Below are 288,358 nucleotides of genomic sequence, written 5' to 3' on the forward strand. Positions count from 1 at the left end.
CTATTCTCAACTAAACGCCGACGTGGATAGTGGGGGTATGAAAAGGTCGGAGGACGCGTACCGCCGCCCCACGCGGGCTCGCTGCGCTCGCCACGCTTCGGGTTCACGTTGATCGTGGGGTGGCGTCAACAATTGTGGGGGCCATTTCAGACTTCAGGGGGACAAAAATGACCATGCCTAATTGAATTCTTTTTTAAGCAGTAATTGAAAAAAAAAAAAAAAACATTTTGATGTTTTTTTAGAATCAAAACAGATTTGCCGAAATTGCTTGTCGATGAAAAAGATGATGTTTGGAAAGAAATCTGCCATATATGGATAAGTGGTTTCATTTTGACGGCTCACCTTTCAAAAGTTTAACATGCTTGAAATTCTGAAAAGGTGCCTTTGCTAGATGATATATTTGTACAGTAGGGAAGTTCTTAATGTTTTCAGTAAAAAGTATGGTGAAGACTTGACTGAGAATACTGCTTACTGAACACAGCTTTGCCGCCGATTATGGAAATTACACATATTTCCTGCTCTGATAAGAGGCTCCATTTCTTTCAAAATACACATGCATCTAAACTCTTAAAATAGTCCAAGTGGTATTTGCTTGTCTATGCAGACATGGTTTAGTGATCTCAATGTCGTGATAATAAATAATACCATGTTCTCATTGCCGCCCCTGCAAAATCCCGGGTTTTTCTTGCCGGATTTGTGGGGGGGCACAGAGCTTGTCAGCTCAACAGACCCCCTTCACACTGCACCTTAGACACCTGTACTGTTGAAAGGAACAGTCTGCGTATATCATACTTGCCTACCTGACCCTCTCCATGCGGGAGAAAATGCTCTGTTCCTGGACCTCCCTGGTAATGTATGATTGCCATCACATGTGGGGAGCTAGGTAAAGGTGTTTCACCACAGGTGCTGGCAATCATACATTACCAGGGAAGTCCAGGAGCAGAGCATTTTCTCCCGCATGGAGAGAGTCAGGTAGGCAAGTATGGTGTACAGTATATGGATAAATAAAAGTACAAAAAAATGTCTATTACAATCTACATTACTCATGTGCTTTGTTACACAACATGACAAAAAGCCAAATGTCCATTGAGATACAACACAAGTTAAAATATATTTTTAATAGAGGAATTAAGTTACATTTCACATTCAAAGTCAAATTGAGAAATGCCTTTCACTTTATAACATACTTGCCTACCTAACCCTCTCCATGAGGGAGAAAAGGCTCTGTTCCTGGACTTCCCTCATAATGTATGATTGCCAGCACCTGTGGGGAGCTAGGTAATTGATAAGAAAGGTGTTTCACCTCAGGTGATGGCAATCATACATTACCAGGGAAAGCCAGGAACAGTGCATTTTGTCCCTCATGGAGAGGGTCAAGTAGGCAAGTATGCTTTACAAGGAAATATACAGTCAGAATGTATACAATTAAAATGTTGACATTCACAGCATTGACAGCAAAATTTGGCAATGATGATATTGACATGGTTAAAATACTGACATCAATGCGGTCAACACTGAAAAATATCAATATCACATGTCAACACTGACATAATGTTAATATTTCAGTTAGGTTTATGGTTAATGTTAGAATTAGTGTTAGTGCAGATGCATAACAATAGCCCCACAGGCCCCTCGCTAAGTAAATGTGGGCGGCTGCACCACTGCTGCCTGCCGGAACCCGTAGATCTGATTCTACTTGCCTGCAGTCCTGACTCCCATCACTCCTCCTGCTGCTGCTAATGAAAAAAGTCCCTAACAAATGTACTGCCCCTTACCGCAGACAGGTTTTGAGGATGTTAGAGGAGGCAGCCTCCTCTAGCAAAAAATAAAAAAAGGTAGCGCTAAAACCAATGAGGAATTTATAAATAAAAATAACAGGTACTTGTTTCCTATCTGGGCGCCCATCGCGGGCATCGCGTGTACATCGCATGCCATTATAATGACATGCGATGCGACCGACGCGATTACCGCAATTTTACATAGGGACCAATGTTAAATGTCCCAATTGACCCGCGATGACCACGATTTACCATAGGAAACAATGTTAAATGGATCAATTTCCCCAAATTATCATAGGGAACAATGGGAAATGGGGCAAAAACACCCCTGAACATAAAAATGTCCCCCCAAAAGTAGTTGACGCCACCCCGCCATCAACGTGAACCCGAAGCGTGGCGAGCGCAGCGAGCCCGCGAGGGGCGGCGGTACGCGTCCTCCGACCTTTTCATGCCCTACTATCCACTAGGGCGTGGAGTTAGAATAGAATAGTGTGGCGAGCGCAGCGAGCCACCGAGCCCGAAGCGTGGCGAGCGCAGCGTGCCCCGCGAGGGGACGCGGATACCTTCACAGTTATACGCGTCCCCTCGCGGGCTTCCCAGGTGTCCATGGCGACGCGGACACCTGGGAAGCCCGCGAAGGGACGCGTTTACCTGTGAAGGTATCCGCGTCCGCTCGCCACGCTTCGGGCTCGGTGGCTCGCTACGCTCGCCACACTATTCTATTCTCACTCCACGCCCTAGTGGATAGTAGGGCATGAAAAGGTCGGACTACGCGTACCGCCGCCCCTCGCGGCCTCGCTGCGCTCGCCACGCTTCGGGTTCACGTTGATGGCGGGGTGGCGTCAACTACTTTTGGGGGGACATTTCAATGTTCAGGGGTGTTTTTGGCCCATTTACTATTGTTCCTATGCTGATTTGGGTAAATTGATCCATTTAACATTGTTTCCTATGGTAAATCGTGGTCATCGCGGGTAAATTGAGGCATTTAACATTGTTCTTTATGGGAAAATCGCGGGCATCGCGTCTGGCCCATCGCACCCGATTTTTTATCGGCCGCGATGCCCGCGATGGCCCGATTTTACCCCCGATTAAAATCGTGGGCGCCCAGATAGGAAACAAGTACCAAATAACATTTATTGGTACACATACATAATGAATTCATATAAAAATTAAAATTAAAAACAAATGCTCACTGCCCACAGGGCCACTTATTGTGGATATATTTTGGGGGATCCACTCCTATTTATGCCGCCAGATGGTAACAAGCGGAGGACCAGTCAATATGGCAAGGGATTGTAGACTTCCCAAATCCAATAGGTATTAGATGATATGGATATAGTTACCGTTGCAGTCCATTGGTGGGTTCCTCTGTGTCATCCCTTGTTGATGAAACATGAGGAAGGAGTCCATTGGGAGACTGGGGTTGCAAAACTTGGTCCACTGGTGAAGGTGGCTGGTTGGATCCCAAAGTAAAGTGTAAATGTGTGAAGTGGCAGTTGGGGGAAGGTGAGTAGAGCAGCTACTGACGCGTTTCGATGTCACCCAAGGACAGCTTTTTCAAAGGTTTTTCATCACCTTTTCATCACCTTTTCAACCTCCTTCTCTTATGGTATCAGCCACTAGAATTTCTAGAATTTTCCACACGCACTGCCAGCGAGTCAGTCTGGAATGGCAGTTGGTGGCAGTGGGTGTTTCTCCCCTTTTTGAATTTTGAACTGTGCTGCAGCCACACCTCTGGAGCCACCCCTGAGTAAGAGTCATATAATACAATGCAACAGTGACCACCATAAATGGCAGAGAACATTATTGAGGACCAGGGCTTAAAGTGGTCCTGCAGAGGTAGTGGAACTCTGTTCCCCTAACAATGACCCCCCCCCCCCCCCCTGTTAGGCAGAGCCTAGACCAGTGCCAGGGAACTTGTGCCCTACCACCCATAAAGGGATAATGGTCCCACAACACATGGTAGCAAAATCGTATACACATTATGCCGCATGTAGTTCCCTTGATTCATATTAAACCACACAGTAATGCCCCTTATACACATAATGTCCATAGTTGTTCATCTTGACTTTACATTACGTATGCCGTACCAGAATAAGAAGCCGCTGGGACAGGCTTTTCTGCTGGAATTACTTTTCAGGACTGTGGTAGAGGTGGAACTCAGTTCCCCTACCATTAGATGTGGTGGAACTCAGTTCCACCCCGTCCCCCCTCACTTTAACCCCTGGTGATGACCATATAATATTAAGAGTAGACATCTGTCCTCCACAATGTGTCTTATACACAGTAGCTAGATGGTGCCATGCATTCACGGATACACTATTGGTGGCCATCTTGGGAGGTTATTCTGGTTGGTGCGTATATTTCCGCATTATTTCGGAGTGGTCCGCACGCCCACCGGTCCACCGCATTCGGACGGACTCACTCTTTAAGAAGAGGGCGTGTTTACGGACGACATCAAAACCTTTGCATGTGCGGTGGACACACACATATTCTGCACGGTCTTAATGCGTATGCACGGTCTTACCGCGTCAGAACGGACGGGAACCTGCCCGTACGCACCGATGCGGTGTATTTCCGCAAAACTCACCACTATTATCTGAACACCAAAATCTGTTACATGACCCACTTATGCAATTAGGCAACCTCATTAAAAAGGGATTGTTTTTAATGGTCATCTATTATTTCTCTAATTGATAATTAAACACTTTACTACCACTTTAGATTAACCCTTACATCATGCTAAGTTCACAACATTCTTTGTTGCCCCTTTACGCCCATGTGTTATGTATGCATATTACATCTTAAATTATTGTTCACATGCAAACACACTCATACACATCAACACACTATGTACATATTTACATTACCCTTCACTTTCAACCACTTGTATGCAATAAACCCATCTATATACTGTATATACCTTTTGCACCTTACATAAATAAACAGCACTATTTATACTTATACACTTATATTTATACTTATACTGTAAAATAATACAATAACACACGGACCACTTCTAACTTTCAACAAAAAATTTATTTACATACAAAACCCCCCCAAAAAAAAAAATCACAGCAGGAGGTCGCAGAGGTCCTGCACATCTGCAGCCATGATTAGCAGGTGCTGGCGCAGCCTTAGGAGGGCCCCTCTGACACCCTCGCCTTCTTCCCTCTGGTCATCTGTGGGCATGTTAAAGGGGGTTCAACATTAATTATGCTATTCAGGTAGACCTTGTACAGTCAATCCTAAGTACCTACACCATTATAAATTATACATACAAACAATTACATAGGCAATAGTGTTTCTAATGAGAAAAAAAATATGATGGTGCCACACACACACACACAGTGGCTTACACTACAGAATATGTGACTGATAAAATTGCCAATGTATGTATCAAAATCACAACAACACTTGAGCCTCACTCACACTTGTCCTGCCTTAACACTCACCAGTGTACTAGAAAGCTACATCCACTAGAACTTGCCACATTTAGCCATACATATAAACCGGCATGTCACTGCTTAATAGCTAAACTGCATGATAGATAGATAGATAGATAGATAGATAGATAGATAGATAGATAGATAGATAGATACCACATTAAAAGGCTAGGCTAGTCCCTCTACCCCTTACTTCATGAATCATTGTCACATTGCCAGATAGGTGAAAGTGCAGCACTAATCCGCTTCCATACACCAAACAATTTCTAAGGTAAATCCATCCTACATAATAGTTTTCAAATATACATGGCAACAACACGGGCCCACTGACTAGAGGGGGGCCCAGGGGAACTGCCCACTTGTGACTCCATTATAAATCACGCCTGGCCATACTCCATTGATGTTTTATTTGTGCTTGTATAGAAAGACCCTCCATAAATAAACACTCATCACCTACATGAGCCTCCAGATTCCACGTTTGCAGCATGGCCCTATAAACCCAAAGTGTGTCTGTTGTTATCCATTTGTTTGGACTAGTCTTTACTATATTATAGCAAAATGTAATCAGCTGTGCGACATAACAAACTGTACCTAAGTCAGTAATGAGGCATTACGTCTACTTACCACTGGCTGCCAGCTCCACAATCTCAGCATCCTCCACGTTGGGAGGTGGTGGAAAGTTTGGGAGGGGTCGGGCCAGTTCCTCCTGCTCTTGGTATAGGGGGGGAAAGGAAGGTAGAATGAGGAGGTTGGTGAGTGGCTAGGGGGAGGGGTGTGTGTAGGGGGAGTGGAGGTGAAGTTTTCTGCCTCATGGCGGCCCTCATCCTCCTCCTCCTCCATCTCCACCTGTCCCGCCGCCTCCTCCTCCACCTGGCCCTCCACTTCTACCTCCACCTCCTGGGCCACCTCCGGGGCCTTCTCCTGGGCCTCTTCCTGGGCCTCCTCCTGGGCCTCCTCATGGCCCTCCTCACGGCCCTCCTCACGGGCCTGTCTGGCTCTCTGCCGCGCTGTGGGTTAAACAAACAAAATGGTTGACATGTCATTTGACATTCTAATTACTATAACAAGTACATATCATATCCACATTAATGCATGTGATAGAGGAAGTATCACACATATAGCATATGCCATTTCTATATCATCAACACCCAATTGATCTCATGTAATATAATTATTTAATAATGTGAAAATGAAAACATTCACTGTTAATTATGTGTGTTTTGCGTCAATACATACAGCGTTCAAGACGCTGCCTCAAACCCTGCAGTAGTTCCGGCTGGCGCCGACGCAGGTCGGACCATCGCCTCTCCAACTGGGTGATGGTCCTCCGCACATTCGTGCGGGCGAATATTCTGCGCCGGGCTGCAACGTAGGCCCGGCGCTTGTCCCTACTTGAGACATAGGGCCCTGCACGTCCTAGCCTCCGCTCCATAACGGAGACCAGGGCCAGCAGCTCCGCAGTGCTGAAGGGCGCTGCTCTCTGGTAGGAAGCCATTTTACCAATGGCGCATGAAAAATATTAATGTCCTGTGATTGGTTGTTAAGTTTACTTTTTGGTATTAACTTTATTATCCATATTGACATGAACATTGTGTATGCGCCCAACAATCGGCGAAAACATCGCACTGCCAAGCAACGCGTGCTATAGCTTGGCATCGCATAGCTGTACTTCGCATTACTTACTGTATGCATTTATGTGTATGCGTACATTTATATAAAAAAAACACATACACATACGTGCAGTTCTCCTGACTACACCAAGCTGCCTGCCTGCCTGCCTGCCTTGCTCCTACTTCAAATATATAAAAAAAAAACACCCAACAAAATATATATATATATATATATATATATATATATATATATATATATATATATATGTGATAATAAATATTAAATCGACAAATAAAATAATCACCAACACATACCAAACATACATGGTGAAAAAAGTATGAAAAACAATCTACTCACCAGACATGGATGATAACCTCAGCTACAATATTGGAAACATAAAAAACATTTTTAAATCTATGAACAAGGTATAACTGTGACCTGCAATATTGGTCTAAAACCAATACACCTCACACATAATACGTAGTGCAATTGATATTGGCATTAAGTGGCCATGGTGCCTAATTGTCAATTTCTAGGACACAAAATTAACATACTTTTCCACCTTGATGGGTGTAATTGATCAGAAATTGGGTTGGTCTGTGCAACATTAAAAAATGTACCTGAAGAATCTTTGGGCAACAGAGTCCCGCAGCTGGTATCCCCGACTGCTTTCCGGGGAGTGGGATGGGCGCAGGGGAGGATCTTGCGGCTCAGATGGAACATCCCATTCATCAAAGGTTATCTCACGCCGCACAGCTATGTTGTGAAAGAATGCACACAAGCCCACAATCCTCGACACCATTTCAGGCGCATACTGTAAGTCACCACCAGTCCGGTGGAGCACTCTAAATCGACCCTTAAACAGGCCAATTGAGCGCTCCACCACTTGCCTGGTGGCAATATGCGCCCTATTGAATGCCTCCTGTGGGCCTGGTGCTGGGGAGCTGTACGGCGTAAGCAGCCAGGGCGTACATGGGTAACCGGAGTCACCCAGAGCCCACGCATCACGGCCTTCAAGCTCTTGGAGTCTCTGCCAAATCCCGGTTTGTCGGATAACATGAGAGTCATGGGCACTTCCGGGAAACTTCGAGTTGAAGGCGAGAATTTCCATGGATGGGCCACATACCACCATCACGTTGAGTGAGTGGAACAATTTTCGGTTCCTATAGAGCTTTTCACTTCGTGATGGAGACACAAATGGTACATGGGTGCCATCCACAGCCCCTATCACATTAGGGAAGCCAGCAATTTGATAGAATGCCTGCTGGCTTCTGTGAAGGGTCTCTTGGGCAAAAGACATGGCCATGAAGTGCCCCTTGCGCCTAAACATGGCTGACGTCACACGCCTCAGGATTCTGCTGAAAGCAGGCTGTGATATTCCAGCAAGTACTGCCACTACTTGTTGGAATGATCCTGAGGCGCAGAAATGCAAGACCGCCAGCAGTTGAGTGTGAGGCGGAATTGCTATTGTGAGCCCATGAAGAGGTTCTAGATCACTCTCAATTCAAGAGAGTATATCTAGAATGACATGTGGGGGTAACCGGTACCTAGTAAGTACCTCATCATCGGGCATCCCAAAGAGTGTCACCAGTGTGCGAAAGATTCTTGCGCGTCCTGGCCTCCTTGGGCGATGAGTGGGTTGAGCCGCAAGTGCCCTTAGCCCATTAGCCACAAAGTCCATCATTGCTTCAGCAACCTACAATAAAATGATCAAATGAAATGGAACACCTATGCAAAGAATGCTCATCCCAAAAAATAAGTAGAATTATATGAATCCATACGTACAATAGACGGCCGCCCAGTCAAGTCCCGAATATCCATAAATATCTACAATGATGTAACAATAATATTACCTCACCACACAACTTTGTAAACACAAATATCTCTATTACATTTAACACCTAAACACTAATTAAGTATTATATGTAAGAACAATTGATCATGAAATCATGTAGTCAGACACATGAATGACAAATTGAAAGAAATATGTTAGGTGAAAATGCATGGGACATCAAAGTGTGCGCCTTCTGATGGTGTGAAAGGGAATGTTGTAACATGAATAACCTCCATTGTGAACTGTAACAGTATGGGACACATTTCAACTATTGATGGGACATGTAGTTCACCAATATATGGTGGGCCACAGGTTTAACACCTGTGTGTTAAATGGTGGCCAGCTAACATGATTCATTAATGCTAACAAGCCTTTGCTGACCAAAAAATCTTTGATATGTGAACAAATGTTGCATACATTATTACCCTTACATTGTTAATGTATATCATCTGTACAATGACCCGGCCACAATACAGATCTGGAGACAAATGAATCTAGCATCAAACCACTATTTATAGGCCTATCACATGTGTTGTGCATGACATCAGTGATGACTATTGCATGACTTGTGGGGTGGATTTCCAAATGGATTGGGTTACTTACATTTTTGGTACATTCACAACAATAGCACAGTACTCATGAACATTCACAGATAGCATTTATGATTTTATAACGTTGGAGGTGGCCATTATAGAAAATATTACAAGATTTCACCTAAATTAGACTTTGAAGGTACGCCAGGTTTTGTAAATTCGAATAGCCGCTACTATGGGTGTGGCCTATGCGCCGCACAAACAGCACGGCGTACGCAGCCGTACGGAACGCTGCCGCAAAAAAAACACAGGGTGGGGCTGAAGTACGCCACTGACAGAAATAGTATATAAAGGTGTGCTAGAACCACAAAATGGTGTTGCAAACATGGCTGGCTCTCATTCTGAGGGAGAGCAAGACTTCCAGAGCCTCATGGAACGCCTGGACTCCAGCACCTCCTATGTGCCCCTCCAACAACAGGCATTTGGAGGAGAGCAGGCAGCTGGCCCATCTTCTGCCTCAGCAGAATCAGCAGGTGGCTTCCCAAGATAGTAGCATGGCCAGCACTTCAGGTACAGCAACAGGTGGCCGTGGGCGTGGCCATGGTCAAAAGAGCCCAACAGATGATCCAGACACCAGGAACATGGCATTCGAACCGCAGGAGCTTGCCATTCTGGTACCCAGGGCTGGTGCAAGGCACCGGAGCGCCCCAGGCGAGTCGGGGTGGGGGTGCCCCGGTGCCGGAGGGAGTGGGGGTGGTACCTGTGGAAAAAACTACATGCTACTATCTTGGGAAGAAAATAACTAGCGCTTCCCGCGCCGCCGCGCGCATAGTGCTAGTTATTTTCTATTCACTACAGGGACCCCGCCGGCCGCAGCCAGCTTTACACACATGACTGTGCCGCAGGTACCCCTACGGCACGGACACCCCTGACCGCCCCAGCACTGCAGGGACGCCGGGGCCGCAAGTTTTTTACACAGTTTGCTGGGGGTGAGGGGCGAACTGCTGCCCTCCAGGTGCCGGCGCCCTAGGCAAATGCCTAGAGCTGCCTAGTGGTGATGCCGGCCCTGCTGGTACCCCGTGCAAGGGATTGGATAGAGTGTCCACAGGAGAAGCTGACACACACCAGGAAATGGAAGATTTGGGATGACATAACCGCGGAGATTAATGTGGTAGCTCCACAAGTTCGTGAGAGGGAGCATGTGAAGAAGAGGCAAGTTAAAGTGTGCTACATTTGTGCAAAAGTAGACCAGTAATGTTTGTATTATATGTTAGATGGAGTTGTTGAATGGTCGGTCACGTTGCTAGGAGCAACAGACATGATTGTCATGTCTCTTGTTCTATATTTATTGGAGGCTGAGTGGGAATGTTTGTTCTAAGTGTTGTGTTGATAGTTTTACATAATGTAAGTTATGTAGAATGAAGCACACGTTGACATCTGTAGCAGATTACAATGCATGCTACATCAAACGTCAGGGGTGACATGTATTAATATGAGAACTTTGCATGCAGGTGGCACGACTTCAAAACCAACCTGAAGAAGAAGCTGACCAAACGGCGGGACCACAGCCAAACCTCTGGGGCTGGCCCCATGCCAGCAAAACTGAAGCTCACCCCCCTGGAAGAGATGGCTGTTGGCTGCATAGCCATAGAGGAGATCTGGGGGGTGAGCAACATGGATAGCAAGGCCCCAGCGGAAGTCTTTGCTGCTTATGTAGAAGGTAATTGTTTGGCATGGCATAAGTAGTTTGTACTAATTTGCAAGGAATGTGTTGTAATTGTAATTTTCTCTTTCACCAGCATCCCCGCCGTTTGGTCAGGCAAGTCTTCAGGAGGTGGAGGAGTCTGTGCCACCTGCCACCACTGCCAGACATGTGCAGCAGCAGCAGCCACCGGCCACACAGGATGTGGACAGGTGGGTGGAGATGCTTGGGCAGATTCACCAGCAGGGAGAGATAGCATCAGAGCGGATGCGTAGGACGGAGGAGGTCATGATGGGTCTTGTCAGCACCCTGCAGTCCGTAGCTGCCAGCCTGCGGGTGCTGGCAGATCAATCCTGCCAGATGAATGACACCCTCTAAGACCTAGTTACCACCAATCGGGCCCTATTGGCAGCCGTCTCTGGTGCTTTCCCACCACCAGCACTCCCTGCTGGCAGAAGGGGAAGAGCATCATACCCTTTGCCATCATCTGGCCCACCTGCCCCACCATCCCAACGTGGCCGTGGCTGTGGGCGAGGAGCTGCTGCTGCACGTGGCAAGGGCCCTTCCAAGGCCAAAAAGCCCCGCACATGAACTTGTGTCCACATTAATCTCCACCCTTATGTCTTCCCAAATCTTTCATTTTGCTGTGTGTGTGTCAGCCTCCTGTGTGCAAACCAATCCCCTGCACAGGGTACCCACATTTGCCCTCGGTTCGAATGCTGTGTTTGGTTCCACTGTTGGCCTCTTTTGGCTGCCATTACTGTCTGCTGTACTTGAAGTGTTGGTGCTATACTTTTGTTGTGAAGCCACCTGATGTGTTCCTAATGATTCTGCTGTGGCTATGTATGTAAATAATACATTGCTTTATTTTTAATTATTTTTCTACATTCCTGGTATGGTACCTTTAATTTTTTGCATGTGTCCAAAAACATGTTTTTTCAATTTTGTGTTTGACCTTAGTGTAATAAATTTATATTTTGATCCCCAAATGTGTGGTTTTATTGGTAAATGTACACGTGACATGTATATTTATATTAGTGATAGGAAGTTCTGTCCATTGCTTGCAGTGTAAATGTGTGTAAAAAATGCAGCATATATTTGTGTGTTTAGTAATGGGCCATTTAAGCTGCAATGGTTCCAATTGAAGCAATGACAAGAGTGTAATTAATGAGTAATGAGTAAAGGAGTGGATTGTATTGTGTTCAGCTGACATTGGTTGAGGTGCGCCCGTACTGATTGGGCGTTCCGAATGCCTAGCGCATGACCGAGTGGTGTCCGCAAAGCAATACTTGCTTATGAAGACCGCATATTTCCTGCCTTTTTGTTCGTGTGCATTCGGTGTGCTGTCCGAATGTACGCGTACCAGAATTAATGCACTCCCTCGTGTACGCCCATGTTTACGCCCAGTTTAGCCCACTTTGAAACTACGCCCCTGTGTAGTTCCGAATGACGCCCATAATATGCCCATATTTCACGAGTGAATGCGGTGCACATTTCTGTACGGTATTGGTAAGAACAAGTACAGAGAACTTGCGTGGCACATGCGCATAGCGTTGCCCATGCATGCGCAGACGGCTAAAAAACGCCATCCGAAAGAGTTCGGGAAAGTACGTACAGACCAGAATAAGGCCCTTGGTTAGGGAATTAGGTTTCCCCCGAAGCAACTATTTTGTTAGAGACTGTGGAATAGTGCAATTATTCAACAATAACCTGTCTCAGTATCATAAAAAAAAAAAAACTTCTTATTGACCCCATTAAAGCATTAACACATTATTCCAATATAACTACTATTGCTTACGTATGTTATATAAACAATACAAAAAAGAATTTCACTCTGGTGCCAGAGTGAGATTCTTTTTTTTCTTGTTTATTGTTTAATGCTACGTATTCGAGGCAACACCCCCTGATTGAAATATTATTGCACATATTATACTGCTTTCACATCGCAAAACCTGCTTAGACCCAGTATTTGAAACGTTTCTTAAAACGGGTCTGAGCAAATTAAACCCCTTACACACCGCATATCTTTAAACGGTATTTCAATGCAGTTTTTGTCCTTAAATGGTATTTTAATGAAGTTTTTGGCCCTTCATAATATTGAACCCGTGTAAACCCATAGAAAACAATGGATGAAAAAAAACAGGTCTAAAACCGGTAAAACACTGCTTTATTACCGTTTAGAAATACCAGTTTTACAGAACCAGTAAATTCACTCTGCACCTTTCAGACTGCACATACGGTAAAACGCAAAGTACCAGGTGAATAGTGTGGTCCGAAAGGGGTATTAGTAAACATATGTCCTAACTACAGTAAGTCCTGGTACAATAGAACCCAGATTTTTCTCTTCCTCAGTACTGATAACAATAAGCATCAAGAAAACCATGTGGGTCCTAAATGTCTTGAAATGCAATTTATTTGAGGCATTTTGTACATTTCCACCAGTTGTTCGTTAATAAAAATGCTAATATTATTGAAAGCAGATAAAATAGGATTACTTTAATCTTTTATTATCTACCATGGTTAAATCACTTAATTTTAAAAACTGTAATTAATGTGATAGATTAAGTTAGAGAATTACTTGTTTTAGAACAGAAAAATAAATTGCATTAGGTCTAGTTTGGTAATGTCCATTTTCTATACCATTCACCAAATCAAAAGTACCATACCAATGCAACAGACGGCAGCTATAAACAATGGTGATCTTCATTAATGACATATTTGCAAAGTATGTGTTTTAACTTTTTGGTACTGTATGAAAATAGGCTTTGGCAAGGCTGAACAGGAACGCTGTTGAGTAGGAGTAGAGACAGGTTCAGGATGTTCTTTATGTAAATGGTGTGCATTAATTTAGCTAAAATCACCGAATTTGGTGTGTTCTTGTTTCTACAGTGTTAATAATCGCAATAACATTAATTTACACTCATTTGCAGTCTATTCTAAACACCTCAATGTTCACAATATTGTTTTTAGGCCAAAGGGTTGCACCAAGGTACAGTAGCTTGACAACTAAGCTGTGCAACAGAGTGGGCGGCACAAACATGTTGTACATCCAGGAGTGGCAATGCAGTGACAATCTGGATATCAGTTTTACATAGACTTAGCACCACCCCAGTACTGATACAGCAATCTTAATAGCACCCTTGGGCTGATACGGTAGACTTCATAGCACCCATGGATTGATACAGAAGACTTAGCAACAGCCCTGGACTGATATGGCAAACATAGAAGCAACCCTGGAATTTTATGGAATTTTCCGGCAGAGTTAATAGCACACCTGGACTGATACAGCAGACTTAGCAGTACCCCATGACTGATGCAGAAGACTTAGCAGCACCCTTGAAATGATACAGCATACTTAGCAGCATCCATTGAATGATACGTCACAACTGTTAATACGATAAACCTCACTCGCAGGATGGATGATGGAGCCAAGGAATCTTATGTCTCTTTAGTGACCAGTCCAATTGGAGGTAGGTAGATTTAATAGGAGCTTCTAATTCTGGTGCCACTGCTTTTGGATGGTAAGTTAGGTGTGGAGAAATCACAAGTCCTCTCTACTTACACAGTGTCGCAATCTGGTGCTCCTGTAGGAATGGACTTGTCCTTCCACAGGTGATTATAGATAGTGGAGTTCTAATTAGTGAGTATCTTATTGGGGGCCACAATGACAAGGACAATTCCATCTTGGCCATTGTTATTGCCCATTCCAATATTCCAGCGGCCATTGGGGGCCCGCACCACCAGAAAGGACCTTGGACTAATCCTCAGAGCTTCCTCACATTCGTTGTGGCACCAGAATTAGCAGCTCTTATAAAATCTACCTACCTCCAATTGGACTGGTCACTAAAGAGACATAAGATTCCTTGGCTCCACCATCCATCCTGCGAGTGAGGTTTATCATTGTAACAGTTTATTTTAGTTTAATTTGTTGGATGTATTCATCCAACAAATATGTATATCAATGTCAATGAAGTGATATCTTTCTTATAATATATACCCCTGTAGCTGTAGTTTGGAAACGGTGTCCCGGGCTTGTGCATTACTATAAATATATATATATATATATATATATATATATATATATATATTATAAGGGCACGGTAGTGCCCTTATATTAAGGCTGAATCCAACGAACGGATTTTTCCCATAGGGAACTTTTCGGATGGGGGCATGGTGTTTGAGGGACTGCACCTCAAAAGTGACTGGGCGTACTGAGCTGAAATTTGGCATGTACGCGTAGAATCGTCAACCGGTGCTGCGTGCCAAATTTCAGGTCGAAATATTAAAAAATGACCAATTGGGAGCGATCTAAACTTCCAACTGCCAGTTTTTTCCTGACACTCGCGAAATGACACTTTGTCACCCATGTTAGTCTATGAGGTTTTTTTTGGGAAGGCATAACTCGGGGTAGAGGAACAATTGAGACTTGGGGTTTGTTTTATTAGGTAGATATTGTCCCAGTGGAGTGCCTTTTGGGGTTGAGGATTTTCAGATAGGTACAGTTTTTTTATAATTTAGTGAAACATGCCCCATTATAGAGATAGGGATTATCAACTTGTTGCGCATGCGCTGTGTCCACCAGCAGGGGGAGTACTTAATAGGCTTCACTTGGGTGTACCAAGATAGCCGACGGAGATGCGAGGGCAATTCACAGGGAGAAGAGTGCTGAGTGCGGGCTGCTGATGAGGTGACACATGGTGCACAGCAGAGTTGCCTACCCTCCCGCTGCCCCCGATTTTTCACAGAGCCTCCCAATGCCCCGCAAACTTTGAGCTTCAAGTTCCTCCCGCTTTTTGTGGGTCCCAGCGCCAAAACCCAGACTGCGCATGCTCGAGAATGGACACTAACCCTCAGGGTGCATCACGTTTCTTATAAGCCAGACATCTGCACCCCGGACCAGTCTGCCCCTTTAGCCTAGAGCGGCAGACTGAAGAGAAAAAGAAGATTGGCGCTGCCCGTGAAACTTCTCTCGCCGTGTATCAGTCCCCCATCGCCGCTTCCCCTTATCAGAGTGGGGTGCCGCGGGATCGCTGTGTCCAAATGTCTCTAATGCTGCCCGGGTGAGTCGGCACACACCTCATGCACTGCTGGTGTGTCCGACAGTGCTGCCCAGCTGGTCCGGCTACAGAACACTGAGTGACACCGGTGTTACTCAGCGGTCTTTCTCTCCCCGGCGCGGTGATTGACAGCATGAGACTGCGGCGTGGTGTCGGAAAAACTGTGAGCCAGACGAAGCAGGACGTTTGCGTCGGGTAGAGGAAGACCCGGCGTGTCAAGTGACACCAGGACTGCTGCGTGGCGAGGGAGAAGCTGTGAGTGAGTGGGACGAACAATTGACACCGCGCTGGGGAGAGGATGGTGAATCACTGCACTGGAGAGAAGGAGGTGTGGTGAGAAGGAAAGAACGCAGGTAACAACGTGGCTGTGAAAGGGAGCCCTGTCCTGCGGTGCCCGCGGGACCTGAGAGGTACACTTAGCCGTGTCTGTGTGTGTGTGTGCCCCTCACTGTCCCCATGTGTGCCCCTCACTGTCCCCGTGTGTGTGTGCCCCTCACTGTCCCCGTGTGTGTGTGCCCCTCACTGTCCCCGTGTGTGTGTGCCCCTCACTGTCCCCGTGTGTGTGTGCCCCTCACTGTCCCCGTGTGTGTGTGCCCCTCACTGTCCCCGTGTGTGCCCCTCACTGTCCCCGTGTGTGCCCCTCACTGTCCCCGTGTGTGCCCCTCACTGTCCCCGTGTGTGCCCCTCACTGTCCCCGTGTGTGTGTGTCCCTCACTGTCCCCGTGTGTGTGTGCCCCTCACTGTCCCCGTGTGTGTGTGTGCCCCTCACTGTCCCCGTGTGTGTGTGTGCCCCTCACTGTCCCCGTGTGTGTGTGTGCCCCTCACTGTCCCCGTGTGTGTGTGTGCCCCTCACTGTCCCCGTGTGTGTGTGTGCCCCTCACTGTCCCCGTGTGTGTGTGCCCCTCACTGTCCCCGTGTGTGTGTGTGCCCCTCACTGTCCCCGTGTGTGTGTGTGCCCCTCACTGTCCCCGTGTGTGTGTGTGCCCCTCACTGTCCCCGTGTGTGTGTGTGTGCCCCTCACTGTCCCCGTGTGTGTGTGTGTGCCCCTCACTGTCCCCGTGTGTGTGTGTGCCCCTCACTGTCCCCGTGTGTGTGTGTGCCCCTCACTGTCCCCGTGTGTGTGTGCCCCTCACTGTCCCCGTGTGTGTGTGTGCCCCTCACTGTCCCCGTGTGTGTGTGTGCCCCTCACTGTCCCCGTGTGTGTGTGTGCCCCTCACTGTCCCCGTGTGTGTGTGCCCCTCACTGTCCCCGTGTGTGTGTGTGCCCCTCACTGTCCCCGTGTGTGTGTGTGCCCCTCACTGTCCCCGTGTGTGTGCCCCTCACTGTCCCCGTGTGTGTGCCCCTCACTGTCCCCGTGTGTGTGTGTGCCCCTCACTGTCCCCGTGTGTGTGTGTGCCCCTCACTGTCCCCGTGTGTGTGTGTGCCCCTCACTGTCCCCGTGTGTGTGTGTGCCCCTCACTGTCCCCGTGTGTGTGTGTGCCCCTCACTGTCCCCGTGTGTGCGTGTGCCCCTCACTGTCCCCGTGTGTGCGTGTGCCCCTCACTGTCCCCGTGTGTGTGAGTGCCCCTCACTGTCCCCGTGTGTGCGAGTGCCCCTCACTGTCCCCGTGTGTGCGAGTGCCCCTCACTGTCCCCGTGTGTGCGAGTGCCCCTCACTGTCCCCGTGTGTGCGAGTGCCCCTCACTGTCCCCGTGTGTGCGAGTGCCCCTCACTGTCCCCGTGTGTGCGAGTGCCCCTCACTGTCCCCGTGTGTGCGAGTGCCCCTCACTGTCCCCGTGTGTGTGCGTTTGCCCCTCACTGTCCCCGTGTGTGTGTGTGTTTGCCCCTCACTGTCCCCGTGTGTGTGTGTGTTTGCCCCTCACTGTCCCCGTGTGTGTGTGTTTGCCCCTCACTGTCCCCGTGTGTGTGTGTTTGCCCCTCACTGTCCCCGTGTGTGTGTGTGCGTGCCCCTCACTGTCCCCGTGTGTGTCCCCGTCCCCCTCACTGTTCCCGTGTGTACGTTGTCCCCCCCAGTGCCCCTGTATGTACGTTGTGCCCCGTATGTACGTTGTCCCCCCCCCCCCCCCAGTGCCCCCATGTGTACGTTGTACCCCCCCAGTGCCCCGGTGTGTACGCTGTGCTCCCCCCCAGTGTGTACGCTGTGCTCCCCCCCAGTGTGTGCGCTGTGCTCCCCCCCAGTGTGTGCGCTGTGCTCCCCCGTGTGTGTGCGCTGTGCTCCCCCGTGTGTGTGCGCTGTGCTCCCTCCCGTGTGTGTGCGCTGTGCTCCCTCCCGTGTGTGTGCGCTGTGCTCCCTCCCGTGTGTGTGCGCTGTGCTCCCTCCCGTGTGTGTGCGCTGTGCTCCCTCCCGTGTGTGTGCGCTGTGCTCCCTCCCGTGTGTGTGCGCTGTGCTCCCCCCGTGTGTGTGCGCTGTGCTCCCCCCTGTGTGTGTGCGCTGTGCTCCCCCCTGTGTGTGTGCGCTGTGCTCCCCCCTGTGTGTGTGCGCTGTGCTCCCCCCTGTGTGTGTGCGCTGTGCTCCCCCCTGTGTGTGTGCGCTGTGCTCCCCCCTGTGTGTGTGCGCTGTGCTCCCCCCTGTGTGTGTGCGCTGTGCTCCCCCCTGTGTGTGTGCGCTGTGCTCCCCCCTGTGTGTGTGCGCTGTGCTCCCCCCTGTGTGTGTGCGCTGTGCTCCCCCCTGTGTGTGTGCGCGCTGTGCTCCCCCCTGTGTGTGTGCGCTGTGCTCCCCCCCCCCGTGTGTGCGCTGTGCTCCCCCCGTGTGCCCCTCACTGTCCCCCTGTGTGTGCGTGCCCCTCACTGTCCCCGTGTGTGTGCTCCCCCCGTGTGTGTACGCTGTGCGCCCCCCTCCCGTGTGCGTGGTCCGTCCCCCCGTTTGTACGCTGTCCCCCACCCCCAGTGCCCCCCCGTGTGTACGCTGCCCTCCCAAACAGTGCCCCCCCCCCCATGTGTACACATTATTGTTGTTGTAATAATTATTATTATTATTATATTTCCTGCCCAGACTCTGTCCTCCTCATGCTGCCGCCGGGACTCGTCGGGACCAGGTTCAGCCACTTCCACAGCCTGCAGCCCTAACAGTCTAGTGAAGCCCCGGTCTTGATTTGCCTCCGCCATTCGGGCCATCAGAGGAGCAGCTGCACCCAGGTAAATCCATCCCCCCACTGTCCCTGTGTGTACCCTGTCCCCCATCCCCACTATCCCTGTGTGCACCATGTCCCCCAACTGTCCCCCACACCCCTATCCCTGTGCATACCCTTCCCACCACTGTCCCTGTATGTACCCTGCCCCAGTGCCCGCCGTGTGTACGCTGTCCCCCCCAGTGCCCGCCGTTTGTACGCTGCCCCCCCCACCGTGCCCCACCGTGTGTACTCTGTCCCCCCTGTACTGCAGCTGCACCCAGGTAAATCCGTCCCCCCACTGTCCCCACGTGTACGCTGTCCCCCTCCCAGTGCCCCCCGCGTGTACGCTGTCCCCCTCCCAGTGCCCCCCCGCGTATACGCTGTCGTCGCCCCCCGCGTGTACGCTGTCGTCCCCCTCCCAGTGCCCCCCGCGTGTACGCTGACGTCCCCCTCCCAGTGCGCCCCTCGTGTACGCTGTCGTCCCCCTCCCAGTGCGCCCCGCGTGTACGCTGTCGTCCCCCTCCCAGTGCGCCCCGCGTGTACGCTGTCGTCCCCCTCCCAGTGCCCCCCGCGTGTACGCTGTCGTCCCCCTCCCAGTGCCCCCCGCGTGTACGCTGTCGTCCCCCTCCCAGTGCCCCCCGCGTGTACGCTGTCGTCCCCCTCCCAGTGCCCCCCGCGTGTACGCTGTCGTCCCCCTCCCAGTGCCCCCCGCGTGTACGCTGTCGTCCCCCTCCCAGTGCCCCCCGCGTGTACGCTGTCGTCCCCCTCCCAGTGCCCCCCGCGTGTACGCTGTCGTCCCCCTCCCAGTGCCCCCCGCGTGTACGCTGTCGTCCCCCTCCCAGTGCCCCCCGCGTGTACGCTGTCGTCCCCCTCCCAGTGCCCCCCGCGTGTACGCTGTCGTCCCCCTCCCAGTGCCCCCCGCGTGTACGCTGTCGTCCCCCTCCCAGTGCCCCCCGCGTGTACGCTGTCGTCCCCCTCCCAGTGCCCCCCGCGTGTACGCTGTCGTCCCCCTCCCAGTGCCCCCCGCGTGTACGCTGTCGCCCCCTCCCAGTGCCCCCCGCGTGTACGCTGTCGTCCCCCTCCCAGTGCCCCCCGCGTGTACGCTGTCGTCCCCCTCCCAGTGCCCCCCGCGTGTACGCTGTCGTCCCCCTCCCAGTGCCCCCCGCGTGTACGCTGTCGTCCCCCTCCCAGTGCCCCCCGCGTGTACGCTGTCGTCCCCCTCCCAGTGCCCCCCGCGTGTACGCTGTCGTCCCCCTCCCAGTGCCCCCCGCGTGTACGCTGTCGTCCCCCTCCCAGTGCCCCCCGCGTGTACGCTGTCGTCCCCCTCCCAGTGTACGCTGTCGTCCCCCTCCCAGTGTACGCTGGCGTCCCCCTCCCAGTGTACGCTGGCGTCCCCCTCCCAGTGTACGCTGGCGTCCCCCTCCCAGTGTACGCTGGCGTCCCCCTCCCAGTGTCCCCCGCGTGCACGCTGTCGTCCCCCTCCCAGTGCCCCCCGCGTGCACGCTGTCGTCCCCCTCCCAGTGCCCCCCGCGTGCACGCTGTCGTCCCCCTCCCAGTGCCCCCCGCGTGCACGCTGTCGTCCCCCTCCCAGTGCCCCCCGCGTGCACGCTGTCGTCCCCCTCCCAGTGCCCCCCGCGTGCACGCTGTCGTCCCCCTCCCAGTGCCCCCCGCGTGCACGCTGTCGTCCCCCTCCCAGTGCCCCCCGCGTGCACGCTGTCGTCCCCCTCCCAGTGCCCCCCGCGTGCACGCTGTCGTCCCCCTCCCAGTGCCCCCCGCGTGCACGCTGTCGTCCCCCTCCCAGTGCCCTCTGTATTCCACCTCCCTGCATCCTCTGCCATCCCTCAACCTACACCACCCTGCGTCCCCTCTCCCTGCATGCATCCTACGCCACTCTGCATCCCCTCCCTGCATCCTACATCCCTCATCCTACACCAACATGCGTCCACCCTCCCTGCATCCTACGCCACTCTGTATTCCCCTTCCTTGCATCCTCCACCACCCCGCATCCTACACCACCCTGCGTCCCCCCTCTCTGCATCCTACGCCACTCTGTATTCCCCCTCCCTGCATCCTACGCCACCCAGCATCCTACGCCACTCTGCGCCCCCCCTGCATCCTACGCCACTCTGCATCTCCCATGCCTGCATCCTCCGCCACCCCGCATCCTACACCACCCTGCGTCCATCCTCTCTGCATCCTACACCACTCTGTATTCCCCCTCCCTGCATCCTCCACCACCCCGCATCCTACACCACCCTGCGTCCCCCATCTCTGCATCCTACGCCACTCTGTATTCCCCCTCCCTGCATCCTCTGCCATCCCTCATCCTACACCACCCTGCGTCCACCCTCCCTGCATCCTACGCCACTCTGTATTCCCCCTCCCTGCATCCTCCGCCACCCCGCATCCTACACCACCCTGCGTCCCCCTCTGCATCCTTCGCCACTCTGTATTCCCCCTCCCTGCATCCTCTGCCATCCCTCATCCTACACCACCCTGCGTCCACCCTCCCTGCATCCTACGCCACTCTGTATTCCCCCTCCCTGCATCCTACGCCACTCTGCATCCCCCCTCCCTGCGTCCTCCACCACCCCGCATCCTACACCACCCTGTGTTCCCCCTCCCTGCATCCTACGCCACTCTGTATTCCCCCACCCTGCATCCTCCACCACCCCGTATCCTACACCACCCTGCATCCATCCTCTCTGAATCCTACGCCACTCGGTATTCCCCCTCCCTGCATCCTCTGCCATCCCTCATCCTACACCACCCTAAGTCCCCTCTCCCTGCATGCATCCTACGCCACTCTGCATCCCCCTCCCTGCATCCTACATCCCTCATCCTACACCACCCTGCGTCCCCCCTCTCTGCATCCTACGCCACTCTGTATTCCCCTTCCCTGCATCCTCTGCCATCCCTCATCCTATGCCACTCTGCATCCCCCCTCCCTGCATCCTCCACCACCGCATCCTACACCACCCTACATCCCGTCACTGCATCCTACGCCACTCTGTATTCCCCCTCCCTGCATCCTCCACCACCCCGCATCCTACACCACCCTGCGTCCCCCAGCTCTGCATCCTACGCCACTCTGTATTCCTTCTCCCTGCATCCTCTGCCATCCCTCTTCCTACACCACCTTGCATGCATCCTACGCCACTCTGCATCCCCCTCCCTGCATCCTACATCCCTCATCCTCCACCACACTGCGTCCACCCTCCCTGCATCCTACGCCACTCTGTATTCCCCCTCCCTGCATCCTCCACCACCCCGCATCCTACACCACCCTGCGTCCCCCCTCTCTGCATCCTACGCCACTCTCTATCCCCCTCCCTGCATCCTACGCCACCCAGCATCCTACGGCACTCTTCGCCCCCCCTCCCTGCATCTTACGACACTCTGCATCCCCCCTTCCTGCATCCTCCACAACCCCGCATCCTACACCACCCTGCATCCCCTAACTGCATCCTACGCCACTCTGTATTCCCCCTCCCTGCATCCTCCACCACCCCGCATCCTACACCACCCTGCGTCCATCCTCTCTGCATCCTACACCACTCTGTATTCCCCCTCCCAGCATCCTCCACCACCCCGCATCCTCCACCACCCTGCGTCCCCCATCTCTGCATCCTACGCCACTCTGTATTCCCCCTCCCTGCATCCTCTGCCATCCCTCATCCTACACCACCCTGCGTCCCCTCTCCCTGCATGCATCCTACGCCACTCTGCATCCCCCTCCCTGCATCCTACATCCCTCATCCTACACCACACTGCGTCCACCCTCCCTGCATCCTACGCCACTCTGTATTCCCCCTCCCTGCATCCTCCACCACCCCGCATCCTACACCACCCTGCGTCCCCCCTCTCTGCATCCTATGCCACTCTCTATCCCCCTTCCTGCATCCTACGCCACTCTGTATCGCCCTCCCTGCATCCTACGCCACCCAGCATCCTACGGCACTCTTCATCCCCCCTCCCTGCATCCTACGCCACTTTGCATCCCCCCTCCCTGCATCCTCCACCACCCCGCATCCTACACCACCCTGCGTCCCCCCTCCCTGCATTCTACGCCACTCTGTATTCCCCCTCCCTGCATCCTCCACCACCCTGCATTCTACACCACCCTGTGTCCCCTCACTGCATCCTACGCCACTCTGTATTCCCCCTCCCTGAATCCTCCACCACCTCGCATCCTACACCACCCTGCGTCCCCCCTCCCTGCATTCTACGCCACTCTGTATTCCCCCTCCCTGCATCATCCACCACCCCGCATCCTATGCCACTCTGCATCCCCCTCCTTGCATCCTCCACATCCTCCACCACCTCACATCCTACACCTCTCTGCATCCTACGCCACTCTGTATTCCCCCTCCCTGCATCCTCTGCCATCCCTCATCCTACACCACCCTGCGTCCACCCTCCCTGCATCCTACGCCACTCTGTATTCCCCCTCCCTGCATCCTACGCCACTCTGCGTCCCCCCTCCCTGCATCCTACGCCACTCTGCATCTCCCCTGCCTGCATCCTCCACCACCCCGCATCCTACACCACCCTGCGTCCCCCCTCCCTGCATCCTACGCCACTCTGTATTCCCCCTCCCTGCATCCTCCACCACCCCGCATCCTACACCACCCTGCGTCCATCCTCTCTGCATCCTACACCACTCTGTATTCCCCCTCCCTGTATCCTCCACCACCCCGCATCCTACACCACCTTGCGTCCCCCATCTCTGCATCCTACGCCACTCTGCATCCCCCTCCCTGCATCCTACATCCCTCATCCTACACCACCCTGCGTCCACCCTCCCTGCATCCTACGCTACTCTGTATCCCCCCTCCCTGCATCCTCCACCACCCCGCATCCTACACCACCCTGCGTCCCCCCTCTCTGCATCCTACTCCACTCTGTATCCCCCTCCCTGCATCCTACGCCACCCAGCATCCTAAGGCACTTTTTGTCCCCCCTCCCTGCATCCTACGCCACTCTGCATCCCCTCTCCCTGCATCCTCCACCACCCCGTATCCTACACCACCCTGCATCCCCCATCTCTGCATCCTTCGCCACTCTGTATTCCCCCTCCCTGCATCCTATGCCACCCAGCATCCTACGGCACTTTTCGTCCCCCCTCCCTGCATCCTACGCCACTCTGTATTCCCCCTCCCTGCATCCTCCACCACCCCGCATCCTACACCACCCTGCGTCCCCCATCTCTGCATCCTTCGCCACTCTGTATTCCCCCTCCCTGCATCCTCTGCCATCCCTCATCCTACACCACCCTGCGTCCCCTCTCCCTCCCTGCATCCTCCACCACCCCGCATCCTACACCACCATCCTCTCTGCATCCCACGCCACTCTGTATCCCCCTCCCTGCATCCTACGCCACCCAGCATCCTACGGCACTCTTCGTCCCCCCTCCCTGCATCCTACGCCACTCTGCATCCCCCTCCCTGCATCCTCCACCACCCCGCATCCTACACCACCCTGCATTCCCTCACTGCATCCTACGCCACTCTGTATTCCCCCTCCCTGCATCCTCCACCACCCCGCATTCTACACCACCCTGCGTCCCCCATCTCTGCATCCTTCGCCACTCTGTATTCCCCCTCCCTGCAGCCTCTGCCATCCCTCATCCTACACCACCCTGCGTCCCCTCTCCCTCCCTGCATCCTCCACTACCCCGCATCCTACACCACCATCCTCTCTGCATCCCACGCCACTCTGTATCCCCCTCCCTGCATCCTCCACCACCCTGCATCCTACACCACCATCCTCTCTGCATCCCACGCCACTCTGTATCCCCCTCCCTGCATCCTACGCCACCCAGCATCCTATGGCACTCTTCGTCCCCCCTCCCTGCATCCTACGCCACTCTGCATCCCCCCTCCCTGCATCCTCCACCACCCCGCATCCTACACCACCCTGCATCCCCTCACTGCTTCCTACGCCACTCTGTATTCCCCCTCCCTGCATCCTCCACCACCCCGCATCCTACACCACCCTGCGTCCCCCCTCTCTGCATCCTACGCCACTCTGTATCACCTTCCCTGCATCCTACGCCACCCAGCATCCTATGGCACTCTTCGTCCCCCCTCCCTGCATCGTACGCCACTCTGCATCCCCCCTCCCTGCATCCTCCACCACCCCGCATCCTACACCACCCTGCGTCCCCCCTCCCTGCATTCTACGCCACTCAGTATTCCCCCTCCCTGCATCCTCCACCACCTCGCATCCTACACCACCCTGCGTCCCCCCTCTCTGCATCCTACGCCACTCTGTATCCCCCTCCCTGCATCCTAAGCCACCCAGCATCCTACGGCACTCTTCGTCCCCCCTCCCTGCATCGTACGCCACTCTGCATCCCCCCTCCCTGCATCCTCCACCACCCTGCACCCTACACCACCCTGCATCCCCTCACTGCATCCTATGCCACTCTGTATTCCCCCTCCCTGAATCCTCCACCACCCCGCATCCTACACCACCCTGCGTCCCCCCTCCCTGCATTCTAAGCCACTCTGTATTCCCCCTCCCTGCATCCTCCACCACCCCGCATCCTATGCCACTCTGCATCCCCCCTCCCTGCATCCTCCACATCCTCCACCACCTCACATCCTACACCTCTCTGCATCCTACGCCACTCTGTATTCCCCCTCCCTGCATCCTCCACCACCCTGCATCCTCCACCTACCTGCATCCTACACCACTCTGTATTCCCCCTCCCTGCATCCTCCGCCATCACGCATCCTACACCACTCTGCGTCCCCCTCCCTGCACCCTCTGCCACCCCACGTCCTACTCTCACCCTGCATATTCTCTAACCCTGCACCACCCCCATCTCCAGTTACACACTTGTTATTTAAGGAAGATGGCTGGTGAGTAGGATTTCTTTCAACAGGAACATCACCTGGATACTACTGGACAAGGGGACCAAACTACTAGCAACATAGGTAAGTATCTAAATCATACCTCCCAACTTTCTGTGCGCCGGACCCGGAACTATGGGGCCATGACCCAGAGGCTCTGTGAGCCTCTAGCCATGCCCCCAGTCCCCTGGCATGTGCACAGCGTTTATTCCCCGCTGCTTAGCAGCCGACAGGGGGGACTCCCAACAGCCCCCCCTCAACGCGGGACACTGCCGCCCGCGGGTGGGACAGCGGGACAGGCCCTAATAATCGGGACTGTCACGCTAAAATCGGGACTGTTGGGAGGTATGTCTATTTGAATGGGCTCTGTATGCATTAAAGTTTTATTTTTCAGGTGTGTGTGTGTGTGTGTTTTTATTTAACTATTTGTACTGATGTGGGACTACAAGTCCCAGCAAGCCCTTTATTGCCCTGCATGGTGGGACTTGTGGTTCTCCAAGTCCCACCATGCGGTGCAGGCTTGCTGGGTCTTATAGTTCCACAGCAATACACAATAGTTTGTTCTTTTTTTACATTTTACATCAGCCCGATGGCCACGGCCATCGGGTACAGCCCTGGGCTTCAGCATGGGCAAGTAAGTTCTAGAGAGGGAGTCCCCACTTTCCCAGGATTCCTGCCCATGCTGACCGGTCAGGGGGAGAATGCTTTGGCAGGGGGGACTTGTATAAAAAGTTTCCCCCCGGCTATGGCATTACCCTGCTTTCTGGCTGGACCCGTGCTGGTTCTTGAAATACGGGGGACCCCTACTCATTTTGTCCCCCGTATTTTGGTAACAAGGACCGGCCCTTGAGCCAGATTGGCTGTTGGCAAAAAGCCAATCAGGGCTGAATGCTTCCAAAGCACCCCCCCCCCCCCCCCCAGTCAGTGTGGGGTGAGCTGCTGCAGGACATGAGAGGCAACGCTGGAACCTGGAATTTATAAGTAGAGGTGTAAAATTAGTGTGTGTACAATAAACTTTTACTTTTCACTGTGTCTGTGTTTTATTTCAACATTCTTTTTACAGGTGGACTACAAGTCCAAGGGTTCCCATTAATGGCCCGCCGCATGCTGGGATTTGTGGTTCGCCAGGTCCAAGCATGCGGGGGGGATGCCTGCTGGGACTTGTAGTTCACCTGCAAAAAGCAATGTTTTGTTTGCGTGATTGTACCATATCAGCCCGGCGTCCACCACCCAGGGATGCCGGGGACAGCCCCGGGCTTCAGCCCTGGAAGGGTGAAGCCTATTATGGGGGGGGGGGTGACTCCTTTATTGGGGGGGGGTCCCATCTCCCCCAGTGACCCCATCCAGGGCTGACCAGCCACAATGAGCATGATACGGCCGGGGGACCTTACGTAAAAAGTGTCCCCCGGCTGTGGCATGACACCACAGGCTGTTGGAGCCCGGTGCTGGTTCCAAAATATGGGGGACCCCCAGTTTTTTAGTCCCCCGTATTTTTGGAACCAGAACCGGCCCAAGAGTCCGGGGCTGGTTTCAGAAATACGGGGGAACCCTAAACTTTTTGTCCCCTGTATTTTTGGAACCATGTCAGGCTCAATGAGCCCGGGCTGGTTATGCTCAGGAGGGGGAACCCCACGCCATTTTTTTCTCACCCTGTATAATTACCAACTAATCATATTTATGTCCATTTTTTATATATTGCAGACTTAATTTAGATATGGAGATCATGATAGAATTCATGTGTACCCTGTCCCCCCACTGTCCCTGTATGTACGCTGTGCCCCCCGTGTGTACGTTGACCTTCCGCTGTGCCCCTCGTGTGTATGCTGCCCCCCCGTTTTCGCGCTGTCCCCCTCCCAGTGCCCCCGTGTGTAAGCTGTGCCCCCCGTGTGTTTTCTGTGCCCGACTTGCCCCCCACATGTGTACGCTGTGCCCCTCCCCCTGTGTACACAGTGGGGAAGTACGCGGACACCCCCCCCCCCCCCCCCTGCAAGCCAGCCTTGGGTTTCCCAGGATTTGCGTTCACGGCGCAAGTCATCATAATTTCTTCAATGTCTCTACTCCTGCACAGGACACATGTCACCCTGCTCTGTGCCGTTCCAGTCCTGGCTGCTGGAGGGGAGCAGAAGAGGAGAACCGCGCGGTGCCAGCAGCAGAAGGTTAGAAAGATCAGGAGAGTGCACTGAAGAGCGGAGGGGGAAGAAGGCTGCAGGGAACCTGGAACCAGAGGACCGGACAGGATGAATGAAGAGTTGCAGAGAGGTGAATCATCCATAGTGTCCCCCAGAATCAGCCTCCTTTGAAGCACAGTGGGCCAGGTTAGTAGCTACTACATACACATTCCACAGCCTATAACCCTACACACACACACCCGCAGCCTATAACCCTAATCATACACACCGCGCAGCCTATAACCCTAACCATACACACACCCCGCAGCCTGTAACCCTAACCATACACACACCCTGCAGCCTATAACCCTAACCATACACACACACACCTCACAGCCTATAACACTAACCATACACACACACACCTCACAGCCTATAACACTAACCATACACACACCCTGCAGCCTATAACCCTAACCATAAACACACACACCCTGCAGCCTATAAACCTAACCATAACACACACACACTGCAGCCTATAACCCTAACCATACACACACCCCGCAGCCTATAACCTAACCATAACACACACACCCTGCAGCCTATAAACCTAACCATAACACACACACACTGCAGCCTATAACCCTAACCATACACAGCCCCTGCAGCCTATAACCCTAATCAAACACACACCCTGCAGCCTATAACCCGAAACATACACCTCCCCCTGCAGCCTATTACACTAACCATACACACCCCACAGCCTATAAACCTAACCATACACACACATCCCACAGCCTATAACCCTAACCGTACCCTCCCCAGCAGCCTATTGCCCTAACCATACACACACCCTGCATCCTATAACCCTAACCATACACACACACCGCAGCCTATAATCCTATTCAAACATACACCCCCCCCCGCAGCCTATAACCCTACCCATATACCCCCCTGCAGCCTATAACCCTAACCATACACTCCCCCCCAGCCTTTAACCCTAACCATAGACCCCCCTGCAGTCTATAACCCTAACCATACCCCCCTCCCCCCACAGCCTATTACCCTAACCATACACACCCCACAGCCTATAACCCCCTCAGTGCCCCCATGTATACTGTCCCCCCCTCTCCCTTCAGTGACCCCATGTGTACACTGTCCCCTTCTCACTGGCCCTTGTGGCCTTCTGCCCCCACACCTCCTGCCCGCACCTCTCACGAGGCCGACCAGTGACCGGTAGCTTTCATCTGCTCGGGGGCTTCTCAACCGCTGACCGCCCCTCCCCGTCCTGCACAAACCGGCTAGGCTCTCACTGCGGCTTCCTTCCTACTACTGCCTGCTCTATCAGACCTCAACTAACCCCCCTTCTACTCCCGCACCCCCGGCACTGCACCTGCCTGCGCCAGTGCGGATTCCTCTGCCCGCTGTGGGCTCTGACCATGACCCAGCTCTTTTCCACCGGCTCCATCACCATCCTGCCTGAGCTTCAAGTGAGGTCTGCTGCTGATACGTTCATTACTTTTAATTAATTGGGACACCAACACCTTAGGTTACATTGTTTTACCATTAATTACATGTGATTTATGTATATTTTTGTATATGACTTTATTATGTGTTCATAAAATATTTTTGTTATTTCAATTGAACTGAGTCTTGTGCCATTATTGAAAAGGGGGACCTATGTTACATTTAGTTTTCAACTTTAATCAAAGGTTTAATTGCTAATGCTGTGTGTGCTTTCCAATTATCTTTTATTTCTTACAAGCTGGTTTGCTTGTTGTCATATGCGGCTTTCCTTGGCTATTATTATTTTTATTCAATATAGCACCAGAGGTATGGTGTGACTCATTACCTCCCTCCTTTTTTTTTAGACTAAAATAGGTCACATTTCTCTTAGCAGAATTTGATCGTACCCAAAAAACAAACTTGATCATTGCACAAAACCAAAATGGCCCTGGGAGGGCTGCTGAGTATGCACGAGTCGTGTATAGCTCCTGCCCTGGTCCTTTGCAGGGAGGACCATGGGAGGAGGCACATGCGCAGCAGCCCTCCGCAGGGAGCCTGCCGCCCTGGTCACCCCATCGACACTAACCTTAACTCCGGCGATCCATTCTGGAGACAGCACCACTGCCATGCCAGAAGGGGGTGGCCTTGCTCTGTGTTCCCTGCTCAGCATCTGCGGACACCGGGGAAGAGGGGAGCGGCTGCCTTGAACTCACTGCTGGAGGGGAAACCATCAAGTCAGACAGAAGGAGCAGACTGGTCCCAATCTCCGGGAGGAACCCCCAGCCTGGTAAAGTTCCATGACCTGGTAGGGTCAGCGTGTCATGTATAGGTAGGCATCATTGACACACACACACACACCCATAGCCTATCCATACATTCATACATACGCGCACACACACACACATATATGTAGCCTATCCATACATACTCACACACCCGCAGCTGATCCATGACCTGGTAGGGTCCGTGTGTCATGTATATATCATTTGTAATTTGATCTCTGCCCCAGGCAAGGGGCGTGGTCTCATTAAAATGGACATGGCCTCACCGGAGAAGACTACCTTACTACTACCTTTTGGCTCTTCACAAACAGACCTTTGCCACCACAGGAAAAATATTTTTTTACCATATTAAGCCCCATACAGTAATGTCCCCTGCACCATATGCCCCACACTGCAATGCCCGTGATACATTATGTCCTAAAGTATAGCTTCTACACACTGGGTGTCATGCTCATTGCCAGTGCTTTCATGCTCTGGGACGGGTGTCATACTCCTTGCCAGGGGTTTGTAATGCGTGTAGCCAGTGGTAATGCTTGTTGCCAAGGGTGTGTTATTGTTAAACATTTTTAAAAATCCAATGTTTATTCTTACAGTGAAATTTTACATTTCTGAATAAAAAAAAAAAATTGAAAAAAAGCTATGAAATTCCATTGACAAAAAACCTTACGGTTTCACATGTCCCATTAAGGCTTCTTACACATGATCTGGCATTTCTGAAACCTGTTGTAACTCTTCCACTCAAACGCCAAAAAGCAATGAAATTCCGATCATTAAGGCTGACGCCTTAATGGACGTGTTCCTTGCGCAATACAGATATGGTACGCCATCACAGCCTGTGGGTAAGTGCAGATTCAGCACTCTCACAGAGTGAGATTGCTGTCACTCACACAATGGTGGAGCTGCTAATTCACAGATTTGTGTGCTCATTGGAATACACACATGCAGTCTATGCAACTGAAGGTCTGAGCAGTAAACAGAGCTGAGAGGATGGGGTAAAAGTGGTGTTGATTGGGGTAGAAGGCAGTGTGGTGCAGATTGGGAGGAATAGAAATGCGTAGATGGTAGGAAGGCTAAGCAGCACTGATCGGGGACTAACGAAGCAGATGGGTGGAAAACAGTGGCACAGATTGGGGAAGGTAAGGCAGAATGATGCGATTGGGTGGGAAACAGAGGAGCAGTTGGAGGAAAGACAGCACTGATGGGGGAGGGGGTTTGGAGCAAAGGGGATAAAGGGAAAACAGAGTAGTACAGATGGAGAGGGGAAACAGCAGTACAGATGGAAGGAAACTGTGTCATGGATGAGGCGGGCAGAGCAGCATGGATGGAGGGGGAGACATAGTATCACTAATAGAGGGGAAGCCAGTGGCACAGATAGAAGGAAACAGTGGCATCTGTGTGAAAAGACAGGGCAGGGCAGATGGGAAAAGACACATTGGTGCGGATGAGGGAATACACACAGCAGTAGGTATCGGGGAAGACAGAGCAGCATGAAGGTGTATAGGCGAAGAAAGTGTAGATGCATAGTAGTTGGTAGTATTATAGTTTTTACAATTATGAAAGATGTTTCTGGTAACTACATGGGAATACTAAATTAAATGGATATAGGTAGTGAGTGTGAGAGATATTGGACCCTCAGTGGGATAGTTCTAGTAATAGTGTTTATTCTAGCACCCGCTATCTTTGAAAACCCATGCAGTTCCTCTACCCTGTCTGGGGTGTTGCTGTCTGCTGTAGTGTTTCTTGCACAGGTCTGGTTTGCAGTGCTGATATACAGATCACACTGTTCTAGAAGCACTACAGCAGACAGGTACACCCCAGGCAGGGAAGAGGAACTGCATGGGTTTTCAAAGATGGCGGGTGCTAGAATGAAAACTATAGTAATTGAGTGGGCTAGACAGTTTTAGATGATTGCAGGTACTTATTAGGATGAGTGCGCCACATAACTGCTCAGACCTTCAGTTGCATAGACTGCATGTGTGTATTCCAATGAGCACACAAATCTGTGAATTAGCAGCTCCACCATTGTGTGAGTGACAGCAATCTCACTCTGTGAGAGTGCTGAATCTGCACTTACCCACAGGCTGTGATGGCGTACCATATCTGTATTGCGCAAGGAACACGTCCATTAAGGCGTCAGCCTTAATGATCGGAATTTCATTGCTTTTTGGCGTTTGAGTGGAAGAGTTACAACAGGTTTCAGAAATGCCAGATCATGTGTAAGAAGCCTTAATGGGACATGTGAAACCGTAAGGTTTTTTGTCAATGGAATATATATATATATTTACCAATTGGGTTTATTTATTCATTGTAGTTTCAGCACTGCTTCTTTGCGTCTTTTTCCTTTGGTATTTTGTGATAGGGATTGACTACCCCTATATCCCAGCAGCTGCTTAGGCTAAACAACTCTTACCTCAGGTGGCATACAGGTATTTATTCTCTAGTAGAATGCAACTTCCTTTTTCCATAGTAGCACCACTGGACTGATACGGCAGACATAGCAGCACCCCTGGACTGATACAGCACACAGGGCAGCACCCCTGGAATGATATGGCAGACTTAGCAGCACCCCAGGAATTATATGGCATAATTAGCAGCACCCATGGAATGATACATCACATAAGGCAACACCTTGGGAATGATACGGTAGATTTAGCAGCACCCCTGCAATTGTATGTCAGATTTAGTAGCACACCTGGACTGATGCAGAAGACTTAGCTGCACCATTGAAATGATACAGCAGACTTAGCTGCACCCCTGGAATTTTACGGCATACTTAGCAGCACTCATGGACTGATACGTCACATTAGGCAGCACCCCTGTAATGATACGGTAGATTTAGCTGCACCCTTGGATTTACACAGCAGAATTACCAGCACCCCATGACTCATACAGCAGACTTAGCAGCACCCCTAGACTTATACGGCAGACTAAGAAGCACCCCTGGACTGATATGGCAGACATAGTAGCACCACTGGACTGATATGGCAGACACAGCAGCACCCTTGGACTGATACGGCACACAGGACAGCACCCCTGGAATGATATGGCAGACTTAGCAGCACCCCTGGAATTATACGGCATAATCAGCAGAACCCATGGAATGATACGTCACATAAGGCAGCCCCTAGGGAATGATACGGTAGACATAGTAGCACCCCTGGAATTATATGTCAGACTTAGTAGCACACCTCGATTTATAAAGCAAACTTAGCAGCACCCTCCTGGACTGATACGGCAGACATACCAGCACCCTTGGAATTATTCAACATACTTAGCAGCACCCCTGGAATGATACAGCAGGCTTAGCAGTACCCCTGGACTGATATGACAGACATAGCAGCACCTCTGGAATGATACAGCACATAGTGCAGCACCCCTGGAATGATACAACAGGCTAACAAGCAACCTTGGGATTATTCAATGAATGATACAACAGACTTAGCAGCACCCTGGAATGATACAACAGACTTAGCAGCAACTCTGGAATGATACAACAGACTTACCAGCACCCTTGGAATTATTCTACATACTTAGCAGCACCCCTGGAATGATACAACAGACTTAGCAGCACCTCTGGAATGATACAACAGACACACCAGCACCCTTAGAATTATTCAACATACTTGGCAGCACCCCTGGAATGATACTACAGACATAGTAGCACCCTTGAAATGATACGGCACATACAGTAGAGCAGCACCACTGGAATGGTTCGACAGACTGAGCAGTACCCCTGGAATGATACAGCACACTTAGAAGCACATCTGGACTCATACAGTGGACTTCGCATCACCCTTGGAATGATACAGCAGACTTTACACCCCTGGAATTATACGGAACACTTAGCAGCACCCCTGGACTGATATGGCAGACATAGCAGAACCCCTGAAATAATACAGCACATAGGTCAGCACCTTTTGAAATGATACAGCAGACTTAGCAGCACCCCTGGAATTTTACAGTTTACTTAGCAGCACCCCTGGAATGATAAGTCACATAGGGCAGCTCCCCATGAATGATCCAGCAGATTTAGCAGCACCCCTGGACTGATATGGCAGACATAGTAGCACCCTTGAAATGAAACAGCACATATAGGGCCTTATTTTGGTTCATTCTTTCTGACAAAATCCTTCTTAGATGGACAAAACCATGTGCACTGCAGGGGGGGCAGATGTAACATGTGCAGAGAGAATTAGATTTGGGTGAGTAATTTTGTTTCTGTGCAGGGAAAATACTGACTGCTTTATTTTTACACTGCAATATAGATCTCACTTTGAAGTAAAACCCCACCCAAATCTTTTTCTCTCTGCACATGTTACATCTGCCCCACCTGCAGTGCACATGGTTTTGCCCATCTAAGAAGGATTGTGTCAGAAAGAATGAACCAAAATAAGGCCCATAGTCGGGCAGCACCCCTGGAATGCTACAGCACATTTAGCAGCACCGCTGTAATTATACAGCAGTTTTAGCATCATCCCTGGACTGATACAGCAGACCTAGCAGCACCTTTGGAATGATTTGGCAGAATTTACAGCTCACAGCATTCCTGGACTGATATGGCAGACATAGCAGCACCCCCCTGGACTGATACAGCTGTCATAGCAGAACCCTATAAATGATTAAGCACATAGGGAAGCTCCCCTGGAATGATACAGCACACTTAGCAGCACCCCTGGAATGATGCGGCAGACTTAGCAGTACTACTGGAATGATACGTCATATAGGAGAGCACCCCGAGAGTCATACAGCAGACTTAGCAGCACCCCTATATATGAATTTGCTGTGCTATATAAGAAACTTAATAAATAAATAATAAATAAATTATATGGAATTTTATATGTAGTTATAAGATTCTCTGTTACCAGAGAGATAAATAGCAATGTGCTGCAGATTATCTAGTCCCGAGAGGTATTTGGAGAAGATAAGTAAAGCGCAGGAACAAACAGTATCTGTAAATACTGGATTATATTTATTCTTACAATATTTATTTTGGACCAATGAATATATAAATTATTTGTGTGAGAGTGTGGCACAAGGGAAACATTCCATGGAACTCTAGATTTTTTTTTTTGCTAATCTCTGCACACATCTGTAGAGCAAATTGTCTTACAAGGTGCCAATAAGAAAAAAAAAAAGATATTCATTTTTCATATTCTGAACTGTCTGATGCTAGATTGTGCTTTCTATTCCAATTAATATACAAGAAACTTTATTTGAACTATGATATTTTTTATGCACTCTGCTGGCCGTGCCGCGATTACAGTGGGCAGCAGCATTATTTGAGCATGTGCAGATGGACATACAGTAGTGTCCAGCAGTCAAAAATGGCCATGGGAGGAGGTATATCAGCCACAGCAGCTCCTCCCATGAGCCTTTGGAGAGCTCATGACTGACAACTTAACACTCTACCTCCAGCATTTTCTGGACTCATGCCAGAAAAGGAAAAAGCAGGGGCAGTCGATGTGCTACTTGTAAACTAAAGTAAGTGCAGATCAGCCTTACTTGAGCTGTGTGAAAATGATAATTTCACAATTATTAAGTGGGTAGGGGGTGGGAGAGTATTCATATTGCCCCATCATTTACTTATAATTATAAGTATAGTGTTCACTGCGCTCACTTACAAGCAAACACTTCTCCTAAACAAGACAGAATCGTATATACAATATTAATGGAAGCATGTAAATGTATGCAATTTAGTTTCAAACTTTTTCTTAGTATGTCATTGTCATTGTAAATACAGGATGCGATGAAGATCCTGGTGGTCGGGATGCTGGCAGTCAGTATACCAGCACTGGAATGCAGACATCAAAGAGGATGTTGACATGGGAATCTTAGCCGCTGGCATCCCGATGGTAAGTATGCGGGGTGGGTCAGTGGGAGGCCAGTGGGGGATGGGTTGTGTATTTGGTTTAGGTGCTAGTGGGGGATTTATGGTTAGGCTATGCTAGGGAGAATGGTTAGGGTTAGGCAGCAGGGAGGGAGGGTTTTGCACTTAGAAGGGGAGGTTAGGCTTGGGGGTTAAGCAGCGGGGAGGGTTAGGCCCTAAGAAGGGGGGTTAGAGTAAGGTTGCTCTTGGTTATGGTCAGAATGCAGGGAGGGTTAGGGTTAGATATTTAGAAGGAGGGTTAGACTACCAGTGTGGATAGGGTTAGGGACTTAGAAGGGGGTTATGATGAGGCTGCAAGAGAGAGAGTTAGGGTTAGGCTGTAGGGAGGGAGGATTAGTGTTGAGGGGACAGGGAGAAGGTATTTTGAAAGTTGTAATCACAACTTTGTGGGCCCCATAGCAATCATATTGATGGGGCTCCTGTCCCAATGTTTCTTGAGAGTCAACTCTCCACAGCTGTTAATTTTATGCATCATACTAGTGATCTAGTTCATTTTCTGAACCATAGTAGTGCCTTATATTATGTTGCATTACAGTGCCCCTTATTCATATTGCGCCACATTAAAATGCCCTCCATTTCATATTGTGGCACACTAAAGCGCCCCAGTTATTATGTAACATTATAGTGCGCTTCACATTAGAAAGAGCAGATCACGTTAATACACATTTCAATGAAATCCAGATGATATTGTGCCACATTACAGCAGCCTCCAGTTCAAATGATGCCCGATTACAGTGCCCTTTCTAACAGCCACTACACACTCCTCTCACTGACAATGTAATGTCACATACTTCAGAATGGGCAATGGATTAGACCCAATTGCTTATCAAGCAAACCAGGGAAATTGCTATGCAGGTTATTTGGCACCCTAAACCTTTGGCCCCATAGCAATGACTCCTCTTGCTCCTTCTCTAGTTATGGCTACGGGTTAGTATATTTATGAAACCCCAGTTGGGATACCCTCCTTCTGGATGCTGGTGTCGGTATTCTGACCCAACAACTCTCTACCAGCACAGCACCCAGTAACCCAGATAACAGCAGCAGCCAGCAAAACAATATCCCTTAACTTGGGATTCCTCATTTTGGTGCCCTGTACAGGCAGCAACAATAGCGCATGCAAACATCTTAAACAGGGATAGGCGATTGACCCAAAAAATGTGCGTGTTCTTGCTGGAAAGGGGTATGGCCACACAATAGCATCCCCAATTCAAGTGACACCACACAGTAGTGTGATTTTATTCACATTACATCACACGATATTGCTCTTTATTCATGTTTAATTACACAGTAGTACGTCTTTACCTTGATCACAAACTGTGTGCTCTGACACCATGGGGTGCCACAGAGCACTTGTATGGTGAATGTAATAGGGAAAACCCGTACATGTGGCTCCCAATCATAAAATATGTGGACAAATATCCCATACCAAAAACGAGGTATGGGATGTACCGACATCAAACTATGGAGTATAGTATTTTGGGTACTTGTTTCCTAGCACGGCCACAATCGTTGGGATCGTGTACCTTTAAGTTAAGGTACACGATCCCCGCGATGGACCCGATTTCCTTTGAAATCAGGTCCATTTTGTGAAGTTATACGCGTCCGCTCGCCATGCTTCGGGCTCGGTGGCTCGCTGCGCTCGCCACACTATATATTTTCAACTCCACGCCATCGTGGATAGTAGGGGAATGAAAAGGTCGGAGGACGCGCACCGCCTCCCCTCGCAGGCTCGCTGCGCTCGCCACGCTTCGGGTTGGCATCTATCGTGGGGTGGGGTTTACGTACTAAAATTTGGGGGTCTAGGGAATGTTTTACATTGAATCCAATGTAAAATCGGGTCCCAGGGACCCTATTCACATTAGATTCAATAAAAAATCTCAGTCAGAGATGATGACATGATCTGCTCTCTGACTGATGACATGATTTACTTCTAAGTAGCTGGTTGCTAATGGAGGTGCATCATTCTGTATGACAAAATACTATACTCCATAGTTTGATGTCGGTATATATCCCTTACCCGGTTTTTAACCATTGAGGAGAACTAAACCTTTTACAATATAAAAATTTGAACCGGATCACCCCTAAAGAAGTCTTCATCGGACAAAACACGTAGGTTAATTTCTGCTGATTTAAGTCAGGCGTTGGATCAAAATCTTATGAGAATCTCCAATCTGAAGAAAAAAAACATTTTGTACTGATGTTCAGAATAAACACATTTGATTTTACTATTGTGTACTTTTTCTGTTGAAAGTTTAAGAGTGCACTTCTATATCTCTCCTTTATATATATATATATATATATATATATATATATATATATATATATATATATATATATAGAGAGAGAGAGAGGGAGAGAGAGAGAGAGAGAGAACGTTGGTGGTACCCGCGCTAATACACCTCTTTCAATAAGTCTGCTTAATCAAAAGTCACAAATCTTGCAGAAGAAACAAAGTCTCTTCCTGTACAACACTCTCCATCTTTCCAGAGCGGACACTCTTTTCCAGCAGACTAGTTCAATTTAGCCAGTTCAAAAGAATCTAGAAAAAGAGGGTGAAAAAAGCACTTCCTAGTGTAGTAGTTTATGGAGTCAATATTACACCTCCAACTGTTTAATAACACCACAAAGTGTGAAGGTGTACCGTTAGGGGTGGTATCCAACCACCTTGTGTCACACGTATATCATCACTTCCAAGCGTCAACCAGCATGCCAGGAGATGATCTTTTCCCAAATAGCAATATGTCTGGTGCAGCACCCTCTCACCTTCAGGCCGTGTCGAACCACTGTCCTGGTAACTCAGCTGCACCCGGACAGCCGGACCTGGGAAGACTACAGCTTCTGATGTGAGTAGATCACATGCCAGTGTCGATCTACTCACAGTTCTGGAGTGCTCCACTGGCATGTGATGATATACAAGGTGGTTGGATACCTCCCTTAACGGTACACCTTCACACTTTGGGGTGTTATTAAACCGGTGGAGGTGTAATATTGACTCTGTAAACTACTACACCAGGAGGTGCTTTTTTCACCCTATTTTTATATATATATATATATATATATATACTGTATATACACACACTGTATATGTCTAGTGTTTGTGTGTCTCTGAAACATTGCCATCTGTTGGCAGCGATTGAAGCGACATCTCTTTCTCTCTCACACATGCACAGACACAGAGGCAATCACAAGGTAGCAGACCAGCTTTCGAAGCATTTGCTTTGAGAGCGGGCTTACTAGTGTGTGTGTATGTATGTATATATATATATATATATATATATATATATATATACATATACACAGTAATTCAATGGTCAATAGCATAACATGTTGTGTATGCTTCATATAAGCAAATAGAGGAGAGAGATTGAGGTGGTTGAAGGTAGGTGGGTAGATTGCTATGTCTTCCACTGTGCTAACTTCGCCACATGCCACAGACCACAACCCCATATCAGTAGCCACACCCCCACCATGCTGGTCACACCCATTGCGGCGGAACACAATAGGCCCTTCATAAATCTCACCTCCAGGCCCTTGGGGACCTTAATCTGTAACATAACTACTGTAGAAATGCTTTTGATCAGATTGCGAATTTTGCACCCAGGTCACTTAAACCATGTTTTGTTCATTTTAAAATATGTATTGGTTTGCACCATTTTTAATAGCTAAAAATAGTTGTTTTCATGTTTTTTCATTCTATTTTCTTGTATTTGTCTCATGACACAGTTTAATTTCTTCTGCTTCAAAGTGGAACATATTTTATTTATAAATTAAAAGAGCCCCTGCATCTCTGAAGGATTAACGCTTCAAGAACTTGTCATGTGTTTACCTTAAGCTTCCTCTTTAATATGCACAATTGTATTCCAATCAATCCATAACCATAGCAACCCAGGATCCTGCAGGTGGTACCATGCACAAACTGTGCATAAGGCATAAACACAATTATTGTATTGTTCATCACAGACAAATATAAATGTATTGCTTGGGACAGAGCTAAAAGACCTCTATTAAATAAACAAGCCCTTATTATCTCAGCCAAGAATTGAAATGTATGACACGGGTCCTCAGGAGAATTCCTCACAGAGATCTTTCATCATGGCAAAAGTTTCAAATTACTATATTAGCAGCCTAGAAGTGAGAGAGTTATTGCTTCTTTTTTGTCTGTCCAGGGAAATAAGGTACTCAGAGCAATGGCTGGCATATTGAAACCTAATAACCGAGAATATTAAAAAATAAGAGGTGGAATTTTCCAGTGTCAGAGCTCCGGGGAATAAATTAAGTGCTAAACCTTGTTTACCAGGCTTTCATCATTTGAGGAGAAAAAAGTAATTTGTCTTTATTAGAGCTGAGGTTGCTGCAAGATGATTGTTAGTGAGAGAGAGGATGTACTTCTTCTGTGCCAGCAACTAGACATGTCATTTCTAAAGGATTTATACAAGTGAAGTTTTGAGACAAAGTAGTTTTTATCTTTATCTGTGTCCTTACATCTAAATACTGCCATATATGGGGAAATTTACTAAAGAAAATTTGTAAAAAATAGGTGTATTTGTATCCAGAAATACACTTAGTTTTTACATTTACTATCCCGAAAATACGGCAATTCGTATTCGTATTGATGTGCTATCAATACGAATACGAATTGCCGTATTTTCGGGATAGTAAATGTCAAAAATAAGTGTATTTCTGGATACAAATACACCTATTTTTTACAAATTTCCTTTAGTAAATTTCCCCCATAATATCTATTCTCAATAAAAATTACTTCTTTATTGCTATGGAAGGGAAATATTTGCAAGCAGTGGGTAATAATAATATTGGCAACTTTCAAGGATTTTAGTGTGTGATAAAAATATTCTTTTACATTGTCAGAACTTTAACATTTACAGAAAATTCATTTTAAGTGTTAGTTTTGTCTTCTGAAAGACCTTTTTTCAATCATGCTTTAAATAGATTTACAAAGATATTCAACAGAACTAGCATTCTTGCAGATCTTTTAAATTAGACATAATAAGATGAAACTATTTTAAGAGTTAAGACAGTGGCAGAACTCTGGGAGGCAATGTAGTCATCTGCCACCGGGCTCCTGCTCCCAAGGGGGCACCTCTTCTACCCTGTGAGTTTGAATCAGTTTATTGAAAGCCGTTGATATTGCTTCTGTGGCTGTCTCCTCCTCCTAGCAGGACCATATATGTAACACTCTTTATTCTAAACATAATATTCATAACATACATAGATGCATGAATATATTTATATAAGATGGTGTGTGTGTGTTGGGGGGGGGCACCAATATTTATCTTGCCTCCGGGCAACTGGGAAGAACTTACGCCACTGAGTTAAGACAAAGGCTTTAATGTATACAGTGATTTAGATCAATTTAACCAGTATTGCAGCAGCATATGGATTCCAAAAATGACTATTTTATGTATCCAATTGTATTCCTACAGAAAGTGATGTGGTCATCACATGTCTCCAAATCTTCCACCCATTCCAATTTTAGCTTGATAATTTGATTGGAGTACAGTATGTGGACACACAGAGCTTCTTGTTGTTGGGAGTGTTATGGGAGTATTATGGGCATATAAGTCAAACACAAGTTACATGCACACAGAGAAGAGGTGCTTGTTTCAGACAGATCTTTTGTACATGTCCTATTGATAATGATGATGGCTGCAGCTACAAATAGAAAAACAGTGCATTGGACAAAATTGCACATCCATATGTGTTGGGATACATGAGCACATTATCACATTAATTTGGGGGGGGGTTTGTATACTGCGCTCGCCTTGAGCTAATGAGATGAGGCGCTGCTTAGCCTCAGGGGTTACCCGTTTCCCCTGTGGGTCATGAATGTAAAACAAAAGGATGGGGGCTGAAGCGCTGCCTCTGTTGTTTGTAATAATGATAAGAGATAAGGTTTGGATATAATGTGAGGATGTTTATTTATTGTTTACAGTTGTGTCATACACAGTGTAAAAGGGTGCATCAAAGTCACTGGAGTGTCCCTCCACTGTTGTGCCCATCCGTCTGTCAAAGTAAAGAGCCCCGAGGGGAATGGGGGAGTCAGCAGACCCCTTTACACCATAAGCCCAAGTGAGTTTATGTCTCTTTGGCAATGTACAGTGACAATCTTGGGGCTTGCGTTCAGGTAAGTCTAGCACTAAATGCTTCAGTAGTTTGCCTGCAGAAGTGTGCAGTGGATGGGTGCTGGGATAAGTGAGGAGCGGCGTCCCGCTAACTCGCTTCTTACCCTATGAGAGTGGATGCCGCTGTGCCGGTCCATGCTCCGCTGTCTTCTTCTGCTGCTCGACCTTGCTGTGGGTGCCGCCGTGCTGGGTTCGGGAGCCTACTTCTAAGTTCTTGGAGTGTCCTCGGGAAAACGCTGCAGCTGCAGCGCTCTGGTCCCCGCTTGCTGTTGCCGATGCCTGGCTTCTCGCTTATCCCAGCACCCATCCACTGCACACTTCCACAGGCAAACTACTGAAGCATTTAGTGCTAGACTTACCTGAACGTTAGCCCCAAGATTGTCACTGTACATTGCCGAAGAGACATAAACCCACTTGGTCTGCTGACTTCCCCATTCCCCTCGGGGCTCTTTACTTTGATAGATGGACGGGCACAACAGTGGAGGGACACTCCAGTGACTTTGATGCCTTTTACACTGTGTATGATACAACTTTAAACAATAAATAAACATCCTCACATTATATCCAAACCTTATCTCTTATCATTATTACAAACAACAGAGGCAGCGCTTCAGCCCCCATCCTTTTGTTTTACATCATCACATTAGTATACACTACTGTAGTAAGTAGGCTATCGCAGTTGCATGTTAAAGTTCTCGCAGAGGTACCGGACTCAGAATCAGACCCATAAAGTCAAAATAATATTTTTTTTCAACCAAAATATCACATCATACTAGGAATGTGCACCGGCCACTTTTAGTGTTTTGGATCTGTATCTCCAGCAGTGTGTGGATCTGGATCTGTTCCAAAACACCACACTATTATTAACCTCAATAACATTAATTTCCACTCATTTCCAGTCTATCCCGAATGCCTCACACCTCACAATGGCCCTTATTCTGATCGGTGCGGATTTTTCCGCATGCGGTCGGACCGCCGATGGTTTCCGACTGCGCATGTGCAGAGGTCACTCTGCGCATGTGCAGGCGGTTTCGCCGTACCTATTCTTTAGACTCCGCACAGGGGGCGGAGAGGGGCGTGAAGGGCTACTTAGCCTCATTACCCTATGCATACGCCCCGCGTTTCATGGGCGTTCCCATGCAAACGCAGGGCGTATGCATGGTAATGAAGCCGTGACGCATGTGTAGGGGGCGGGCATCTGACATCGCCGGATGTCAGCTGCCCGCCCCCATACATGATTTCATACGGACAAGTGTCCGTGTGGTCTAGGGTGGCGGGCGCTGGTGGAGCGTGCGGCCCTGCATTCGATGTTTGGCGACCATCGAATGCAGGGGCTGCTCCCAAGATGGAGGAGGCGTATCCCCGTGCACTTTCATGCGGACCGCCACATATCCGCGTACGGACGGAGGTGGCGATCCGTATGGAAGGCGGGGATTCGCCTGCACGGTCCTGGCCGCATATTCTGATCTGGCCGCACAGATCAGAATAAGGGCCAATGTTGTTTTTAGGTCAAAATGTTGCACAGAGGTAGCTGGATGACTATGCTAAGTGACACAAGTGTGTGGCACAAACACATGGTCCATCTAGGAGTGGCACTACAGCGGCAGACAGGATGGTAGTTTGAAAAACTAGGCCCTAAAGATAGAGCACATAATGCCCATAAAAGATGTACAAGGAATTGTAGTTGGGCCCTCACACCCACCCTTATGTTGCATAAATAGGGCATGCACACTTTAACAAACCAATCATTTCAGCTACCGGGTCTGCCACATGACTGTAGCTAAAATTATTGATTTGTGTGGGCCCCCACCAAAAATAGAAGCAAGTCACCTCCTCTCCCTGTACAAACTAGCTCTACAGAGGCAAGATGTCATCCTCATCCTATGATTCCTTACACCCTTCAGTACGTACATCTTCATCCTCACAGCTTATCTATATGTCCCCACTGAAATTAACCATTACAGGTCCCTCTTTAGTCTCTGGAGGCAATTGCTGGTCTTCATTGAAGAATTGATAATTAATTTCGAGGAACATAATCTTCTCCTCTTGCACACTGGAAGGGGACATAACTCAAATAGGTTTGTACAGGGGCCTCCAAACTGCCTTTTTTCCTGCCAGGTACATACCGTCTGACATGTCTACTTGGATGCTGTCATTAAAGTAATCCTCCACCATTTTTTCAATGATGACAGCTCCTGGTCAACTTTCTCCTAAGTGAGAACTACATTAATATCCTCCTCCTGGCGTACAACATTGACACTTTCAATTTCAAAATCAGGAACTGGACTGTGGGAGATCCTTCCATATGCAGAGGGCGTGCAAATGGTGGAAGGAACCACCTTTTCCCGTACAGTGATGGGAAAGTCAGGCATCGCAACCACCAACACCCTTGGACTCTCCTTGGAGAGTTGCGATACCATGTCTTTAGAAGGCAGAGTTGTTTGCTGTTCTTTTGATGACAGCTTAACTCTCTTTTCTAGTGGGGAGGGCTTAATTCGTTGTGTGAAGCTGAACCACTAGTCATGAACATAGGCTAGGGACTTAGCCGTTCCTTGCCACTCCATGTCGAAAATGGCATATTGGCAAGCGTAAGTTTCTCCTCAAACAATTTACATGAAAAAACTTTTTTCAAGTTACTGAACTTTGCCATTTTGGATTTTATATGCCCTCCATGATGATATTGGGTATTGGCAGACAACGGTGCTGGCATTTCATGTTTGATGTCATGACCAGTGGCAACAGCTTCAGCACTACGAGGAAGTGGTTCTTGTTCTTTCACTGTTTTATCCTCCAAATTTTGGTTCTCCATTACCTTTTTGGAGTATCACTGGTCTGGAATTATGCAGCACTATCACTGGACTGGATTTATGTAGCAGTTTCACTGGACTTATGCAGAAGTACCACTGGACTTTAAAATCAGTGCCACTGGACTGATGCAGCAATATCACTGGACTTGACTTAAGTAGCAGTATCACTGGACTTTATTGTCAGTATTATTGGACTTATGCAGCAGTACCAATGGAGTTTAACGACAGTGGCACTGGACTGGACATTTGCAGCAGTATCACTGGACTGGACTTATGGAGCAGTATCACTGGACTTTAACGGCAGTATTACTGGACTTATGCAGCAGTACCAAAAGACTTTAACGTCAGTGCCACTGGACTGGACTTATGCAGCAATATCACTGGACCATACTGCACTTTAACTGGACTGGACTATAAACACAGTATCACTGGACTGGACTGTACAGCACTTTCACTGGGCTGGACTATACAGCAGTAGTACTTGCACTGGACTGGTCTATACAGCACTTTCAGTGGATTGGACAAGTACAGCAGACAGCACTATCACTGATTAGAACAAGACAGCACTACTGGAGACACTGGACAGCGGCCGGGAAAGAGCAGTCCGGCAGGTGGCCAGGACGTGGTGCCTCTTTACTCTCCTAGACTTAAGTGAAGAAGGCGTCCAGCCACACACAGTCACACCCCACCCCCCCCCTTAACGAGTCTGGATCTTGCAAGATCCACCGTCAGATCACGCAAATTCCAGAGACCCACACTCTGGTCTGGGTGGGAATTCCTGAACAGACTCCGAGCGCGACTTCAGATTTGGGGAACTCACACATCCCTACTTCATACATATTAGTTTTACAGTTCTGCTTCTGCTGGTGAATTATTTTATTAATACACTGTATTGGCATTTCAGACAGACTTGCAAAGATACATACAGTAACAGCATTCACTAAGTTCTCGCACTTTCAAATTACTGTACTGTATGATCTGAAAAATCAATGCATTACACCAATTTTAAGACTAATAGCGGGATGCGGTTAATTTCCCGGCGGTCGGGATCCCGGCGGTCGGAATCCCGACACTGGAATCCCGACCGCCGAAATCCTGAAACTTTCTCCCTCCGTGGGTGTCCACGACACCCATAGAGGGAGAATAAAATAGCGTGCCGAGCGTAGCGAGGCACCGGGCCCGCTGCGTGGCGAGCGCAGCGAGCCCGCAAGGGGGGGCGATCCATGTCCCCCCCTTGTCGGGATTTCGGCGGTCGGGATTCCAGTGTCGGGATTCCGACCGCCGGGATCCCGACCGCTGGGAAATCATATCGGATCCCTAATAGCTAATACTCTTCTACAACAAATATATTTTTCTGGTTTCCCTATAATCATTAGTGTAATGTATGTTTTAAATTATAATGAGATAATTATAAGGTTTAATAACATAGAACACTTATTATATAAAATTGACATGTCAGTTCATGGGTAATTATTTACCGCATTGTTTTTTAATTAAAGTGCTGTACGGCATTGCACTAATTAAAAATGAATAAACAATGAAAAATATAAGAGACTCACCATAGCATTTGGAAATAGTGGATGCCGAGGATCCAGTCTCCATGGCCCTGGAATCCTAATAGGATGGAATCTAATGAGACCTAAGTAAAGGGGAAATTGTTGATGTTACAACAAGCTTCTCCTCAGTAATAAACTGATCAGGCCATGGATGTAGCCTTGCAGTACTTTACTTGTTTTAAAGTTGTCAATAGTCTTTAGTTTTAAAATTATGTCTGTAATACATACCTTCACATTTTGCCTGCTCCCAAGTGGGACCCTCTAGCACACAGGTTCTCAAAAGTCACACCTCACTTCAGGACCCCCCACACAGGCCTTTATTCAGAACTGACTGCAGTACAAATTTGTTTGGAAAATGGCCATGTGCACTGCAGGTGGGGCAGATGTAACATGTGCAGAGAGAGTTAAATTTGTGTGAGTTATTTTGTTTCTGTGCAGGGTAAATGCTGGCTGAATTATTTTTACACTGCAATTTAGATTTCAGTTTCAACACACCCCACCCAAATTTAACTCTCTCTGCACATGTTACATCTGCCCCACCTGCAGTGCACATGGTTTTGCCCATTTTCTAAACAAATTTGTACTGCAATCAGATATGAATAAGGGCCACAGTGCATGTTTTGCAGGTCTCCTCACAGAAACAAGTGTAATAATTAGCTAAACCTGTGGATCTTTTAAAAATGTGTCAATCAGTAATGAGTGCACATGTCAGGTGACCTGGAAAATGTGAACTGTGTGGGTTCCTGAGGACAGGACAACAAGTAGATTCGTCTGGCTCACTCACCCCATCGTTCAAGTTATTGGACTCTATCCTCTATAGACAGTATATCGGGTTATATTTTGTCCTTACCAGTTTTTGTTCACTAACATGGTTTATGTTCAGTAAAATCTTTATGTTGCACCTATTTCCTCTCTGTCATTATTCCTTAATAGTTTGACTAAGGTGTTTCATCCAAATGGTTCTACTTTGGGATTGCCTTCAGCGACCTTCCGTAAAAACTAAAGCTAAGGGGCAGGATCAGGAACTCAGGGGAGCATGCGCATGCAGGTGACCAGCGTGCGTGCATGCAACGGATGCCCCGGACCCGCTCCCTAGGTCTGTGGAAGGGTAAGTGAAAAATGTTTTCACTCTTTCCTTTCCTGCGCTGTCCGGATGCTTGCCAGCTGAACTCACCAGCTGCTGCTAGGTGGCAATCCTATTCCCTAGCATTATAGTTGCTAGTTCAGCAATTTTGATGCAGGATTTAAAGTGTGAATTATTTTATTTTGTATTTCATAAATGCTGTATATTTTCTTTGGTACTTATGTAATATCTGGGCTCCCGTTTTTCTTATGAGACCGCGTGCGCTCACCACGCTTTGGGCATGGTGGTTCGCTGCGCTCGCCACACTATATAAAATCAACTCCATGCGTAGTTGGATAGTAGGGGTATGAAAAAATGGGGTGCATTTAACATGGGAGCTCAGATAATACATAAGTACCTTTTCTTTAAAAACAAAATTATGCTTTACCCTTTTGAGTGCCAAGTTTATTTTACAAAATAGGTGTGAAAATTGGCAAGCATCATATTTTATTCATCATAATGACCTGTAATGTTTACCTCATAGCAAATATAATCTTTTTTTACACATTTTTTATTTGAATTTATATAACCAATGTGACTAATCCTGGCATTTTTAGCGTCTATTTTGCGCATCTGTCACAGAGGTGTTGGCTCTTAAAGAGTTAAACCTCAGTGCAAAACCATTGATCAGTATGTCATGTTTCGTTTTTAACAGGATTGCAGGTTTTTATTTTGAGGTTAAACAAAAAGAGAAGGACAAAAGTTAGTTCCTACTTAAATATTCTGCTACTTAGTAAATGAAGCACTCCAAACATGAATTGATAGAATATGAGCCATTATTGCGAATGAGGCCACTGTGAATGACTTTTTTCTGTCATACATGGGTACCTGACCACCTAGAGTTGGATTACCGGCACATGTGGGGCAGCCTCTCTGGTCAGTCCACCCTGTCGGCTCACTGGATGAGAGTGGTCACCACAGAGCTAGGGCTGTTGGGCAGGATAGTATATAATCATAATAATTTTTTGCTTTCTATTCAGGATGGGTAGGTAGCATGAAGGCAAGTCATCACATGAAGTTGCAGGCTATAGCAGATTTTGTGACTCCTTTTCAGTTAGTGAGACACTGAGACTGACAGTTCCTGTTATATATTTCAATCTTAGCCCTAAGGAAGTAGAAGTGATAACAGTATCTTCAGCTATGAGAAGGGTACTTTATAGATCAAGGGTATAATATCAAAGTTTTGTTGTGACACTTCCACTATATATATAAAGCCTCATTTGCACTCCATAAATAAGTGACTAGTTTTGCATAGTGGAATTGTCACAACAATGTTTTGATCTATAAAGCACCTTTCTCATACTCTAGCTGGGGAGACTCATCTGTCATCAGTTCTGTTTCCTTTGGGCTATGTTGGGAAACCCATTAGCTCACACTTAGGTCACAGACATTGGGCATCCATTGGGGTCACACTTATTTTTACATTTTCTAATGGGCTCAAACTCTGAAATGTATTTTTTTACAGTGTTTACAGAAATGTGGACTGCTGCTGTTATTGTAAAGAGAGAGACACATGTATATCTCTTTGATATCTTCAGTGGTACCATCTTGTAAAACAGTCCTGCTATTGTAATACAGCCATTTTCATAAGACTGAATTTTTAGCTTAATAAATAGGCCTCTTATTATTCTTATCTTACATTTCATGTTAACTGGTATGTTAAACCCTCAGCTGTGTCATCCTTCCTGGAACAGATTTACCCAGCAATAATGTGGTCTAAAATAATTTTAGCATCTCAGCCCTGTTTATATTTACACTAACTTGCACACATTTTAAATGAGCAATTTAAATATTGGCAATAAGAAGTCATTATCCCCAGGATTAAATTACAGCATACAGATGTGTCCTCATACACCAAGCCTCAATATGCACAACTGAGCTACAATAAGCGGTGTAGCATAATGACTTCTTCTTAACATTTGTGTGTTTTTAGCACAACAAACACAGCGAAACACCATTTAATCTGTAGCAAAGATGATTGGCGGAGACTTCAACTGCCACAGGAATTAGATTAAATATGTACAGAGTTCCAGATTAAGCACCACAGAACTTTACATGGAAAAAACTAGGGATGTGCACCGGCCACTTTTAGTGCTTTGTGAAACGTGCTTAGAATCTGTAACTCCGGCAGTGTTTTGGATCTGGATTTGTTCCAAAACACCACCCTTCAGTGTTTTGTTGTATTTCGTGTTTTGGATCTGTATTTTTTTAAACCATAAAAATCGCTAAAATCGCTGAATTTTATTTTTTTGCTCCTACGCTATTATTAACTTCAATATCATTCATTTCCACTCATTTGCAGTCTACCTTGAATAACACTCACACCTCACAATGTTGTTTTTAGGCCAAAAGGTTGCACCGTGATAGCTGGATGACTATGCTAAGCAACACAAGTGGGTGGCACAAACATGTGGCCCATCTAGGAGTGGCACTGCAGTGGCAGATGGGATGCCAGTTTGAAAAATTAGGCCCGTAGAGCACATAATGCCAAAAAAAGAGATGCAAGATGGAATTGTCCTTGAAACCTCCAACCCACATAAATAGGACATGCATACTGTCTTTAACAAACCAATCATTTCAGTGACAAGGTCTGCCATACGACTGTGGCTGAAATGAGTTGATTGATTGGGCCCCCTCAAAAAAAAGAAGCAATTCATCTCTCCACAAATTGGCTCTACGGAGGCAAGATGTCCTCATCCTCCAATTCCTCACCTCTTCAGGGTGTACTTCCTCATCCTCACAGATTATCAATTCCTCCCCACTGGACTCAACAATCACAGGTTCCTCTGTAGTCTCTGGAGGCAATTGCTGGTCTTCATTGAAGAATTGATCATTCAATTTGATGAACATCATGTTCTCCACATTTTGTGGAAGCAATCTCCTATGCAGCTCGCTGAGCAGGTTCCACGCTGCACTAAAAACTCTTTTAGAGTACACACTGGAGGAAAGAAAACTCAGGTAAAAAAAAAAACCTACACGTGCCTCCAAACTGCCTTTTTTGTGCCAGTACAGGTACATTCTGTCTGATTTATATGCTGTCACCAATATAATCCTCCATCATTTTTCAATGGTGACAGCATCTTATGCAGCGACAGTAGACATGTCAGTAATCGTTGGCAGGTCCTTCAGTCCAGACCATATGATCAACTCGCTCCTGTCTGCCCTGCATCATCACCAGTGGGTCGGGTAGGAAATTTGAGCTATTTCCTCGCAGCCACAGCTGTCGGAGAAAATTAAGTAGAAGCTGTTGCCATGTCACGGACTGCTTCAGATGACAATCTCCTGACCAGCAGGTCTTTGCACTGCTGTAGACTTGTGTCTGATGGAAACAGAGACACAAAATTTGCTTTACACCGAGGAGCGAGCACAGTGGCCAGAAAGTATTCCTCTAATAGACTGATCACCCTCGTATCCTGGCAAAATGTATGAAAGGCTTCATCCACAAGAGCTACATGCTTTGCGGAATCACAACGCTTTAGCTCCTCCTTCACTTTCTTCAGCTGCTTCTGCAACAGCCTGATCAGGGGAATGACCTGACTCAAGCTGGCAGTGTCGGATTGGAACTGACTTCTTGTGTGGCAACTTCGATTGGCTGGAGAACCTTGCACAACATGGAAATCAGTCTCCACTGCGCATGAGTCAGGTGCATTCCTGCTTTTTTTCCTATGTGGTAGCTGGCTGTGTAGGATTGAATGGTCTTTTGCTGCTTCTCCATCCTTTGCAGCATATAGAGGGTGGAGTTCCAGCATGTCACAACCTCTTGTTTGAGGTTATGGCAGGGCAGTTTCAGGAGTTTTTGATGTCACTCCAGCCTTCGGCAGGGAGTGGCAGAATGGTGAGAGTGTCCCTCAATTTTGCGGCCCACCGCAAGCATCTCCTGCACGCTCCTGTCACTTTTGAGGAAACGCTGCAGCGCCAAAATTATTGTGTGGGCAAAACATGACACATTTTGGACATTGCCCGAATTTAATGCCCGCACAATGTTCCTGGCGTTGTCCGGTACCACAAATCCCCAGGAGAGTCTAAGTGGGGTAAGTCACTGCGAGATGATTGCCCTCAGTTTCTCGAAGAGGTTGTCGGTGCTGTGCCTCTTACTGAAACTGGTGATACACAGGGTAGCCTGCCCTTGTAGGAGAACGCATTTTGGAGATACTGCTGCTGCTGCTGAAGGCAATGCATCTACCCAGTGGGCTATCATAGTCATATAGTCATTAGTTTGCCCTAGACCACTTGTCCACATGTTCATGGTTACCGCATTTTTCAGGGCACTGAGGACACTAATTAGGACGTTTCTGTACATCCCGGGTATCGCCTGCCTAGTGAAGTGAAAACTAGATGGGATTTGGCACCGGGGACACAATACCTCAATATATCATCTACAGTAAATCCCACTCCACTGATGGTGGACACCGGATGCACGTCTAACACCAACATAGCTGTCAAGGCGGCAGTTATCCGCTTTGCCATAGGATGACCATTGTGGCACTTCGTCCTCATCGCTAATGACTGTTGGATGGTCAATTGCTTAGTGAAAGACGTATCAGTGTTTTCCGACTTCCCCTCTGGGATGATGACCAACTCCCAGCATCAGTGGTAGGCGTAGGGCTGTAGGATCCTCTGATCCCTAAAGAGGAGGAAATTGATTAGGAGTGACATGCTGTTGTGGTTTTAAGGTGCTTGGATATAACAGGATCAAGGGATTTAGGTGTCTCTGGACTGCATACGGTCCTAGCCACAGTTTCTGAACTAAACAGTGTTGAGTTTTAGGAATCATATATTTCTCTTATCCCAATAATAGTTATTGAGATTGAAATATTATATAAAATATATCTATTATATCTGGTATATTGATATAATAACATATATATTTAACATCAGCAATTATATTCTAATAGACTTTACAATACAATATGCAGAGTACTGGACGTAACCTGATCCCCAAAATATGAGCGTTCAAGACTTGTAATTTTAGCTCCAATTGGACAACAGTGACTTATGAACAAACTTGAGGGGATGCATAAACGAGGATTTCCCTAGGTGGCCTATGGCCTTACCCCTGCTTATTGCAAAGTTACATACTGTAAGCTACAAATGACAAATGTTGTCCGGATCTGGATAAAAATAATTCTAGACCAGAGGTGGATTTTTTGGTCTTCTGTCCAGGCATGGTGATGGACTTTAGCATCCCACGGACAAAAACTGTCTATCCCGGTGCCTCATTTAAGCAAACCAGATCACTATCAGCAGCATCCTCCTCAGAGCCAGCTACATTAATATCCTCCTCATGGTCTAAAATATTGACACCTTCAATATCAGGAACTGTACTGTGGGTGTTCCTTCCAACATATGCAAAGGGTGGACTGCAAATGATGGACGAGCCACCTCTTACAGTACACTGATGGGAAGGTCAGGAATCACAACTTCCAACATCTTTGGACTCTCCTTGGGGATTTCTGATACCAAGACACATCTTAAAATTTCTAGCAAAGGGAGGAGGGGGAAGGCTTAGATCGTGTAAAGCTGAACCACTAGTCATGAACATAGGCCAGGGTCTTAGCTGTTCCTTGCCACTCCGTGTCTTAAATGGCATATTGGCAAGCTTACGTTTCTCTTAAAACGATTTAACTTTTTTCTTCAACTTTGGCATTTTGGATTTTACATGCCTTCTACGATGGCAATGGACATCGGCCTTGGCAGATGACGTTGTGTGCATTTCATGTTCTATGTCATGACTAGTGGCAGCAGTTTCAGCACTAGGAAGAAGTGGTTCTTGTTCTTTTACTATTTTATCCTCCACATTTTGTTCTCCATTATCTTTCTGGAGGTATAATAATATGCGGCACATGATGGTGTCCCCATACACCACACGCACACACACATGGCAAAGCCTGAAAGAATTTATTTGGATTAAAATAATCCTTTTATTTTGGGGTTATTTAAAAATTATTACAGGTTGAGTATCCGGTATCCGGACATCCCTTATCCGAATTATTCCAAAAACCGTGGTTTTTGGAATCATTCAAATTTTTTTATTTTTTTTTTAACCCCCTAACCCTATTTTCATACTTACCAAGTCCCCGGGCATCCACAGCAGGTCTCCGGCATCTTCTCCAGGGTCTCCAGCGGTCCCAGGAATGCATTGCGCGAGTGTGCGCGCGCGCCGGTGACGTCAACGGTGCACGCGCACACTCGCGCAATGCATTCCTGGGACCGCTGGAGACCCAGAGAAGATGCCGGAGGCCTGCTGTGGACGCCCGGGGACTGCGTGGACGCAGAGGGACCACCGGACACCATCAGGGGACAGGTAAGTATGCTTTAAAAAATATATTCCAAAAACCGAAAAATTCCCCTATCCGGAATGCTCGTGGTCCCGAGCATTTCGGATAGGGGATACTCAACCTGTATATGTGAGCGGCACAGGTGAGTGTACACGGCCCACTCACACGGCAAAGCCTGAAAAAATTAGATGGAATGATATAACAGTTTTATTTTGCGGTTATTTTATTTATATGCGGCACAGGAGGAGGGTACCACACACACACGGCAAAGCCTGGAAAATTTAGACGGCTTAAAAAATAAACCTTTTTATTTATTTTTTAGACTGTACACCTGACTCACCGGACTTATAGACTTATACGGCTGTACCACTGGACTTATATGGCTGTCCCTCTGAACTTAACTTAACAGCACTACTGGACTTAACGGCAGTACCACTGGACTTAACAGCAGTACCTCTGGACTTAACAGCAGTACTACTGGACTTAGTCTCAGAATTACCATAATTATTTAAAGTTGTGTTTTCCCGATAACTGGGGTAGGTCCAGGTTGAAGTCCTTCTTTCTTGTCGCACTAAACAGCAGCACAGCATCAATGCATGTACTATTCAGCAGCACAAGACACCAGCACAGGACACCAGCACTGGCAGCAGACAGCACAGTACCACAGGCCACCACAGTAGGACACCACAGCTGCAGCCAGATCACCTCCCCATGCCAGATTCCCAGAGACACAGCCGCCCACATCCTCCTTAAATCCCTCAACCGCTCATGGGCGTCCAGTTTTCAGAAATCCAGACGCGCGGATCCCAAGAAACACCCCCAAAAAACACCATAGAACATTGTATATGGATTCAGATTCAATATGTTAAACTCTACATTACCACAGACCTATTGATGCCATGACAGCTATGCAAATGAATATTAAATTTATATGCAAAATATTTTGTGGCATTTACAGAAATGTATTTTTATGCATGATTTAATGTACTTTTGCTCGCTTTACCAAAACGTCACATGGGAGATAAAAATAGACATATGAGAAAGGACAGGGTTGACTAGGTTAAATGGCTGTTAATGTGTTTTCTGTATCTGTATAGTATAGACGTCAATGGAATGTTCTGCATATTATATATTGGAATGTACTGTATAGAGGTCACAAGAAGACACTGAATTCTAATTACACTGAGCCTGATGTGCAAATCATATGGCAAAGCCTGGAATTTACTGGGTTATTCAGAGCTAATCACTGTTGTGCGAATTGGCAAGCCGACCAATTAACAAGTGACTGCACATGTGTATGGATCACAGCGCACACGCGTGAGGCCAATCAGCAACAAAAATCATTGATTACTGTTTTTTGTAATCCCTTCGCAACTTTGCTTGTACGGTAACCGGACATTTTCTAGAAGTGTCAGAAAAAATGCAGGTGTGCCTATGAGTATGTGACGTCAACTCGGAATTCAGTCTGCCTGTCTCTGTCACAGAGTTGTGCAATGGTCAGAGTTATGCACACTGAGAAAATCATTAGATGGTGAATGAGTTGCATATGGATTTGTAGATCACCAATCCATTCACAAATTAATCACATAGGGCATGTAAAGAATATCTCTGACTATGTGCTCCTCCGACCACTAGGAGTCTCTGCATTTGCAAGTTTGCCCTTAGTTTTGCCCTTTTCCAAGATGGCCAGTTTGGAATCAAAGAGAAGCCATCTTGGATCCTGTTTCCTGTTTAGGCCTATAAAAGGTACTTCCTGGATCTAATCCCTGCTTGAGTATTCTGCTTGCTGAGCTCCTGCTACCTGCCACACGTCTCTACGTTTGACTAACCTCCTGTATACCGAACCGGCTTACGTTTGACTACCCTCCTGTGTACCGAAACGGCTTACGTCTGACTACCCTCCTGTGTACCGAACCGGCTTACTTTTGACTACCCTCTTGTGTACCGAACCAGCTTACATTTGGCTATTCCCTGGTATATCTGCTTGGCCACTGGACTTCAGGTAATACCACCAGTATCGTTACAGGATACTCAAGCCTTGCAATGGAGTCCGCTGAGGATATACCTATTAAGCGCTGAGTGGCAAGTTTAACTACTATGCTAATCGAATGCCAGGCAGAGCTAAAATTTCTGAAGGACAGTTTTATAGCTCTTGAGTCACAGATTAAGCAAGAAATTAAAGTTGCCTCATAAAAGGCTCCAGATGCCCATTACGGCTTTTAGGAATTCCTAATTAGCATATCTCAACATGATAACCGTATCGCAGAGCTGGAGAAGCGAGCACCACAATTGTCTGCAGCATCAACATCCTCTGCTAATCTGCCTCTCCCGCCAGCTCGGCTTGGAGGGGACCCTCAAAGATTTTGTGGATTTATAAATCATTTCAAACTATATGAGTCCCATTTTCAGTTTGAAAAGTCAAAGATCCTGTGTATCCTTTTACTACTTAAGGACACTGCTCTGGCCTGGGCTTCTTCTTATATTGAAATGTCCAGCCCAATATTAGATAATTTTGAGGAATTTCTTAAAACGCTAAAACAGACCTTTGGTGATCCAAAACGGAGAGATACTGCAGAAAAGGCATTATTGAAATTACGTCAGGGAAGACGCTCAGTAGTAGAATATACTGCAGATTTCCGAAGATGGGTCCTTGATACTTCATGGTATTCAGAAGCAAAGTTGTCAGTTTACCGCAAGGGACTGTCAGAGACCATCAAGGATGAATTAGCTCGAGCAGATGCACCCACTAAGCTGGAACCTTTTATCAACCACTGCATTCGTATTGATGCTCAATTGACTGAGAGAAGAGAAGAAAGAGGGACTTCAACCTGGACCTACCCCAGTTATCGGGAAAACACAACTTTAAATAATTATGGTAATTCAGAGACTAAATCCACTAAAGAATTGGATTATGAACCCATGCAAGTAGACACACTTCACAAGCGTAGTCTCAATGGGCCTTATTTTGGTTCATTCTTTCTGACAAAATCCTTCTTAGATGGACAAAACCATGTGCACTGCAGGGGGGGCAGATGTAACATGTGCCGAGTGAATTAGATTTGGGTGAGTAATTTTGTTTCTGTGCAGGGAAAATACTGACTGCTTTATTTTTACACTGCAATATAGATCTCACTTTGAAGTAAAACCCCACCCAAATCTAATTCTCTCTGCACATGTTACATCTGCCCCACCTGCAGTGCACATGGTTTTGCCCATCTAAGAAGGATTTTGTCAGAAAGAATGAACCAAAATAAGGCCCTATGAGAGAAGGGAGCAACAATGTGAGGAGAACTTATGTCTTTATTGTGGGGAGTCTGGACATTATGTTTCAAATTGTTTCAGAAAACCTCAAAGGACAGTAGCCACCTTAGCAGAAGCAGATTCTTCAGATCAGGAGTCTGTGAATTCCGATATGCCTCAGCATTTGAATGTGATTATTCCACGTCTCTCTACCTTAGCATCCACTGAGAAGACTAAGGAGAACAGTGAATCACACTTCTCAATTCAAATTAGATTCCAGATCGGTGCATAATGGGTTTCCACTTCTGCAATGGTGGACTCTGGTGCGAATGGCAATTTTATGGACATAATGTTTGCTAAGAGAAATAACATTAAATCTAGGGAGAGAGAGATACCTGTATTAATGTAAATTGTGGATGGCTCCCCTTTGAACTCTGGTCCAGTTACTCATGAAACAGAACCCCTGGATCTTGTAATTGAGCAGATTCACCATGAGACTCTGACCTTCTTACTGATCTCTTCTCCTATTATTTTGGGAATCCCTTGGTTGGCTGCAAATAATTCATCAATTAACTTGGAATCAAAGACTCTTTCATTTTCATCAGAAACTCCTCTTCCTGTGTCTAAATCTGAATCCTCTCTGAAAGAAGTGAGCCATTTAAATAATTCCACTCCTCCTGTATTGGAACAATTACCTCCACAATATAGAGACTTCTCTGACATCTGTAATAAGAAGAATATGTGGGGGGGGGGGAATCTTAGAATGCACACCCAGTATACATGAGGTGCTATCATGCTGGGACTTGTAGTTCTGCAAAGAAAAACATGTGGTGCAGATGCACACTCCATATTATTAATCAAATCAATCAATAACAGAGGTTCTTGGTATATCAATTGGCCAAGAAATATTTGCCCACCAACCAGCTTCACGGTAACCTCATTTCTGGTGGGTCCCTAATACTAAGTTTGGATCTGGGGCGCAGAACCCCAAAAAGGCCAGCATAAGCAAGTCACCCCAGGGCAGCACACAAGTGAAAAAACTAAGCTAGAAGTGTGTTAATAAGAAGGTAGCAGGAGCTAGAGGTTAAAATGTGTAGTGCTAGAGAAAGTATAATATTAGTGAAAATTAAATAGTGCTAAATAAATGTTAGGGTGTGCCACCCCGAAAGCAACTCGGTTACACCAACCCGAGGGGAGCCGCGCCCCAAATCCATCCCCAAGACTAGCAATAAGTGTCAATTTTAGGTCTTACCTTCATTGTGCCTACAGTTTGCAGTCTGTGGCTACCAGGGACCAAGCTGGTGAAATAATATTCAGATCAGGTGGGCGGGGTGCTACTCTAAGTTGAAGGAGTCCCAACCTTCAGGTGTACAGGTGTACACAATTTTAGCTTATGTGGGGGGGGGGGAATCTTAGAATGCACACCCAGTATACATGAGGTGCTATCATGCTGGGACTTGTAGTTCTGCAAAGAAAAACATGTGGTGCAGATGCACTCTCCATATTATTAATCAAATCAATCAATAACAGAGGTTCTTGGTATATCAATTGGCCAAGAAATATTTGCCCACCAACCAGCTTCACGGTAACCTCATTTCTGGTGGGTCCCTAATACTAAGTTTGGATCTGGGGCGCAGAACCCCAAAAAGGCCAGCATAAGCAAGTCACCCCAGGGCAGCACACAAGTGAAAAAACTAAGCTAGAAGTGTGTTAATAAGAAGGTAGCAGGAGCTAGAGGTTAAAATGTGTAGTGCTAGAGAAAGTATAATATTAGTGAAAATTAAATAGTGCTAAATAAATGTTAGGGTGTGCCACCCCGAAAGCAACTCGGTTACACCAACCCGAGGGGAGCCGCGCCCCAAATCCATCCCCAAGACTAGCAATAAGTGTCAATTTTAGGTCTTACCTTCATTGTGCCTACAGTTTGCAGTCTGTGGCTACCAGGGACCAAGCTGGTGAAATAATATTCAGATCAGGTGGGCGGGGTGCTACTCTAAGTTGAAGGAGTCCTAACCTTCAGGTGTACAGGTGTACACAATTTTAGCTTATGTGGGGGGGGGGGAATCTTAGAATGCACACCCAGTATACATGAGGTGCTATCATGCTGGGACTTGTAGTTCTGCAAAGAAAAACATGTGGTGCAGATGCACACTCCATATTATTAATCAAATCAATCAATAACAGAGGTTCTTGGTATATCAATTGGCCAAGAAATATTTGCCCACCAACCAGCTTCACGGTAACCTCATTTCTGGTGGGTCCCTAATACTAAGTTTGGATCTGGGGCGCAGAACTATTAATGTATTAATGTAAATTGTGGATGGCTCCCCTTTGAACTCTGGTCCAGTTACTCATGAAACAGAACCCCTGGATCTTGTAATTGAGCAGATTCACCATGAGACTCTGACCTTCTTACTGATCTCTTCTCCTATTATTTTGGGAATCCCTTGGTTGGCTGCAAATAATTCATCAATTAACTTGGAATCAAAGACTCTTTCATTTTCATCAGAAACTCCTCTTCCTGTGTCTAAATCTGAATCCTCTCTGAAAGAAGTGAGCCATTTAAATAATTCCACTCCTCCTGTATTGGAACAATTACCTCCACAATATAGAGACTTCTCTGACATCTGTAATAAGAAGAATGCTGACAAATTACCACCCCACAGATCCTATGATTGTCTGGTGGATTTGTTACCTGGGGCTGCTATACCCTTTGGACCAAGGGCGTAACTACCATAGGTACAGGGGGTGCAGCTGCTATGGGGCCCAGAGCTGAGAGGGGCCCACTTTGCCTGTCAAAATATCATGTGCTATATACATTTTTCAGCATAAGTTGATCAATAGGGGCCCTTATAAACTTTTGCTATGGGGCCCACATGTACATATTTACACCACTGCTTTGGACGCATTTACCCATTAGCTGAACCTGAGTTAAAGGCCCTCAAGGATTATGTGGATGAAATTTTAGGAAAAGGTTTTATTCGTCCATCAACATCTCCAGCAGGTGCATCTATATTCTTTGTAAAGGAGAAGGATGGTTCATTATGACCATGCATTGATTATAGAGCATTGAATAAAGTTACAATCAAGAACCGTTACCCACTTCCACTTATTTCAAAATTATTGGAGAGATTTCGTTCAGCAAGGATTTTCACCAAATTAGATATACGAGGAGCGTCCAATTTAATACACATACGAATAGGTGATGAATGGAAAACTGCTTTTCGATGCAAATATGGACATTTTGAATATTTGGTAATGCCTTTTGGATTGTGCCATGCCCCTGCAACATTCCGGCACTTCATGAATGACATTTTAAAGGATTTCATTGACCGATTTGTTGTCATCTCGATGATATACTTATTTTTTCAAATTCCCAAGAGGAACATCAACAACAGGTTCGTTCTGTACTGGAACGTCTTCACAAACACAGTTTGTACATCAAATTGGAAAAATGTGAATTCCATCAGACACAGATTCAGTTCTTGGGCTATATTATCTCACCTCAAGGTTTAAAAATATATCAGAGCAAGGTCCAGGTTGTATTAGATTGGCCAACTCCAAGAAATATTAAAGTACAAAGGTTCATAGGGTTTGCTAACTTCTATAGACAATTTATTAAGGCCTTCTCCAAGATTGTAGCACCAGTCACTCAACTAACTAAGAAAGGATCATCTTTTCATTGGTCTCCAGAAGCTGAAAGGGCTGTCTCCATACTTAAAGAGAGGTTTACTACAGATCCCATATTAATATATCCTAATCCAGAACTCCCTTTCATTTCATTGAGGCAGATGCTTCAGATTCTGCAGTTGGGGCAATATTATCACAGAGAATAGGAAAGAAGATGTTATTGCATCCACGTGCTTTTTTCTCTCATAAGATGACTAATTCAGAAAGGAATTATGATGAAGGGAATAAGGAACTATTAGCCATTGTGGCTGCTTTTACTGAATGGAGGCAATTGCTGGAAGGTGCTTCACATCAAATCACAGTACTTACTGACCATCGGAATCTGGAATTTGTTCGGTCAGCAAAGAGACTTTCCCCCCCGACAAGCCAGATCATTTTGACTTTGTTATCTCGGTACTTGTTTCCTAGCACGGCCACCACGATTTCTATCGTGGTGGTCGTGTCGGAAAAAAACGCTTCGGTCGCGTCGGGTGCATACCAAAACGCACACGACGCGACCAACGCGATGGACCCGATTTCTCCATAGGCTTCAATGTTAAAATAATTTAACATTGAAGCCTATGGAGAAATCGGGTCCATCGCGTCTCCATAGGCTTCAATGTTAAATTATTTTAACATTGAAACTGAGTACATTTAACATAGAAAAAAAAGGTAAACGGCCCAATATGTGCCATTTCTCATTGGCTATGGCCCCGGCATGTGTGTGTAAAAAATAATGGCCCCCCATTGTGGCCGCCACCCCCACTATTGACGCGAACCCGAAGCGTGGCGAGCGCAGCAAGCCGGCGAGGGGCGGCGGTGCGCGTCCTCCGACCTTTTCATTCCCCTACTATCCACGTCGGCGTGGAGTTGAGAATATATAGTGTGGCGAGCGTAGCGAGCCACCGTGCCCAAAGCGTGGCGAGCGCAGCGCGCCCCGCGAGGGGACGCAGATACCTGTCAAGCCCGCGAGGGACGCCCCTCGTGGGCTTGACAGGTATCCGCGTCCGCTCGCCACGCTTCGGGCTCGGTGGCTCGCTACGCTCGCCACACTATATATTCTCAACTCCACGCCGACGTGGATAGTAGGGGAATAAAAAGGTCGGAGGACGTGCACCGCCGCCCCTCGCGGGCTCGCTCTGCTCGCCACGCTTCGGGTTCGCGTCAATCGTGGGGGTGGCGGTCACAATGGGGGGCCATTATTTTTTACACACATATGCCGGGGCCATACCCAATGAGAAATGGCCCATATTGGGCCATTTCCCATTTTTACCTATGTTAAATGCACTCATTTTCAATGTTAAAATATTTTAACATTGAAGCCTATGGACAAATCGGGTCCATCGCATAGGCTTCAATGTTAAAATAGTTTAACATTGAAACCTATGGAGAAATCGGGGGCATCGCGTCGGACGCGCATAGGCTTCAATGTTAAAATATTTTAACATTGAAGCCTATGGGGAAATCGCGGGCATCGCGTGCCTTAAAGTTAAGGCACACGATGCCCGCGATTGTGGCCGTGCTAGGAAACAAGTATCGTTATCTCTTATAGGTCCAGATCGCAGAATGGGAAAGCTGATGCCCTATCCAGAGCATATATGGAAGACTCACCCCATTGTGAACCAGAAGAAACAATCCACTCTAAATCAAACTTTCTGTGTGCTGTTGGCAAGGGTGAGCTCTTATTTGACATCAAAGAAGGCTACAGTACAGTTCCAATTCTGTTAAACCCTCCTTCAGATTTCCATTTAACCTATCAAGATAGCACATGGAAGTATAAACATCGCTTGTATGTACCACCAGCAGCACGATTAAAGGTACTGCAAATTGTTCATGACTCTAGACTTGCAGGCCACAAGGGTGTATCTAAGACTCATGAATTATTATCCCATTACTTTTGGTGGCCAAAATTCAAGGAAGATGTTAAAAGATTTGTATCATCCTGCACTATTTGTCCCAGGTTTAAGACTTCCCGGACACCTGCACTTGGACTTTTACAACCATTACCAGTCCCTTCCCGTCCATGGGGATCAATCTGCATGGATTTTATTGTGGATTTACCATCATCCAAGGGTATGACAACCATTCTGGTGGTGGAATATCGACTGACAAAGATGGCTCACTTTGTACCCTGTAGTGGACTTCCTTCTGCAAAAGAAACAGCAGAATTACTAATTAAGGAAGTCTTTGTCTACATGGAGTTCCTGATGATGTCATTTCTGACCGAGGAGTGCAATTTACTTCACATTTCTGGAAGCAGTTTTGTAGTTCTCTTAATATTAACATTACATTATCAACAGCCTTCCACCCTCAATCTAATGGTCAGACAGAGTGCACCAACCAGACATTGGAACAATACCTACGGTGTTACATTTGCCATCTGCAAGATGACTGGGTTAATGTTTTACCAATGGCAGAGTTTTCATACAATAACTCACAACACTAATCCACAGACAAAGTCCTTTTATGCAAATTTGGGGTATCATCCAAAACTACTCCCCAATTTTCCACTGGATTCACCCCTTCCTACTGTTACATCCAGACTAGAGTTCCTACAGAAGAATCTTGAACTACTAAGAGAAACATTGCAACATGCTCAGGACAGTTATAAGTGTATCGCAGATAGACATCGTAGAGCTGCACCAGTTTTAAATATTGGTGATGATGTCTAGCTTTCTATGCGAAACTTAAAAGTAAGTGTACCGACTCCCAAGCTAGGACCAAAATATATAGGTCCCTTTAAGATTTTGACGCAAGTTGGTTCATCTGCCTTTCGACTTGAACTCCCAAGATCTATGAAGGTTCATCCTGTCTTTCATGTTTCATTACTAAAGCCAGTAGTTGCAAATCCTTTTCCGGGTCGCACTTTGCCTCCTCCAGGTCCTATTCAAATCAATAAACATGAAGAATTTCTAGTGGAGAAAATTCTAGATTCACGAATATTTCGAAATAAACTTCAATATCTGATACAGTGGCAGGGATATGGACCAGAAGACAATTCATGGGAACCAGAAGGGAATATCCATGCTCCTCGATTGCTGCATGAATTTCATCAGAGATATCCAGAGAAACCCTGCAAGGCACCATCCAGAGGACGTTATTGAAAGGGGGGAATACAAGTTTGCCCTTAGGTTTGCCCTTTTCCAAGATGGCCAGTTTGGAATCAAAGAGAAGCCATCTTGGATCCTGTTTAGGCCTATAAAAGGCACTTCCTGGATCTAATCCCTGCTTGAGTATTCTGCTTGCTCAGCTCCTGCTACCTGCCACACATCTCTACGTTTGACTAACCTCCTGTGTACCGAACCGGCTTACGTTTGACTACCCTCCTGTGTACCGAACCGTCTTACGTTTGACTACCCTCTTGTGTACCGAACCAGCTTACATTTGGCTATTCCCTGGTATATCTGCTCGGCAACTGGACTTCAGGTAATACCACCAGTATCGTTACAGGGCAGGATTACACTATGTCTGGGCGGCGGCTATCTGATCGCAGGGCACTGCAATTTCACACAGCAGTGAAGTGGTCTGAATCAGGCCCTTAGTAAGGCCAAATTGCACATCTAAAACTGCAATAAGGATTCTAACACCAGGCAGTTATGCAAACCTTTTAAAACAAGCCACTTTTATGTAAACAAGAAAAAAAGATATGGTTCCCTCAGGCCAAATAGATTTGTAATAATATCGCAAAGTGACGGTGCCTGCTGCCGGGCATGCCGGGAGGGATCTGTAATGCTGCGATGTAGTGGTACATTCCAACATCACAGACTTCAAAACATCAAACTATATGGCAGATCCCAATACATTTCTACTTTGAAAAACACCTGGATGCTACAGGTGCTTACATTGCACCACCTGCAATTCCATGAATATAGGATCCACTTTCAAAAATCAATGATCCACCTGGTCCTTCCAGATCAAACATGTGCTATCCTGCACCTCCACTTACATCATATACCTCCCCACATGCCCTTGTGGGTTGGGGTATGTAGGCTAGGCCATTAGGTCCATACAGGGACGCATGGCACAGCAGTGGTGAGCCATTCAGACAGCTATCCAAGAGAAATCTATAGTCAAGTCCTCTGATCAACCGGCTGCCAGGTACTTGCCTTGCAAACCCTACTTTAAATGATCTACTTAAACAGTTCATTGATCCTATACCATCAAATCGGAGTTGAGGAGATAGAGCCAGCAAATTACTCAAATTAAAAGTCAAATGGATATTCAACTTTGGATCCATTCACCCACATGGACAGAAGTAAAGGATGCCTTGAAATGTCATCTAATCAGTACTGCACAGTATTACCAGCTTTGTCCAGGGTTGTTTATAGCCTAAACAGAGTTGAGGCAGTAATGGCGCAGGATCAGCTCAGCAATCAGGAGCCGAGAAATTTGGCTCCTGATTGGCCGCTAGGCGGACAATAGAATATTTCAGAGGAGAGGCGCTGAAGATAAAACTCCAACGCCTCTCCATAAGTGCGATGGTTACGGGAACACTTGCAGTTTGTTATTTTCTGAAGATCCCGGGGACTACGGTGGACCAATCTTTGCCGGAGGACCTGGATAAGAAGAATTTACTTCCACAGGTCCCCCAAAGGATTTCTACGGACCCCACACCCAGAATCAGCGGACCCCGGACCCAAGATCAGAAGGATCACCAGACATGGGGCTACCTACGGGCTCAAGAAAGATAAGTATCAGTATGTGTGTGATTTGGATTAAACTTTTATTTTTCATGGGTGTGTTTTTTTAACTATTTTTATTACTGTGGAACTACAAGTGCCAGTGGGCTGTTTAATGCCCAGCATGCTGGGACTTGTAGTTCTACAAATCCCAGAATGTGGGGGAGGCTTACTGGGACTCATAGTTCCACAGTATTAGACAATAGTTTATACTTCTATTTTTTACACCATTCATCAGCCCGGTACCCAACGCCCAGGGGTACCGGGGACAGCACCAGGCTTCTGCCTGGCCAGGTAAGTCCTGGAGGGGAGGCTTTATTGTGGGGTCCCCACTTCCCCAGGACCCCTGGCCAGGCTAACTGGTCGGTAGGGTTAATGCTTTGGCTGGGGTGACTTGTATAAAAAGTCTCCCCCCGGCTGTGGCATTACCCTGCTGACTGGTTGGACCTGGGGCTGGTTCTTAAAATATGGTGGACCCCTAGTCTATTTGTCCCCTGTATTTTGGGAACCAGCCACGGCTCTTGAGCCTGGGGATGGTTTTAAAAAGTCAGCTGAGACCTATTTCAATTGTTCCCTGATTGTTTAAAACCATACCCAGCTCTTTGAGCCTGGTGCTGGTTACGGCCATGGGATTGCCCAATTTTTTTTTACACACTGCAGCACACAGTACACACACACACACACACACCTTTTCTAAATATCTAGCCATTTCAGCTTGGCATGCCAGTGACTTTGCAGTCTTGGGACTTTTCTAGAGATTTGCTACATTAATCTGTTACTTCATACAAGTTATTTTGTGGCAATTTGTTTTTAGAATCTACCCTTCCGCTACTCAGGAAGCTCAGCTGTGCTATGCATATCATGCCTAATGAAGCATAAAAGGCATGGTGTAAGTTTATGCCATGGGCATGTTTGCTTGCCTCTGGGATCTTCCCCTCCTCCTTCAAACACGCTCTTGTCTCCCCAATTCTCAAGAAATCAAATCTGGACCCCAGCTCTCCGTCCAACTACAGGCCCATCTCCCTTCTCCCTTTTGCCTCCAAGCTCCTAGAACGTCTGGTCTATAAAAGTCTCCTAAGCCACCTTACTGCAAACTCCATTCTAGACCCCCTCCAATCTGGGTTCCGCCCTTTACATTCCACTGATACTGCCCTGACCAAAGTCACTAACAATCTACTATCGGCTAAATCCAAAGGCCTCTTCTCTATCCTCATCCAGCTTGATCTGTCGGCTGCCTTTGACACTGTTGACCTACCTCTCCTGCTCAACATCCTCTGAGGCAGATTTATTAAGCTTGGAGAAGAGATAAACTGGAGATAAAGTGGAGAAAAGGTAAAAGGAGATAAAGCACCAGCCAATCAGCTCCCAACTGTCTTTTTCAAACACAGCTGATTGGCTGTGCTTTATCTCTTTTTACCTTTTCTCCGCTTTATCTCCAGTTTATCTCATCTCCAAGCTTAATAAATCTGCCCCTCTGCTCCTTTGGCATCACTGGCACGGTCTTCTCCTGGTTCACCTCATACCTCTCTGATCGCTCCTTCTCTGTCTCCACTCTGAGCTCCTCCTCTCCTACTACCCCGCAGCCAGTCGGTGTTCCCCAAGGTTCAGTCCTTGGCCCTCTCCTCTTCTCCCTCTACACCACCTCTCTGGGCAACCTCACCAGCTCCTATGGCTTCCATTACCACCTTTATGCTGATGATACCCTAATCTATCTCTCCTCCCCCCACCTATCCCCATCACTCCTGTTTAAGGTCTCCGAATGCCTCACAGCCATCTCAGCCTGGATTACCCAACGCTTCCTGAAACTAAACATGGCTAAAACTGAACTTCTAATCTTCCATCCCACGAACATCCCCTTTTGGTGAAACCGAGATCACCTCCACCGACCAAACGCGCTGCCTCGGTGTCATCATTGACTTCTCCCTCTCTTTCACTCCCAACATTCGTGCTCTCTCACAGTCTTGCCGCTAACATCTCGTGCATCAGACCATTCCTCTCCAGTGACGCAACCAAAATTCTCATTCACTCTCTTGTCATCTCCTGCCTTGACTACTGCAACATCCTTCTCTCTGGGCTACCTCTCACCCGCCTCGCCCCTCTCCAATTCATTCTTAACGCTGCTGCTAGGCTCATCTTCCTCTCCCGCCACTCCACCTCCGCCTCCCCCTCTGTCTATCTCTTCACTGGCTCCCCATTCCTTTCCGGGTTCTCTTTAAACTCCTCACCACCACCTACAAGGCTCTCTCCTCCTCCACCACTCCTTACCTCTCTTCACTGATCTCTATCCACACTCCCTCCCGTCCTCTTCGCTCTGTCGCCAACCGCCGACTGACCTCTCACCTAATCACCTCCTCCCACTCCCGTGTCCAAGACTTCTCTCGAGCTGCCCCCCTGCACTGGAACAACCTCCCGCCACCCCTCAGGCTTTCTGATTCCCTTACCTCCTTCAAGCACTCCCTCAAAACCCACTTCTTCCGACTGGCCTATCCCTCCTCCTCCTAACCTCTTTTGCTCCTCCTATCTTGCCTACCCTACCCCTCCATCCGTTCCTACTTATCATATTGTTTTCTGTTCGTCCACCCACCTCCTGTTGGTCTGTTAACTCTTATGAGTAGGGCCCTCCTTCCTCACGTACTCACCCTACCTCTTTACCTTGCCAGTGCTCCTGCCCTGTTCTTCCCTTCTCTACTTCTTCTTCATTCTTCTCGACAATTTCGACACCTACTTCGGAACTGATGCTGATTTTAGTTCTACCTGCTATACCCTATTTATGCTATATTTTATCAACACACCCTGTACGTTACCTTGTAATTTGTTTTTTTTTGTTTGCTATGTACAGCGCTGCGGACACCTTGTGGTGCCTTATAAATAAACGTACTACTACTGTACTTGCTAAATAGGAAAAGATGCAGCAAGGAGCCTTCTTCAAGTGCATAAGAGCAGGTCAAAGGTTGTGCCTTCGGTGAGGCACTAAGTCCTACAGTACCACCATTTTGCTATAGGCAGCAAGGGTTAGTGTGCACTAAACTCTTCCCTGTATATTTTTATATTCATTTTGTCAACCAACAAATGTCTGCCAATGTTTCCCCCCCCCCCCCCCCCCAAAAAAAAATTAATACAAAAAAATGCAGTTTTATTAAACTATAGAGCTAGGGAGCTACATATGAAGGAACATCTTGTACGGTACTGTAGGCGAAGAAAATGCTTCTTTGAAGTCTCTCTTGTTTAATCAACACGTATTTATTTTAGCATTCCGAAGTTTTAGCTGTGAAATGTGTGAATACCTTTAAAAAAAAAGTTGAAAAGAAGTTCACCTAGTGCTGATTACTACTTCATTGCTGAACAGAATGTAGAAATCAAACTAAAAATAAATTTATTATAAAAAATATTGTTAATTTGCACAAATCACAATATTTTATGCATTTACGCTATGAAGATATACAGATTTATTTCCATATTTACAAGTGGATTTTGCCATTTTATGACTGGAAGGGTTATCAACATGTACAGTATAGTATATAAAATCAGTTGTTTAGTGGCGTAACTACAAATGTTGCTCCCCCAGCCAAAATATCGTCTGGCGCCCCCTGACACAGGACGCATCCCCCTTACCCCCCAGCCCTGACACAGTACACATCCCCCCAGCTCTGACACTGTACACATCCCCTCACCCCCCGAGCAATGACACAGTACACTTCCCCCTCACCCCCCATTCCTGACACAGTACATAGCCCCTCACCCCCAGCCCTGACACTGTACACATCCCCTCACCCCTGACACAGTACACATCCCCCTCACCCCCCAGCTCTGACACAGTACACATCCCCCTCACCCCCCAGCCCTGACACAGTACACATCCCCTCACCCTTCAGCCCTGACACTGTACACATCCCTTCACCCCTAGTCCTGACACTGTACACATATCCCCCTCACCCCCAGCCCTGACACTGTACACATCTCCTCACCCCCAGCCCTGACACTGTAAACATCCCTTCATCCCTAGTTCTGACACTGTACACATCTCCCCCTCACCCCCAGCCCTGACACTGTACACATCCCCCCTCACCCCCAGACCTGACACTGTACACATCCCCTCACTCCTCTTCCCTACTGTGTCACTTATCTGTGTCTATAGGGATCCCCTTCAAGAACGCAGGCTGCCTCCGATGTCAGAGGAGAGGAACCTCGAGGAGGGTGGGGGAAAGGCCAAGTCTCTTCTTATTGCAGTTGTCTGCTTGCAGCACACAGCGGGGCAGCCAGGGCCGGCATACTTTATCCCCTGTCATTCATCACTGCTGCCCCGCCTTCACCCGCCCACCACAAAGTACAAAGATGGTTGTGGCAAGGGGGCTGCTTAGTGTCATGGCCGCCTCCTGTGCTTAGCCAGCCTGCGGGCAGCAGCAGCACAATCACAGTCAGACGCCCACACAGTCCCCGCTGCCGCTCACTCCCCAAAGCGGCAGCGGGGGCTGCCTTACACAAGATACGCCACTGTAGTTGTTGCATAATTATTATTATTAAAATTTATTTTTACATTAGTTTACTTTTTAAATGGGCTATAAATTAATGCTTTTTGGGTACTTGTGTAGTTTCACGGTGGCAGCTTACGCTACGTTTGAAGCTACGTTATTAGCGTAGCCCAATGGCTGCCTTGTGTAGTTTTACGGTGGCAGCCTAAGCTACATTGTCTGTGTAGCTCAATGGCTGCCTTGCGTAGTAAGTGTATTGTCTCCGCGGCTGCCCTGCGTAGTTAGCGTAGGCAGCAGCACCCATCACCCCTCACCATCCTTATTTTAGTGCCCTTGCCAGCAACTGCATTGGTGATCCCACCTCCCTAAGGGCCCCATGTAAAATGCATTGCATATACAATGCGAATCTGGGTGGAATCTTACCACCCAGAATCCCATGTAATATGCGATCATATCGGCAGTACAGTATGTATGTTCCTGCAGACACAATTACATGATGTGCTAGTGATGTGCTCAGCCGGGTGCCAGGGGGCTGCTCATGTCCAGTTAACACTGACCTCCTGCTGCCCCCGGTGACCATACTGCCCTGCTGCCCCCCAGAATGGCGGTAGCTGTGGGATTCAATGCACTGCAGCTGGACATTGATACAGTACATCGGCCAACATCGCATTGCCCATAGAAACCTATGGAGGATGCAGCTGCTGATGGCAATAGAGGGTTTGCAGCTTCCCCAGTATTATAGTATATTTACCAAGAATGGACGACTTCTTTGTTCTGCATTCTCCCAGCTCTGACACTGTACACATCCCCTCACCCCCCGAGCAATGACACAGTACACATCCCCCTCACCCCCCATTCCTGACACAGTACATAGCCCCTCACCCCCAGCCCTGACACTGTACACATCCCCTCACCCCCCCAGCCCTGACACAGTACACATCCCCCTCACCCCCCAGCTCTGACACAGTACACATCCCCCTCACCCCCCAGCCCTGACACAGTACACATCCCCTCACCCTTCAGCCCTGACACTGTACACATCCCTTCACCCCTAGTCCTGACACTGTACACATATCCCCCTCACCCCCAGCCCTGACACTGTACACTTCTCCTCACCCCCAGCCCTGACACTGTAAACATCCCTTCATCCCTAGTCCTGACACTGTACACATCTCCCCCTCACCCCCAGCCCTTACACTGTACACATCCCCCCTCACTCCCAGCCCTGACATTGTACACATCCCCCCACCCCTGACACTGTACACCCCCCCTCACCCCCAGACCTGACACTGTACACATCCCCTCACTCCTCTTCCCTACTGTGTCACTTATCTGTGTCTATAGGGATCCCCTTCAAGAACGCAGGCTGCCTCCGATGTCAGAGGAGAGGAACCTCGAGGAGGGTGGGGGAAAGGCCAAGTCTCTTCTTATTGCAGTTGTCTGCTTGCAACACACAGCGGGGCAGCCAGGGCCGGCATACTTTATCCCCTGTCATTCATCACTGCTGCCCCGCCTTCACCCGCCCACCACAAAGTACAAAGATGGTTGTTGCAAGGGGGTTACTTAGTGTCATGGCCGCCTCCTGTGCTTAGCCAGCCTGCGGGCAGCAGCACAATCACAGTCAGACTGTGATTGCCAGTGCACCTGGCGGGTGCCGGTGCCCGGCGCCCACACAGTCCCCGCTGCCGCTCACTCCCCAAAGCGGCAGCGGGGGCTGCCTTACACAAGATACGCCACTGTAGTTGTTGCATAATTATTATTATTAAAATTTATTTTTACATTAGTTTACTTTTTAAATGGGCTATAAATTAATGCTTTTTGGGTACTTGTGTAGTTTCACGGTGGCAGCTTACGCTACGTTTGAAGCTACGTTATTAGCGTAGCCCAATGGCTGCCTTGTGTAGTTTTACGGTGGCAGCCTAAGCTACATTGTCTGTGTAGCTCAATGGCTGCCTTGCGTAGTAAGTGTATTGTCTCTGCGGCAGCCCTGCGTAGTTAGCTTAGTCACCGTAGATGCAGCTCTGTCCGGCATCCCTGGCAAGCCTACTGAGCACCTCTCAGACAGTCCCGGCACCCGCATGATCCCCTCTCCACTGGCGGATGCCGGTGGAGAGGGGATCATGCGGGCACCGGCGGAGAGGTGCTCCATCTGCCTGAGAGGCAGGAGCATCTCAGATGCTTGAGCACCTCAGTAAGTATTGCGGCAGTGTCGGAACCCTGCCGACAGGGTTAGGGGTTCGGTAGCATGTGCATCTCCTGCACAAAGTATTGTGCATCCCCTCGCCACGCTTCGGGCACAGTGGGTCGCTGTGCTTGCCACACTTTATAAAGTCAACTCCACGTGGATAGTGGGGGTATGAACAGGTTCGGAGGACGTGCAATGTCTCCCCTCGCCACGCTTCGAGCTGGCATGGATAGTGGGGTGTTTCAGGAACATTCACGCCTGTCCTGTCAGGCAGGTTAAAATGGTCAATGGTTCCCATACAATGTAATAAGCACTGACAGACTACACTAACTGCGTAATGCTGACTGACTACGCTAACTACATAAGCTCCGGTTGGCCGCAAATGGGTGGGAACAGGACACATACTAACAGTGATGCCTGACTGACTATTTGTGTAGTTTCACGGCAGGAGCTTAAGCTACACTGTTAGCGTAGCCCAACGGCTGCGGTCGCGGGAACACTATGCTGATTCTGACAGGGACGCTGACTACGCTGCCCATGACAACACTACGCTGATTCTGACAGGGACAATACGCTAACTACGTAACTGCCGTTGTGAAACTACACAAGTACCAGGAGCCTCCCAGCCATTCCGGGGAAGATAGGTAAGTATCCTTGTAACCCAGCATCTTTCTCCCAGAGCAGCACCCATCAACACAGATCACAGCAGCAGGCAGCAGCACCCATCACCCCTCACCATCCTTATTTTAGTGCCCTTGCCAGCAACTGCATTGGTGATCCCACCTCCCTAAGGGCCCCATGTAAAATGCATTGCATATACAATGCAAATCTGGGTGGAATCTTACCACCCAGAATCCCATGTAATATGCGATCATATCGGCAGTACAGTATGTATGTTCCTGCAGACACAATTACATGATGTGCTAGTGATGCGCTCAGCCGGGTGCCAGGGGGCTGCTCATGTCCAGTTAACACTGACCTCCTGCTGCCCCCGGTGACCATACTGCCCTGCTGCCCCCCAGAATGGCGGTAGCTGTGGGATTCAATGCACTGCAGCTGGACATTGATACATCGGCCAACATCGCATTGCCCATAGAAACCTATGGAGGATGCAGCTGCTGATGGCAATAGAGGGTTTGCAGCTTCCCCAGTATTATAGTATATTTACCAAGAATGGACGACTTCTTTGTTCTGCATTCTCCCAACGCATCTGAGAAAAAGTTGCATCATCATTACAAGATGAGTGTGACACCGCTGGGAGACAGACTTTAGAGACTATTCCATTTGGAAAGGTAATGCACGCTGACCTTTATAAGGAGGAAGAGCACCAGCATTGGTAGATGAGCCCGGAGATTATAACATGCAGAGTATCTGTATGTGAATCCCACTATTAGCTCCTTCTGTACACTGGCACGTAGGGCACATGTCCAGCTGAGCCTACCTTTATTGCACCACTGCACTGTGGCCCTGCGCCATGATATTTAGCTGTTCACAATTGCCCCCCCCCCCCCCCAGGGTGTTGACTCAGATTGCAACTCTCTGACTGACTCTCCACTGCTGTACTCAAAACCCCCCACCCCACTGTGTCTGCCGCGGGTGCTGACACTCAGAATACACCCCTCTGCATGGATGACCACCCCTCACCTGGCACCAAACTTCAGACTTCATCAAGCCCTTCCCCGCTGTTATCACACACACCGCTTAGCCACAGACTTCACATAGCTCTTCTATGCTGTTCTCACACACACACACACCCCAGACTGCCGTCGATTATCTGCAGACTGTACCTGTTGGATCACCACTCCTCAACCGGTGCTGAGCTCAGCTGTGCAAGAACAGAGACAGCGGCTGCTCTATTTGTAAGATGTCCTACAAACCACCACTTAAAGTTCAGCTGGCCCCTTGGCTGTGCAAATGCCCTAGTCAATTGCCTAGTTTGTCTATGCCTAGAACCAGCACTGCTGGTGAGTCCTTCAGTGTCCACAGCACTGGCCATACTATTCTACTACATTGCTGAAATGTGAAATTATACTTGATAGACTCCAGTCCAGAACACACCAGCTGGGCAGCCATCAGTACTTTAAGGACTCTAGTCCCTGATCAAAAGGGGGCCTGGTTATCAGAGACTGGAGTCCTTGCAGTACTCCTCCTGATGGCTGCCCGGCTGGTGTGTCCTAGTAATACAGTAATAACTGTGACCCTTGACCCACAAAGGAGGACAGCTGCTCAATAGAGGTGTGCCCGAGGCAGTGGTGGATCCAGAGAAGGGCAATTGTTGAGTTGGCTTTCATAGTATCCTTTAGCAATACACTACATACTGTAGACATGCCTGGATGCTGAGAGGCAGCAATAAGCTTTCACATACAGAGGGTGCCAACTTCATCTATCCACCCGGCACACCAGAGCTTTCCGTGTGATATGCTCGTGTGCCCCCAACTTGTCAGTGGCATAATTTAGTGTTATGAATCAGGGCTACAGTCTCAAGATGGCCACCATACATACTAAGTAGTGATCTTTGTGGCCATTTTGGGAAAGCACTTGAAGCCCCTTTGGAGAACAGGAAGACTGCAGCCGGTTCAGTTGGTGCAAGCCTATTTCAACAATTCCCTCAGCTACCAGCCTTTTCATGTTATTCAAATTGCATTTTAAAGCGACCTGTGAAATAGGTTAAACACATAAAAATATATCCATATATATCACATGAATGTAGCTTGGCCTGCTTGAAAATACATAAAAAAAATGTCCTTTACTCACAGCATGTATTATAACAACAGTGACTCTTTGGACTGTCAATACAGTACCATTGATATGATTCTTGATGCTTTTGACACTTGTGACTTTTAAATCTTGCAGTCTGGTTGCCTATCTTGGCCTTCTGGATATGGTGGGGCTCAGTGAATGTGATGTTTTAAAAGTGAACATCGTACTTCTTAGGTGGTTTGGTGATATTTTACCTTGCAATAGACGTAACTACATTTCTGGTATTTGGATTTCATAATAGGTAGCCTTTGCTTTTATGGCAATAACAAAGCATCATAATACCCTGTACTGATCTTGAAACTATGTTATTTTTTATTATAATTTTTTGTTCATCAACGTAACCAAAATTTTGAGATGTTTTACACGGAGTTGTTTTCTTTGACCTACTTCCATAGGTGTTATGACCTTTAGAGCAAAGTAAGAGAATGATTCTTAAAATAAAATGTTGTGGACACTTCTGCTTAAAAACTACTTGCTTGGGCTTGTAGTCTGGAATCTCTTCCGCCAATGCATGTGGATGACTTACAAGTTTCATCCATATGAAGTCATTTCCAAATGCTAAGGATCTAAATCTATTCACAGATTTACTTACATTGGAACACACACATCTGAATGTAGTTTTGTAGCTCTCCTTTCTGACTTGGGAAATGGTTGGTAACTAAGCGGTTTTCCTACAATGCTTCTCTCACATATTTGTTACTCACTGACATTTCTGTGACCATCCTATTCTGTATAACTGTCACTTCCAAGGTGCCACAATCTGCAATTCCAGTTGTCATCATTGCATAACAGTGCTGTGTCTCTATGAGGTAAAATTGCTGACATCTTGTCACTGTACCCATGACAGTCCATTTTCTGCTATTTACAATACACTATGCAAAGTAAACTCTGAGGCATCTCTGTTGTAATAAATTAGATAATTTTAATAGTAAAAAAGATGAACAGTTGCTACCAAAGTATTATACTATTGTGACAAAACAAAGCTACCTAAATACTGCATATTGTACATTTTATACAGAAACATTATTGTATTGTATAGTGTATTTAAAATATTTACGTTTTTTTCAACTCTCTTTATTTGTATTGCTTATTGTACCTCAGCAAGCTACTGTAAGAAAAAAGCTGAGCGCACTTTACTTTCCTATGTGGACATAAAATATAGGGATGGAATGGTCTCTTTGAAGGATCGTAGGGAGCATGTGGCTTTTAATCAGCTTGGTGAATCCTCTGGCCCAAAGGCCATCTAGCTGCTGTCTTCCTAAAGGATGACAGACATTGAAACTTAGTCCACCTAAAATCTGAAGTGGCAAATTCAATTTCACAGGTCATAAAATTATATGTCCACTTTCTACATTTCTTCTTCTTTTTTTTTTCTATTTTTCTTTTTTTGTTTATCCAGTTGAGAAGATTTTGCAAGGTCTGCAATCCATCTCTCTCCTTCTGCATTTTTGAGCGGCTCTTGACATTTTCCCAGCCAGAAAATTGGATGGCATTTTTTCTTGGGTCAGTGGTCAGAAGTGTGATGGAGCTGTGTGCTACCAGATACTTCTGATTTCTCTGCCGTTTGAAAACTTCAGTAGTTAGTGAAGAAAAATAGTCCATTTGTAAACAATGTTCTTTTGAAGTTTGCTTAAGTATTTGACTATGAATTAAAAAATTCAATTCAACTTCAGTGTAAAAACCTTAACTATAAAAAAATCAGAAAAAAGTATTGATTTATCGAATGTTGCATTGTGACAGGTGCTCATGTGCTTACTACTATGTCCTCCTTGCGTATATTTGCCATTTGATTGATTTTGGTCTTAAGATGTGTTTTTGTCCCTTTGCATGCTACCTGTTTTAAATGTCCTATTACTTCTCAACATCTGGGCCTAAATGTAATAGGGTGTGAGAATCAGAAAATGACAGATTTTGGGAGAGTTTTCCAATTTTTTTTGTAAATCGGCAATCAATTGCATGGCAAAATCATCCTGTTTTTTTCAGTGTAAATGATTGCTGTTTAAAAAAAAAAATAGAAAATTCTCCAAAAATCTCTCACTTTCTGATTCTCACATCTTATTACATTTGGCCCCTGAAATGCAACAAAATAAACTAAAAACATTTCTTCAAAGCTATACACATGTACGGTAATATCAAAAGTGTAATGCCAATGTTATATATAAGAATAAAATACATTCTGTATAAATTCTATACAGCTGTGTCCTTTTATATTGTAACGCATTGTGTCATTTATATATGGGTAGACATTTATTAGTTTGAATGATGGTGTTGGTGGCTGCAACAAAGTGGTGCCTAAAAGAGGTTCACTACCTTTATAAAAGTTTGTGGTCACGTAGAAATTTCCATATTTTTTAAAGAAAGTACTATTTTTTTTTTCAATGAAGATAACATTAACCCCTTCCCGACATTTGACGTATATATACGTCATGGCCGGGATGTACTTCCCGACACATGACGTATATATACGTCATGACTTTAAACTGTCCCCGTGTCTATAGACGCGGTGACAGTTTAAACATGTCTGCTGTCCCTGACAGCAGACATGTCCCTGCATGCCCAGGGGGCGCTGCGATGTCGCCCCCCCGTCGGCGATCGCTGTGATTGGCTGTTCAGTGTGAACAGCCATTCACAGCGTTTTCCTGTGTTACCGGCGAATCAGACGCTCGGTAACACAGGTGTCAATCACCGCCGGGCGTCAGGGGGCATGAGGGGGTCATCGGTGACGATGACACCTCACCCCACCTGCCCCCAAGGCTGTGATTGGCTCGTCGGACCGACGAGCCAATCACAGCCAAGGCGCGCCATTTAAACTAACGGTGACTGCGCTGCAGACGCCATTCCATTCTGCGCTGCAGACGCCATTCCGGTCTTGGATATAAACCTGTGGCGAGCGTAGCGAGCCACCGAGCCCGAAGCGTGGCGAGCGTAGCGAGCCCCGCGAGGGGACACGGAATACCGTCCCCTCGCGGGGCTCGCTTCGCTATCCACGCTTCGGGCTCGGTGGCTCGCTACGCTCGCCACAGGTTTATATCCAACTCCATGCCCACTTGGATAGTAGGGGTATGAAAAGGACCCCTTTTTCCCATTGAATTCCATGTTAAAATGGACTCAGTCCATTTTAACATTGATTCCTATGGAAAAATCGGGTCATCGCATCCGATGGTCGCATGCGATGCGATGCGATATCGCATCGCATCTGATTGTATGCCTTAACTTAAGGCATACAATCAAAAAATCGGGCGCCCAGATAACTCACAAGTACCGTTTTTTTTTTTTTGGAGAGTGCTGTGGTATATTTTTTTTTTTTTTTTTTACATCCACGTTGCTTTTGTGGGTGTCCTGTTGCCTTTGAGCGCTGTTCAGTGACGGTCGTTACTGACCAACATCTGTGCTCAATTTTTGGCGCAGGACCTTTTTTTTTTTTTTTAACCCCTTCAATTTTATTTTTTTTAACCCCTTCAATTTTTTTTTTTTTTATTGGGATCAAATTCCTGTATAAAGTATTTTTTTTTCTGCACTACATACACACTACACACTACATTCCACCCGTGTTAAAATAAAGTTTGTACCCCCCCTACACTATACACGTGTTGAAACATTACACTTACAGAAACACAAAAATAAAAATGGCATCCCAAATGTCATCCCAAATGTCATCCCAGTCCTCCAGAAGAATGTATTCAGCGGAGGAGGCATATGCCATGCTTGCCTCTGACTCTGACACAGCCAGTGAGGCAAGCGGGGAATTTGAAGGATTCGTCTTAAGCTCCTCTTCCTCCTCTGGTGATGAGGGACCCCCTCAAAGACGCCCCCGTAGAGCAGCTGAGACCCCCCCCCAAATGATTGATCCCGTATGGACCCCACCACCAGACAATTTTGAGCCCCAGGTTCCTGAGTTTTTGGCCATCCCAGGAATCCAATTTAATAGTACAGGTCTCAGAGAAATTGACTTTTTCAAATTTTTTTTCTCTGATGATTTTATAAATTTAATGGTGGACCAAAGTAATTTATATGCCCAGCAGTTTATTGCTCAAAACCCCACGTCATCATTTGCTAGGTGGACCCCTGTAGATGCAGTAGAGATGATGACGTTTTGGAGTCTGGTGTTACATATGGGCATAGTAAAAAAGCCAGAAATTAGGCAATATTGGAGTACAGATGTTCTGTACAGCACCCCATTTTACCGTATGGCCATGACTCGGACTCGTTTTGAAGCAATCCTTAAATTTATACATTACACCGATAATGCACAGTGCCCACCCAGAGATGATCCCACCTTTGACCGGCTATTCAAAGTCAGGCCGGTCATTGATCATTTCAGTGCCAAATTTGCAGAGATGTACATCCCTGACAGATTTATTTGTATCGACGAGTCCCTTATACATTTTAAAGGAAGGGTTAAATTCCGCCAGTACCTTCCCAGTAAGAGGGCAAGGTATGGCATAAAAATGTATAAACTGTGTGAAAGCACCTCAGGGTACACCCACAGGTTTAGGGTTTATGAAGGGAAGGATTCAAGAATTGAACCGCCAGAATGCCCCCCCTCCCTCGTAGGTGTTAGTGGAAAAATTGTCTGGGATTTAGTGCACCCCTTCCTGGATAAAGGTTATCACCTCTATGTGGATAACTTTTACACTAGCATCCCACTGTTTAAGGCCCTTGGTTCAAGAGGTACAGCAGCTTGCGGTACTGTGCGCAAGAACCAAAGAGGCCTCCCAAAAACGCACATTGCCCAAGTACTGAGAAGGGGTGAAAGCAGGGGAATATGCACCGAAAATATGTTGTTGGTCAAATATAAGGACAAGAGGGATGTCCTTATACTGACAACAATTCATGGAGACAGTACCACCTCCGTCCCTGTACGAGGTACCAATACCCACACCTCAAAACCTAATTGTATCCTAGATAACAATAGGTACATGGGCGGAGTGGATCTTTCAGATCAGGTACTGAAGCCGTACAGTGCCCTGCGGAAAACAAAAATCTGGTACAAGAAGCTGGCCGTGTATATCATCCAGATGGCACTGTATAACGCTTACGTGCTATTCTACCAGCCAGAGGGGGACATTTATGCACTTTCAAGAGGAAGTCATAAAGGGCCTACTATTTGGGAACCAGCAGGCAGAGGGCCCCAGTACTTCTAGTACTGGCCCCCGTATTGTACCAGGGCAGCATTTTCCAAACGAAATCCCCTCCACTGCAAGAAAGGGCAGGACACAAAAAAGGTGCAAAGTTTGCTATAAAAAGGGAATAAGAAAGGATACTATTTTCCACTGTGAAACTTGCCCCGACAAACCCGGCCTATGTATAAAGGAGTGTTTTAAAATATACCACACATCTATGGATTATTAGGTTCATCATTTCACCGTGCTTCGGGGGTCTTTTGTTTTCATAAATATCCTATATGTGGCCCTAGTGTGCACGTTGACCAAACCACAGGCTTCATAATAGAAGGAGCACCTACTTGATTTTGGAGCCTCCTTTTTCTGAGATTATTTTTTAGGCACCATGTAGGTTTCTAGGCACCATAAGATGCTAAAAGTTAGGAACCCCCCCACAAGTGACCCCATTTTGCAAACTACACCCCTCAGGGAATTCATCTAGGGGTATAGTGTACATTTCAAACCCCCAGGGGTTTCACCAATTGTGGTACAACTGGGCTGTGCAAATGAAAAATTACATTTTTTACACAAAAATGCAGTTCTGGCTCAAAATTTTTCATTTTCACAAGGAATGAAGGAGACAAAGCACCCCAAAATCTGTGCCCCAATTTCTCCCGAGTACGGCAATGCCTCACATGTGACCAAAAAATACCATTTGGGTGCATGGCAGGACTCAGAAGGGAAGGAGTGATTTTTGGATTTTGCAGCTCAGATTCTGGTGGAATGTTGGTGGGTGCTATGTCGCATTAGCAAGACCCCCGAAGCACCAATACAGTGGAACCCCCCCACAAGTGACCCCATTTTGCAAACTAAACCCCTCAGGGAATTCATTTAGGGGTATAGTGTACATTTATAACCCCCAGGGGTTTCACCAAATTTGATACAACTGGGCTGTGCAAATGAAAAATTACATTTTTTACACAAAAATGCAGTTCTGGCTCAAAATTTTTCATTTTCACAAGGAATGAAGGAGAAAAAGCGGTACTTATGTAGTATCTGGGCTGCCGATTTCTAAATCGGGTCAGATCGGGAGATCGCATCGCATCGCATGCGACCATGCGATTCGATGCGATGCGATGCGATGCGATGACCCGATTTTTCCATAGGAATCAATGTTAAAATGGAATGAGTCCATTTTAACATGGAATTCAATGGGAAAAATGGGTCCTTTTCATACCCCTACTATCCAAGTGGGCATGGAGTTGGATATAAACCTGTGGCGAGCGTAGCGAGCCACCGAGCCCGAAGCGTGGCGAGCGAAGCGAGCCCCGCGAGGGGACGAATACCGTCCCCTCGCGGGGCTCGCTTCGCTCGCCACGCTTCGGGCTCGGTGGCTCGCTACGCTCGCCACAGGTTTATATCCAACTCCATGCCCACTTGGATAGTAGGGGTATGAAAAGGACCCATTTTTCCATAGGAATCATTTTAACATTGATTCCTATGGAAAAATCGGGTCATCGCATCCGATATCGGATGCGATGCGATGCGATGCGATGCGATATCGCATCGCATCGCATCTGATTGTATGCCTTAACTTAAGGCATACAATCAAAAAATCGGCAGCCCAGATACTACATAAGTACCGAAAAAGCACCCCAAAATCTGTGCCCCAATTTCTCCCGAGTACGGCAATGCCTCACATGTGACCAAAAAATACCATTTGGGTGCATGGCAGGACTCAGAAGGGAAGGAGTGATTTTTGGATTTTGCAGCTCAGATTCTGGTGGAATGTTGGTGGGTGCTCTGTCGCATTAGCAAGACCCCCGAAGCACCAATACAGTGGAACTCCCCCACAAGTGACCCCATTTTGCAAACTACACTCCTCAGGGAATTCATCTAGGGGTATAGTGTACATTTCAAACCCCCAGGGGTTTCACCAATTGTGGTACAACTGGGCAGTGAAAATGAAAAATTAAATTTTTTACACAAAAATGCAGTTCTGGCTCAAAATTTTTCATTTTCACAAGGAATGAAGGAGACAAAGCACCCCAAAATCTGTGCCCCAATTTCTCACGAGTATGGCAATGCCTCACATGTGACCAAAAAATACCATTTGGGTGCATGGCAGGACTCAGAAGGGAAGGAGTGATATTTGGATTTTGCAGCACAGATTCTGGTGGAATGTTGGTGGGTGCTATGTCGCATTAGCAAGACCCCCGAAGCACCAATACAGTGGAACCCCCCCACAAGTGACCCCATTTTGCAAACTACACCCCTCAGGGAATTCATCTAGGGGTATAGTGTACATTTCAAACCCCCAGGGGTTTCACCAATTGTGGTACAACTGGGCAGTGAAAATAAAAAAAAAAAAAATTTTTACACAAAAATGCAGTTCTGGCTCAAAATTTTTCATTTTCACAAGGAATGAAGGAGACAAAGCACCCCAAAATATGTGCCCCAATTTCTCCCGAGTACGGCAATGCCTCACATGTGACCAAAAAATACCATTTGGGTGCATGGCAGGACTCAGAATGGAAGGAGTGATATTTGGATTTTGCAGCACAGATTCTGGTGGAATGTTGTTGGGTGCTATGTCGCATTAGCAAGACCCCCGAAGCACCAATACAGTGGAACCCCCCCACAAGTGACCCCATTTTGCAAACTACACCCCTCAGGGAATTCATCTAGGGGTATAGTGTACATTTCAAACCCCAAGGGGTTTCACCAATTTTGGTACAACTAGGCAGTGAAAATGAAAATTAAAATTTTTTACACAAAAATGCAGTTCTGGCTCAACATTTTTCATTTTCACAAGGAATGAAGGAGACAAAGCACCCCAAAATATGTGCCCCAATTTCTCCCGAGTACGGCAATGCCTCACATGTGACCAAAAAATACCATTTGGGTGCATGGCAGGACTCAGAAGGGAAGGAGTGATATTTGGATTTTGCAGCACAGATTCTGGTGGAATGTTGGTGGGTGCTATGTCGCATTAGCAAGACCCCCGAAGCACCAATACAGTGAAACCCCCCCACAAGTGACCCCATTTTGCAAACTACACCCCTCAGGGAATTCATCTAGGGGTATAGTGTACATTTCAAACCCCCAGGGGTTTCACCAATTGTGGTACAACTGGGCAGTGAAAATGAAAAATTAAATTTTTTACACAAAAATGCATTTCTGGCTCAAAATTTTTCATTTTCACAAGGAATGAAGGAGACAAAGCACCCCAAAATCTGTGCCCCAATTTCTCCCGAGTACGGCAATGCCTCACATGTGACCAAAAAATACCATTTGGGTGCATGGCAGGACTCAGAAGGGGAGGAGTGATATTTGGATTTTGCAGCACAGATTCTGGTGGAATGTTGGTGGGTGCTATGTCGCATTAGCAAGACCCCCGAAGCACCAATACAGTGGAACCCCCCCACAAGTGACCCCATTTTGCAAACTACACCCCTCAGGGAATTCATCTAGGGCTATAGTGTACATTTCAAACCCCTAGGGGTTTCACCAATTTTGGTACAACTGGGCTGTGAAAATGAAAAATTACATTTTTTTACACAAAAATGCAGTTCTGGCTCAAAATTTTTCATTTTCACAAGGAATGAAGGAGACAAAGCACCCCAAAATCTGTGCCCCAATTTCTCCCGAGTACGGCAATGCCTCATGTGTGACCAAAAAATGGCAGGACTCAGAAGGGAAGGAGTGATATTTGGATTTTGCAGCACAGATTCTGGTGGAATGTTGGTGGGTGCTATGTCGCATTAGCAAGACCCCCGAAGCACCAATACAGTGGAACCCCCCCACAAGTGACCCCATTTTGCAAACTACACCCCTCAGGGAATTCATCTAGGGGTATAGAGTACATTTTAAACCCCCAGGGGTTTCACCAATTGTGGTACAACTGGGCAGTGAAAATGAAAAATTAAATTTTTTACACAAAAATGCAGTTCTGGCTCAAAATTTTTCATTTTCACAAGGAATGAAGGAGACAAAGCTCCCCAAAATATGTGCCCCAATCTCTCCCGAGTACGGCAATGCCTCACATGTGACCAAAAAATACCATTTGGGTGCATGGCAGGACTCAGAAGGGAAGGAGTGATATTTGGATTTTGCAGCACAGATTCTGGTGGAATGTTGGTGGGTGCTATGTCGCATTAGCAAGACCCCCGAAGCACCAATACAGTGGAACCCCCCCACAAGTGACCCCATTTTGCAAACTATACCCCTCAGGGAATTTATCTAGGGGTATAGAGTACATTTCAAACCCCCAGGGGTTTCACCAATTGTGGTACAACTGGGCAGTAAAAATGAAAAATTAAATTTTTTACACAAAAATGCAGTTCTGGCTCAAAATTTTTCATTTTCACAAGTAATGAAGGAGACAAAGCTCCCCAAAATATGTGCCCCAATCTCTCCCGAGTACGGCAATGCCTCACATGTGACCAAAAAATACCATTTGGGTGCATGGCAGGACTCAGAAGGGAAGGAGTGATATTTGGATTTTGCAGCACAGATTCTGGTGGAATGTTGGTGGGTGCTATGTCGCATTAGCAAGACCCCCGAAGCACCAATACAGTGGAACCCCCCCACAAGTGACCCCATTTTGCAAACTATACCCCTCAGGGAATTCATCTAGGGGTATAGTGTACATTTCAAACCCCCAGGGGTTTCACCAATTTTGGTACAACTGGGCTGTGAAAATGAAAAATTACATTTCTTTACACAAAAATGCAGTTCTGGCTCAAAATTTTTAATTTTCACTAGGAATGAAGGAGACAAAGCACCCCAAAATCTGTGCCCCAATTTCTCCCGAGTACGGCAATGCCTCATGTGTGACCAAAAAATGGCAGGACTCAGAAGGGAAGGAGTGATATTTGGATTTTGCAGCACAGATTCTGGTGGAATGTTGGTGGGTGCTATGTCGCATTAGCAAGACCCCCAAAGCACCAATACAGTGGAACCCCCCACAAATGACCCCATTTTGCAAACTATACCCCTCAGGGAATTCATCTAGGGGTATAGTGTACATTTCAAACCCCCAGGGGTTTCACCAATTTTGGTACAACTGGGCTGTGAAAATGAAAAATTAAATTTTTTTACACAAAAATGCAGTTCTGGCTCAAAATTTTTCATTTTTGTAAGGTATGAAGGAGAAAAAGCACCCCAAAATCTGTGCCCCAATTTCTCCCGAGTATGGCAATGCCTCATATGTGACCAAAAATACCAGTTGGGTGCATGGCAGGACTCAGAAGGGAAGGAGTGATTTTTGGATTTTGCAGCTCAGATTGTGGTGGAATGAATGGTGGGTGCTATGTGGCATTAGCAAGACCCCCGAAGCACGGTGAAATGATGAACCTAATAATCCATAGATGTGTGGTATATTTTTGAAACACTCCTTTATACATAGGCCGGGTTTGTCGGGGCAAGTTTCACAGTGGAAAATAGTATCCTTTCTTATTCCCTTTTTATAGCAAACTTTGCACCTTTTTTGTGTCCTGCCCTTTTTTGCAGTGGAGGGGATTTCGTTAGGAAAATGCTGCCCTGGTACAATACGGGGGCCAGTACTAGAAGTACTGGGGCCCTCTGCCTGCTGGTTCCCAAATATTAGGCCCTTTATGACTTCCTCTTGAAAGTGCATAAATGTCCCCCTGGCTGGTAGAACGGAATAGCACGTAAGCGTTATACAGTGCCATCTGGATGATATACACGGCCAGCTTCTTGTACCAGATTTTTGTTTTCCGCAGGGGACTGTACGGCTTCAGTACCTGATCTGAAAGATCCACTCCGCCCATGTACTTATTGTAATCTAGGATACAATTAGGTTTTGAGGTGTGGGTACTGGTACCTCGTACAGGGACGGAGGTGGTACTGTCTCCATGAATTGTTGTCAGTATAAGGACATCCCTCTTGTCCTTATATTTGACCAACAACATATTTTCGGTGCATATTCCCCTGCTTTCACCCCTTCTCAGTAATTGGGCAACGTGCGTTTTTGGGAGGCCTCTTTGGTTCTTGCGCACAGTACCGCAAGCTGCTGTACCTCTTGAACCAAGGGCCTTAAACAGGGGGATGCTAGTGTAAAAGTTATCCACATAGAGGTGATAACCTTTATCCAGGAAGGGGTGCACTAAATCCCAGACAATTTTTCCACTAACACCTACGAGGGAGGGGGGGCATTCTGGTGGTTCAATTCTTGAGTCCTTCCCTTCATATACCCTAAACCTGTGGGTGTACCCTGAGGTGCTTTCACACAGCTTATACATGTTTATGCCATACCTTGCCCTCTTATTGGGAAGGTACTGGCGGAATTTAACCCTTCCTTTAAAATGTATAAGGGACTCTTCAATACAAATACATTTTTCAGGGATGTACATCTCTGCAAATTTGGCACTGAAATGATCAATGACCGGCCTGACTTTGAATAGCCGGTCAAAGGTGGGATCATCTCTGGGTGGGCACTGTGCATTATCGGTGTAATGTAAAAATGTAAGGATTGTCTCAAAACGAGTCCGAGCCATGGCCATACGGTAAAGTGGGGTGCTATACAGAACATCTGTACTCCAATATTGCCTAATTTCTGGTTTTTTTACTATGCCCATATGTAACACCAGACCCCAAAACGTCATCATCTCTACTGCATCTACAGGGGTCCACCTAACAAATGATGACGTGGGGTTTTGAGCAATAAACTGCTGGGCATATAAATTACTTTGGTCTACCATTAAATTTATAAAATCATCAGAGAAAAATAATTTGAAAAAGTCAATTTCTCTGAGACCTGTTGAATCAAATTGGATTCCTGGGATGGCCAAAAACTCAGGAACCTGGGGCTCAAAATTGTCTGGTGGTGGGGTCCATACGGGATCAATCATTTGGGGGGGGTCTCAGCTGCTCTATGGGGGCGTCTTTGAGGGGGTCCCTCATCACTAGAGGAGGAAGAGGAGCTTAAGACGAATCCTTCAAATTCCCCGCTTGCATCACTGGCTGTGTCAGAGTCAGAGGCAAGCATGGCATATGCCTCCTCCGCTGAATACATTCTTCTGGATGACTGGGATGACATTTGGGATGACATTTGGGATGCCATTTTTATTTTTGTGTTTCTGTAAGTGTAATGTTTCAACACGTGTATAGTGTGGGGCGGTACAAACTTTATTTCAACACGGGGGGTATGTAGTGTGTAGTGTGTATGTAGTGCAGAAAAAAAAATACTTTATACAGGAATTTGATCCCAATAAAAAAAAAAGAAATTGAAGGGGTTAAAAAAAAAAGGTCCTGCGCCAAAAATTGAGCACAGATGTTGGTCAGTAACGTCCGTCACTGAACAGCGCTCAAAGGCAACAGGAATTTGATCCCAAAAAAAAAAAAAATTATATCAACCTTGTGCCAAAAATGCTGTTCAGTGATGTACGTCACTGATCAGCGCTCAGCGGCCACAGGACACCCACAAAAGCAACGTGGGCTGTAAAAACAATTTAAAAAAAATAAACCACAGCACTCTCCAAAAAAAAAAAACAATTTAAAAAAACTGCAGAAAAAAAATTATATCAACCCTGTGCCAAAAATGCTGTTCAGTGATGTACGTCACTGATCAGCGCTCAGCGGCCACAGGACACCCACAAAAGCAACGTGGGTGTAAAAACAATTTAAAAAAAATAAACCACAGCACTCTCCAAAAAAAAAAACTATTTAAAAAAAACTGCAGAAAAAAAATTATATCAACCCTGTGCCAAAAATGCTGTTCAGTGATGTACGTCACTGATCAGCGCTCAGCGGCCACAGGACACCCACAAAAGCAACGTGGGTGTAAAAACAAAACCCCACTGCACTCTCCAAAAAAAAAAAAAACTGCAGATCAGTGATGCAGTGATGCAACACTGATTAGCAGTGAGGGGCAGCAGGCACACAACTGTGGGTTCAACCTGACAGGGTATATATAAAAAAAAAAAACCTGGACCCCCAAAAAGTTGCTGATCAGTTAATTTATACTGATCAGCACAAAAGGGGGGGCAGCAGTCAGTTGCACAGGCAGCACAAGCTTTGGTGCAACTGACAGGTATATATATAAAAAAAATAACCCCTGCACCCCCAAAAAGTTGCTGATCAGCACAGATATACTGATCAGCACAAAAGGGGGTGCAGCAGACACAAAATATAGCACTCTCTATCACTCTCTGTCACTATCTCTGACTATCTCTGACTATCTCTCACTATCTGTCACTCTATGACACTGCAGCAGCAGCACACAGGAAGTGACAAGATCCAGTAAGCATCCAGCTGCTGGCAGCACGCTACCAGCGGTGATCAGGTAAGTATCAGGCAAGTATCAGGCAAGGATCAGGTATGTATATCACGACAGATTGGCCGGTGACCGCTCTGCACGCAATTCCAGACCGGAATGGTGTCTGCAGCGCAGTCACCATTAGTTTAAATAACGCGCTATGGCTGTGATTGGTCCGTCGGCCCGACGGACCAATCACAGCCTTGGGGGCAGGTGGGGTGAGGTGGGGTGAGGTGTGGTCAACACCGGTGACCCCCTCACGCCCCCTCCCACCCGGCCGTGATTGACACCTGTGTTACCGAGCGTCATATTCGCCGGTAACACAGGAAAACGCTGCGATTGGCTGTTCACATTGAACAGCCAATCACAGCGATCGCCGACGGGGGGGAGGCATCGCCGCCCCCCCTGGACATGCTGGGACATGTCTGCTGTCAGGGACAGCAGACATGTTTAAACTGTCACCGCGTCTATAGACGCGGGGACAGTTTAAAGTCATGACGTATATATACGTCATGTGTCGGGAAGTACATCCCGGCCATGACGTATATATACGTCAAATGTCGGGAAGGGGTTAATAGTGTGCCCCAAAAACCATTTGGTTCTCCCTTTGTCACCCTTGTGACAAAATACTCTTTCAGTCTTTCTGCTGAACTTTCTTTGGGAGCACCACCAACCAGACACCCCCGACCATTTTATTTGTGTGCGGTAAGAACGTTGGTGCAATATATGTACGGTCATAATTGTTCATCAGAAAAAGCCCTGCAATTTCAGGCACAATAGCTTGTGGGAGTAGGTCTCAAAATAAACTGCAACTATTTTGTGTGAATATATATTATGATTTTCAGTAGTGGTAAAGGGCTCAGTGTGTCATGTACAGGCCCCACCTCCTGAATGCAGTGCCATCTTTATCACTGGGCTGGCACAGGGGCACCAGAGCAGCAAGGTACAGAAAAAAATAAATGATGCTAACGGCAATACTGTTAGCACTGTCCAGCATTGGCTGGCATCCCTCTTCCCCCTGTCCTCCTCCTCATGGTTGCACTAAAGGTTGGACCTGATGCCATCCTGTCTGAATTTATCTGTGAGGAAAAAACCAAGAGCAATGGGTCAGTGGTGCTGCTATACTGAGGGACCTGGGCCTTGTATGATGGCACAACCTGCACACCCCTAGTTACAGCCCTGATAGTTGAGAAATTTAGTGGCTTGGGTTGTTATGTTCCCCTGATATGATATGCAGATTCCCCTTTGAAAGAGCCAGTCCAGTTATAACATGGGCTTGATTCAAAGGCATAAGCAAACTGCATGCAATTTCAATGTTAAATTTAAGTGATTTTATTTTGCTACTGCACATGCACAAAAAGTCCCGAAACCCTGGAAATGCATATGTGTGCAGTAGCACATATGTTCAAATATATGTGCTACTGCAAACCACTGAAATATTATCAGAAAGAATGAGCAGTAGGTGGAATAAAATGTGAATGCATAAAAATCTCTTGCACCGTCATGTTTAGGGATGTGCATTAGACACTTTTAGTGTTTCGGGTCTGTATCTCCGGCCGTGTTTTGGATCTGGATCTGTTCCAAAACACCACCCTTCCGCGTTTCGTGTTTTGGATCTGTATTTTTTTTTTAAACATAAAAATTGTTGAACTTCCGCTTCCGGTTCATGGAGTGAGGGAGCGTGCTCCGGAGCTCCGTCATCCCCCCGCCGATTAACCCAGATTTTAAAGGCTTTTAAAGCCTCCAAGCCGTCCTACACCAACAGCATAGCCACCCGCTCTCCCCAGAGGTCAGGATGGATAATTCCACATCCTCAGCGGCACCCTCAACGCCGCTCCCGCCACGCCAGGAGAAGCGGAGGATCGAGCAAAACATGGCGCCCAGCGTCTCTCATGTGGACACCTCCCCTGCCAGCAAGAAAATGGCAGCTGAGCATCCAGACGCAGTGAGTAAATTCTGCCGCTCCCCAGACATGCCCGCTACATACGGGGACATAGTGAACGCCATTAAAAACACCATGGCTCCCCTGCTATCCCAAGCAGTGTCAGACATCACTGCCCAATTGAAATCTCTCACCCAGCTTGTAACTAACACAGAGAATCACCTGGGGGCTATCTCCCATGAGTTGAAAGACGTGCAGCATGCTGTCAAATCCTTAACATCTGATAACTATCATATCTGGAATAAGTTAGACGAGATCGAGAACAGATCTCGTAGAAATAATATCAGGCTGGTCGAATTACCAGAATCCCTTAAAGGCACAGCTCTCTCCCACTTTGTGAAAAACACCTTGCCCACCATCCTGGGAATTGAGCAAGAATGCAAGCCCAGGCCCAGAGTCACGTTGTTCAGATGTATGAACTATCTCCATAAGCAATTAATCTGGACTGCATCCAGACGCGTGAAAAACATCCAATGGGAAGGCCATACCTTGTTAATTTTCCAGGACTACTCAGTGGAGGTGACGAAGGCCCACAAGGCTTTTTCCCCAATATGCTCCCAACTAGTTACTGAGGGCCGCAAGTTTGGCTTATTATATCCCGCCAGATTACGCATTTATGACGGTAACTCCCATAAAGACTTTCTCTCTGCCAAGGATGCAGAGGCTTATCTTCGCGGAATTATAGCAGAATGTGATCAGGACATCAGTGACCCCCTCAACCTATGCCTCCGTAACCAGCCCAAGGATAGCCGGACACCCACCAGCCTAAACCCACCAACCCACGACCTAGTCATGCTGGTTCTCAACGCCCACAGACAATATGTATTTATCTTTTTCTGGATTCAATGGAAAGAGACAAAATCGAAAATGCACTTTTGCAATACAGCACTCCTTGACTCCCCCCCCCCCCTCATGACTACGTCCATTACCTTTCCCTTTACCAGGAACAGGGAGTTTTGTGTTGGTCGCACAAGACCCAGAATACACTTGAATGGACCCCCTGATTTGAACGTGTTTAATTCTTTAAATATCACATATCAGAATATTGGGGGTGTGCTACCTTCGGACACGGGAAATGGTAGGAGCAAAAGAGAAAAAGAGTGTCCTATGACGGTGCACCTCAAACAATTAAAATTTAACTTTTATTATTTTATTTAAGAACTGCGAGATAAAATAAAGACATATAATAACAAACAAGGATGGGGTTCACACAATTTAAAACCAAGGTGGCAGGCAGATATTGCAAAAAGGTGTTTGGTGTAATACTGGATTCGTGTGTCTGGTCGAGTCAGAAAATTATTCTGCTGGACCAGAATTACATATGTACGAGCGGGTTTTATAGAAAAAAACTCTTAAATTAGCTCTTAGTGACAAGATTTAACACTGCGTATCACGGTGGTTATTTCTGTATAGTTACTAGAGAGGCAATAGGGGATCTCCACACACTGTGATATGTCTCATCAGGTGTATGAGTGAAAATCACTTTCTAACTCTTGCAGGAGAATCCTTTTAAAAATGCACACCCTTAGAAAAATATGAACGCAGTGAGAAAAAGGACAGATAACCCTACATGTGCAATTAGGGAGTATCTCCAAATCGCACGGGTGTCGATGCACCAATAGGGTATCCGGCTGCGAGTGTCCAGATGGAGCCGCCTCCAAATGACTGGACGTGCTGGGCAATATGCTCCGTGTTATGAGCCATCTCAACGTGTCAATATTCAATGGAGTCTGTAGCGCCCTCTATATCGGTAAAGTGCGACAGTGCTGATTGCCCAGTGTGTATCGGATCTTAGCGTGAAAACGCTCTAAGATCACTCCAGATGTTAGCACACTAACGGGATGACTGACTGCACTTGTCCCAGTGGAGCCGCCTCCGACTGTTAGGACCGTGACCGTGGGTCTGGGGGTATCGCAGCTGGTCACTAGTTCACACACAGAATCAAAATGCATACATATGAAAAATAATAAAATTACAAGTATCTGCCTGCGCACAGCTAGCCGGCACGCGCTTCGCAGATATTAGCTTCCTCAGGCCCTATTGCCTCTCTAGTAACTATACAGAAATAACCACCGTGATACGCAGTGTTAAATCTTGTCACTAAGAGCTAATTTAAGAGTTTTTTTCTATAAAACCCGCTCGTACATATGTAATTCTGGTCCAGCAGAATAATTTTCCGACTCGACCAGACACACGAATCCAGTATTACACCAAACACATTTTTGCAATATCTGCCTGCCACCTTGGTTTTAAATTGTGTGAACCCCATCCTTGTTTGTTATTATATGTCTTTATTTTATCTCGCAGTTCTTAAAAAAAATAATAAAAGTTAAATTTTAATTGTTTGAGGTGCACCGTCATAGGACACTCTTTTTCTCTTTTGCTTTCCCTTTACCAAACTCTTCCTTTCCCTCGCCCTACACTGCCGTATCTCGTAGCTTGCTACACAGCCGCTACCTGTAAATGGAACCCTGCCTTGGATCCCGTCCTACCCTATGTCTCCTCATGTTTCACCGTCCTTTATACTTCATCAACTACATATGTGGAAAGGGAACGTGCACTTCTTACCAGCAGAAAGGGAGATTACATCCACAGATTAAACCCAGAACACTATCTCTCTTCTCCCCCCCCCTTACTCGACTTGCCACAGCTACAAAAGAGACTTACCCTCCCTATACCAGCTAAGGACCTCAGATACGCAAAGAAATAAGATGCCTGCCTCCGTCACTCCGAGACGGAGTAAACTTGGAGTGGTCTGCTGTTTATCCCATTTATTTTTGTTAAGATGCACAAGGTTATGCTAACTGCGTTAATTGATGATTAATCGATGGTAGCTTTAGGTTTACAGACTTGATAGGTATATTTTCTCCCCCCCCCCTTTAGCCTGCTCACCTACCTACTCCCCCCCATCCCTGCCCCCTGCCTTCCCAGAATTCTACCCCCTCCGCCACCCCCCCTCCAATATTCCCCAATTACTTGCTCCAGCTCTCCCTTCCCACCACCCCTCAAGCATACCCCCCCCCTCCTCCTCTACCCTACCTTCTTGGGTAGGCCAGACCCAAGATAAGTATAGTACTATGTTGACGGTTCAGGGGTAGGCTAGAACCTACACCCTACATCTCTATACCTATTGGCGGGTGGGAATGATGGCGACGACTTAGTTGCGCTTCCTCACCCATGTTAAGTTTTGAGACTCAGTGGGATACTGCACGCAGTGCACATCCTATAATAGTTAGCTTAGGAAGTCTTTCATCGATGAAGAATATCCTCATTCTTTGTGTTACACATTATTTGATATTGATGACAAATGTTTGTTGGTATATTTTGTATTATGTTTTCTGTTTTTGTGTGGTTGTTATGTCTTTGCCTTGTCCCCCCTGTTATGTCTGCCCTCTCAACCCTCTTGTTTTCCATGCACTGGGACCCACAGGTCCTCACCCCAGACTCTGCAGGCAACTCACTCCCCATCGAAGAAGAGATGTCTGACCTGACTGTTGGCTCTTGGAACATAGGAGGCTTCAACTCCCCTATTAAGAGATGTAAGATACTCATCAACCTTAACAAACAAAAGGTCCATCTTGCTTATCTGCAGGAAACCCACCTGATCTCCCCCCCCCCCCCGAGATACTAAAATTAAATATGCTTGGATGGAGGGTTGTTGGATCTAGTCCATACAATTCTATAGCAAGAGGAGTAGTAATACTGATCCAATCAAATATCACCCACGAAGTAGAAAAGCTGTTCACCGACCCGGAAGGCAGTTTTCTTATCGTCTCACTAACGATTCAATCTAAGCCCTACACACTATGTAACGTCTATGCCCCCAACGTATACTCTAGACTATTCATGCAAAAATTAACAGCAGCCTTAACCCCCTTCTGCCACACCCCCTTATATTAGCAGGTGACTTCAACCGTATCTCATCCAATGTCTTAGATCGCTCCTCTCAGAGAAACAACCCCCCTAAACTCCCGAAATTAGGCATCCCAGCTTTAGCGGAATCCATGCAGGTAGTGGATGTATGGAGGGCACTACATCCAACCGAGAGAGAATACACTTGCCTATCGGCAGCCCATAATAGTTTTTCTAGGATTTATTTACATCTTTATATCCCATTCTTTATTCCCACTCGTACGCAGTTCAGAAATCGATGCTATTTCCCTGTCAGACCATGCACTTATCACACTTTCATAAGGGCTCCCCCCTTCTGACCCCAAATCTCACCTGTGGAAATTCCCTACATACCTTGCAAAATCACTCAAATTTCAGACCAGACTTGAAAACATTTGGGAAGATTTCTGTAATAAAAATACCCATCACTTACAAACCAACCCACCCTTATTTTGGATGATTGCCAAAGCTGTCATTAGAGGGGAAATACTCTCATATATTGCAAACAACAACAAGTCATACACCGCCAAATATCTAGATCTACAAACTCACCTCACTACCACCTTCCAACACTATAAATCCCACCCTGATGCCCCATCTAAACTAGCTTACCTAACAGCCAAAACTAACTTCAATGCTTACTTACAGAACCTAGGAGAAAGACACCTTTTCTCTACGAATTATAGATTCCATAAATTCGGAAACAAAACTGGTAAGCTCCTCTCGAGACTTCTACAAGGTTCTAGACCTCCAATGGTGGTACAACCTCTCAGGAATGCTCGAGGAGACCTTACAAAGTCAAATTCAGAAATTGCTGATACTCTCCGTCTGTTCTACACAAACTTATACTCCCACACCTCCCCCAACCCCACCCCACAACGCAATTAGAAAGCCAGATTAACTGGGATTCTATCCAATGCCCTCAAATCTCCACTGTGGAAGCGCAAGCCCTGATGGCCCCAATAACAGAGGGTGAAGTGCTTAGAGCAATAGCCTCCCTAAAAAGCGACAATGCCCCAGGGCCTGATGGCTTCAGCGGGGATTTCTATAAACTCCTATGCATGAAGAACACTTTCATTCAAGCCCTGATGGCTTTCTTTAACCAAATCCTATCAGCACAACTTCCCCCTCAACATTTTAATACGGCGATACTGAGGGTTCTCCCAAAACCAGGCCGAGACCCTGCACTACCTAGCTCCTATCGCCCAATATGCCTCCTTAACGTAGATTATAAGTTGTTCACCAAACTTATTGCAGACAGAATAAAACCCCTATTACCATCCATTATTCATCCTGATCAGTCAGGTTTTATCTGGGGACGACACTCTGAAACCAACGTCCGCAAGGCACTCAGCATAATACTCGCCTCTACTTCACCAGGAGACTCGGTCAATAAAAACCCAGTACTGATCTCGGTGGATGTGGAGAAGGCCTTCGACCTTGTTGATTGGGAACACCTTTACTTAACGCTATCAAAATTTGGTTTTCCTGAGGGCCTTCTCCGTGTCCTGAGATGCATAAATCACCTGCCCCGCACACATATTGCCTGTAATGGACTGTTGTCAGATCATTTCACCATAGAAAAGGGCACCAGGCAGGGATGTCCCTTATCCCCCCTGCTCTTCGCAATCGCACTAGAACCACTAAACATAGCCCTCCGATCGGCCACAGGATTCAAGGAATACAACTTGGTTCGTTGGAATTAAAATTATCATTATTCGCAGAGGACATGTTACTTTTTGTGTCCAAACCCTCTGAATCCATCCCAACGATACTACACATCATACAGTCCTTTGGCCAACGATCAGGATACCGTATTAACTTATCAAAATCCGATATTTCACACTTCCCCACGATAGATCCCACAGCACTAAATTACCTACATACCTTACCCTTAAATGTTCCTGCCACTGAAATCAAATATCTAGGAGTAAAAATAGATATTACAAAGCTATATCAGCTAAAATTCTCTCCATTGCTTTCCAAAGTCATCACTCAAATGGAGAGTTGGCTCCTCCTTCCCCTATCTTTATTAGGCAGAATCGCAGTGATACAAAGCATAATTTTTCCTAAGATCTTTTATATGATGCAGATGCTGCCAATCAGAATGCACAAGCAAGATCTAGCTAAACTGAACAAAGGTATAACCAAATTTGTTTGGGGTGGCAAAAGACCTAGAATAGCCTTGGCTAAAATGATGGCGCCAAAAACTTTAGGTGGTAGTGGAATCCCAGATTTCAATGTATACTGTATAACAACACAATTCTATTCCGTTACATATCTGATTGGATAAACAATACAAACCACTTCACGACAATAGAGATAGACAACGCCCTCCTTCACCCCTACTCTCCAGGAGCACTACTGCTTACTAAACCCTCGAAATTACCGCACCTCGCTAAGTCTAATATTCTCTTTATTCTGACATTTATTTGGCATGGCAACTGATCAATAAAAAGTTACTTAGAAACCCACAGATTCTACAGAAGGCCCCTCTTTGGGGCAATCCAGCCTTCCCCCCATCATGCTCCAACAGGACTTTCCTGAACTGGAAGGAGAAGGGCCTCTCTGATGCATCCATGGTCTATGACCCTGGCGGCCAGATCAAATCATTCAAACAGCTTAGACAAGAATATCAGTTACCCCAACCCAACTTCTTCATGTATTTACAGGCGAGATACTACCTAGCAACCCTCCATCCGAAAAGCAGCCCAGGGCCACCCAAACCCTTCTCGAACCCCCTACAACATATCCTCAATCAAGGCACCAAGCATTCATTTAGACTTAAACCATTATACCTTCTGCTACTCTCCGCATCCTCAGAGACGAGATGGAACACTCTCAAATTGCAATGATCTAGAGATATCACTGACTTACAGTCTCATGAACCAATTAGTAAGTATCATTCTCTAACCATGAGAATCCTATCGTCTTCCTACTTACAGGAGGTCTATCTAAAAACAATACAACGAGCTTATATCTCCCCGGCTAGGCTGGCACACTATGTCCCCTCAGTCACAGGAGAATGCCCTAAATGTCATGTGAACCAAGCCTCGTTTTTTCACTGATTCTGGGAATGCGGAAAGATTAGAAGATTCTGGAACAAATTAACCCACACCATCTCTAACATATATAAAATTAAAATAACCCCGAACCCCCGAGCTTGTCTCTTCGCAAACTTTGACACGTGGGACCTAGGGATTAACAAAAAACGCCTTCTCCCCCTACTTACAATCACAATAATGATTGCAAAAAAAATAATCCTGACACACTGGACCTCTTCTTTATCCCCCACAATAATAGAAGTCAACGATAAACTACTCCAACAAATGTACTTTGACAGGAAATCAGCCTCGACCAATATTGAAGTAGGAATTATCTCCTTTTATAAAAAGTGGGGCCCATATATAGATTCCCTCCCCCGACAAACACAAGATCAAATATTTGGTATCTTCGACTCCACAGAATGGTACCTTCATAGACAACTTCTGCAGAGTCAGGAATAGATAGTCAAATCCTATGTTTCCAAGGCATCACCCCATCTCACTCAGTCTCTGATTGTAAATTTCCTGTATGAGTTGAAATTACCGTTTCGAAGTTGAACTCTATGGAACTTAAGGACCCAGGGTCTTGAAGCTCACCCCCTTACCCCTTCCCTCTCTTCCTCATGTGTCTTGTGTTTTAAGTCTTATGTCTTATGTTTAATTACCTGTTTATTTTATATACTCTACTGTTATCCCCGGCAATGTAAGCAATATGTGTGGTATTCCGGTATGTTAACTTTAATGCATTCCGAACATGTGTGATTGATTAAAAGGTTGAGGGAAGTCTTGCACTACGTAGGTTTAGGAGTAAGATATTTCATCTCTATATGCTTCCTCTACGCCTCTCACACTCGCCGAAATCGAAGCCTAGACAACTGCTGGTCAGACTGGACCCCTACCGACTTTCTCTCATTCTCCTCTACTTTATTCCTCATCCCCCATCATTGCATTAACAGCGGATTGAGGTTTTTGATAACCACACATAATCCTCGATATAACTGTGAACTTTGCTATGACTGTACAAACACTGCTCATACTACGTTGTATAACTGTATAACAAAATGCTTTATTTCATTTTCTTCACTTTTTACATGTTTGTTATTCTGCAAAAAACTAATAAACAGATTTAACAAAAAAAAAAAACATAAAAATTGTTAAAATCACCGAATTTGGTTTTTTTATTTTGCTCCTACGCCATTATTAACTTCAACAACATAAATTTCCACTCCTTTCTAGTCTATCCTGTATAAATCACAATGTTGTTATTAGGCCAAAAGGTTGCACCGAGGTAGCTGGATGACATTGTTAAGCGACACAAGTGGGCCCATTTAGGAGTGGCACTGCAGTGGCAGATAGGATGGCAGTTGAAAAACTAGGCCCTAAAGAGCACATAATGCTAAAAAAAAGGTGCAAGATGGAATTGTCCTTGGGCCCTCCCACTCACTTTATGTTACAAAAATAGGACATGCACACTGTCTTTAACAAACCAATCATTTCAGCAACAGGGTCTGCCACACAACTGTGGCTGAAATGATTGGTTTGTTTGGGCCTCCACAAAAAATATCATCTCTCCCTGTTCAAACTGGCTCTACAGAGGAAAGATGTTATCCTCATCCTCTGATTCCTCACCCCCTTCATACATGCATACATTTGTCCCCACTAGAATCCATTGTTACAGGTCCCTCTGTAGTCTCTGTAGGCAATTTCTGGTCTTCATAGAAGAACTGATGATACATTTTAATGAACATCATCTTCTCCACATTTTGTGGAAGCAACCTCCATCGCCTCTCGCTGACCAGCTTCCCAGATGCACTAAAAACTCAGTACACACTGGAGGGGGGACAACTCAGGTAAAATAGACAGGGGCCTCCAGCCAGTACCGGAGCAGACTGCATGACACGTCTACATGGATGCTGTCACCAAAGTACATGTAATCCTCCACCAATTTTTCAAAGGTGACCACATTGCATGCAGTGACAGTAGACATGTCAGCAATTGTTGGCGGGTACTTCAGTCCAGACCACATGTCTAAACTCGCTCGTGACTGGCCTACATCAACGCCAGGGGGTCGGGAGGGAAATTTGAACTGTTTCCTCACAGCCACAGGTAGAGAAAATGAAGGAGGAGCTGTTGCCATGTCACTGTCTGCTTCAGATGACCAGCAGGTCTTTGCACCGCTGTAGACTTGTGTCTGCCAGAAACAGAGACACAGCGTACTCTTTAAACTGAGGATCGAGCACGGTGGCCAGAATGTATTCCTCTGACTTTAATAGACTGACAACCCTCATATCCTGACAATTCATCTGCAAGAGCTACATGCTTTGCGGAATTGCAATGCTTTAGCTCCTCCTTCATTTTCTTCCGCTGCTTCTGCAACTGCCTGATCAGGGGAATTACCTTACTCAAGCTGACAGGGTCAGAACTGACTTCACATGTGGCAAGTTCAAATGACTGGAGAACCTTGCACAACATGGAAATCTGTCTCCACTGTGCATGAGTCAGGTGCATCCCAGTTCCTTTGCCTATGTTGTAGGTGGCTGTGTAGGCTTGAATGGCCTTTTGCTGCTCCTCCATCCTCTGCAGCATAAATAGGGTGGAGTTCCAGTGCATCACAACCTCTTGTTTGAGGTGATGGCAGGGCAAGTTCAGGAGTCTTTGATGGCGCTCCAGTCTTCGGCATGCAGTTGCAGAAAATGCTGCACAAAATTTTTTATTGTGTGGGAAAAACATGGCATATATTGGAATTTGCCCATATGTTGCCCACACAATGTTACTGGCATTGTCCGATACCACAAATCCAGAGGATAGTCTAAGTGGGGTAAGCAACTGTGCCACAATTTCCCACAGTTTATATAAGAGGTTGTTGGCATTGTGCCGGTGATACACAACGTTACCTGCCTTGAAATGAGCTGGCATTTCGAAGATGCTGCTACTGGTGCTGCTGCTGCTGTGGCTGTGAAAGGTGATGCATCTACCCAGTGGGCTGTCACAGTCATATACAGATGGGGCAGGTCCCATCTTGGCAGGGGATGGCGATGGCGACGCCAGCCACCATCCCCCACCCCCCACCAGCGCCATCTGCATAGCGAGAAGGGGACGCGTACGCACTAGAGGCGCGTGCGTCCCCTTCCGACGACGCTTCCAGCCGCTCCCCCGGGTCACTGCCGGCTTGCCGGCGGTAACCCGGGGTCCACGCCACCTGCCCGTACCCCCCCAAACCCTGTCCATCTCCCTGAGGCGGAGACAGACAGGGTTCCCGTCGCCCCGCCGACGGAGATTGAGACACGCGTGCGCATGAGATGCACGCGCATCTCAGTCAGATGGTTAGCGAGGCTGCTGGCGGATCGCCAGCAAAGAAGAAGCCTGCCCCATCTGTAGTCATTAGTTTGCGCTGTATTACTTGTCCACATTTCCATGGTTAAGTGGACACAACGGCATTTTTCAGGGCACTGAGGACACTTTTTCAGACGTCTCTGTATGTCCTGGGTATCACCTGTCTAATGAAATGGAATCTAGATGGGATTAGGTACTGCGGGCACAAAACCTCTATCTATCGCCTAAATCACACTCAACTCATGGTGGATACCGGATGCATGTCTAACACCAACATAGCTGTCAAGGCGCAGTTATCCGACTTGCCATAGGATTATCGCCTTTGTACTTTGTCTTCATCGCAAATGACTGTTGGATGGCCAATTGCTTAGTGAAAGATGTAGCGGTGTTCCGACTTTGGGATGATAAACGACTACCAGTAGCAACAGCAGTGGCAGCAGCAGTAGGTGTAGTGCTGCAGGATCCTCAAGAGATTTAGGTGTCCCTGTACTGCTTATGGTCCTAGCCACAGTTCCTGAACTAAACAGTGACTTATGAATGAACTGCATGTGACATATATTGGGACTATTTACACTAGAGAAAAGACGTTTAAGGGGGGATATGCTCAACATGTGTAAATATATTAGGGCCAATATAAGGAACTGTCAAACACCCTTTTTTCTACTAGAAAGGAATCTAGGACGAGAGGGCACGAGTTTAGATTACAAGAAAAAAGATTTTGTTCATCTATGAGAAAAAAATTCTTTACAGTCAGAGCAGTCAAACTTTGGAACCTGGAGAAGTGGTGTCCGCAGACACTGTAAATATGTTTAAAATAAGGTTGGATAAACATTTATTGGTTAAAAACATCCATGGGTACGTATAATTAACATAATCTGTCTTTAAAATATCAGAACATACAGTACAACAAGGGATAAGCTACATTAAACATAGGTTGAACTAGATGGACGCAAGTCTTTATTCAGTCTCACCTACTATGTAACTATGGGCCTTATTTTGGTTCATTCTTTCTGACAAAATCCTTCTTAGATGGACAAAACCATGTGCACTGCAGGGGGGGTCAGATGTAACATGTGCAGAGAGAATTAGATTTGGGTGAGTAATTTTGTTTCTGTGCAGGGAAAATACTGACTGCTTTATTTTTACACTGCAATATAGATCTCACTTTGAAGTAAAACCCCTCCCAAATCTAATTCTCTCTGCACAAGTAACATCTGCCCCACCTGCAGTGCACATGGTTTTGCCCATCTAAGAAGGATTTTGTCAGAAAGAATGAACCAAAAGAAGGCCCAATGTAACTATGCATAAGCGAGAGTGTCCCTAGGTGGCCAAGGGCCTTACCCCTGCTAATTTACATAAGCTATATATGGAGAGACAATTGTTATCTGGATCTGGTTAAAAATAATTCCAGACCAAAGTGGTGGATTTTTGGTCTTCTGCCCAGGCATGGCGAAGGCCTTTTGCATCCCACAGACTACAACTGTCTCACATTTAAGCAAACCACATCACATAACCATCAGCAGCATCCTCCTCATCAACGTCCTCCTCAGCGCCAGCTACATCAATAACCTCCTCCTAGTGTACAACGTTGACACCTTCCATCCCAAAATCAGGAACTGGACTGTGGGTGATCCTTCCAGCATATGCAGAGTGCATGCAAATGGTGAAAGGAGTCACCTCTTCCCATTCAGTAATGGTAAGGTCAGGCTGTTTGTTTAAAATAACCATTGTGTATTGTAACTGCGGAACTTGGATGGTACACCCCTCCATGTGACTTTCTTGCTCATCTTGCTGTTCACACTGTATGTATAGTAGCTCAAACCACTGGACTTTGACAGCAGTACCACTGAACTGGATTTATGCAGCAGTATCACTGGAATGGATTTATGCCAGAATACCACTGGACTGGACTTAGGCCGCAGCAGTATCACTGGACTAAACTATACAGAACTATCACTGGATTGAACTATATACAGCACCAGTATCACTGGTCTGGACTATACAGCACTATCTATCACTGGACTGGACTATACAGCACTATCACTGGATTGAACTATATACAGCACCAGTATCACTGGACTGGACTATACAGCACTATCACTGGATTGAACTATACACAGTATCACTGGACTTGACTATACAGCACTTTCACTGGACTGGACTAGTATATATATAGCAGACAGCACTATCACTGGACCAGACAGCACTATCACTGGACTGGATGGCAGTATGGCGAGCAGGCAGGCGGCCAGGACATGCTGCCTCTTCACTCTCCTAGATTGGAGTGATGATGGTTTTCGGCCGCCCACCCTTTAAAAGGGTCCGGATTTCGCAAGATCCAATGGCAGGATCTCGCAAGGTCCAGAGACCCACACTCATAGTCTGGGCTCGGAAAGCAGTGTACTATGCCATACAGCCAGCAATTGGTTCTAGCAGAGTGTCATCTGAGAGATGACACTTGAGGGAGATAGTGGGGGATGGATATGTGATAATCCCACCAATCTGAACCTTTTATAATGAGAATGAGCCATGTGATAAAGTTACGAGGGCTATTACAAGAGCTGGAGAGTTCAGCCACTGGCAATAGGCTCTGTGCCAAGCCTTGCAGTGTTATTGGACTCCTACCTTCACATATTGGAGGCTTTAGTGTTCAGTGCTGCATTCAATGCCATTATATTAAACTAAACCTGGTTCAAGTTCTTCATATGGTACCATGTCTGAGAGGTCTATGGACCCCATATCTTCACTCCTGCCATCTAATACAGAGATAGTCAGGAAATATCATATAATGTAGAGAGCATTACAAGGCAGAGATCTTCAAGACCATTATATAGAATACAGAGTTTCAATGACCATTAGAAAGCAATAGAAATGGGCATACAGTATAATGCAGAAAGTACAGTATCAGTAACTGCCATATAATTAGTAGTGTATAAGTGAATCCCCAGTTACTTTTCACCCATCCTCAGAAGTGGGTCTGGTTTATTTTTTTTTGTAATTATAAGAAACTTACCTACTGTAAGTTATATTGTTTGTTTAAAATAACCATTTGTGTATTGTAACTGCAGAACATGGATGGTAGACCCCTCCATGTGACTTCCTTGCTCATCTTGCTGTTCACCTTGTATGTAAATTAGCTCAAAATGACTCCTCCCATCCTCGAAGATGCCGGAACATTTAAATAGTCACCCACTGCCAGTGTACTAAGGGGTAGATTTATTAATCTGGCCATAACGTTCCTTGTGTGCCCCCTTTCGCTTCACCACTTTCTCATGGTGAAGCGGCGCCGCTCTTCTCCTGAATGTATTATGTATGTGGTATACATTATGGGAGTGTGTTATCCCCAGCCGACGGGGATATGCTTCCTCCCATAACGAATGTGCGCCCCCCCCCCCTGCTGCCAAGTACTGCACATGCGCCGGATACGTTGTCTTGCGATGTGTACCTGGTGCATGCACAGTTTTCCATGTTCTGTGCCGCTTGCTGGTCTCCGGCGTCTTCAAATTAAAACTGTGCATGCGCTGGGTAATGTTCACAGGGGATGCTGTATACCCGGTGCATGCGCAGTTTTAATTTGAAGACACCGAACACAGCAGGACTCCTGCAGCGCCAGATAATTCTGTCGCTATATACATGAGAAGAGGAGCATGCAGCCACCAGGGAGCATAATAAATAAGGTATGAGGCAGGCACCCACTTGCCACTACTGTATGTGCGCTATGCAGCCTGTCCCGCATCGCTGCACGCTAAACACCCGCATCGCGGGTGTCATAGATCAGGGGAAGCACTATCCCCTGCAATAACGCATGGGGATAGCGCATATTCCCCTGATTGACGTTTAATAAATCTATCCCCCAGTTAGTAATCCATATCAGGGGCAGATGGCAGGTGGCTTGCTCGGAGCAAAGTGCTGCAAGCAGCAGTCACGGTCTTAAGCAGCCCATACACGCTGCTTTGTGGGCGTGCTGTACTAGCACGGATCACATTGCATTGCATTGCATGTGCATCCGTTGTGCATGCAATGCAGAGCCGGCCCTAGCCTAAATGACGCCCTAGGCAAGATTTTAGCTGGTGCCCCCTAGCACCGCCACTAGTTCCGCCCTGACCCTGCTCCCCCTTCCCAGCACCATCAACCCTCATCATAGCAGTCATCATTTTGGTGCTCCTACCCGCAATATTTTAAATAGAAACAGTGCACACATTCAGTGCTCAGCTCAAACAGGGGTGTGTTCTTGCTGGGAAGGGGCATGGTCACACAATAGTACCCCCAATTCAAATTTTGCCACACAGTAGTGCAACTTTGTTCACATTATATCATGCGATGGTGTCCCTTATTCACGTTACATCACACAGTAGTACCACTTTACCTTATGTACATTACTCCTCACATTATGCCCTTAGAAAAAAATCCTGAGAAACATTGTATTTTAAGCACCTCCATGGCCACACTGCAACCCAGCACAAAGCAGTGTGTGCTGGGCCCTTCCATCAGACTTTGGCCTGGGTAATTTGTACCCCCTACCCCTTTCTCTCTGTACCACTAATACCACACAGTAATGCCCCTTACACATGACACACATTATTAATGTCCTTATAACCATAATGCCCCTTACACATTATGCCAACCTTTATTAGTGCCCTTCATACACATGACACACATAATGCCCATTACACATATGTTGCACATTATTAATGCACTTATACACATGACACACATAATGCCTGTTACACATGTCGCACATTATTAAAGCATTTATACATGACACACATAGGGCGGGATGTATTAAAATACATCGCCGCCCATCGCGGCCCCCCCGCCGCGATGCCGCCGCATATGTACTAACATATGCGGCTGGCATCGTGATGCGGTGACGGAGGCCCCCCGCGATACCTGGAATGTGGTGTGCGGGGGGTCTCCGTCACCTCTCTGCCCCCTTCTGCATCCCTCACGCCGGGGACAGCTATGCAAGCTGTCCCCGGCGCCTCTTCCTCCCCCCTGCAGCCGGAAGGACGTCCGGCTGCGTCACTAGGGGGAGGAAGGTGTTACCTTCCGGGTCCAGGAGGACCTGGACCAGGGGCGAATTTAGGGGCCAGGCCGCCCCTAGGCACAACATTTTTTGCCCCCCCCCCCCTATTTTAATGCAGGGTTGCTGACTTTTTCTGTCGGAGAGGAGACTTCCAGCTGCAGTTCGGGGGCGGGGCTTGAGCTATACATCATTAAGCCCCGCCCCCAGGATGGTAAAAACCCCAATTCACAGATCTACGTGGAGGGCGCGGGGCTAAAATGACACGATTTTAGCTCCGCCCCCTCCTCTGAGACCCGCGGATTGATGGATTTCAATCCAAAGGTATGGGGAAGACGCCGCAATCGGGGGGTGGCGTGGGGGTCCCCCAGAATCCGGGAGGGTTGCCCACCTTTCCGGGGGGCCGGGAGGAGGACCAGATTTTCGGGATCCTCCCGGTAATTCCGGGAGGGTCGGCAACCCTGTTTTAATGTAATCATAAATGTATATATATTTTGTTATTTATATATTTCATAAAAATTTAACTGTAGCCCACCTTCATATTTTTTTAAGCACTCTGGACTGCTCACTGTACGGAGGACCCGGAGGGAGGCACTTATTAGTACAGTGATTAGCATCAGTCTCTCTCCGGCTCACACACTGTGACTGACTGAGCGCAGGAAGGATCTGCTCGCCAATCAGCTCAGCTGCTGGATACACAGCAGCCAATAGACTGTGTGTGTGGAGTAGCCAATGGGCGGGAGCCGGCAGCAATGAGCCATTTTCGGACACGCAGGGGGACCGTCGGATCCAGCCACTAAGCGGTGATGTAATGCATGGCAGAGTGGTGGGCAGTGGCGGGTGATGAGCGGCGCTGCCGCCGACATAGGATAATTTGCGACGGCGGCGCTCGTCACTCGCCACTGCCCACCCGCTGTGCCATTTAACAGAATGTCAGCCTGCCTGCCGCCCTTAATTAGTGCCGCCCTGAGGCCGGTGCCTCACGGGCCTAGGCACAAATCCGGCCCTGACCTGGACCAGGTAAGAGAGGGAGGGGGAGAGGGGGGTCGGCGGGTTTTTCGGCGGAGGCGTCGGGCGGCGAAAAGAAGCCCATAGGTTTCTATAGGGTATCGCCACCCAAAGGTGGCGATACCCTACACTGCGGTGACGTGGCGGTCGGGTAATAGTACATAGGAAAATGCGGTAAAACGGGGGTTTTACCGCATTTTCCCTTTAGTAATCTCGCCCATAATGCCCCTTACACATATGCCGAACACTATTGCACAAGCAACCCACCTGCAGACAGCACTCGCACTGGCCGCTAACACTGTGACCTCTGCCTCTACTTGGATACAGATGTTTCCTCATACATCTTGACTCAATAAGCCATGCAGCTCCTGCCAAGTTCTGCTAACGTTGTGTGCCTTTTTGCTGAAAATTCATCTTATTTGCATTGTTATGACCAGCACGCACAAGGAGCTTCCAATGATTAAAATGATATGCGGCATGCCTATATTCTGTGTGCGACTGTGGCTGTACCTGCATACGAAATGCTATGTTACAGTGATTTTCATGAATACACTATTTCATATGCAGATACAGCCTCACTCACACACAGAATATAGGCATGCTGCATATCATTTTAATCAGCAGAAGCTGCTGATGCCCCTATGCATTCCAAATGCCCTAGGCAATTGCCTAGTTTGCCTATGCCTAAGGCCGGCTCTGATGCAATGCGATGCAATGTGATGAAACCTAAGTACAAAAAGTATGTGCTTGCACATACTTTTTGTTCTTAGGTTTCATCACATTGCATCGCATTGCATGCACAACGGATGCACATGCAATGCAATGCAATGTGATCCGTGCTAGTACAGCACAGAAAGCATGCCCACAAAGCAGCATGTATGGGCTGCTTTACTCCCGATGGAAGAGGCGAGTATATGAGTCTTTGGTGCCCACTATGGATCTCCTCTGCTGTTTAGACTGACCGTGCACATCATGACCTGCACCAGGAGCCAGGTCATGGTTCTGTATCTCCTGCCTGCACCCACCTTCATGGACCACTCTCTCGCTGTAACCAAGGACCTGTTCTTGGCCTGGACATTCACTGCCCTACTCCCCAGCTGCACAACCTGATTAACCCTTTACTGACAGTTTAGATCACAAATGAATTACAATTGGTTTATATTTTATTTATAGATTGCATAAAACCCGTAGGAGATAAGCTGCCTAATACAGCGGAGAGAATGAGTTAACTACCCCCAAAAAAATCCATGCAGCATACTGTATATTTATAGCTCACATTTTTCTCTCCTGTAGCATTTTGGCCTTTTCAGTGGTGTATCATAAGATTGATTTCACTGCTGGCTGGTAGAGGTGAGAGGGTAAAAAGATTGATCCCCTTTAAAAGGTAATTTTTGATTTCTTTGACGTGAGGTATGGCAGGAAACACAAATTCATTTCAGGATTGAACGAGGCGGTAAAGCATGAAAGTTTCATCTTGCTGCAAATTAAACACAGACCTCCGTAGAAATCTGACTGTGATCACTTCATCCAGCCCCCAAAATGATTTAATATATTACAAAAATGAAGTAGCATTTAGGCCTTCTTTAGATTTCAGAATACACAATTCAAATGTCTGAAATGAAATGTATATAACATTATACGTAATGTTACCTTGGTAATGCAATGCCCTCTTTTAAAGAGAAGGCAGAACTGTATTAACAAGTTTTGCATATAAAATGTATCATACTTGCCTACTTTTGAAAACTAGTTTCAGGGAGATTATAGTTGGTAGTAGAATTTTGCACAGCACCCCATTGAGGGGGTGTGTCATTCTCCACCCAAAGGGCGTGTCTAGTTCCATATATGGAGAGATTGCGAAAAGAGATTTTGAAGGTGCAGTGTCGGACTGGGGCATGAAGGGCCCACCAGGGAAATGCACTCACAGGGGCCTACCAAGGGGCCACCTGACTAGAGATGAGTGGCTATACACTATGCGATAGTGGGCCAATTTCATCCGCACTTTAAGACGATAATCGGGTGAAATCGGCCCAAAATTGTAGGTGTGTGACATCTGATTCGTAAAACCCCCACCCTGATAATAATGCACATAGGTCCCCCAGATAAGAATAGAGCAAATAGCCCAGCCAGATAATACAGAACATAGGTCCTCCACACACAGATAATAGTACAGTACATAGGTCCCCCCACATATAATACAGCACATAGGTCCTCCTCACACAGAGAATAGTACAGCACATAGCCCCCCCCATATAAAACAGTGCATAGGTCCCCCCACCCAGATAATAGTACAGCACATAGTCGTCGTCCCCATATAATACAGCACATTGGTCCTCCCCACCCATATAATAGTACAGCACATAGTCACCCCCCCCCCCATATAATACAGCACATAGGTCCTCCCCACCCAGATAATATGGCACATATGTACCCCCACATATAATACAGCACATAGGTCGCCCCACTCAGATAATAGTACAGCACATAGGCCCCCCATAAAATACATTACATTGGTCCCCCACTCAGATAATAGTACAGCACATAGACCCTCCCATATAATACAACACATAGTAGGTCCCCCCACTCAGATAATAGTACAGCACATAGGTCCCCTCACTCAGATAATACCGCACATACAGTAGGTCCTCCACACACAGATAATAGTACAGCACATAGGTCCCCCCACATATAATACAGCACATGGGTCCTCCCCACACAAATAATAGTACAGCACACACACACCCCCATATGACACAGCACATAGGGGCAGTATGGATGGTGTAGTGGTTAGCATTACTGCCTCATAGCACTGAGGTTATGGGTTCGATTCCCACCATGACTCTAACTGTGCAGAGTTTGTATATTCTCCCCGGTTTCCTCCGGGTACTCCAGTTTCCTCCCACAATCCAAAAATATACTGGTAAGTTAATGGGCTCACAGCAAAATTAACCCTAGAATGTCTGTGTGTGCATGTACATGTGGTAGGGAATATAGATTGTAAGCTCAGTGGGGCAGGGACTGATGAGAATGTTCAAATATTCTCTGTAAAGTGCTGCAAAATATGTATGTGCTATATAAGAAACTGTTAATAAATAAATAGGGCCCCCCACATATAAAACAGAACATAGGTCCTCCCCACCCAGATAATACGGCACATATGTACCCCCACATATAATACAGCACATATAATACAGCACATAGCTCCTCACCACCCAGATAACAGTACAGCACATAGGTCCTCCCCACCCAGATAATACGGCACATATGTACCCCCACATATAATACAGCACATAGGTCCACCCCACCCAGATAATACATTACAATTGTCCCCCCACTCAGATAATAGTACAGCACATAGGGCCTTATTCTAGTTCACTCTTTCTGACAAAATCCTTCTTAGATGGAAAAACCCATGTGCACTGCAGGGGGGGCAGATGTAAAATGTGCAGAGAGAATTAGATTTGGGTGAGTTATTTTGTTTCTGTGCAGGGTAAATACTGGCTGCTTTATTTTTACACTGCAATATAGAGCTCGCTTTGAAGTAAAACCCCACCCAAATCTAATTCTCTCTGCACAAGTTACACCTGCCCCACCTGCAGTGCACATGGTTTTGTTCATTTTAAGAAGGATTTTGTCAGAAAGAGTGAACTAGAATAAGGCCAATAGACCCTCCCATATAATGCAGCTCATAGTAAGTCCCCCCACTCAGATAATAGTACAGCACATAGGTCCCCCACTCAGATAATACCGCACATATGTACCCCCACATATAATACATCACATAGGTCTTGCCCACCCAGATAATATGACATATAGGTCCCCCACACACACACACACACACACAAACACACACACACACACAATACAGCACATACCCCATTAAAAAAAAAAAGAATATTAAAAAGTTAATAAAGCACATGGTTAGTTACCTACCAGTTTGCAGAGGGTCCAAAAGCACCTCACTCTCCACCATCCAGGAGGAGACCTCCCAGGACTTCTTCTTCCCCCGCAGCCCCAGAGGCATCCTGCAGCCAGGGGAGGCGGTGACCGTCCATGCGGGGATTTGTAGTTGGAGTCCCGGCGGCATCTGCTCCCGTCGTGTGCAACTGCAGACTTCCATGTGCTGCACCGGCAGGCCCACTGTGCAACGTCATGTTGCGTCTGATGCCATGACGCAGTGTGACAGCGTCCCCTGCCTGTAGGGCTCCTCTGCCTACTAGCTTGTAGCCGCCGGGTCAGTCAATAGCTATTGCTATTGTGGCGGCGGCGGCAATAATGAGAGATAGCCTGCAAAGGCCCCACCCCTCTAAGCAAGTGGGCGGGGTCAGAAATTACCAGGGACTACCAGGGGATTCCCCGTTTTCCCACCAGGCCAGTCCGAGTCTGTGAATGTGGCACCCAGAAGCATGGGTGTGTACTGTCACATCTAAGAGGAATCTTTTAAAATGACTTATATCCAAATGTAGATGAGCCCCAAAGCAGTTAGTAAGAGCTATTCTACTTCGTAAAGTGCTGGGAAATGGTGCTGATGATTCAATGTAAATGTACAGTATTTTACTCTCATTCATTTTTCCCCAAAAATGTAACATTATAATGTGGGCAAGATAAAATGAGGGGATTGATAAGAAATCCCCGCGGTCGGAATCCCGGCATTCAAAATCCCGACGCTGGAATCCCTACCGCCGAAATACCGACAAGGGCGGGACGTGGATTGCCCCCACGGGCCCGGTGCCTCGCTACGCTCAGCACACTAATTTATTCTTCCTCTATGGGTGTCGTGGTCACCCACAGAGGGAGAAAGTGTTGGGATTTCGGCGGTCGGGATTCCAGTGTCGGGATTTTGAACACCGTGATTCCGACCGCCGGGATTATAACTGCCCCCCGAAATGAGGGAGATTGCTATACTAATGAGGGAGAGAGGGAGATTGCTGCTATTTCAGGGAGTCTCCTGCAGAACGCAGGAGGGTAGGCAGCTCTGAAATGTATTACATGTTAGAACATGTATTGGCTGCAGCGTGCAGGTTAAAACCAGTGTGGTCTATATAATACATTAGCAATCAGCAATAAAGGTGCCTATACATGGTGCGTTTTGCGGGTGCATTGCAATGCACGCTCCAATGCACATCACATTGCACAGTTCAAAAAGTATGTGCTGCATATACTTTTTGAGCTAGGTCCCAATTGTATTGCTCGCAAATTGCATGCGATTTGCGTGCAATGCGATCTAGACCAAAATGCATACAATGATGGCACAATGTAAGGGCACCTTAACTATCTGTATTGAAGTAGAGTACCTTCTCACTTTAGATCACTTGATGGGACCAAGACTACTACAGCATAATAAAAGAAGACAGCAAATCAGCAAGCAACTCAAACCAAGATACAGCATGAGAAAACTCTCTGAATGGCTAAGTCCAACTGACAGATCTAAGTGAGTACACTGATACGAAAGAGAAAAAGCATCACATTAATAAATAAGCATAAAAGGGTATTAAATAGAGGGATAGAACAAGTGTCTGAAACGCTATAACAGGTGGGAGTGGGGGGTCAAAAGAATCTGAGAAAGTGAGAAAAAAATTAGTGTATTAAAGAGAATTGGGAAGTCTGAGGAAGCACAAAGAACGATGTTACACGGGAGTGATACATAAAAGAGGCATAGAATGTGAGAAGGGAAAAGAAAAGTATACTATTGGCAATGAAGAAAAAAATACAGTAGCAGTTTGTCATGGAGGAGCAAACTAGTCCAACTGAATGACAATATTTTGCAGAAAATGGTAGTAGAGGAGAGATGGAAAGATAGATGAGTTAGGGGCAGATTTATTAAGCTTGGAGGAGAGATAAACTGGAGATAAAGCGGAGAAAAGGTAAAAGGAGATAAAGCACCAGCCAATCAGCTCCCAACTGTCTTTTTCAAACACAGCTGATTGGCTGGTGCTTTACCTCCTTTTACCTTTTGTCCACTTTATCTCCAGTTTATGTCTTCTCCAAGCTTAATAAATCTGCCCCTAAGTCATTAACATAGATCTATAAGGCGATATACAATATACTAGAACCAGAAATATCACTCCAAAATCCCTGTTTTCTGAGTTTTGGCTGCATTCCCATACATAACAAACTAGGACCAGGCAGGGAATGGGGGGAAGTTAATAACATGGGAGTTCATTTTCACATGGGATGTTGCTAGGGGCAACCAATCAGAATCTACTTCTTATTTATTTAGCACATGCTAGAAGATAATAGATATAATCTTATTGGTTGTCCATAGCAACATCTCATGCAAAGTAGAACTCCTATCTTAGTAAATTTCCTCCAATGCCTTCTTTAGATGGCATTGCCCAATGGAAGCCCAAGTGCTTGTTTTCACATTTACTACTGAGTGGGATCCAATCAGATCCCTCCCATGAATAATTCTGGGGACTGCAGCAGAGGTTCACAACAATGTGGAAAATTGTGCAGACAGTGCAGCAGTGCAGGGGATTGCAATAAAATCCATGGAGACTGACAGTGAGTTGTGCTGGGCAAGGGATACATCCTGTTGGAAGTGAGTTGCAATCTAGCATTGATGTTATTTTCCAAAGAATGAGTTATATACATGTCAAAAGACTGATGTTTATAATCTGTAAAGGGGAAGCAGAAGAGATGCTAGCAGAGTTGCACATCACCTTGCGTCTCAGCCACCCAGGCATATCATACTACGTGGAGTATTGAGGCTAGAAGTTTAAAGACAGCGCTCAAATGAAAGAACTCTTAGCTCATCTACTAATACAAAACTGATCAGTCTTGGGTATTTATTGTCTTCTCTGTACATTTTACTATTTTATTATATATGAATGTTGAAGTAATCAATCAATTGTATTTTCTATTTAGCTTTAGCCAAGAATTATTGAAACAGCTAAAATTAACAGTGTTTAATTGGCAAGAGAACCATAGTTTGTTGGTTACTCATTACAATATAAATAAGGGAATAAATGCATAATAACAGAATCTCATTTGAGCCTCACTAAATAGTATTTGGATGCCATTCATTACTGTCCTTTTACTTCCATTTAACACATTTGCTAGCTATACCTGTAAGTGTCATTTTGATTTAAAAGTTCCATATGTAACTCATTATAGTGGGCTATCAGTAAATGGCTTTTATTTGCCTAGTCAATGACTGCTTATGTAATCAAAGCATAGTCTGATTACATTCTATGGGGTCAATGGAATCAATGCAACATTTTTTACCCTTAAAAGCTGAAATTCAGAGAAAAGCCGATCTAGCCAAGTTACAGTATGTCCAACTCAAAAATAGAACAGTCAGTCCCCAAAACATGTAAATGTGCATCTTCATATGTATGCATTCCACCATTTGCATCTGTGCAGTTACACATGATGAGTGTTTGGTTGGAGGGTCAAGGTTAGAGATGGAGGGTCAAGGTTAAGCATTAAGATGGGTGGTTAGGTTTAGGCTGCAATTCTGTCCATTCTTTTTGACCAAGTTTGCTTTCTTTTTAAATAGCTACTCAACAAATCAGGGTTGTATTTTAGTTTTTGCCTTTGTAAATCAGCAGGTTGTGAAACTGTGAAACTTTGTGCTTGTAAAACTGCTACAAAGCCAAGGCCAATCCTCAGTTTTTAAAAGCAGATTAATAGACCAGCGCCTTTTAATGTATTCTATTTATCTAAAACATAAACATCAAGGTGCTTCAATGTTCAATGCTATTAAGTGTGGTTTTTCTGTGGTTTTATATAAAACCGAATCTGTCACTTACTAAATGGTAGCCCTCTGTCCAGTGGTTTACTGTAACAATCTTTCATGGGCACACTAATCTATTCAATATTTTAGTTTTTGTATTTTTTTTCATACTGCATTTCATTGATTCATATCCATGCAATTAAAAACAACTATGTAATAGAACATACAATTAGTATTTAAAATATGCAAAGTAACACATTTATTTTAGACTGATTTTGGCTACTGTTACTGCTATTAGTATTTGTCTAATTGTCATATCCTGGTATATGAAGTACATTTAGACATTTTTTTTTTTTTTAAATGGATTGACAGCAAACCCTTTTATTATTCTAATTATTAGTATCCTGTATTTAAAACATGGCTACATACTATATTTATTTTGTAAGAGGTGGACAGATATTACTGAAACACACAGATTATTGAAATGTTTTTCTTAGTATACAGAGCTATTTAAAAGCTGGCTACACACAATAGGGGATATTCATATTTTGCTGCAAAAACTCTTCACTTTTCTCAGTTTTTTAGGGTGAATGGGGACTTGCCCTATTGTAGGGCAGAATTTTTGCCTAGTGGATACATTTGGAAGAGGTGAAAAGCGCCTGGATCAGTGTATTAGCCGCCAATGTTTATGTCACATTTCCGGTGAAATTGGTGCCGTTATCACCACTTTTAAAGCATTTTTCGCCAATGCCATTTCACTCAAAACAAAAGTGAAAAAGCATTGGTGAAAAATGCCTTCAAGTGTAACAAAAATTCATTTAAGTGACTACACCCTCCCAGTGAATTCAATTCCTCTCCTCATATTAATTTGTGATTATACAATAGTAGACTGTAATAGTAGTAGTATATTATATAGTATTAGTAGATACGATACAACTGCTAAATATACAGTTGGAGCCCTCCTCATTTAGCGCTTTAATAGGATTAAGTGAGTAATAGGATTACTCTGATAATCCCCTACTGTATTGTTCTATGTATTGTATTGCAGCTGAGAACAATAGGATAGCCATGGCTAGCCATGGGGCGCCGCGACCTATGGAACAAAATTGAGAGGGACTCCATCTGTAATAGAAATAAGAAGTCGAGATGTTACCAATAGTATGCTTTGTGTAGCCATTCGTTCTTGCTACGTCATCTGTTATTTATTATTTCAGTTTTCATCATTTAGTTAATAACTGGGCATTAAAACATTAGGAATAGATTACAATTTAATTAGACTAAAATTGTAATAAAGTTGACCTTCCTTTTCCACTTATACATGTTCTCCTTTTCATTATTTCATTTTTGTTATTTTTAAGAGTACTTGCCACTGGTAAGAGGGGCACGTATCAGACAGCGGGGAGTTTAATTCAGCCAGCTGTTCTCTAAGAATTGTACAAATATTCATCCATCAAACTAATGTGCAACAACAGATTTCTGCAAATGTTGCTAATATTTCCCAAAATCTTGCAGTCATTCAGAATGTGTGAGCCCGAGGATATTGCTTGTTCTACTCCAGTGTGAGTAAATGCAATGATAAATATAGTTACCAAATAATACTGCCCCATTTTCCTATTATCCAACACCTTTGTTATCATATAAAAAAATCAATATGTATTTTTTTTCTTAAATTATGTTTTGTTTTTCCAAGTCACTGAATATATCAGAATTTAATGAAGCACCCAAAATACCTCTGTCATTTTAATCATAAATTGAAAATGAGGAAAACAACACTATTTTCTGTTATTGATTCCATGCTTACAATTTATTTTTGTGTCTCTACAACTGTAAGAGAAGTTATAAATGCACCATAGCGACAGGTTAGACACAATGCCTGCAGTAAGCAAAAAGAAAAAATGAACGAAACAATTATTTACATAAACTATACATACCGTAAGATATCTACTGTACATTAATTAAGAATTAGATCAGTGGCCTGAGACCTTTACAGGTAAATAGAGTTAGAGTATTTAAAAATATTATGTATATAATAATATTATGTAGTGGAAGCCAGATAAAGTATTGTTTAATTGATTAATTATAAGAACAGAAAATTAGTTGAAACTGCAAATAATAAAACAATCTGGTTCCAGCCTCATGGAGCAGCGAAGCAGAAGTTGGAGCTCCGCTAGACGTGCAGTTAGTTTTAACTAACAGCACCTGACTAGCATGTGATAGAATTACCTGAATCCGTAAAGGGACCCCACTGCATCATTTTGGTGCTTAAACAACATAAGCAACACTTAAGTAACATAATACAATTTCACCAAGATGTTGTTTATGCCTTGTAAGTGATTGACTCTTTAAATAACATCTGAGTCGGGCCGGAATCCCGCACTGCCACAGAACAGGAGGCATTACATTCTGCCCATAGTATTGAAAAGCCGGTATCAATGCAATTGTGATCGGTGCCTTCTCCTCTGTTCCAGATTCTGACACGATGCAGCATACAGTACATACAATAGGCATAAGGTAACAATTGCCTCTTAATCACCACTTCCAGCACCTCAAATGTCTAGGGGTCAGCCTGAAGGGCACATTGTCTAACACCTGCATAACCTGGTCCAAAATTTGCACTGCAGAGTTTTTATCGGGCTGCAACCAGGCCCTAGCCAGCTGGGGTAGTTTTGACAGCAGAATCCTGGGAGGCTCAGAGCCGCCCAGCCACGGATCGCCAACTGCCAGCACCAGCCAGCCGCCGGAAGCTCCCCCTGGTCCCCGCTGACTTGCTGCCAATCCCTGACGCAGTCCCCCACCTCCTCGCTCATGCCCCTAACCCTGCCCATCTCCCTGAAGTTGAGACAAGCAGGGTTCGTGTCCCCTGCCGCACAGTAACTGGGACGCCCATGAGTGTGGGATGTTCCCGCGTCCCAGTCAGAGGAAGTGCCATCTCAGCAACGGGGGCAATCTGGTGAGACCGGGCACTGGCTGAGAGGTGCTGCATCTGTATGTGAAGACTGGGTCTTTACTTTGTAGCAGGTAAACAGCATACCAGGTTAACAGCACAGCAAAGTTACAGCATCATAGGATTTTCCTCAGATTTTATAGTCAGGCTACACGCCAAGCATATTACATTACAGGCCTATTACCCAGCCACTATTCAGCATTGGGAACAATTACCTCTTGACCTTACACACATATAACAGGAAGCCAATGCTAATCAGCCAAGCTTTGATCACATCAGTTTTGGAAACCGGGATTAGATCTAATTTCTTTCTTGATGGGCAGGGTTCGCGTCCCCCCACCACCCGGAAGCTAGGACACGCATACGTAAGAGACGCTCACGCATCCCAGTCATATGGAGAGCCATCTCGCCAGTGGGGGTATTCTGGCAAGCCTCGGCGCTAGTTGGGAGGCGCTCCATCTGTAAGCACAGGTTACACGTGAAATGAGAAAAAAATTTTGATTGTAGGAAAAGGGAAATGGTAAATCCACAATTAATAAATCTGATAACTCTGTATTGATAACTTCAATGGAGGTTCTCCCCTGAGAGTAAACTAAATATTTGGAAGAGGGAAGTACTGTCTTGTTTTTGGGGGGCACACTTGAATTTATGTCAATAGACAGAATTATAACTTTTAATAATATGTTCAATATAAAATATTAGATCAAAGCAAACAACAAAGAGTCAAGAAAGGAAAGCATCCAAGAATAGGATAAAATAAATTACAGCAAACTAAATCAGCAGGAGGAATCAATATTCCAAATGTTCAGCTATATTCTTATGCTTTTATAAAGGACTGGCTATATGAAACAGACTTGTATGCAAATACAAATCTCTTGAGAGGGAATTTCTAGAGGGAAGTAATCTTACACTAGTTTTCTTCATATACACGATCAGGAAATCCCACCTTTATTATGCGATAATCCATTACTTTGGCATAAAAGAAAAAATTGCCATGTATTGAGGCACAAATTTGGACTGAACACACATAAGTCCTTATACCTCTAATTTATTGCTAATCCAGAATTTCAAAATGGCCAAGATTTTTACCCATTTAATTTTTGGCAAACTCACAGTGTGGGTGTCGAGGGTAAATATTCCCATGGGTTTTGCGAGGAGGCCTCTCACATTCCAAGAGGCTAAGGAGCAATACCCCTCCTTGTCTGCTTTCACCCTGGCTTTTTACAGGCCCAGCATTATGTCAGTTCCGTTATTAGACACTTTCCAAATTCAGATTGGGATAACCCAGTAGACACCATTTTACAAAACAGAGCTATTTTAACAATTTATAATTGCATACCAGATATATTTATTCCTGACTAATCTCCTACAAATGTGGCCCCCTGGCTATCCCAACTTCCCAACATATCAACAAATGACCTACTTCATTCTTATACAGGGGCCTGTACTCTGCAACCTTATTCCTCCTATACTGCCATGTTTTTAAACATACTACGAAGGGCTTACTTATCTTCACATAGAAGATTTCTAAAAGGAGACTCAAGTGACTGAAACTGCTACAAATGTGGGACTCAGTCGGCGGATCTGTATCAATGCTTCGGGGCATGCCCATTCATTTGTGGATTCTGGATTCAGGTTATTATCTACTGTATGCCACAACTAACGGTTAAATATATAGTATTTCTATAATCGTGCTGTTAAGAAAGCATTTAGCTGCTCTATTTTTTTGCAAGGACAAAATATTATTAGAATTTTGATAGAGCGCTTATAAATAAATACATAAATAATGCCAACATGTAATGCCTAGAAAACTTATATAAAAGTACAAAAATGTTATAAATGTTTAAACTACTTTTAGGATAATTTAGGTGATTGTTTGAACAGATTTTTTTAAGCATTCACCTACTCGATGCCCGCCCCCATTCCGCCACTATAGAGTGAACGCCCCGGCTGTTATGAGTTTGGGTGTTAACCCACAGCTTTGACTGCTTTTCGAAACAGCCAAAGCAAACCCTAATCTACCTCTGTTGTCCCCTCCTATAAAAAGGCGGACACCTGCAGAAACTAGGAGTTCACCTATAATAGCCATGTTTGAGAAGGCCAATTAGATCAGCCTCAACTCCAGTGCCACCAGGTCTTAAGTGTGTACAAGGCACCGAGATCCTCAAGGAGAGGGCCAAGAGGAGAATCTGACTGTAAGGCCTAATGCAGCTGACTGTCAGCACCCCGCATCCTGAGGTGAAATATAACAAAAACCAACATAACCTCGTCGCATAAGAAAAAGCGACCTAGTTGCAAGCATACAAGTAATACACCACACTGAAAAAATGTAATAACACACAAAAGCACAGCAAACCCACAAAAAACGGAACAGATGGTACCAAAATACAGAACTGAACCCAATACAGGTCAGTGTCTGCCAAAGCACGACTGTCCCATCCTTCCTGGTGGACTCAGGGGAAATCAGACAGGTACAAAAACAATTTGACATAGAAATTAGCAAAGTAAGAATAGTAACCCAAATGGTCCAGTTGGAGCACTTACAGTACCGGAACTGGACATGGAAGGACACAAGTGGAACCAGGAGATGAGACACTGGGCAGATCCAAAAGGAGCATGGAAGGATCCAGGACCAAGAAGCAAGGCAAGTGACTGACCCGAAATGGACACTATCACCGACAGGGCTGTGCTGGCCTGAATCCCTTAAAAGGGCTCAGGTGTCCAATAACCTGAGTCAGGTCCAGCCCAGTTCCCGGCTGTAATTGCACAGCTGGTGATGACGAACAACCCTTGCAACCACTGGGTGGAAGCAGTTATACATCCATCTGGAAGCTGGGAGACGTGGAGGCTGTACCAACTCCCTGACAAAATCCTTCTTAGATGGACAAAACCAAGTGCACTGCAGGGGGGCAGATGTAAAATGTGCAGAGAGAATTAGATTTGGGTGAGTTATTTTGTTTCTGTGTAGGGTAAATACTGGCTGCTTTATTTTTACACTGCAATATAGATCTCACTTTGAAGTAAAACCTCACCCAAATCTAATACTCTCTGCACAAGTAACATCTGCCCCACCTGCAGTGCACATGGTTTTTTCCATCTAAGAAGGATTTTGTCAGAAAGAGAGAACTAGAAAAAGGCCCTATATCTCAAACACATGCCTTACTCTTATATGTCATTCTCATATCTTACCATTATATCTCATTCTTTTACATTAATCTTATACCAAACTTTTTTTACCTCACTTGCATACCTTACCATGATACATCACTTACATGCCTCACACTTATAAGTGACTCTAATACAGTAGTTCTCTTTTTTAGGATGGAAAATCAGCCAGGTACATTTCTGGAAGCAGAGGGGAACTCTGTTGAGGGATGGGGTCAGTTGAAGGTGCATTATCCCTTCTCATAGGGTCTTATTCTGGGTTGGACACATTTGCAGTCATCCTTGTGTACTTTCCTGTTGTGTCTGCTACTTTATTGTTAATTCAATTACAATAGCTTTATGTGGTGTCATGGACGCATTAGGAATTTAATGTGGTCCTGGAAAAATTTCCAAAACATTGCCCCTTACACACCCACATTGCTAGCCTGCCACAATCTACCCCCTAACACACCCACACCACCAGTTTTTTTACCCTCTATGCTTTTCTTTTTGCAATCATGCTGGCCCACTGGGGATTTTCCCTGTGACTTCAATCCATTCTTCCCAACATTTCTTATCAATGAAGCGGGACACTTGTGCGGCAGAGCCGCACACGTGCCCAAAAAGGGGCATGGTCTATAGAAAATGCCCATGGCCTCATGTGGATGCCTCATCTGCAGGCCATGCCCCCATTTTTATTTCACTACGGGGCATGGCCAGTGCTGTAAAAGCTGCAGCCCATGCTCCCAGGCCCTTTGACTCTCTTTTCCTGGCAGGCTGTGAGGACTCTCACCTGCCCCCACTGTGAGACACCACCAGCCTCAGGCGGGATCATCCCAAAAAAACAGGATGGTCCAGTGATAAACGAGATGGTCCCGTAAAAAGCCGGGACAGTTGGGAGGTATGGCCAATCTGCCCCTGTTTTTACCTCTCTCTCATACTGTACCTACTGTAACTGTTATACTGTACATCTTTCTCAAACTTAACCTCACTCTTTTACCCCACTCATGCCTTACCATTATACCTCACTCACATGCCCTATTCTTAAATGCATTAAACATTCTAGCATCGGATGTGTGTGACCTCTAGAGTGTTTATACATCACATTTCAAAACGTACAAACTAAACCTGAAATAAAGACCCGGAGACTTAGGTTTGGCAGAAATTGTGAGCTGATTTATTTTAGCACTTTTAAGCTAGATTAATTTATTAATAATTAATTAATTAATTAATGGTGGTCCAGAATGAATGGCTAATTAACTAAGCTCCACCCACAAAATCTGCATACGTAATAAAGCCTACCCTAACAAGCGGTATCCGCTCGACCTACTGCATTGACTACCCACCCATCCAGGTGGGGTCGCTGCCCCCGAGCGGGTGATCGAGCGAAGGCCTAAGCCAATGAGAGGCGAGCGCACCGAAAAGCAAACATACGTAGCATCATCATTTGAATAAGAACTAATTATATTAACCTGCCGTTCTCTCCCGCCTATCAGCCAACGCAATTAAACACCCACCCAACCATAATAACACAAGGTAGGGAGGGCGGGAAAACCTTCAGGAAAGAGAGAAAGACTCCTCCCATTCCTGTCTTGATATTACAGCTAACACTGCCCTTCCCTGAGTCCTTATTGGACCCCCGAGTCACATGCTTCCCTAGGTCACACAAAAGCCTTGGATGTTTAATCCACTCCATGCCTATTGCAGACATTATGTTAATCTTCTCATAACTCACTCATATATCTCTGATACTTCACTCTTATAAATAACTGCCATACCTCATACAATGAAATGTAATTTTCTTCTATTTAGTTGTCCTATTATGTGTTTTTAGAAAAAGCTATTTAACTAGTAGAACATTTTTAACTGCAATGATGACTTACTTTATTCAATTAAAGATTAAATTTACAGGATTTTTTTTACACTTTTACACTTGAGAAAAGCATTAAAACACTTGGAATTTAGCACATTCTTTACACATATTTTTCAAACATTTGCAATTCTCCTTTATTAGTACTTGTTGTTGTCAAGCTAAAAAACACTTTTCATTTTGAACAAAGTTCATGATAAATAGTTTTTAAATGCATTTATTTAGTTTTTTGATATATGCAAACATCTGTTACAGATGTAGCGGGATTCATCTTTGCAGGGGATGGCGATGGCGTCATCCCCTGCCCCGCCGCCATCTGTATGCCGAAATGGGGACGCGCGCACACGAGGTGCGCGCGCGTCCCCTTCCGACGGTGCTGCCCTCGGTCGCCCGGTGCCCATACCGGGCGAACACACCCCCCCCCACAGTGGCCAGAGGTCCCCCCCAGCACTATCGAGCGGGAGGCGGACAGTATTGCGTCCGCCTCGCCACCCCGCCACCCGGATACTGAGACGCGCGTGCGTGGGGGACGCACGCGCGTCTCAGTCAGATAGAGATGTGCCGTGTTGCTGGCGGATCGCCAGCAGCATGCTGCTGGCGATTCGCACGCAACACTGAGGCCAGATTCATCTGTATCATAATGAATGTACTTAGTTTTTAGTATAGACCAGTTCCCCTCCTATATTTGCAAAGCACATTCACATATTGCCCGATTCATACCTGATTGCATGGCTGCAAATTTGCAGGCCAATCGATTATCAATAAACTATGCATGCGATAAAAGCCTGCTACTTTTTTTCTAATTACTGCCCAGCATTTAGGGGTGGTGACTTGCCCATTTATGGTAGTGTCATGGACAACACAGGTGTGCCCAGGTGATTTAGGGCTAAGTTGTGTGATGTCAGCTCCGACCATGATCATCCTGTTTCTAATGCAGCCACTGAGAAAGTCCTGGGCTATACACCAGGGTTGCTTATATTGACAGTCTCCTCTCTGGGAAAGTCCAGAGAGGAGACTGTCAGCAGAACTGCGGGGGTGAGGCCTGATATCGGCATCATCAAGCCCTGCCCCCAGTCCTCCAAATACCGGGGTTCACAGGTCCTCGAGGAGGGGGTCCGGCTAAAATTATGTAATTTTAGCCCTGCCCCTCCCCAAAAGTCACAAACTGTCACAAACTGCGGCATTTAAACACCAGGTTGGGGTATATAAAGGACGGAATGAGGCGGTAAGTGGTTGGGCCCGGTGGAATCCAGGAGGTTTGCACACCTTTCCAGGGGGTCAGGAGGGGGACCCGATTTCCAGTAGGCAACCCTGCTATACAAAGACTGTACACACTGGAAAAATCATTCGATAGAGAGCGCCGTTTGTGTCATGTCGACCTAGACCCATGTCGAGGTTGACCCATGTCAACATTGACCCATGTCAACATTGACCTAGTGGTGTCGACCCAATGCTTGTCGACCTAGTTGTTGTAGAGCTAATGACCATATTCCAGACTGATAGGGCAGACAAAGAAAAGAGGTGCAAGATGGAATTGTCCTTGGGCCCTCCGACCCACCTATATGTTGTATAAAAAGGACGTGCACACTTTAAATAAACAATCTTTTCAGCAACAGAGTCTGCCACATGACTGTGGCTGAAATGATTGGTTTGTTTGGGCCCTCACAAAAAAAGAAGCAATTAATCTCTCCTTGCAAATTGGTTTGTACATCCTCTTCCCTGCTGGAATCCACCATCACAGGTCCCTGTGAAGTATCTGAAGGCAATTTCTGGTAAAGGTCTTACTCAAGGAATTTATAATTAATTTTAATGAACATCATCTTCTCCACATTAACCTCTTTCACCGCTTGCTGACACACTGATAACACACTAGAGGGGGTGGGGGAGGTACTTGTTTCCTAGCACGGCGCCCGTCGGGATTGATCGTATGCCTTAAGTTAAGGTACATAAGGCATGCGATTGACGCGATGGACGCGATTTTCTGTCAATTACCAGCTTTAATTGCCGGTAAAGACAAAATCGAGTTGATCGCGTCCATCGCGGCCCATAATAATGGGCCGTGATGCGACCGACGCAATCAATGCGATTTTCCCATAGAGAACAATGTTAAATTTGTTTTAAAGTTAAAATCGCGTTGATCGCGTCGGTCGCATGCCATTATAATGGCATCTGATGCGATCGACGCGATCAACGCGATTTTACATAGGGAACAATGGGAAAAGGGCCAATATGGCCAATTTCTCATTGTATATGCCCTCTCATGGGTATTAAGTATGGTTAATGCTCCCCCATTGTTAACGCCACCCCACTATTGACGCCAACCCGAAGTGTGGCGAGCGCAGCGAGCCCGCGAGGGGCGGCGGTACGTGTCCTCCGACCTTTTCATACCTCCACTATCCACGTCGGTGTGGAGTTGATTTTATATAGTGTGGCGAGCAGACGCGTATACCTGTGAAGTTATGCGCATCCCCTCGCTGCACTCGCCACACTATATAAAATCAACTCCACGCCGTCGTGGATAGTGGGGGTATGAAAAGGTCGTAGGACGCGTACCGCCACCCCTCGCGGGCTCGCTGCGCTCGTCATGCTTCGGGTTGGCGTCAATAGTGGGGTGGCGTTAACAATGGAGGGCCATTTCACCCATCAGGGGGGCTTTGCTATCAAAATGGGGGGTTTGGAGGCTTTTTACATTGAAATCAATGTAAAATTGGGTTTCAGGGACCATTTTACATTGATTCCAATGTAAAAATCGCATCTATCGCGTCGATCGCATTGCATGCAATTTGGTTGGCATGCGATGCGATCGACGCGATTTTTGTGGCCCCGATCAATACAATTAAAATCGGTGGCGCCGTGCTAGGAAACAAGTACCGTGGGGGAAACTTTGTAAAATAAAGCCAGTTTGTGCAAAGGCCTCCAAATTGCATTTTTTTCCTGCCAGTATAGATATGAACTGTCTGACATGCCTGCTTGGATGCTGTCACCGATATAGTCCTCCACCATTCATTCTTTCAATGATGACAGCATCATGGAGGTTATTCTGGTTGGATCGGTGAAACGTGCGTTTGGACGCGCGGACCGATCATATTATGCACTCTTTCGGTGAGCGTGAGTCCGCCCACAGAACATCCGCATACAGACGGTAAGGATAAGCCGACAAAGGGGAGTGCCGTGCATATGAGGGTACGCTACCGTGCTCGGTACAATTGAACCCTCATTACATGTATATTTCTTATGTTCTAATGTAACACTTTCCTCACTATCTATGTGTGTCCCCCAATGTTTTTTGTTTTTATTAAATTCATGTGGGTGTTTGTGTTGCATTGTGAAAGTTGACCGAACATGACAGGCACACTTGCATTAAGGGTGTAGTTGCTTCAAAGAGACCTAATTCCATATATTCCAACATGTGTATTTGGGCTAACAAATAATCCGCAAAATCATACCTCATAACGGTGGCAAGTGTATAAAGTGAACCTTCCAATGTGTTTCAGGGCTGTGTATGGCTTGCACCTAATCACATGAGCTATCATAGTAAATTGAGTGCAGCATTGGTTATAACTGCGTTCAGGTGTCAGTATTTTAGGTGTGGGCACGTTAATTAGCCGACCGATTGCAGCCGGACTCAGGTGGATGGTCTAAGTGTGGTATGGAGCATTCTTATGCGGACTGATTGTTTTGGGGCAGAAGCGTCCCGAGCGCACGCCAAGCCTCCGTGCAGTTTGTTTACACACCCCGTGTACACCCAGGGATAAGCCCAGTTTTGCCCCATTTTCTGGCCTTCCCCCCCAAAAAAAAATGCCCACAATATGCCCACTTTATAAGTGTGTAATCGGACAGGATTTTTTGATTGGGGAGGTCTACGAGAGGTGTGCTGTCGTCGCACATGCGCATTTTGAAAGCTACGCATGCACAATAGAGAAAAAATGCGTTCCGGACGCACGCGGTGTGGACCGATCCAACCACAATAAGGGCCCATACGCAGTGAAAGTAGACAAGTCAGTAGTTGTTGGCAGATCCTTCAGTTCGGACCAGATGTGAAAAGCTGCTCCTGACTGCCCTGCCTTGTTTTTAAGTTTTTCTTGCAGCCACATTTTCAGGAGAAAATAAAGGAGGAGCTGCTGCAGTGTTACGATCCGCTTCAGCTAAAAATTTCTCACCAGCAGACTTGTGTCTAACAGAGATACAATGTAAGCTTTGAAACTAGGATCAAGCTTGATGGCCAAAATGGGAGAGGATCCAGAATGACATGGCCTGCAGGACTACTCCCAATCCTCATTAAGGAGGAAATTGATGAGGCAGAAGTTGTAGGTGTGTATTGCAGTCACTTGGGTACAACAGAAAAAAGGGATTTTGGTGTCACTGGATTACTTATGCGCTTAGCTAAAGTTTTTGAACTTGACAATGACTTATGATGAATTTGCGGCAGATGATGTATAAGGAAGGATGTTCCTAGGTGGTTGGAATCCTCACCTCTATTTATTATGCTTTTACAAAGACTACATGTGGCGAGACAGTTGTTGTCTAGATTTTGGTAGAAATAATTCCAGACCGAATTTGTGGATTTATTGGTCTTCTACCCATGCAAGATAACGGGATTTTTCATCCCACATCCAACAACTGTCTCCAACTGTGCCTTATTTAAGCAAACCAAATCCCCATCAGAATTCTCCTTGTCAACTTCCTCAGCGCCAGCTACACCAATATCCTCATACTGGTGTACTTCTATAGCGACATCCTCAATGTCAATATCAGCAACTGGACTGGTCGTGCTCCTTCCAGCACTTGGAGAGGGTGTGCAAATGGTGGAAGGGTCCCCCTTTTCCCATCCAATGTTGGAAAGGTCAGGTCTAGGCATCGCAACACACTTGGACTCTCCTTGGGGATTTCTGATATCTCTGTAGATTGCATTATGCACAGTTGTTTCCTGTGCTTTTGCCAGCTTAATGTTTTACAATTTTTGAGAGGGAGGAGGGCTTCCATCTGCTTGAGAAACTGAACCACTAGTCATGAACATAGCCACGGCCTTAGCCTGTCCTTGCCACTTCTTGTTGCGAATGTGGCATATTGCCAATTTTACATTTTTCATCAGATAATTACAAAAAATTTTGATTGGTCATTTTAGCTTCTTGGATTTTACATGCCCTCTATGACATTGAACATCGGCCTTAGCAGATGACGTTGATGGAATTGCATCATCAATGTCATGATTAGTGGCAGCAGCTTCAGCACTAGAATGTGGTTCTTTTACTATTTGTTCCTCCAAATTTTTGTTCTCCATCTCACAGGACAGTACCCCTTTATTTTTTTCAGCACACAGGGCAGCACCCCTTCACAGCACAGGACAACACTCCTCTACAGCACAGGACAGCAGTACCCCTTTACAGCACAGGATAGCACCAATGTACAGCATGGGACAGCAGCACCCCTTTACAGCACAGGACAGTGTCATTTTTTTTACTAAGCACTCATCGCAGCACCACTTTATTTTTTGCAGGAGAGGGCAGTGCCCCTTTATTTTTACAGCACACAGGACAGCCCCCCTTTACAGCACAGTACAGCACCCCTGTACATCACAGGACAGCACAAGAGGACAGCAGCACTCTGTAAAGCCCTCTTAGCAGCACCCCTGTACAGCACAGGGCAGCAGCAACCGGCGGGGTCTTATATAGGATCCAAAACCTTTCAAGAATCCGACAGTGGGATGATAAAGTTTTTCCTCAATCTAGGATCTGAGTCTGCTGAGAAAACCCGAGCCGGACTAGGATCCCTGCTCGGATCTCGGAGATCCGAACCTGCCCATCTCTAATTTACATTTATTCTAGCTTATACATTTCTCATATTACTCATTATGAAATGTTTACACTTAAAAATATAGTTTAGAACTGCGAAACTGCAGCATATAAAACTAGCGTTTACAGGGAAATACATGGAAATGCTTCCATGAAGACAATCTCCATTGGAAAAACTTGCATTGCCAATGGAAGTAGTTGCATATCTCCCAACTGTCCATTTGCTGGAGGCGTCCCGATTGGAACATCCAAAATGTTGGGAGCTATGAATTGAATTGGGGGATGAAGTGCAAAAAATATGATTATTTTAGTGAGACAGGAGACAAGTTTATTTAATTGAAAAAGGGATGGAAAGACCACATTTAGAGTAATGTGGATTTTTGGATTGGACTGTGACAATTCTCTTTAATTTTTCAAAAAACTGGGAGATTATTTAAACTGGCTTTTTTCCATTTATCTATAACTTACTTGCCTAAGGACAGTTCTCCTTGGCTCCTGAAACAGTAGACAACCTTCTCACAACCTGTCCACTTCTCCAGTGAAGTAGGCAGTGGAGGTGATTCCCCAGAGCATAGAAGGAGAAAAAAGTAAGTATAATATATGATGAATTGCACTAATCCAGGAAATAGCTTCAAACTCAACGATACATGTATTAACAAAGTTCCAAACTTCTTTTACTCTCAATTTAAGCTAAACTGATGAGTGGTTCCCAAACTCGGTCCTCAGGACGCCACACATGGGGGATGAAGTTCACCAGGTGCTCGCATGGGGTGCTCGCATGGGGTGGCGGGTCGGGGACTAGCCCATGGGAACACCCAGCGTTTCATGGGCGTTCCCATGGAAATCACCTGGTGACATGGGCAGTAGGGGGGGGGGCAGCTGACATCCCCAGATGTTAGCTGCCTGCCCACTTCCTTTCGAATGTCCACGCACATCTAAGGGCCTTCCACAGCATTCGATGGACGGTGACCATCAAAAGATGTGGGTGTTCCTAGTGGCCTGCGATTGGATGTTTATATTAAACATCTGTTTGCATCCCTTGTGAATGAGTACAGCAAGGTGAAGGGGGATCGGGTGACGGGCATTCACAGTACTGCCTTGCTAATCCACTAGAATAACCATAACTGTGGATTAGTGTTTAATGAAAAAAAGTCTATTTATCATAGATTCTGTTTTTTTTTTTTTTTTTTTTATTGAATTACTTTTTTTCTTTGAAACAGTACCATTATTTGTACATTAATTCTGCAGGTATTTGTATGCAAATATACAGCAAAGGTGAACGGCTGTAGAAACTGCCTATGCTGTGTCAATTGAAGCAATTTATGTGTTTTAACAGATACTAATTACATGTAAACTAAATTATAGCTATCTCCTGAAATGCTAATCAAATCTACAAGAAGTCATTCAAGGTTTCATGCATTAATAAAGCTGATGATTGTAGCATTGTATCTTAACAAATCTCACTTGCATGTGTAATCAGCTATTAATGTTAGTGACTGGGTGATTTTTGTTTCACTTTACTGTTGAATATTCTCTTGCTCTGGAGAAGTAATGGCCAATTGATATTTCATTTGCATAAGTTGTTCTCGCCGGTGTAGATTAGTGTATCACTGTGGTGATAATGAGTCTTTGTAATCGGTATTGATGTAAGAAAAAAAAAAACAATAACCATTTCACAATAACCTTTTCTATGGTGTCTATCTTCTATATTTCAGAAGTGGTGTTCTAACTATGGGACAAGTGATTGGACATGCCACGTAGTTAAGGTACAGTATAGCTTAGGCAAAGTGGGAAATTTGCAAAGATTATAGGAGGGAAAGGTTATATTGACATTGTAATCAGTGTACGTCTGGGGCATGAAGGGCCCACCGGGGAATGCAGTGATTGGGGCCCATGTTTAGGGGTGTGATCAATCTTCAGCGGGGGTGTGGCTGGCTGCCACAGAAGTGTGGCTAACCATTAGAGAGTACAATAGGCCAAATGTATTAAGCCTTAAAAAGTGTTAAAGTGGAGAGTTTAATGTATTAAGCCTTAACAAGTGTTAAAGTGGAGAGTTTAATGTATTAAGCCTTAACAAGTGTTAAAGTGGAGAGTTATATCCAATCAGCCCCTAACTGTTATTTTCTAAACACTGCCTGCAATATGATGGTTAGGAGCTTATTGGTTAGTTGTTTATCGCTCTCAATGTTGTCACTTTTTAAGCTTAGTATCTCTGGCCCAAAGAGTGATAAAGTATTAGCCAATCTGTTTTTGAGAAATCACAGTTAGGGCCTGATTAACTGGTACTTTATTACTTTTTATCATTGTCCACTGTATCACTTGTAAAGGTTTAATACATATGGTCCATATTATGGTTAACTATAGTAACTACTACTACATACCCTCCAACATTTTATCCTTGCAAACCGGTACAGGGGGTGTTTCCTCAGATTTGGGGGTGTGGCCACGTGTAGAGGGGTGTGTCAACTTGGCCATGTCCCCACCTGAGGACAGACATTAATTTTAAATGTGTTGTGTACAGAAACCCCTTGAGCTGAGGGACGTTGACAAGAAGACACTGGCTGCATGGCCAGCCGCTCCCCTCAACACCAGGCGCTGCTCCGTTGTCCAATTCCCACCACGCCAGTCAGATCATGGGGCTCAGTCAGTCAGTGCACTGACCTGGAATCCAGATATGTCAAGGACGCATGAGCTGGGGCTGGGGGCCTTTACTGTGTGGACAGCCCCATAGTACTGTATGCGGGAGCGGGTCAGCTGGGCCGCGTGCTGACGTCATGCTTAGCTTGCATGCTTGCTGCCAGGATGCCACACAAGGCACCACAGGGAATGGGAGCAGCCACACTATTACACAATTACCTCCCCTGGGCCCGGTCGAATCCATCCATGAGCAATCGCCTGCGGAGTCGGAGGAGTGGCCGCTGCTTTAGAAAACCGGTGCATCTGTACATTTATTTTTTAGCCGGTACAGTCCGTTAAACATCGGTACTGTACCGGCTAAAACGGTACAGTTGGAGGGTATGCTACTAATGCATGCACTACAATGTACTAGATTAATAACAGCAATATATTGGAACAAAATACTTCATAGTCTAGTGCATTATAAGAAAACATATGTATTATGTATAATTCAAAGGCCCAGTTTAGAACCTGATCCCTAGAGGAAGAGGTGGGGCTCCAGGCAGTGGGGCCCACCAGGGTTTTCCTTTACTCCACTTAGGGGCAGTCTAATGCAGGGTACACACCAGAACGACAAGGGCCCAATCCTATTAATCTAGATCCAATCCCGACTGATTGGATGTAGATTGTAGGAAGATCTAGCCCTTTTTTGCCTGTTCTGATCCGGTCCCGATCCGATGCGCAGCCCCGCTGGGCAGTCATTATTCAGATCCTACCTGCAGCAGGATCGGAACACGCTCACGGTGCACATCGTGAGCGAGTCGTGTGCTCCATGTGATTGTGAGCGGGTCAGACGACTCACTCACGATGTGCATCGTGAGCGGGTCGCCCTGGTGTGTACCGGGCATAACCCTGATTGTAATGAGTCAATTCAAGATAAGGAACCTTACTAGATGCACTCCTATGAGTCACAAGAGAACTCATTATCCTATATTTCCAAAATCATTGTTTAGGGAGTAATAGAAAATGACGGCCTTTGCATACAGTTCCTTACCCTCTGGGTGACATTTAATAGGATGAGCTTGTTGAATTTGTTCGATTTTTAGGCAGCAAAATGGCGTTTTCACACTTTTTGCTGAAATTGCTTACTTAATAGGGTGCGCTTAGTCCCAAAATTCACACATTTTGTGCGATGACTAGCACTTTCTAACTTGCCGTTTGAATTCTCATTTTTATCGCATCCAGATGTTTTCACATAGAAAAGTATACAAATCGCTTATTTAATGGATTGCAAACGGAATTCGCATTTCAAAAGTGTCTAAAAATTGCCAATGACCAGGTCAACAGCAGAAATGGTTAATTTTCTCACAGGTGTCCTCATTTTTACTCATAAACTCCCCTACATATACCAAAACATCATTAAGGACACCTGTGATGGTTTGAAAGATGGAGATTGTGCAGAGTAATGTGGAGCTGGCTATTTGTGACTTTGATCGTTTGGTTGGAGCAGGAGGAGGGAGGAAGCTGTGGAGGAAGTTGTGCGCCAGATCCAGGTACCCCGATTACTGCATGCTTCAGGTTAGGCTGTACCTGGACTCCCTCTCTGATCAACAGGTTGTTGGGATGTTTAGGCTGAACCACAATAAGCTTTTGAACTTATATGAGCAGGTGAGAGATAATTTGGACCCTTATGGGGGTGCCAACTATGCAGTGTCTGGGCTGCAGAAATTAATGTGTGCCCTCTACTTCTTGGCCACAGGCTCCACTCAGTCTGTGACCTCATGTTCGTAGGGGGTCTCACAAGCCATTTTCTCTAAGCATTTCACTCAAGTGTTACTTGCTTTCAAGAAGTTGTGGCGCACATATATCAGATTCCTATGTTGTAAGTCCAAGTGTCATGACGTTAAGGTGGCTTTCTATCGGCTCTCAGCATTCCCAAATGTGCTGGGAGCCATAGATTGCAGCCAAATTGGGCTTTGGGCACCGCACGTCAGGGGACACGTCTACCTCAATTGGCATGGGCGTCACTCTCTGAACGTGCAGGTGGTATGTGATGCCAACCTAAAAATACTCAGTGTGGTTGCAGGCTACCCAGGGAACTGCCATGATGCCTATATTCTGTGTCACTCAGCCCTCTGGGACCGATTCCAGGACCACCAAATGCCAGAGTGCTGGCTGCTTGGTAAGTACATTTTAATATATGTAAATGTTTGCCCACTATGTATAGTGCTACAATGTGTTCATTTACATACTAAACAATTATTACACTCCTGTGTAGTGTGCCAATAGTGTGTAAACTATACCCACAAATGTATCTAACCCTCAATCACTTTTAAAGCTCATGTCAGTCTGGCTAAAATATGGATATGTTTGTTTTTAAAACCACTAATTACCAACAGTAAGTGTACCCTGTACTATAGTGCATGTTTCTTTAACTTTAAAGTGGCACTTTAGTGTGTAGTCTCTTCTGATATGTCCAATATATAGGTGTAATCAGTCCCTCTCTTTTACCATACTTCTTTGGATATTGGTGTTGTCCCCCTTGCTCATGTAAAACAAATGCTCATATGTTACCATATACTGTATTGACCTCAACTTATCTTTTAAGGTGACTCAGGATATGGGTGTCTCCCGTGGCTCATGACACCTCTGCGTTCCCTGGAAGGCCCTGCACAGCACCGCTATAACGAAGCATACGTTGCCACCCGCAATGTTGTGGAACGCACCTTCGGGGTGCTGAAAAGTCGTTTCAGGTGTTTGGACAGATCATCAGGTATCCTGCTTTTCCACCCAGAAAAAGTAGTGATGACTGTCCAGGCTTGCTGCATGTTACACAACATTGCCCTTTCCCAACCATGTTATGTGGAGGATGGCAGTTGTGCAGGAAGCTGAAACTACCCAACCTACGGTAGTTAGGGGTACACGGAGGGGGGATCTTATGCGTAGGGAAATCATAAGGTGCTATTTCTCAGGTAATTGCATTTCTAAACTTTACTACCATGTAGCTTTGGTGTAAGTGTGTTTGCATACCATAATCCATTTGCCATACATTATCACCAATATTTAGGGGAGTAGACAGAGCCCAATGAAAGAAGTTGCTTAACCTGAGGTATCCCTTGGTGATGACATGCTGGTAAGTACCTTTTTTACAATTCTGTATGGCAATTATAAAAATGACCTAACACATCAAATTAGTTAAACACCCTCACTGCACAGAACCATAGTGGATTACAGCATTTTAGTTTAATTAACCAAAACATTAGTATTGAATAAACCACAGAAACATTTTACTGTAAAGGAATGTCTTTACTAATGCAAAAAATTTAATTTAGGTCCATTTCCTGGGCCATACATTTTCACAAAAATATTCTTCATAATATAACTGTATTAGAACAAAAATAGACATGTGCTACTTGTACAATCATTTTTTAGGAACCTGTGTACACGCACATCCCCCATTTGCCCCTGACCCCAGCCCACCCTTGGATCGCACACTCCTACGTGGTGGTGAAGTGGGTGAGCCACTCAGTGGGTTACTTGACACACTACTCATAGTGGATGTAGCTGCATCCACTACATTTCATTCTTGATTATTTAATTGTGCCTGCATGGCAATCAAGGCATTGGTCTGTGCTGATATAGCTTGTGTTTGACCATGTACACTTTCAGTTAGATTGGCTATATTATTGTTTTGTACCCGTAGGGCCTGGCTAATTTCGGACAGGCATGTGTCCAGGATGGTAGCCATTCTGACTTGTGTGCCCACACTTACACGGACACTGGTAGCCACTTTTTAAAGTTTTTAATATATTTCTCAGGTAGCCTTGCATATTGCCCATTTCATGGCTTTACATTGCCATGAATTCTATTTGTTTTTAAATGTGTGTAATGAGCCTGCTACCTCTTCTGGTGTTGATGATGTGTGGGGCGATTGGTGGGTGTGGGTTGCTGGGGTGTCACCACAGTTGATGCCCTTTGAGTCACTGCTGTTGCTGTGTTTTCTTCCTCAGGTGAGAAGGCTTTGATGGGCTGGAGATTTCCATACCTTGGTCCATCATTTTGGCTGTTTCTGTCGGTTGCAGCACTACTTGTGATGATCCTGTTCAAAAAGAGAAATTGGTAAGTATTCCACCATAATTGTGCAGTATGTGTCATTTTGGTTTTAAGGTGTCTTGTGGGTTATGCCACATAACAATGGGTACTGTTCAGTAACAGAGAAAAAGTGGATAGTGGAGCGCTAATTTATGATTAAAAATTATTATAAAAAAATGTGAAAAATTATAAAAAGTTGACCAATATTACAATATTAATTTAATATGTTCTATAAAATCGACATGACACAAATACAACTACAACACATCTAAGTACGGTGTAATTAAAAATATGACAGTATTCACCCCTACATAGGACCTCAGTGATATGATTTTGGAAAGTGGATGTATCTCACTTGTTCCTGGTGATACTCTCCTTATGAGTATATGGGTATACTGGAATGGCGGGTGTCCATAAACCTGACTTGGAGCCGATGGTAATGTTCTCCCTTCGTAAGGAAAGATGGTACACGTCTCACGGAATGGAGGGCCTCACAAAATAAGCAGGTGGTGGTGTCCCTTGGTTGGATATTGTCCAGTATTAACTTGAAACCAAGAAAGGAGAGCTGGTCCAAAGTGAGATGAAATAAATTGTAATCCACAGGGTCCAGTAGAGGGTGATCGTCTAACGCGTTTCGTCATCCACAGATGACTTTATCAAAGGCAAATGCCTTTGATAAAGTCATCTGTGTGATATACAGCAGGCGGCGCTCTCCAGACTTGTTAGCAATGACTATCCGACTTTTTTATTATCCGACGGCATTTCAGGAATTACCCCTTCTCAAGGGCATACAAGTGCACAATGATAAGAATACAATTAAATAACAGACATGTCCCGCTTATATGCATGTTTGGTCATGTCTGCTACAGTGCAAAAATAGTTGGTAATCACCGTACAATTCAGAGAACCGGCAGACCACTCCACATCACTGCTTGCAAAGCCATGGCTGGGGACTAAGAGTCGAGGTATACAAAGGCAGCGGGAAGAAAGGCTGTTACATCCTTCTCTGTCTCTGCAAAAAGGTTGCCCAGAGACCCGCATTCCTCTTCTATAATAAGAGGGGAAGGCCCTTCTCCTGAGAAATAAAACCTACAGTACTAGGAGGCCCATGCGAAAATGATGATCCCTTTTTCTACCTTCATTCTTAACTAAAATTGATAAATGAGGTACCATTTTAAAGATTAAGTTCTCTGCTGAATGCTTCAGCATCTCCCCATGTGTAGGCTCCTTAAGATGATCAGTATTGCACTGCTACTTAAAGTTAAAATTGCTACAAATCCTAAACCCCCAGGTTAGCTCTAAATATCCTTAAATTCCCTAGGTCCCTGGGCGGCCGCGACTTTCCCGATGTGAAACTATACTACTTAGCCAGTCAATTGAGCCAAATAGTCGCTTCCTGTTCTCCATCGGGATCATTGGCCTGGGTAGACCTAGAGACCAATACTTTGGGAGTGCGCTCTCTAACTTCCCTCTGGGGCCTAGATAAAACCTCAAGACGTTTCCAAACACGTCTCCATCCTTCCCTCAAATTCTCCCTCTCTCTCTGGGACAACTCCTCCCGCAAATTTTAACTGACTTCCTTTCCCTCCCCTCTCACTCCTATCTGGGACAACCCTACCTTCCCACTCGGCAACTCCCCTACCCAATTTAAACAATGGTCTAATGCAGGCATTAAACTGGCTTCGGATTTAAATATAAGGGGGACATGGGCATCCTTGGACGACATCAAAGCCAAATATCCCCTACTGACCCCCTCTTTTTTTTAGTATTTTCAGATCCGCCACTTTTTGGGATCGCTCCCCCACTCCAGAACTCTGATGGCTCCCACTTCCTTTGAACAATTATGCCTATCTAACCCTCAAAGCAAGGGAACAATCTCCCTCATATATGCTATACTGGTGGAATCCACAGCTCCTTTGCAGACTCGTCATGAGCTGGAGTGGGAGAGAGATCTGGGCCCACCACCAGAGCCCACAACTTGGGATGAAGTGAGGGAGGGTGTCGCTAAAAGTTCAATCTCTACCCGCATAAAAGAAACCTCCTATAAGCTATACTACAGGTGGTACTTTACACCTGATCTCGGATCTACCCTTCAGCTTCCCCTGCTTGCTGGCATGGATGCGGTCAAAGAGGCACCCTCCTTCATATCTGGTGGACTTGCCCCATTATAACTCCTTTTTGGTCCCAAGTACTCAACCTACTAAAATCCCTCTCCGGCATTCCGCTTACCTTAGATCCCTGGGTATTTCTATTAGCTTGCCCTTTTCAAAACTTAGAGCCATCACTCAACAAATTATTCTCCCACATACTAGCAGCGGCAAAATCTCTGATAGCCATAAATTGGAAATCACTTTCCCCTCCCTCTCTACCAGCCTTGACTAACTATGTGTGGTTTATCGCCGGTATGGAAAAAATTACATACCATCTCCACGACTGCCCGCACAAATTTAACTCGGTCAGGGACCCTTGGATCTCATCCCATCCTTCCCACACCACTTAAAACTCATCACCTGCCTTATAGCAGTCCCCAAAACATGAACAATTTATACTCGGGTCCTCTTCTCTTCCCTTTCCCCCTCCTGGCCTCCCTTACAGCATGCCTATTATACTTACCTCAGCAATAACCCCACTACTACACTCATTTGCCAAATTTCCCTCAGGTGTCTTTTAGATCGTTTATATGTGACCCCCCCCCCCCCTCCCCTCTTATTTTACTCTAATCCTCTGACTCAGCTTTTCCCCATTCTTCTTTTTCCTTTTTTCTTTTTTTTCTTTTTGCTATATTTTCTGTTCTGTTCTTATATAATGTTTCTAAAAATAGAGAGTTGTAAAATGTCTGTTTACTGATGTCATTGTACTCACCTGTACTGCTCTCTCTTTCTACATAAATAGTTAAAAAAATGGCTACAAATCCTACTGCAAACAACCAACCTTGCTAGAAAAGTAATTGTATTTTATTTGCATACAAATTTTTCGCAAGGGCCACCTAGTGTGCGTGTGTGTGTATACTGTATATACAGTATATACAGTATATAATGATATTTTAACACCAGACCCTGCTAGGACTAGATAAACACATACTATACATATATACATGAATGCAGATTATTGTGCTACATTTAAAGTTCAGTATTCATATATCCATTTTGTTGCACCTGTTGTACTGTATGTTATTAGTCATGCTTATTACATAAACAGATTTTGCATGTGACATTTACAAACCTTTAACAACATAAGACCTCAAAACGCCATGGCACTAATTGCATACAATAGACTGCATTTTGCAAACACTCGTCCTCAGTATTCCACATTAAAATATTGTAATCAAAGGAGGTACATGAACATTTGAATTAAATCAGTAAATGTTGTATGACCTTTAAAATCTCTGCAGCTGTCAGCAGAAACATTGTCACATCAGGAAGCTAATTGCTATAATTTTAATTTGGTCACAAAAGATTTAAAAACATTACTATAAGCATAAGCTTAGCTGAAACAGTGCAGAAATCCATAGCATCCAATCAGCAATTACCTTTCATTGTTCTTGCAAATGCAAAGTAGAATAATCAAATAAAGTCTCTGATTGGTTGCTATGGGTTAAAGATTATGGAGCACAATGAATATTGATACAGTATATTCATATTCAAAAGAGTTGGCAAATTTATTTTTTTAAATAATGAAGATGTTATGGAAATAATAGAGAAGGTCATAGTAAATCAGTTTTGTGCTATTCCTGGTATACTTCAAAATTAACAGAATTAGGGGAACTATTTATTAAACCATTAATTATGGCTATGATTTTTTTCTCCATTAATACAAAAAAACGACATCACTATTAAATATTATGATTTCATCCCATAGAAGCTTCAATATCACCAGCTGGGCTATCTATGGTGATATAGGTAGCAATTTTATCGCTAGCACTAGCTATGGTAAATGCAAAATAAACTCAATTAACTACAAAAAATACTAATTCGGGCATTTAATAAAACCCTTTTTCTGATATGAAGATTTAGTTATATTCTTTGTAAGAACGAATATGTAAAAAAGATGTTTATACCAAAATCTACCTGATCTTATTAACCTAGAATGAGTAATATATTTTTTCTTTTAAATAAAATTTAGTATATCTTTGTTAAGGATAGGGACTATCTGGATTTTATTAGCTTGGAGATTAAATACAAGAAAATTTCCCATTATGTTGGAAAAGTGGATGCAGTGTGTGAGAAACAGTGTGGCATACAGTACATGTTGTATACAGTGCTGGCTGTATACAGTGTGGGAAATAGTGTGGCATACAGTACATGTTGTATACAGTGCTGGCTGTATACAGTGTGGGAAATAGTGTGGCATACAGTACATGTTGTATACAGGCAGTGGCGTAACTAGCGGTAGGCAGGTTTTGGAGAGGTGCGCTCGGCAACCTTCTCCAGTCCATGGCAACGCCAGCAGCAGCCTGCAGGCTGTTTGATCCCTGCAGCCACCATCCACAGGTATAGGCGGTCCTGCGCTGTCACATCTCTGAGTGACAGCGCAGTTAGCCCCTCAGTGCTCCGTTACCAGCCAATTGTAGCGCTGCTTGTGGGGGGTCCCAGCGCTGTAGTCACTACAGCGCTGGGACCCCCCACAAGCAGCGCTACAATTGGCTGGTAACGGAGCGCTGAGGGGCTAACTGCGCTGTCACTCAAATGCTGTGCCCGCACTGAGTCCGCGCTGTGTCATTATGCCGGGGGAGCTGAGGAGACGGAGCCCGCTGTAACATTATGATGGGGGAGCTGTCACTTTCCGCCCTACGGTGTCTCCACATAGCGCCTGCAGCGCTATTTCATTGCCTGCCCTGCCTAATAGAACCCTCCTGCTCCAGGCTGCACGGCTGTGCAGACTTCAAGCCAGCAGAGAGACCTCTGCAGGAGCAGATAAGTATAATAACTGCACCAATACACCTGCAGCAAGTTTGCATGTGAGTGTGTACACCTACCCCCCCCCTGCAGCCTATAACCCTAACCATACACACACACACACCACAGCCTATCACCCTAACCATACACACACACCGCAGCCAATAACCCTAACCATACACACACACCACAGCCTATCACCCTAACCATACACACACACCGCAGCCTATAACCGTAACCATACACACACACACACACACACACACACCACAGCCTATCACCCTAACCATACACACACACCGCAGCCTATAACCATAACCATACACGCACACACCGCAGCCAATAACCCTAACCATACACACACACCACAGCCTATCACCCTAACCATACACACACACTGCAGCCTATAACCATAACCATACACACACACACACACACACACACACCACAGCCTATCACCCTAACCATACACACACACCGCAGCCTATAATCATAACCATACACACACACCGCAGCCAATAACCCTAACCATACACACACACACACACCACAGCCTATCACCCTAACCATACACACACACACACACACACACCGCAGCCTATAACCATAACCATACACACACACACCGCAGCCAATAACCCTAACCATACACACACACACCACAGCCTATAACCCTAACCATACATACACACACACCGCAGCCTATAACCATAACCATACACACACACACACCGCAGCCAATAACCCTAACCATACACACACACACCACAGCCTATAACCCTAACCATACACACACACACACCGCAGCCTATAACCATAACCATACACACACACACCGCAGCCAATAACCCTAACCATACACACACACCACAGCCTGTAACCCTAACCATACACACACACACACACACCGCAGCCTATAACCATAACCATACACACACACACCGCAGCCTATAACCATAACCATACACACACACACCACAGCCTATAACCCTAACCATACACACACACACCGCAGCCTATAACACTAACCATACATGCACACCACGCATCCCACAACCCTAACCTTACACACACACACCGCAGCCTATAACCCTAACCATACACACACACACACCACAGCCTATAACCCTAACCATACACACACCCCGCAACCTATAACTCTAACCATACACATACACACACCACATCCTATAACCCTAACCATAGAGTGTATAGTGTAAGGTACATTATGGTGTGGGGTGTATAGTGTGAGTGGAATTATAGTGTGTATCATATAGTATAAGTGACACTAAGACGTATTGCCTAATGTATAAGGGACAGTATGTGGGGGGGCGCCTGAAAATATTTTGGCTGGGGGGAGCAAAATTTATAGTTACGCCACTGTATACAGTGCTGGTTGTATATAGTGTGGGAAACATTGTGGCATACAGTACATGTTGTGTACAGTGCTGGTTGTATATAGTGTGGGAAACATTGTGGCATACAGTACATGTTGTGTACAGTGCTGGTTGTATATAGTGTGGGAAATAGTGTGGGATACAGTACATGTTGTATACACAGGGGCGTAGCTAGGGTGGATCCGGTGGAGCACTAGCTTCAGGCGCCGACATATCACATGGCGCCGGAGCTGTGCTCTCTGCCGCCGGCTCCCCCGCTCCCCGCTTTGCCCGACGTCAGAGCCTCCTGCTAAAGCGCCGCCCCCTCCGCTGTTCTGAAATGCTCCCCCTACGCAGTGGCGGACCCGGCGAGTGGGGGGGGGGGGGGGTACTGCCGATAATACCACTGTCCCGGCTGTCATGTCCCGGGGGGAGGAGGAGGCACGGAGCTCGCTAGTAAGACACAGCTCCCTGGTGCTGCTGTTCACTGCAGTGTGAGATGAACTTCCTTCTCACACTGCAGTGCACAGCAGCATCAGGGAGCTGTGTGTTACTAGCGATTATTCCCTGGCCCAACAGAGTGTGTGAGACTGTCACCGCTGGGGAGAGTCAGCAGCAGATTGCAGAGGGAGGAGAGAGCTCAGCTGCCTCTCCATAATTGCAGTGCTGCTGTCTGTGTGTGAGACCCGCCTCCTTCAAAGCACTACTGGGAGCAGGGCAGAGCTCTCCATGTGTGCCTGCAGGCTCCTTCATGATCTCTGCTGCAGGAGGAACCCGGCCCCATGGCAACAAGAGACATACTGTAGGTAAGTTGGCTGAAGTGGCTGTTGAAGAACTAGCACTTCAATGCCATACCCTCTTACAGCCTAACTTTACTCCAGTGTTCCCTGCCCTGTGTCCCTAGCCCTGCCTTCCATACCCTGTGCCCCCTAGCCCTGCCTTCCATACCCTGTGCCCCCCTAGCCCTGCCTTCCATACCCTGTGCCCCCCTAGCCCTGCCTCCCTTGCCCTGTGCCCCCCTAGCCCTGCCTTCCATACCCTGTGCCCCCTAGCCCTGCCTTCCCTGCCCCCCTAGCGCAGCCTTCCCTGTGCCCTACTAGCTCTGCCCTGTGCCCCCTAGCCCAGCCTTCCATACCTTGTGCCCACAAGCCCTGCCTTCTCTTCTGTGCCCCCTAACCCTGCCTTCCTTGCCCTGTGCCCCCTAGCCCTGCCTTCCCTTCTCTGTGCCCCCCTAGCCCTGCCTTCCCTGCCCCCTAGCCCTGCCTTCTCTTCTCTGTGCTTCCTAGTCCTGCCTTCTCTTCTCTGTGCCCCCCTAACCCTGCCTTCCCTGCCCTGTGCCCCATAGCCCTACCTTCCCTTCTCTGTGCCCCCCTAGCCCTGCCTTCCCTGCCCCTAGCCCTGCCTTCTCTTCTCTGTGACCCCTAGTCCTGCCTTCTCTTCTCTGTGCCCCCCTAACCCTGCCTTCCCTGCCCTGTGCCCCATAGCCCTGCCTTCCCTTCTCTGTGCCCCCCTAGCCCTGCCTTCCCTGCCCCCTAGCCCTGCCTTCCCTGCCCTGTGCCCCCTAGCCCTTTCCTCCCTTCCCTGTGCTCCCCTAGCCCTGCTTTCCCTGCTCTATGCCCCCCTTGCCCTGTCCTCGCTTCCCTGTGCCCCCCTAGCCCTGGTTTCCCTGCCCTGTGCCCCCCTATGTATATATATATATGTTGGTGTGTGTGTATGTATATGTGTGTGTATGTGTGTGTGTGTATGTGTGTGTGTGTGTGTATATATATATATATATATATATATATATATATATATATATATATATATATATACAGTACATATACACACTGTATATACATATATACTGCCGCAAGAGCCCGCCTTATACAAATCGGGGGGGGGGGCGCAAAACATGCCCTTGCTCCGGGCACCATGGCACCTAGCTACACCACTGTATATACAGTGCTGGCTGTATACAGTGTGGGAAATAGTCTGGGATACAGTACATGTTGTATACAGTGCTGGTTGTATATAGTGTGGAAAACAGTGTGGCATACAGTACATGTTGTATACAGTGCTGGTTGTATATAGTGTGGGAAATAGTGTGGGATAGAGTACATGTTGTATACAGTGCTGTTTGTATATAGTGTGGGAAACAGTGTGGCATACAGTACATGTTGTATACAGTGCTGGTTGTATATAGTGTGGGAAATAGTGTGGGATACAGTACATGTTGTATACACATACCCTCCAACTGTACCGAATAAGCCGGTACAGTACCGTTTTTTAACGGTCTGTACCGGCAAACAACAATTGTACCGAATGTACCGTTTTTTAAAACTTTCTTCAGGCTGTGTCCAGAGTCAGCACCCGCTCCCAAGGAGGCATCGACGCGCTGGTACATTTGACCCGGCGCACGCATATTCCAGCACAAACAGGGCTGACCCAGCACAGGTTACACAGTAGCAGTGTTGTTGATGCTGTGTTTCTGCAAACTACAGCTCCCATCATGCAGCTTGGTGGGCAGACTTGACGTAGCTGACATCAGGGGGACGGATCTATCCGGGCCTTGGTAACCTTCTTCCTTTCCTGCCGGGCGCTGGGCTGTGCAGCTGCTCCATGTGCTCAGCTCATCTCTACCCCATGAAACTGAACGGGAATCAGTGCGTTTCCCCCAACATGTACGGCGTCATGACATCGCCGCCGCTCTGCCACTGCACACCCGGTGCACACACAGTCCGACACAGGAAGGGCTGACCCAGCCGTTTCCAGTTCCCACCTTACTGTGCCTGCCAGGCACATTAGCTCAGTCCTCCTCCCAACCACCTCCTATACACGTGGGTCTCTGGAAGCCACAACCAACCCCGGGTGAGTCCCACTGTGCAGAGCAGGAACATAATATTATATATATATATATATATATATATATATATATATATATATATATATAAAATAAAAATTTGTAAGTGCTAACTTTTTTTTTTAAATGTCCGGAAAGTGGGTGGCCACGCCCCCCACTTTCCTTTTGGCCACGCCCCTTTCTGCATCTTGTTAATGGTGATTTAAATATGACCAGAAATACAATAAGTGAAAAGCGCAGGTTACGTAATGTGTCCGCAACTTGTTTACCCTTTATACCTAACTACGTGCGAACAAAACGTAGTGCAGCGTAGCGTACCTTTTATTGTATATTAAACACCAAGAACCAATACCTTTATAAGAGATCCTTTCGCAGTACTTTGTCTCTAATCGGCGAATATTCCTTAAAGGACAGAGTCCGCAATGTACCTTATCGCTATTATGCGAATAAACAGACACGACCACTGAATAGAAATAAGGAGATTAGAACTCCATAAAAGGTTTGTATTTAAGTCCCTAATGGACAAAAGGGGGTTACAGAAATAAGAATAAACAGGTATAACAAGTGATACAATATACTAACAATGAATACTAAACAGACTCTGCTAAGGGGAAAGAATACAGATACAAGACACAATCAGCCAACAATACTTATAAGAATAAATACCATGAAAATGCAACCGTTTACCGTGGTCATCTAGTAAGCGAAGCGCAGTCCGGTCAGAGCTCACTATCGTTCAGGAATGAACTATAGTCCGGTAGGAAGGTCCAGGGAAAGTAGATGTGCCGAAGAGACCGAGCCTGCTCCGGGTCGCCTATCTTATAGGGTCAGAAGGGGGAGGTCAAAGGCCATTCTCATTGGTCAGAGATCATATGTCCGGTCCACTGTGATTGGAGGTTAGACGCTGTACCTGGTCTGACCAGGTGCATGGGAGTGAACTTTAAGAGTCCTTTGTTTGGTGGTTTCGGCGTCAGCAAGGATAAGAACCGGTTTGAGCTAGTTTCCTTTGTTAACTACTTACAACAGAAACTGTCTCTGGATTATGGATTATGTCCATAACTATCGGGCAATGTACATTGCGACATATTCGCAATGACCGGAATACTTCGCATAATGAACTGAGCGGAACGGTACTAAACACGATATAGACAGGTGTGTGCAGGGCTAACTAAGCTATGTGTGGCGTTCTAAACCTTTTTACTATATTTCATTTCGTGTAAGTGTGTTATTATGAATTTATGTGTGATAGTATGTCTACTCTTCTGGTCCACATTGTCACACATACTCGGGTATGGAAACTTTATTTGCGCAACTCTGCGAACCAAAATGGCGGCCATACTATCACAAAATGGCGTGTGTGTACCTAGACTTCAACAGTCCACCCTTTAACAGTAAATATAAAACTGTTACAATACAAAACATTTCACACGACAAAACAGAAATTCATAATCCTAACAGAGAAATTGGGATACATGAAATACACATATAAGGGGAGTAAACCATCTGCTCTCGGCCGATCCAGGATCATGGACAAACAATGGGCCGCATTTATCGAACAATCTACTCAGGGTCACGAAGGATAATGTACAATTTTGGGATAAAAATAAAAACAGGGGTGGTTACAACATATACACGTTCACAAATATGGTTTCTTTAAAGGGATGTGGTTTCGATTTTAGGGTCATATACCAAACCCTGGTCTTCCTCTGTATCTCTCGTTCTTACACTCATGATTTCGGTACGTTTTGCCTTTCCCCGGGTCACCACCTTTAAACATTTGAACAATAGCACAAAGACTATGATGGCACCACCGATGCAGAGAAGGAGTTTTCCTATGCTAGCTATGATCCCCTGCGCCCATTCTCCTAAACCAGAGAACCAGTGCATTGGATTCAACCAGGAGGTCCATTCGCTAACTTTGTTACCTATTTCTGCCAGGCTGATATTATGTTCCCTTCTAAATTCCCATTTAAGCTGAAGAATCTCATCCATCCGGTGATCGATGATTTCTTCTGGGTCTTCAGTATTGTTGGTGATATATGTACAACATTTCACCCCAAACTGTGTAGAGAGGGTGACACAATATCCTCCTGTCATGGCTGTCAGATAGTTCAATACCATCCGATGTTGGACTAGTTCTCTTTTATACGCTTGCAACTCCTTCCCAGTGTATCTAAAAGTGTCATCATAAATCTCAGTGATGTTATCTACCAAGCTCGCTAATGCTTGTATATACTTAAAATTGATAACTCCTCTGGCGGTATGGGTGATATCTAATGCAATGAGGAATTGGATACCGAACGACTCGTGTATCATTTCAGAAGCTAGGGGTTCTTTTCTTATTGTTAAATCCCTTTTATGGATTTGGTCATAATGGGTATGAGTGTAAGGAGGAGAAATACCTCTGTGTATGTTCATCATCTCATCGTGTGTGAGGGTCATCACTTCCGGTAACACTCTGCCTAGATAACAAATACCAACGTAGTTCATGGAGAGCCATTTGTACGCCCTTCTACCACAAATATAATAAACATCGTCAGGGAGAAAATAAGGGACAGAGTATTTCATTATCTTGTCACACATTATCCATAAGAACATCCCCGTCCCCTGCTCCCTGACTCGTTCCTCACATGTTTCTGGCTGGAGGATCATATTACAGTAGCCGGCTGATACTCTGCCGGCCATCATTTTACTTTTCTTCACCGTGTAGACATATTTATAGTGTCTTCCACTGGTTCGGATTTTTAACAATAATTCTTTATCTATGGGCTCTCCATCTGGACGCTGGGAGTAAGTTATTGTCTGGTTTTGCCATGTCACTTCCCAAGTACCAATTGTTCTGGAACTTGAGAAGTTCATACATACCAGGGATTTATCCACTTGGTATGGGTGTAATCTAAGACTAGGGGACCTGGTATACAGGTATCTCTTATCCAATGGCCTCCCCTTATTTAATACGCTTATCTCTGAAATATTAAGCGGGTATGGGACTAGGCCTACACTACTCCTTTTATGTAATACTTGTGAACACACCCAGCACTCTGTTTGGTTTAAAACCTTACCCACTAATGAGTGGTAATCACTCAAAGGATGTTGGCCGGTAGTTGCCTTACTGGTCGACTGACATCGCTGGATGCATCCTTCTTCCATTTTAGGTTGACAATATCTACAGACACAGTACTCACCAGACAATAAATCATCACATAGCCCTTGAACTACGTTTTCCTCATACCTTTTACCTTCTCCTGTCATGGGCAAAGTGTCAAGCTAGTTTAGGGATTCTACCTCACCCATATCTGGGTCCATTATTACACTGTCAGGACTCCGCTCCGATCGCTCTAGAATGTGGCAGCCACCAAGTATTTTTGGATGAAAGAAAGAACACAGAAAGAAAACAAAGACATATATGCATAACTGTGAACCTTTTGCTTGGAGTCCTTCCATCATCTCTACCAGGGGACTTTTATTTTGCTCTGCTCTTAGACCTTTGTTCGCTCAGGTTGCTCGACCTTGGCTGCTTCTCAGTGTTCCCGAAACAATGCTTCTAGCGACACTTCTTCTCTCTCGCTCTCTGCACACTGGGATTCTGGGTTACTGGCTTTCTTGCAGTGGGACGAATGTATCCAAGTCTCTCTCTCTGCGACTTTAATCGATGTAGTGCTGGTCAACAAAACTTGGTACGGTCCTTCCCAACGGTCTATCAAACAACCTGAGCGTAAGAAATTTCGGATCATAACAAAGTCTCCTGGTTTAAGATTATGACAATTCTCGGTAGGCATATCAGGGTTCAGAAAATTCAGCTGCTTTTGTTGCTCCCTTAGCTGTTTGTTTAGCTTTAGGATATACTGTACAGTTAGCTCATTATTACATTTTAGATCATCCTGTGGGTCTATCATGATGTGTGGCTGCCGACCAAACAGTATCTCGAAGGGGGACAGGTTGAGCGGAGTCCTGGGAGTGGTCCTAATGCTATACAACACAATAGGCAGTGCCTCTGGCCATAACAACCCTGTTTCAGCCATAACTTTACCCAATTTGTTCTTAATAGTACCATTCATTCTCTCAACTTTGGCACTCGCCTGGGGACGATATGGAGTATGAAGTTTACTATTAATCCCCAGGAGTTTACACATGATTTGGAAGACCTCTCCTGTGAAATGAGTGCCTCTGTCACTCTCAATGACCTTTGGGATACCATATCTACAGACAAACTCCTGACATATTTTCTTTGCTGTAAAGGTAGCAGTGTTGGAGGCAGCGGGGAAAGCCTCCACCCAGCTGGAAAACATGTCAACACAAACCAATACATATTTCAAATTTCTACAGGGTGGTAACTGTATGAAGTCGATTTGTATTACCTGGAAAGGGCCTTCTGTAGGAGGGATGTGGGATGGCTCTGTTGGGATGGCTTTTCCAACGTTCTTCCTCAAACAGGTGAGGCATGACATTGCCACTCTACCTGCTTGAGAAGCGAACCCTGGTGCACACCAGTAGGCCTTTACCAGCTTGCACATACCTTCCTTTCCAAGATGTGTCAGCCCATGGGCCGCCTCGGCTAGACTAGGAAGGTATGCTCTGGGGGCCACTGGTTTCCCCTGTCCATCTCTCCAAAGTCCGGTGGACTCTTGGCCACATCCCTTCGACTTCCATACTGCTCTTTCCTGTGGGGAACACAAATTCTGCATGTCTATCAGTTTGGATGTGGATACCATGTTCAGTGTACAAAGGTTGGTGGGATGGGTAAAAATATTTACAGGGCATGCGGCCCTTTTCGCTGCCTCATCAGCGCGGCTGTTACCAAGTGACACCGGGTCTTTCTCTGATGTGTGAGCTTTGCACTTGATAACAGCCACTCTGTCTGGAAGCTGGATAGCTCCCAGAAGTCTCCTAATGTACGTCGCATGCGCCACTGGTGTGCCAGCCGCCGTCATGAAATTTCGGAGGCGCCATAGGGCTCCAAAATCATGGACTACTCCGAAAGCATATCTGGAGTCGGTATATATGTTCACTGATTTCCCTTTGGCCAGTTCGCATGCTCTGGTCAGTGCCACCAGTTCCGCTACTTGCGCTGAGTGAGGTGGTCCTAAGGGTTCAGCTTCCACAATACCTTCTCCATCTACTACCGCGTAGCCTGTGCAAAGCTCTCCCGTCTCCGTCTGTCTATGACAGCTACCATCTGTGAATAAGGTTATGTCTACCTCACTTAATGGGCTGTCGCTTATGTCAGGACGTGCTGTGAAGGTCTGATTCAGGTAGGTCATGCAATCATGTTTGTCCTCACTCTCACTAAACTCTGCTTTACCATATTCAGCAACATTTCCATCACCCTCCACCCTTTGTGCCTTGGAGGGCACATGAGGAAGAAATGTGGCTGGGTTTAGTGTGTTGCATCTTTTGATGGTAATATTTACTGGGGCCATCAGCGCCAGTTCCCACTTAGTGAACCGTGCTGAGGACACATGACGTGTTTGGGCAGAATTTAGGAGAGCAGAGACAGCATGGGGAGCATGAACAGTTAAATCGTGTCCCAGCACTACGTCCTCACTCTTACTTACTAGTTGTGCTATTGCAGCCACACTTCGTAAGCAAGTTGGGAGTGAGCGTGCTACTGTGTCCAGCTGGCCACTGTAGTACGCTATTGGTCGGTTGGCATCACCATGTTTTTGTACAAGCACTCCTGCCGCACACCCACCTGATTCAGTTCCGTACAGTTCAAAGGGTTTCCCATAATCTGGCATTCCCAGTGCTGGGGCCTTGGTTAGGCTCACCTTTAGTTCCTCGAAAGCCAGCTCAGATTCCTCAGTATGAGAGACCCGGTCTGGCTTAGTTGAGGAAACCATCTCTTGTAGTGGTAATGCCAGAATAGAGAATCCTGGGATCCAATTGCGACAGTATCCACACATGCCTAGGAACGTACGGATCTGATGTTGGGTCTGTGGCAGTACCATGTTCTGAATCGCTTGGATTCTGTCGTCGGTGAGGTGTCTCAGCCCTTGGGTAAGGCAGTGGCCCAGATACTTAACCCTGGTCTGGCATAATTGTAGCTTATCCTTTGATACTTTATGTCCTGTCTCTGAGAGATGCATCAGTAGCTGTCTAGTGTCATCCACTGATGACTCCAGTGACTCAGAACACAACAATAAGTCGTCGACATATTGTATCAGTATCGAACCGCTCATGGGTTGAAAGGATTGCAAACAATCATGCAAGGCCTGGGAGAAGATGCTGGGGCTGTCTATGAACCCCTGGGGGAGTCGTGTCCAGGTATACTGTACTCCTCTGTAAGTAAAGGCGAACAGATACTGGCTGTCAGGATGCAAAGGGACGGAGAAGAATGCTGAACACAAATCAATGACTGTGAAATGAGTACAATGAGGTGGGATTTGCATTAGGATGACAGCTGGGTTTGGCACTACGGGGAATTGGCTCTCAACTACCTTGTTTACCCCTCTCAAATCCTGCACTAGTCTATAGCCCCTCCCCCCGCTCTTTTTCACAGGAAAGATGGGACTATTGGCCGTGCTGGAAGTTCTAACTAGGATTTCCTGTTGGAGCAATCGTTGGATTACTGGAAATATTCCTAGCTCAACTTCAGGTTTTAAAGGGTATTGCGGTATTTTTGGGGCTATCCTGCCTTCTTTTAAGCGGATTTCTACTGGAGCTACATTTGCCATCAGCCCAGCATCCTGTCCATCTTTAGTCCAAAGGGAACCCGGTATTTGTGCTGTAATTTCAGCTACCCTAGATGGATTTGAGTCTACAACAGTGGAACACAACATTAGCCTCTGAGGACTATCCAGCATATCTTGCACTTCTTGTGTAAGATTTCTAGGAGTGTCCAGAAATACCCCATCGGGAGTGCAATAGATGACACATCCCATTTTACATAGTAAATCTCTACCCAGAAGGTTAGTCGGGGCCGCTGCAGCCAACAGGAAAGAGTGTTTGGTATGCAGAGGCCCGATTGTAACCTCCGCTGGTTTCGTCAGTGGGTAATGTTGTATTTTTCCTGTTACCCCAATTGCTGCTACTGATTGATTAGTGAAACCCAAGTGAAGAGGAGTGTTGAGAACAGATCTGGCCGCCCCTGTATCAACCAAAAAGGTTTGCCTTACTCCAGCTATATCAACCTTCACCTGGGGTTCCTCTCCAAGGTGTTGTGTTAGTCTAACTGGCTGTAGGATACAGGTATGACCTGTTTCCTATGGTCTGACCTGGGTTGCCCTTAGCACAGTGTCAGCCATCAGATGGGGAGGAGGCATGTTGCGTGACCTGTCTGTCTCCTCCCATTGTCTAGGGGCTGGGTATCTCCGTGTCTCACCTTTGTGAGATTCCCATTCTCGCTTATGTGTCTGATAACTCCTGTGGTTTCCTAACCTACAATGAGCTGCAATGTGTCCCTCCTTATTGCAGTTGTAACAGATAATTGGCTTTCTACCTGTGTCCCTGGTGTTTCGTTGGTATGCAGCTTTGTTTGGGGCATTAGTAAGGGCTTGGATGCTAACCATCATCAGTTTGTCAGTTTGCAGTTCCCTGTGCTTCTTAATGTTGCGGTCGTGGTCCACAGCAGATTCCCGTAGGGCATCCACTGTCATTCCACGCCAATTTGGGAAAGAGGTTTGGACTCTGGCTCTCAGGTTTTCCCTAAGCCCTTCCACCAGCACAGAGACAATCATCTCCCTCAGGTGGGGGTCGTCCTTAGGCTCGGAGACACCAGTGTATTTTGATACCTCCAGTAAGGCCTTTGTAAAATAATCAGCAGCAGTTTCGCCATCTTTTTGTTTTATAGTGAAAATCTTGCTGTATTCTACTGCCGCTGGAAAATATACTCCCAACTGTAAGTTAATCAGGCGTATATTTTCCTGGTTGATCTCATCATTTATCTCCTTATCCACTTTCAATCCACTATCCTGAATGAATTTCGGGATGTCGATGTGAGTGGGGAGACAGGCCCTCAACATGATTCTCCAATCCTTGTTGGTGGGCTCATCAGAGTTTCCTAGATCCCTTACAAATTTCCGGCACAATGCCAGATCTTTCCTAGGATCAGGGAAATCTGTAATGATGGACCGCAGCTCTAACCGTGTCCATGGGTTTAGCATGGTCATCTTTCTGGTAGGTATCACACCCTCTCTGTCTGCCTTACCATAGGGAACCTCCAGTGTGCGTACAGGGTATGTTTGTACCACCTCTGCATTACTGGGACCTGCTTGGGAGTCGTCTGTGTCTGTGCTGTGTAGTGCATCCTTACCTGAGTCCAATTCTATGCCGTTGGCACCAGCTGCCTCCTCCTCCTGTGCTGGAGCCCCAGCAGCGGGTTGAGCTTTACCCTCAATCATATTAATTGCATGGGAGACGGCCAGTGCCAACAGCTGCTCGTTCTCCTCTCGGGTTTCCTTATAAGGGGATAAGACAGGATACAAGTTAGTAACGGATACATTATTACTTAGGTCTTTCTTATGAGATATTAACCCCTTCGGCACATATGGGGGTGGGGGAGCTGATTCTATTGTGGCAGCGGTTGCATTTGCATTTTTATTGTGGCTGATTGCATCAGATACTGCCAGACTTCTGGTTCCCCATTGTTCCTGTCCTTCCTTCTGCCACAATTTAAGAATATTTATATGCTTCACTCTCTCCTTACGACTGGAGAGTAGGCATATTTCATCTTTTACTGCCGATAAGATTTCTGGGTCGAAGCTACCAACACTGGGAAATTCTAACTTGCTGCCTTGTGTCATTTTTCTCCATTTATTTTGGTAAACAACTGCGAGTTCACCGTGCTTCCTGCACATAATAAAAGCAGCCGATCCTTTTGGCCGGCTTGCTTCCTCCCTATCTTGCACGTTATCACAGCGTGACCCGTTATTACCCATAGTTACAGGAATAAACGTTCACAGCTTAATAGATATCGGTGGGTTATTACTTATCTGAAAGCTCCCCAAACACTCACTTCTACAGCTTCCTAGAACATCCCACAGTCAAGCAGGTGCGAAGGATACGAGGTATGATACTCAATCACCAAGTCTTTCAACTAGCAGCGAACTTCTAGCCAACTTGCTTGATGCGGCACAATTTTTCCAGGGTATAACAAACTTGCTTTCCTATACCCCCAAAAATCGGATTTCTAAAGTAGCTAATCGGAAACAAGTGCGTTCCGATATATCTTCTTGTACCCTCCTAGCGGAATCAATTCCACTGAAGGGGCAGTTCCTATGTGTACGTCGGCACGTACACCCTGTCCTAACTGGACCTGTCCTACACTGGACTACACTGCGCTTGGGTCGTGTCCGTCTCACACCCGTCCGCCTCAGTTATTTTTCACACTGGGCGCTAGTTACACCTTGGTCTTATGCTTATTTTTGAAATATTTCTGTACAGAAAATTTTTCCCAGGCCGGTAGCTTTTCACTAGATTCTTATGCAGGTATAAATCCCTTATTAATAAGCTATAGGAATCTATTAAAATAATGCTTGAGTTGCTTGCTTATGAAAAAAAAATGAACAAAAAGAAAAAACTTATTTTCTTTTATTAATCACCGCTTTGTTCGCAGTATATTACTATACTGTTTAAATAAAGCTAGTGGTTTAATACTGTTCACCTTTTAGTTCCTATGTGTGCTGCGTGTGCAGTACCAATGAACAGCCACGTGTGTACGTGCGTTGTTCACAGGCCGCCGATGAATCGGCCACCCAAGTGTTCTATAGTGTATTTGCAAGGTTGCGCTCGGGTTTCGCTATACGCAGTAATTGCGCCCAAATGTGGAATAAATCCCTTAACTCTGTCCGAGAGTTACGTATCAAGATGCGAAATAAATCCCGTACTTAATCCGTAAACCACGTACAAAGATGCGAAACCTTCCCGATGTGGGCACGTGCGCGCGCACCTTGCGTAATACACAATAGACGCTTTACGTTACTGCAAAAGGCCCAGGACTTGTCGCCACGTGGCGGAGTCCCTGTTTTTGTGGTAACTAGCAATAAACAATTATAGTTTTGCACAGAGGGGATCCTCTATGTACTATAATAAACACAGATTCCACGTGTGCGAACCTTATCGCACGTGGTACATATACTGTAATGAACAAGCAACTCAAGACACTATACCCCGTTAAACTACTTGTGGCAGGCAGAAGTACAGTTTACTAAATACTTAATATATGCTTTAAACACGTGGCCTTCACTTATTGTGCTCCGGGTTCAACGCTAGCACTTCCCAAACTCCGCCCCGCCGCGGACCCGGCCTATCCAGCAATGGATAATACTTCCACCCTTTTGCTGGTATAGGTCGGGTCCCACGCCTGGTACTGAGTTCTGGAATGTGAAACGACCGGGCGAGCACCCCAATTGTTAATGGTGATTTAAATATGACCAGAAATACAATAAGTGAAAAGCGCAGGTTACGTAATGTGTCCGCAACTTGTTTACCCTTTATACCTAACTACGTGCGAACAAAACGTAGTGCAGCGTAGCGTACCTTTTATTGTATATTAAACACCAAGAACCAATACCTTTATAAGAGATCCTTTCGCAGTACTTTGTCTCTAATCGGCGAATATTCCTTAAAGGACAGAGTCCGCAATGTACCTTATCGCTATTATGCGAATAAACAGACACGACCACTGAATAGAAATAAGGAGATTAGAACTCCATAAAAGGTTTGTATTTAAGTCCCTAATGGACAAAAGGGGGTTACAGAAATAAGAATAAACAGGTATAACAAGTGATACAATATACTAACAATGAATACTAAACAGACTCTGCTAAGGGGAAAGAATACAGATACAAGACACAATCAGCCAACAATACTTATAAGAATAAATACCATGAAAATGCAACCGTTTACCGTGGTCATCTAGTAAGCGAAGCGCAGTCCGGTCAGAGCTCACTATCGTTCAGGAATGAACTATAGTCCGGTAGGAAGGTCCAGGGAAAGTAGATGTGCCGAAGAGACCGAGCCTGCTCCGGGTCGCCTATCTTATAGGGTCAGAAGGGGGAGGTCAAAGGCCATTCTCATTGGTCAGAGATCATATGTCCGGTCCACTGTGATTGGAGGTTAGACGCTGTACCTGGTCTGACCAGGTGCAGGGGAGTGAACTTTAAGAGTCCTTTGTTTGGTGGTTTCGGCGTCAGCAAGGATAAGAACCGGTTTGAGCTAGTTTCCTTTGTTAACTACTTACAACAGAAACTGTCTCTGGATTATGGATTATGTCCATAACTATCGGGCAATGTACATTGCGACATATTCGCAATGACCGGAATACTTCGCATAATGAACTGAGCGGAACGGTACTAAACACGATATAGACAGGTGTGTGCAGGGCTAACTAAGCTATGTGTGGCGTTCTAAACCTTTTTACTATATTTCATTTCGTGTAAGTGTGTTATTATGAATTTATGTGTGATAGTATGTCTACTCTTCTGGTCCACATTGTCACACATACTCGGGTATGGAAACTTTATTTGCGCAACTCTGCGAACCAAAATGGCGGCCATACTATCACAAAATGGCGTGTGTGTACCTAGACTTCAACAATCTGTACCGATTTTGGCCCATCAGATGTTGGAGGGTATGTATACAGTGCTGGTTGTCTACAGTGTGGGAAATAGTGTGGGATACAGTACATGTTGTATACAGTGCTGGTTGTATATAGTGTGGCAAAGTGTGGGATACAGTACATGTTGTATACAGTGCTGGTTGTATATAGTGTGGGAAAAAGTGTGGCATATAGTACATGTTGTATACAGTGCTGGTTGTATATAGTGTGGGAAATAGTGTGGGATACAGTACATGTTGTATACAGTGCTGGTTGGATATAGAATGGGATAAAGTGACAACAAAATATTATGATTTCATCCCATAGAAGCTTAGTGAGTATGTGTAACTGTGGTTTGTGCTCAGACTTGGTTTGAGATCTCAGCTTCAATATCACCAGCTGGGCTATCTATGGTGATATAGGTAGCAATTTTATCGCTAGCACTAGCTATGGTAAATGCAAAATAAACTCAATTAACTACAAAAAATACTAATTCGGGCATTTAATAAAAAACATTTTTCTGATATGAAGATTTAGTTATATTCTTTGTAAGAACGAAGATGTAAAAAAGATGTTTATACCAAAATCTACCTGATCTTATTAACCTAGAATGAGTAATATATTTTTTCTTTTAAATTAAATGTAGTATATCTTTGTTAAGGATAGGGGCTATCTGAATCTTATTAGCTTGGAGATTAAATACAAGAAAATTTCACATTATGTTGGAAAAGTGGATGCAGTGTGTGATAAATAGTGTGGCATACAGTACATGTTGTGTACAGTGCTGGTTGTATATAGTGTGGGAAACTGTGTGGCATACAGTACATGTTGTGTACAGTGCTGGCTGTATACAGTGTGGGAAACAGTGCGGGATACAGTACATGTTGTATACAGTGCTGGTTGTTTGTATATAGAGTGTGAGAAACAGTGCGGGATACAGTACATGTTGTATACAGTGCTGGCTGTATATAGTGTGGGAAACAGTGTGGCATACAGTACATGTTGTATACAGTGCTAGTTGTATATAGTGTGGGAAATAGTGTGGGATACAGTACATGTTGTATACAGTGCTGGTTGTATATAGTGTGGGAAATAGTGTGGGATACAGTACATGTTGTATACAGTGCTAGTTGTATATAGTGTGGGAAATAGTGTGGGATACAGTACATGTTGTATACAGTGCTGGTTGTATATAGTGTGGGAAACAGTACATGTTGTATACAGTGCTGGTTGTCTACAGTGTGGGAAATAGTGTGGTATACAGTACATGTTGTATACAGTGCTGGTTGTATACAGTGTGGTATACAGTACATGTTGTATACAGTGCTGGTTGTATATAGTGTGGGAAAAAGTGTGGCATACAGTACATGTTGTATACAGTGCTAGTTGTATATAGTGTGGGAAATAGTGTGGGATACAGTACATGTTGTATACAGTGCTGGTTGTATATAGTGTGGGAAATAGTGTGGGATACAGTACATGTTGTATACAGTGCTGGCTGTATACAGTGTGGGAAATAGTCTGGGATACAGTACATGTTGTATACAGTGCTGGTTGTATATAGTGTGGGAAACAGTACATGTTGTATACAGTGCTGGTTGTCTACAGTGTGGGAAATAGTGTGGTATACAGTACATGTTGTATACAGTGCTGGTTGTATACAGTGTGGTATACAGTACATGTTGTATACAGTGCTGGTTGTATATAGTGTGGGAAAAAGTGTGGCATACAGTACATGTTGTATACAGTGCTGGTTGTATATAGTGTGGGAAATAGTGTGGCATACAGTACATGTTGTATACAGTGCTGGTTGGATATGTGGGATACAGTACATGTTGTATACAGTGCTGGTTGGATATGTGGGATACAGTACATGTTGTATACAGTGCTGGTTGGATATAGAATTGGATAAAGTGAGGAATGCTGTCTGACTTTAGAGACTGGACTGTCGGTAGTGAGTAAGGTCTCTTTATCTGTGACAAGAGCCAAGTGCTGCAGGACAAAATCAAACTGCAGCACTCGGCTCCTGTCACTGCAGACAGGTCGTCACTTTGGCACTTTTGGGTTCACCACCTCCAAGGGTCTGCACACCCGCCTTGTGACCTTTACTATGTTGGGCCACACAGCTACATTTCTTTTTTTTACAAACTCAGGGAATTAGTTAAAATATATTGCATTACTATACCAAGCTGGTTAATGTCTCCTCTTTCCCAGTGGCCAGTCTAAATGGTGCCCGCTTGGTGCACTTCAAATGTTGTTTTAGTCGAGCACACACAGCCGTAAGCTAATGTTATGTTGTTCGGTCATTTTGATTGGCTAGTAACTATGAAGATATACTGTATTTAGATATAGTATTGTGAAATGTGCTACCTTATACTGTATATTGACAAATAGTACAAATAACCATGTCGTTCTTATTGTCAGTGCTGCATTTGGACAGCTCAGCATCATATTAGTGCTGTTTATCAGGATGCCAGCAGCAAGCCTCTAGAAAGCAGTTATGATTTCCCTGGCAACAAAGATTATGTTTGCCAATGTGAATAAATCAGACTTCATTCTTCCTCTGCTTGTAGTTGCTAGTGTCATTTCCCAGTGACAATTTTGTTTTCATGTTCTATGGTCCCTCTATTAGAAACAAACAAAACTAAAAGTGTCTTGTTTATCAAAGATGACACATAAAGCTCCATGTTTCGGTATCTGATTCTATCATTCTTTGTCCTTGATTTGTGAAATGTGAAGTGTATATCAAAAATGTATAAAGTAAGCAGAAAAACTGAAAGAAGGTACAATACATGGTCAGAATTATGTTCACCACTTTTAATTTGTGAATTAATGAGCATATACTGTACACATGCAAACATCATAGCCAAACATTAGCATTAGAACGTGTAATACTGAAGAACACTGTAGCATTCAGTGCTTTCCCAGGATGCACTCTTCTTAATACAACCCAATGACATATCAATGAGCCACATTTATAATACAGGGAGGACTTTTCACTCACCTCTGTGCAACATGGTTGATAAAGAGTACATATGCTTTACTGGTGAAATTGCTAGAATAAATATAAAAATTACTGTAGCTAATGGTTACCACTTGCTGTGCCTTACTGCAAACCACAGCCTGCCAGCAGCCTAATAAACACCACTCTCCACACATCATAGACTATAAACTAGTCAAAGGGACAAAATCCCTGAGGCACCTGCACTACCATACAGCTGCTCCAGCTGGGTATACTGGATGCTGAGAAGACATTGCAACCCCTATCTGCATGGAAAGGCAATGAGACCCAGCACCCTATAGCCAACTGATGTTTCTGGAAATGTTGAAGGTTATAGAGCTATGAATCTGGACAAACCAGGACATTTCGCCAGCAGCAAACTGGCCCCCTCCCCTCCACAAATTGCAAAGCGATTTTGCGAGTGCAGAATGCCCAGGCTTTAGCCATTGCAAGATGTAGGTTAAAAAGTGCCCTTAAAACCATTGTCACATCTATCACACCCACAATCAACATAGGCAAAGGGGAAATGTCAATGGGCTGTCACCTATCTGACAACCGGAGGGAAACCTCCACCCAGCCATCGAGGGCATTTAGACTTAAGAAGGACTGCATGTACAGTAACTGGGTTCCCCAAAAAAAGCTGCACTGAAATGCTACACAAGTCAGAACTTTATCCACAACAGCTATAATGATGCAGCCACCACATAATGGGAACATTACAATCTCTTAACTCTGTGCAAAGCAATGTCTGTCACCTAATCTTTTACCTGCAGCCACCAGTCAATTTCCAATACAGTATGACAACATGAACAACCACACACCTTTCAGGATGCTCCCAAGGGGTAGCACCATACACTTCTGTACCCACCAAAAAGCAGCAAAACTTCTTGAACAGCTGCATCTACACTATGGACAATTGGAGATCGCTAAATACAGACATCATTGAATTTACACAAAAATAAATCCCACAGCAGCTCTGCCATTAGACCAATGTACCTTTACCAGTACTTGCTTTAGTTTCCCGCACAATAGTGTACTGCATGCATAATCCTGCTTATTTAATTGAGCAGATCTAGAAGGGACTGTATTTAGCAGAGAGACATCTACCGTCATGTACAAATGTCAGCTACATGTGCACTAAAATTCACAGGTTTTTCATCAAGCATCATTGTTGTTCTAGATCAGAACATAGGTTGACAAGGTGGTAGACAAAAAAACACAATATTGCTCTCTAGGAGAGCAAAAAAATGGGCGCTTAATGTATGAGGTGGCTTTGCCAAGCACCAACGCACCGCCCCCTTTGCGTCTGAGTGAGGAGACGTGATCGAGCCGAACCGAGCGGGACCGGGGAGAGGCATTTTGTCTTTTTTGAAAAAGCCACAAGCTGGTGGCGAAACGCATCAGTTGCAGCCCCTCATCTCTGTGACATTGGATCGCTCTGAATACCATCTTCTGCCGTTTGGGAACTATACCTTCCTTCCCTCTGGGACCTTCCAGGATACAGAACTCCAGGTGAACCCTGCCATCCCAGCCACCTGTGGAGACTGTGTTTTCCCCAACAGGACCAAAAATCGGGTCCCAAAATCTTCATCATTCATCAAAGTGACCGGGGTGAACAGCCATCCATACCTCCAGGTGAGCCAACAACATCATAGCCACCTATTTGAGGTCCAGGATCCCCATATAAAAGTCACATTTTGAGAACCAACACTCGCCATCCCCACTCGTGTACTGCTACAACGGTGACTTCCCCCCAAAAAAAAGTCACACACAGGGGACTCATTGCATGGGTACAGAGTGTCTCACAATCTCCTAAGAATACCCTTCAAAAGGCCCAGGATAAAGGGACCAATCCGGAATCCCCTTCACTGACCCCTCCAGCGGCAACAAGTAAGATCTCCGCAACATAGTGAGGACCAGTGAACCGGCACCCCACCAACTTCCATCTAGTCCCATTTGGCAGACCATTTATTGGAAAGTGCACTTACCAATTGGACAGATAAAATTGGACATTTACCCAGGTCCATTCTTCGATCCAACCAGAGAGTGAGATTCAATTTACTTATTTTATACCTATTTTTATTATATTTTTATTGTATATTCATGTTATGTATTGTGTAATAAATGCCATTTAATTGATTTATAAAGGTATTTTACCATCAATCATAATTGTGTTCATTGTAACTCCAGCGCTGCTTCTCTGTATATATTGCTTACCTGACAAGATGGTAGGCCCATCATTCTTTTCCTGCACAATGGGAAAACCAAAATGCCAGAAAGGGACTGCATGGAAACAATCAAACTGATGCCACACCAAGCTCCTCCAGCCCTGCAATACTGCACCAGTACAAAAAAAAACATTTAAAGAAAATGCCCAAAAATAAAACTCAGGGAAGGCAAAATGCACATAACAACTATCAGGAAGATAAAAACCCATATACAGGTGTGTCAATTCACCTCTAGTATTCATATGACACGAAGCGCAAACTGCTATACTTGTGGTCTGCTATGTCATACTGTAGCTTGGTATATTAAGTTAAATCATTCTGTTGAACCTTTTGCGTAGACTTCACTCCCAGTTTAAGAAAACATTGTTACAACACATTCTTGATGCTTCAAAGGCAGTCATTCCTGTCTATTTGAAATCCAGTGTTGTTCCCAGTATGAAGGAATGGTGTGCTCACCTAGACCATTACAGGGTATGGATGACCTTGCTTTTACTTTAGTTTTGAAAAGACAAGAATTTATGACCACGTGGTACTCATGGATGGTCTATATAGAATCTGACCACTACAAATCCCTCCATAAGTAAGTGTTTAGAACATGACAACATTTCCACTTCTAGTTCTACTCCCACTCAGATACCAACTCCGCCAATTTATTTGGCTTTATGTGGGGTGGAAGGAGAGACCCTATTTCTATTTCTCTTTCTTTTTCTCTTTCTTTTTCTTTCTTTTTCTTGATCTTGCTCTTCCTCTTTTCTAACCTTTTCTTTTCTTTTTATAATGTAATTATAATTTATAATTATATTTATTATTGTAATTATTATTCATTGTTATGCTTGCCCTCTCTGCTTTTCAGCATGCTTTACCACTGTATACCTTTTTCAATCTTCACTAAAAATGTATTTACAGAAAACAAAATGGAAGTTTAGAAAAATATATAATTTTGTTATATAAAAAAAGTTTGTATATTAAAAAAGCCTCTATTTGCTGGGCAGCCCTTAATAGGAAAGTCTCTACTTGTTCAACAGCTCCTGGATTGTGTGGCTGTTCTTTATAGAGAAACAAACAGTCCCATGCTGTATGATTGGATTTTCAATAATAAAGAAAGGAAGTTTTTGTTAGTAGCCTTACGCTCCACTTGGTTAGGATGGAATATATGTCTGGCCAGACTCAAAGGTACATTTTAGGAGATTCAGATTAATTGAGTCCCAGATGCTGGTACTTAACCTATTTTGTGCAGCTATATTTGGAAAGTTTAGTATACTGTAGTAAGGATGGATGTGGTGGTATATGACACGTTTCCCCGCCTCTTTTCAGTATCAGTGACTTCTTCAGATATTGATGTGAATCAATTAAGCTGAATCTCCAAAAAGGTACCTTTAAGTCTGACCAGACTTAGGGGGAGATTCTCTAAGCGAAAAATGCGGTAAAAACCCCATTATCGGGGTTTTTACCGCATTTTGGGATGCTGTAAGCATCCCCCGCCGGGTTACCGCGGCGGGGGGCATCGCCAGAAAAATCTGGCGATGCCCCATAGAAGCCGATGGGCTTCTACCGCAACCCTCCGCCGCCCCGCGCCGACCCCCCGCCGCCCTGCATCGCCCCCTCACCTGTGTCCGGGCAGCACAAAGCTGTGCTGCCCGGACCTGTGACCTCCTCCCTGCACTGATCATCTTCCGGGTGCAGGGAGGAGGAGAGCCCGGCGCAGCAGCAGCAGCGCCAGGTGTGGGAGGGAGGGGGGAGCCGCCGGGACCTGCTTGGACCCGGCGACTCTCACCGCAAAGGACAGCTCTTAACGCAAGAGCTGTCCTTTGCCTTAATTATCGCATATGTTACAACATATGCGATAATTAAATATGCGATGGGCGGCGAAGGGGGGTGGAGATTCTTAGAGAATCTCCCCCATATATTCCATACTAATCAAATGTAGCTGTTGAACAAGTAGAGGCTTTCCTATTAAGGGCTGCCCAGCGAATAGAGGCATTTTTTAATATACAAAAACGTTTATATAACAAAATTATATATTTTTCTAAACTTCCCTTTTTTAATATGTTTGTATGTATATTCATATTCATTTCAAAGGCCAGTGATGTATGTTATAGCAAAAAATAATATTTATATATATTTTCCTTTGCGCAGTTTTATATTGTCTGTATGTTTCTTGACTAGTCATTAACTATTTAATTATTCAGTATAAATCTGTATTTTTAAAATATGTTCTTTATACTGGTAGTACAAGTGCCAGACGCCAGGTACTGTTCACAATGGATTTATCAAAGTGTTGAGATGCCATGGTAGGCTGCAGAGGCGTAACTAGAACTTTGTGGGCCCCATAGCAAAATTTATAATGGGGCCCCCCACCAACACCCGACCACCCCACCACCAAAGTGCCTGCCAATGCACATTATGCAATGTGGCACCCCACTGTAGCCCTGCACCCACCCACCTACATGGAACTTAACATTGGTGGCATAGGCTACCTGTAGAACCCTTCTCCCTGTTGCAGGTACAGAAAGGGTTAAGTTAAATCCCAAGTGTGCACCCAGCTCCCTTGCACGTGAAGGGAGTCTGGTCTCACAGGGATTGGCTGGACACTGGCGCGAAGACTGAGGTCAGGGGGTGAGGAGGAGGTGATTTAAGTGAGGAGTGGGCGCACGTGAGGGGCAGAAGAGAAGAAAGCTGAGTGCCCCGTTAAAGAACCAGGAGAGAGCGGTGACTAACCTGCAAGCAGAGCGGTGCGCAGTGGAAGACGGAGTGAACCAGCGTGCAGGGAGCCGGAGAAGAACAGCGCTCCAGCGGCGGTGATTGACAGCTGCTGTGCGACGCTGGCTGCCGGGAGCTGAGAGAGACGCCGGGTCAAGTAGCTGCCCAGAGGAGAAGACGCTGCCTGCGCCCAGAGAAGAAGACGCTGCCTGCGCCCAGAGAAGAAGACGCTGCCTGCGCCCAGAGGAGAAGACGCTGCTGGTGCCGCGGGAGGAGAGAAGCTGCAGTGACCCCCGCCGACCTGAGGGAGAAGAGAGGACCCAGAGAGTCGGGAGCAGTGTCGGTACTGGCAGGAGCCGGCAACGGAAGCTGAGCGTACAGGTACCCTTGGTCACCCACCTAGCCTGCACCCTGGGAACCCAAGCCCCCTCCCTGAAACTCTGCCCCCTTGGGACACTATTCTAAAAGACAAAGTATTTTGCTGCCCAAAATAGGGAGAGCCTACCCGCAGCCCCTGGGGTAGCTCGCCCTCACACCACGTACACTGTCCGGCAGCCCCTGTTGTGCCACTGTGGGTTTCCCCCTCACCCTATCCACCCACTGGGACATTGCCTTGCCACCATACTAAAAAGGAATACTTGCCTGGAGCATCGACCCATTAGCAGGGAGTCACCCAGGGAGCGGGGACTCGCCTGTACCCCTAAGGGGACCGTTATCCTACCATAGCTCCTTTCTTAGTAGTGTGCACACTCAAGTAGGCCATTATCTACCTTGAGGATTGAACGCCGTGGGACCTTTTATTTAGATTTGGGGACACTGACTTACATCCGAGACTGTAATGTGAATGTATATGTAAGATATATGGTGCCCTCTGGTGGACGTTCTTTATTGAAGCAGTTCAGCATTCTTTTCTAATATCCATCTTTATTATAGCTCTTTTATTTCTAGTTTAATTGTTGCATTATTCTAACTGTCATTATTGTTGTGATTTGATGTGTTATCCCTTAGCCTTACGGTGCCGTAGGTAGAATTGCTCATGACCAAGGCAGTCTGTCCTTTGATACGGACTGAGGTGGTCATTGGGTCCTAGTCTGTTTTGCAGGGATATTTATTTATTCATTCATTTGTGCCGTTATTACTGTAAGTGAGATGTTATTATATTTCATTGAGCAAGGCGCAGCAACCGTGCATTATTTTTCCATTTAATAAATATCAGTTGCTGCCAGCTGTGGTTGTTGTGTGCTTTTGTTTGGTGGGTTCTCTCCCGGGTGTTCCATCCCCTGCCACAGGTGTGTCCTCATCAGCGGAAAGGGCCGTGAAGACTTCAGAGTGTACAGCCGTCGTCTGATCCAGGTACGCTCTCATCTAATCGTTTACAGGGGCAGCTACCACAACTTGGCGTCTACGAACAGGATTGTCAAAGACCCCTGTGAACGGCGAAGATGTTGCAGCCACAGAACGCAGCGGACGCAGGAGACCAACAGCAGGTCGACCACCAGCAGGGCGACCAACAACAGCTCGACCAGCAACAACCTAATCAGCAACAGCCGGCAGAACAAGTACAAGGCAGGAGAAGGCTGCCAGATACACCGATGGCTCCAGCGGCTCAAATCACCATGCCCTACTTCTTTGGGGCACCGTGGATGCCAACATATTCCGGAGACTCCCGCACGCCTGGAACCAGCTCCTTCAGAGAGTTCAAGGAGGGGTTAATGAACACATTCCTGATGTACAGCCCCAGCGAAGAACAGAAGGCGGGAATGGTAATTGGACAGCTGAAAGGGGCGGCGCGACGAGAGGTCCGGTCATGGTCGGCGGAGGAAAGGAAGTCAGCTGACGGCATACTGAAGAAGCTGGCCGGCATCTTCAACGCACAATCCGCTGCAGAATTGAAACGGCGACTGTATGCTCGGAAACAGCAGCCTCAAGAGACACTGCGGGACTTCGCCATAGGACTGCAGGAAGCGATGCGGGCCATTCAAGCGAGAACCCCACAAGACGTTACTCCAGTGGATGAGACGCTGATCGACATTTTCATTGAAGGAGCCCGAGGAGAGGCAATTAGGTCACAGCTGAGAATGTGGAGGCGACAGAAACCCGACTGCACCTTCCCGGAGTTTAAAGAAACCACCTTGACCATCCTGGGGTTAAATCAGAATGTCGATGAAGAAGGTGGAGCTGCGTCAGCGGGAATGGAGGATGATGAGGTGGAACAAGCCCAGTTTTTCCAAGATTTGAACCCAGAAAGACCAAGCCCACAGTAACACAACAAGCCCAGGCGACTTCGAATCAAATGGAAACCCTCACCACGGCAGTCACAGAAATGATGAGAGAGCTACGGGGCATGCGAAAGGAACAGAATGAAACCCGTCAAGGAGGATGGCAACGTGACTCAGGCGGAAGGGGCAGGCGACAGTGGGACATCCCACGAAGGTCGGGCAGGCGCTCCACAGATCAGTTTGATGCCCAAGGAAGGCCCATCTGCCGCCGATGTAAACTCAGCGGGCATGTCGAACGAGAGTGTGACAAACAGCCTTTAAACGACTCAACCCCGAGGCCAGGGACCGACCCTCGGGAGGAACCTCGCCAGTAGGTCCGCCAACCCAAGAGTGGTGGCCGCAGTTCGTTGGCAAGTGCCCCCACTTGAAGATCAAGGTGAACGGAGTGGAAATGGCAGCTCTCTTGGACACCGGGTCCCAGGTGACAACGATACAACTGGATGCGTTTCAACGCTATTGGAGAGAGGAAGAGATAGTGTCACCCACGACCCCGTGGCTTAGTCTGCTGGCCAGTAACAGACAGCCAATTGAGTTCAGCGGCTATTGGGAAGCAGATCTCAACATTGGAGATGCCCGACTAGAACGTCAGGGCTGCTTGGTCACGTCCACCTGCAACGAACATCTACCCCCGGTCATCCTGGGAATGAACGTCCTGAAGAATTGCCCAGACGAGCTGGTGGAAGCTCTCCGGATCGAGATGCGGGCTGCCGCCCTGAAGGAGCGAAGAGCCATGCAGCAGACAGTGCGCCTGATCGAAGGGCACAAGCGCTTCACCAACTCACAAGGGGAAGTGGGCAAGGCGAGGATCACCGACCGACAACCCATCCTTCTGCGCCCCAATGCCGAACACGTGATCTGGTGCAAGGCCAGGATTGGCCCAGGTGGGCGAGACTATGATGCCGTCATTGAACCATGTGACCTCGAGGGACAGCAGCCTTTTGCCGTGGCCAGGACGTTAGCCAGAGTAGAGCGTGGGAGAGTCCCCGTCCGCGTGCTGAACCCGCACAGCTATCCGGTGCGGCTGTTCCGACACTGCACAGTGGCGAACGTGGTCCTGGTTGATTTCCAGGATATCCTTGGAGAGTCTTTGCCGAAAGCCCAACCAGAAGCCGTGGTGGGTCAGTCGAGCCTGATCACAACTGAAACCGCGTGGTGGAAGGAGATACAGGTTGGCGACTCCAATACCCCAACAGAACAGCGTGAGGGCGTCCTTTAGGTCGTCTGCCGGAATGCCAGCGCGTTCAGCCAACACCCAGCCGACTTCGGACGTGCAGAAGGGGTGCAGCACCATATTCCTACCGGATCCAGCCCACCCATTAAGGAAAGACACCGGCCGCTTCCACCGGCCATGTATCAGCCAGTGAGGACCATGCTCGGGGAAATGCAGGAGGCCGGTGTGATCAAGGAGAGTCACAGCCCATGGGCCGCCCCGCTGGTCATAGTCAAGAAGAAGGACGGCAGCCTTCGCTTCTGTGTCGACTACAGGAAGCTAAACGCAGTCACCCACAAGGACGCGTACCCTCTGCCCAGGATCGAAGAGTCGCTGACGGCCCTGAAGACTGCCGTCTACTTCTCCACCTTGGATCTGACCAGCGGGTACTGGCAAATCCCGATGGCCCCCGAAGACCGGGAAAAGACAGCATTCACCACCCCCATGGGCCTCTTTGAATTTGACCGGATGCCCTTTGGGCTTTGCAACGCCCCTGCTACATTTCAAAGGGTCATGGAGCACTGTTTGGGCCACAGGAATTTTGAGATGGTCCTCCTGTATCTGGATGACGTCATCATCTTTTCCAAGACGTATGAGGACCATCTGAAGAATCTTGAAGAAGTCTTTGTACAGCTGACGCGATGTGGCCTAAAGTTGAAACCGTCCAAGTGTCACCTCCTGAAGCCTCAAGTGCAGTACCTTGGACACATAGTCAGTGCTGAAGGAGTGAAGCCTGATCCCGAGAAGATCTGCGCGGTTCAAGACTGGCCAGCACCCAGGACTGTCAAGGACGTGCGGAGCTTCTTGGGATTCGTTGGCTATTACCGACGCTTCATCGAACACTTCGCCAAGGTGGCCGCGCCCCTCCATGAACTACTCCGTGGCAAGTCGGGTCAAGAGAAAAGGAGCACGTCCGTGGTCTCCTGGACAAGTGAACACCAGGCGTCCTTTGCCCAGCTCAAGCAGGCCCTGCTTGAAGCGCCCCTCCTGGCCTATCCTGACTACGAGAAGCCCTTCCGGGTCTACACTGATGCCAGCCACCGAGGCCTGGGAGCTGTGCTCTCGCAAGTCCAGGACGGTAGGGAGAGGGTGATTGCCTACGCCAGCAGGGGCCTCAGGAAGACGGAGCGGAACAGCGAGAACTACTCCACCTTCAAGCTCGAACTGCTCGCTCTCATCTGGGCGGTGACGGAGAAGTTTAAGAATTATCTGGTTGCCACTCCCTTCGAGATAGTTACCGACAACAACCCCCTGGCCCACCTGTCGACAGCCCGACTGGGGGCACTGGAGCAGCGATGGATGGCTCTTCTAGCCAACTTCCGCTACACCGTGGTCTACCGAAGTGGCAAATCCAACGGCAACGCAGATGCCCTATCCCGCCTGCCCACTGAAGATGTGGAGGAAGAGGAGCAAGACCGGTCCGAAGATGTGGAGACCCCGGTGTTCAGGCGACCCAAGGAGTGCAGAGCGGTTGTCACCTCCGATCCCGTAGTGGCCGCTATGGACGCCTCTCCTGAGTCGGACCCCAGTGACCAGTTGGGATTCGATTGGGAGCAGATACAGGAAGGGAGTTCGGTGATCAAAGGCCTGAAAGATCTTCTCCATCAACAGAAGCGACTCACCAAGGCGCAGAGGGTCGAGGCCGACCCCGAACTGGTCAAACTGCTGAGACATCGTGACCGCCTGAGCCTCCAACAAGGACTCGTTGTGCGCACCAGCCTTGACCCTGGGACCCACCAGCCTGTCTATCAAATTGTGGTGCCAAGAGAACGAGCCAACTTTCTACTCACAGCCTACCACAACCAGTCGGGCCACTTCGGCACCCAGAAGACAGAAGCAACGTTGAGGAAGCGGTACTTCTAGATTGGGATGCGTCCAGACATTGAGAGATGGTGCCGAGATTGCGTGAGGTGCAGCCTGAAACGCCCGGTCGAGTCTTCTCAGAAAGATCCTCTACATCCGATCCCCAGCAGCCGACCGTGTGAACTTGTAGTGCTGGATCACGTCAAGCTAGAGCCCAGTCCCAGCGGCTTCCAGTATGCCCTCACCATCATGGACCACTACAGCCGCTTCCTGGTGGTGGTCCCAGCCCGTGACCTGACTGCAAAAACTACTGCCGAGCTCTTCATCAAGCATTTTGTCCATCACTATGGCTTCCCCAACAGAGTTCTAACAGACCAGGGCCCGGCATTTGAGTCGCAACTCTTTCACGAACTATGCCAAATGTATGGATGTCGCAAACTCAGAACTACGGCCTACCATCCGCAGGGGAATGGCCTGTGCGAACGGGCCAATCAGACGGTGATCGGGATGTTGCGAAGCCTCTCCTCTGAAAATCGGGCCCAATGGCCCCGCCTTCTTCCAGACATGGCCTATCTGTATAACAACACAGAACATTGCTCAACGGGGTTCACACCCTTTTACTTGATGTTCGGGAGGCAGGGTAAACTCCCCAAAGATCTAGAGCTGACCCCAGAACTCGGCGAAACCAGTACCCCACACACCGAGTGGGTGCAAGAACATCAACACCGCATTGAGACCGCCCGCCAGATCGTGGGAAAGCGCCTGGAGGTTGTGCATGCCCGCCAAGAGAGGGACTACAACTCCGATGCAAGACCAGTCCCGTTGCAAGTGGGTGACAGAGTGTGGAGGAAGAAAAGTCATCGAACTAGCAAGCTTGATGCGATGTGGGAGGATACGCCGTACACCCTTGTGACAATCCCATCAGGTGATTCATATTCGTATCAAATCCAAGCGAAAGACGGCCGAATCGCCACTGTACCTCGTGACCAGCTGAAATTATGTACCTCCGCAGAACAGGAGCCCACACTACAGGAAGCAGAAAGCTCTGTGGCAGAGGGATGGGATGCCTGGGGGGGTGTACCACTTAACGACCCTTTTAAGTTGATGATGTTCTTGGGAAATGCTGTTCCCAATCTCAGGGTCAGGAGCGCCGCTCCAGGGTCGTTGGAAGATGAACCCATTATTGAAGAGCCCAATCCAGTGCCAAACGTTGCTCATGTTGAGGCTGTACCAAATGTAATCGGTGTCAGGAGGTCAGAGCGCCGCACCAGAGGCGTTCTGCCCTCGCGCTACCGAGAATAATTTGACTTTGTTCATGACACGTATGTATTTGTTTATATGTTTTTTTTCGTACCGTTAATTCTCCACAATGGACGATGGAAGGACTTGGTCCTGGATTCAAAGCCCTAGCCTGTTGCGTGCGGACACGCATTGTTCTAGCAAGGGGATGTGTGGCACCCCACTGTAGCCCTGCACCCACCCACCTACATGGAACTTAACATTGGTGGCATAGGCTACCTGTAGAACCCTTCTCCCTGTTGCAGGTACAGAAAGGGTTAAGTTAAATCCCAAGTGTGCACCCAGCTCCCTTGCACGTGAAGGGAGTCTGGTCTCACAGGGATTGGCTGGACACTGGCGCGAAGACTGAGGTCAGGGGGTGAGGAGGAGGTGATTTAAGTGAGGAGTGGGCGCACGTGAGGGGCAGAAGAGAAGAAAGCTGAATGCCCCGTTAAAGAACCAGGAGAGAGCGGTGACTAACCTGCAAGCAGAGCGGTGCGCAGCGGAAGACGGAGTGAACCAGCGTGCAGGGAGCCGGAGAAGAACAGCGCTCCAGCGGCGGTGATTGACAGCTGCTGTGCGACGCTGGCTGCCGGGAGCTGAGAGAGACGCCGGGTCAAGTAGCTGCCCAGAGGAGAAGACGCTGCCTGCGCCCAGAGAAGAAGACGCTGCCTGCGCCCAGAGAAGAAGACGCTGCCTGCGCCCAGAGGAGAAGACGCTGCTGGTGCCGCGGGAGGAGAGAAGCTGCAGTGACCCCCGCCGACCTGAGGGAGAAGAGAGGACCCAGAGAGTCGGGAGCAGTGTCGGTACTGGCAGGAGCCGGCAACGGAAGCTGAGCGTACAGGTACCCTTGGTCACCCACCTAGCCTGCACCCTGGGAACCCAAGCCCCCTCCCTGAAACTCTGCCCCCTTGGGACACTATTCTAAAAGACAAAGTATTTTGCTGCCCAAAATAGGGAGAGCCTACCCGCAGCCCCTGGGGTAGCTCGCCCTCACACCACGTACACTGTCCGGCAGCCCCTGTTGTGCCACTGTGGGTTTCCCCCTCACCCTATCCACCCACTGGGACATTGCCTTGCCACCATACTAAAAAGGAATACTTGCCTGGAGCATCGACCCATTAGCAGGGAGTCACCCAGGGAGCGGGGACTCGCCTGTACCCCTAAGGGGACCGTTATCCTACCATAGCTCCTTTCTTAGTAGTGTGCACACTCAAGTAGGCCATTATCTACCTTGAGGATTGAACGCCGTGGGACCTTTTATTTAGATTTGGGGACACTGACTTACATCCGAGACTGTAATGTGAATGTATATGTAAGATATATGGTGCCCTCTGGTGGACGTTCTTTATTGAAGCAGTTCAGCATTCTTTTCTAATATCCATCTTTATTATAGCTCTTTTATTTCTAGTTTAATTGTTGCATTATTCTAACTGTCATTATTGTTGTGATTTGATGTGTTATCCCTTAGCCTTACGGTGCCGTAGGTAGAATTGCTCATGACCAAGGCAGTCTGTCCTTTGATACGGACTGAGGTGGTCATTGGGTCCTAGTCTGTTTTGCAGGGATATTTATTTATTCATTCATTTGTGCCGTTATTACTGTAAGTGAGATGTTATTATATTTCATTGAGCAAGGCGCAGCAACCGTGCATTATTTTTCCATTTAATAAATATCAGTTGCTGCCAGCTGTGGTTGTTGTGTGCTTTTGTTTGGTGGGTTCTCTCCCGGGTGTTCCATCCCCTGCCACAGGTGTGTCCTCATCAGCGGAAAGGGCCGTGAAGACTTCAGAGTGTACAGCCGTCGTCTGATCCAGGTACGCTCTCATCTAATCGTTTACAGGGGCAGCTACCACAGCAACACAACGCAAAGCCCATTATGCAACAAAATGCAGAGGCCATTACACATTATGCGACCCAACGCAGTGCCCACCATTTCACATTATGCAAACCCACGTATGCAGTATGCAGCTCACCAATTAGATGATTCTGCTTTTTCAGGAGTCCTCACTCACTGTCTCACTCTGTCCCACAGTCACTGCATTATCATCTCACGAGTCTCTTCCTCTCATCATCCAGCCGGGCCCAGGCCGGGGCTAATACCAGCAAGCAGCTGTATTATGCATGGATTCGCAAGATGACATCATCTCGCAAGTCTCTGTCTCTCCCTTACAAGCAGGACAAGTGGCCGGGCCTGGGGCTAATACCAGCAGCAGCAGCTGCAGACTCGCGAGATGATGACGCTACATCTCGTGGGTCACAGTGCATGTCGGTGGCGTCCTCCTCTGCCTGGCTTCTCCCCACAGCTATCCCAGCACAGGCAAGCCCAAGCCCTGCTTAATGGTGGACACGGTGGCTCTAATGGCATATTATATTGGCGGTCACAGTGGAGGGGAGTGCTTGCTGTCCATGGGGCCCGGGGCCCCCCAGACGCCAGGCCCTATAGCAGCTGCACCCACGGTAGTTCCGCCACTGGTAGGCTGGCTAGGACCTGTAGTATATTCAAATTGTTTACTTAACTTCTTTATTTTTTTATTTTATTTTTAGATGCATGTACAGCATGTGATGGTTTGTGTGATATGCATGCATCTAACATGCTACATGGACATGCCATTTTTAATGTGTGCTACTGTACTGTCGAGACAAACCGCATACACACATGCATGTACACACCTCAAAAGCTGAAAATACAGGATGCAGGATGCACTTTCAGACTTATAAAAGGTGAGGATTCTTGCTGAGCACTTGCAGGGTATTTCTATCTAATGTCACAATGTCTTTGCTACTAAATATTAGACAATGTTGTTAGGAGCTTGCTCAACATGATGCTACAGTATTTGGTACACTACTGTGGTGCTGTGAAGATGCACTTTCAGCCTTCAAGAAAATAAGATGATTCATGTTGACTATTGGAGGGCACTGCTGCTTTACTCACTGCATGGTTCCATAAATATTGCCACTGAGATAGCATTTCCACCAAGGAATATAGACGTTGTTGCTAACAGCTTGCGCAACATAATACTAAGGGTAGTATTAAATGCCGGGGACGAGAGCAGTGACAGCTAACAGGGCTGCCTGCGCACTGTCCCCGCTTGCCTGGTCAGTATTTAACTGATCCCCTCCACACACACACACACACACACACACACTCAAACGCCGATTCCCCCTTGATCCGATTTTGGCACAAAGGGGAATCGGCAGTGGGTCTTGCTGTTTGGGGGAATCCTCGCTGTCCTGTGACAGAGAGGATTTCCCTGGAACATAGAATAGGGTGAGCGGCCAGCAAGGGGCTAAACAGCGATGATCACTGGTTTTCTGCGATCCCCGTCGATTAACCCCCTCGCCGGCCATGCACCACTGCAGTGAATCCTACCCTAAGGGGTAAATATACTAAAGATGATGTTGCCCATAGCAGCCAATCAGATTGAGGGCCAGATGTACTGATCTTTAAAAAGTGATAAAATGGAGAATGTAATACAACCAACCAATCAGCTCCTGCTTGACATTTTTCTGTGACATGGCAGGTAGGAGATGATTGGCTGGTTGTTGATCACTCTTCATTTTATCACTTTTGAAGCTTAGTGTATCTGGCCCTACTGTATGGGCTATTTCACACGCTCTGGCTCCTGCCGGGCGGCGAAACCCTGCACGGCCAAGAAGCCGTACCACACTTAGGAGTTTAGAATGGTTAGGATGGCCATAGCCCGGCAGCCGTCCCTTCCAGTGGTGGAATCAGGCTGCAACTGGGCGGTCAGGCGTGGTCGTCCCGTGTGAATGGACACAATTGTGTCCATTATGAACTTCAGTGTGCGGCACGGCTTTTGCCGCCCGACAGGAGCCGGAGTGTGTGAAATAGCCCTATGTCTTTCATTTTCTATGAAACAGAATCTGATTGGCTGCTGTGGGCAACATGACCTCTTTCATATTTAGAAGCTTTACTATATTTACCACTACTTTTAAGGCAAAACAGTGGTGGTATGAAGACACACCCTCAGCTTTCAATACAATGAGATGAGTACATGTTGACCATTGGTAGGGCACTGCTGATTAACTGACTGTGTGGTTATGCACCTCCCTTCAATATTGCCATCAAGCACTATAGACTTTGTCAACAAAGTCTATAGTGCTCAACATGACGCTAACTGGTATGCATAATATATACAAGGTACTGCTGATGTGTGTAGACACACTTTCAGAATGTTTCTACCAACAAGGTGTATCACACATGTTGTTTCGGACTTTCTGTTAAGTGCCTAGTGCAGCAGTAATTTAGCAGGCAGAGATCTTCACACCTGTCAGCACCTCATTACAGTGCACCTTTACTCCCCCACCAATTCTGTGTCATACAGTATGTGTACCTATAGCGTTTGTTGCTTTGCCTGAGTGTGGGGGACATGCTTGGCAGGCTGGATCATGGATTGTCTTTCACGACATTATCAATGGCAGTGCACCAAACCTGTTTCTGTGGTATGATGTTATTATTGTACAACATTGACAAGCTGGCAATGAATTTCAGCAGCTGATGTGCCCTTTAGAGGCAGTAATCTAATCACACCACACAACTCAATGTGTGGCCATCTTTCCTCAGCATCTTACAGTTCATCCAATGATGGGAAAGTATGACTGACATGATGCGCAATTTAATGGCTGTGAGGGAAGCAGTGGTCTACCTGCTCTGGCATGGCAAAAAATTAGAATGAAATAGGGAACATTACACAAGTAAGAGGTCTTGTTACCTTACTTATTGAGCCACCCTAATACAGTATTTGTTTGATGGGCATAGTCTTTTTAAGGTTATTTTCTTTTCCGATGGTCTTTGAGAATGTTAGTGTACATATATCCTACAGTATATGACGATGGATTGTATGGCAATTTAATAGGTGTCCCATCTGCTGTGCCATTTCCTGATTTATAAATTACTCTGGCTCTTGAAAATCATCGAGCCATTTAATTCCATTACAGAGAAAATTGCAGCAGATATAAATAATACACAAACATGGTAATTTAAATGATAAAATGAAACTGGTATCTAAAATAAATTATGTATAGATATGCAGTATCTTGTAGGAATTAAGCAATTGCCTTACAACCATGTGCTGGCCATTTTTTATCAGCAATGAAACCTGAAATTCAATCTGTCAAAGACTTTATTTTTTATTTCTTCTATTAGCAAAGAGCACTACGCCTACCCAACAAATTTTGAATTTGTAGATTTTATCAGGGTCTAAAACTTTTGGTGAGTAGCTGAAAATCACGACCTAAAGCTAACATATAGCAATAGTTTTAACTCACTGTGGGCGGGATGTTCTAACATCTGCAGCCCAGCTCCACCCCCCTTCGCCGCCCATCGTATACATAATTATCGCATATGCTCTAACATATGCGATAGTTATGGCAAAGGACAGCTCTTGCTTTAAAAGCTGTCCTTTGCGGTGAGTCAGCGGGTCCCATCGGGTCCCGGTGGCTCCCCCCTCCCTCCCTTACCCTGCTCTGCTGCTGCGCCGGGCTCTCCTCCTCCCTGCACTCGGAAGAGGATAATAGCGCAGGGAGGAGGAGGTCACAGGTCCGGGCAGCACAGCTCTGTGCTGCCCGAACACAGGTGGGGGCGGTGCTGGGCGGCGGTGGGTCGGTGCAGGGCGGCGGTTCATCTCAAGATGCTTAGAGCATCCCAAAATGCGGTAAAAACCCAGATACAGAGTTTTTACAGCATTTTTAGTTTAGAGAATCTCCCCCTGTGTCACAACTGTTTTTGTATACTGGTTTTACAGTATACTGTTCTCACTATACTGGCAAAAAAGGGTTTCATGGTACTTTCAAAATAAATGATGAACATGATGATAATAATGAAAATGATCATGATGAGGACATATCTGTTTTTTTTTTTGTTTTTTTTTTAATCTCTCTAGCCTTCCCCATCCAAGAAGGTTTAAGGTGACCATACATCTACAGATCGATTGTCCGATCGGGCTGGTTGGAACAAAAACCTGGTAATGGGCCTTATACTAGTTCACTCTTAGAGGCAAATTCCTTCTCAGATGGACAAAACCATGTGCACTGCAGGTGGGGCAGATATGACATGTGCAGAGAGAATTAGATTTGGGTGGGGTTTTTCTTCAAAGTGAGATCAATATTGCAGTGTAAAAATAAAGCAGACAATATTTTCCCTGCACAGAAACAAAATAACTAACCCAAATCTAATTCTATCTGCACCTGTTACATCTGCCCCCCCCCCCTGCAGTGCACAAGGCCGTATATCTGAATGACAGTTTTCCAGCATTTCAAAGCAAATGGTCAACTATCATTTACTCTCATCCATTACCAGGATTTTGTTCCAACCAGCCCAATCTGACAATCGAACTGTAGATGCATGGCCCGCTTTACTTCTGTGTTTCTCACCTCTTCGTCTTCAGAATATAACCTTGTCTTTATAAACAGTATTTATGTACCTTGCATTGAATTCATTGACAAATATGTTCTGAAGCATCAATCACATACTAATATTATTTAAGTTTATTTGCATCTTCTACCTAAGCGCCTTCCATGTACAGTATTAAAGGATTTATGTTGTGTTTGAAAACGTTTCTTAAAAATACTGTACTGTAATCGGAACAGACATAAGAACCCTTGCTTTAAACTACTAGCATTGTAACTGTCAGACAGATATCTAAGGTATACAATGGCTTTCCTAGAAATGGATGCTAATGGTAAGGCATTTCTCTGTTTTTTGTTGTTTGTCAAGTACTGTATGTCACATGCAGCCAGTCTGCTCTCTTGATTTGAATAGGAGTTCCATTAGTTTGGCATGTTCCTTTATGGCGTAAGTTATCAATTCTTTCTGCTTATTAAACCCTGGGGTTCTCTAATCATATTTAACTTAGCACAAAGCAAAACTGTCTGATAGCTAAACACAAACATTAAGGATATGTTGGATTGATTGGACTAGACAAGAGATACTAGAGCATCCACTCTAACTGATGATGTAACAGAAACAGCACAATGGGCAGAGGGAGTTTTGTAGGGAAAATATTATTCTACAGAGAATTGAAAAGGAAAAGAGCATTTATTGCATTGAATACACCATGGTTAGAGCAGTACTGGATATATGTACATTTAAGTAAGGCATATAAACTACAGTCATAAGTTATTATTGGAGAAAGGAATCACACATTACATGAGTGAGTATCTGAAATAGATATAGTTCAGTGTTATGCTGGGTACACACCAGGACGACTAGGGCCCGATCCCCACAATCTAGATCCAATTCCGATCAATTGGATGTAGATTGTGCTGATTGGGCCCTTTTCTGACCTGGTGTGGACCGATACCGATCCGATGCGCGGTCCCGCGGGTCGGTCGTTATTGAGATCCTACCTGCTGCAGGTAGGATCTCAATGACGACCATACAGCCGGGTGCGGGTCGCTTCCGGATCGGACCCGCTCACGGTGCACATCGTGAGCGGGTCGTGCCCCCCGCGTCACCGTGAGCGGGTCGGACGAGACACTGACGACCCGCTCACGATATGCATCGTGAGCGGGTCGTCCTGGTGTGTACCCTACATTAAACATTATACTGAAAGTTATAGAAAATATAGTTGTTGGAAGGAAATGGATACATAGCTTCCTACTGCATACCCTCAGCTTTAGGTAATATTGAGACTTCCTATGTATGGGGCACATACATATGCCCCCACAGGTTTTGTACATTTAACTTTTTTTTTCATCATCATCCTCAACATTTCATGTTATCTAAGTATTTTGTTTAATCATTACACATTACTAAATGATTCAATGAAATAGAAAAACAAGAGTTATAAAAGGAAAGGAAAAGAATGTACTAACATATGCGGCTGGCATCGCGGTGCGGTGACGGAGGCCCCCCGCGATACCTGGAATGTGGTCTCCGTCACCTCCCAGCCGGCTCCTGCATCCCTCACACGGCGCCACGCCGGGGACAGCTAAGCAAGCTGTCCCCGGCGCCTCCTCCTCCCCCCTGCATCCGTAAGGACGTCCGGCTGCGTCGATAGGGGGAGGAGAGGTTTACCTTCCAGGGTCCAGGAGGACCCTTCAGGAAGGTAAGCCAGAGGGGGGGTCGGCGAGGCGGCAGGTTTGCGTCGGCGGCGGCGAAAAGATGCCCATAGGTGGCGATACCCTTCACTGCAATATCATGTTTGATACATAGGATACATAGGAAAATGCGGTAAAACCGGGGTTTTACCGCATTTTCCATTTGATACATCTCGCCCATGATCTGTCACATTTCTTCTCACTTTATTGAATGTAATACATTCTGTATAATGGTGTGCTTTTGTTTTCTTCTTGAGACAATCTGATAAACTGTAGGTCTGATTCTGATTTGGAATTAAAGCCAGAAAAGCAAGAAACTTTGTATCTGGAATAGAGATGTGCAGGCTCTGATTTACTCTGATTTCGAAGCAGGATCTTATTGGCTATCAACTGACAACAACTGTCATGTGATTAGGGGTAGCCAATAAGATCCTGCTTTGAAATCAGAGTAAATCAGAACCAGCACATCTCTAATCTGGAACAAACCATGTTGCAATGTGGCAAGCAAATGTATATAAATTTGTTGTGCAGTGTAAATACTGGCTGTTTTTGCATGTAGCCCACAAACATGACCGTTTTCACTTGGGTACTGGTTGTTAGGTTGACAATGTCTAAATTGACAGTCAAAAGGTCAACCATTAACCCCTTCCCGACATTTGACGTACATTTACGTCATGGTCGGGATGTACTTCCCGACACATGGCATAAATGTACGTCATGCCATTAAACTGTCACCGCATCTATAGACGCGGTGACAGAGGGACGATGTCTGCTGTCCCTGACAGCAGACATCTTCCTGTGATAACTACATATGTGGGCTCGTGATGCCCTGCTGTATCTTCCCCATGTTAAATTCATGTACCCCGCGCGGAAAGGAGAGGGACTTGTGACTGGTAGCAGGACTTGATAAAGTTGTGGGGCTCGTGGAGGAAACGGGCAAGAGAGAGTGCGGGTGCCGGGGATATAAGAGAAGGGGCGGTTGGTCGGTGTGGCGCAGTGTCCGGGAGGAGAGTGGACTGGCAGAGCTACGCAGCCTAACAGCGTCGGACAGCGGTGCTGGGGAGAGAGGAAGGGACTTACCGTATACCCCTGCAAGCTTGGAGACGTCCTCTGGAGATAGGGGATGGCGAGAGCAGCAGCGTAACCTCCGTGCAGCTGGTCGGCGGCAGTGTCAGAGCTCAGGAACGGAGATCCCCCGGCCGAGGCGGCGCCATCTTGGAGACTTGGAGGCGGGCCGCGTCATCGTTGGAGGCGGGGATTCCCGGGAGGAGGCGGCGGTCAGTCGGACCTAAAGTACAATCGAGGCGGAGAGTGGTGAGTGCTAGTCCGGCCCCCATACAGCGCAAGCACCGCCCTGTTTCAGTGAACACACCCCGGGAGCCACCCCCAGCAGTATTAGTAGTGAAAGAGGGTGTGCCAACTCCCATTGATGGACAGCACACCCCTCATAGCCTGTGGGGAGTGACATCAGCTCCGCAACATAGCCAGAGCCATACCCAGGAGTGTAATCAGGCAGAGGGACACAGACAGCTGCGACGCCTCTCTGCACCCATTATTGAGGCCCAGCCTTCCACACAGGGGATTGCTCCGCCCCCCCATAAGTCTTGCTGACAGTTGATAACTGACTCTCCCCTGGGCTACTAAGCCTTAGACCTCCTTGCTGCGCAATCTCACAGTGTTACTCCCCAGTATAATCTGTATCCAGAACCTGCCTACAGGATCATCTTAGTTTGTGAAACATCTAAATGAACTTTGTAATGGAAGTCATATAAATAAAGATTATACACTGCTTCACTAGGAATTAGAGAGGAGCGTAAGCCAGAAGTTAGTCCTCTCAGCCTATAGACTGTCCTTAGGAGAAAGTAAAGTACTCCTCCGCTGGTAGTAGAAGGCTTGTCTAGTGGAATATATTGAATAGAAGAAAAGTGACATCTACCGGCCAGGGATTGTAAAAAGGGACAGTCAGACTATAGACCTGCTTGATGCTGGCATAGACGTATAGTGATATTGAGCTAAACCCGGCTTGCAAAATAGTCAGGGGACGCTTAAAGGAAAATACCCGCAGTCAGGCGCACAGGGCTAAACCCGATGGGGAAAGCATCAGGGGACGCCCTCTACTGGTCAGCGTGAAATAGATAGAGCTGCAAGAAATATACAAGAGCAGGCAGGACACCTAATGATCAGTCAGTAAGCCAGCTACTTCAGGGTTAAACCCGGCTATATGCCAGGGGAAGCCCAGGATTACTAACTCCGATTCAGCCAGACAGTGAGTCAGTGCCGACAGGATTGAAGTAACAGATACAGATATAGGCGCAATCTTAACCTTGTATCGGCCAGGAATACAGTACGACGTTCATTTTAGTAAAGCTTCCTATTAAGATCCCCTACACCCCAGGTGAACTTCACTAAACTATTACGGGACAGTTAGGACTTTGGGACTTTTGGGAAGGGTCGTGACTCATTGGGAACTGGGTCATCATCGCTTTGATATACGGAAAGGTCTGTTGTGTCTATTGTTCTTATTACCTGTTAGTATACTGAGTTGTCGTGTTCAGAGGGAGGGTCTTATGCACCACTTCTGTTGTATCTAGAATAGAATAGGATATATCTTAACGTTAGCAACAGTATTTACTTACATTATTGCGCAATAATAATATTACTAAGGTTAATACCCGAATTCCCATCGGTTATGACCGAGTAACAATTGATTGATAACTTGTATTGACCTGTTTAATTGTTTTAGCATATAAGGTAGGATTAGTTATATATGCACTTGTAGCAAGAACGAACACGCGAGCAGAGGAAACCCTTGAAGGAGCGACTCACACTGTTCCAGCTTAATAAAACCTATAATTACTGTTATTCGTGGTGATGTAACTGTTGATTGTATATTTCCTCATTGTACGATCCCTCTGTCAGTAAATAATAAACTTGTTGAATATCAAAAAGAAAGAAAAACAGAGTCCTGAATACTTACCTAAGCACCTGTAAGAAGAGAGAAGGAGATACTCACCTGTGGAAGGTTTTCACATTTGGCGTCCGACGAACAGGATCCGTACATTAAAAGCGAAAGAAACCCCAACCGAGAGTTAAAATGTCTCAAGACAACGTTCAAGAGGAACAAGAGGATATGTTTGGTGAAAAGGGCCAAGGAGATGATGCAACGGAGACATTAAGCTCTACAATACGCAAACCGGCATCGATAACCATGCCCTATTACTTTGGGGCACCATGGCTCCCCACTTACACCGGAGAGAGTGAGACGACTGAAACAAATGTGTTCCGTGACTTCAGAGAACAGATTGAAACCATGTTTCAAGTATACAGATTGGATGAAAAGCAACAAGTAGAGATACTTTTAGCTCAGCTGAAGGGGTTCGCAAAAAGGGAAGTGAAGTCGTGGCCAGAAGGTCAAAGAAAATCAGCAACAAGTATATTGAACAAGCTGGCAAAAGTATTCGATACCAAAACTCTATCAGAACTGAAAACACAGTTTTATTCCCGGAAACAACAACCGCATGAGACACTCAGAGAATATGCGGTAGTGTTGCAGGAGGCGTTACAAGATATAAAACTGTGTGCTCCAAAAGAACCTATTGAGGAAAATGAGACTCTAACCAATCAATTCCTGGACGGCATTTATGATGTAAACATCAAGGGACAAGTAAAAATGCTATACAGACAGGAGTCACCTATCAGCTTTTCGGACTTCAAAGAGCTGATCAGAAAAGTATTAGGTGATAAACACAAGAAGGGAACTGTAAACCCACCGGTTGAAACCACTCTCCAACAAATCCAATCGGCTACCCCTAAAGACCCTATCACGGAAATGAAGGGGCAAATTGCTGAGTTGACCCAGGGAATGACCGAGCTATGTCGGGAGTTGAGAACCTTGAAAGAGACACAGACACCCCAGAGATCATGGCGGATGGGAAGAGAACCATCTTACGGTGGTACAGGGCGAAGCGCCTCCTGGAGCTCTAGACGACTGCCTACGGACAAATTCGACGAACAAGGAAGGCCTATCTGTAGACGTTGTCAGAGAAGTGGGCACATAGAACGGAATTGCCGCAGCACTGACCCTTTAAACGAGGAAATCCCGAGGGCAGGGACCAACCGTCGGGAGACTCCGCAGTAGAAGGTCCCATATCACAAGAATGGACGCCAAAATTCGTCGGGTGTTGCCCCATAATTGAAATTAAAGTTAATGGAGTTAACCTGCCAGCCTTGTTGGATACTGGGTCGCAAGTGACCACTATTCAGTGGGGCGAGTTTATTAAGCACTGGAGAGAGGACACTATCATAGCCCCACCACCGGCCTGGTTGAAACTACTAGCAAGCAACGGACAGAGTATTGAATGCTGTGGGTATTATGAGGCTGAGGTCGAGATCGGACAAGCTAGGCTCCTCAGTCAGGGATGCTTAGTCACAGCTGTCAAAGATCAATGTTTACCCCCGATAATTATTGGAATGAATGTCCTAAGGAACTGCCCCGAGGAGTTGATTAGTGCCCTTCGACAAGAATTATCCACCAGAACTCTGACTGAGAGACGACCCCTACAACAGACCATCCGCTTCCTAAAGTGTCACCAAAGGTTTGTGGACGATAGGGGAGAAATTGGAAGTGTCCGTATTTCCGAGCGGCGGAAGGTACTCTTGCCTCCAAATTCGGAAACTGTATTATGGTGCAAGACTAAGATCGGGCCCAAAGGAAAAGACTATGATGCAGTTATCCAGAGAAGACACACCGCCTGGGGTGAGCAATTCGTAGTGGCCAGAGCCTTAGTAACTGTGGTACAAGGGAGAGTGCCTGTAAGAGTCCTAAATCCCCACAACCATGCTATTAAGATACCAAGATTTCAAGCCTTGGCACAAGTTTATGAGGTCAATTTTCAGGACATCATAGACGCAGAAGGACCCCACTTTCAACAGGCAATAAGTCACCAAGACGAAATGGCAGTTCAAAAAGAAACCCTATGGTGGGAGAAACTGCAGATTGGGGACCAGAATACCACTGAACAAGAAAAGACCGGAGTGTTGCGCTTGGTGATGAAGAACGAGAAAACCTTCAGTAAAAGTGCTAACGATTTCGGAAGGGTCAAGAATATCTATCACCACATTCCAACTGGGTCTGCTCCTCCCATCAAAGAACGTCACCGTCCGATTCCTCCAGCGTTGTACCAGCCCGTGAAAAAAATGATAGAGGAAATGAAAGCCTCCAAAGTGATCAAGGACAGTTATAGCCCGTGGGCTGCACCGATAGTGCTGGTCAGGAAAAAAGACGGAGAGCTAAGATTTTGCATTGATTATAGAAGACTGAATGCAGTCACGCATAGGGATGCTTATCCACTCCCTAGAATAGAGGAATCCTTGACGGCTCTAAGATCGGCTGTGTACTTTTCGACCCTCGATTTAACAAGCGGGTACTGGCAAGTCGCCATGGCTCCAGATGATATAGAAAAGACTGCGTTCACCACCCCAATGGGGTTATTTGAGTTCAATCAGATGCCTTTCGGATTAACCAACGCTCCAGCCACCTTCCAACGGGTCATGGAGCACTGTCTGGGCTCTAAGAACTTTGATACGTTGCTCATTTACTTAGACGACGTTATCGTTTTCTCCAGTAATTACGATCAGCATCTCCAACACTTAGAGGAAGTCTTTGAACGGCTTGCGGAGTACGGGTTCAAGCTAAAACCTTCGAAATGCCACCTTCTTAAAACCAGCGTTCAATACCTGGGACATATCGTCAGCTCAGAAGGAGTGACCGCAGACCCCGAAAAAATAAAAGCAGTTCGAGAATGGCCAACACCCGTCACTGTAAAAGATGTCCGAAGATTTTTAGGTTTCGTCGGATACTATCGGCGATTCATAGCCGGGTTCGCGAAGATTGCAAACCCCTTGCATGAACTCCTGAGAAGCATATCCGGAAAGGACGTCAGAGGGAACGCCGTTGTTAACTGGAGTAACAGACAGGAAGAAGCGTTCCAGATACTGAAGAATTCACTCATCGAGGCCCCCTTGCTGGCATATCCAAATTACGATCTTCCCTTTAAGGTCTACACCGATGCCAGCAATTTAGGATTAGGAGCTGTGCTAGCCCAAGATCAAGATGGCAAGGAAAGGGTCATAGCGTATGCTAGCCGGGGCTTGAGAAAAACTGAAAGGAATGACCAGAACTATAGTGCCTTCAAATTAGAATTATTGGCGTTGATATGGGCAGTAACGGAGAAATTCAAAGACTACCTCGCCGCCACTCCGTGCACTATATATACCGACAATAATCCACTGGCACACCTGCAAACGGCTCGATTAGGGGCGTTGGAACAAAGATGGGTATCCCGATTAGAGAACTTCCAGTATAAAATAAAATTCAGGAGTGGAAGAATGAACTCTAATGCTGATGCTCTCTCGAGGCTACCCCAGGAGGCAGAATCAGAAAAGGAAGACCAATGGGAAGAAGTCGAGATTCCCTTATTTGGTCCCATGCCCATCAAGCAACAGACAGTTACTCTCCGAAACACCGAGATTATTCTGTCGGCTGTACAGGAGGATGCATCTTGTCACCAAGAATGGAACTGGAGAGACTTGCAAGCCAAGAACAATGTGCTACAACAGTTCAAACTCCTCCTTGCCACCCATAAAGTCCCCAACAAAGAAGAACGGCAAAGACTTCCTTCTGAACTGATCCAACTATTAAGATACCGAGATCGAGTAAGCTTCATTAACGGGGTGTTGGTTAAGAGTAACATCGATCCCTGCACGCATGATCACCTGAATCAAATACTCGTTCCAGCAGAACAGCGAAATCAAATTCTACGAGCTTATCATGAGAGGTCTGGGCATTTTGGAACGAAGAAAACGGAGAATGCTATAAGAAAGAACTTTTTCTGGGTGGGGCTACATGTTGATGTCGCAAAGTGGATTGAAGAGTGTTCCGCTTGTGCAGTTAAGAGAAATGTGCAACCAAATCAGAAGGCAACATTGAAGCCCATCCAAAGTAACCATCCGCTGGAAATTGTGACGTTGGATCACGTCAAAGTGGGGCCCAGCAGTGCAGGATATCAATACGCGTTGATGATAGTAGACCATTATACAAAATTTATGGTGACGGTCCCCGTCAGGGACCTGACCGCTAAGACCACAGCAGAGACCTTCCTAAAGACCTTTATCCGACCCTACGGGTTCCCAGAACAGGTCCTTACTGACCAGGGTCCAGCATTTGAGGCACACCTGCTCAAAGAACTTTGTGACACATATGGATGCAAAAAAATCAGAACTACGCCCTATCATCCACAGGGCAATGGACTTTGTGAGAGAGCTAACCAGACCCTGTTAGGAAGGATCCGGGCCCTATCCCCAGCCGACCAACTAAAATGGCCCTCGTTGTTACCCGAGTTCACGTATCTATACAATAATCTCGAACACGCATCCACAGGACATACCCCGTATTACTTGCTCTTTGGGCGAAAGGGAAAACTGCCAGCAGACTTAGAACTCAATGCCTTCACCGAAAATGTAAACTCTCCTCAAACCGACTGGGTGATTGAACATAAACAGAGAATGGATCTTGCCAAAGAGATGGTCACCAAGAGAATGGGAGAGGTTCACTATCGGCAGGAAAGTGACTATAATCAGAACGCCAAGGCAGAACCTTTGAAAGTCGGAGATCGAGTTTTAAAGAAAAATAATCAGAGAAGCAGCAAACTAGACCCCATCTGGGAAGCTACGCCATATGAAATTGTTCATCTACCATCAACGGAGACTGTCGTGTATGGGATAAGGAAAGAGGGAGAAGGAACCAGCAATGTCAAAATGATCCATCGTAACAACCTGAAACTCTATAAAGCTCGGAGGGAACCAGACTTGCCGGAAATACATCCTCCAGACACCAAGAATCATAGTCCAAGTTTCGAAGACTTTATGCGGGACCCAATGGACTTGTTACTATTTATGAATAGTGCTATCCCACATGGTGGAATACACAAAGCCACGTCGAACCGCACAAGTGAAAAGAGGGCAGCAGACATAAGCCAACCGTATAGCCCTGACTTATTCCCTGAACAAAACACTCCAGAGCAGAGGCCGGAAAGGCCAGTCAGGAGTACAAGGGGTGTGAAACCTCTCCGGTTTAGAGACTAAGTCCAACCTGTTAAAAGAAAAGTCGTTAAGGGTAGAAATGTAAATTCTACTGATTTAAAAGTATGTAATGTGTTGCAATGGTTAAAGTATATAAGTAGTGGTATTTTGTTGTTTGTAATGAAAGAAGTAAAATGCATGAGGACATGCAAGATTCCACCCCGGAAAAATGTGATAACTACATATGTGGGCTCGTGATGCCCTGCTGTATCTTCCCCATGTTAAATTCATGTACCCCGCGCGGAAAGGAGAGGGACTTGTGACTGGTAGCAGGACTTGATAAAGTTGTGGGGCTCGTGGAGGAAACGGGCAAGAGAGAGTGCGGGTGCCGGGGATATAAGAGAAGGGGCGGTTGGTCGGTGTGGCGCAGTGTCCGGGAGGAGAGTGGACTGGCAGAGCTACGCAGCCTAACAGCGTCGGACAGCGGTGCTGGGGAGAGAGGAAGGGACTTACCGTATACCCCTGCAAGCTTGGAGACGTCCTCTGGAGATAGGGGATGGCGAGAGCAGCAGCGTAACCTCCGTGCAGCTGGTCGGCGGCAGTGTCAGAGCTCAGGAACGGAGATCCCCCGGCCGAGGCGGCGCCATCTTGGAGACTTGGAGGCGGGCCGCGTCATCGTTGGAGGCGGGGATTCCCGGGAGGAGGCGGCGGTCAGTCGGACCTAAAGTACAATCGAGGCGGAGAGTGGTGAGTGCTAGTCCGGCCCCCATACAGCGCAAGCACCGCCCTGTTTCAGTGAACACACCCCGGGAGCCACCCCCAGCAGTATTAGTAGTGAAAGAGGGTGTGCCAACTCCCATTGATGGACAGCACACCCCTCATAGCCTGTGGGGAGTGACATCAGCTCCGCAACATAGCCAGAGCCATACCCAGGAGTGTAATCAGGCAGAGGGACACAGACAGCTGCGACGCCTCTCTGCACCCATTATTGAGGCCCAGCCTTCCACACAGGGGATTGCTCCGCCCCCCCATAAGTCTTGCTGACAGTTGATAACTGACTCTCCCCTGGGCTACTAAGCCTTAGACCTCCTTGCTGCGCAATCTCACAGTGTTACTCCCCAGTATAATCTGTATCCAGAACCTGCCTACAGGATCATCTTAGTTTGTGAAACATCTAAATGAACTTTGTAATGGAAGTCATATAAATAAAGATTATACACTGCTTCACTAGGAATTAGAGAGGAGCGTAAGCCAGAAGTTAGTCCTCTCAGCCTATAGACTGTCCTTAGGAGAAAGTAAAGTACTCCTCCGCTGGTAGTAGAAGGCTTGTCTAGTGGAATATATTGAATAGAAGAAAAGTGACATCTACCGGCCAGGGATTGTAAAAAGGGACAGTCAGACTATAGACCTGCTTGATGCTGGCATAGACGTATAGTGATATTGAGCTAAACCCGGCTTGCAAAATAGTCAGGGGACGCTTAAAGGAAAATACCCGCAGTCAGGCGCACAGGGCTAAACCCGATGGGGAAAGCATCAGGGGACGCCCTCTACTGGTCAGCGTGAAATAGATAGAGCTGCAAGAAATATACAAGAGCAGGCAGGACACCTAATGATCAGTCAGTAAGCCAGCTACTTCAGGGTTAAACCCGGCTATATGCCAGGGGAAGCCCAGGATTACTAACTCCGATTCAGCCAGACAGTGAGTCAGTGCCGACAGGATTGAAGTAACAGATACAGATATAGGCGCAATCTTAACCTTGTATCGGCCAGGAATACAGTACGACGTTCATTTTAGTAAAGCTTCCTATTAAGATCCCCTACACCCCAGGTGAACTTCACTAAACTATTACGGGACAGTTAGGACTTTGGGACTTTTGGGAAGGGTCGTGACTCATTGGGAACTGGGTCATCATCGCTTTGATATACGGAAAGGTCTGTTGTGTCTATTGTTCTTATTACCTGTTAGTATACTGAGTTGTCGTGTTCAGAGGGAGGGTCTTATGCACCACTTCTGTTGTATCTAGAATAGAATAGGATATATCTTAACGTTAGCAACAGTATTTACTTACATTATTGCGCAATAATAATATTACTAAGGTTAATACCCGAATTCCCATCGGTTATGACCGAGTAACAATTGATTGATAACTTGTATTGACCTGTTTAATTGTTTTAGCATATAAGGTAGGATTAGTTATATATGCACTTGTAGCAAGAACGAACACGCGAGCAGAGGAAACCCTTGAAGGAGCGACTCACACTGTTCCAGCTTAATAAAACCTATAATTACTGTTATTCGTGGTGATGTAACTGTTGATTGTATATTTCCTCATTGTACGATCCCTCTGTCAGTAAATAATAAACTTGTTGAATATCAAAAAGAAAGAAAAACAGAGTCCTGAATACTTACCTAAGCACCTGTAAGAAGAGAGAAGGAGATACTCACCTGTGGAAGGTTTTCACATTCCCTCATTGCCCAGGGGGGGCAGCGATGCCCCCACCCATCGGCGATCGCTGTGATTGGCTGTTCAATGTGAACAGCCAATTACAGCGTTTTCTGTGTACCGGCGAATAACGTTCGCCGGTGACACAGGGATCGGTGGTGATTGGTGCTGTTAAGTACAGCACCAATCACCACCGGGTGTAAGGGTGTCACTGGTGGTCACCCCACCTCACCCCACCTGCCCCCAAAGGCTGTGTTTGGTCCGTCGGACCGACGGACCAATCACAGCCATTACACCTCAAATGAAATAACGGAGACAGCCCTGCAGCCGCCATTCCGGTCAGGAACAGTGTGCAGAGCGGTCTCCGTGCCCATCTGTGCCTATACTGACCTGATCAGCGTTGGTGGCATCCGTGCTGCCAGCTCCTGCTGTGACTTCCTGGTGCTTGTGCTGCTGGTGCTGCTGCTGCTGCTGCAGCAGCGTCATTGTGTCAGAGATTTAAATTGTGTGATATAATTTTGTATCTGCTGCCCCCTGCTGCCCCCCTTTTGTGCTGATCAGTGTAAACTAACTGATCAGCATTTTTTTAAGGGGTGCAGGGTTTTTTTTTTTATATATACCCTGTCAGGTTGCACCCACAGTTGTGTGCCTGCTGCCCCTCACTGCTAATCAGTGTTGCATCACTGATCAGCAGGTTTTTTTTTTTGAGGGTGCTGTGGGGGGTTTTTTTTACATTTTTTTTACACCCACGGTGATTTTGTGGGTGTCCTGTGGCCGCAGAGCGCTGATCAGTGACGTACATCACTGATCAGCATTTTTGATCAAATTTTTTTTTTTGGGATCAAATTCCTGTTGTCTTTGACTCATCAGAAGTTTTTTTTAATTTATTTTTTTTGGAGGGTGCTGTGGAGTCTTTTTTAAAAAAATTTTTTACACCCACGGTGCTTTTGTGGGTGTCCTGTGCCCGCTGAGCGCTGATCAGTGACGTACATCACTGATCAGCATTTTTTATCTAATTTTTTTTTTTGGGATCAAATTCCTGTTGTCTTTGACTCATCAGAAGTTTTTTTTTAATTTTTTTTTTTTGGAGGGTGCTGTGGAGTCTTTTTTTTTAATTTTTTTTACACCCACGGTGCTTTTGTGGGTGTCCTGTGCCCGCTGAGCGCTGATCAGTGACGGATGTTACTGACCAACATCTGTGCTCAATTTTTGGCGCAGGATCTTTTTTTTTTTCTTTTAACTTACACGTGTTAAAGCACTACATACACACTACATACCCCCCGTGTTGAAATAAAGTTTGTACCCCCCCCCTACACTATACACGCCTACACAAAAATAATAAAAATGTCCCAATCATCGCAAAGACTGTTCAGCGGAGGAGGCATATGCCCTTATTGCCTCTGATACTGACACAGCCAGTGAAGAAAGCGATGAATTTGCATTCGTCTTAAGCTCCTCTTCCTCCTCTAGTGATGAGGGACCCCCTCAAAGACACCCCGTAGAGCAGCTGAGACCCCCCCCAATGATTGATCTCATATGGACCCCACCACCAGACAATTTTGAGCCCCAGGTTCCTGAGTTTTTGGCCAACCCAGGAATCCAATTTGATACTACAGGCCTCAAAGAAATTGACTTTTTCAAAGTCTTTTTCTCTGATGATTTTATAAATTTAATGGTGGACCAAAGTAATTTATATGCCCAGCAGTTTATTGCCCAAAACCCCACGTCATCATTTGCTAGGTGGACCCCTGTAGATGCAGTAGAGATGATGATGTTTTGGGGTCTGGTGTTACATATGGGCATAGTTAAAAAGCCAGAAATTAGGCAATATTGGAGTACAGATGTTCTGTACAGCACCCCACTTCATCGTATGGCCATGACCCGGACTCGTTTTGAGACGATCCTTAAATTTTTGCATTACAACGATAATGCACAGTGCCCACCCAGAGATGATCCCACCTTTTACCGGCTATTCAAAGTCAGGCCGGTCATTGATCATTTCAGCGCCAAATTTGCTGAGATGTACATCTCCCAAAAATTCATTTGTGTAGACGAGTCACTTATACATTTTAAAGGAAGGGTTAAATTCCGCCAGTACCTTCCCAATAAGAGGGCAAGGTATGGCATAAAAATGTATAAGCTGTGCGAAAGTACCTCAGGGTACACCCACAGGTTTAGGGTATATGAAGGGAAGGACACAAGAATTGAACCGCCAGAATGCCCCCCCTCCCTCGTAGGTGTTAGTGGAAAGATTGTCTGTGATTAAGTGCACCCCTTCCTGGATAAGGGTTATCACCTCTATGTGGATAACTTTTACACCAGCATCCCCCTGTTTAAGGCCCTTGGTTCAAGAGGTACAGCAGCTTGCGGTACTGTGCGCAAGAACCAAAGAGGCCTCCCAAAAACGCACGTTGCCCAATTACTGAGAAAGGGTGAAAGCAGGGGAATATGTACCGAAAATATGTTGTTGGTCAAATATAAGGACAAGAGGGATGTCCTTATACTGACAACAATTCACGGAGACAGTACCACCTCCGTCCCTGTACGAGGTACCAGTACCCACACCTCAAAACCTATTTGTATCCTAGATTACAATAAGTACATGGGCGGAGTGGATCTTTCAGATCAGGTACTGAAGCCGTACAGTGCCCTGTGGAAAACAAAAATATGGTATAAGAAGCTGGCCGTGTATATCATCCAGATGGCACTGTATAACGCTTACGTACTATTCCGTTCTGCCAGCCAGACGGGGACATTTATGCACTTTCAAGAGGAAGTCATAAAGGGCCTAATATTTGGGAACCAGCAGGCAGAGGGCCCCAGTACTTCTAGTACTGGCCCCCGTATTGTATCAGGGCAGCATTTTCCTAACGAAATCCCCTCCACTGGAAAAAAGGGCAGGACACAAGAAAGGTGCAAAGTTTGCTATAAAAAGGGAATACGAAAGCAAACTATTTTCCACTGTGAAACTTGCCCCGACAAACCCGGCCTATGTATGAAGGAGTGCTTTAAAATATACCACACATCTATGGATTATTAGGTTCATCATTTCACCGTGCTTCGGGGGTCTTGCTAATGCGACATAGCACCCACCATTCATTCCACCAGAATGTGTGCTGCAAAATCCAAATATCACTCCTTCCCTTCTGAGTCCTGCCATGCACCCAAATGGTATTTTTTGGTCACATATGAGGCATTGCCGTACTCGGGAGAAATTGGGGCACAGATTTTGGGGTGCTTTGTCTCCTTCATTCCTTGTGAAAATGAAAAATTTTGAGCCAGAACTGCATTTTTGTGTAAAAAATGTAATTTTTCATTTTCACAGCCCAGTTATACCAAAATTGGTGAAACCCCTGGGGGTTTGAAATGTACACTATACCCCTAGATGAATTCCCTGAGGGGTGTAGTTTGCGAAATGGGGTCACTTGTGGGGGGGTTCCACTGTATTGGTGCTTCGGGGGTCTTGCTAATGCGACATAGCACCCACCATTCATTCCACCAGAATCTGTGCTGCAAAATCCAAATATCACTCCTTCCCTTCTGAGTCCTGCCATTTTTTGGTCACATATGAGGCATTGCCGTACTCGGAAGAAATTGGGGCACAGATTTTGGGGTGCTTTGTCTCCTTCATTCCTTGTGAAAATGAAAAATTTTGAGCCAGAACTGCATTTTTGTGTAAAAAAATGTATTTTTTCATTTTCACAGCCCAGTTGTACCAAAATTGGTGAAACCCCTGGGAGTTTGAAATGTACACTATACCCCTAGATGAATTCCCTGAGGGGTGTAGTTTGCAAAATGGGGTCACTTGTGGGGGGGTTCCACTGTATTGGTGCTTCGGGGGTCTTGCTAATGCGACATATCACCCACCATTCATTCCACCAGAATGTGTGCTGCAAAATCCAAATATCACTCCTTCCCTTCTGAGTCCTGCCATGCACCCAAATGGTATTTTTTGGTCACATATGAGGCATTGCCGTACTCGGGAGAAATTGGGGCACAGATTTTGGGGTGCTTTGTCTCCTTCATTCCTTGTGAAAATGAAAAGTTTTGAGCCAGAACTGCATTTTTGTGTAAAAAATGTAATTTTTCATTTTCACAGCCCAGTTGTACCACAATTGGTGAAACCCCTGGGGGTTTGAAATGTACACTATACCCCTAGATGAATTCCCTGAGGGGTGTAGTTTGCAAAATGGGGTCACTTGTGGGGGGGTTCCACTGTATTGGTGCTTCGGGGGTCTTGCTAATGCGACATAGCACCCACCATTCATTCCACCAGAATCTGTGCTGCAAAATCCAAATATCACTCCTTCCCTTCTGAGTCCTTCCATGCACCCAAATGGTATTTTTTGGTCACATATGAGGCATTGCCGTACTCGGGAGAAATTGGGGCACAGATTTTGTGGTGCTTTGTCTCCTTCATTCCTTGTGAAAATGAAAAATTTTGAGCCAGAACTGCATTTTTGTGTAAAAAAAATGTAATTTTTCATTTTCACAGCCCAGTTGTACCAAAATTGGTGAAACCCCTGGGGGTTTGAAATGTACACTATACCCCTAGATGAATTCCCTGAGGGGTGTAGTTTGCAAAATGGGGTCACTTGTGGGGGGGTTCCACTGTATTGGTGCTTCGGGGGTCTTGCTAATGCGACATAGCACCCACCATTCATTCCACCAGAATGTGTGCTGCAAAATCCAAATATCACTCCTTCCCTTCTGAGTCCTGCCATGCACCCAAATGGTATTTTTTGGTCACATATGAGGCATTGCCGTACTCGGGAGAAATTGGGGCACAGATTTTGGGGTGCTTTGTCTCCTTAATTCCTTGTGAAAATGAAAAATTTTGAGCCAGAACTGCATTTTTGTGTAAAAAATGTAATTTTTCATTTTCACAGCCCAGTTGTACCACAATTGGTGAAACCCCTGGGGGTTTGAAATGTACACTATACCCCTAGATGAATTCCCTGAGGGGTGTAGTTTGCAAAATGGGGTCACTTGTGGGGGGGTTCCACTGTATTGGTGCTTCGGGGGTCTTGCTAATGCGACATAGCACCCACCATTCATTCCACCAGAATCTGTGCTACAAAATCCAAATATCACTTCTTCCCTTCTGAGTCCTGCCATGCACCCAAATGGTATTTTTTGGTCACATATGAGGCATTGCCGTACTCGGGAGAAATTGCGGCACAGATTTTGGGGTGCTTTGTCTCCTTCATTCCTTGTGAAAATGAAAAATTTTGAGCCAGAACTGCATTTTTGTGTAAAAAAATGTAATTTTTCATTTTCACAGCCCAGTTGTACCAAAATTGGTGAAACCCCTGGGGGTTTGAAATGTACACTATACCCCTAGATGAATTCCCTGAGGGGTGTAGTTTGCAAAATGGGGTCACTTGTGGGGGGGTTCCTAACTTTTAGCATCTTATGGTGCCTAGAAACCTACATGGTGCCTAAAAAATAATCTCATAAAAAGGAGGCTCCAAAATCAAGTAGGTGCTCCGGTACTTATGAGTTATCCGGGCGCCCGATTTTTTGATTGTATGCCTTAAGTTAAGGCATACAATCAGATGCGATGCGATACGATATCGCATCGCATCGCATCGCATGCGACCATCGGATGCGATGACCCGATTTTTCCATAGGAATCAATGTTAAAATGGACAGAGTCCATTTTAACATGGAATTCAATGGGAAAAAGGGGTCCTCTTCATACCCCTACTATCCAAGTGGGCATGGAGTTGGATATAAACCTGTGGCGAGCGTAGCGAGCCACCGAGCCCGAAGCGTGGCGAGCGAAGCGAGCCCCGCGAGGGGACGGTATTCTGTGTCCCCTCGCGGGGCTCGCTACGCTCGCCACGCTTCGGGCTCGGTGGCTCGCTACGCTCGCCACAGGTTTATATCCAACTCCATGCCCACTTGGATAGTAGGGGTATGAAAAGGACCCCTTTTTCCCATTGAATTCCATGTTAAAATGGACTCTGTCCATTTTAACATTGATTCCTATGGAAAAATCGGGTCATCGCATCGCATCGCATCGCATCGCATCCGATGGTCGCATGCGATGCGATGCGATGTGCCCGATCCGACCCGATTTAGAAATCGGGCGCCCGGATAACTCATAAGTACCGTTGCTCATTCTATTATGAAGCCTGTGGTTTGGTCAACGTGCACACTAGGGCCACATATAGGATATTTATGAAAACAAAAGAATTGGGGGAATCAATTTTTAGTCACATTTCTCTAGTAAAATCTACTGTGTTCCTTAGAAAAATGTATTAAAATTGAAAATCTGCTAAAAAAATGAAATTTTGAAATTTCACCTACACTTTGTTTTAATTCCTGTGAAACACCTAAAGGGTTAACAAACTTCCAAATGCTGTTTTGAATACTGTGAGGGGTGCAGTTTTTGAAATGGCATCATTTATGGGGGTGTCTCACATACAAGTCCCTCAAAGTCACATCAGAACTGAACTGGTCCCTAAAAAAATCAGTGTTTGAAATTTTCTTGAGAATTTGCTATTCATATTTTAAGCCTCCTAGTGTCCAAAAAAATTAAAAGGAGGTTGAAATAATGATGGAAACATAAAGTATACATATGGTCTATGTTAGTTATTAACTATTTTGAGTGGTATGATTATTTGTCTCACAAGCAGAAAATTTAACATTTTGCAAATTGCAAAATTTTCAATTTTTTTTTACGACATTTTGGTATTTTTCACAAAAAAACACAGACTGTATCGACCAAAATTTACCACTAACTTGAAGTACAATGTGTCACGAGAAAACAATCTCAAAATCACTGGGATAAGTAAAAGCAAAAAAAAGTTATCCCCACTTAAGTGATACATGTCAGATTTGAAAAAAAGGGCTCTGTCAGGAAGGCAAAAACAGGCTGCGTCGGTAAGGGGTTAATGGTAGACAGTCAAAAGGTTGATCTTTTTCCCATGTCAACATTTTGTTTGTGTCAATCTTTTAACCATGTCATTCTAATGCATTTTGACCATCTCACATGTCGACCTTTTGACTGTCGTCCAATAATGGTCGACTTTTTGACTGTCGCAATAGACACTGTCAACCTATGGACTGCATCCCTTTCATTTTACACTGCAATTTATATTTCAGTTTGAACACACCCCACCCGATTCTAAATCTCTGTGCACATGTTACATCTGCCCCACCTGCAGTACAGCATGGTTTTGCTATGGTGCAGTTACTTGCTTTTACTGACTTACTGACACCGTGTTGGATGTATGATTTGATGCATTAGCAGGTCAGTCACATCAGATATATGTGACTCGGTTACAGTGCCTGTGGCCCAGTTTTAGTGCTCACAAATGTTAATTATTTATAAATCCCTCCTGGACCTGGATATGACCAAGGCTGGATTGAGGGCCTAATGGGCCTGGAGCTGAACATATTCAAGGGCCTATTATGAGAAGTGGAGGAGATGAGGCCAATGTCATGTAGGCATGTAGAACCCATACACTTGAAGCCTCAGTGTCTCTCTAAGGGCCAGTTGTATCAAGCTTTAAAAAGTGATAAATGAAAAATGATAAATAATCAGCCAATCAGCTCCTACCTGGCATTTTTTAAACCCAGCCTGTAATATGACAGTTAGTAGCTGATTGGCTGGCTGTTTATCCTCTCATTTTATCACTTTTTGAAGCTTTATACATCTGGCATTTTACATCTAAAAGTATAGAAAAGTGCATACATGTGTAATATAGAAATGCAATTTTAGGGGTAATTTTCTAAAGCTTCAAAAAATGAAAATAGGTGAGGTTGCCCATAGCAACCAATCATATTTTGTCTATCATTTCTCTCTTGCATCCTAGAAAATCGGATTGGTTGCTACAGTATGGGAAACATTACCTCTTTTCATTTTTAGAAGCTTTAGTAAATTTACCCCTTAATGATTTATGGCTAATTTTTATGGATCTTTTTTTATGATGAGGCTTGGAACTGCAGCTCCATCTGCCCCTTATTAAGATGGCCCTGGATATGACAGATAATTATGATCCTCTCTCTGGTTTATTAGAAAATATGAAGAGAAATCATGGTTCGGTAAAAATTAAATCAGCACCCTACTATTGTAGCCATAGAATACTGGTCACCATTGTGCTATGAAGAGTTCTTATGGCTTTGTCTGTCATCACATCTGAGCCAGCTTAGCTGAAGGTTAATGTGCAAAAAACAAAACTATTAATGTGTCTCATTATCCATGAAGTGGTACTGTATATTTAAAAGCTACGCACATGTGAACAATTACAGATCACACATTGTTTATGTTATGGAAATTATACACCCGAATGCCATTTGCATATATATTAGCCAACTGTTTTCTATAGCACCATTATAACAATTATTGCAAGGTAGGTGTAATTAGTGTGTGCCATAGCTCCCAATAACAGCTTCTGAGTTATGCTGAATGATAGATCTTTATGTAAATTAAATTGATTCTCAATTTTTCCAATGCAAATGTAATGGCCCATACACATCTCCACTGATATCGATATTAGCGGCCGCTGGGACCCAGCGGGTTTTGTCGGCATTGGCAAGTGCATACACACCTGCTGATAATGGTGGGGTATGAGGAGAGCAAGGGTCATGCTGCAGTTGTCATTCACAGGCAATTCCAGTGGTGTTGATATATTTCCACTGCAAAATGTCATCATTTCTATATTGGCATGTAGGTGGCAGAGGTTGGAGCCAACTTTATATTTTAATGGGATGTCGTCTGTACGGCCAGGGATCATATTGCACAGAACATGGCTCTTTTTGGATAACACTTGCTGCAGTGATAAAAACATAAAAATGTATCTGCAACATAACAAATCAATATAGTTACAGTATGAGCAGGGCTGGAGTGGTCCACAGGCTAATTACAGTGAAATTCCCCAGTGGGCTCCACCACCATGAGAGTCCACCTCCTTCTTTAAGGGTCAGGTTCCAGACTCAAATTAAACATTCAACCCTGAAGGGTTAGTTTTTCGATGGAGCAGGTCTATTGATAAACATGGGAGCTTAAGTTTAATTCTATAACAACTGCACCAATATTTGCCAAGTGTAAATTATGGCCTGCCATTTTCCCTCTGGCAGATGACCATGTCCTTTAGCATGGGTGGGCCCTTACAACGGCCATTACCAGTGGGCCCTTTATGCCCCAGTTCGACACTGGTTACAAGTCCCCTTACTATAAGGGTTTATAAAAGAGGTTTAAGTAAGAAGTCTTAAAGAATAAAATGTAAGCACTGCAAGTATTGGGCATTGGTAGTTGTCTTGGGCATAAATATGTAGACCTGTAAACCAACATTGATCAGGCAGAGTGTTTGCATTTGCTGAAGCAGAAAGCGTTCTTGCTTCGTGTGATGCACTCAGCTATGAAATAAGTGCATTTGTGCAAAATTACCCTTTTATGTAGTCTAGAAGGAAAACTATTCTTTTGCGCTTCATTGGGTGTGTGTGCGCATTTTCATTCATCACAATGGGTTCTCTAATGCCTATAAACACACATGCCTATAATATTACATATGCAACAAACACACATGCATACACTTAAAAAGCTTTCACAGTATATTGTCCTCGTATGCAGAAAAACAAATATTGGATGCTCAGCTCTAGGCTATAACAACGGCAATAGGATTACATTGTCCTCAGTATATTATCTTCTTTCTCCTAGTTGCCAGATGAGATTCTGATCCTGCATTAATCGCATTATCGTGCTGTCAGATGAAATCCTGAGCACACGAGTCAAAATTCATTATGTATTTAATGCTCCGCAGAATGTTTCTCTCAAAACTAATAAGAGCAAATCCAAAGACTCATCAAGAAAATGCAACCTGAGTAGAACCCTGTGTATGTGTGTGGCTTGGAGAAAGAAACTGATCTTTGCCTCCGGTTTTCTATTCTCTCCGTTTCAGATGCCCTTGTGAAGCAATTTACACAATTAGTGGCTCTTTAAGCTTAAAATGGCTGTAGTGTCGCTTCCTCTGTTCCAATGTTAATGTTCATCAAAGCCTGTTTCTATAAAGGATGCATTGTATTTCTCTTGTTCGGCGGTATGTTAACCAGGGTTTTTCAAGTGTTCATTTAATGAAATACTAATGATATGGACCCTTCCACCTGTTACCAATTATAGATTATTTCCCTTTTCAGCAATACAGTATGTATATTAGTTCTCTTTCAAGCAGGTTAAATGACCTTCTGAAAAATAGACCAGACAAGCACAGAGCATGGTCTTTATTGTGAACACTAGAGCACTGAGCTTACGCAGAGATCAATCCATGCTCAATCCATTTATCGAAGTGCATTAAGAGTGGGAGAGACTTCGGTCACTATTTGCGCCACCCCTCCCCCAGCACTGCACTTGTATAGACCAAATTTTGGTACTTATGTAATATCTGGGCTCCCGTTTTTCTTATGAGACCGCGTCCGCTCGCCACGCTTCGGGCACGGTGGCTCGCTGCACTCGCCACACTATATAAATTCAACTCCATGCGTAGTTGGATAGTAGGGGTATGAAAAAATGGGGTGCATTTAACATGGGAGCCCAGATAATACATAAGTACCCAAATTTCTAATATGTTTAAGATTGTAAGCTTGCAGCAGGGCCCTCCCACCTCTAAGTCTGTCTGTTGTTACCCAGTTTGTTTTATCACTGTCTACTATTGTAAAGCGCAACGGAATCTGCTGCGCTATATAAGAAACTAAATAAATAATAAATATGTTCAGTCAGTAAAAACAAATCAATTAAAATACTAGTTGCATGGACTCGTGAAGCTTTCACTGTTTACTGTGCAACTTCTTCTTACCTCAGATACTGTATATCTTCCCTTAAGAGTGGAGAATGCGCTCAAAGCAACATTGAACATCAGCATACATTTGCTTTACAGGTAAAAATCAGCAGTCAGTGCGGGGCACCACAGTAAAAACAAAAAGGATGAAATACTTAATATATGCCACATACTGTAGTGTCTGATATAATTTTTGGGAACAAATGCAGTCAATCCGTGGAGAATGGATGTTTTCAGAAGGTTGCTGCATTTTAGAGTATAGAGGTACAGTATTTACTGTACCAGCAGCAGATATCACTCATATATCCTGATTCCTCTTTTGAACACTTGCAAAAAAGCAGTGCCATAGCTTTCTCTGATGAAAAAAAATCCATTTACCAAGCTCTGAAAATCTTATCTTTTGAGGCTTGATATTGTTAGCCAACTCCATCTTCAAATGTCAATAATCATTAAAGCCATTGTTCAACTAACTTCCACTTTCCCATGGCTGAGCACGTGCATTAATGAAGCTGGGTCCCTCTTCATTTTTAGCCTTCACCAGGAGGGCCTTGTTTCAGTGCCTATGTCAGGATGCCTGACTAATATTAAATAGCCTCAAAGTACATCCCAAATTTCCCCCATATATGTTGATAAGGACAGTTACTTTTCGAAGCTTAGCCACAAATGTAATAAATTGGCCCTTTATTAGGTGGTTTAAGAAGCTGTAAATGTTGGTGGGCGGTGCAAATGCCTTGAAAAAGCACCAACCCAGTATACAAATTTATATGCCCTGCAAACTGACATCAGTCCAAGCATGTTTCCAATATTAAAAGGCAGTGGCGTAAATTGGGGTCCACAGCCCCAGCGATGGCGGGGGGAGCAGGCGGCACCGGGGCGCAGGTTCACAGTGTTTTCCCCGTCGGCCGACTGGTACACAGCATTGTATATTCGCCGCCTGGGAGCCCGGAATACACAGCAGCGATGCGTGTAAGCTGGAAGGGCAGCGGGTATCGTGGAAAGGGGAGCGCTCTCTGGCTGTCTGTGTGAGGATGCAGTGACAAGTTCACTAAGCGTCCTCACACAGACAGCGCTCCCCCTTCATCCATGCCCGCTGCCCTTCCAGCGTGCACGCAGCGCTGCTGTTTATTCCGACCGGGCTCCCAGGCGGCGAATGTACAATGCTGTGTACCAGTCGGCTGTGAGGACCTGGCTGGATGCGGTAAGCAGGAGGGGGAGAGAGAGCGTCAGCCTGAAAAGCGCTCACCTCCGCTGGCTATTATGCCCTGCCGGGGGATCTGTCACACGTGTCATTGACTGTCCAGCTTCCCCTGATCCCCAGGCGGCGTTGCCCACTCTGCTTGATCCCCGGGGGCAGCTGGCATTAAAAAAAAAAAAAAGAGGAGGGGGGGGGGGGGGGGCGCAGAATTTATTTTGGCAGCGGGGAGCAAATTTGCTGGTTACGCCACTGTTAAAAGGGCTTGTGTATAAGTTATATATGTTTATAATAAATGTAAGCAATCCATTTGGTGCATGTGGTCTATACTGTATGGCAGGCATTCCCAACCACCGTCCTCAAGGCACACCAACAGTGCAGGTTTTAGTGATATCCAGGCTTGAGCACAGGTAACTTAATTAGTACCTGAGTGATTCTGCTTAAACCATCTGTGCTGAAGCCTGGATATCACTAAAACCTGCACTGTTGGTGTGCCTTGAGTACTGTGGTTGGAAATTCCTGCTGTATGTAGATTCCAGATACTGGTAATACACCTGTGCTTACCTATGGGAGTCAGTAGAATAATCCAGGTTACATACCTCCCAACATGACCCATGCTAGGAGGGACACAATGCTCTGCTTCTGGAATTTTCCTCTTAATGTATGATTGCCATCACCTGTGTTGAACATGTTTACTAATAAGAAAGGCGTTTCACCACAGGTGATAGAAATCATACATTAGGAGGAAAAGTCCAGAAGCAGAGCATTGTGTCCCTCCTGGCATGGGTCATGTTGGGAGGTATGAGGTTACTACAGAAACTGTTTTACATTTGGCCATAGACCAGGGCTGGGCAACACCGGCCCTTTCAGATGTTGATGAACTACACATCCCAGCATGCCTTGCATCAATTTCAACATGGCCACATAGCAAAACTAATGCAAAGCATCCTGGGATGTGTATTTCATTAACATCTGGAGGGCCGGTGTTGCCCAGCCCTGCCATAGACTGTACTCATACCTCCCAACATGATCCTCCCCAGGAGGGACACAATGCTCTATTTCTGGACTTCCCTCTTAATGCATGATTGCTAGCACCTGTTTTAAACAGGTTAATGGATAAGAAAAGTGGTTCAGCACAGGTGATGGTAATCATAAATTAACAGGGATGACCAGAAGCAGAGCATTGTGTCCCTCCTGGAGAGGGTCATGTTGGGAGGTATGCTGTACTACAGCATGATGTAGAAAATCAGCATGCACTGAGGAGAAGAATAATGACAGCAGGAGAATAAGAGTACCTCCATGCACTGCACAATGCATGGAATCAACCTCCATTTACTGCCTAGAGTGGCCTGCTTAACTATCATGGGGGTTGAAAGGTTCCAGATAATTTTCCGTCTATGTTCAGGTCCACATACTGAATGATAACACTATGTCGCAAAATTTTTGCACTTGGGTAGCAAGTGCGGTTTCTTCATTGCTTCTGTCTTAAAAGTACAAAAAGTTGTATTTATTCCCCTCACATTTAGCTTTTGTGACCAGTAAATTTTTTTGCTTCGAAATAAATCTTTTTCAGATGAGAGAGGGGCGAATTTGCAATTTGTTTTATACAATGTGAGTTAAAAACAGATGTATAGCCGCTCATTCAGCCGGCGACTGTTGATAGAACCCCTGGACTCGGCCAGAAGGGGGCAAGCACTTCACCGCCTCTGCCCGTCCCTGCCCGTCCACATATTCCCCCTTACCATGCCTGTCTCCCTGAAGCGGAAACAGGCAGGGTTTCTGCTTCCCGCCGCCAAGTGACTGCGCGTGCATGTGAGATGCTTGTGCTTGCGCTTCCCAGTCAGATGAAGTGCCTCTCCACCGGCGATCTGACAACAAACATAATTCGAAGTGAGTAGCTTTTTGTGATAGTGAGAATACAGGACATAAGTTTCTCAAATCAGCCCCCAGATGTATTCTTTAGTCATATTTTCAATCTACTGTCCTTGGTAGTAACTTTCAAACTCCTGTATATCCTGGTGGATAGCTTGCCTTGATTCTTCATCCTGTACCCCATTGTTCTAAAGTTCTACAACAATGTCTCAACCAACCACACACATACCTCCCAACATGACACTCTCCAGGAGGGACACAATGCTCTGTTTCTGAAATTTCCTCTTAATTTATGGATTACCATCACCTGTGCTGAAACACCTTTCTTATCAATTACCCTGTTTAAAACAGGGACTATGTAAAAACCGGACCGGACTACACTCCAGTCCGGACCGCCGGACAGGACATCACAATCTGCAGTCCGGAGCTTGTAGGGTCCGGTCCGGGGGGGTCCCTGTGATAGCTATCACCAGGGACATGGGGAAGGGGAGATTACAGCCTCCCTGTGTGGTCCGGACCGTCCGGTTTTTGCTACATGCCCGGACCATACAGGGAGGATTATTCTCCCCCTGCTCCTCTCCCTGGTGACAGGTGTGACAGGCAACCCCCCCGGACAGGACATCCCCCCGGACCAGAGGCTACAAGCTCCAAAATGCAGAGATTGATGTCTGGTCCGGCGGTCCAGGGGTTTTGTCCTGGTCCGGTTTTCACCCATACCCTTTAAAACAGGTGATGGCAATCAGAAATTAAGATGGAAGTCCAGAAACAGAGCATTCTGTCCCTCCTGGAGAGGGTCATGTTGGGAGGTATGCACACATAGCTTTCTGCCTTGTGATTGCCCAGGAAGCTTTGTATCACTGTGAAGATGCTGGTCCAAGTAACTTTCTTCTTCTGACATACTGTAGGATTTTATGACATTTCTTGAACTGTCGTATTTTCCTAATATGTGGTACCCATAAAAACACTTGATTTTACTTTTGACTCAGACTGCTTTGGGAAACAGTCTTGTAAATATATGAAGGCTGCCGAATCCTTATCTATAGCTCAAACATAATGTTTCATAAGCCCAATTTGATTTGTAGTGGAGGCATCATCACGTTCTTGGAGTCCACCAGTGGCTCCCACTTCACGTTATTTGTCCCCATACAGATTTCTGCCTTCTGTGGCCAGTGTTGCATGTTGTACTCCATCTTGGTAAAGAAACCATGGATTCTTGGTAAACCCTCTGTAGTCTACTTAAGAATGCTACCATTTTGAAATGTTTGATGATCTCCACTCACTCCCAGTAATCAGTGGCAGCTCCTGCCTTTAGACTTAAGGGGGGCTGCAATTTTCTAGGTACTGCTCTTTGCAAACAGTGATTAATTATTTGCAGGTTATTAGTTTGATTTGCGCTGTACTAGTTTTTGTATGCATGTACTATAAATACATGATGTACTCATATGCACACAAACAGGTACAGAGCAAAATACACACTTTTAATAACTTTGATATTAATTAAAGTACACAAAGTGATACTCTTAATAAAGATCTACAGTACATACAAATATTATTAAAATAAAATAAGGTACTTATGTAGTATCTGGGCGTCCGATTTAGAAATCGGATTGGATCGCATCGCATCGTATCGCATCGCATGCGACCAAATCGTATGCGATGCGATGGTCAAGATTTTTCCATAGGATTCAATGTTAAAATGGTCTGAGTCCATTTTAACATAGAATTCAATGGGAAAAAGGGGTCCTTTTCCTTTCCCCACTATCCAAGTGGGCATGGAGTTGGATATAAACCTGTGGCGAGCGTAGCGAGCCACCGAGCCCGAAGCGTGGCGAGCGTAGCGAGCCCCGCGAGGGGACACCGAATACTTTTTAAGAAATAAGCGTCCGCTCGCCACGCTTCGGGCTCGGTGGCTCGCTGCGCTCGCCACGCTATATAAAATCAACTCTATGCCCACTTGGATAGTGGGGAAATGAACAGGACCTTCTTAACATTGAATCCTATGAAAAATCGCATTGAATCGCATCGCATCTGATTGTATGCCTTAAGGTAAGGCATACAATCACAAAATCGGCAGCCCAGATACTACATAAGTACCTAAAATAAACTTACATGCACCTCTCTTGTGCAATGCATACCTTCCTTCAGCTGCATCACACTGAGTGACTCACTAATGTCTGGGCATGCTCACTGCAGAGAATTGCTTCTGGGCTGCACAGGCAGCAGCCCATAGAAGCCCCTGGTAATTTGCACAGCAGCCCATAGAAGCCCCTGGTAATTTGCACAGAATGGCTTCCTGTTAGAAGCTATTGCTGTCATCGCTACGTGCACTGGCAGCCCAAGAGGGGGAGGAGTTTCCAGCTTTGTGTATAATGAGCAGTAGCAGCTTTCAATAGGAATCTACTACATGCTGAACTCCTCCCCAGAGTGTTGGGCTGTTGCTGTGTCTATCCTGCTGCTTCATGGAGCCTGGTGAGAGGAGGTTACCAGCATGTCAGAGACACAGACAGCCAGCACCAGAGCTCCAGAGGTAGGGGGGCTGGGGTGCCCATGGAGGGAAGCACCGGATCTCTGGTGCTGTCTGTCTGTGTCTCTGGTGTTGTGATTTTAACTGGAGGGGCTGCAGTCCTGCAGCCCTAGAGCAGGAGCCGCCACTGCCAGCAATATGAAGCATCATGTGGAAGCAGGGCTGGCAACAAAAATATTGGGGCCCCATGCACTGATATCTCTATGGACCACAACCCCCCATGCTGGAACATAAACTGAAAGCACCCTGTGCCCATTACTGACTCCAGTGCAGAGCAGGGAGGGAGGGTTGGAGTCAGGGGCAGATTGAGATGGAAAACCAGTCTGGGAATTTTATGGGAACAGCCCTATTTCTGCGGTCTGCACTCTATCAAACTGACGCGCTCCCTCACCTTGTGCTCTATCACACTGACTCTCTCCCTTACCATGTGTCCTGTGCTCTATCACACTGACACTCTCCCTCACTCTGCGGCCTGTACTATATCACACTGACACCATCCCTTACCATGCAGCCTGTACTCTATCTCTCTGATGGGCTCCCTCAACCTGTGGCCTGCATTCTATCATACTGACATACTCCCTCACCCTGCAGCCTGATGCTCTTCCTCACCCCATGGCCTGCTTTCTATAACACTATCATGCTCCCTTACCATATGGTCTGCACTCTATCACACTGACCCTCTCCCTCAACATGCAACCTGCATTCTATCACACTGATGACCTCCCTCAGAGTGCGGCCTGCACTCTATAACACAGGCATGCTCCCTCAACCTACCCTCTATCACACTAACACATTTCCTACCCCTGCAGCCTACATTCTGTCACACTTACACACTCCCTTACACCATGGCCTGCGCTCTATCACACTGATACTTTCCCTCACCATCTAGCCTGCACTCTACTTACCTTGCTGTCTGGGCTTTATCACACAGACACTCTTCCTACCCCCCTTATCCCGCAGCCTAATCCTGACCCTCCCTTCTAGTGCCTAACCCTCGGCCCTGTGTCTTAACCCTTACCCTCCATCAGCCTAACCCGCGAGGGGGCCGGGATGGCTGCCCCCTTTGCATCCCCATCATAGAGCCTTTGTGGAGGCACAATGCTTGCAATGCTTGCGTTGCAGCCACACAGAAGTATCAAAATTTGTCAGGAAAATAAGAACATTTTAAAATATCTCCATTTTGTGGGGAATAACTGGGTTTTTATATACTCTTAGGGCATTGGCAATTAGAAAATTACACGAAATAAACAATTATTTACATTTATTTCATAGCCTAATAATTAAAATGACTCAAATATCCCAAGTATTTGGGATTGCTTATTAAAATTAAATGAAAGTATAAATCAATAAATTATTGAATTAATCAATAAATATTAACACCAAAGTCTGGTGTTAATATGGAGTATACAATGCAATTTTTGTTCGCTGGTTTAATAAAATACTTTTTGGAAGAGTAAAAGTTATAGGAGATGCGATTTAACTTTCAAACCTGTGAAACCCTCTTATTTTGGAAGGTTTGTTCTGTTTTGCATATTCCAAAATCATAGAAGATTATCAGAAAGCTGGCATGACTACAATAAAATGAGAACACGGTTAGGTGGATCTGAGCGGTATTTGGGTGGATCAGGGGCAGTATTTGGGGGATAGTGGTTGAGGAATTATTTATAATCTGACTATTTTTCCACTTTTAAATATATGGAACAAGTAGCATGTATAACTTAGCTATGGCTACATTTTTACATAAAGAAAAATCTTAGAACGCACATTTTTTAAATGTCTGAATCCTGGTACAAAGGAATTGCCCTGACTATTGTGCCTTTATTGAAAATGATGAAAGTGCCAAGGGAGAACGGTCTTTTTAAACCATTAAAAGCAAGTAGGAAAATATTGCATTACTATTTCTAATAGAATTATCTATGGCCTACTGTATGAAAAAGACATGATTACATTTATAGCAATTGAAGATGAGTTCTCCCATCCTCACTGTTAAGTGTAGCGTAGAGACAGTCCTTCCAAAGAAGATAGTATGCATTATATTCAGAATAGTGGTAACTATCATCATTCTAGCTAAATGGACATCACTCTAGCTAAATGAAACATGCAAATCTGGTTTCCATTCTGGAGTCAGGAAGAAATTATTCCATTTCTTACTGTAATTCAGGTTTTCAGAAACGTATAGTCAATTTTGCTACAGTACACATTTGCAAACATTTTTTCTGCCAATACCTACTACAGTATAATACAATAATATAAAAGCCAGTCTGTTCAGTTAGTCAGATTTTTGACGATACTGACTGAAAACAAAAATTTATATTTTCCTAAGAAATATCAATAGTTGAAGCTACACTCATGTGATGTTTAAACACTAGAGGGCACTGTTTGCTAGAGCAGCCAGAGGAGCTGCAAAGTCCTAGAAGATGAATTGACCAAATGCATTGCTATTGTCAGTGTTTGCTAAAGTAACAAGTGTTTGCTTTTGTATCAATAACATTTTCTGTCCTTGAGTTTCACCAACTATTTAGTTCGGATTGAATAAGATGCACTTCATTTTGTTGTATTCATTACACAGGTGCGAAAGTAATTAATTTCCATCAGGCAGTTCATTACTCTAGTTTAGACTACACTTGCATGGATAACTTAGTTACAAAATGTATATACAATATAACTCTGATCCGCTGCACCCACCACTCCTAGATCTGGGTAGTATGTGACCACATTGTTTAAACAGAAGCGCAAAGACTGTGCAGTCATCATAATAAATAATGTGGTTGCAGTCCATACATTAATAATACGTTCAAACATGCAGCCCCCTTCAAGAGATCACGTTTTTCTGAAAGTCGTAACCCATCATTCAGAATTATAAACATGGCAGTTGTTATCATATTAGAATTAAACATACAATATTATAAAGGGCTTACTGCTTACCTGCACACTGACATTTAAAGGCGAGACAGTCACAAGCGGATCAGTTAAAGAAGCAGCAGCACCATGCTGCTGCATACCTCCCAACTTGTATCTGTTTAGAGTCGGGACTAGGGTTACCAGCTCATCCCTTTAATTCTGGACACATTTACACAGTTTCTGTGGCTGGCTGACTTCAAGATTTCACATTGTTTTACTCGGCCACAGAACCTGTGTAATTAATATGTGTCCAGAATTGAAGGGATGAGGTGGTAACCCTAGGACTCTTGACAAAGGCACGTGCTGAAATTAGAGGGCATGATCTGACGATCAGGGGGCATGTCATATGCCCTTGGTGCTCGTGTGAGGCCATGTCCCCCATTTCCACCACTGTGGGGGCCATGGCCAGTGCTGTGAGAGCTATTGACCATGGCCATGGCCATTGCCCCTCCCTTCAATAAATTGACTCTGTGCTAAGCACAGCAGTGGGTAGCAGGGGGGACTCCCAACTGTCCCCCATAGCAGCATAGCCGGAGGGAGCTAGATAGCCACTTAGCACTAAGAGGAGCCTCAACAAAGTCCTTGCATACCTTGCAAGGAATGCTTCTTGAATGGCAGGAAGCTGAAGAAGGCCCAGACACACTACCACAGCAAAGAAAATTACCCCATGCAGTCGTCAGCAGCAGCTTCCACAGAATAGGTACAGTTTGCTCACTTCTGCTGCTGGGAGTGGCAGGGTGGGATATTGGGGGAGATGGACGCCAAAGGGGGGGGGGGGGAGATAAGGAGAATGTGATTTTCTCCCTGTGCATGACCCACTGTCCTGCTGTCCTGTTTTTATCACCCTGAGTGCATGACCTACCACCTATCACCCTGTGTATATGCCACTCTGTCACCCCACATGTTTGCCATTCTGTCAATGAGTGTATATCTGTCACCCAGTGCAGGTTTCACTGTCTCCCTGTGTGGTATACTGTCACTGTCACTGCGATGAAAGGTGGAGTGTGGCTCACATGGATGGCATATTCTGTGAATGAGGCCCCACCCCTTGTACTGAGACCAAGCCCCCTTTTTTCGGAGGATGCGCAGCTTCTGTGCACATTTATTATCGTGTCCCACAATAATTTTTTTCTGGATCTGCCCCTGGTCACAAAGCATGTCTGCTGTAAAACATCTAAGAATATAGATGACACAAAATGGATCAAAAAAGCTGGAGTGTCCAGGAAGATGAGGGGGGAGATTCTCTAAGAATCTCCGCCCCCCTTCGCTGCCCATCGCATTTATAATTATCGCATATGTTCTAACATATGCGATAATTATAGCAAAGGACAGCTCTTGCGTTAAGAGCTGTCCTTTGCGGTGAGAGTCGCCGGGTCCCAGCAGGTCCTGGCGGCTCCCCCCTCCCTCACACACCCGGTGCTGCTGCTGCTGCTCCGGGCTCTCCTCCTCCCTGCACCCGAAAGAGGATCAGTGCAGGGAGGAGGTCACAGGTCCGGGCAGCACTTCGCTGTGCTGCCCGGACACAGGTGAGGGGGCAATGCGGGGCGGCTGGGGGCCGTGCGGGGCGGCGGTGGGTCGTTGCGGGGCGGCGGTGGGATGCAGTAGAAGCCCATTGGCTTCTATGGGGCATCGCCTGATTTTTAACCCGTTAACCCGGTGGGGGATGCTTATAGCATCCCAAAATGCGGTCAAAACCCGATAACGGGGTTTTTACCGCATTTCTTGCTTAGAGAATCTCCCCCGTGATCACAAAAAGAATGATTAAAAAATAAATCAAATTAACATAATAAATTGATCCACTGCACTCTTCATTCATAAGGGTCCATTTGGTGACCACATTATTTATATAAAAATCACTGAGGCGCTTCACCTACTACTATAAACAGTGGATTTTAGTTGATATTTTGAAGAAAACATTTAGGATTTCAAGTGATTGCACTATTTAGAAAAATCAAAATATATAGAAACATCATTACACTAAAAGGTCATAGAAAATTATTATTACTTCTGTGGCAAATATGGACAGTTACGATGTCCACTCTAGATCTATGCAACTGCCACTGACACTGTGGGTTATATGTATTAAGCCTCAGAGAGTGAAAATGTGTAGAGATTTAGGGGTAGATTTATTAAGCTCGATGAAGTGATAAAGTGTCTGGTTTTTATCACCGGCCAATCAGCTCCTAACTGGGAAGTTACAGGCTTGGTTTGAAAAATGACAGATAGGAGCTGTCACGATCCGGGAGTTAAATCAAGTCATCTTACCGGCTAAGTGCCTGCGCAGGCTCAGCTTGCGTTACAAGTTCCAATACAGCCGGCATCCTGAGCGCAGTGTGCCTCCGTGTCAGTCATCCGGCAGTCCTCTCAGTGCTGCTGAGTCTGCGGCTGCGCGGTGCACCGCTCTCCTCACCCGCAGTAACAGTATCCTTTGCTCAGCGAATCCCGTGTCCGACGCCATTGCTCCCGGCTACAAGCATGGTGTTCACAAACACACTTTCCCGCCTTAGCCAGACATGGTGGCTGCCATGATGTTGTCAGTCACATGTCTGGTTCCTCCAATCCAGCAATGAGTTGATCTGCCAGGTTACCTGCCCAGCCAATCCAGGCCAAGCCATGGGTATAAGTATCCTGGGAGCTCTCATCTCATTGCTAGTGCTTCATTTGTCATCCTGCAAGGCAAGTGTTGTCTGCTGGTATTCTTTCCTGCTGCAGTGTTCCATCCAGGTGCTCCAGGTTGCTGAACGGTCCGGGCTCACCATCGCCTGTGTCCATCCGGGCTCACCATTGCCTGTGTCAATCCGGGCTCACCATTGCCTGTGTCCATCCATGTTCACCATCACCTGTGATATTGGGTTCACCATCGTCTGTGTCCAAGCCGGGTTTCCAGTCCTGTGCCATCCAGGCTCCCCTGTGACATCACCTGTGATTCCACCTGCCGCATACCTACTTACCAGCTCCAGCCTAGCTCCGATGTTCCACCATCGATCCTGACCGATACTCTGGTTATATTCTCCAGCTGTCTCCATCCATTCCATCTGGATTCCACAGCTTATCTCTACTACAATATTCATCCGATGTTTTCACCATCGGTTCATCATCAGTGCAAGTAGTATTGTGTTATCTGTATAGAGACTGCCTTACTCATTCCATCATTCCAGCATACTGCTTGTACCATCCGTCTTCAATAAACCTGTTATATTTTTATCACATTGTCTGCTCTTCTCTGGGTGCACTGTCGTGCACAAGGGTCTCCTACAGCCTGCCCGGTTCCAATACCAATCTAGACCCCCACCAGATGGTCTTTGTCTCACCGACTCAGACCCCTGGTGTGACAGTATGCACTAGCCAGATGGATCCAGCCTCAGGCCAAGCAATGCCACCCAGCCATGTACAACACCTGGCTGCCCACTTGGACCAGCAAAAAGCGGCACAGGGTCAAGTGATCCATTGCCTACAAGACTTGTCATCTTGGCTGGATAAGATACAGTCCACTCTCAGTGGCCCAGAGCCCGTCAATGTGCCGCAGGTTCCAGTCCATCCTCCTGTATTTGCTGCCGCACCTCGTCTGCACCTATCTGTCCCCACCAAGTTTGATGGGAACCCCAAGTTCTGCAGGGGCTTTCTAAATCACTGTGAGATCCACTACGAGTTGCAACCGAACAATTTTCCCACAGAGTGAGTCAAAGTCGCCTACATCATCTCCCTCCTGTCTAGAGCAGCGCTAAATTGGGCTTCACCATTGTGGGAAAAAATCTGATGCCCTTCTGTCATCTTACAAGAACTTTGTTGCCGCATTCCGGTGTATCGTCGATGAGCCTGGGCATGCAACTTCTGCCTCCACTGAACTTCTTCACCTCAAACAAGGATCCCGCTCCGTTGGACAGTATCAGGTCCAGTTCCAGATCCTTGCCTCTGAGCTCTCCTGGTGCGATGGGGCTTTGTATGCAGCATTCTGGCATGGTTTGTCTGACAGAATAAAAGATGAACTTGCTACCAGAGACTTACCGTCCAAACTAGATAATCTAGTTTCCCTGTGTGTTAAAGTGGACCTACACTTCCGTGAAAGGGCTACTGAATGCAGTAAAACTCCTCCTGTTAAAACGCAAGCTTCTCCAAGTCCTCCACCTGCTACTCCAGTGTTGCATCCTAAGGAAGAGCCCATGGAGATTAACCGCTTCCGTCTGTCTCCAGGAGAGCGACCTCTTTCAGTTAAAGTGGGAGTTCTGCACAAATAACTTTTGTCTTTTCTTGTCTTACCCAGAGCAACTCATCCACTGGTTCTGGGCCTGCCCTGGCTACGTCTTCACAATCCCTGAATCGACTGGAAGACTTCTCAAATTCTTTCCTGGGATCCTTCCTGCTCTAGTACCTGTCTCCAAAAGGTACTTCCAGCTCGCAATTCTTCAACAGAGTCTTCAGATCTTCCACCTCTTTCGTATAGAGGCTTTTCAGATGTATTCAGCAAATCGGGTGCCGATATTCTGCCTCCTCACAGACCGTGGGACTGTCCAATATAGCTCATTCCCGGTAAAGAGCCACCTAGAGGTAGGACATATCCATTATCTCTTCCAGAGACCCAAGCCATGGCTGATTACATCAAGGAAAATCTTGCCAAGGGATTCATTCGCCCTTCAACTTCCCCTGCTGGTGCAGGATTCTTTTTCGTTAAAAAGAAAGATGAAGGTCTGCGTCCTTGTGATTATCGTGGTCTCAGCGAAATCACCGTGAAAAACAGGTATCCTCTACCCCTCATTACAGAGTTGTTTGATCGTGTCAGTGGTGCGACCACCTTTACCAAGCTCGACTTGAGAGGTGCATACAACCTCATTCGCATACGAGAGGGCGACAAATGGAAGACGGCATTTAACACCAGAGACGGCCACTATGAGTACCTCGTCATGCCCTTCGGGCTCAGCAATGCCCCAGCCGTATTCCAGCACTACGTCAACGAGATCTTTCAGGACATTTTTTATCGACATGTGGTCGTGTATCTCGATGACATTTTAATATATGCCAAAAATCTCAAGGAACATCGTTATTGGGTGAAAGAGGTCCTGTCCTGGCTGCGAGCTAATAATCTTTATTGTAAACTGGAGAAGTGTGTCTTCGAGGTGAAGTCTATACCCTTCCTGGGGTACATTGTCTCCGGTTCCGGTCTTCAAATGGATCCAGGAAAATTGCAGGCTATCCAAGATTGGCCAATTCCTTCTTCTCTGAAAGGTATTCAACGCTTTCTAGGATTCGCCAATTACTACTGAAAGTTCATTCGTAATTTCTCTTCTATTGTGGCACCCATCACCGTTCTAACAAGGAAAGGAGCCAATCCAGCAAAATGGCCGGCAGAAGCCATCCAAGCCTTTCATCTGCTGAAACAGAAGTTTACTTCGGCTCCTGTGTTGAAACAACCTGACACCACATTGCCGTTTATCCTGGCGGTCGATGCCTCTTCTGTGGGTGTTGGGGCTGTGCTCTCCCAGAAAGCACCAGATGGACGTCTCCACCCCTGTGGGTACTTCTCACGTAAGTTCATGCCTGCAGAGTGTAATTATGCCATTGGTGACCAAGAACTTCTCGCTATAAAATTGGCATTAGGAAAATTCAGATATATTTTAGAAGGTGCTGTTCATGAAGTCACAATAATCACAGATCATAAGAATCTTCTGTACTTTGTGGGCCTTATTCTGGTTGGAGCGGCCGGGCCGTACGCGTACGTCCCGGGGTTTTTCATGATCTGCGCATGTGCAGATACGCTAATGCGCCGGCGCGAACACTCCACAACGCTTACGGCCGGTGTCTCAACGTGCGAAAAAACCTGTACGCGAGCGTACGGGTAATGGGGCGGCATAGGGGCGTGTTGATGGGAGCGGCCGAAATAATGAGGGAAAATGGGCGTAAATATGGGCGTACACGGGGGTGTGCACCAAAAATGAGCGGTGCTACTACCGCACGATCGACTAAGGCACCGTTCATTTCGGACACCAAACAGGCGGCCGCCAACCGCCAGCTCAAACCACCCCTACAGATACCGCATGCCAGCGTGCGCCTGAGTTGGCTAATTAACGCTGATTACTACTCAAACACATACACCTGAATGTAATAAGCAATGCTGCAGTCTATTAAGTCCAAAGCATGATTTCACTACCTGCAAACCACACACACAGCACGCAAACACATTGGAAGCTTATGTTTTTATACTTCTCCACATTTAAAGGTTTGTTTAATTTAAGGTAAGAATCTTTTTATACGCTAAGGTAGGTATTTGCTAAACAGTTAGACACATTCACTACGTGCTTTCATAGACTTTACGCAGTAGCACACACAGCACGCAAACACATTGGAAGCTTATGTTTTTATACTTCTCCACATTTAAAGGTTTGTTTAATTTAAGGTAAGAATCTTTTTATACGCTAAGGTAGGTATTTGCTAAACAGTTAGACACATTCACTACGTGCTTTCATAGACTTTACGCAGTAGCACACTCAATCTACACAAGTCGACATGTGTCAACGTGTTCACTCTAATACTAACATAGGTTTTGTATTTAGGATACAATAACATAAACCACATCTAACACCTACAAAGGATGTTTCAGCAATGTTTTAAGCCCATGACCACTATTTTCCACACAATCTTTGTATAGTACCCAAAATAATGACCTGTACCACTATCTCATCTGCTATGATTTGGATTTGACTACACTCTGGATGTAAGATGCCACCAATCACATTATTGCACTCTCATCTCTCTAACAAAGGATTCCTACATCTGCTTATGACACTGTCAAATCATATATATTTAAAAAGTTATGCATGTTTGTTCACAAGCTAATTTATCATGTTTGGCCCATTCACACATCTTTTTTTAGGGAGGACACATATGCATTCCTACACAAATGTACCTTTTCACCCTTGTTTGTCTGCCTCACCCACTCCATGAGGAAAGCATTGTTCTGGACCTGCTTTTACCTACTACTGTAGGAGCTACCTCACCTGCACACAAACTGCTTTCTCACCTATTAAGTTGCTCTGCACATGTGCTGACACAAACTAATTAGCAGGGAAAAGTTGGATAGGAACATGGGAATGGCCATGGAGAGGGTTACACATGGGAAACTTCGACCACACTTCAACAAATGTTCAAAAATACCCTGGTCAGTAAGTACACATAAATCTAGTATTTGTTTCACACAAGAAATGACGGTACTTGTTTCCTAGCACGGCCACAACGATTTAGATCGTTGTGGTCGTAAGATAAAAAATCGGATCGATCGCATCGCATGCGATTTGGTCGCATGCGATGCGACCGATCCGACCGACCGATTTTTCACCCGATTTTTTTTTTTTTTTCACCTGATTATTTTTAATTGCCCCCCCAAATGTTACTAAGTGGGCTAGACCCCACGATAGACGTCAACCCGAAGCGTGGCGAGCGCAGCGAGCCCGCGAGGGGCGGCGGTGCGCGTCCTCCGACCTTTTCATTCCCCTACTATCCACTAGGGCGTGGAGTGAGAATAGAATAGTGTGGCGAGCGGGGCTCGCTGCGCTCGCCACGCTTCGGGCTCGGTGGCTCGCTGCGCTCGCCACACTATTCTATTCTCACTCCACGCCCTAGTGGATAGTAGGGGAATGAAAAGGTCGGAGGACGCGCACCGCCGCCCCTCGCGGGCTCGCTGCGCTCGCCACGCTTCGGGTTGACGTCTATCGTGGGGTCATGGCGGGCACATAAAAAATGTGAAATGGGTCATATTGGCCCATTTCACCTTTTTTATCATTTTTCCCTATGTGAGATGGACTTAATCAAGTCCATCTCATCTTGTGCCATTATAATGGCACAAGACCGACAAGATCCTCCCGATTTCAATGTTAAAAGATTTTTTAACATTGAAGTCTATGGAAAAATCGGGTCAATCGGTCGGTCGCATCGCGGCCGATTTTAATTGGTCGCGACCGACCGATTGACCCGATTTCTGTCAATCAAAGGGAAAAAATTGTAAAAAATCGGCCACATCGTGAGGATCGTGTCCCTTAATTAAGAGCCACGATCACTCACGATTGTGGCCGTTCTAGGAAACAAGTACCGAAATGACACATACCACAATTTAGATTTAATTTGTAAAATAAATTTATTTGCTGTTCAGCATCACAGCTTGACACTTTAATGTGAGAAATCAAATAAACAAATAAAATAGACACATAAATAATAAAACAGCCAGAACAAGAGGTTGCATATCTCCAAACATGTGTTACCCAGCAAATGCAATGGTGAAAGAAATGGGGACACCAGAATACGTACTGCAACAACCAGGGTGAATACTAAGCAAGATACACACCACCAAAAAAAAATATCCTGCATTTGTAGAGGTCCAAATACGAACTTTCATGCCCATGGCACGCAAATGGATCGATGGCCAACTCAGGAAGCGGATGTCCAGTGCAATTTAAACCTTTGGCCTCCAACCACAGAGGAAGTGAACCAGGTCTCATTTGGGCCCTTTTTTGCCCCTTTTAGATGGGGCCTTGGGGACAGGGGCCTTTGGCTCAGCTGGCTTTCGGCGTCTTCCCCTAGTCGACACAGGAGGGTCAGCCGAGGTGGAAGGTTGAGGAGCAGCTTGGGGTGGGGCAGCAGATGGGGGATTGTCCCTTAGGGACCTGGCGGTGGACAGCTGCTCCGCAAGAAGTTCATTCTGGCGGCTGAGGTGTTGGCCAATGCTTAGAATGCCAGCCGCCAGAGTTTCATTAATGCGGTTCAAGGCCTCAACCTGCAGCTGGTTTGTGGCCTTCCACTCCGCCAGAAAATCCGCCACCTGCTGCTGACGGATCGCAGCATCCACCCCTTGCTGCTCGATCCTGTCCAGCGTCACCAACAGGCTCTCAGTCCATGTTTCCTGTGGCTGGGGCTGGGGGCGACGTGTTGGTGGAGGCTGGACCACTTGCTCCACCTGTGGCTCTGCAGAGGAAGATGCTGCCGGTACATACTGTGTTTCTGCTTCTTCTAGGATAAGAATTGAAAACAATGTCACCATCACATACGCAATAAAAAATATCTTTCTAAATACAATGCATTACTGTGACTTACCATCAGCAGCAAAGACCTCCGCCGGGAGCTCACTGTCCATATTGGAGATCCCCCTGATCTCCCCCACATCAATCACGTCACAGGAGTCCAGCTCCAGGGGGGTATACTCCAAATGGTCAGGCATAGGACCTCTCCCGGTGGACATGCTGTGGTTGTACCGGTCAGTCATCTTCTTCTTCAGTGCACTTTTGAAGTCAGTCCACCTACAAGTTTAAAAATACAAATATCACCATGAGATATGTGCACCACTGTGCTACGTGTAGGGTTACCACCTAGTCCCTTTAATTCCGGACACATGTTACTTAAACAGGTTCTGTGGCAGTTTAAAATTAGGTGAAGTGGAGTCTTGAAGTCAGCCAGCCACAGAACCTGTGTAATTAATATGTGTCCGGAATTAAAGGGACTATGTGGTACCCCTAGCTACGTGACATTTGCTAGTGTGGGTGATCTTATGTTTTTTTGCCATATGTGTCCCACACACACATTCATGTCTCAATTAGGAGGCATTTCAGTGTCTCATCTCATTCATTAGGCCACTAAATGCACATACATACATCACTATGCAGAAATGACATCATCCATGGCCAAATTAGGCACCTCCACCTGGTGTGAAACTACACATTTCACCATAGCTTGACAATGTGGTTATTATGGAGTAATTTAACTATGGAATGGCATACTGGGATGTGTAGTTTTTCACCAGCTACATGTGCACAGTTTGCTCATTCTTGTTTCAGTAGCATCATATGGAACATGTTACAACAACTCTTTCAAAAACACACTTTCTCTTGTCCCATCACATACTTCACATGAGCAGAACTGTGCCCATAACCTCACATCACACCAATGGTGCATGTTTCATATATCAATGTGGGTTATTAGACATGGTTGTGTTTACATGTGACATTGAAGTGTAGCACTATCTACAAACACACCTTTCTATTAGTCTCAAAACATACATGTAACATATGTACACACATATGACATTATCAGGGGGACAAAGACCAGGGCAATTTTTCAGCAGTCTCCAGCAGGAACTGAGGCCCTTATTCTAGTTCACTCTTTCTGCCCAAATATTTCTTAGATGGACAAAACCATGTGCACTGCAGGTGAGGCAGGTGTAAAACCCCACCCAAATCTGATTATCTCTGCACAAGTAACACCTGCCTCACCTGCAGTGCACATGGTTTGGTCCATCTAAGAAATATTTGGCCAGAAAGAGTGAACTAGAATAAGGGCCTCAGTTCCTGCTGGAGACTGCTGAAAAATTGCCCTGACAAACACACTAACCTTTTCTTCACCGCGTCCCAAGTTCTGACCACTGGTGCCACCTGGTTCACTTCCTCTGTGATCTTGTCCCAAAGGTTTCTCCTTGCACTGGCACCCGGCTTCCTGGTTGCCAATTCAATCCATTCGCGTGCCCTGGGCACTAGAATTCGCATTTCGGCCTCTACAAATGCAGGGTTTCTCTTTCTGGTGGTGGTATCCTGCTCAGTCCTCACCCTCGATGTTGCAGCACGTTTTCTGGTGGCCCCAGTTCTCTCACCATGCACCTGCTGGGTCACACCTGTTTGGAGAGATGCAACCTCTTGTTCTGGCTGGTTGCTTGGCCCTTGTGGAGCTGGTGGAGGTTCACCAGGGCCTGTTACTGAGGGGCCCGCTTGATCTTGCAGGCTACTCCTCTCTTGGGCCCTCCTTCTCCGCTCCTGTTCCCTCTTGTTCAGTGCATCAAGCAGGGATTGTGCTGTAGCTCTCTGCAGAGCGTCCTCTGCTGCTGAATCGTCAGAGTCAGACATGTTTGCAGCAATTGTGGCCTGCATCTGACTGAATATTTATATGTTAATTTCCCGCCATGAACAAGGGGGCGTATATTTTTCCACGCAATATAGATGCAAATTTACGCCGATATTTCCCGCGATAATTCCCGCTTAAATTACGCAGGTCTCAACGCACCTGATCAAACACCTGTATATGCACATACACAGGTTGTGGAGCATTGTGCTACATCGTGAAATGTGGGCACCTGTCATTCCAATGACGAGTGTTGTCAGCTGGTATCTGTTGGAGTTCGTGTATGCTTTGTGAGTCACATTTCAAAACATCACATTATAATGCTTTCCTTACATATGTAATGTGTATGAAATTGTCATACAGCAACATGTTGCATCGTGCCCCCTTTAAGCAGCGTAATTATAAGTAGAGGGTTGCGTGTATTATTTTCCGCCTACTGTATATACAGTACTCCTCTCCATGCATATCGGTGCATCGTGCCCCCTTTAAGCAGCGTAGTTATAAGTAGAGGGTTGCGTGTATTATTTTCCGCACACTGTAAATACAGTACTTCTCTGTTCATTGAATGCATGCTGTTGGTTGTGGTGTGTGTATATCGGAACGGTCCGCGTAAGTTTCTATTCGCATCCAGTTTGTTAATGTAAGAGGGATTAATAAAGTTAATACCAAACAAACAATTTTTTCGACCAATCAGCAAGCACCAAAAGTGATATATGTACCTGCAATTAATAACTGCGCCATTGCCAATATGACTTGTCCTCGAGCTAGGCCCTTTTCCACCTCAGAGCTTTTGGCCCTGGTGGAAGTGATGGACCGTCACCTGGGGCCCAGGGGCCCATATGTCAGTAATGCCGACAAGCGGCGGGCGTATACTGCTGCCCGCCGCCTGATCTTCTCTACGACCGGCGTCCGCAGAAGCCTGGGGCAGGTTGAGCGGCGCTGGTCAGACCTGCGCCGGCGGCAGCCGGTTCTTCTCAGCAGCCTTCGCCGCCATATTGCCCGATGTAAGTTTTGATTACTAGTATGTCAGCGTTTTTTAGCAATGTTTTGTGTACTTTTTATAAATATGTTCCTGAGTATGGGGGTGTATGGGGGTGTATATGGGGGGTATATGGGGTGTATATGGGGGGTATATGGGGGGTATATGGGGTGTATATGGGGGTGTATATGGGTGTATATGGGTGTATATGGGTGTATGGGGGTGTATATGGGGGTGTATATGGGGGTGTATATGGGTGTATATGGGTGTATGGGGGTGTATATGGGGGTGTATATGGGGGTGTATATGGGTGTATATGGGTGTATGGGGGTGTATATGGGGGTGTATATGGGTGTATATGGGTGTATGGGGGTGTATATGGGGTGTATATGGGTGTATATGGGTGTATATGGGTGTATGGGGGTGTATATGGGTGTATATGGGTGTATGGGGGTGTATATGGGTGTATATGGGGGTATATGGGGGTATATGGGTGTATAGGGGGTGTATAGGGGGGGGTTTAAGTAGTTGATCAGTTTTTGGGTGTAGGATATCAAATAGTTTGCATGATAAATGTCTGAAATATCACAGCAATGATAATTTTGAAGGTTATGAGCATGACTAATGTGAATTTTTCTTTCCCCCTTTTTTATGAAACCCAATCTTCGATTTCTATGCCATCAACATGAACATTTCAGCACGGGCAAGGGCACGTATGGAAGCCCGGGAGCAGGCAACCCGGGACCAGGCAGCCCGGGACCAGGCAGCCCTGGAGGAGGAAGAGGAGGAGGAGGAAGAAGAGGAGGAGGAAGAGGAGGAGGAGGAGGAGAAGAAAGAGGAGGAGGAAGAGGAGGAGGAGGAAGAAGAGGAGGAGGAAGAGGAGGAGGAGGAGGAGAAGAAAGAGGAGGAGGAAGAGGAGGAGGAGGAAGAAGAGGAGGAGGAAGAAGAGGAGGAGGAAGAAGAGGAGACACTGGGTGCAGTTTGGACCCACACCATTTCCCCATCCCCTTCCCCCTCCACAACCCCCACCCCCTCCACAACCCCCACCCCCTCCACAACCCCCTCCCCAACCCATACCCCCTCCCCAACACTGGAGACAATGGGTGCAGTTTGGACCCACACCATTTCCCCATCCCCTTCCCCCTCCACAACCCCCACCCCCTCCACAACCCCCACCACCTCCACAACCCCCACCCCCTCCACAACCCCCACCACCTCCACAACCCCCACCCCCCCCTCCCCACCCCATTTCCTACCCCCCTACACCTCTCCACCACCCACCCCCAAACCTCTCCACTCCCCACTCACACCCACTACCTCGGGCCAAACTCCAGGACCATCCACCTTGCTCCTGACCCCCCCAACCACTGCACAGCCAACCAGCGGCAACCAGGATGGCTCAAGTAGCCGTAAGTAAATAATGTGTCTAATGTTGACCTACACATTTCTACACATAAACAATCACAACAACCACATATGTGTATCCAACATCAACATTAGTTGCAACATATCACTGCAGGCCGACCATGAGGTGTGTCCTGTCCTTCTCCAGGAACAAGGCTCCCCTTGGTGGTTTTTTTGAGTGTGGCCATGCCTCACCCCTTGAATAATTGACATAACAGTACATCCAATGAGATATCCGACATTAGTGGTGTGGTAGTTATGTGGCTCCAGGTGTTGGGTAACTCCAGTTCCCAGCATGATGTGCAACACAGGGCCGGATTATAATGGAGGCGCAAGGGGTCAGTGCCCCTGGGCCCCCCTCTAGCTAGGGGCCCCCTGTGGTTGTCATGTATTTTTTAAAAATAAAATGTTTAAGTTATGTTTTTTTTTTTTTAGCTAAATGTTTTGTGCATGGGTGGGGTAGTGCTGCAGCTTCACCTATCTGCCAATGTGACAATGATTTATGGTGCTGAGCATCGGGAGCCAAGGCACACTGATTACACAAGTGTGCAGTGCATTTCTGGGAGTTGACTAAGTCCCATGACACTTTGCACCAGAGGACAGAGGCTGAGAAGTTTGTGCTGAGCTCTGATTGGTGGAGCTCATTACATGCTTCTCAGGTCCATGGAGAACAGCAGCAGCAGCTTAGTCATAGGAGGGTTTTTAATCAGAGGCAGCACTAGGACTGTGAGGTCTCCTCCAGAGTAAGGGGCAGAGGGACAAACACAGGCTTTTCATGTGGTGTGTGTATATATATATATATGGGGTCTATTATTATTCCGAGTGCCGCCAACCCCCTGTCTATATATATATATATATATATATATATATATATATATATATATATATATATATATCCCCTGCAGGTAACCATTGACCAAGTTTATTCTGCCTTTACTCTATGTTTTGACAGTATAATATTCGCCCATGCAGTGTGCGGCCAGTAATGACAAGTGCAAGGGGGCCCCCCGCTCTAAAGTACCCCGGGCCCCCCAAAGGCTTAATCTGCCACTGGTGCAACTTAAATGTAGAGATTGTTTTGGTAATAGTGTGTGAGGCCATGCGGATGCATGCTTTACAAACATAGCTGTAGGCCTATAATTTGTACAGCAATGTCCTAAATTTAAAATACTAAGGAGTGCTTAAGCCACAACAATGTCATAACCCTTAAATAGCACAGGCTAATTGTGAGGTTAGAGGACAGTCCCCCAAAACCAAAGTAACAATTGGGATACAGCATACATTCATTGATGAAGGAGTAATTGAATTAATGTTATTTACTATGTACAGTATGTGTGTGTTAACATATTATTTTTTAGTACTGTGTTTACAGCAGACCCATCTTCAATGTAGTTTCTAAATGTATGTGCCCTTCACACATAACTCAGAACTTTTTATTATGTACAAATACAACAAACATTTGTGTATGTTATATATTAATTTTTTGTTTTATCCCTTCATTACAGACACTGAACAGCAGCAGGAGGAGGTGGCAGCCCTAATACGGGAGATCATGCTGACCCTCGTGTACCTCCAGCTCCTTTTTGGCCTTCTGGAGGCACGCATTTAATTTTTTATTTATCCCCCCCCCTTTTTATTTTTGTATAAAATAAAAGTTTGATTACAGTTCGAAATTGCCTGTGTTTTTAATAATAAATATGTTAGAGGGCGTGTAAGGGTAGGTACATACAGATGTGTACTGTAAGTTATACTTGTCATTTGAGGTGAGGGGTAATGATTGATGTGTGAATGTGTGTGTTTTTGAGTAAAATAACACATAGTGAAAATGCATGAATGTTTAATGTTGTTCGATTAAAACATCACACATAACATCAGGGTAGGTATACATGTTACACATTTTGGACAAACTAATTACGGACATAATTTAGTACATATACAGAAACACCAACATAACTTGATTTAAAAGTAACAGCAATATGGGGACACATAGATAGTGATTAAAATGCCACATTAGAACATAACAAATATACATGTAATGTGGGTTCAAATGTAGTTTTATTAGGTCTTTATTAAGGTAGACAATTGAGTTAATAGAAAACAATAATTGAATAACAAATAGATTAATTAATCAATTGTCAGATTAGTAGTTGAGAGGCAAGATTTGCAGGTCCATATATGTGAAGGGTATGCCAGCGTGCACGGACGTACGCTCACTCTCACGAGCGGTGACATAAGCTGAGTTTTCCATTGAAAACAATAGGGACCTGAAAGGATTTATGCACCATTTTGTATGCTGTTCTCCATCTTGTCTCAAATGCCTTATAGTGAGTGGAAAATTACAAGTTTCTATTCTGCTTTGTGTCAGTCTGCTGCTGCTCAAGGCTGCGTTGCTCAAGGTTATTTCCTGTATAATGTATTTCATATGTTTTCTACAAAAACTGTCTGTTCTCCCATGTCCTTGTATGATAATAACATATATCCCCTAGACAGTAACTGGAACTCCTCCCTGCTACACCCCTGTATCATCCAATCATCTCTTGTCGAGCCCATGCATGCTATACTGTATAAATATGCTGTATGTGTAAACAATAAACCAGTGTTGTACCTTGCATACATGATGGTCTTCTTTTCTGATCAGCATATACAGGGTTAACACTCACGGAGCTCTAAGGGGGGCCACCAAATTGAGGAAGAAAGGATAAAAGGGAGATTGGTTAAAGTCCAACTCCCTATCCAGAGGTAGGTTAGAGTCCACCTCAGGAGGTAGGTTAAAGTAACCACTCCTAACAGCTGGGGGCCCGGCCCGGGATTTCGATCTTCGTTCCCGTTGAACTGTTGACACCCATACGTGGTCTGTTGCCTGTTCTCGGATCACGGACATATCGAATCCTGAATCCGTATAGACCTTTACTTCAAAAGTAGTAAAGTTTCAGCTGGTTGTTTTATAGTGTGCACACGCAGATCAGTGATCTGGTAATATATAAAGAGTGACCTAAGGGGTCCGCTCATTAGTCACCTCAATTTGATCGCCCTTTTTTCTATATGGCCATTTCTTACTATCCCTTTTTTACAGTATAAGTTGTATTACGTGTAATATCCTTGTGTGGTTGGTAAGTGAACATACATGCGATATATGTATTTAACTTGTACATCTTGTGCGGTTGGTAAGTTGACGCACACTAACTCTTTCTCTCTCTTGTCTCATTGATTACTGTATGCCAACAGACTTGCGGACTATATGCTCCCCTCTCTTTGGGGTAACGCAACGTGAGGCTTCATATGCAGTTTTCAGGATAAAACCACTTGACTCTATCCACTGTCACGTAGACAGTCTGTGGTTATAACTAACCAATCATAAACATTAATTTTTATGAGATGTATAAAGTGAATACATAATTCACACAGTATTCAGATAAAGACCAACCCTTTCAGTCTGCTGCTGTAGGTACACTCCTGCCTTACTGAAACGGCGCCCCTGGTCTGGATACTAAGAATTTTTCACGCTCTCATACTTCATCTACGTCTATGTCACACCCCAGACATCCATATATAGGTACTTGTTTAAATTGTAAATGTAGTATCGTCCTCTGGTACCATAACCCCGACAGAGACGATTATTGGCCCAAATTGACATCTGTCATTAGAGAACCCACAAGATTTAAACTCACAACAAAGACATCATCTAATGGCACCGTTTTAGAATCCGTTATTATATTGGGTTGTCATTTGGATACAGGACTTATTGAAAAATACATTGATCAGACATACCCATTTTTCTTAACAGATATACCAATTAACCTTTTCACATATCCTATTATCTGTCCTGAAACTTTAGACCAGATCCACAAGTTACCTGAAGGTAGTCAACTACTCTATTTCCTTGACTTTAGTCAAAACCCTGAACATCAGGAACAAATTAAAAGGTGGAGAAAGTTCTCACACAAACATAAAAGGACATAAACTAAACATGGGTTCAAAAATTAGTAAAAATAAAATAATTTCCTATCCACCACCCTTACCCAATGAAACTTGTAAGGAATATGCAGCCCAGCCAACCCAGACCTAGAGACAACCCCAGATTTCAGATTGACTGGCAGGGACAGACCTTAAAGGGCCATAACATAGGAAAGGAAATCGATGTTTCATCACCCCACTTGCTCATGACTGACAGTTCTGACCCAAACACAGAATTAGACACTGTAAATCCTCAGACATGGTCAACAGGACCTCAGAGCAATAAACCAATTAATTGTTCCCATTGCACCCACTGTACCTGATATAAACTCACTCATCTCAGCCATCCCTGTAGATGCCGCCTACTTCTCAGTAACCGATTTGAAAAAATGTATTTTTTAGCATATCTGTGGACACCCAGACACAACTGTCATTTGCATTTTCTTTTGAGGCCAGCATTTAACATGATGCAGACTGCCACAGGAGTATATTGACTCCCCTGTTGTGTACAGCATCGTGCTCCAAGCCATATTAACCCCCTGGCACCCCCCCTATGGTTCAGTCCTGCTACAGTATGCAGATGATCTGCTTATCTGTAGTTCAACAAAGGAGGCATGCCGAGAGGATGGTATATCACTGTTAAACTGGCTCTGTGAATGTGGGCACAAAGTGTCAAAAAGCAAAAATGCAATGGTGCAAAAAGAATGTTGATTATTTAGGTTTTGTCTTGAAAAAGGGAGAGAGGAAAGTCAGCCCACAACGCATACAGTCTGTACTGGGTCTGGTCCGCCCAAACACTATTATTGCAGACAGTGGATTTCTGACTGTTCCTACTATGATAACATTTTGAGACAAGCCACACTTAATGACAAACCTAAACAGATACAATGGTCACAAGAAATGTTAAATGCATATATGAAAGCCTTAAATGTATGTTGATAAAAAGTCCGGCATTGACCCTCCGAAACTATGTACAACCATTTCATTTATATGCAAGGGACAAAATGTAAAACCATGGCGGGTGTGCTGACACAAGAACATGGAGGTAAGCTGCGCCCAGTGGCATTCTTTTCCAAAGTGATGCCGGTGTCGGTCCAAGGTATGCCTGCCTGTCTTCAGGCACTGGCGGCCTGTGCAATGATAGCTGAGATGGCAACCACACTCACCCTAGGCTCACCCACTGTTCTCCATACCACACATAATGTTGTAGCATTACTTAAAGGGCTACACACACAACATGTCAGCCCAGCGTCTTAGTGGAGATGAGGTCCTGTTGCTAGGAAGCCCCTCACTCACCATTAAGTATGCAAACGCATCCTCAGGCCCCGCGCCCATACTTAATGCCCTTTTAGGCTTAAAAGGACCTGATGACGAAGCACCTCCCCCACATGACTGTTCTCTGACAATCGACTCAGAAACTTCACCCAGAAGTGACATGTCGGCTGTACCCATACCCGACGCCGACATAATTTTTGTCGACGGCTCCTGCAGTCGACCAAATGACAAAACATACCAGACAGGCTACGCAGTAGTTAAACTTCCTCAAACTGTCCTTGAAGCAAAAGCAGTTCCTCTGCAATCAGCACAGGCTGCTGAGCTAATCGCTCTCACCAGAGCTTGTCACTTGTACACAGGAAAACCTGTCAACATTTACACAGACTCCAAATTTGCTTATGGCGTTGTTCACGACCACAGCATGATTTGGCAGCGCCGAGGTTTCACAGGCGCTGATGGAAAAGGCATCTCACATGCCCAACTTATTGCTGACTTATTGCACGCAATCACATTGCCCTCACACATTGCCATTCTCCATTGCAAAGCACATACTGGTGGAAAAGATGATATCTCACGGGGCAATGCCCTCGCTGACACTGCTGCAAAACAAGCTGCTGCCACATCCACATACAACCTCACACTTACCATAATGTCACCACCGTCACTAGAAGACACATACTTACTTACAGAATTACAGGCAACTGCCTCTAACTCTGATTTATCAGATTGGACATACCCAATTCTGCAGAAGAATCCACGGACTGGATTAATCCGCAAAGAGGGGAAACCCTGTATCCCCCAAACAAGTGCCTCACTGTTCATAGCACACTATCACGGAGTAGGTCACCACAGCAAAGTCACGACAACACTGCTCCTCACCAATGATTTTTACATCACAAATGCAAAAGAACTTGTCACCCAATATGTTAGTAGATGTATTGTGTGTCTTAGAAACAACCCTAACAATCCCAATAAAGCAAAACACCAACATCTTGAATACCCCACCACTCCGTTTACTCACCTGCAGATTGATTTTACCCATATACCATATACGCCCCTTCCCCACCCCCTGGGCAAGGAAACCACTAGTCACACAAGCAGGAGATTTAGAAGTAATCAGAGAAGAATATGTAAGGACTTTAATACACAGACTAGACGAAATTGAACATGAAGTTGTACTTAAAAATCCTTGTCATCCACAGAAACCTACACATCCATTCCAAGTCGGAGACAAAGTTGTGGTTAAAGTCCTTCCACGCAACAAGAATCCAGGTGATTTCTCCTACGGTCCTGAGACAGAGGTGGTCGCTGTGACAAGAACTGCTGTGCTCACCGATGACAACCCAACGTGGATCCACGCATCCAGAGTGAAGAAAATCCCTACTCCAACTACTTTCGACACAGAGGTCGACACCGATCCTGAGATTGACACAGACCGGACCAGTGAGGTACTAACGGGAGTTAATAACTCTGACCTCCTACGAGGAGAAGAATTGCCGGTAGGGGATCCAGACATCGAGGAAAACGGAATTCCTACTGAGGCCGAGAGGACCCTTGAAGGAAATGATTCCCCCTATCTTAGCTCTGCTGACTTTACTCGCTCTTGTTCTTTATAATTTCTGTACCGCAGAAGTGGATATTACCAGTCAGGATGATGTGCTTACCCTTTGGTACAATTCATCTACCACTCGCGTGGCCACTTACCGAATAAACTATGATACGGTCATACCTAGTAACATGTGGTCCATGCCATCCAAATCAGCTCTCAGCCAGACTAAAAATGTATATATTTGTGTCACAGATGATTATTATTGGGGAAATAACTGCAATTATTGGGGAGCAGTGGGGTGGAATTCAGGTATCGACTGGGCATACAAACCCACCTTGGCTATTGATCGAAAGGACAAGTATGGTAAGCCATTACTTTCTAGGATGACTATCACTAAGGATGACGGTAGATATGACTATTATTGCACTATAAATATTGAAAATCCCAGCCCCAGTGATGCTGGAATGTATGTTCTAGGGGTATGGTGGGGAGGTGGATATGCCAGTGATAGACAACAATTCTATCTCAAAGATATGTTTAACAATCAGGAATACCTTTCCCTCCGTAAGCCACCATCCCCCGCCAGGCCCCAGCCATTATCCCCATTCAAACCACACATAAGTACCTTTAAAGATATGGTTGCTATCAGTAATCCCACATATGAAGACACCATGTCCATAGAGACAGGTTTAGCTGATGTGAATCTTTGGTTAGAATGGATGAAATACAATGCACGACATACTAACCGAACTGACTGTTATGTATGTGCTAAGTCTAGACCCCACCTTGGTACCGTCCCCCTTAACATACCAGAATCAGAGGATGAATGTTTTTTTACCTTATACACTGGCAATAAAACTAAAGATAATGAATGTGAGTTATGGAAGAAGAACTACCCCATCTTAGGAAAAAACACCAATCCAGGTAACACAATCACCATATATCCAGGCAACTATACTTGTTACTGTTCTAATGTCACTAAGGGGGTAGATTTGAAAACATTCCCGGATGGTTACTGTGCCATCCGCAGGTATGTAACCTTACCCATCATGAAGAAATCCCTTGGTGACATTTATTTCATTTGTGGGGACATGAAAATTAGAGCAAAGCTTGACAGTGTATGGAGAGGCGAATGTGCTCTCTCAAAAATCATTATGCCTATCCATATTTTGCCAACAGCCATTGAAACACCTTCACCCCTACCTGACCCACACCCTAGACAAAAGAGAAGTACCCCACTGGAAAGCTTTGACCCACACGTATACATTGATACTATTGGTGTACCCCGGGGTGTCCCAGACGAGTTCAAGGCCCGAGATGAAGTAGCTGCTGGCTTTGAATCTCTGCTGCCCCAGGTTACAATCAATAAGAATGTTGCATGGATAAACTATATGTATTATAATCAACAGAGATTTGTTAATGATACAAAGGATGCCTTGAAAGGTATTGCAGAACAACTGGAGGCCACATCACAGATGACATTCCAGAATCGCATGGCCCTGGATATGATCTTGGCCGAGAAAGGTGGTACATGTGTATACATAAACACAGTTGCAGGATGTTGCACCTTCATTCCTGACAATACAGGTCCCAATGGCAAAGTCACACTAGCCATTAAAAAATTAGAAGACTTATCCCGAGAGCTCAAGGAAAACTCAGGTGTCACTGACCCCTGGGCTGCTTGGTTCGGCTGGATGAGCAACTGGAAACATGCCTTAACTCAACTAGGTATCATTACACTTACTGTACTTCTGTTCATCATAATCGTTGCTTACTGTATTTTTCCACTAGGCAGGAGAATAGTTTCCAAATATATAGGTACCACAACACCTGTTGCTATTATGTATATTGATCTTTCCTCTGAAACCCCTACACCCGATGACTATGCTACATATGTGAGGGAACAGCGTATTAAAAGGAAAAGCACACGTGAGAATCAAATAATTTAAATGAATTATGATTCTAAGAGGGGATTGAAAGGATTTATGCACCATTTTGTATGCTGTTCTCCATCTTGTCTCAAATGCCTTATAGTGAGTGGAAAATTACAAGTTTCTATTCTGCTTTGTGTCAGTCTGCTGCTGCTCAAGGCTGCGTTGCTCAAGGTTATTTCCTGTATAATGTATTTCATATGTTTTCTACAAAAACTGTCTGTTCTCCCATGTCCTTGTATGATAATAACATATATCCCCTAGACAGTAACTGGAACTCCTCCCTGCTACACCCCTGTATCATCCAATCATCTCTTGTCGAGCCCATGCATGCTATACTGTATAAATATGCTGTATGTGTAAACAATAAACCAGTGTTGTACCTTGCATACATGATGGTCTTCTTTTCTGATCAGCATATACAGGGTTAACACTCACGGAGCTCTAAGGGGGGCCACCAAATTGAGGAAGAAAGGATAAAAGGGAGATTGGTTAAAGTCCAACTCCCTATCCAGAGGTAGGTTAGAGTCCACCTCAGGAGGTAGGTTAAAGTATCACCTCCTAACAGGACCCGTCCGTGCAAGCTGGCGTACGCTCAGATATCCGCAAGACGTCGTTGGGAAGACGGACGAAAGACGTCCGTAAACGGCGCCGTACGCTCAGTTGTACGCCTGTTGTCGGAGTGCAAGGGCTGGCCCGTCCGCGTACGTTGCCGTACGCTCATTTGTACGCCACTCCCCTTCTACGGTATTTCTGCCCGTACGTAAGCGGCTTATTTGTGGGTGGACTTAACCCTAACGGCCGCGTACGGCTAGCGTGCGGTAATGGCGAGAGTACGCACGTTTGGCCGCTCCGATCAGAATAACCTCCTAAGTCTGCTCAATGTTTGAATCCTCGTCAAGCCAGATGGGCGCTTTTCTTTTCCATATTTCGTTTCAAGCTGTCATTCTGTCCTGGGACACAAAATCGGAAAGCTGATGCCCTTTCTCGGTCATGGGAGCAAGATGGTGAGTCGAAGTCCACGAATCAACATTTTATAATCGATCCAGTGTCTTTCTCCGCAACAAGAGTAACAAATCTCACTCCCCCTGCTGGGAAAAGTTTTGTAAAACCGTCCTTAAGAAAGAAGCTGCTTAACTGGGCGCATTCATCCAAATTTGCTGGTCATGCAGGCATTCAGAAAACGTACAAGTTTATCACCAGGTCCTACTGGTGGCCGTCCCTCAAACAGGATGTACAGGACTTTGTGTCTTCTTGTGCTAAGTGTGCCCAGCACAAGATCAGTCATCAGTCTCCTCCTGGGCAATTAATGCCATTGTCAGTGCCACATCGTCCTTGGACGCATCTTTCAATGGACTTTGTAACTGATCTTTCAGAGTCTGACAAATTCAACACCATCTGGGTGATTGTTGATCGGTTCACCAAGATGGCCCACTTTGTTTCTCTCACTGGTCTTCCTTCAGCTTCCAAGCTGTCCCAACTCTTTATAAAGGAGATATTCAAGCTTCATGGACTACCACTTGAAATAATTTCCGACAGAGGAGCCCAATTCGTGGCCAAATTCTGGCGAAGCCTGTGCGCACTACTGCAAGTAAATCTCAAGTTCTCCACGGCTTATCACCCCCAAACAAATGGCCAAACGGAGAGGGTGAATCAAGACCTTGAGGCTTTCCTGCGCACATATGTATCTTCTTCTCAAAACGACTGGGCTCTACTTCTTCCATGGGCAGAGTTCTGCCATAATAACCAATATCACTCTTCTTCAAATGTCACTCCTGTCTTTGCCAATTACAGGTTCCATCCTCGAGTTCCTTATTTCAGTCTGCAACCGGTGTCTTCAGTGCCAGCTGTTGATGCGACCATCCGGCAGTTCAGCAAAACCTGGAAGCTCATTCGTTCATCTCTTCTGAAAGCTTCAAAAAGGTACAAAAAATTGCCGACAGGAAACTCAGAGCTGTACCAGCCCTCCGACCAGGAGATCGTGTCTGGTTATCCACCAAGAACCTAATATTGAGAGTGCCATTAATGAAGTTTGCTCCCCGTTATATTGGTCCATTCCCTGTTGAGCGAGTCGTTAACCCTGTGGCCTACAAGCTCAAATTGCCTCCATATTTGAAAGTGCAAGCCACATTTCACATATCGTTATTGAAACCGCTGATTCTGAATCAATTTCATCCCAAGCTCCCCAAGGCACCTAAAGTCTGTACTCAACGTGGAACAGAATATGAGGTCAGTAAAATCTTGGACTCTCGCATCCGATATGGTCAATTACAATATCTGATCGATTGGAAGGGTTACGGCCATGAGGAACGATCCTGGACCAATGCTGTAGATGTCCACGCTCCAAGACGCCAAGTTTCCACGCAAGCCTAAGAGGTGTCCTGGGGCCACCCCTAAAGGGGGGGGTGCTGTCACGATCCGTGTGTTAAAGCAAGTAATCTTACCCGCTAAGTGCCCGCGCAGGCTCAAGTTCTGATACAGCCGGCGTCCTGAGCGGAGTTCGCCTCCGTGTCAGTCATCCGGCAGTCCTCCCAGTGCTGCTGAGTCTGCGGCTGCACGGTGCACCGCTCTCCTCACCCGCAGTAACAGTATCCTTTGCTCAGCGAATCCCGTGTCCGACGCCATTGCTCCCGGCCACAAGCATAGTGTTCACAAACACACTTTCCCGCCTTAGCCAGACATGGTGGCTGCCATGATGTTGTCAGTCACATGTCTGGTTCCTCCAATCCGGCAATGAGTTGATCTCCCAGGTTACCTGCCCGGCCAATCCAGGCCAAGCCATGGGTATAAGTATCCTGGGAGCTGTCATCTCATTGCTAGTGCTTCATTTGTCATCCTGCAATGAACGTGTTGTCTGCTGGTTTACTTTCCTGCTGCAGTGTTCCATCCAGGTGCTCCAGGTTGCTGAACGGTCCGGGCTCACCATCGCCTGTGTCCATCCAGGTTCACCATCGCCTGTGATATCGGGTTCACCATCTTTTGTGTCCAAGCCGGGTTTCCAGTCCTGTGCCATCCAGGCTCCCCTGTGACATCACCTGTGATTCCACCTGCCGCATACTTACTTACCAGCTCCAGCCTAGCTCCAATGTTCCACCATCGATCCTGACCGATACTCCGGTTATCATCTCCAGCTGTCTCCATCCATTCCATCTGGATTCCAAAGCTCATCTCCACTACAATATTCATCCGATGTTTTCACCATCGGTTCATCATCAGTGCAAGTAGTATTGCGTTATCTGTATAGAGACTGCCTTACTCATTCCATCATTCCAGCATACTGTTTGTACCATCCGTCTTCAATAAACCTGTTATATTTTTATCACATCATCTGCTCTTCTCTGGGTGCACTGTCGTGCTCATATGCACAAGGGTCTCCTACAGCCTGCCCGGTTCCTATACTGATCTAAACCCCCACCAGAGGTCTTTGTCTCACTGACTCAGACCCCTGGTATAACAGGAGCTGATTGGCTGGTGATAACAACCAGACACTTTATCACTTCAAGGAGCTTAATAAATCTACCCCTCAATTACCAGCCAATCATCTTCTAACTGTCATGTTACAGGCTGTGCTTGAAAAATGACAGGAGTTTGATTGGTTGGTAGCTTATCCTTCTCAGCTGTACTGTTTACTCTGCTTAATTTTATAATCTTCTTTATTATCAGTAGCATATTTTAACTAGGGACTCCCTTCTAATCACAGATAGACAGGCAGTCCTAGGGGAGGTATTTCTCCCCCTCAGACTGCCTATCCAGACTGCCATAGAAGAGAGAGTGTTTCCCATGAGAAGCCATTCCCCTGCTTATACTTCAGCCATTAGCCATTTTTTGCTTCTACAAGGTGCAGCAATGTAGGACTTATGCTCCACCTCGCAATGAAGTCAGCCATTCTCAGTGGCTGTAGTGATCAATGTGCCCAACATCAGATGGCCATGATATCGTCTTTAGTGGTGGGGTTCTTCTCTGAATTGGACACCACCACATTGTTAATTCCCAAATAATGGATTGTGGCACCAGTTACCCCAGCAACCCCAATGTATTCAGTCTATTAGCAGATTCCGGAATCCTGCAGCTCCTAATACAACAGTTGATTCCCCTCATTGAGGGCATGGCTATTTTTAAGTCTCCTTAGTAAGTGCATTCATCCCTCTGCATTCATGGCATTTACCAAGAGATTCTTCAGGCTCCTCTGCGATGGGTATTCTGGGTACGAGAACATCTTTTATGCCTATTATGATGCAGTTCTTTGTATGACACTCCCTTGGTGTCTCTACTGGACTCCTTATCTAAGGCACTGCCAACTAGACCTTCTCTTTGTAAAAGTGCTGAATGAGGTGAAAAAAAAAGCATTCCACAGACCAATAAGTTTATATACATATTAGGGTACACTTACTGTCAATATATATTAGGCTGTTTTCATCCTATGGGGGTCAATAGTATTGGTTGTTGGGCTGAGATTCTTGTCATTAATGTCTGGTAAAGAAAAGTTTTATTGTTCCTCAGTGAGAAAAACAAAATAGCAATCTAGCAAATATGATACCTTTTAATGGCTAACAAAAATAAATGTTGTTAAAATGCAAGCTTTCGAGACTTCTTAGGTCTCTTCCTCAGGCATGGTATAACAAGGTGTGTGAAGAACCACATATATATACACAGCAGAGTAGGAACAAGATGTGATAGATGGACATTCTTAAGATCAAAACAAAGCAAAATAACAGAATGAGCTTGTAAATTGAGTCCTTAATTGGTTTGTAGATAAGTAGTGTGAAAGTTTTATTGTCTCTAAGTTGATGACAGACCAGAGTTAGAGCTCCGATGCCCTCACTCTCTCTGGGCCAGTCTCCTCAGATGTTGTAGTGGGCCATAAATCCCTCGGATAGATTCAGTCCTGTGTTAAGGGTGTCAAACGTTGTCATTAATTTGTATTCCCAGACCCTCCTGTCTCTTTGTGATTTGAAATTTCCTTTTAGTATAATCACTTTCATATGATCCTGATTGTGTCCTGGGCTGCAGAAATGTTTGGCCACAGGAAAGTGTGTCTTTTTTTCTTTTATTGTGTGGCGATGGGACCTCATCCTTGCCTTAAGTTTTTGTCCTGTTTCTCCAACATACAGACCCCCAATAGGACATTTGGTGCACAGAATCAGGTACACTACATTGGTAGTAGAACATGTGAATGTCCCTGGGATCTTATAGTCCTGTTGTGTGTTGGGGATCCGTACACTGTCTGTAGTGAGGATATGGGCACAGGTTTTGCAGCTCCTTACATTGCAGGGATAGGTTCCTCTTTGTGTAATGGATGGCAGTGAACTTCGGATTATAATATTTTTCAGGTTTGCAGGTTGTCGGTAACATAGTAGTGGAGGGTCTGGGAATATTGTTTTCAGGCGGTCATCTTTGTGTATGATGTGATGTAGTTTTTTTGCAGTTTTTCTTAGCACCTCAAGCTGTGGGTTGTAGGTGACTACCAGGGGTACACGGTTGTTTCTTTCTCTTTCTTTATATTGGAGAAGTTGATTTCTGGGTATCCTGATGGCTCTGATAATCTGATCGTTGATTGATGTGGGATGATATCCCTGATTTAAAAAGGTCCCTTTAAGTTGTTTTAAGTGGACATCTCTATCTGCTGGGCTGGAGCAGATGCGATGATATCTGATGGCCTGGCTGTAGACAATGGATTTTTTTATGTGTTTCGGGTGGAAGCTGTCCCATCTGAGGTATGAAGGCCGATCCATGGGTTTTCGGTATAGGGTTGTCTGTATTGCGTTGTTTTGAATTGTTATAGTGGTGTCAAGGAAGTTTATCTCGGTATATGAGTAATTCATTGTCAGGTTTATTGTTGGATGAAATCTGTTAAATTTTTCATGGAAATGTATGAGTTCTTGTTCAGAATCAGTCCAGATGATCAGGATACAATCCAACAATAAACCTGACAATGAATTACTCATATACCGAGATAAACTTCCTTGACACCACTATAACAATTCAAAACAACGCAATACAGACAACCCTATACCGAAAACCCATGGATCGGCCTTCATACCTCAGATGGGACAGCTTCCACCCGAAACACATAAAAAAATCCATTGTCTACAGCCAGGCCATCAGATATCATCGCATCTGCTCCAGCCCAGCAGATAGAGATGTCCACTTAAAACAACTTAAAGGGACCTTTTTAAATCAGGGATATCATCCCACATCAATCAACGATCAGATTATCAGAGCCATCAGGATACCCAGAAATCAACTTCTCCAATATAAAGAAAGAGAAAGAAACAACCGTGTACCCCTGGTAGTCACCTACAACCCACAGCTTGAGGTGCTAAGAAAAACTGCAAAAAAACTACATCACATCATACACAAAGATGACCGCCTGAAAACAATATTCCCAGACCCTCCACTACTATGTTACCGACAACCTGCAAACCTGAAAAATATTATAATCCGAAGTTCACTGCCATCCATTACACAAAGAGGAACCTATCCCTGCAATGTAAGGAGCTGCAAAACCTGTGCCCATATCCTCACTACAGACAGTGTACGGATCCCCAACACACAACAGGACTATAAGATCCCAGGGACATTCACATGTTCTACTACCAATGTAGTGTACCTGATTCTGTGCACCAAATGTCCTATTGGGGGTCTGTATGTTGGAGAAACAGGACAAAAACTTAAGGCAAGGATGAGGTCCCATCGCCACACAATAAAAGAAAAAAAGACACACTTTCCTGTGGCCAAACATTTCTGCAGCCCAGGACACAATCAGGATCATATGAAAGTGATTATACTAAAAGGAAATTTCAAATCACAAAGAGACAGGAGGGTCTGGGAATACAAATTAATGACAACGTTTGACACCCTTAACACAGGACTGAATCTATCCGAGGGATTTATGGCCCACTACAACATCTGAGGAGACTGGCCCAGAGAGAGTGAGGGCATCGGAGCTCTAACTCTGGTCTGTCATCAACTTAGAGACAATAAAACTTTCACACTACTTATCTACAAACCAATTAAGGACTCAATTTACAAGCTCATTCTGTTATTTTGCTTTGTTTTGATCTTAAGAATGTCCATCTATCACATCTTGTTCCTACTCTGCTGTGTATATATATGTGGTTCTTCACACACCTTGTTATACCATGCCTGAGGAAGAGACCTAAGAAGTCTCGAAAGCTTGCATTTTAACAACATTTATTTTTGTTAGCCATTAAAAGGTATCATATTTGCTAGATTGCTATTTTGTTTTTCTCACTGAGGAACAATAAAACTTTTCTTATCAACTGGCTAACACGGTACCAAACTTTTTTCTTTTGACTGTCTGGTAAAGTAAATGTTTTTTTTTTTTTTTTTAGAAAGACAATTGGCCCTGCAAGTTTTGTCTTTATGTCAGCAGCTAGCAGGGGCAGATTGGGATGGAAACTGACATTTTTTATTTCTGCCACCATATTTTGATTGCTTACTTACATTGTTTATGTGTTAATAGAATAAATGCAGAGTTTTTGAAATACTACTAAGTTGTAGTGTCTTTATTTTAGTTATGTTAGAGTTAAGAATTTAGGTTTACCATTCACAGTACCTGTTTGGGGCAGCAATCAGGCATCGGACAGTAGTTTCATATACAAATATACAGTATTATATAGAAATATACAAACACTGTAAATTACATAAATATATAGGCATACCCCAAATTATAATACGACATCCAGTAGATAAATAGGTAAAACTACAATAAAGTTATCAGGGTCATCTGTGCTAACAATCTGGCAAACATATATTAAATATGTCTATCTATGATACTGTACATCCAATGAAACATATTGAGTTGCATGATTTTAGGATAAATACATCTGTCCCTGCTAAGTCTGTGAAATGTTTTGTATTGTATCTTCTAATTTGAAAAGCAACTTGGCTACAGATGTTTGCCTGCGGAACCTCTGCAGTACATGAGCTGGAATGGAATGCAATACACTCAACAAAAAGAAAAAGTACATTACTGTCATGAATAGTAAATTACTTTGACTAAAAGAGAGGTACATTGGCAGTGAGTAGGTTAAGCACTGTCTAAGAGGTCTACCCCTGTGAATAGCCAAAGGTCATTCTTTCACAAAGCTCCTTGTCCACGGATGTTCTTTTAAAGTTTAAATGGTATCAGCGCTGCTCATATGGAAGTTGCCACAATGAAATCCTTTGAGGTCAATTTCATAGTCTGTTTATTTTTACTTAGTTGAGCAGATCTATACATACTGTACAACCTTCAGCTTACTTTTTTCAAATTCACTATGTGATGTGCTGTCTATAGCAATTACTACTGCATGGACCCTGTTACCTAAGCCAGCTTCAGAAGAACTTGTATCACTATGTGGACATAGACTACAGATTTGTATTTTGTACGGTGTGTTCTGCTATTTGATGAATGATAACAAATTGTAAGTAAATGACATACAATGTAACACTTTTTACACAATTTATCAGCCAGGTGTGTCAAAATCATGTAAAAAGGGTCCAAATCATACTAGTGTAAGAGTATCAAATAACTTTTAACAGAGCAGATAATGTGATAAAAAAAAAAAAAAAGGACCAGTGGAAGTAAATGGTGAGATAAAAAAGAGGGTGGGTGATAGGATAGAACAAAAGAGACTTGGGCAAGACAGAAAGAGAGAGACAGATGAAAGAAGGGAAAGTGATATGGGGGAGAAAGTGGGGGAATAAGAAGGAAGAGAGAGTAATGGGCCCCACACACGGGGCAACATTTTCTGTGTAATTTTACATCATTTCAATAAATCACTCAGTAAATGGCTGAATATCGCTGTGTGTGTAGCCCACACAATGCGACACAGAAGCTCGGCCCCACAGTCCCAAATCTGGCTGCGATGAAGAACGGCCATGCTGGTCAATTCAGTGCAGGTACTCAGAAGGCCCTGCACATTGTCTGATGTGCAGGGCCTTCTGAGCAGGCAATGCAATACTCCCCTCCCCCACTCACGGCACACCCGACCCCCTTCTGCAGAATGTGAACTCTCCTTCTCTCAATGGCGGCAGCGGTCCGGGTCCCCCTCATCCATCGGTGCCAGTGGGATAGGCAAAAATTTTCAAAATGCCCGCTGCCAGCCAATCGCGGCTCACTGCATCATTGCCCCGCTGCCTAGAGCTAGCTATATTAGCCAGCTCGAGACACGGAGATAGCCCTATTTGTTATAGACAAATAAGATGACACTCCCCCAGGCTTTATTCCAACCCATTATTCAAATTTGAATACTTTTTTTGGTACTTGTTTCCTAGCACGGCCACAAATCTTATGGATCGTGTACCTTTAGTTAAGGTACACGATCCATAAGATGGACCCGATTTCCTTTGAAATCAGGTCCATTTGGCCGGCTAGGATAAAATATCGGGGGCATCGCGTCGGTCGGGACCGTTAACAATGGTACCGACGCGACCGACGCGATGCCCGCGATTTCCCCATAGGCTTCAATGTTAAAAAATATTTTAACATTGAAATCGTGTCGGGAAAGGTAAAATATCGGGGGCATCGCGTCGGTCGGGACCATTAACATAGGTCCCGACGCGATGCCCCCGATTTTTACATAGGCTTCAATGTTAAAAGATTTTTTAACATTGAAATCCTGAAAAAATTTGAAAAATGTGAAATGGGCCAATATGACCCATTTCACATTTTAGATGTCCCCGTCGTCACCCCACGATAGACGCCAACCCGAAGCGTGGCGAGCGCAGCGAGCCCGCGAGGGGCGGCGGTGCGCGTCCTCCGACCTTTTCATTCCCCTACTATCCACGTCGGCGTGGAGTTGAGAATAGAATAGCGTGGCGAGCGCAGCGAGCCACCGAGCCCGAAGCGTGGCGTGCGCAGCGAGCCCCGCGAGGGGACGCGGATACCTTCACAGTTATACGCGTCCCCTCGCGGGCTTCACAGGTGTCCGTGGCGACGCGTTTACCTGTGAAGTCCGCGAAGGGACGCGTTTACCTGTAAATCGGTGTGGCCATGCTAGGAAACAAGTACCCTTTTTTTATTCCCCTGAAGTCGCCTAAACACTTTCTGTGAGAGATTTTTAATCTCTCATGCTGAATCTCCCATTATGAATCTCTGGTACAAATTTATCTGTGTGTGGGCTCATTATCCGTTATCGGATTCAGTTTAAGAATAAATCTCTCTCGCTGAATCTCCCATTATGAATCTCTGGTACAAATCTATCTGTGTGTGGGCTCATCATCAGTTATCAGATTCAGTTTAAGGGAAATCTCTCACACTGAATCTCCCCTTATGAATCTCTGGCACAAATCTCTCCGTGTGTATGGCCCTTAAAAGACAGAAAAGATTGATAGATAAAGCATATTTTTGAAAAGCTTTTCCATATTTACTAGAATGCAATGATAGCTAAGTTTGGAGCCTTCTCCCCAGTGGTGCGAGTATAAAAAAAGTCGTAGTGGTACTGTGCTGCTCGCCAAAAATGGGTGTGGTTAGGGCGTGGTTAGGGGGCATGGTCATATGGCACAAGGGGGAGTGGCTACATGACAAAACTTTAGAACACCATGACATTTCTGTTTGGGCTTGTGCATTGCATCCTGAACAAAAAATGTAGGGGCCAGACAAACTATAAATAGGGATATTGCACACCGAAGGCACGTGGCAAAAATCTACACAGTACTGCCTGTTACATGTCACACACCCAATACATATTACCCATGCCATAATGCTCATTACACATTATGCCACACTCCGTAATGCCCATTACACATGCCACACACCATAATGCCCATTACACGTTATATACCAAACACCATTATGCCACGCACTGTAATGCCCATTACATATAATACCACACAGTGTAATGCCCATTACATATAATAACACACGCTGTAATGCTCACTACATAATATGCCACATAAGTGCCGCTTATCTACATGCTCGTTGCTATGGGTTTCGTGCTCAATGCCAGGGGTTTCAATGTTTCATGCTCAATGCCAGGGATTGCATGCGCTCTGTCAGGGGTCACATGCTTTCTGCAAGGGACTGCATGCTGTTTGCCAGGGGTCACATGCTTTGCCAGGGCTTGCATGCAAATGCCAGATGACAGCAGCTTGTCGCTGTAAGGAAGCTAGCTTAGGCCCAAGCATCACTGACAGGACATGCTGGGATCCGTAGTTCCACAGGGAAACCTAGGAGATTACACATCCGTTTTGCGGGTCTGTCCGCGTTATGTATTTTTTTTTTCACTTTGCAAGTGTGCAGCTTAAACGGTGGCCTCCTCCGGTTAGTTTTTTTTTTGGGGGGGGGGTTTCATTGTTGCGCATGCGCAATGAAGTCTTGTCTTCCTGTAATGCGCAGTAATTAGCCTTTACCCTCGCCTTAAACCGCCACACACTTCACTCCACTGTGCCTCACACCTCACTCCAATGTGCCTCAGACCTCACCCAACTGAGCCACTTTCTTTGCCCTGATGATCTCACCTCGCTAATGTGCCTCACACCACGCACCAACTGTGCCTCACACCTTCCCACACAGCTCCAAAATAGCCTCCCACCTCCAAGAAAAATGCATCCCACAAGACAACCTAGGAACAACAAGTTTACCTAGGAACAAACCATTACAATTACCTTATAGTTTTATTTTTAAAATGCCCCAACACTGTATATCGTCTGCAATACTTGCCAAATTATTCCTTGGCTGAGCAGAGTGCTGTGAATGTTAATACATTACACAGCACCTCAGCTTACATAGAAAGCAATGAAAGGAAACTCTGCGAGACTACAAGCCGGCAGAGTTTTCTTTTTAACAGAAATGCAAAACTTTATTCATACATACGCCGGACACAATGCGGAGGTGAACATGGGATGTCAGCGCACCCAGGACCATCTTAACAACATTATGGGCCCCCGGGCAAAGCAGGCCAGTGGGACCGCTAATTACACAATGTATGTCAAATATAATAAAGGCCCTTACTGCTCAATTTAGGGGCTGCTGTCTGCCAGACCCTTAGTCAGGGGCTGGCTGGCAACTTTTACCCTGGGAGGCAAATGCATGAAATTGGCACTGGGAACAGTAAAATGGCCAAGCATACAGATCCCCAATCAGGACAAGCAGAATTAAAAGCATTTGTAGCACCTTGCCACTTATGAGTAAAGGGGAATAATTGGGATGTAATGGGAAATCTAACGTAGACACATATAAAGTTCAGTTGGGATGTGTGTATGTATGTGTGACATGTGTATACACACACTATCAAACCTATCACATCCCCCCCTTACACACACACACACACACACACACACACACCCATTATATATACACAATATAGCTACCAACCCCCACACACTCCTTATGCCAATTACATCCCCAAATCACTTATATACATAAATGCCACCCACACACCCCTTTTATGCTATATAAAAATCATCATCATCTACCCCCTAGCCCCACAAACACATATATTTGGAGATCATGAGGCCACACACATAATGAGGCCATGCAGTTTTTACTTACTTGAGGCACATGTAAGGAAGCCGGGCACCGCTGGGGCTCTTTGCACGCTAGTATCGGGACAGGACACTCACTGCTCTGAGACTATAGAGCAGAGCAGAAGTTGGAAGCAGGGACGCCGCCGCGTGCTTCGGGTTGGCGTCAATAATGGGGTGGCGTTAACAATGGGGGGACACTTCACAAACTTAAAACCCATGACGGTGCATATACAATCAAAAATAAAAAAAAAACAATTTTATCATTGATCATCCATCGCATCGATCGTATACCTTAAGTTACCTTAACTTAAGGTATGCGATCTACCACGACGGGCGCCGTGCTAGGAAACAGTACCGTTTGTTGTTTAATAACAGAAGACCATCAATAAGGGATTCCAATATAAAAAAGTGTCTATATTTTAAGAAGGAAGATAATGTACAGTAAGGATGTATCCACTGTTGGAATATATATTTATTTTTAAAATAGATTACATTATCAGATGCAATTTCATAAATCCAATAACTTTAAGTACTATAGCTACAATAACCAAAATAGACGCAGAGACAGGGATCAAAAATGAACTACAACCAAGATTGTCTTGTTTGAATCTAAAATCAGAAACAACGATATAAGTATGTGCATGGTTTGGCTTATCTGGGACATAATAAAAAGGAAGATAAACCAATGAGTTGACACTGGATGGTGGATAGTTATCCATTTTTAAAAAAAAAATTCTACATGTGCACTGTAAGTAGTTGCAGAAATAATATGTATAAACTATTAAAAGTCAGAAAAAATTTCTAGCAACTTTAAAATATTTTTTTTTTTATAATCTCCTGTATAATATTAGGATTATAAAATCATACTTTATAGGAGAGAGATGGCTCTTACACCTCCATAAGAAAGAAAAAATACACCATCCAATTGATTATTCAAATCCTAAGGTTAGAGAAAGGGAACTTTTTTTGACACGTAATACTGTTCATTAATAAATGCTTAGTTACAGGTCTTAAGAAACTTGAAACTTGAACTAGATTGAAAAAAGTCAAGGGGCATTGTGATAATTAGTAAATAACTGACAGTTATGAGGCCATGCTTAAAATATAAATAGAGAGAATGCCAGACTATTTTTTAAATTGATGCGTCCCAGCAGAGGGAGAAATAATTATGGGACGCCAATTATTGCATGCACTTAACCAGGTAGATTTGCATAGAAAAGTGGGTTTTTAAGTAGAGCTTGGGTTAACTCATGTTTGACTAACTAAATCTATCCTGTCAAAAAATTGCTTTTATAAATAATAATTAGCATTAAAAAAAATGTCAATATCCAATCTTTATTTATATTGCTTCTTCTAATTTTTTTAACTAATTCTGTTTTTGATATTATTCCAGATAAAATATCTGAGTGCCAAATCAATCTTTTTCTAGTAGGCTTAAGCTAGACATGCACTATGCAATTTTCGGGCTAACAAGGCAGATACAGGTTGAGTATCCCTTATCCGAAATGCTCGGGACCACGAGCATTCTGGATAAGGGAATATTCCGGTTTTTGGAATAATTTTTTTTTAGCCAAACTTACCTGCCCCTGGTGGGTCCCCGATGGTCCCTCGGCGTCCATGGAGTCCTCCAGCGTCACGGCAGGCCACCAGCACCGTCTCCGGCGTCTCCAGCGGTCCCAGGAGTGCTTTGCGCAAGTTCTTAGGCGTGCCGGTGATGTCACCGGCGCGCGCGCACACTCGCGCAAAGCACTCCTGGGACCGCTGGAGACGCCGGAGAGGATGCTGAAGGCCTGCTATGGACGCCGGAGGACTTGGTAAGTATTAAAAGAGGGTTAGGGAAAAAAAAAAATTGAATTATTCCCAAAAAACACGGTTTTTGGAATAATTCGGATACGGGATGCCCGGATATGGGATACCCGACCTGTATTGGGACATTGGCCCAATAACTGTTCAATGTGTATGCTGCAACAGGGCTAGACTGCCAGATTAAAATGCATAGGCTTGGCTATTCATATAGCATTAGCTATACACCCAATGTACTTTCCATCAATTTGGAACTGTTTGATAAATGCAGTGTGTACAGATATCTTCTTGATTTCTGCTGATAGTTGTATGAAGACATTAACCTGTTCTGAAACCAGAGATGTTCTGGAACGTCTGGAACTCTGCACCTCTTCCCCTAAAATACTAATGATTACATTTACAGCTTAGGACAATAAAATAGTAAAAACCGTATGGGTATTCACACTAGTGCAGTGGTTTCCAAACTATGTGCCTAGCCACCCTGGGGTGCCTCAGGACACTTGTAGGGGTGCCTTGAGTTGGTGAACCAGGTTTAATTCATTTAATTTATGGTCAATGTAACAGGCAAAACCTGTACTGGTGGCTGCCAATCATAATATATGTGCACAAACAGAAGCAAATCCTATCCCTCACCAGATAACTGTGACATATAAACTCAATGCACTTAATTTAATATTTTTTTCTGAATTTCTCTATAAGAAGCATTTGTCCTAGGCATGCCTGAAAATATTTTGATGCTCTAGGGCGCCGTGATTCAAAAATGTTTGGGAACCACTGCACTAGTGTAAGGTAGTAAATCTGTCTGTGGTCTGTCTCTGCATTTCCATTCACTTTGTGGGTGACTCAAAATTGTGGCTATTATTATTATTATTATTATTATGGTGGCAGAATTAATATTAGTTAAACAGAAACTGACACATTGTTTTACCTGGAACATACCATATTGGCCTAGCATGAACAGGGCAGTAGAGAGTCTGGTCAGGTCCAAGTACTTTTAGGGTATGGCCATGCACCCTTAGAATAAATTGCAATAAAAATATTACTTTAAACAGTTCGCTGGCCACACTGCAGCCTAGCACATGTTTGCACATGCTGGATTGGGAAGAGAGGCTACAGCTGCTGGTGCCAGGTAAAAGGGGCCCCACTGGGCCTCTCCACCAAACCTGGGCAGAGGTCATTAGTACCTCATCCCCACTGTCTTGGCCCCAATGAGCATGAGAGAGCAAATTCAATTTAGTTTTGTCCCAGGCTTTCCTGCTGTAGGTGTGATGACCCTCAGGGTGGTGATCATTTGCTATAAACGTTTTAATATTTTTTTTTATTAAACCACATGTAATTTATTTCATTGAAAGGACATCACCACATGCTAACAGAGATTTCAGCATACCATTGTATAATAGTTTGGGCAGTTAGAAAGGGAAAGTTTCCGGTGTTGTTCAGCAATATGAGATAATTGCAAACCTTCTGGGAAAAAAAATACCAAGACCAGTGTTTCTAAAACCCAATCCTCATGGTTTACCATATCTCTTGATAGAACAATTAATACCACCAGTGGATCTTTTTAAAAGTGCCATAAAGATGCACCTGTACTCCAACCACAAAGATGCACCTGTACTCCAACCACAAAGATTCACCTGTACTCCAACCACAAAGATGCACCTGTACTCTGAAAAGCAGCTACAGTGTGGAAGGGTTCTGAAGTTATTTAAATAATCAGACAATAATGACTGTTAGCAGTCAAGTTGGGGGTATTGTTTACCAAAGTCTAGGCCTGTTGGATTTTGCCGGGTGGGGGTATATACATCCCCCATCCAGCATGTTACTTTAGTCAGGGAGATGAAAGTGATTGCTGGCTGGATACACCTCCTTTGATTGGCCTTGCCCCCTATCAACCAGGGCCCATCAAAGCTGTCAGCAGCCCTGCCCAGAGGAATAAGTTTCTGATATACTGCCCTAGCCTATATAATAGGAACATTTTGCTCTAAGCCTATTGTTCACAAAGTCAAGACTTTTCAAGGTATTAACTGTTAGAATGTGGTTTATATTGTAAGTATTATCATTTATCTGCTTTAGTGGTCCCTTTAAAAATGTATAAAAATATATCAGCTTCAGATTGTATCTGCTGAACTTCCAGATGCCTGAATGTTAATAACATATGAAAGGTTCTTAGTGAAGACCCTGTATCTAGATCCTCTGAAATTGGCCCAGCATACAGTATGTCCTGCAGAATGAAGACTTTGAGGGCAAAGCACCTACAGTCCTCTATTTAAGCTGAAAGTTCTACATTCAGGAGGGGAAGTATCATTCAGTGAAAAAGGAGCACCGCAATCTAAAAAGGGTACAAAGAGAATATATATATTTCTGGGTATGACTGGCACTCCGAGGTGACAAATGGTAATGGCACTGATGCCCTCATGGCTAATAGTTAGCGGCAGGGCCGTTTCTAGACAATTTAGGGTACTTATGTAATATCTGGGCTCCCGTTTTTCTTATGAGACCGCGTCCGCTCGCCACGCTTCGGGCACGGTGGCTCGCTGCGCTCGCCACACTATATAAAATCAACTCCATGCGCAGTTGGATAGTAGGGGTATGAAAAAATGGGATGCATTTAATATGGGAGCCCAGATAATACATAAGTACCCAATTTAGCTCCCAGGGCAAAGAAATAAAAAATGCGCCCCCCCCCCCCAAATATACGGAAGAAATTGTGCGCGCCAGAGGCGCGCACAGCGAAATAGGGGCGTGGTTTATTTTAAAGGGGGTGTGGCTTAATATAAGGGCGTGGTCTAGCAGGAAGATCAAGGAAAACAAGTACCTTAAATCTCACTTTTGCAACCTGCATGTTCAGTCATTGGTTACCGCAGGAATTGTCATTGTCCTCCCACATTTAAGTTGGCGGGCTGAAGGCCACACAGTGACATAAAAATATAAAGGCCCACACAGTGACCTAGTACGCCTCACAGATCAAGGTCAAACAATGACAGGCTACTTAAATCATTATACACTTTTTATCCGTGATGCCAATTACACATTACGCTGCACACTGTGATGACAATTAAATATTACGCCGCACACCATGATGACTATTACACATTATGTCGCACCACGTGATGACAATTACACATTATGTCGCACACCATAATGCCCATTAGACCCCACACTGTGATGCCCATTACACCCACACTGTGATGGCAATTACACAATACTCCCCACACGAATGCCTATTACACATTATGCCCCACGCGCCGCTGCCGTACAACTGATACCGCTTACTAATATGCCCCCACAGTGCCAGATATGCCCCCACAGTGCCATACATATATGCCCCCACAGTGCCACACATATGCCTCCACAGTGCCACACATATGCACCAACAGTGCCACAAGCAGCACAACTCACTGTCTCTGGCCCTGGGTCTCCCCCTCCAGTCCCACGCCGCTGCCATATGCCCCTACAGTGCCAGATATGCCCCAACAGTGCCACATATATGCCCCCACAGTGCCAAATATGCCCCCACAGTGCCAAATATGCCCCCACAGTGCCACAAATATGCCCCTACAGTTCGATATATGCCCCACACACTGCCAAATATGCCCCCACAGTGCCACAGATATGCCCCCACAGTGCCACAGATAGGTCCCTACAGTGCCACAGATATGCCCCTACAGTGCCACAGATATGCCCCTACAGTGCCACACATATGCCCCCAAAGTGCCACACATATGCCCCAAGGAGTCAGAAGCAGCACAACTCACCCTCAAGTCCCCCGCCGCTGCCATCGCTGGTGGTGCTGCTGCATCTTCTTCTTTCCTGGGGAGGGGAGGGGAGCGGAGCGTCTCTCCTTCCCTTCCCCTTCACTGTGTGTACCACTACCTGAGCCGTCAGCCATTCATATCTCGCGGGCTGGCACCTGATTGGCTGCCGGCCCGCGAGGCGAGCTCTGATTGGCTGACAGCCCAGTGACCGAGGGGAAGGAGAGAGGGCGATGCGCTCCGCTCTCCTCCCCTCCCCAGGGAAATCAGCCTGGGGCTGTGCTGGCGGCCAGGGAGAGGGGCGGCCGTGGAGAGGGGGAAGGAAGCGCGGCAGGCGGCGGAAGCGTGTGCGTCGGTGTTGGGGGGAGCTGCCGGGCGCCCTGGCTGTTTACAGAGGCGGACAAGCCGCGCGGCGCCCCGGGCTGCTGCACGGCTTGTCCGCCTCTAGAAACGGCCCTGGTTAGCGGGATAAATTGGAGGGTGGTGCGGCACTCAGCTATACAATCAAAAAATGACAGTACAGTGTCTTAGTGATTATTACTAAGGACTGTACTGTCGTTCTTTGATTGTATAGCTGAGTGCCGCACCACCCTCCAATCTATATATAGAGGCGGGTGCACTGTTGCTTGCGGCTGAAGATGTCCTGTAGCCTATTGTGTGTGTTGGCAGGGCTCCTGGGAAAGAGACAATTAACTATGCAGGTATTGCAGGTGTTAGCAGGGCTCCTGGGATAAAACCAATCTACTATGTGGGTGCGCCACAGAACTCCATTGAAAATGTTGTGGTACCATTTGGATCCCTCTGTGAACCACACAGGTGCTGCTGTACATGCATGTGTCCCTTTAGGGATTGGAGCCCAGAGGAAGATATATCCACTGCCTCTGGGATTTACACCCCTACTACCAACACTGACAGCCAAGACTGTGAGTCACCAGGGAAGCACCACTGTTATGTGCAGCGCAGGAAATAAGCAATGATTGATCAGCCGACCCATTTCTCCAGTACCAACTAGCTTCTATTATATTGCTACTGTAACCGTCTGCCTTCCACTAGACACATCTTGGGTAGGGTTGTGCAGTTGGTGTGGGTTTCTTCTTCATTTAAGCATGTGCTGCAGCCCCACCTTTATAACTGCCAATGGATGGTAATAAAGGAATGGACAGTAAAATATCAAAGGAAACTTGAAGGGATCACCATTCAAGGCTAGAACACTTAACTGCAAATCTCAATAAATACACTAAGGGAATGTGTTAGTCTTGCTGCGCATCTGATGTCTCGCTTTTAACACATCTATTCCAAAAATTTAATCCACATCTTCACACCATTGTATTTTAGTACCACACAAACAACTCACACTATAGATTTCCTACCATTGAAGAGAGCTAGGAAAACGCAATCATCACTTCAGTCTGTGCCAAGTGACAGGTAGACAAGGATATTGGTTCCTTTTTTTTTCACAAGTAATGAAATGACTGGGTTGAGAGTCATGCCTACACGGTCTGCTTCAGTACACAGAGCTGATTCTCTGTTCACTGAAAACAGGTGCATTTGTAAACAATGAGGTTTTCTCTCCCTTGAAACAAGACAATCTTGACATAACCAATTGAACCTGCTTAGCATCTTAATGACTGAAGCTTTTGTACATTGTGAGCCTGCTGCTGAGTTTGAAAGCATCACTTAAGTCCCATACACACTAGTCATCCTGGCCGATGACAATATCGGCACATAGGCGGCCGATATCATGCATACACACTGAACAATATTGTCCTCGATTCAATGACATCTCCAGGACCCGCTAAACATGCAGATCGTTTGGCTATATAGCCAAATTGACCTGCATGTTCAGCAAACCTCAATTGTCATTAAAGATATAGGGGAGCGTGCATAGGTAACGATATTGAGTGTACATACTAGATGATATAGTGATTGATATCGTTTAGAATGCCCTTTCTGAGCAATATTTTTTATTATATCTTGTGTGTGTGGGCTCTATCCATCATCAGAAAACTAAAATGAGTTCACTACAAAACACAATCACGTGCATGTACAAAGGTGAAAGCAGCAGCGTAACTATAGCACCGCAGCCCCCACCACCGCGGGGGAGGGGGGGCGCTGTGCATGTGGGGGCGCCGGGGGCTGCGGTGCTATAGTTACACCCCCCCAATCCCCCGCAGACTTACCTATCTCGCTGGTCCCGGCGGCTCCGTTCTTCTGCTGAGGACCACCACAAAATGGCCGCCCCCATATAGCACACAGTTCTCTGAAACTATCTGCTGTATGGGGGCGGCCATTTCGTGGTGGTCCTCAGCAGAAGAACGGAGCCGCCGGGACCAGCGCGATAGGTAAGGCTGCTGGGGATTGGGGGGGGGGGGTTTGCATGGGCGGCGGGTGCTTGGCGGCGGGGGTGCCCCCCCCCCTACGGCGGGGGGCGCCCAAAATTTAGCTGTGGCACTGGGTGAAAGAAGGTGAAAAATTATAAGATGAGTGCTAGTCTAGTCTATGTGTACATTAGTAGCATATGTTCCAAGTTATCCCATTGTCTACTTCAGTAGCATATATTTCAGGTTTGCATCAGGCATATGTAAGGTAAACATAATGGGGGAAATTTAATAAAGGAAATTTGTAAAAAAATAGGTGTATTTGTATCCAGAAATACACTTATTTTTGAAATTTTCTATCAATGTGTGCTATCAATACGAATACGAATTGCCGTATTTTCGGGATAGTAAATGTCAAAAATAAGTGTATTTCTGGATACAAATACACCTATTTTTTACAAATTTCCCTTAGTAAATTTCCCCCAATGTTTACCCAAGTTTTATTCAGACTAAAAATCACCTGTCATTTATACAGCTTGAATACGCATGTACAGTATATGTTTCTGTGCCATTTGTATCTGGTCACAATTACAGAAACATATGTTCCTCTGTCCTACCTATCCTGTAGCAAGATAAGTATAGTGTAAGCAAATTTGTGTGAGGCCTATAAATTCACCATCGGTACTCTCATGCTTAAAACCGTTAACACTTAACTTACCAAAACTTATCTAAAAATAACGACACGGACACAAGTGCTGGCGTTTCAAATAATAAATGTCAAATTTATTTTGACAACAGACTATGACTATAATATTGGTGGCGGCACTAAAGAACGGTCATCTTAAAGAAAAGGGGGTGAGTAGGATCACCATATCATTCACACACCGCTGGTGATCAACTATCCCAGCCAACCACCGGGTCGGTGGTGGCAGCCATCTTCCGTGCAAAGAAGTATGGCTCGTGACAATCGATGCCTAAAGAGCGCACCCACTAATCTACACACATTACATCGACACAATTGACCGTTCTTTACCACCGCCTAAATGAGAAAAAATAGAGACAGAAAACAGGGATAGGAGGGTGGGGAAAATTTTCCAGAGAGGAAGCAACTTCCTAGTCACACTATCTATCTCTAAACAAACTGTTAACTTCATGCAGCATGATTTCCCTTCAGTGATTTATGTCCCCTCCAGCTTAATCAGCCATCGGTGTTACTTTCATTATTCATTATGACCATACTTTAACAATAACTTAAGGAAACCTTTATGGTTCCTCTCTCCAGAGATTTCTTTTCTACTGCCTAGGGGTGGTACTATTGCTGCCACATTCCCTTGGATTTGCCACGTAGTGTGTCTGAGTGGTAATCTACAGTCTAGAAAGACACCACCTTGAGAATCTTTTGAATTCTTCAGATGCCACCTTTCTTCTAGTCCCAGTGCACCACTGTCAAGATCATCCTGAGGAAAAGCCAGTAGCCCACCCCCTCATTGTGACATCATAACATCACAACCAGCACAGCTCTGCCTCTGACAAAATTGGTCCAACATTTGATTTTGTAGTGGATCAGGGCAATTTGCAGAAGTTCCAATGAAATTGGCTTTGATTATAGCAATTGTTACTCCTCCTCTTAGCATGCTCCTTGTTACTCTCCCCTTGTAATGCTGCATCTGTTCACCTTGTCTTTTGTCTCCCATATTGTATGCTTTCCCAGAGCTGAATTAAGAGGAGCACAGGAGGCAAATAACCCCAAGCTCCACTCTCTCAGGGGACCTCCCACTTGGCCAGTAGCTGCCCTGATTCAGCTTTGGTGATACTGGCCAAGATCATTCTGTAAGTACATACGAGAATGGCTATGCAGAAAAAAGGGTTAGAAACATGGCAGTATACCAATAACTTGCTCCATTGCTGCTGCATTAAGAGCTGCTGGTGGTAGTGGAGGCTAGAGACTAGAAAAAACGCATGCATATATTTTCTTCAACATTTCTATTTTCTTTAGGAGTATCATAAAACAGATACAATCTGCAACCCAATGCATTTCGTCCTTCAGGGGCAATAAGTGTGTCTAATGTTGGTGTATCCTTTATTTAGAGAAGTATTGTTAATCATGTACTTGATGCAGTGGCAAACTGCTATGGGTTCTAGGAATTTACAATGGATTACCTAATTCACAAGTGGTTTTTAGATACCCATAAAGGCAATAGATACCCATAAAGGAAATCACAAGCTTCCAAACAGGCAAGCACTGGCCTGTTTGGAAGCTTGTGATGCTCAGCATATCTCCTTTGGAGAAAAATCTGCATTTCTGTACATTTACCTACATTTACCCCAAACCTGATCTTTTCCTTAGACATCAAAGATTGCCTTTATGGGTATCTAAAACCCTCTTGTGATCTAGGTAATCTATTGTAAATTCCTAGGGGTTTTGGGTTCTGATTCCCTTGAGGTTTTGGGTTCTAATGGGTTTTGCCAAAACACCCTTTCCGAGTTTTGGGTTCTGATTTAAGGTTTTGGGTTCTGATTTTTTTTTATAAGCATAAGATCAGCTAAAATCACAGAATTTTTTTTTTTTTTTTTTTTGCTCCTGCACTATTATTAACCTCAATAACATTAATTTCCACTAATTTTAAATCAATTCTGGACACCTCACACCTCACAATACTGTTTTTAGGCCAAAAGGTTGCACCGAGGTAGCTGGATGGCTATGCAAAGCCACACAAGTTGGTGGCACAAAAACGTGGCCCATCTAGGAGTGACACTGCAGCGAGAGACAGGATGGCAGTTTGAAAAACTAGGCTCCAAAAACTATGGCAGTAGATGCACCAGCAGACTTGTATTATTTATACAGCAGTACAGTAGATTTACCAGCAAACTGGTATTATATATACCTCAGTAGATGCACCAGCAGACAGGTTTTATATATATATATATATATATATATATGGCAGTAGCTACACCAACAGACATGCATTATATAAACATCAGTAGATGCACCAGCAGACTGGTATTATTTATACGGCAGTACAGTAGATGCACCAGCAGACTGGCATTTTATATATACAGGTCGAGTATCCCGTATCCGAATATCCGTATTATTCCGAAAACCAGACATTCCAGAAAGTGAAGAAATTTTTTTTTTTTTTTTTATAAAAACTCACTGGGGACATATGTAACAGCACTACTGAGGACATGACATGTAACTGGCACTATATATGTACAAGAAAATGATTGCTTGCCATTCAAATTCAGTATCTGAGATAGTACACAAATTTTGTTTCAAGTTTTGAAACCTTATTTTTTGAACAAATAAAATATATTTGTGTGTATTTTATGTGGTAATAAAATATATATGTGTGTATTTTATGTGTTTATACAGCATAAATGCAAGATACTTAAAAAAACATCATTGAAATATTAAAATATTCCGAAATACGGAATAATCCGTTATCCAAAATTCTCCTGGTCCCGAGCATTTTGGATACGGGATACTCAACCTGTATATAAACCCCTTATTTTTCGCGCTAAATTCTGAGAGATTATTAGTTTGCTGCCTGTTTCCACAATAACCCTGTTGGCTAAGGGGAATTAGAAAAGAAACAAGAACAAGTGTGGAATGGCGCACTTCTCAACTTTAGTCCATAATATATTAAACAATGTCCACAACTTGGTGTTATTCTCTTTATTAAAAGTCTTTTTAGACATAACGTGCTGTTTTCACCCGACGCGTTTCGCCCAACAAGGGGCTTCCTCAGGGGTATCAGCTTTATAGAATAACGTTGTGGTAAAACTACAAACAGGGTGGAAAGTGTGTGTGATTCTTTCCTCTAAGCCGAAAGAGAAGGGCACCCAGCCTATGCTACTGTCTCAATCTGTTGATAACTGGCCCGAAATGGCCCCGCCTCTGGTAGTAAGAGTTGTTTTGGGGTATAGATGTGGGTATTCAAGTGGATCGCCCAAACAATTGGTCACCTGGATAAGTGTTCACTTGTCTGGCTCAGCAAGAATCTATATATATAATATATATATATGAAGAAACAGGAGACAGGCGCACAATGAGCTGTAAAATTCAATTCACTTTTATAAAATATAGCAGCTCACGTACATATAAGTTTACAGAAAAGTTATCAGAATAAGGAGCGGGTGGTCATCTCTCACAAAACACCGTAGCCGCAGAGCTCCCAGCTTCCCGTCGGTCAGATTTCCTGGCTCCACCAATGCGTCAAAGCAGAAACACGCCCAACCGATTTCGTCGCTAGTTGGACTTCGTCAGGGGGTTTATATATATATATATATATATATATATATATATATATAATGGTATACCTTCCCCGCAGGTTACAGAGGTCTCTGGAAAATACCCTTTTTTTTTTTTAATTCTGCTTTTATTGAAAAAAAAAAAGATACAGATACAAGTTGAAGCATAAAACAATTAATGGAACATTATCCAACAAAAAAGACCCATTTTTATTCACTACTATATTATCTGGATGTACTGATATTCATCTCAGCCATTGGACATCACTAGAGCACACGCTGGGAAGGCTCTTGAGAGAACTTTTAATTCAACCGGGTTTTTTACTTTTATTAATTTTATAATCATCACCAGCACTTAATTAGCGGTACCGGCTGCCAAGTATGCCAAGGTGTTCGGAGTCAAAGTCATTCTAAATTAGGACTCTTCTTGGAGGAAGTACCTCCCTAATTCGTAGTTTTTTAATACCAGCTACTAAATAAAGGCGGTTGAGTTCAGTGTTTGAGAGAAGTTACCTTGGTCCTTGAATACTTCCTCTATTTTTTTATTAATGGTGGATATGGTTCACACAGTTCTGGAGTCTTAATAACCACATTGTTTTGAGGACCTCGTTTAACAGGTCACAATCCTTTGCCCGGATGATTTCCATTTATTGATATTTTATCGTCATCCAAATTCTTCCATTGTACAGACCTAAATATAAGGCCTAAATCTTGCAATACGCCTGATGAAGTAATTTTGACGAAACACGTTGAATTTTAATAAAGAACTTCGGTACTTATGTAATATCTGGGCTCCCGGTTTTCTTATGAGACCGTGTCCGCTCGCCACGCTTCGGGCACGGTGGCTCGCTGCGCTCGCCACACTATATAAAATCAACTCCATGCGTAGTTGGATAGTAGGGGTATGAAAAAATGGGGTGCATTTAACATGGGAGTCCAGATAATACATAAGTACCAGAACTTCTTATCTGAACGAAGTATACGTTTTATTCTGGAAAAGAACGGAAGAATATTGTATGAAGTGTGACTGTGACATCACATATTTATGTTTATATTGGCGGCAAGGTGTTACCAGGTTTAGCGCACTCTGATAAACCCCCTTTCTGTTTTTAATTCTTTGTATCCAGGCTCTCACTAACAGGAGAGTCTTATCAGAGTTGCAGCTACAGATGGGGCCATCTTCTTTGCTGGCGAATCACCAGAACGTCACCATTGGTGATCCGCCAGCAGCCCGGCTCGCCATCTGACTGAGACGCACAGACAGGGTTAGGGGGGGTGCGGTCAGGCGGCGGGGACCCCGGGTGACCGCCGACAAGCCGGCGGTCACCCGGGGGAAGCGCTGGAACAGCGCTATACAGATGGCGGCTGGCGTCGCCATCGCCATACCCTGCAAAGATGAGCCATGCCCCATCTTTATATAGGATTAAAACTATAGCACATTACTGAGGCCACATTGTGTGATTATATATATATATATATATATATATATACTGCTGCACAAGGTCTGGCACTCCCTGTTATTCCAAAACACTTATGCCCAGGTGTCCATCAGCGGGGGAACGACTACTCGCTGCCACATACACAGGGTTTACAGATGGCTCAGCTCAGAACCACAAAATAAAGGCTACACTCAAACTAAATACAGAAGAGACCGCAGACCCCCAAGACAGACAAGGGAAGACACCAGCACCTCGGCCAGTGACACTGAGAGACCTAGCACCTCTAGCAGAAACTGGAGAAAACCGAGTATCCCTTTAGGGGTGGACACCCGGTCCAAGATCAGATACCGGGAGGAAAGACGTGGGGGGCAGAGCCAAAGACAACAAAAAACAGACGCAAAAATCCAAAGGCAAGAGGAATTGATCTTTAACCTCTCAGCAACCCCTCTAACAGAAATAGAAACGAGGGTGTTGAGCAGAGGTTTAACCTTCGTATCTACGCGACAACAAGACGACTTTCAATTACAAATTGATAATTACAAGGTACAGAGGAAATTACGCCTCAGATATTTCTATGATAAAAAAGGGAACGCTAATGACACGATGAGCACCGAAGACACCAGCATAAAGAAAAAATTAGGAAATGTAAGCACTTTTGATCCCCAAACCTTCAATGCCTCCATTAAAACCTTCTCCAGATTGATGGACAAAAACAGCCAAGAAGCAAGGTCCACCGGTAGACCTAATCTGACAAAGGAGGAAAGACAGGCATTAAAAACGCTCAGCCTCAGAGAAGACATAGTCATACGGGGGGCTGACAAGGGGGGATCGATAGTCATACAGGGGATCGAAGCATACAGGGCAGAATGCAACAGGCAATTGTTGGATATAACTGTATATAAACTATTAAAGGAAAATCCAACAGAACTATACTCTAGAGAACTGTGTGGGATCCTGACAACAGCAGAACAGGATGGCATTATCTCTACAAGCCTAAAAAAACAGTTGCTGAAAGATAAGCCCAAAACAGCTATTTTTTATACGATCCCTAAGGTCCATAAGGATGCACAGAGGCCCCCGGGTAGACCAATTATATCTGCCCGTGGGTCTCGGTGCGAACCTTTGGCCATTTTTGTGGACCATTATTTACAGCCATGTGTACAATCGACAACCACTTATTTGAAAGACACCACAATGCTGCTTTCAAAACTGGCAGAAATTGAAGAAGTCCCTGCCAATCTCATCCTGGCGAGTGTAGATGTAACTAATCTGTACACATGCATTCCGCATGAACAAGGATTACAAGCAGTACAAGAACTTATTGTTGATAACCCTTTGTACACAGGCCCACAAATCGATTTTTTCTTACAGTTATTGAAGTTCACCTTGACACACAATTGTTTCCTATATGATGGCCAATTCTTCAACCAAAGCTCTGGGTGTGCCATGGGATCACTGGCAGCATCGGTCTATGCGAATATATATATGTATGCAGTAGAAAAACAACTGTTTGTAGGCGATGTCAATATTAGTTAAAAAATACTGTTGTACCTCAGATATATAGACAATATCATCATCCTGTGGCTAGGAACAGAGAGAGAATTAACAGAAATAATTGAACGACATAATGAATCATCAAGTCCGGCAAAATTAACATATTCCATGAGCACTGAACAAATCAACTTATTGGATGTACAAATAGTGGTCAAAGATAGAAGGCTAACAACACAACTATATACAAAGCCAACTGACCGCAACACGATGTTACACCATCAGAGCTTCCATCCCAAGCATACGGTTCAGAGTTTACCATACTCACAATTCTTGAGGGTATGTCGTATTAACAGCAATATCGAAACCAGGGATAAACAACTGGCAGGGATGGTTGACAAATTCCTCGCAAGAGGGTACAGAAAAGAGGAACTCATGAAAGCTAAAGAAAAAGCATGCAAAAAGAACAGAAAAGATCTTTTAAAAAATTCCAACAAATCAAAAAACAACACGGAGCGAACATTCACTTGGGTGACTCACTATACAGACAAAAGTCCTGATATGGTCAAAAGAATCAAAACAATATGGCCGATAGTGAACAGCGACCCTGAATTGAAAAGCCTGGAAGGAGTGAGACTGATGCCCAGCTATGTGAGAGGTCCAAACCTTAAAGATCTATTGGTGAAGACGGATATCACAGGCCGAGGAATCCCTAAACCACAGCATTTCCTATCCAGAAAAGCCGGTTGTTACAAATGCCTGGGATGTGCCACCTGCAATTATTTGATTGCGGGTGATACATTCAGACACCCATACTCGGGCAAACCATACAAAATTAGACATGCTTTAACATGTTCCTCCAAGTACATGGTATACTTGCTGTCTTGTCCTTGTGGCTTGCACTACGTGGGCAAGACAGCAAGGCAATTTAAGGAAAGAATGGCCCAGCACAGGACTGCCATAAGAGCCGCCCTCATCAGTGGTACCAGCGAGCAGTCGGTAGCAAGGCATTTTGCCACAGCTAAACATGGAATGGCTACACTCAGGTACCGCATGATAGACCACATCCCTGCTTCCCTGAGAGGGGGAGACAGGGATAAACAATTATTGTGTTTGGAAAATAAGTGGATCAATAAATTGAACACTGTAAGCCCAAACGGGCTGAATGAAGCCGTATACTTCGGCTGTTTCCTGTAAATTAAGTATAGACTGCAATAATATGCATAACTAGTAAATAATAAATAACATAGATGGGAGGCTTACCACATAGAAGCTAAAAAGGCAAGATCTGCATCTTAATTATAAATATAGAGGTTGTTTTTCCAGAATACAACATAATCCGTTTTTCACAGTTTTTCACATTTTTTACAGTTTTTTCACGTTTTTTGAGTCAACACACTTAAGTTTTTTCACAATGGGTTAAGTTTATTCTGACACTTACACATATATATAGTAATAAGAATAATTGAACCCCCAGCAGAGTAATAGCACAAATAATTAATTTATTTATTTAGTTATTTATTAATTTATTAAAACATTTTTTTTTCAAATAAATTATTATTTATTCCTCAACATCAATTTAGATGTCTCATCACATAATCTCAACATATCGGAATACACAGCTTGCAGATACCACCTAGTGGGCACTGCCATACTCGATGCACATTACATAGAGAATGTAAACATATATATACAGGGAGATAGTTCACTTCACTGATAATGAATATAATGTGTATCTTAAAGCATTATTTTGTAATATGTATTTCACCTAAAAAAATGTACACTTGTTCTTACAGAGTTGCCGGTCAATCATCACGCCCCCCTGGGAAGGCGCAACGTCACATTCGGCAGAGGAACCCGGAAGTCACACAGCGTGCACACCGGAGGGCAGGTGAGAGAGCGGGCAGCCTCTGATCTGGTAATGTATAAATATGTCACTTTATTTTATTGTACTGTGCATGTCCTGAAGACGGGCGAGTCCCGAAACGGCGTAGGCATTCTACAGTAAAGTTTTCTTCACGAAAGACCCGGAGTGACATCTCTTCTTTATATATATATATATATATATATATATATATATATATATATATATATATATATATATATTGTGGGGTTTTAGCATCAAACGGGTAGGCACAGGTGAGGATTTGGCACAGACTTAGACAGTGACATCACGGCTTGGGTCCAAAACAGGGCTTGCCTGAGCTTTATTGCAGCACTCAGAGCAAGAAACTAAAAAAACAGCCTTTACACTTCAGGCAAAACAGAAAATAAAACCTGCTCGTCTGAGCTTTAACTAAACAGAATAAACGTCCCTCTCTATACCAGGGCCACACTATGTGACACTGGACACACACAGCAGATATAGATCAAGTAGTGCAGTACTTACAGCCTTGTCTCTCTCTAGCAGCAGCTTACTGCCTCCAACACCCAGGGAGAGAGAGAGAGCTCTATGGGGAGGGCTGACTCCTTTTTAAAGAATCAGGTGCTCTCCTGATTACCAGCCCAGGACAGAACACCCTTTGTAAGCCGGAGCTTACCACACAGATTGAAATAGCCTGCAGTCTATATGCCATAACACAGGATTCTAGGGGAAAGGTACCTGCCGTCTATGACTTTCCCTGTCACTGTCTTACATACCCTCCCCCTCTGTTCGAACCTGTGGGGTCGGACACTGTCTGCCAACTGGCAGTATGTTCGGGATAGGGCATCGGCATTACCCTGAAGCCTTCCTGCTCTGTGTTCCACTGTAAATTTGAAATTTTGCAAATTGAGAAACCATCTCATGACCCTTGCATTTCTCTCTTTGGCTTGGTACATCCATGTAAGTGGGGAGTGGTCAGTGATTAATCTAAAGGAGAATCCTAAGAGATAGTACTTTAGGGATTCAAGGGCCCACTTGATTGCTAAGCACTCCCGCTCGACTATACTGTAGTTTCTCTCCGCAGGTGTGAGCTTCCTGCTCAAATATGTTACCGGGTGTTCCTCTCCACCAACTTCTTGGGAGAGGACAGCACCTAGTCCCACATCAGAAGCATCAGTCTGTACGACAAACTCTTTTTTAAAATCTGGAGTGATCAGGACTGGTTGATTACAAAGGGCCACTTTTAATTCTTGGAATGCCCTTTCAGCCTCTGGGTTCCAGCTGACCATAACTGCCCTACCTCCTTTGGTAAGATCGGTTAGGGGCGCTGCCATGGTTGCAAACTGGGGAATGAACCTACGGTAATACCCCAGAATTCCCAAAAAAACCCTGACTTGTTTTTTTGTCGAAGGACGAGGCCAGTCTTGGATAGCCTCCACTTTATTTATTTGAGGCTTTATTATACCTCTCCCGATAACATACCCCAGGTAACGTGCCTCCTCGAGGCCTAAAGTACACTTTTTTGGGTTCGCTGTCAACCCCGCCTCTCTGAGGGAATTCAACACCGCCTGGACTTTGGGTAAATGACTCTTCCAGTCATCACTAAAAATTATGATGTCGTCTAGATATGCCGAGGCATACTGACGATGGGGTTTAAGAACAATGTCCAATAACCTTTGAAAAGTTGCTGGAGCCCCATGCAACCCAAAAGGCAAACAGAGATATTGAAACAGACCATCGGGGGTGACAAACGCTGTTTTCTCTTTGGCACTATCGGTAAGAGGTACTTGCCAGTAACCTTTAGTTAAGTCGAGGGTAGAGAAATATCTAGCATGACCAAGTCTTTCAATTAACTCATCAACTCTTGGCATTGGGTAGGCATCAAATTTTGATACCTCGTTCAGCTTCCGGAAGTCATTACAGAAGCGCAATGAGCCATCTGGTTTTGGAATTAACACAATCGGGCTTGACCACTCACTTTTAGACTCCTCGATAACCCCGAGGTCTAACATTTTCTGGACCTCCCCAGATATGGCCTGTCTACGCGCTTCTGGTACTCTATAGGGTTTTAAGCGTACCCGAACTCCAGGTTCGGTGACAATGTCATGTTTTATGGCTGTGGTGCGCCCTGGAAGTTCTGAGAACACATCATAATTCCTTTGTACTAACTCTTTAGTTTCCTGCTTCTGGGATTTGGACAGGGTCTCTGACACCCGCACCTCTGGGCTATCACTAGAGGGGGCACTTACAGCTGTCAGAGTCTCTCTGTCTTTCCAGGGTTTAATTAAGTTCACATGGTACAACTGTTCTGGCTTCCGTTTACCTGGTTGATACACTTTATAATTTACACTTCCCACTTTTTTATCTACCCGATACAGTAGATCCTGGTTAATGGCCATATATGGGAACTCTTTGTCAGCATTGGGGTATTGGGGCTCACCATTTATGACTTTAGGATTTTCCCTAGCTCTTAATAAGGTGGGATCTCTAAGTTGAGCAGTCCCAAAATTATCACGTGACATCTCTAGTTCAGGCATGTCACACGCTTCTTCCTGCTCCTCAGCTTCACCTGCAAGAACAGCTAGGGGAAAACTGTTAGATTCAATAGTGGTCACCCCTACCGTTTGAACCTCAGTATCCTGATCAAAAGGCTCAGGACTAATCACAGGGCACACATTCTCATTATTAACATCATTTCTAGTGCAGTGTACATTCTTTTTCCACAAGTCCCAGAACAATGGGAAGTCTCTTCCCAGGATCACACTATGCATCAGGGTCTCTACCACGCCCACTTCATGGGACACAGTTCCACAAGTACTTTTTAGCTGGACTAAAGCTGTGGGATACTCCTTGGTGTCCCCATGTATGCACAAGACCCCTATGTAACGTCCTGTGAGTGTCCCAGGGTCTACCAAGCTGGCATGGATGAGAGTAACTAAACTCCCAGAGTCCAGTAGAGCCCTCCCGGGATAACCATCCACCTTTACATGACATATTTGCTGTCCAGTTTCTGACACAGTCTCAGCAGAGAAAACAGAACGTGCATATAAAGAGCTTCGCCTGGCTGTATCACACTCCATTGGCTCAGAAGTAAGGGGGCAATTGGCTGCAATATGCCCAGGTTCATGACAACGCCAACACTGTATGCGGCCCCAGTCTTTTTGTGACCCAGGTTTGGACCCTACTGTCCCTTGGGAACTCCTCTCCACTGTTTGTTCCCCATCTAGGCCACCTCCCTTTACAACATTATTCACCCCTCTAGTAAACGGAACAGTCTTACCAGATGATCCGGCCGCTTTGCTGTTCTTGAGGGTGGAATGTCCAGGAGGCACTTCTTGGATTAGATTTTCAGTAGCTCTGTACCTCTAAACCAAGTTGACAAGCCCCTCGGCATCATTAGGGTCGCCCTGACCGACCCAGCGCTGAACCTTTGGAGGTAAGGAACAACGATACTTGTCCAGCACGACTCTCTCCACGATCTGCGCTGGTGTAGACTCCTCTGGCTGTAGCCATTTCCTTACCAGGTGGACCAGGTCATACATTTGGGACCGCGCAGGTAACTGTTCAGAAAAAGTCCAGTTATGCACCTTCCGGGCACGCACACTCATGTTTACGCCTAAGCGAGCAAGGATCTCTCCCTTGAGTTTCGCGTAGTCCTTAGCATCCTGCTCACTCAGATCAAAATACGCCTTTTGTGGTTCTCCAGTTAGAAAAGGTGCTACCACACCTGCCCATTGATCCACGGGTAACTGTTCACGCTCTGCTACACGTTCAAACACTGCAAGATAGGCCTCTACATCATCCGTGAGAGTCATCTTTTGCAGAGACTTCTGTACTGCAGCCCGTGTGGTTGGAAGCAAGGGTTGGGGTGTTTGCACACTCTGCGCCACACTCTTAGCCACATTCTGTATTTGCTCTTGTAATTGCAGATTAGTTTGCTGCTGTTCCTTTAAGGCTTGTCTGTTGGATTCAAGCAGCAAAACATTGGTTTCAGCCTGGGCACGCATGGCCTCCTCATGCACCTTTTGCTGATGTGCGTTGGCCTGCCGCTGCAGCTCATTTGCCTGCACCAAGTGTTTTAAAAGGTCCTCCATTTTAACAGTCTCCTGTTGCAGTGTTACAGCAGCCTTCAGCCAGGACATACAAGTATCAGCACACTCCAGACACTCACTTGTGGCTGGTTGCCTTTAGCAACAACTTCCAGCTTGCTGTAGCAAAAGTCCTATAGTTCGATGTATGTCTCTTTAAGTGAGATGCTTGCCCGCATTCTCCACCATATGTGGGGTTTTAGCATCAAACGGGTAGGCACAGGTGAGGATTTGGCACAGACTTAGACAGTGACATCACGGCTTGGGTCCAAAACAGGGCTTGCCTGAGCTTTATTGCAGCACTCAGAGCAAGAAACTAAAAAAACAGCCTTTACACTTCAGGCAAAACAGAAAATAAAACCTGCTCGTCTGAGCTCTAACTAAACAGAATAAACGTCCCTCTCTATACCAGGGCCACACTATGGCCCTTATTCAGATCTGTGCGGCCGGAGCCGCATACGGTGCTCCGGCCGCACAAACCAATCCCCGCCCACAATACGGATCGCCACGGCCGTCCGTACACGGACGGCTGGCGATCCGCATGAAAATGGTGGGGCGTACGCCTCCACCATGGTGGGAGCTGCCCCCTGCATTCGATGGTCTGCGACCATCGAAGGCAGGGCCGCACGCCCCACCAGCTCCCGCAAGCTGAGACCACACGGACAATCGTCCGTGTGAAAGCTTGTATGGGGGCGGAGAACTGACATCCGGCGATGTCAGCTTTCCGCCCCCATCACTGGCGTCATAGCCTCATTACCATGCATACGCCCCGCGTTTGCATGGGAACGCCCATGAAACGCGGGGCGTATGCATAGGGAAATGAGGGTATGAAGCCCCTCACGCCCCTATACGCCCCCTTTGCGGCGTAGAAACTTTATGTGCGGCGAATTCGCCTGCACATGCGCAGATTGACCTCTGCGCATGTGCAGAGTGAAAACATCGGCGGTACGGCCGCACGCGGGCCGTACCGCTCAGTTCAGAATAAGGGCCTATGTGACACTGGACACACACAGCAGATATAGATCAAGTAGTGCAGTACTTACAGCCTTGTCTCTCTCTAGCAGCAGCTTACTGCCTCCAACACCCAGGGAGAGAGAGAGAGCTCTATGGGGAGGGCTGACTCCTTTTTAAAGAATCAGGTGCTCTCCTGATTACCAGCCCAGGACAGAACACCCTTTGTAAGCCGGAGCTTACCACACAGATTGAAATAGCCTGCAGTCTATATGCCATAAGACAGGATTCTAGGGGAAAGGTACCTGCCGTCTATGACTTTCCCTGTCACTGTCTTACAATATATATACAAAGATATTGGTACCTGCACTCGCACACACCAGGAGATAATTTTGTGGGGTGCTCCAAGGTCACACCGTAGTGTGCCAAATATACAATCCAAATTCCCCTTGTGGGGGGAAGCAAGGAGCACTCGCCAATGTAACAAAGAATTTTATATTTATTCAAAAAGACAAAAATAGCAAAAAAGTGATGCTTTCAAAAAACGACCAAAGAATTACCTCCTCCGACGTTTCGATCCTGCTTAGAGGACCTTTTTCAAGGAGAGTTGTAGCAAAGTCACGGTCAAAAAAAGTCAAATTAGGGCCACCAGTATAGAGGTTAATCCGCTGCTGCTGTCAGACACCTACTGACAAGCCGCCCCGTCCCGGATTTATATACCCACTCTAGGCGCCAAAATCAAATAGAGAGAGCCTCCCCGTAAGCACAGCAGCGTGTAATCACCTCCGTCGCGTGCATCAGACAGGGGCTTCCGGTCCATGGAACGCAAGCGGCTCGCCGGCTTCCGCCGGGTGACACGCAAGCTGTTTCCATGTTAACAGATCCTCCTGCCCGTGCCGCGTCCAGCGATGCAGCCGTCGGCGTCAGAGAGTATAGCTCTTATTAATACTTAAAACAAGCCCACATCCTATATGCTGCAAATGCGCTGTGTGACAATACCAGTGCCTATGTTTCATCACTATATGGCAGAAAATAGAGACTTAGAAACTGTGCACATATATGTATATATATATGTGTTATGCTGCTACTAGATATACCGCAGATGAAAGAGTGATGTGGGCAACCTATGTATGTACAGACTAGGTGAAGATTCGGTATAGGATGGGGTTTGTAGTCAATGGGGTTAGTTTATTTACAAAAAAGGCGTGGGTAAGACCGGGACTGAGGTGATACACAATCGTAGAACACACTACTTCATGACAAAGTGAAAAAAGGAGAAAAAAGGAGAAAAAACAGAAAAAGTTATAGTAACAATATACACTGACAATAGTAGGAATAGAAAATCTATACAAATAAAAATAAAATTGTGTCCATGTCAAAAGAGTTCAACCTGCAAAAATGATGAAAAATGATGAAAAATTGGAAAAAATTGAAAAAATGACAAACAGAAAAATTGAAATTGAGGGTCATGAGTCACCATCTGATCAGAATCGTCCAAGTGATCCAATTAATGCTGTATATGTAAAGGTAAAGACTTCACATAATCTGTGTTCATCTTAGAAAGATGGAGAGTGGATTGTTCTCATTCATCCCCCTGGGGGAGATAGTGTCCAGAGTGTGGATCCATTTGCTTTCACACTTTCGTAGTTGTAGTACCCTGTCTCCACCGCGTGGGGAGGGAGGGATCCAATCTATGAGTCGACATCTCAAGGTAGAAGTTTGGTGTCCGGCCTGTAAGAAATGGCGGGGAACAGGTTGCTCTGCCTTTCTTGTTTCAATGGCCATTCTGAGGGAGTGGCGATGGTTCGCCATTCTTTCTGTAAATTTCCTGGATGTCATGCCGACATATGTGAGGCCGCAGGGACATTGCAAGGTGTAGATGACATGGTCCAGCTTACAGTACAGTCTGTATTTTATCTTGATGGGTTTCCCTGTGTGTGGGTGTGGAAACGTTGGGCCCTTTAGCATACTCTTGCAGGTCGTGTACCCAGTACACCTGTAGCAGCCAGGTTTCCTGCTGTGTAGCCAGGTGACACCTGAATCATCAGTGGGGTTCACCATAGGTCGCATTAAGATCTGTTTCAGATTTGGGCCCCTTCGGTATGCCATCATAGGTGGTCCATAATGATGAAGTTTAAGTGCATTCGTAGCATCTGATAATGCACTTAAACTTCATCATTATGGACCACCTATGATGGCATAAGCTTAATTTGCTTAGAGATGAGACAACCTATCAGCAATTGGATGCTAATCCAACTGATACAATAACTGAAGGAATAAAAAAACTGGTGAAAAAAGGATTGGATAAACAATGTATAAATTTGAATGAATCTAGGTATATTGTAAACGAAAATCCAAGGGTGGCTATCTTTTATTATTTACCTAAGATTCATAAGCGGCTTGAACAGCCGCCGGGCCGTCCCATAATATCAGGGATCGGGTCAGCCACATCTCAACTCTCAGAATTTGTGGATATATACCTGCAGAAGTACGTAGTACGTTTACAATCGCACATCAAAGACTCCACACAGATTTTACAATGGGCAGAAAATTTTGAGTGGCAGACCGATTATAATTGGTCTACGATTGACGTCGAGGCACTATATACTTCCATCCCCCATAAAGGGGGTTTGGATGCAGTGCAGTATGCCAGTATTAGTTCAGATTTATGTGAGTTCATCCTGGAAGGTATTAAGTTTGTGTTGGAAAACAATTATTTTTTATTTCAGGATGATTTCTTTTTGCAGCTCTGTGGAGTTGCAATGGGGACTCCATATGCCCCATGCCTGGCAAACCTCTATTTAGGCAAATGGGAAGAAAACAATACTGAGATTAATAGTGAATATAAAAATAATATTAAGTGCTTTAAGCGCTTCATCGATGATATTATTATCGTGTGGCGGGGCGATGAGTGTGTCTTCGATGAATTTATGTTGAAATTAAACATAAATGATGTAAATTTAAAATTCACTTCAAGTTTTAATCATGATAAAATTGAATTTCTTGATTTAGTGCTCGATACTACAGCAATAGTTATATTAATTTCACCAGTTGTCATCTTAATAAGTGGGTGGCGAATATACCATACTCGCAATTCATCAGACTCAAAAGGAATTGCTCAACAATAGAAAAATTTGATGAGCAAGCAGAAATCTAATGTAATAGGTTTGAGGAAAAAAAGTACCCACAAGAGTTAATACAAAAATGCAAGCGTAGGGCAAATGAAAAGGAAAGAAAATCTTTATTGTCATACTGAGTGAAAGAAAAGGAACCCAATTCTTTGTTTGTGCCTTTTGTTACTAAGTATAATGTTGAAAGTAACAAAATTAAACATATACTTAATAAACATTGGGACGTATTATTACTCGACCCAATATTAAGAAACATTATTCCCAGTAGACCCCAAGTGGTTTTTAAAAGAGCGGCCACTTTAAAAACATCGTTGGCACCAAGCCACTTGAGAAAAATAGAAAAATCTAGATGGCTGCAAATGACAAAGGGTTTCTTTCCTTGCACTACAGTAAGTGTAAAATGTGCCAGTATGTTGATCGAGATATATTCAAGTATTGGGATGTTGGTCATTCAAAATCCTGGAGTGTTCAAAGCAAAATGACCTGCATGAGTTCATGTGTTATTTATATGTTAAGCTGCAGTTGTGGCAAGAAATATATTGGGAAGACCAAGCGTCTTTTGAAAATTAGGATATTGGAACACACACGTAATATACGCAATAAATTGACTACACATAGCGTATCCAGGCATTTTTTAACATGCAATAATGGTGACCTGAATCACTTCTCCTTTAAGGGCCTTGAACAAGTCTCACTTGATGAGCGCGGTGGAGATCTCCTTAAAAAACTAAGTAGACGGGAGACTTATTGGATCCACACAATCGGCACCTTAGCTCCTATGGGGATGAATGAAGGCTGCAACGCTGTATCCTTCTTGCACTAGAGGGCGCTTCCTGACGGCTCACTGACTGACCGCTGTGTTGGGTCTGCGGACCCCAGCGGTTATGTCAATGGTGTGTCGGCGGTATGTCGCCTTGGTGCGTGTCAGCGTTGCTTCCTCCTTTTTATCCATGTACAGTTATTACATAATTTGCATTGTGAATATATCATCTCTAATACCTTGTTTTCTTGTTCCTCTCTTCTAGAAGACATATATCGTTTATGATTGCGATATTGCACAGCTTTTATATATATTTTTAATAGCATATATATTTTTATCTAAAAAAATTTTTTTCTAATGTATGTACTTAATTAATTTTTTCTAATGTATGCATTAAATTATTATGTAATGTATGCCTTTCCTTCTTTGTATAAAAATGTATTTTTATTGTGACATGCTGAGACAGCTTGATACGTTTAAATGGAAGCTAGAGGGCTAATTGATGGTGAGAGAGTCAATTGACTTCAGCTGTAATGATGGACATATATACCACACTAGCACTTTAAATTGACACACCCCCTGACGAAGTCTATCCAATGACGAAACGCGTTGCGCGTGCCCTAAATCTACAACGCTGTGCTGTTTGTTCCTGACCCACTGAAGCTCCACAGGCGGTGAAAAGACTGGTCCCGGTCCGAAGCTGTCGGCGTGGTGTGGTGGTTATATTCTGGCAAGCTGTTAAATCTTAACCTACATGTATGTGAGCTTGATTTCACTTTTCTAGTAAAAGTTTATTGTGATGCTCATACTGCGCTCCCTCTCCATTTCTTTTTGCATATATATATATATATATATATATATATATATATATATATATATATATATATATATATATATAGAGCGTGGTGGGTGCGGCGGCACTCAAATAAACTGACACAAAACGACCTGGATAACCCAACGTTTCAAGACCTGGTGGTCTCTTTATCAAGGAGTGAAGGGTTATCCAGGTCGTTTTGTGTCAGTTTATTTGAGTGCCGCCGCACCCACCACGCTCTCTATCGATACCCCCAGGGGATCTTCTGCGGGGGGCACCAGCCGTACACCCACAGACCAAGGAGGAGTGCCGCAGCCATCCAATCATTATATATATATATATATATATATATATATATATATATAGTCCCAGAAGAGGCCGGCACTCAGGACTTAAAGATGGATGCCCGTGGGTACTTGCTCCGGTGCCCTCTCACAAGAGGGGAAGGGTCCTCAGAGTGTATGTAGAAGGAACAATAAGCGGCACTCGGAGGCTGGAGAAACTGGTGTTTATTCCATATGGAACCAAGAGAAATCTGAACGAAGAAGACGAGGCTGCAGAGGGGGGAGAAAGAAGCCCCAAGAAAAAGAAATCAGGGCTAAACCTAACGAATCAGAAACGGGGGTTATTAACCTTACTTCGAGGGAACTACCTCCAACGCAGACCATAGTTTTAAATAGGGGCCTCAAATTTGCACCGGATTCCCATGTTCAAAAGTTTGATTTATATATAGATCTTAATAAATTCACGAGAAATCTTACCCTACAAAGGCATTTTCTAAAGAACCCTCCCACAGAACGAGATGACGACTTAAAAACACCTCCAAGAGTTGCACCTCCATCAAAATTCTACCCTGTAGAATCGAGAGGCAGCTACATCGATATATTCCACAACTCTGTAGATGAAGACTTCAGAAAACTCAAAGTTATCAATCACAAGTTCAATAAGAATATAAATTCCCAGGAAACACGCGCCATAAAAACCCTGAAAAAGGATAAAGAAATAATAGTAAAGGGGGCGGATAAAGGGGGTGCGGTGGTCATTCAAACAACAGAAGCATATCTAAAAGAAGCAGCCAATATCTTGAATGACCCGACCACATACATCACCCTCCAGGAAGACCCCACTACTGGCTTTCAGGAAGAACTAAGTACTCCTAACAAATGCACTCAAAGACCAACTAATCTCTAAAAAAGAATTCGAATATTTATATGTTCGATATCCAACAATGCCCATTTTTTACCACCTGCCCAAAGTGCATAAGAATAAGAACACACCACCGGGAAGACCTATAGTGGCAGGAGTTCAATCCTTGAGTGCTAATCTTTCACATTTTGTGGATCTAACCTTACAACCGTAAGTATTGCTCAATAGATCTCACCTGAAGGATTCTACTAGCGTTCTACAGAAATTACAACTTATGAAATGGCAAGAAAATTTCTATTGGATCACTGTAGATGTACAGGCCCTATACTCGTCTATTCCCCACCTGAAAGGGATGCAAGCAGTGAGAAAAGTGCTGTCTAGAGACCCCAACAAATCGGCTAAAGAGGTTGATTTTATTCTATCATGTATTAACTACATTCTAACACACAACTTCTTTGAGTTTAACGGTCAATTTTACCTCCAAAAAAACGGAACAGCTATGGGGACAAAGTTTGCTCCCTCCTATGCCAATCTCCTAATGGGCATATGGGAGGAGACGCATATTTACGGATCTACTTTCGAACAACATATTCGATTCTTTTACAGATACATCGATGATCTCATATTCATCTGGGAGGGAGACCTGTCGAGCATCACAGAATTCAATGAGTACCTCCAGAGAAATGATTTTAATCTTAAATTTACTTCCCAAATCGATGCTAATAAGACCGACTTCTTGGATCTGACATTACAAGGGACACCCGGCGAACTGATTGGCACCAAAACTTAGTTTAAGGAAGTTGATGCCAACAGCTTCAAACCTTACAACAGCTGCCATCACCCCAGATGGGTCCCATACGCCCAGTTCCTGAGACTGAGGCGAAACTGTTCAGAACTTGAAACTTTCTGGTCACAATCTGAAACCTTGAAGAATAGGTTCATCGAAAGAGGTTACAACCCACTGAAGATCGAGAAGGACAGAACCAGAGCATCCAACACCGATCGAAAGGAGTTATTACAGATTAGGAAGAAGAAAGAGTCCAAGCAACAACTACGTCCATTCATTACCCAATACAATAGAGAGAATCATTTCATTAAAAAAGTATTGGACAAACATTGGCCTATCCTACTAAAAGACCCGATCCTGGGACCTAAACTACCCCCACGACCCAGTGTCGTGTTTCGGAGAGCACCCAACTTGAAAAGTTTGATAGCACCCAGCCAATTCCATCCAAAAAAAGAAAAACCAGAACCGAACAGACACTTCATGAATACCATCATCAGATGCACACCCTGTACAAGATGCATTTGTTGCAAGTACTTAGACAAACAGCCATTTGAATGGAAGACACACGACAACAAACTGTACGCTTTGAATCTACCTTGCACCTGTAATTCAAACTTCATAGTCTATAGAATTACGTGTGGATGTGGCCTTCATTATGTAGGCAAGACTAAAAGGGTACTGAAACTCAGAATTCAAGAACATCTGAGAAATATTAACAATAAACTCATGACCCATAACATACCACGACATTTTGCAGAGAAACACAACTCCACTCCTGATCAAAGTAACTTCAAATTCACAGCCTTGGAGCATATTCCTATTAATCCAAGAGGTGGGAACAGGGAACTGTCATTATCCAAAAGAGAGACATTCTGGATATACACTTTAGATTCATTGTCACCCAAAGGACGTAACGAAAACGTGGACATAGTATCATTCCTGTAAAACAGCGGATCTTTGTCCTGCTACTCAGTTCCTAAACGTGCTTTTTAATTAAATTTTTTTCACCCTTTTTTCCATTTCCGCATTTCCTCTTTTTTTCTTTCTGAAATTATTACATACTTGTATTCTATTATCACGTAATTGTCAGGGTTCCATGTGTTCCATTAGAATATTTTTCTGGTATTGTTCCTTCAAGAACTTGTATCTATCCAGTTACTGGCATTATCCGGTCTTCTGTGTAAAGAATTGTATAGTCACATTGCTGTATAATATTGCTATAAATTGGTCAAATTGGTAAATGATATGAAGAATGTGACCACTCTGTACATATAAGACCAATATGAGCTATAAACCTCCCAACTGCATCTATACTCTGTGACTAGATGTATATAGAAACTTTCTACTGCATCTAAACTCTATGACTGGATGTATATAGAATTTTTATTCCATTAGTTTATCCATCCATTAGGACAGCTCAGGTGACCACATTCATTCTATGGTTAGCATTAGTTTCTATATATATCTATATATCCTTTGCACCCTCTGGTAGCGGCCCCAGGGCAATCACCTTAGGCCCTTGCCCCATTTCTCTAGCACATCACGACCTCACAAACGACGGACCCCAGGTTGGGTCTAACGCCCACCCCTACACTCAATTTGAGTTGTGAACGCCCACCCCTACACTCTATCTGAGTTGTGACCCCTGAATTGAGATCACACACCTCACTTTTGAGATTAGAGGTAGTATTTAACTACCCTGTATCCTACTTAGGGTCTATCCCTACACATTCTTTCCCATAGTAGTAACACGGCGTACATAATACACGACACCCACCGGGTTAATTAATTAACTACTGATTATATATTTCATATAATAATCAGAAGTTCATCGATCTTGCACACACATATTGTATCAGCCATTTAGAAAGAAATTATATATTTAATATTAGATATCCTTAATAAATTGGACACGTCTTCTTTATACACCTAGACATATATTTAGGGGGTTAACACACTTGGCCCACACACCCCCATAAAGTAACACCTTCACTGTTTTCACAAAATTATTTCAATAGGTCAATCATGTCCGCATACCCTTAGCGAGTGGAACGCAGGGTCACTTCCGTATATAGGAGTTGGAACGCAAACACTCCGTTATTAAGCCCATACAGTGTAGATTACCCCCTACCGGAAGCAATAAGGTGGAATGCTAGGCAGCAGTTCTCAGCGCACCTCCCACCCCGCTGTAAGCAGCGAGTTGGTGCGCCGGACTGTAGCGCACAGCACACCCGTCTGATAGTTTTGTTCCGGCCGGAAGTAGCGCGGTGGAACGCGTAATTGGAACGCACCGCACACCCGGAAGTAAAGGCTTCCAACATACGGATCTCTCTAGGAGAGATACCAAGGAATATTGGACTCCTCGTGCGCCCATTCTGTCTATATTGGGAGACGGGTGATGTGTTTATATAGCACACTACGTGAATCATCAGTGAGTACGGCTTTTATACCCTATCCGCCTATCGGCACATACAGGAAGTGAGGTCACACCCCAGTCGGGTATATAAACCCCTTCCCATCCAGTCAGTATTCATTCGCCTTCTGACTGTTGAGACACACTCATCCCTCCAGAGGTAAGCCACACTTTCTGTTCGGTTGCGCCGTATTGGTCTTATATTGATAGGCCATTATCTGTATACCCTTTATTGCGCATGTCAAGACCACCTGTAATATTGAACTTTGGTATTGAACTTTGGTATCTGACATTCAAAAAATTGTTTTTAATATGCCCTTACATCTGAGATGGCCACTCCATGGGCCCTTATGGTGACACATTCTAGAGAGTTGTGGCCATATCAAGCTCTAGCAACAATTTGTGAAACAGATTGTATTTTTTTTTTATTCTTTTTATTGTATATGTGTTTTCCTGATTCCCCTTATGAGGGTCTTTTTGAAATTTGTTATGCATATCATTTAGTTGTCTGGACTTATCATGTTTGTATTGGAATCTATGGGTTATGTAATCTTACTGAGTAGGTCTGTTAAGATTTCTTGTCTATAAGCTATACATCTTACCACTCCATGTCTTAATCTGAAAGGCTCCACGAGTTCGGCAAGCCCCTTGAAAAACCCTATTTGTATATTCTCTAACCCACTTTAGGAGAATCCTCACCGTGTACCTCAACTACGGTATTGAGGAGCACAGAATTTAGATCATAGATACCTACAGCAGTTGGCTTGTGTTTTTATTCTAGATCTATGGTATGTATATATACTGAATTTGTCCTGGCCATAGAGCCTTCCTTTCTTCTGAGCATTAGTTTTATGCCGTATTATGTAAAAAACTAAAGACATATTTTCATTGGTTGAAACTATATGAAATATGTCAGATACCTTGACAGTATCCACCCCGGTCAGGGCACAGATTCCCCCTTTTTTTCCATCCAACCGGCTTATTTGAACTCACCTGTCGATTGGTATGTTAACCATTCATGTCTATATTTAAACACTCAGGTGCTTGGGAATAAAGGTACCCATATTAATCTCCTTTTCTCCTCTTCCGCCTTTTCATCATCACTTACTATACAGTATCCTCCTCCTCATTCCACTCATCCTCTGTTATCCTCTTTTTCCAAACCCTATATTAGGGAATCTTCATATCAATGTTTTATTATATACCTATTAAGCAGTTTGATTTTTTGAAACCTCTCTTCGGCATTGTTTCACCTCCTTAGATACCCTAACACCACTGAAGAAGTCCCATCGGGACGAAACGCGTAGGGTCTTTCAGAATAAAGGGTTCTTCAACTGAGAAAATAAGAAATTTGATTGTATCATAATCACAATCTATCGGAAAGTGTGTGTCACACATGAAATTTATCCTACTAGGATCATGTGTATTATTCAGTATGTTTTATGTTATTTTATGAAATAAATTTTTTTACATTTTTTTTTAAATTTGTCATTATACATTTGTGTGTACACACACTCTGTGAAACTAGCAGCGCACCTCTATACCCTTTTCTTGTCTTCATGTCTATTATATACCTCTATTAACAGCGAGGTATCTAGAGGTGCTGCGAACCTTAGAGCGCAGACAGGGCCTCAACCCCCCTTTTCTTTTTATATATATATATATATATATATATATATATATATATATATAGTCCCAGAAGAGGCCGGCACTCAGGACTTAAAGATGGATGCCCGTGGGTACTTGCTCCGGTGCCCTCTCACAAGAGGGGAAGGGTCCTCAGGGTGTATGTAGAAGGAACAATAAGCGGCACTCGGAGGCTGGAGAAACTGGTGAAATAATCTTGAATTTTATTCCATATGCGATGAGAAAACGTTTCGGAGCTCGGGGGACCCGTCGTCAGTTCAAAGTAAGCATTGACCCAATCGCTATAACATAGCATCCCCGGATATACAGCAAATTGCTAAAAAACATTGGCCCATCATCTCCTCCGACACATCCACAGGCCTAGCCAACACTAGGCTTATGCCATGCTACTCCCATGGTAAAAATCTCCGCTCCTGGCTAGTCAAAACCGACATAGCCAAGCTGAAACCCGAAATCACCTCCAGAACCTTTCTACCCACGACTAAATTAGGTTGTAGTAGATGTGGGTGTGTAACCTGTCAATTTTTATTGGCGGGGGACACCTTCCAACACCCACACACAGGACATACATATAAAATTAGCCACAAACTTAATTGTGAATCCACCTTCACAGTATACCAGGTCATTTGTCCTTGTGGCCTGGTATACATAGGAAAAACCGAAAATAAGTTCAAAATTCGCATGACAGCGCACCGGTCAGCTATACACAATGCAATTGCATTTGGCCAAAGCGAGCAACCAGTAGCTTGCCATTTTGTGGAAGTCCGTCACCCGCTCAATAGTCTGCGCTATCGCATGATAGACACCATTCCGCCTTCTATTAGAGGCGGCAATAGGGGGTTAAAATTAATCCAGTGTGAAAACCGCTGGATCGCCAGACTTGATGTCATCCAACCCAGGGGATTGAATGAGTATATCTCATACAACTGCTTTCAGTAAAGCACATCTCGTATTTAAAATGTCCATTAGTTTAACGGACACACCCCTTAGATGACAGATGAGCAGCATGTTGTAACCTGTATTTAAGCATACATGTATTTCTCTGTACAGCACGGTACCAATGTTTTTAATTCTGTATTGCAGTTTTACCTGACGGCGTCACTGTTGCTTAGCAACAATGACGCTTCTCCCGAGGAGACGGACCCGCTGACGACACAACGTCACCAGCAGCGTGATTACGCGCTTGAGAGGCGTTCCTGTGCTGACGCTGGCGTTCCCCCCCGGTGAGAGCCGCAGGCATACAGGTATTTAAATGTTTGTTTTGTCTATTTGCACTTGGCTTGAAAACAGTTAATAAACTGAAACGTTGCACAGCAGCTTGACTCCTGAGCAGTGATTGACCGAGTGCCGCACCTACGTCCCTATACTACTTTCTCCGTGAGGGCACCGGACAAAGCATCTCACAGTCGTTTGGAGTGCCGGACCACAGATATTATATATATATATATATATATATATATATATATATACATACAGGTAGATCCGGCACTCCCAAAGTTAGAGTTGCAGCTTGCTCTGGTGCCCTTCCAGCATATACAGCGATATAGACAATCTTGTAGCGAGGGCGGCACTCTGAGACTTCGTAAGAGTTTTCAAAATGCTTTATTGCATATCAATACACCGACACAGTGTTTCGAGCTACTGCTCGTCCTCAGGGCATGACAAACTGACATACAATACACAGTAAAATACCCAAAAGCGTGAATATCCCCGCCCACACATAATTGCATACTCACCTGGATCAGCTGTCCCCGCCGTCCTGTTGGCGCGAAGTTGGACCGTCGGGCACTCACTCAGGCTTCCGGGTTGCGTCACAGCCTGTGCGACGTCTCACAGGCTGTGACGCAACCCGGAAGCCTGAGTGAGTGACCGGACGGTCCGACTTCGCGCCAACAGGACGGCGGGGACAGCTGATCCATGTGAGTATGCAATTATGTGTGGGCGGGGATATTCACGCTTTTGGGTATTTTACTGTGTATTGTATGTCAGTTTGTCATGCCCTGAGGACGAGCAGTAGCTCGAAACACTGTGTCGGTGTATTGATATGCAATAAAGCATTTTGAAAACTCTTACAAAGTCTCAGAGTGCCGCCCTCGCTACAAGATTGTCTATATATATATATATATATATATATATATATATATATATATATATAAATAAAACCTTTCAGTGAAATTTTTGTCTGACTTTTAATAAAATGGAAGTTTCACACATTTATGAACAGATATAATATATTTATTGTACAGAATTGTATATTTTTTTATTGAGGGAAAAGAAGAAGAATAGACTACAAAAACCAATGATTGCGCTCAGCATAATTGAGAGTGCCATTATTTGAAAAGTGAATGTTGGGATTCTCAAGATACAGTTTTGACTAGTTTCCTTTGAGACACATTTTATCAATCAGTGTACATCACGCTCAGTCACACTATGCTACACTTGGTGTCACATTTGATTTTTCCTGATACTTTTAAGTACTTCTTTTTACCACAGGGAGTCCCTGCTAGTTCTTTTAGTTTTAATTCAAAGAAACTTGAAATCTTGTTCAATGATGTTCAAGTAAATTGTTTACAGAGGTCATATGTCACACAATTCACAATATGTTTTTCATACAATGGGTACTGTAACAGGGAAATGTAAGGTTTATCATTTATAATCATTAATGAAGCACAAATGTATAATATAATATTGTAGAAGAATAGACCACAATATCAGACGCAATACTAAAAAAAGATTATCCTAAATAGTAATCTGGACTATTACTCTCTAGGAGTAGAGAAATTCAAAATAACAATTTCATAACCACAATAAAGGTACCATAAACAACAATAAAACAATAGTAAAATCCCATTTTGGCACAGTGGGTAAAGTTCAAGTTGTGATTTTGGGTGTTATTGTGCAGCTGTAACTGCAGTTTAGGACAGCCACAGAGAACCCTACACTGTCTCTGTTGCACTGTCTCAAAGGATGGCTTGTACCTGCAAATGCTAAGGCTTCGCCTTTAATAGCCAAGTTTGAATGGGCGATTTAAGTCCACCCCAACTCCGGTGCCACCAGGTCTTAAGATAAGACAAGTTCTGGAGATCCTTTAGGAACAGTTAAAATGTGAAACTGACTAACAGGGACCTAACTCAAATACAGTATAACTATATAACAGCACACCACTGACAGCAGACAAACCAGGGAACAAAATGTAGGAGGTACTTAGTCGAATACTATGGGTGACCTCATCGCAAGCATTAGAATAATAACACCACACAACCAACAATGTAACAACACACAAAGGCATAGCAAACCACACACAGGTACAGAATAGTACAGAGGACAGGGAAATAACCCTGCTGGGGTTAACGTAAGCAAATGGTGCAGTCCTGTGGAAAAATCAGGAGATCCTAGAGAGAAATAAGCAAGCATGGACTCAATAACAATGATAACACTGTCCACAATGTTGCAACTGAACAAATGATAAAGAAACCTGGGCTGGCAGAAAGTGGTTCAACTAGCAGAATAAACCACACAAACTAGGAGCAAGAGAAACCTAAAGAGAGGCAGATGTCTGCAACAAATGGAAGCTGGTACCTCGCTGCATGCTGCCTGCATGCATAGAGGAATAGGCTTGGAAGCAGTAAACAAGTAGCTGGAACATGGGTGCTGGTGACATTAAACTAGAAGCTACTATCCGGAAGCTAGCACCTGGGAACAGAAGCTTAAGCTAGGACTAAAGCTATAACTTGCACCAGTGCTGTGGGCAGTGGCACAGAGAGGGGGGTTGGAACTTTTTATCCAGGCCCAGGTCTGATGGAGGGGACCGGTTCCCACCCACCCTCCCCCGCTGCAAAGAGCCAGGCAGTGGGAGTAAAGAGGACAGGCTGCCCCTGCATAAAGCTTCTCTCCCCAGCCCAGGACATGCTGCTCAGTGCAGTGTGCTGAGCAGGGGAGAGAGGCAGCTCTCTCTATCTGAGCAGGTGTTCCACCCATTGGCCACCCCTATGTTTTTTTTCAGGGGCGTGACCATGCCCCATCTATTTGAGCATGCCCCTTTTTACCAGAGCCCAGTGGTTCTGGCAGTGCCCCTGGTTGTGGCCAATGTTTGAATGGTCAGTAGTGTTGACCTTTCCCACACCTGCTGCTATCACTTTTGGCAGCTGCAGGTGTTGTTGCTCATACTCTGCAAGGACAGCTCTGTGGCTCTGGGTTGCATGACAGATCTCTCAATAATAGCAAGATCTTGGAGATGCGCAATGGATCAGACTGATGGGGAGAGACATAGTGCATCAGCACTAGACTGTGGCTCTAGCAGGGATAAATGTTTACTCTCCGCTTCGGAAGACAAAATATTAACACATCTAGTATGTGTGGCTTCCTGCTTCGCCTCAGTAAGGAGGCAATGCATGAAGCACCATGTATTGTTACTATATCTACCCCAGAGGGTCTAATTCATGCTTGTAAGGAATTGTCATCTGCAAGGAAGTAGCTTTCCAATGTTGGATAATTAAAATTCAAATGCATCAGGAGATAATCAATGCCTGCTGAATGCCTATGTGAGATCTGAGTGATGCATCTGAGCGTGTAGTCTGAGTGATGCATCCATTAGTCTGTGTAGGCTGAAGCTTACTGAACACCCGATAATGCAGACCCTGAGCCCATCATGCCTTCAAAATAGGGGTGAAGCAGAGCTGGCTCAACCATTAGACAGCTGCCTTGGGGCTCCAGAATCGGGGGGGGGGGGCTCTGAGTCTGACTATAACAAAATGAACGATGACTCTGATAAGGGCAGCCTTGTTAAACGTAATGCTAACAGCAGGTGTTGAACCACCAAGAGGCCACCTCCACACTATCACTGGAGGTATTGGATGCTTGGGTGGTGGGAGCAGTAAGCTGAAGTTTTGTCTCTGGTGCTGAAAAACCCTGCACCGGACCTGGGATGAAGGGTGCCAATCCTGTTCCGCTGACCAAACACTGCGGCTGAAGTTGTCACTACAGATATTTGTTGTGCAGTTTCAGTGTGATCCTTTTAAGTATATTACACATACTGTAGCTCAAAGTATAGTACAGTACAATAATACAATAAAGTAAAAGTATTTCATATGCTTGTGGCCTATCATTTTATTTCTTCCAGGGTAGGTAATACATGCTGGATATGCTCCATATAAACATTCATTTCAACAGATCATTTTCTGAAATATCACAAACACGTTGCTTGATGTTTTGGGAATGAAAGGCCTGATTCAGACTTCCTCGCTGCCCCGCTGAACGCACGCCCCCCCCACCGACTGACCCCCTGTGGCATGATACTATGTAGGGAAGTTTGGTGGTATCCGTACGCACTATTTGAACTGAGATGTTACTAGCAGCCCTCTGTTGGCCAAAAAGAGCAAATACACCCACTCTTAATTGTAACAGTTTTGGAAGGAATAAGTCAACAGAGGTTGCGCATGTAACAAGACAGTGGATATGAGATGAAAAATCTGGACCCACAATTGGGATTAAAATTACCAGAATAAACAATTTTATTTATGAAAACAATCAATTTTCACACAAAAGTGCAAGTGCAGAATGAAGCAAATGAATGCATAAAAACAGGAGGCAATCTGGATCTTTATCTCACCATTCCAGGGTGGTGCGGTGGGCTAGGTGCTATAGATGGTGAATTCCCGGGTAGAAGAATATGCGCAAAACCGCACAGGCTTGGATGGGGATAAAGCGTGATGGTCTCAGAGTCCTCCCTCAGCGTGATGGCATCCTCATAACATGTTTTGGAAACTTGTTCCTTCTTCAGATGTGGATGCCAACCAGGGCTGCCAAGAGAAATCCTGGGCCCCGGTACAACAGTGTCACGGGGCCCCCCTGGAGTGGCGAGCTACAGAAAAGAGGTGTGGCCATTAAAAGGATATAGGGGTGTGTACCACACCATATCCTCTTTATGCAACACAATAGTAGACTCCTTATACATGCCCCTTACACATTATGCTACACAGAATGAGCCAAAATTCACATGGAATGTCGTAAAATTCACATTATGCCACATGGAATGACACAAAATTCAAATGATTCCACATGGATTGTGCCAAAATTCACATTATGCCACACAGATTGAGGCAAAATTCAGGGACAGTGAAAGGAATGGTGGGTATGCAGGGAGAGAGATGACGGGGACAAAGGTGCATAGAGCGGGATGGCGGGATGCAGGGACAGAGACGGTGGTGACGAAGGGCCAGAGGGTGGGGACAGAGATGGTGGGGACGCAGGGACAGAGACAAATTAGGTCTAGAAGGTCATTTCTATGTAAGGGATGGCAACAGAAATCTTGGGGCCGGTACATCAATATCACTGGGATTGAAAAATGCTCAATCCCGGGATCGGCAACCCTAAAAGAAAATTGCCCCCCTGTGCCCCCACACTGACTTACTTTTTCTGAGCTGCGGAGGGGGGCAGGCGGCCGCAGTGCAGAGGCAGGCGTCGGGAAGACATGTGCGACGTGGGAGGCCCGGCGGCGAGCAGGTTCCGGCGTCGGGTATGATGTGGGAGGAAGTGGGAGGCCAGGCGGCAAGCAGGTTCCGGCGATGGTGGTCAGCGCTCCGGCCTGCGCAGCGTGACCTATGATCGAGACACGCAGGGCAGGCCACACGCCGGGTCGGGAACAGCCGGGCAATGTCTGAGCGAGCGATACATTATGCCACACACAGCCATTTCTCTGAAACATGATGCAGCTCACCACAATGCCTATGATACTATGCTGCACACTGTAATGCCCCTGACACATTATGCCACACATTGCAATGCCCCTCACACCTAATGCATACCTCCCAACTTCGGCAGTGGAGAAAGGAATATATTTGCGTGCCAGAGGCACACGCCAAAAAATTTTGGGCGCCGTTTTGTCGCTGTGAGGGCATGGCCAGTGCTGTGTGAACTGCTGGCCATGCCCTCAGCCTCCCTGCCTAATTAGACGCATGCAGTGTCTAATTCCCGCAGCACCGTCCCAAACAAATGGGATGTCACACAAAAGTCGATACACACTGACTATGCCACACCACATTGCCCCCCACAGTAAGGCTTCTAATAAATTATAAATTACCTGCTTGTTGCCAAGGGGGTTAATGTCCATTGCCAAGGGGGTTAATGTCCATTGCCAAGGTGGTTAATGTCCGTTGCCAAGGGGGGTTAATGTCCGTTGCCAGGGGTTCTTGCTTGTTGCCAAGGGGGGGGGGGTTAATGTGCGTTGCCAGGGGTTCTTTCTCATTGCCAGGGGGGGGGGGGGTTAATGTGCGTTGCAGGGGTTCTTGCTCGTTGCCAAGGGGGGGGTTAATGTGCATTGCCAGGGGTTCTTGCTCATTGCCAAGGGATTAATATGCATTGCAAGGGGTTATTGCTTGTTGCCAATGGGTTTATATTTGTTGCCAGGGGTTAATGCTCATTGCCAAGGGGGGTTAATGTCCGTTTCCAGGGGTTCTTGCTCGTTGCCAAGGGGGTTTATTGTCCATTGCCAGGGGTTCTTGCTCATTGCCAAGGGGTTAATATGCGTTGCCAGGGGTTATTGGATGTTGCCAGGGGGTTAATATTTTTTGCCAGGGGTTAATGCTCGTTGCCAAGGGGGATTTCCATTGCCAGTGGTTCTAGCTCGTTGCCAAGGGGTTAATATGTGCCTGTGTGTCCTGCCACCCGCCCATCAGCTGCAGCTGCCCATGCCTTCCCCTGCGCACAGAGAGCCAGACACTAGAAGTCATTTTTCACTTCCAGCATCTCTGACAGGCAGCACAGCTCTGCAGCGTTACCAGGAAGTGCAGAGCTGTGCTTCCTGTCAGACGCTAGAGGCGAACTACTGTATGACTTCTAGCGTCTGTCTCTCTGTGTGCAGGGGAAGAACAGACAGGGGAAGGCAGGGGCAGCTGCAGCTGACGGGCGGGTGGCTGGTCACATGGGCGGGTGGCCGGTCACATGGGCGGGCGGGCGGACAGGTCCTTGTCGTCCCGACACACCCGCAGCCCAATAAATATTTTTTTTAAAGTGTGTGTCCGGACCCGGGCCCCCCTGGCAGGCCCGGGCCCAGGTAAAATGAACCCGCCCCCCCTGCCTCTCGGCAGCCCTGATGCCAACACCCTGAAGGTTCAGGGTTTTATACCCTTTCAATCAAATGAAATGACCGGAATATGTGGAACACTTCTGTGTTCTCCGTTGCCCGGAAATTACATATAGCTCTTTGGGTGGAAGTAATGGTGCGCTTCTCTGGATACGGTCCTCAGATTGAGCCGGCCGGACCAGAAAATCTCTGCCGGAAGTGACGTTTGCGCTTCATCTCTTCTAAGCTTGCGTTCCAAGCTTCGGCTTTAAGTTTCGCTTCTAAACGGATCTTTGCAAGTTTTTCTTACTCATTTATTTTTCAATGTTCACTTTGTAATTAATTTATAGTCTTTTCTCCCCGCTATCTTGTGCGGACGTAACAGCTCTTTTTCTCGAGTTCAGAGACGCCATCTTGGAGATTGGCATTCCAGTAGGGGAATCCTGATATAAATCATGGCCACATCTAAATCTAAAGCAGCCCATAAGCAGCCCATACACGCTGCTATGAGGGCGTGCTTTCCGTGCTGTACTAGCACGGATCACATTGCATTGAATTGCATGTGCATCCGTTGTGCATGCAATGCGATGCAATTTGATGAAACCTAAGTACAAAAAGTATGTGCAAGCACATACTTTTTGTACTTAGGTTTCATCAAATTGCATCGCATTGCATGCACAACGGATGCACATGCAATGCAATGCAATGTGATCCGTGCTAGTACAGCACGCCCTCATAGCAGCGTATATGGGCTGCTATACACGCTGCTTTGTGGGCGTGCTGTACTAGCACGGATCACATTGCATTGCATTGCATGTGCATCCGTTGTGCATGCAATGCGATGCAATGTGATGAAACCTTAGTACAAAAAGTATGTGCTTGCACATACTTTTTGTACTTAGGGTTCATCACATTGCATTGCATTGCATGCACAACGGATGCACATGCAATGCAATGCAATGTGATCCGTGCTAGTACAGCACGGACAGCACGCCCACAAAGCAGCATGTGTATGGGCTGCTTAAGCCCTACTTCTTTCAGGCTGAGTCCATCCCTAAAGGTGCCCACAGACGCATCAATTATCGAATGCGTTTTGTACTTTTTAAGCACAAATTGCATCTTATGTACAATTATTGGATGGTGTTTATGTTCCCTGGAGCCCGATATTGTATGTCTAAAAAAGTACGTGCTGCACGTACTTTTTAGACTACATCTGAAATTTAACATTACAAACATGGGTTCATCACATGCATCCAAGTGCACATCTCATAGCAAGCTGGAAGAAAAATTGTATAGAACCATTGTACAGTCAAAAACGCATAGCACAGTACAATTGTAGCGTCTGTGGGCACCTTTATGTGGCCATGTAACATCTGGGAGTCCTCCATATAGATATGCAAAGTGAAATAGATAAAAACAAGCAAGAATTAATACACAATATGAACACTTTAAAATGATACTTACAAATATTGTTACTTAAAAATAATGCAATAGTGAGGGATGAAATCTCAATCTAAAAACCATTTGAACCGTAAAGTATAGTGGCTCCTTTGTAGTCGCAGTCCGTTAGGCACGTAGTGAATTATTGAATTGCTATAGTGCATTGATTGCTGTTAAACAAAGCACTGGTCATTCAGTATGCTGCAAATAAAGTGTTAACCTTCCTTTTGAACCACACTGAGTTTCCTGTCTCCAATTCTCTACGACAAGGGAGAAGCAGCACCATCTAAGCGGCAACATTGGTAAGAGAGCACTACCAACATTCACCTGTGGTTTCACATAGCTACATATAAAATCCTTTTTAGAAGCTTTAGTTCCCTGTATAGTCTCCAATACATCTACTGAGCATTCTTTTCCCTCTTCTATAAAATACATGGTGTATACCTCAGCAAAAGAGGAAAAAAAAATATCGAAGCAGCTCTGTAGTATTTAAAAAATTGGATATCCTTCACAATTTAATTCAATAAAAATGAACTACACATGTTAAACATAGATTTAAAAACCATAAACATAAACAGTTTTATATTAGTAAGACACTACGGGTGAGATTTAATAGGATGAGAGATTCAGAAAGTGAGAGATTTGGTGAGAAATCTCCAGTTTTTTTAAAGCGGCAATCATTTGCACTGCAAAACCAGTTCGATTTTGAAGTGTAAATGATTGCCGTTTTTTAAAAAAAAACTGGAGATTTCTCACCAAATCTCTCACTTTCTGAATCTCTCATCCTATTAAATATCACACTACACTTCAAATCATATATGGTATGGAGGGTCTGTTCCTAGGTATGCCCCTATAAAGAGTTCCACAACACTGTGTATAATACACCATCAGTATCTTGGTATATTTACCATCCTTGATGGAATCCAATGGCAGTCCTGTCGCAATCCTTTCTCACTTTTGTTGGTGGCTTGGATATCCCCTTGCGTTAAGGATTTTTGGTGTCCATTACGGAAGCCAAAGTTCACTTTGAAAAGAGAGCAGGTGGACTGTGCTTTAGAGTGGGTTCTCCCAGCAATAGTGGATGGCTGCCATGGATAGGGTATAATTTACTGGTCCATCTTTGGGACTGGTTCGGACTCTCTAAAGGATGTAGAGGCGAGGTGGGTGCCTGCAGCAAGGCCCTTACATGTTTCACTACATCACTAGCTTTATCAAAGGTAAAGAGCTGCTTAACTCAGTGCGGTTTATATACTCTTAGTGATTACAACATGGCAGACACATGGCAAACAATTAGGTAATTTAATCAATTTAAGAAACAAATAAACTGGTATATACCATATTTTTCTCTTTTGCTTGGTTATACAGGAGTGACCGTCCTGTTTTTAGCAGCAGCCTTATGGCAGCCAGCTCAGATAAGCACCCTTGATTCTACCTCTTTTTCTTCCTTTATGGAAATTGGGTGGTCTTTTTTATTTCCTTCTCTTTATGGTTTATACCTCTCTTAGCCTTTTTAACTTCAATCTTGTAATTTATGTTGGAAACATCCATATACTGTACTGTAGATTTTTTCAACTTTTATTCAGAGGTGACCAAAACCTTCTCTAGAGATCTGGCACAGCCTTGCACAATTTTTTTATTTCTGAAGCACAATAATATCTATAGAAACTATTGCCGTAGCAGCAGACAATGATTTTGGGTCTCAGTATAGAATCTATTACTCTAAATAATCATGGGGATGAGTGTTTGTAAATGTATCAAGAGCATACCGAGAATTATTATTTTTTGTATACATTTATTTTATTCAATGCAAGAATATGACTCAGCCAGTAACATAACACCATTAAACTCCATATTTAAAACTGAATTATTTTCTTTCGTTTCTACACTGAATGGTAACTAATGATAATCGCTTTGACTTTAAAATGTATGTTATGCACTAAACAAACCACTTAAATAATAGATTATATGCACATCAAAATATCATTTTCATTCATTATTTCAAACACATTAAATAATCCCCAGAAAGTTAATCTGCTAATTCCTTTGAGTTAAAGAAGTAATATATTCGGTACTTATGTAGTATCTGGGCTGCCGATTTTTTGATTGTATGCCTTAAGTTAAGGCATACAATCAGATGCGATGCGATAAGATATCGCATCGCATCGCATCCGATATCGGATGCGATATCGGATGCGATGACCCGATTTTTCCATAGGAATCAATGTTAAAATGATTCCTATGGAAAAATGGGTCCTTTTCATACCCCTACTATCCAAGTGGGCATGGAGTTGGATATAAACCTGTGGCGAGCGTAGCGAGCCACCGAGCCCGAAGCGTGGCGAGCGAAGCGAGCCCCGCGAGGGGACGGTATTCGTCCCCTCGCGGGGCTCGCTTCGCTCGCCACGCTTCGGGCTCGGTGGCTCGCTACGCTCGCCACAGGTTTATATCCAACTCCATGCCCACTTGGATAGTAGGGGTATGAAAAGGACCCATTTTTCCCATTGAATTCCATGTTAAAATGGACTCAGTCCATTTTAACATTGATTCCTATGGAAAAATCGGGTCATCGCATCGCATCGCATCGCATCGAATCGCATGGTCGCATGCGATGCGATGCGATCTCCCGATCCGACCCGATTTAGAAATCGGCAGCCCAGTTACTACATAAGTACCATATATTCAATATGTTTTCCACTGCTAATGTGAACTCAGAGGGTGAGATTTAATAGGAAGAGAGATTCAGAAAGTGAGAGATTTGGGAAGAAATCTCCAGATTTTTTAAAGCGGCAATCATTTACACTGCAAAATCAAACTGGTTTTGCAGTGTAAATGATTGCAGCTTTAAAAAAACTGGAGATTTCTTCCCAAATCTCTCACTTTCTGAATCTTTCATCCTATGAAATTTCACCCAAAGTGTCAAATGATTATTGAAGTAAGTATTATGCTATGTTCAATAGGCTTTCAAAAGACTCCCTTAAGGCCCATACACACTGGGCGACTTTGAGCTGAAAGTCGCTCAAAACAGGAGGTTGTGCGCTGGTGCGCGCTTCCGCAACATCGCCGGGAAAGCCGTTCATCTGCTGGTTGTACCAGAAGATGAGTGGCTTTCAGGATGGCTTTGCATAGCGCTCCTCTATGCAACGCCGTCCTCCCCCCTCCGTCGGCGCCAAGCAGGAGGAAAGCCGCTCAGTGTGTATGCACTGAGCGGCTTTCCCCACAGCATACTTGCCTACCCTGACCCTCTCCATGCGGGAGAAAATGCTCTGTTCCTGGACTTCCCTGTTAATGTAGGATTGCCATCACCTGTGATGAAACACCTTTACCTAGCTCCCCACAGGTGATGGCAATCATACATTACCCGGGAAATCCAGAAACAGAGCATTTTCTCCCACATGGAGAGGGTCAGGTATGCAAGTAAGCCCCGCAGTGTTGTCCATACATGCTGGGCATAGTCGCCCAGTGTGTATGGACCTTAAAAGTGCATTACTACAAAGGCAAAGATATACTGAGCCTTGGAAAGTGATAAAGTGGAGAGATATAAATGCCAGCTCTTAATTGCTATTATACAGGCTGTGTTTAAAAAATGTCAGGCGCTGTTTGGATGGTAGTTTATCTCTCTCCACTTTATTACTAACCAAGGCTTAGAACATCCCTTTTGAAGTATTTTCATGTATGAACATGAAATATTAAATATTCTAAATATCCCATTTAAAATAAATTTTCATAATTTCTAACAAATTGTCTCATATATGGCGCTAATTCGGTATCATTAGTAGAGTTGCAGAAACCGCAAATCACAATATTTGCTTATGTACGCATGCACGCATCCCAGAGTACGCATGCACAGACTAGAATTTCTGGTGGCATTGTGAAAAATGTGACTGCAGCA

At 45.4% G+C, this 288,358-nt stretch overlaps 1 protein-coding gene across 1 annotated transcript; it reads left to right on the plus strand.

The window, feature by feature from the left end:
• Positions 1 to 223,735: 223,735 nt before the first annotated feature.
• Positions 223,736 to 230,121, plus strand: LOC146060038 (syncytin-1-like). The gene is made up of 2 exons (XM_083172829.1): positions 223,736 to 223,871; positions 227,564 to 230,121. The coding sequence occupies exon 2, from the start codon at positions 227,925 to 227,927 to the stop codon at positions 229,857 to 229,859; it is 1,935 nt and encodes a 644-aa protein (XP_083028955.1). The 5' UTR covers positions 223,736 to 223,871; positions 227,564 to 227,924; the 3' UTR covers positions 229,860 to 230,121.
• The last annotated feature ends 58,237 nt before the right edge of the window (positions 230,122 to 288,358 follow it).

Source organism: Crinia signifera, chromosome 2 (genome assembly GCF_055691185.1).
Source record: "Crinia signifera chromosome 2, ASM5569118v1, whole genome shotgun sequence".
In the NCBI taxonomy this organism is placed as follows: domain Eukaryota; kingdom Metazoa; phylum Chordata; class Amphibia; order Anura; family Myobatrachidae; genus Crinia; species Crinia signifera.

Coding starts and splice junctions, on each gene's coding strand:
- LOC146060038 (XM_083172829.1), top strand. CDS start 227,925: ATGATTCCCCCTATCTTAGCTCTGCTGACTTTACTCGCTCTTGTTCTT.